The following is a 288,358-nucleotide window of genomic DNA, read 5'->3' as shown; positions in this document are numbered from 1 at the left end:
GCATTAGTCATGTATTGTTTATATTTTATTCTATTGCATAATGCATGCACAATTACACGAATGCTGTCTTAACGATTGCACCCTTTCTGCAGGCTACTGCATTGGAAATTTGCTGCCAAATTGTCCCTTGATGTGAAGGCAGTGCAGGTTCACTAGGCACCTTACATCAATGGCGGATGTGGACTTCCTTTTAATGAATTCGAAGGCTGAGAATTTAAAATACAAGCTGCATTCCTTCATAGAGTAATTTTATGTTCCCACATGAAAAAAAAAAAACAACATAATAAGGATATTTTTTTCAGACTCTTTAGCTTTTAAGTAGAGACCACAGGTTGATATTATTTTTCCTTTCAAAATGTAATACTGAATAATAATGAAAGAGTATACAAAAATCTGTCTTTAACACAATATTGATATGCCACTTACATTTCGGGATAATTACAGTAATTTGGTTGTTACTCTATATGGTGTCACGAATTAGTAGCTAGAAAACATTATGATGCAGCGGGAATGATTCAAGGGCTTTTCATCAGGCTTCATGGTGAACTGGCTTCTTGATCCTGCTGACTGTTACCTCTGCTAACAACCCAGCAACCATTGAATTATTTTAATTTTCTTTGTGTTCATGTCCCTTACTTCATTTAGTGCAACAATGTTTATGTTCTTCCCAGTCACTTGTGTACGGCATGTATGCAAACAGTGATGCAGCTACATTTGACGGTAGTGGATGGTGGAGCCATTAAGGGATTTCATATTAGTATGAAGTCAGAAACAACATATCAATATTTACATGACAACAAGAGACTTGTATTAATTAACTTCTGACACCTGCAAGGCTGTTTATAATGAGAAATGTAGCTGGGTTAATCAAGTCGACATTTGATCATTTCTGTGAAGTCTCACATCTGTGATACCCCTGGAGAAACCGTGATTTCTAACCCTGCACTTCCTTCTTGCCCTGCACTTTGAATCTGCATTCTTTTCTACTAACAGAGAAACAGATTTTCAGATAACAGGTTTTTAAAAATACTTTTGGTTAAATTATTTTAAATGTTTGAGGTGTTTTTTGTTTTATTTTGGGTTTTGTTTTTTGTTGGTGTTTTTTTTTTTAAAAAAAAGCTCATTACTGTATGAAGAATGCTTATGTCGGTGAATGTAGCTTAGATGGGTTTCCCAGGGTAAAGTTGAGAGAGAGGAGTGAAGAATTCCATTGTGCTAGGTTTTTTGAAGTTTTTTTTCTTCCTCCTGGAGCTCAGAAACTTTGACTTCCTTGTGTTATGGCAGCTTTCAAATGCAAGGGCATTCTGGCCTGATACGTTTTCTGCAGCAGCAGTACCTATACCTCAAGAGTTTATTAGTTAAAACTTATTTTCAGGCTTTATGTTAAATATAAAAACAAACTGTGAACATATCTGTAAAATTAGGGAGGTGACAATTTAAGGAATGGCGGAACTATTGAAGATATGTTCAGGGGCTAAAAATACAGCAGCTGACACTGCTTTAGTAATTTTGGTGGTTATTTGGAGTAATATGTAGGATTCACTAGTATTTCAACGTATCTTTTCCAAGATGATGATTAAAATAATTTTTTGTCCATAACATTAACTTTAAATGGGACCTTTATAATGACCGCTATCAGATGATCTCTCGTTCTGAATACCCTCACCTTCCATTGCCTTTAGAGAAAATGATCCATCACCATACAGCTTTAGGAACTGTGTAACAACTGCTGGAACGGCGATTGCCTGCTGTCTAGCAAGCATCACGACGTTAGAAAAGTTCATAGCTGGTTCTGTCACACTTGTGTCAGGTATCAGTGGAGTTCTATAGGGCTGTTGAGCGTTGCTATGTAAAACTGCTAAGAGCTGTCTTAAGATAATGGTTAAGTAATTGAAATCAAACACAACGTGTCGTATGTTCCACATTGTCTTTGGACATTTTTATTGTTGTTTCTTAATATTTTAAATATCCATGCCGGATTTGGCCCTGGCTGGGAGATTGAATATCAAAAAAATGTGTACAGTGATATTTAAATAAACTCCCTAATGTATAGATGCTTGGTTTAGTTGACTTAAGCACTTGACTAGAGATGCTGTATATATATGCGGTGTGTTATTTTTTTTTATATATATATATAAATCATATAAAAGTATGTATATATAGCATTGTATATGCAGTCAGTTTTTAAATATTGATTCATCAAGAGGCTACAAGTAATTTCATCCTATCACCTTAGTTAACTGTTTGCCCCCAAAAATATTATTACTCAGGTTGGAATGAACTAGACTCGAATGTTACTATAATGTTACTGAGGATGGTAGGATGATCTTTCATGCAGAGATAGATCTGGAGGAAGAAGAGGAAACAGACAAACTGACAAAGATTGATGGAAAAAAAAAAAAAGCAACCACCTTTTATAAGAAGTAAAACAGGGTTGAGAGACCTAGTTTCATTTAGCAACTGAGAAGGGAATTTAAATCCCTGGTTTTTGTTTCTGCTTGCGCCAATAAGTAAGGGTTCTGGCTTGACTAGGATTTATTCTGAATTTCAGTTCTGTTAGAAGAACTAATCTGAGAATCAGGAGCCCTTGATCATCGTTATGATCATCAGAAAACAAGTTAGCAACAGGATTTTAAATACTAGTCAATACAGTAATGACTCGTGTTGTTCTCTTCAGATAGGGTAAAAATTTATTACATATCAAACACTAGTTAGGAATTGCTTCCAAACTGTGTCTTGTTCAATTCTTACTTTATAATCAATTCTCTGATTTTTGCCTTGAAATCAAATAGTCTGATGAAGTTCTAGGAGGGTCTATTTTAACTGGGGCTGTTAAAAATAAATAAAATAAACCTTTCAATAGAGGTAGTCTGTCACACTCTTTAATTATTGCCATGATTCTGAGGGTTAAGCTTGCATTTTTAAGCCTGATGCATCTATTCTTTTTCATTACTCAGATGAAGATAAAAGCAACCAAACGAGTCAAGAAGCAGAGTCTGTTTCATCTGGAAACTTTGAACATATTCATGATCAGGATGCAGCTGTGCAGGTAATACCACAGAGCACAGCAATGCTGATAACTTTAAAAGCTAATTTGAAGCAAAGGTGGAGGCTATTAGGAGAAGCGATGCTTATTATTTCCACCCCTGCACTGTCTTCTGTGTGGGCCCACATTTATATCTGCTGTTGTGCATAGATGAGAAGGTGCTCTAGCTAGGATATGGGTGGAGGTGGTTATAGTTATTAACTGGATGAGTTTTCCCATCCAGTTCCACATGAACAACCAGACAGGACAGAGACGGGAATAAAGTGGCACTGAGAGGAGAAAAAGGGTAGGGGCCTGTTTGTGGATGTCTGCTGCCGATTAAAGGCACGTGGAAGCACAGCTTCAAGTGGGCTCCTCTGCAGATATGGAGAGAGAATTCCTGTAACAGACAGGGCAACGGTCATCTTACTCTGGAGATCTGCGAGTTCTGAGGTTTTGATTTGGCTGTGCTACTGAGCTAAAAAACTGCTACTGACAGAAAGCTACCAAAGCTGAATAGCAGCAATATAGCTTCAGTTTTTCCTTCTAATTTGTGCAAGTTAAAGGGCACACATTCAGTTTGTGTCTCTTGAGTGAAGCTCAGCTTGATAAAAGACCATCACTATGAAATGTATTGGTGCAGCGTAAATCAGCAGAGAATTTATCCTGAGAAATCTTAAACGATTGCATGCGTCTTCTAGTCTCTCTCTTGGTACTGTGTCAAAGCTACTCTGGTTTTCTTACCATTATTGTTCATTTCTATTCCCACAATATTCTCTGCGTTGATCCCACTTTCTTTAACTTAACATGTTTTTAACTTTCACATATTTTCAATACACATCTGGAAACAATTTTTTTTTATATATAGAAACATTTCTGAAATAATGTATTATTTTATAAATATATTAAAATTATTTCATATATTTAATATTTATTTTAATAAATATTGCCTCACAAAGGGATTCTAATCATAACTATTAGTTTGTGCATATATTGCTCTTCAGCAAGAAGGTATGTATTTTTAAAGGCCATTTTTATCTAGTGTTTCAGAAACAGGTATCACATTAAAAATGCCATCTTGAACTTCTGTGTTTGTCAAAATGTGACAAGTAAAAAGTGTGTGCGTGCTTGGAATACTATAAGATAGGAATGACGCAAGACCTTTTAATTAAAAAATGAAAATATTTTCTGAAATGTTGTAAGTGATCATTTGTCTATTATTATTGCAGAAAGATGGAGCTGTTGCTGAACTGCCGTTAGATGATGTCGGAAACAAAGATTTCAGAGCCTCAGCAGTGCCCCTCCTTGAGACTGAACAAACAGGTTTTCATCCGGTGTACAGAGGAGCTTCAAATGCTTTCTGTATCAGTCTGTTTTTTATTGACAAGAAACATGAAAGTAGGTAAGTATGGATGCATAGTTACTGCTTTCCTAATATTAGTAACAACTTTCAATGTTACATTTTTAGGACAAATCTGGAAGTGATAGCACGTGCTTGCAGTTAGGTTGGATTTTTTCTGACTCTTTTTTCCCCTTTCTTTTACCTTCACAAATAACTTCCTGAATTTTTCAATCTCCAGCTGCAACTTCCTATCTCTGGTAGGACCACAGGGACAAAAATTTAAGAATTCATTTTTGTTGGAAAAATGCTAGTTGAAATTGTGGAAGAAGGCCACTTCTTCCTCTGAAGAAACATTAATTCCAAAGCTGTCTAACTGTGAAAAGAGCTAGATGTTGCGGTACGGGTCATCTCATTTCATGGGGCAATAAAGCCCCAAACTTGGCGGTTAAATGTTCTAATTTATAAACACTCAGTCTCCCATCACTGCGAGAATTCATTCATTTTTCTGGAATCCACTACAGTAGGCAGGAGATAAAGGCTTTTTATCTTAAAATTATTGCTCCTGCTGACCTTGGACTCTTAGATCCTGGTGGAGTAGAATAAATCTATAAATGTGGTTTAGACCTTTCCCCCCACCCCCCCCTCGATTTCTCTGCACCCTTGAAGAGAGAACCTATACTGAACCATATCAGCAAAAGCCTCTCCAGGAACACTGGCCCTTTCTGATTATAAATGAGCCCTGTTCTTGTTTAAGGAGCCTAGAAAGAAACAAAAAACATGTAGGTACTTACAAAAAGTAGACAGAAAGAGACTGAGCACACCCAAGATCTTCCACACTATTAACTACATGTAGTTCCTAGAGACACAAGGTATCTGTAGCACAGGCTTAATAGATGAGTTTGATAACTGCAGTACCTTTTGAAAAAAACATCTTTCTACTTGTAATAGTAATCACTGGTGACTGACAGCGTCTGAACTTACCTGGCTTAAAGGAAATTTAGGAATAAACTTTATGAAGAAGAAAATCATAGAATCACAGAATTGCCTAGGTTGGAAGGGACCTTTCAGATCATCTAGTCCAACCATCAACCTAACACTGACAAAAACCATCACTAAACCGTATCTCTAAGCACTATGTCTACCCGTCTTTTAAATACCTCCAGGGATGGTGACGCAACCACTTCCCTGGGCAGCCTGTTCCAATGCTCGATAACCCTTTCAGTGTAAAAACTTTTCCTAATATCCAATTAAAACTCCTCGGCGCAACTTGAGGCCATTTCCTCTTGTCCTATTGCCTGTTACTTGGGAGAAGAGACCGACCCCCACCTCTCTACACCCTCCTTTCAGGTAGTTGTAGAGAGCGATAAGGTCTCCCCTCAGCCTCCTTTTCTCCAGGCTAAACAACCCCCATTCCCTCAGCCGCTCCTCATAAGACTTGTTCTCCAGACCCCTCACCAGCGTCATTGCCCTTCTCTGGACCCGCTCCAGCACCTCAATGTCTTTTTTTTTTTTTGTGGCGAGGGGCCCAAAACTGGACACAGCGCTCGAGGTGGGGCCTCACCAGTGCTGAGTACAGGGGGGACGATCACTTCTCTACTCCTACTCACCACGCTGTTCAGAATCAAAAAATAATCAGAACCCCTTGAAAATTAGTTCTATTTATTAAGCTGTTTCTTGATTAAGGAGGGGGCCTACCCAAAGGAATTAAACACTGTGAATCTGCTACAATGCAAATATCCTAAGTTACCAAAGCAAAGCAGAGACATAGCCTTCTTGGTACATATTTACCAAGTAATATAGCTCGAATTCATTAGGAAGAGAGAAATGCAGTGCTAGAAGTCTGTGGTGTACTTAGAAACACTGATCAATGTACATATGATAGAACAATCACACTGCAGAGAGTCCATTCCAGAATAGTTAATTTAGAGACAATCTAGTCTAAAATAAAATTCAAGCAAGATAATTGTATTTTAAAATAATACTGAGACAAGGGACTTATGACTCAATTATACTGAATTATCAATTTAAAGCAGTGATCTTTACCTATATCAGGAAATAATTTCTCTGTAGACTAGTTGAGTTCTCTGCTCACAACATCCTGATTAGTATAAGGATCTGCCACACTTTTGCCCCCTTTTGACATTCTGGCCTTTGTATGCACCATTGTTGTTTCTTTTCATGATATTTTCACTGTGTTTATCATTCAACACTGCAGTCCTATTCTCTTTTTCCCTGGAGACGTCTGTGGAACAGTTTGGATTCCAAGATGGGTATCTGTGGAGAAGATAGCATTCCTTTCTGAAGACTTCTCCTAAGATTAACACTCATGCAAGATCCTCCTCTCGCAGCTGAGGAATCTGTAGATCTTGGTGTTTTCAAATATTCTGCTTGTATGCTCCCCTAGCTTGCATTTGCTTGATCCACCTGTTTGTAAGAGAAACATCAGAAAAGGGAGTATGTTGAAAGGATGGCATGAGGTAATCCTGACTGTATCTCAGAATCTTGTCCTGAAGGAGTTATTGCTGACCCTGCACAGCACGGATCCAGGAGTAGTAGTTTGGTTGAAGTGTAGGTATGATTGCATCTTAACCCTCAAGGGTACTGGGGAATTTGTGTTATCCAGTAAAGCTGCGAAATGTTTCCATCTCTTAAATCTAGAGCTGTTCTGTGGCTTGTTAGTGCATTGAAAGTGAAATGTGAAGGAACTAAATTGTTAGTTTATCCGCAGGTACTTGATACCTTTTTAACCCCTCTGAAAAATCTCCCACCTCCATTCTTGTGTTCTTTGCTGCCAAGAAAGTACTGGATACCAGAGAATAGAAAACTGCATTGCAATGGCATTTTTTCTCGCATTTAGCTATTCTATTAACTAGTGATAATTAAGTATTATATAGGTGAATATATAATACCCCAATCCAATTCTGTATTTACAGCTTTTTTTTAAGCTTTCATTCAACCATAGATACTTTAATTAGAAATTCTTTCTCTTTTCATTCAGTAATAGTATTGGTGAAGTAATTAAAGGGAACTTAATTACAGGTCTTGAGGGAGGAGGGGTTTTATCAGTATTCTAAGGTTATGTATATGTATTAAATTTCTTCATAAAACACATTTTGTATGGTGGAAAAATATTTTATAAAGCTTCAGCATAACTCTATTTGATGGGTTTAGAGCTCTCTGATTGATAATCCTTACATGTAGGAGAAACGGGAAGCATTTGTTAGATTTCTCATGCCTTTTTAAACTCAAATGTCACATTTCACTGTCACCATAGAAAAGAGAGTGGAATTACTCTATAACCAGTAGGTGAGAAGTAGAAAGTAAAATGTTCAGAAACAATTTCAAAGAATTGTTGTTCCTGTTAGTCTGATAAAGTACGTCGGACAGGTTTACCAAGTGGATAGTGACAGAACTCTTGGTACTGGGTGAAAATATTGTGGAACACAGCAAGAACTGTTTGTAACCTCTTAATGTTTGCTGTGTACTGATGCTGCTGTGACAGTCCATGAATTACTTCTGAAAAACGTTGGAGTCAACAACGTGAGAGTAAATTTTTTTGTTCCTTTCAGTGAAGAGCCTAATGTTTTGATATTATTTCAGACATTCAGGTTTATTCTTGTTAATAGTGATGCTTTAAGCCATAGAAATCAACAACTGATGTGTAGCACGCAACATCTGCAATTGATTAATGATGAACTAGCAGGACTGTCTGATTAGCGCTGTGAATAAATGTTCCTTGCACTTATGGGGGTGTAAATATCGAAATGTGTAGAATCTGTCTGATACGCACTTCATTTAACAATGTTTACTCTTGGTTGCAGATCGCTGGATTTTTTGCATTATGTTTTCAAGCTTTTTCCAGTATGTATAATTAAAGTTTTAAAGTTTGTATGCATGATGGGACGTAGTGCAGTTGTCAGCCAGAGTATTTAGATATGATGCGCAAATAAGTCAGTGACTCACAGGAGTATGGCTGGTTACCCTGGGCTGGTACCCTGAGGAGTTTGACTCCTCTCCTTTTGGACTGCTTTTGGACTTTATATATTGTGTACAAAAGTCCTTTGTTTATGTTCCGTAGGGACTTTTCAGAGATGCAGATTTAGAAAGCAAATGTTTCAGATTCCTTTAAAAACATGTGTAGACCCAGACCGTACCTAAATTAAAAATAAAGTCAGGGAAGATGCATTAAAGGAGATGGAGTTACAACCTAGAAAACAGCAGTATTAAGGAAAACCATGGTATTTACCTATAGCCTAAACAGTGTCACTGAAGGTTCATGTTTAGGGCAAAGCTAATGTGCAGCGAATAAGGATGTGAATTTACAGTGCAGTAGCTATTTCACACTAACATCCTGTGTGATCAGTCTTTATCTGAGGTAACAAAGTCCACTTTGAGACATTCATAATGCACACTCACTACAGCGCATTGTAAATTCACGCTACAAATTACTGCATGGTAGCAGCCCTTAGAGACAGGTCCTGGTGACCAGAGATACAGACTTGGCCCTAAATATCAGCATGTTCAAAAAATTCTGCTTACTACCAAAGAAAGTTCCCAGAGAAAGTGAATGCAGAAAACATTTCAAATCTCTAAGTAATTTATCCATCCAACAATGCACCTGTCACTCCTTGAAACAAAATGTCATCTTACTACACCAAGTGCAGTAAGAAAAATTAATCATATATGTACTTGGAGAAGAAAAGGAGTGAGATTCAAATAATATCTTTCTACTGAAAAAAAGCCATAGGATAATTGGCCAGAGTAAACCAATTAAACATCTTCCGTCTCTCTTCCAGAGAGACTTTGGAGTCTCTCAGCATGTATCATGCTGCATGAAGCATCTTTCTGAATTGTCAGAGTTCTCCAATGTCCCTGTGTGCAGTGAGATTATTTTAAAACATGTATTCAATAAAAAGGGATGGGAGAGACTGGTGGAAGGGAGTGCTTTAACCATTTGAATGGATAAAGTTATTTGTGGCATGCAGTTTTACCTCCCAATGATGCCCTCTTTCATCTGAGAGCATTCAATGGAGATTCCTGCATTCCTTTGCACCTCTGCAGCCTTTACAGCACAAGTGTCTGAACAATTACATTGACTGCCAATACAGTGTGTCTGTAGCGGATGCATGCCAACGGTGCCAAATTTGTGACAAGCCGGACATCACTGTACGTATATAAACTTGCATTCATCGAGTCTACTGTGCATGCAGCACAAAGTCGATCTGTGCGTACACACTGGCTGTTTGTTCAGGATTTTAGGACATACTGCTCTAGTTGGTGGTCTCACTTTGCTGCAAACATGCAAAAGATCCCGGACAGACATACATTGTCCTGAATTTTCACTGCAGAAGAATAGTAAAAAGGACCTTTTAAGGGAAAAGGTTAGCCCTAAAGGTGAGAGCAAAGAGAGAATATTACTGCTAGGCAGTTGGCCTAGATGATCATTGTAAGTCCCTTCCAACTGAAATACTGTATTCTACTGAGGAGGAAAGGGAGTGGGGGAGACGAAACGAAAGGACCATTAGAGAATATCAGGATATTAACTAATAAGTCTTTGCAATGGGAGCTAAAAGACCTGTTTCTGTGAGCCAACTTAATGTTAAGCTCATCAGTAACTTTGTGCTGCCCAGGCAACAAGCCATCTAGGTAGAGCAATACTTGGACCGCATAGATGTTGTAAGCACTGCATTCAGTTTGTTTTCTTTCTGTTCCTTCTAGTCAGAAGCTTTTGTGTAAAGATTATGTTGAGATCACTAAGAGCCTTTGTTATCTGCAAATCTTTTTTAGGACAAAGACTTCTGTGTCATCCTTGTGCCACATCATGTACCAGAGTTCCACCTTATTCAGAGTTTTGTTCGGGTTGTCCCTTCCTGTACCTCCAAACTTGGTCATGAACTTTATGTGTTCCACCGTGCGGGATTGCTCAAGTGAGTCATGTGCCTCGTGACAACAAATTATATACTCTGAACTACTTTTATGGAATATACTTACATCATCCAACCTAGCACCAGATGGGTATTCCTTCGTGTTTTGGTTTGAGGGCCTAAACCATGACACTTAGCTATCTCAGAAACCTAATATTCTGCACAGTATGGCGTAACATCTTGCAAAAATGGTAACCTGAGTCCCCAAAACAGTATGGTTGAATATCACAGGACTGTGCCTGGAGCAATTAGGAGTGGAGCTAAATAACTTAGTCTTCAGCAGCATTACTGCAGCTGTTTTGCTTCCTGTTCTGGAGTGAATCCTAAGCCTACTCACATGTATCTTCACACAGCACTCTTCTAGACAGTGTAGAAACAGCCATATATTTTAACTGAAATAAAGTACTTAGTGACATGATTTTTAGTGAAATGAAAAATGAGATAACTAAAAATGTTAAAGCAAGCAGTCTTCTGACTGCCAGTATTTATATATAGTTTCCTTTAAGTAAAAACAAAAAGTGCAATGAGTGGGTTCATTTAAAGTTTGTATGTAGAGTACTAACTTAATGAAGATGAACATTGGTACGGACAAGTAGCTTCTTCAAGATCCCTCGTGTGGACCAATGCCAATAGAGAAACATGGTGCAGTGTTTGGCCCTTTGGATTTGAGTCAGCTTGCGTAACATTGAAATCTCCACCAGGCTTTCAAGTATCATTCTTGGAAACATGGTATAACTCTCTTAAAAGAAATGCCGTAATGCATTTCTGGAACACGCAGAACACAGCAAGTAACCTCATTGCTGAGTATCTATTTTATATAATTTATCTCTTATTTTTTTGCATTGAATCTTTTATTTCATGCCTTTCAATTTATGTGTTACTCTGAATGCTTCTCTAGTTTGAATCACTGGTGAACTGGGACACAAAACCTCTCTTGCTATGACTTCTGTTACATGGCATGAGTTTTCCAATGCTTTGTTTGTATAACAAGCCTAAACTGGCCCAAAGACCAAGCTTAAATTGTGGCACAGTTAGAGATTTTCCGTTGTGTGTGTGTCTTAATGTAGCTAAATATTGCATGGTTTCAGAGAAATACTTCTGTTTGAATTGCATACTTAATCACCTTTGATGGTATACAAATAGCTCATGCAGGAGCTGGCCAGCTACTCTTGGACCTATGCAAAAGGTTTTTACCATGGGATGAAATTGGGCTTCTGTGTACTATGTAAGAATCCAGCTGGCTGAAGAGACAGCCACTGGAGTAATTCCTGTTAATCTCAGTCACAGCTGTTCAGTAATCCGCCAGTAGGATTGGTAGTCATATGTCCTCTTGCAATTTTGGTCAAAATTAAACTTGTTATAAATTTTTTTAAAAAAAAACCAAACCTTACAATTCTGACTAAATTGTGCATATTCCAAATGATACAAGCCCTTCCATGAAAGCAGAATAGGGTCATTAGTAGCATTTTCCACCGTCCCCATAGCTGTGCAAAAAAGTAAGGAAAAATAGTCTTTCATGGAGGTTTGGGACCAGAAAAGCAATAGAAGAAACCAGATGAAGCTTTTGGAAAGTTTCTGAAGAGCAAAAAACTCAATGCACAGCAGCAGATACTCTCTTAGATAAAACCAAAATATGAAAAGGTAAAGATCGATACATTGTACTTGCACCAAGGGCTTTTGAAAAGCATGTGAGTGAAAAGGAAGTCACAGAAAATGGATTAAAAGAAAAACAGGGGTAAGAAGATGGGAATATGAAGACGTGAAAGGGCAAAATCAGAAGAGGCACAGGCACAAAATGCAATACTGATTAGTAAAGGTTGTAAAAGGAGTAAGAAAAAGTGTTAAGTACACAAAAAGCAAGAGCGCAGCAAATGGAAGTATAGGTCTGCTACTTAACAGTGAAGGAGAAAAAATAACAGATGACAAGGCATAGGCTGAAATGCTTAATGGATACTTTTGCTCAATTTTCACTAAAAAGCATAATAATAATAATAGCGTCCTGGTCTCTGGGCAGTCAAAGGAATTGGGCATCTAGAATGAGTTAATTCATCACTGGAAGATAAATGAGCACAAACCTTGGATAGTCCTTCCTACTATTTCATACTAACAGTGGATCTGGTGGTTTTGTTTATTTAAAAAAAAAAAAACAAACAAAAACTTCAATTTTTTGCATATTCTTTTTTTCTCATATTAAAAATGCAGTTCATTATTGGCACAACTACCTTCTCTTCGACATGGGTGGGGAGAAAAACGCGCTGAGCTCAGTGGAGTGGCAGGAAGATAGCGTGCTCATGGGTTGCAGAGTGAACCATATTGCTGGTCTTGCTGACCGTCATAGAATCATAAAATGGTTTGGGTTGGAAGGCACCTTTAAAGATCATCTAGTCCAGCCCCCGTGCAATGAGCAGGGACATCTTCAACTAGATCAGGTTGCTCAGAGCCCCGTCCAACCTGACCTTGAATGTTTCCTGGGATGGGGCATCTGCCACCTTTTTGGGAAACCTGTGCCAGTGTTTCACCACCCTCATTGTAAACAATTGCTTCCTTCTATCCAGTCTAAATCTTCCCTCTTTTAGTTGAAAAACCATTACCCCTTGTCCTATTGCAACAGGCTCTGCTAAAAGTTTGTCCCCATCTTTCTTATAAGCCCCCTTTAAGGACTGAAAGGCCACAATAAGGTCTCCCCAGAGCCTTCTCCAGCCTAAACAACCCCAACCCTCTCAGCCTGTCCTCATAGGAGAGGTGTTCCAGCCTTCTGATCATTTTTGTGTTGTCCTCATCACTTCTTTGATCTTGCAATTAACTGTCTGTTGAACTGTGTTAACAAATGTGGAAACTAAGCTGATGCTTACTTAGAAGTTCAGGATTAGTTTCTAATTTGGTAATCGAATATATGCTTTTGAGCACTCAGATAATCGAGTTGAATATGATCAATGAGATTGAGCCGTGAAATTTCCCATAACGTATCAGATATTTGGTAGGTTTGGGTTTTTTAAGGTACTAATTCATTAAAACCATTCATTAAAACCATGTTGCACAAAATCAGTCTCAATGTGACTGTGACTTGGGCTGAAGAACAGCATGCACACATTGAAATTGAAAACAAGAACAAGAGGAATGGAAGTTACACTATATGAATCACAAGTTTTTTAACTGTGGGTGAAATAACTTAATTCTTGGGAATTAAGTTGCAATGCGGTTCCATGAACAGCACTCTTTAAGTCCTTACTATATGAGCCTTGTTTAACCAGGAAGGGTTGATGCCTTTAAGAGACAACACGAGAGATCCTCAGCTGCTGTAGACTGTCACTGTGAAGTAAATTTTTTTCATAATTAGTGGGTGGGAAGATGTTTTGTAACAGAGTGTGTAAACTAGGTAAGTATCAGGATGTTCCTGTCTGTAGCTAACATGTTGCTGGTTATATATATTGCAGACATTTTTATACCATGTCACTGTTGTTTTATTACTTATTGGCAATCTTACATTTATGAGAGGCATTTTATTGATGTAAGGTCCTCATGTATTATTATTTGAAGAACCGAGGCCTAACACAAATGTTCTTGTTGGAGAAACTGATGTTATTGTCTTTCTTTTCTATCTTATCTAAGGATCACAGTTGGCTCTGTTTTATTTTTCATTTTTTATTTTTTATTTCTCCTTTTTTCTTTTTTTCTTACCTTTCTTGGTTTCTTTTCTTTCCTTTTTCCCACGTGTGTCAGTGTGCGGTTACAGGTGCTACTTTCATTTTAAAAGATTCTTTGCCTCCTTTCTCTGCTGGCTCTTACTGTTAGGTGATATATGCGGTTATAGTTAGTCGTTGCTTTGTGGGATTGGGCTGTAGGTGCGTAAAGGCTGAGTGTGTAGTAGTTATAGCAGCATTCTTGAGTTGTCTTATGTAGGTGCTGTGTGATCTTTTATGTTATCACAGAACAAATTAACATACGCATTTGTAACAATAGTCATGTATCAATCAACTTCAACTTCTAAAAGACGCATTCGCTACTTGTAGATGGTGTGGGAATTGTCTTTAATTTGTCACAGAGTGAACTTTTACTGCCTTTTTCCTCTTTTTTTTTTTTTTTTTTTTTTAAAGGTCACTCAATGTAAGAAAGGCAACAACCAATGACATACTTGGTGTCGAAACTCTCATTAAAACCCTTAGCTTGAATGAAAGTATATTGAATGACTTAAAGATATTTACTGTGGCTCGCAGGGATCCAGTGAGTATTTGTTGCAAATATATTTATAAGAGAATGGATTAATACTGGTAAATACATCCAGAATTTATTACATTACTCTAAACTAGTATACTACATATATAGTATGTAGGTATTCAAGTCAGTACCAACAGTCAGTAGAGGCTGTATTCAGCCTGACTTGATAACTATTCTAAACTGTGGCCTATACCAACTACTGCCTTCTCTGGGGACTCCTCAAATGCAGGGACGGAAGCAGGCTGGATGCATTTTTTGGCCACCCGCAGCCTGATTTGCATTGTTGCTTTTTCTTGCATGCACATCCGGTTGTGTGGTGCACATGTACTTGTGTTTTGTTGCATGATGGGGGCCTTTTTGTCCTTCCCATAATGGGGCCAGACATACGCCCATCGGACAGTAGCAAACATCTGCATTTTTGTTACGTAATGGAAAATGCTGCGTAGACAAGAAGCCAAGCACTATCATTACCAATCATACAGCTGTAGGGAAATCCATTTTATACAGCTATTGATGGAGAATATCTGTTTTAATTAATATTCTGTCATAAGATCAGAACTTAACCCAGGACTAAATTACTAGCTGAGCCTATAGCACTCCCGTAGCAGCTAGATCCTAACTGAAACTTTAGTTCAATACAATTCTGTATGGTCAAGAGTCTAGCCATATACACTGTTTAAACATTATGCCTTGAGTTAAGGAAGAGTGGTTAAACTGAGGTAGTGTGTAGAATGTATACTGTGAGGAAAGTATTTTAACTGTGATCGTGTGGTGAAATGCACGGTTATAATTAAAAAGAAAGATTACTAATGAAGTAGGAAATGTGCATATGTTCCTTTTGCCTTGCAGGATGGGACCCCAGTACAGGCTTTCATAGCAGAAGTTTTGGATCAAATAGTTGGCATTTCTGTCATTAGAGATGAAATGGTAAATTATATTTCTGTGTGGTATGAAAAATAAAATGCTTCGCCTTCGACACTAAAGGCTGAGTTTCATGCTTGTCACTATACATTTACCTAACAGAAATTATATACAAAAGATACAGCTTCTATAAACTTTCTTTCTCTCTTTTCTGACTATGTAGACTGTATTATTTCCCTTCTCATAGATGATGATTGACACACAGATGAAAAAAACCCGTCCTATTATTTGCAAGAAGCTGCTGATGCATTCTAAAAAGTATGCCTCCTACATCTCTCTTTGGTTCTTTAGCATTCTGCCTCTAAATATGTTTGTAATCATTTATTTTGCCCTCTGATTTCCGAAGTCAATAAGCAGTTTTGCCTTGTGCACTGTGAAGAGTAGTAGTTGTCCTTCTAGATTGGCTTTCATAACTTTTTTCCCCAACAGTAGATTCTGAGTGATTATGAATCACGCGCTTAACTTCAAAACAAATAAAAAGCATATCCTGTAATGGAATACAAAAAAACCCAAGTCAATATTGCACATTATTCTTGTAAGGCTTACTTTTGTGGCATTCTGCTATTACTGAAAAGGTAGATTTTCAGCAGCTGTAATGCTTTGTCAACAGCTGTAAATGCTCAGTTTTTAAAATACAGAGTAGTCATTCCAGTTTTCAAAAACAGCTCTTAATTATATTAAGAGCATTGAGATAAGAGGATATAGCAATTTCTCTTGATTATATAAATGTGCAAAAATCTGAGCTTATCATTTCAACACGGAAAACTTGTTGGGAGGGCATTTCTCACACATTTCTTCTCTGTAGAAATTGCCTTTTTCAGTTTAAGTTTTGTGAGAGGGCAGTCTAGGCTTCTCTGTCTTGAACTCAGCAAAATAGAGTTTTTTCTTCTTTTTTTTTTTTCTTTTTTTTCCCCCCTCTCCATGAATGTCTATTAATCTGGATCAGATATTATTGTGAAAGGATCAAATATGCATTCCCTGTAAATAAAGGTGGGCAAACTGCAAGAATAGATTTTGATACAATGAAAAGATTTTCAAGAAAAATATATTCAGTCAATGTGCTTTAATTGAGAATAACTCTCAAAGGCACTTTATTTCATTGTTCAAATTTAGTTCTTTAATTGATAGAAAGCAACTCATTGGCACTTGCTAAAATATTGTAAACGCAGTTGTTTCATCACTATTGATTCCAAATTCTTATTTTCCAGGACATTGAGTATATTCGATCACATTACAACATTGAAGATTTTATTCATTTTAATCACCACCAGCAAGAAGAACATGGACATCTCTACCACTTTGTCTTAAATCCTATATTTTGTCACTATACAAAACATTTTCTAAAGGAGATTCTTCGCTTGGCCCACAAATCTTCTCTTTACTATCCTATTTATCCACAGTATGTGGAAGGCACGGTAAGAAGAAAGTTATTTGTGGGCTTTTATGTTAAATATTTTCACCTTTCCTCACTTTGTTTTTTCTCTTTGCTTCTGGGAATGACTGTAAACAGGAATTTTCTTAGCAACCTGCAGTGAATTGTACTTGCTTTTATTCTTGCATGGATGTAGCTATTGTATAGTAGGGTTAGTTGTAAGGCGCTCAGTAGCACACGTGAGTCCAGACTTACCCAGTATCTTCAGGAAGCGTGTGGAGGAGCAGAAATTTGAAGTGCGCTTGGCCTTGGCTCTTTACCTAGTCTGTGAAGGGAGAGAAGCCCTTCCCAGGAGATGTCACCTTCTGAGCTGGGTCACTCTTTGCAAATGTCTGTTTCTCAATTGAATTTAGAGAATCCTAGGGCAACTGTTCTCTAAATGTAGTTAGATGTCTTAAGTTGCGCACATTAGTGTGTTGCCCTGGGAGCAGCACGGTAGAGGAATAATTTGTTTGCTACTTCCTCGCTTGTTTCTAGGAGAAGTATATCTGCTTCTTACTAACATAGGTTCATGTATTGCAATTGCCTTGTGCGTTGTCGGCCCCTTCCATAAATGTGCTGTAGTACTGATAGTCAAGTTTCTGCCCTTTCTTGTCCATTCCCAATACATTGGTTCTAGGATGAAGTAGCGAGCATTCCATATTCCCACTCCTGCTGAAGTAGGACCCTGGGTCTGAGCTGTAAGCTGTAGTTTGGGTTTGACTTTGTTTCTTGCCATTGTGTTGAACGTATAGGCGAAGAACCAAGAAACTCACAACTCATCAACTGAGGAGACCAACATAATAGTTTTTATTTAGGTTTTTTTAACATGTCTATAACACCTGGTATAGCTTTGTCACTTGCAAGTCAGTTACCAATCAGGTTTTAAAGTATAAGGTATAAAGCACATTAAATGTATTTAACAGTGATTTGTATTTCCTGTCATAGTTTAATAATACAACCTGATCAAGTTGTACTCTGTCACACACCACTCAGCTGCATAATGAATTTTGAGAGGTACCGGTTTTTGTTTAGATTCAGGATGAAGCGGAGGGCAGCGAAGAAAAAAGGAATGATGTCACTGGGCATAATGTAGCATGAGTAAATGCAAGGGAACAATATTAAAAACACATCCAGTTGGTTTATAAGAACTCTTCAAAAGTGATTTAGGTACTCTAGACTGTGTTTCATCGAAAGTCAGTGGGACCTAGGCACCTCATTGTATTTGAAAATGCGACTTGTATTTCTGCAAGTGCCACAGGAGAACCATAAGAACCTAATTCTGTGTGAGAAAATCCATTTCCAAGAACGTGACTTGCGGAAGCAAAATAAAAGATTCTTTCAAAAATACTCATGTATGTGCCCTCTTGTCAGTCTCACGTCAGAAAAGGGAACACAAGGTAAAATTTTCAAACATGTCAACTTGTTGATGTGTAGCCATCTAAAGCTACAATCTGGTCCAGCCTAATCACCTAGGCTCCTGCCACCATTAATGGAGAAAACACGGTGCATCCAGAGGGCAGTTCATCCATCGATCACAAGTACCTATCTTAGGATGGAAGGAATTGCCCTCCGGAGATGCTCATCTCACTACTCTCTGGGGGGTGTCTGCATGGCTAGCTAAAGTAAGCACCTAGCTTTTAGATAGTGACTGAGATGAATTCTGTCCTCAGTGACTTAGGTGTTTTTGAAATCACCACTGTTTTTAACATAGGAATTTTGACAGGTTAGACATAGGTACATTTTCAGAAGGACGTTTTTTCTGTGCACTTCTGTGGAGTTTTATTAAGTGTTCTCTTGAGGAACCAATGTCCTTGCGTAGCATTAGGTTCTGAGATTCTTAAGAGGCACTTAGAAAAATGCAGTTTAATGGCACTGGATGGAAGAGAAAAGTTAAATCCTACTAATGATTCCAGTTTTGGTCTATTTCCAGGCTGGAGTTTCTTTAAGTTACTTTAGCTTATTATTGCTTTCTAGTAAGTGGTAAATGTGATATTTTACTCAGTTCTCAACATAGTAACATCAAGTTTTTTCAGTATTTGTGGATGGAATGGTACTTCAGTGTAATTTAGTTTGCATTAATTAATCATTCTCTACTTCCTGTAATACTCTTATTTATTTTTTTCCCCTTTCATGTCATAAATTATGACAGAGGCAGTCATGCTGTAATAAATGGAACACAGCTATTTCTAATGATCCGTGTTATTCACGTTAGCATTAGGGGTTTTGTTCGCTTCAGGTTTATGCCAGTTTATTAACATTTATCACTTGGATGAAATTGACATTTTAGTCGGTATAGAATTTCTATATAAATTCATAGCCATTCTTTGCCAAACAAGCAAAGGTTAGCAGTAAGCAGATAACATAGCTTAATGAGGTCAAATCAAGCTGATTCATGATCACTATGGAGAAAAATATCCTCCTGGGGAAAATACTTGTGCTGAAAAATCCCATAAACCAAACCACTTGTTTATCTGTCATTCCCACAGAGATAGTAATGTAATCACTCTCATAATTATCTTCATTAGTGTCAGGAATTATCTGCAATTCATTCCTCTGCTCTGAGTATGTTTGTTTATTTGCTGATTTTTCTCTCAGATTTAGCCAACTGAGCTAAGAATTTTGTATTTGCAAAGCCATACAACAGACATCTGTGATACACTGTTCTGACATTCTCTCTGCTGAAATATAGATCGCTGTCTTTCAGTTTCAGAATCCCTGTGCCCATTCCCTGACATCTGCCCTTCATTACATGGTTCCCGTGCGACCAAGACGACAGATTGTCTATCCTCTGGAAGAGCTTGGCATAAACGCTCCATCAGAGCAGGTCTCCAAGGATCAGGTGGGTAACAGAAGCAGCAGCAGGCAAGAGGCATAGTGCCAGCTAATGCAGGGTTTGGCAGATGGGATGGCATTACCATCTTAGTGTTGATAGGTTGCTTCTTAATTACATTGAACGTGGTGTCCATACCCTTATGATCCCAGCTTTGCTTCTACACGACCGTTGCTGCTTCTAAGCTTGAATTTCAAATGCATTACAAACAGCAATCACTGAACTATAACAATTACATACTAAATGCTTACGTTTTACCATTATTTTTTCATGACGTTGCTTTTCAAACTCCCAACACATTTTAAAAGTTCTGACTTACTGTTTAGCCCTTCTTCCTGTTAAGTTTTTTTAGGTACGCTTCTGACTATTTCTGTAGAAATTGCTTAAGTCAATTTTATTTTTCCAGTCCCAAAGTCAGGTTTCTTCCATCCATCACGTACCCTCAAAGAACACTTCAAAATATCAAGAATGATTTAACAGCAAAGGAAAAGATTGTTTTCACTACCAAACTGTTCTTATTTGCATAGCACTCGTGCAGTCTGGAGGTTCTACACTAAAACTCTCTTAAAATTTCTTTTGTTAAATAACTTACACCTTACTCTGTCTTACATTTTTAAATAACTAAAATTTGATGTGAAGATGGTTCCTCAGAAGAGTAATGAGCAAAGCTGAAATATTAGAAAAAACACCATTAGTGATGGATACTCTCAGTAGGTAGGTATAATTTCCTAAAGAAACATAATTAGGGAGCTTTATGTCTGCCTACTAACTTCCAGTTGGCTGAGATGGGCTCCCATATAATATTTTTAGTGCTGTCCTTTTTACAGTTAGTAATTTTTGGCATCCAAAACTCTTAATTAGGCAGCAGTTGGCAAAGCAAAATCCAGAACAAGGCTGAGGCCATTGATCTGAGTTTGGCTTTGTTGAACAGTCTTCCCTCAACATGCACATCCCTGCCTTCCTCTTCTCTGCAGAATAAACTATCTGATGCTTTTCTTTAAACTACTTCCTGTTTGATCTTTAAAATGAACTGTTGCTCTCTCACTAGAAGGGCTCATCTCAGTAGTTTTGCTGGAGCTGGAAAATCACAGACTTCCTATGTTTGAGGGATCTGCAAATCTGTTGTCTGGTCCGTTCCCAGGTTCTTCCTGAGGCTTTCTGAGAGTGGCAGGTAGTGAGATAATTGTTTAAAATCTTGGAAGCTTAATGAATTTCTGTTTAATAAAATGTGCAAGATTTTTGCTAACAAAGTTTTGATGAAAAAAATGAAGGCTAGCCACTGTATAAGTATCCATGCATGTGCACTGGCATTAAATATAGTTTTCTGACAGACTGCGTTCTATCAAAACTGACATCTGGGGTTGATCCCTAGGTGGTAACTTGAGGATAAAGCTAGTCTGCTACTGCTGCCTGTAGTTTTCTGAAATAACAAGAATTTGAAACCATACAAAGCTAAATTGACTCTTTGTGAGTGAATGAAATGACCTTTGCCACCATACGTTGGGAAAGCTTTATAACTTAGGAGGTTACCTACCATAGAGGACCGAGTGTACTCGTGAAAGTAAGAAGCCAGTGCTGCTTTCAGATCTTGCATGTTTTGTTAGCTCTGGTAGTAGCCAGGCATAAGGCATTTGCCCTCTCTCTACTCTAATGTTTCAGAAAGGAAGGCTGATCCTTGTCAATAATCTTGCTCTCCCCTGCAAAATCCTGCAGCTAAGTTGCAAATAAAATGAGATGTATTTTATAAAATTAATATAATCAAATTTTATTAGGCACAAAATTATTATACTTCTGCCTTTTTGTAGTGATCAGAAGGCCTGCTCAGACACTATAAACAGAGAGATACAAGCCGTGTTGCAAAGAGCAAAATATCCCACCAAGAACTTAAATGTGACAACTCTGCAAAAGGGAAAGTCCGAGAATTGTCACCTTTAAGAATACTGTGAGACAAGGCGAAACAGATTTTGAGGTAAAGGGGAAAGGGAAAAACAATGGCATAAGGAAAGTGAAGAAGAGAGGGAGAAAAGTGAAAGGCAGACGAAGAGGCTGGAGTAGGAATTAGTGGGAAGTTGTCAGGCGCAAGCACCTGGATAGCAGTAAGGGGAAAATGTCGGCTGTCATCTTTGTTACAGTGGTTTTAAACAAGATAGGGGCAGGATCTTAAAAACTTTGGGCAGCAGGAATTCCAAGTGGTTGAGACTGCTCCTCATTTCTTTAACGCACTTCTCTATTCTAGTTCACCAAGCTTGTTTTAGCTGAGGGGCTTGCCTTCTCATGTCAGAAAGCACTTCTTTCTGACATTAACCCATGCCTGCTTTGTTCCTGGAAGCTGGAGGACAGGTTATCCCTCTAAGTCTTGTTTTAGATAGCTCCGCAATGATGGCAGCGTTTTTTTCACATAAACTACAATACAAAGATTGTAAATGCAAGTCAATTTCAGAAGTGTAAAATTTTCGTTTGACTGCCTGTCCTAATTAATTGCTTGAGTATCTGTCGCTTATGATGAAAATAATTGTAATGAAACTCTTGCTTTGATACCCACAAGATGCCCCTTGATATCTAGCCATCAACATCTGCGTCTCATCTACGGCTTTTTCAGCTTTCTGCCTTCCTCTTGTTCCAGCCTTTTTTGAGCAATCTCTCTTCTTTTCTTGCTGCAAAATTTATTTTTCACCAGTAACAGCTTGGGGCTTAGCAGCTCAGCCATTCAGTGTCTAAGCATAGCTCTTGATTTGTGCATATATATCTCTGCAGGCCATTAGTGGCTTAGTATCTTAGAGAGAGTGCACAGTGGGAGCCCTGGGGCTCAGTCAGTTTATGTGTCTGTAATACGTTCCAGCCTGCTTGTGAGCATGAAGGGATTCACTCATAAATATTGACCAAGTACAGATAACTCAACCAGGACCCACAAGGACTCTTTCCCATTTCCTTCCTCCAAAGCCAGAAGTGAAAGCAACAATCTAAATCAGAAGAGCGTTGCCCTCAGCTAATTCCCATGCGTTGGCAGTCCAGATGTATCTCAGCTGTGCTGGAGAGGTGGTTTTCCTGTAGGTCTGGACCGCTTGTTACAGACAGATGAGCACTAGAAATGTTAAGTCTGTGGTAACTTGTTCTCGTTGTCCCTCTGTCAAATCTCTCTATTCTACTGCAGTGTCTGGAAAAATCAACAAGGGGAGAACCCCATGTGCCACCCTGCCATGGGTTCCTCACCTGCTCACTCCTGTTTCTAGCATGAGCTGTATTTTGTGGTGTCCCTTTTCTTGTAGTTTCTCTGGGAGAGCTAGATGTAAGGCAGAGAGATTTACTCTTAAAATCCAGAAATTTATCATATAAAAACATAATTTAGTATTACCTCAAGTTTTTTCACTCTTTCTCATAAACCACAATTCTGTGCTGCTTCATCTCTGCATCAGAAGACCTGTCACTTCCCAAGCAGTGGCTGCCCATTTCCTAAAGGGCTGCAAATTGTTATGAACATAGTAATATATTCCTATAACAGTCACTAATGACAGAGTGTGTTTTTATCCCACTCCTTGAGATGGCAAATACATTTTGCTGCTGATTTTCTTTGTCTGTTCCGACAAAACTGAATCTGCCATTGCTCTACTGAAGAGATTTGGATAAATCAGGTGAGGATTGACTGAGACAACACGGAGTGGGAGGCATTAAACTCCCTTGCCTCCCTTTGCAGCCCTCTGGAATGGCACAGATGCTAACGATCTTATTTGCATCTAGTCCTGGAAGTACCCAGACTTCAGGATGCCTGTTCAGCCTGTGCCTCTGCAGCAAACATATCGGAGGTTCCACATATTAGCTCAAAATTGCGTGAGGCCATACATCTGCCATGCTCTAGGGTTTCATGACACAGACCTGAAAAAGCTCCTGTCTGCTCATTAGATCAAACGCTTTCTACAGCTGTCCCAAATCAAAAGGAGATCTCTGATTTTTGTATTCTGAATCAGTAACCAGTATTGAAGCGCCAATTGGCAGAAGATCCAAAGATTCAAAATCTTAATTCCCACAGTGTTAAAACAGATTAGATTATTATTGTGTTTTGCACACCTGTCAGTCATTTCAGTCATGTTATGTTAAAAAACAGTTGGTTACAACAGAATACTAAATATCTTATAAAGTGCTGCTGGCCTTTATGGTGCATGTAATTATTGGTGGAGTAGAAAACTATAGATAATTAAATAATTTTTAATGATATCTTCATAAATAAACAATTTATAAACTTGTTTGCTTTCTCACCATCTGGGAGCATTCTGTTATCCATCTGCTTCATGTAATTATCAATAAAAGGGAAGAATAGGTGATATAATTAACAAGAATAACTGATCCACAGTGAAGAACAAAAATGTCACACATCTGTTGAATTATTTTCTTGTTTCTGCCCTTTCATTATTATTCATGCTATTGGATTTATTATATTATTTTTTTTTATTTCATGGTTGTATTCAAGCTGTCGGGTTTTATTGCGCAGTTCGGAATTGTTTTTTCAGCTACAGCTCATGAAAAGAAGACAGAACAATTATTAAATCATTGTAGAAGCCCATACAGTGTTACATTAATTTATTTAAAAACAAAACAAAAGCCAACATTTTCTCAGTTAATTTTGTACTTCTCAAGTGATGCTACGGATGCATTACAGGAAATAAGTTTAAATCGGGACAAGAAGTAGCGAGTGAAAGAGGGTCAGGCAAAAAGCTGAAGTCACATGCTCAGCTTTGCATTCTCTGAGTTAGCCAACTTTAAACTTGTTCAGGAGTTGAGTACTGCTGGGATGCCAGGATAGATGTCCGGGAAATGACTCGAGGGAAGAATGTCTGTACAGCAGTGAGTTCTGTACTCCTTGAGTGGCTGTGATTTCATTTCTGTGTGATTAAACAGTGTGCTTTCTCAGCAGTCCTTTATTTAAAAGAAAAAAAAACAAAACCAAACACCTCCAATCAAAAATAACTTTCATGTTACATCCTTTAATCTGCTATTAGAGATTATAAATATTCCTCAAGAAACTTAGTTGAAAGTTGGTTTCCCTGACTGAAAAGCACACAGAGGACCTTATCAGGATAAATAACTGTTTTGAATCTGAAGAAAAGAGTTTGTGTGCATGGAACTCAGTAATGCAGCGCTTGAAAATGTGCCATCTTTTGTTCTGAGCAATGGCATCAGCTGTGGGAGGTGATATCCTGCTCCTTCATAGTTGCATTGCTTTACAGGATGTGTGAATTGAACTGTTGTCACTGGAATGGTAAAGTCTGCTTAACTCGTAGGTAATAAGTTGTTCTTATTAATAGCACTAGCCTTTTTTTCTTCAAAAGAGGATTTTTCCTTTACTTTTTTGCGCAAAACTTTCAATGTCCTCTTTTCCCCTCAAAGCAGTCACAGAGCTTTTGCTGTCACATTATCAGCAGTGAGTACTGTTTTGCAGACGTGTAGCCTGTGGACTCCGTGACTCTCTGGGCCACCTAGGAGGAGTTTGCAAAAACGAGAAGCTAAGCAAAGCAGGCCTGTTATCCATATTCTTACATTGTCTGTGTGTAGTTCTGCACTACCACGTGAAACTATTTGGGGTCAGAACATAAGAAAAGGCCGAAATCTTGCCCTCCTCTTTGTAGTCTGGGAAAAACAGAAGCTTAACCACAGAAGACATGTAAATGTTGATGTGAGACTCAAGAAAAAATTGGAATACAAGACACTGCTAAGTTAGTAATAGTTTTCAGTGCCAGGATGCATGTATTTTTGTGTGTTTACTTGATTCCATACCGATGCTTATGGCAAGTGCTATGAATAAATGGCCTGAAAGCAGTTTAAAATAACTTTCAAAAAAGTAAAATGAGAGACAATACATAAGATTTATGAAATATTTTTAAACAATATATCATTTTTTTAGGGTAATCTTATTACACGTTCTATCGAGGTGTATGTTCATATATATTCTTTGTATTGCAGAAGATACTCAAATGGGTTGTGAGTGTTAAGTACTGTCCTGGAGTATTCTCTTTTAAATGAGCTTTTTTTTATGTCCATTGTAATGTTACAGGACTTTAAAAATAGAATAAAACATGTCTCATATATTTGCCATGGTTTATTAAAAAAATAAATACAAAAAATTAGCTATAGGATAAAACTGAAAACAAATCTAAAATATTTCCAAGTTTGACATAAACTTTCCCTTTTGGGGAGCTCATTTAAAAAGGAAAATAAAACAGATACATATGAGTGTTTGTATAGGAAACTCTTCTCTAGATGTTAGTGTCTCCTCCAACAAACTTTTGAGGCATTTCACTCTCTGTAGCTTCTACTTTCTTACATTTAGGCTGGCTTGTTAGAAGTTGCCCTAACTTTGTACTTATATGTTAGCGTCTCTGTGTAGTTGGGACATACCTGACTATACCTTCCTCAGTACTTCTTACTGGAAAAAAATTGAACAGATTCTTGAATGTTTTGGATCAGCAGTCCAGATTGAGCATAATCCATTACCTTGACCTGTAAAGAAAGAGGAATAGAAAGGAGTCAGAATTGATAGACTGACAGTCAACACCACACCTTGCTGTCAAGATGGAGGAAAGCAGAGGAAAAGGAAGGGATGTTTGCAACACATGGCTGCAAGTCCCAGACAACCTAGAGCGCGCAGATAGAAAAACTTAGCTCAATTGTATTTAAAAGACAATAAAAACAAGGACTTAAAATGAGCAGTTTTTAAAACATGGGGGGAAAGGCTGTGTACGACAGAACAATCTGTTCTGAACAAGCAAAAGCTCTTTGCTTTCTAACTGAACAGTTGAAAGAAATTGAGGGAGCAAGGCACTTTCCGCCTTACGCATCCAAAGAGAAATGTCAAGAAGTTGGACAGGTACAGGCACAAGTACTATAAAGCAACAAAGCCTTTGCTTTGGAGTGCATGCCCACCTGAAGTGCAAATGTGTGTAAGAGCACATCTCAGTGCAGCTCATGGAGCTGCAGTTACTGGGGAGTATCCATTCCCCTTCCTGGGCTGTACGCGTAACCACAGAAATAGTTAGCCGTGCTTCCGTAGATGCCCGCACTCCAACTGCACTCTGTAATAAAAGTTGAAAGTGCACTCAATTGCTAAGAGTGGTTAAGAAAAGCTGTTGGTGCTATTTTACTTCATAACTCTCTGCCTTATAGCAAAGTGTGTTCTGACTTTGTAGAAAATCTGCAGTAATAGGAGGTTTCACTTTGGCTCAGTTTCAGATTTGTATGAATTCAGTTGAGATGCTGGAATGTGTTTAAAGTGGCTAAAATGCAAAAGGGTTTTGATGGATTTTTTTTTTTTTTTTTTTCCAATTGTTAAGCCTCTACTAAGATAACAGAGAATAAATATAGCAAAAACAGCCTAAGTAGGATGAGCAAGAGAATTCCCTGCTTTTTAAATGTCGAGATTCACCTATGAAAGTTAAACCAGAAGCATTCCTACCTGTTATAGTTTGTATATGAACACAGTGGCATTACAAACAAAGGCTTGCTGTGTGTAGTTTTCATTTAACCGAGAAAGTAGTATTAATTTTTAAAGAAGTAACTGTTGCTTAAGATGCTATTGTGTTCAAGTAATGAATTTTTAATGCTTTTGTAGTACGTGCATGGATTAAAATCCATTATTTATTGTACCTTCACTTGGTTGGTAAAGGTGATGATTTTATAGCGCCAGTAGTCATGCAAACACAGTCATTCTGAACCTGATGGCTGATAATAAATTTCCTTACTGTAAATGTCAGTGGGTTTTGTGTGTTGCTGCCATTACATCTTGTTTGGAAGGCTGAATATTACACAATTATGGGAGGCACCAGATGGCATCATTAACAGGAATGCTCTGAATGTTTACCACTTATGTGCATGTGTGAAATTAAAAGTAAGATGACCTATCTTTATTTTGAAAGCATGGTGTCAGTACTATACAGGTGTTAATGACATTTACAGCAAACCAAAATAGTAATTTCTGCTTAAAAACAGGTCAGACTTGTTTTAAAGCTTTTTCAAAGCATTTTGTAGATTGACTTTGGAAGTAGCATAATTCCAGATTGTAAGGAGGGCGTAGATATTTTTCCACAGAAAGAGAATGTTCATTATTACAAAATGGAGAATCCCAGCTGCTGTCACTAAAATATGACTCTATAGTAAGCTGCAAATCAATCTTCCCTTGTATCCTAGTGCTGTTACTTACCTTGTTTTCATTATTTGCAGTGTGAAATATGATGTTGCTTTTTACGTTTTTATTTTTTAAAGCTTTTAATTTCATACATTTCTTCTATTTTTTCAAAGAATTAGGTACATTTAGGAAATGCTACCTCTGTTGCCACGAGTCTGTATGCAGAGTAGGTACAGTGAACAGAGACGCTTCTGTCTTCTCCCTTTCCAGAGTATACACCATCCTGTTTTCATACAGGTATTGCGGTAGTTGTGGTGCATTGTGGTGGTGTCGTCTCTCAAGAGGAGTCCTCAGAGGGCAACCTTCCTGAGCCCGCCAGCATTGAGAGATTTTTTCCAGTTAAGTCTCATCAGGGATGTTCAGGTTTTTCCATAGTGCCTTTTGGAGCTGCACTGGAGAGGTGAAGCAGGACTTGCTTAAAATCAAAGCTTAAGGAAGTCCCTTCGTTCATTGTGGAAGAAAATAATTTAATGTCTGGAAATGCTAGCGGTATCTTCAGTTACATATAATTTTGCTATTTATAGGTAATGCCTAATTTTATTTGTTTATTCTACATGAAGGTGGTATAACCAATGTCTACTCTGATGGCACAAGAACTATGTAAAATAAACGTGAGAAGTTAGGGAGACATTGTTTAAGTTAATGATGGGTCTTTCGCTGGCTGCTCGGACCCTGGCCCTAATGCAGGGAAGTATTTTCCATATCCATGTACATTCAGAGACAATTAGAATAAATAAGTATTTTTCTCTTAATTTTTAATGACATTTGTTCAGGCTGTTGGAACTGTCCATGAGCTTTGATTTAAATTATGTCATTAGGAGTCTTCTTACTTACTTAGTTGGAATGTCTTAATAACACGTTAATAATCATGCCACTAAAAGCAGGATTTCAAGAATTCTCTGTCAGCCCTGATACTTGGGAGGCATTTGTACGCTGTTTTGACCCTCCAGGCTCCAGCCTTCTCTGTGCAGGAGCGCAGAGCACCATGACTCTGATTTTGGCACAGAGTAGTGATGGGGACCAAGCTGCAGGCACCCGCGTGCTGGAGCTGGACCTGGGACCTTCTTTCTCTGCCTTCTGGAAAGTGCACGGTAAAGGATACGCTCAGACATTGAGGATTGCATGACTAACAATGAAAGCTAGGTTGGCTATTCGAATAACCTTGTTCATAAGTCTTGGAAATTTGTTCAAATAACCTGATTAAAGATGAGAGTTACTAAAATTAATTGTATGAATTTAAATTACGTGTTTAGTACAAACCATTAATTTTAGTAGTTTTCAACTTCTAAATTGCTTGGCATGTTTTTTTCATGTTATTCAGTTAGCTTTTTATGGCAGTCCTAGTAGGCTGAAGCATCTGTCTTCTTTAAAGGTACGGGTTACAATCCTTTTCCAGGGTTTTGCCGTTTCAAGAGTGCGATGAGGCAGGAGCTCCTGGCTGCCCAGTTTCCAGGGCAGTTGCCACCTGTTGAATTGTTGGTACAATCACCAGCAAATCCAAAGGATGTTTGGTTTTGCCTGGAGAAGCCGAAACGCTAAATTGTAGAAATACAGAAACTGAAGCTATCCTTCCTTGCCAAGACGGCTAGAAGACTGTTAACCTGTCACGGATGAATGGAATTCTCTGGGAGAAGGCATGTCATTGAGAGGAGCTGGCACTATTTATTCTGCTGGTACGTGGAGAAGCAGAGCTGCGTAGTTAGAGGAGACCAGCTCTTATCCCCATCAGGAAGCATAGAGGGGCTGCAGGGAAAAAGCAAGTGGAAGTTTGCATCCTTGAACCGCCCAGCCCCTGTGCTGCAGAGCCTTGTTGCTGGATAACCACCAGTGTCATGGAGCGCAGCACAAAAATGTGCGCTAGGATGCTGCTGATCCTTGTTGCAACTGCCAGAACCAGTGAGAGCGCCAGGGAGGTACCCCAGCGGAACGGTTTCCATGACAGCTTTCCCAAAGCACCTCTGCCTCTCTAGAGCAGACCTGACTCCATGTGGACGGGCACAAAGCAGCGCAGGGGGAGAGGGCTCAGTGCCATCCCTGTCCTGCTCGGCAGCGTTGGGTCTGCAGCCACCTGCTTGCAGCAGCCTGGCATTGCGTGCCTGTGTGCCTCGTGCTCCCCGGGAGCGCTTTGGTGCGGGATGGTGCCACCTGAGCAGCCCTTCTCAGTGGCACCTCGGTGGTGGTGGGGACCCAGGCGGTGCCAGGGCATGGCGTCCACCGGGGGAATGCATCAGGCAGGGCTCCGTGGACATGCGCGTGGTCACCAGCTTGGAGGGGTTCAGTCCAGCGTTTCAATGCACAGGGGAAGGGAAATGCTATCAATTAAAAGCAGTGATGCTGGATTTGTGTGCAAGCTAGAGGCGTTGGTCATTCTTGTAGTCAGATGACTGAGTGATCATTGGTGGTAGCGTTTGCCATGAGACTTCAGGATCAGCTGACATCGCTGGTAAGCAGTGTGGATGTTGTTTTGTCCACTCCACCTCTACAGATTGGCTCAGTGTCCATTCCAGTTTCTATTTCCAGAGGCTAGTGCAAGCTGCTAGCTTTTTTTCTTGTTTGATTGTTTCTGTGCACACTGTGCATAGTCAAAGCGTTTTCATAGGAGTCCTTTACCCAGTCGCTGGCCGTGCGTGTTTCTCTGTTGTATAGACTTTGAGCTAATGGAGGTCAGTCCTCCTAGCTTCCTTCAGAACTTCCTTCCTTCAGCTAGGACTTCTGAAGAACAGGACAGTGAGACAATCTTTTGGCATTGCATCGATAGAGATTGTGTGATTATTGCAAGCTCCAGTTTAGCTCTTGTGCCTTTGGGCACAGTCACATCATCTCTGGGAGTAAATCAGTCTAGCTTCTTGACGTCAAGTGTAATAGATCTATGATGGTTTATGTAAATTTGACATACAGAATTGAGAGCCATCCAGCCCAGCCTCTCTTGTATTTCCTTCTATATTTATGCTGGGAGTCCAGCTAGATAGTATCTGGAAGGTGTTTCATGCTGAAAGTCCTAGATGTTGCTACATTTTTGTATATTTTACTCAATCTTTATTAAAAAAAATAATTCTATTTACTACCTGCTATCCCCTCCCTTCAAGAATACCATGTGGGATAGAAATCAGTCATCAGTTTCCACCTAAACATGAGGAGGAACTTCTTTCCTTTGAGGGTGGCAGAGCACTGGCACAGGCTGCCCAGAGGTGGTGGAGTCTCCGTCTCTGGAGACATCGAAAACCCACCTGGACGCGTTCCTGTGCCACCTGCTCTGGGTGACTCTGCTCTGGCAGGGGGTTGGACTAGATGATCTCCAGAAGCCCCTTCCAACCCTATGATTCTATGAATTTATAGACTGTTTTCCAGAAGCTGAAGATCAGCATTTACCCATATGATGATTTGTATAGTACTACTGACTCCATTCATAAAGGCCTTTGGGGTCTGTGGATGAAAAATATTATATAAAGGCTAGGTATTATCTGTGCAAAATGGTTTTTATGGAACCACAGTTACTAAAGAAGTGTTCTTTGACAAAGATGACAACATTCAGGCTGCGGTCTTCATCATAATTGTATTTCTTTTTTCTTTTCCCTCTGTTTTTGGTGTTTGTGTAAATCTGTGAATGCTTGGAAACAGCGTTTGAAAGCATGTTTACAGACATTCCTAATGAGACTTTTTGGAACGTAGCTGGTATTTAAAAACAAAATAATAATGCAGGCTCAAAAAGCATGCGTTTTCCAGTAATTTTTGTTCATATCTCCTTGGTAAACATTGATTTTTCCTTTTTTCTTGTGATTCAAATGGAGCTTGAAATTAAAATAGCTCTGTTTGTTCACCTTCTTGTTTGCCTGCCACTATCGCTGACCTCAGCACTAATCTAGGAACAGGTTTGTTAATAGTTTTTACTCCTTCTGACAGTAATAGAGTTCAAATTATGTAGATCCTGTACAGCAGTAATGATCACACAGGTTTCTCAGTAACAAATGCTAAATTAAAACAAAAGCACGCAGACAGGCACAGAATCCCCCACGACAGGGCTGGGAAGGTCCCTCCGGCTGGTTCCCTGTTACTTCTTGTAGTAACGAGGGATCTGTGAAGATGCTGAGAACGTGACAAATGAGGCAGTCCCATGTTTATCTTGCAGTACCCTGAGCAGTCCTCCTGAATTCAGGGGCACTTTAACATACTTAAAATTCAGTAAACACTTAAGTGTGTTTAGCTGGGTAAGGCCCAAGTCCTCAGCGTGTAATAAAATCAAGTCTAAATTCTGCTACATTATGGAGTCTTTGCATGAAGAGTTCCAGTGATGAGTGTAACAGCTCTTTGGCACACTGATAATGTTTTACTAGGGTATATTTACCAATACCCAATTCGGAACATCGCACTGTTCCTTTTTGTCAAAGTTGAAATCCTCTGCCCATCTTGGTTTTTCATTTTTGGGTGTTCCGTTTCTATTTTTTCTGTTTAAATCAAGGTGACATTTACTATAGAACCAGACCTATTGTAGAACAATTACAATAAGTATTTTTAGAAACTCTACAAATAGCCCGGGGTCCAATGTTTGAAAACAGAACTAAAAGAAGCTGAAAAATATTCTCCATCTGAGTTTGTACCACCAATGTATGTTGCTGAGTAAATGTCCAATGAATGCATTCCCAGGCGATGTGCAACCTGAGTGCCTACCCAGATGGGAGATCCATGCATGCTCAATGAATGTTTGATGCGTCACCTGATTTGAAAGTGCAAAGGGAAAAATGCATACAAATACATTTGCTAAAACCAAATAATTATTTCATGTATCTTCTTCCATTGTTTACTGAGGGTGGAAGGATGTGTGAATTTTTAATGCTATAAATTAATCCTACTCTGGCACGTACTGTGCTGTGAGATCGTAAGTGAAAGACAGGATCTACACGCAGGGGTTGTGTTTTCGGTGGAGTATTCTGAGAAATGCGTGAGCATTTTTAATGGAGGTAAAGTTTGAAGGCCTCTAAGTGGATGGCACCGGCTGTCCACGCGAAAAAATATCCCCCGTGGTTTACTCAAGAAAGGCCACCTTTGTCAGCAGTTGGAATTGAAGGCGTAGATGGCCCTCTGCCCTCCCAGGTGGAAGCAACGTGACAGGTGGTGCAATGGCAGAGGCTGTCAGATACCAGAGTGGAAAGGAGGGAAAGTAATCGTTTTGATAATGAAAGAAAAGACTTTTTTTGTGAGCTGTGTATGCCTTTTCTACCACTGGCAGTTATTGCTTTTTGCCTTACATTAGTTAATGATTGCTGTTTTATTTAATAAATTGGATACAAAATAAACAAGTTAGAGTTTGCTATTGACCTATCAATTATGATGTCTGATTACTCCTCTGGGGAACATATGTAGTCATTTGTCCTGACATTTTGTTAAAATAAGGTGGTATTATGGGACCAATCCACCTAATTCCTTACTCCCTGGGGCCATTTAGTGTACTTAGCTGTTCGAAAGGTGATTTCTGAAGCATGACAGCTGTTGGTATCGGGGCCATTGTCTGGCGAACAAAAACGGTTATATTCTACTCATGTGCTGCCTTTGTATCATTGATACAGAAGCCATTTCATAAATTAGATACAACTCTTCCCTAGGAAATTATATTACTGCTTTGTATTTCATTGTTGGAGTACATTTTAAAAAAACACAGCACTGCAGTCGAAGGAGATGTTTGAACTTGGCATTGCTGTAAGGTCTGTTGGGTTTATCCTATTAGCTGCTGACATTCCTGTCTAGTTATTTTGGTTGATTAGGTACATTACAAGTAGTTTCTCTTCGTGTTCTTTTTACCGTTTTATTAATTTTGTTAAAAGCCACGTTTCAGCAAAAACGTCACTAATAATTTTTCCTCCGGAAGGCATTGCTCTTCTAGAAAGCTGCAGCTCTCTGTGCGCTGCAAAAGAAAGCCTGTCAGAGTTCTCGTCTGCAGAGTTCACAAACCCAAGGAATGTGAATACCAAGGTTAGGGCTTTAAGCACAGTATCCTCAACGCGTATTTGTGGTATCATGAGGTCTCCGCAAGTGTCAGCAATTGAAGAAGCGTGTCAAATGTTGTAGTCGGGGCGTACCCATTTAGTATGTTATAAAAAACATAGTCCCAGTTTTATTTTAAGCAGTAGGGCATGCCTTTAATAATTGGCATCGGTTGTTCTCATTTCTTAAAGTCTCTTCCAGTATTGTACATTTTCAATGAAATATAAAAGGTTTTTTCAGTTTCTGAAATGTGGAAGTGTTCTATTTTAATTTATGATCGAAACCCTTTTTACTGGCAAATCCTGATATAAGAAGTGTCTAACCATGTTAAAAAGCTTTGGCTTTGGATTAGGTTGTTAGGCTTGTTCATAGAGACTCGTAGATGACACATAAAGCAACAATTTGGGCGGCATTACTGTCATTCTGTGGCTCGGCCCTGGCTAGTCAAGCCATTCCTTAGTGCAGAGCTGCCTCCAAGCCTGCAGGCACGTGCTAGGTCTCGCACATATGACTTTGTTAAGCAGCTACCATGGGCTAGGATACTTTTTAAGGCATCTTCTGGAATTTTCTTTGTGAAGTCCAGTCCCTGAGATGAATGTGGCTCACCACTGGATGTCATCCTTGCACTGTGATGAACTGCAACCAGAAGAACATTTGTCTGGCAGTAAAAAATCATGTTGCCTGACCAAAGATGACATTGAATTTTGCCACATTTTAAATTACTTGCTATACAATGATGACAGTTTGCAAGCAATTGGGCCATAATCCTTCCTTAAGGTATAGGACAGCACTCTACTGAGTTATACAGACAATTCCTCACCTTCTGTAGAGAGGCTATGCTGAAATCTCAGCAGTGGGTCTCCACCATTGCAAAGACATGGTGTAAAAGATCTCTTGGGGACCTCAGTGTGCCATGTACTTCTTGAGAAGGCCAATGTCATTACCATAGCTTTAAAATAAAATACTTATGCTTCATATATTGAGTTACTCTGACAACTAATATATAGAGAATATATTTCTATTGTAATTTCATAGGAGGAATTTTATTAACCCTCTGTCTCCTATTCATAATAGATGAAAACCTGTTAGAAGTCTTAGATTGCTTCCTGCCTAAGTGACACAGCAGAAATATATAGAAGCCATTTTCTATTTGTCTCTTCAGTGCATTTATGAATCTGCAGTTATGTATTCTGTGAAATGTGAAGGTGTACAACCCAAAGCAATAAGAAAAATGCAGAGCGTGTTGTACTGCAAGATGGAAAGTAGTTCCCTGTCTTTCATCAGAAATTTGAAAACTAAATATAGTTCAGTGCAGGAAAAAAAAAGTCAAATGCAATATTATCTTTTGACCCATTCTTGCGTATTTGTTTTGAGAATCTCTGTTAGCTAGTGAGACCTAGAGACACAAATTAAAAAAAAAAATACATGGACTTTATTGTCTTAACCCATGTGCACATTAAGAAGAATGGAAACTGAGAAGCTAGTAATTAAAAACTTTATAGCAAGATTTTTGGTCACAGTCTTGGTCTCAGTGACATTGAGATATTAGTTTACTCCTTTGATGGCCTGGCTTTCAGTGTAGCTACTCTGGATTTAAGGGGAAAAAAAAGGGTTAATTCTATCATTTTGGAAGAGAGTTTTCAATTAAACACACAAAGACACTGAAGGTACAAGTTCCTAATTAATTTACAAGTAAAACCATTTCCATAAGTAAAACAGCAAGAGTAAAAACTGCTCTAGAAGGTGTAAAAATGGCCTTAAAGTTATGTAAATATATGTCCCCCAGGTGTTAGCTAAATTGTAGTTAATTATAGAAGAGGCAGCGTTTTCTCCTCTCTTACAAGGACTCCATAGCATCTTTTCCAGGAGAAGCCAGACCATTAAGCTGTGCTAATTTTCTGTGACCTATTAAACATGCACATATTTCAGCATTTTAGTACCATTTATCTACTGTGTTATCTTGTGCTGTGCACAGAAAAATCATAGTATTAGTCACATCAGTGAGTTTTGTATGACTGCATAATAAGTTTTGTATGAATGCAAGGCAATGCATTACTGGTGGTTTAATGATTCTTAGCAGACTTTCGCTGTTTGTTTTGGGGGTTTTTTTTAATGCATTTCTATGTTATTTTATATGTTTTTGAACAGTTGAGTTATTCTTTGAACCACGTAAATCGAAAGCTGGTACTGGCATCTAAAGTGTCTATCAACACTAGAATTGTGGTGGTTGGTGCATCCGATGTTGGAATCTCTTTTCTGGAAACACTCATTTTTTGGTAAGTTTTTTATTTGATTTTCTTTACAGAGAAGAAAATGTTACCTTTTGTTTGAAGGGGCTTGCTTCCTCCATTTAGAAGCGTGCTTTGAGGCTGTGTCCAAGTACTAGGTGATAAGGGTCTGTGATGGGTGCTTGCCTCCTGGCTGACTCTGGAACTCAGAAGTGCTGACAAAGCTGCTCGTAGATACTCAAGGTGAAGGCACACTGAAAATGAGAATTCCACATACTTAAAATCTCTTTGACTGTTGTTCTTATACAAAAATCCGATAAGTGGAGGTTAAGCCCATAGCCCTTCATGTGTGCTCCAAAGCAGTATTGATCTTTAAAGCTAGTTGTGCCTAGTGGGAAAACAAATCACCGTTTGAATCCCTCCCTTCTCTTACCTTGTTGCGATGCCGTGTTTTCCGAGCTGTGCAGAAATGTACAACCTAAGCTTGTTGAGTTGTAATCCCTCTGTGATTCTTTTGATTCTGGTAACACCTTTTGATGCCTTTGATTGTGATGAGACTTTTGATGTTTGAGGTTGTTCAGGAACCAAAAAAATGTCATTTCTGGCCCTTCTGCCATTTTTGCTGTAGACCCTAGAGAGGGTGTGGGAAAGGTCTAGCGGAAGACACTGCTCTCTGACAGCCTCAGCCTGCTTGGTGCCCCACCAAGAACACAGGCCATAAGCGTACATCAAAGAATTTTTCAGCAGTAAAACTGCAAATCAGATTGTTCTGGTTACCCTGAGTTATCCAAACTGGAGTAAATAAACTGTATAAACTGGTTGAAAAGGGGAATAAACGTGTGCGACTGTTTTTATACCTTCCACTGTCTAAGCCAGCGTAAACTTGTGGACAAAGCTGTTTTACGGACTTTCCAAAGTTAGGACAGGAGTGCTGTCTCTCTGATATCTCGCTGCTTGCACCTTCTATGCGCGTCAGTGGCCCCTCCATACCAATTTTAGGGGGTCGTCAGGAAGTCAGACTGTGTATGTGACAATGCAGTTGCTTTTATGCAATTGTTGTTTTCCTCAGTGATTAAACACACGTACTAGAAATGTCTTGAACGACTTGCAGAAATTAGTATAAAATTCAACTTCTGGATGTGATTGTTAAAATTTCATTGCAAAAACTAAAGGGAGGTTGGCATTTTTATGGTTGGCAGAGAATTGAAAATTTTGCCTGTTTGTTTTTTTTTTTTTTTCACTTAAGCCAAGACTTTGTATTTCTGCAACAACCATTAATAACACCACAAATTAAAATAGCAATATGGCAAGAGAAGAAAATGTTGAAGTGGTTTATGGATGTTGTTATGTTGCTGGAGCAGTGAAGAAAAAATACCTACTTCTTGCTCCTTTTTCCTAGATCCTGACTTCCTGTACAGCACACCCTCTTGGGGTAAAATCATTTTCCTCTCATCCTCCTGTTCTCAGCACCTTTTATTTCCGTTCCACTCAAAATTCAGTTAAAAATACACTTTAGAGCTATGAGCCTCTTTCTTGTTATTCATCCTGTGCTGTTTATTGCTATGCTTTCAGTATAAAATACTGTGAGGGAAAAACAAAGCATATTTACGCTCCGACCAAGTCCGTGAGCCAGAAGCTAAGTCTTTTTGTAGCGAACAGGACATACGGATAGTATTGTGTTTGCGAGGCAATCCTTTATAGGGTATCCTTCTCTGAGATACCTCAGCCAAGACTTGTCAGCCAGAAGTTTTGTTTAACCGTATTCTGGCAAAGAGTTCTTGCAGAAGGTGTCCTTCCTGTGCATAGGAAAGAGGGCTTGTCTTCGGCGCTGCACAAACGGAGTGCTCCCGCTTAAGAGAAATCGAGTATTACGCTCAGAATGCAAAAAGCAAGCAGTCAGCACTTAGTGCAAAATGTCACAGAATTGATATTAATATAGGTATAAATTTTAGAAAGACTATATTTTTTTTATTATTTTATTTTCACATCAGCAGCAGATAAAATCTCCTGATCAATGTGAAGGCCTTTTAATAAAATTTAGTTTAATTTACTCATAATTTTCTAACATTCTTTGCAAAGGTTACATGCACTAAAAATAGCTAGATTGAATCAATTTGTAAGCCCCTAATCCTTAAAAAGAGGAAGTAGTTTTCTCCTCATTATTCTTCATACTTAATTATTTTACATTATCGGTCACCATGGAAACCACACAAATGTAATTCACTTACCTACAGAACAATTATTAGAACTCGATTTTACAAGTGTTTTCAACTTGTTTGAGAAGTATGTTTTTCATTGAACGGAGAAATAATCATGAGAAGTCCCTCTCCTCAGCGGAGGGCTGCAGCCGGCTGCCTCGCGCTCCCGCTGTGCCGGGGCAGCGGCACCGCAGCTCCCGGCATGGCACGGCATGGCTGCCGTGGCAGAGCTCTCCGGGGGAACGTCAGGCTTGTCGCTTGTCCAGCACTGCCGCGGAGCAGCCGTGGGCATCGCCACTTATCCACCCGAACCCAAAACAAGCCGCGTAATCCGTGCTGCAGAGGGGGACGGTGTGCTGTGAGCTGTTATCTTGCAACACGCTGCTTCAGTCTTCCGCTGTGGCTCGTTGCCTTGTGGTAAAGGAGTTTCTGGAAAAGCAGATGGTCACGGAGGTCAGAGCACTGGTGCACCCAAATCGGTGCCCATTATTTCAAAGTGCAGTGCAGAAATGCTGGAAATGAGTATACGGAATGACCTGCCAGTAGGGGAGGCTTCTTCCTAACACTCGGGGTACTCTGAGCCCTGGAGGATTGCATCCGTTGTGCTTAATCTAACGCTAGGTCAGTGAAGGTGATCTCATTATTCATATTTCACCATTCAAATAAGTATCTCCTGCTGATTTTATTTTTTTTTTTCTCGGCGTGTAACCACAGGCAGACATGTGTTTTCAGCTATAGTACTACTTTTCTTTAGGGCACATATGAATTTTTTATTCAAGAAACAGGCGAACGACGGAGGCGGTGGTGCTGGCAGTCATGCAGACAGGGCCTGGCCTCCCTTTTCCTGCGCGGCCGGCTGTCAGAGAGTACAGGTGCAAAAGCGGCTCCGGAGGCTGCGCTTCGGCTGCTGCCGTCCCACACGCGAGGAGGTGCAGCGAGCTGGGCAGGCGAGCTGAGATGCTGTAGAAGGGGGGGGGGGCGGGAAGTGAGTTGCATCATAAATTGCTGCAGTAATTAACTTCCCTGCAGGAGCATGGCAAGCAGGGAAGGAATTGTGATTCCCACAATTCCTGCATGAGGCTCCTCCTGGGCAGTGCAATTATATGCTTTCCCTTGCACAAAGCCAGGACTTAGGTCACTCTCTAGCAGTAAGAAAGGCGTATATAAATTGCAGCAGCGTCAAAGCATTTGTTAAAGCGGTGTAAACTCTGAGCAATGTCCAGTCCTAAAGGAGAAGTCGCAACGGAACAAATACCCGCCTTGTGAAAAAGCAGCTCAGCCCAGCAACACGGAGTCTCGGCCTCTATTGTTCACTGCCCTCCAAACTGTTCGTGCTGACTGATGCTCCTGCCTCCCCTTTGTTGTGGGATGTGGGGAGAAAGCCCTTTCTGCGTCAGAGTGAAGCAAGTCAAAGAAACTCCAGGGAGAGGTTAAGCTAAAATGCAAGTTTTATTTATTTTTAGTTTCACTTGAGTGACTTGTTCTTGAGGGGTGGGGGGGATGGTGTTGTAGAAAAAAAGAAAAAAAAAAAGGAAGAAAAAAATTTACAGCAAAAGAGTTTTATCATACATTCCTATAAATATGTACATGCCCCCGCTTACACGTGCAGTACAATGAGCCACTAACGTAGACAAATTGTCACGAACGAAGACCCTAACAAGGAGTCTGAATTAAGGCTAAAGGAAGTTTTTAAAAAGTTACCCTTTTTTATTTTTTTGTCATCCCCACTGAGATCAAGTATGCATATACTAAATTTGTAAGTGAAAAGGCTTTTCTAAATATTCAGCTTGCAAGTATTCGATGAAAATTATGCCTGAAAATTATTTGCAAGTTTTCATTAGCACAGAATGTCAGTACCTATGAATATGAGAAAAGGAACGATGACTTCAGTTCAGAGTTCTGCAAATATCAATTATTGGAGGTGAAATCCAGCAGGAGAAATATCAACTGCAGTTAAATAATTTATTTAAAAACCTGCGAACAGCTAGAATTGGGCATACTGAGTAGCATAGTCCTCAGCTAAACCAGTATTCCCTTAAATGTCTATCCTGATGAATGTAAGCTATAGCCCAGCATTTTAATCTTTTCATATTCCCAAGTACCGAAATGCTTTAAAAAATAATCTCATTGCTAAAGACTAATTTACGAGGAGGGCAGGGTTTTTTTTTGTTTCTTCTTGTTTTCTTTGATAATTTAAGAACAATGATCATGGCAGCAGCATTAGGCCAGAAGAACATGCAATTAAAAAAAAAATAAAAATGAGCATTTCCAGTTTATTCTGGTGGCTGATTCGCAGAACAGCATGCTAACTAGTACACCCTGACAGCAGGTGATTGAAGTTTGGCTGCAAGAATGCAAAAAGCTTGCTCACAGCAGTATCTTGTCGCTGGTTCCAGTGTAGTGAACCAATTAGCTTTTTATCCACCTCTTTGCATATAGCTGTGGAAAGCGTTATTGTCTTCTGATTACAGGGAAAACCCTTTTTAATCCATGATTTTGAAAACCTCCTTAATCCAACCTCTGGTGTAAACAACGACTTATTCTCTGAGGACACTGGCAATATACATAATGTACTACACGAAATAGCAATAAATAAACGGTGGCTAAGATCACAAAGTTTTGTATGAAAATGTTGTGAAATATATTTCTCTTTCCATGTGGGTGCGTTAAAATAATTGCTGCCTTTTAAAAGCAAATGGATTGAAGTATATTTTTGTCAAAACTCTGAACTTTTTTCTTAAAGTAGAATTAGAATCCAACGCAGTAAATCTGTGAGTTTTTGTCTGCAGGACAGTTTTTCCCCTTTGTGAGTTAAAGGTATCTAAGATTAGCTTAGAAATGGCAGGGTTTTTTAAAACACGGTTTCTGACAGAACAGCTACAACTGCTGTTATCTGGCAGCACAGTATTATACAATATCCTGCACATCTGTCCTGTTTGGCAATAGTTAGCATAATGCTTGCTGTTTAATTAGGCTTTTTATCTTTGCATTTGTCTGAGAACATCTGAAGCCTTCCATGTTGCCTGTCACTAATTAGTTGACTAATTAAATAGTTAGTGCTTACTTGCTGATCACAGAGCTAACATGTAATGAATGGTTTAGTGATCCTCATTGTTTTATACTATCTATCTTTGCCACATGAATTGATATACATGTGCTTCCTTTTGACTGCCTTTTTTTTTTTTCATACCAAGGCAAATCCAGAACAATGTTGTAGTCGACCATGTGTTCAGTGTCACCGGGCCTGCGTCCTTCAGACATTGTTGCCTTCCATCATTTCTGGTGAATAGAGCTCAAGTTGTGACAGAGATAAATAAGATAGGTCATATCTCGCCTTGTTGCGCAGTCAGGATCACAATGAACACTGTCAGTGACTGATACCAGACATCAACTAGGGGAGAGGACATGGGTCAAGATCAGCCTTCCTAACAGCCATTTGACATGCCTCTGCCAAAAAATTATACTCAATTAGCATTGATATGCGGTTCTTTTATAGTTATATTCGTGCTTTAGAGACAGTTCTCGATTAGATTATTTCAACTTTAAGTACTTGCGGTTTAAACGTATGTGAACACTTGTCTGAGCCCAGACTATTCTTTCACACTTCAAATTTGTAAGCATTTGTAGATTTTCTTTTGTTACTATTTATATATGAATACTCCTGACTTCTTGTTGCATGTTAAAACTGATCTTGGAAATGGTAGTTTTCTCATAAAAGGCCTGTTTCAAAATTGAAATAAGTCACAATAATTTTTATAGAATTATATTTTGTATTTATTGTACCTGTCCTGGTGGCCAAGTATAACATTAGCATGGCTGTTTCAAAAACTCTGTGTAGAGCTTGGTAACCTGACTACCCGAAGCATCTGGTGGCTCTCTGATCAATGCAGTTCAAAGCAAATAAAGAAGCATTCCAAGTGCAAACACTGCGTTTAGGTTTTCCAGTTCTCTGCTAAAGCGATGGAGGAGATGTACTTTCTCTTCTGCTCATATTTATTTTTCTTTGATTGAGGTTTGTTCCCCAGAGCCGTTGTGGAGGTGTAACTACTGAGTTCTTCAAAGCAGTCTATAAAGTGCCTATGGGTTGGTTTTGAAGCACAGAAGACTGTGGAGAAGAAATTAGTTGGCTGGTTAAGTTGCGATCCTTCCCTCTAGTGATTAGTGTTGATTTGATTCCTGTTTGTGTGTGTATATAGGTACTTTAACAGGCAGAGGGAAGGCTGTGACAAATAAAATCACCACTGAAGGTACTTGCTTATTTTTTTTGAATGCTTGATGAGCTGAAATGTTAAGATTCCTTTTCTGGATTGCTGTGATTACCCTCCAAATCCCAGGAAGGAGGTGAGTCTGAGTACAGTTTACGTTGAAATGAGAGTTGGGAGTACATAAGATACAGTAATGAGACCGTGAATCTTTACTGCATGCTGTGTTATCTAGATTCCCCAAACTTCTAATGCGGATTGCTGAGGTTAGATGGAGCTCCACAGTGCTGCAGCTCGATTGCTTCCAGTACCCCCGTTACCGCACCGCATTGTGAATTGTAACATATCATGTTGTGTGGTTTGTTTCCCTAGGAGTGTGGTGGTCAGCAGCATCTCTCCATTAATCAGGCATAATTTCGGTTTCACGTGAGCTACAGGGCATGGGCCATTTGGGAAGGAGCTGTTGGAGAAGCATCGTGTTGCCTTGGTGAAGAGATGGGCGATGCATGGGCTTTGCGGTGCTGCACCTCTCAGAGCTGTTTTACGTTAAGGGATGCAATATCAGCGAGGCAGCTGTGCTCATCAGGCTGCCAGGGCTGGAGGTGCTGCGGGGCCCAGATCCGCAGCTGCTACATGCAGATGTTTGAGATCAGGAATTTTGGCCCAGCTGACTCCTCCACCAGCCACGTCCCTGTCCCTCCTGGGCTGCCAGCTTTCTGTCAAGAGGATGGGGCACTGGGGCGGTGCCTCAGAACATGCAACTTTTATGAGTATCCTCTCTTTTTGCGTGCTCTAGCTGTCAGGAGGAGAATGTATGGTCGTTGGCCATAAGCTAGGACAAAAACATTGGTACAAATCTCAAAGCCCTTCAAATTCAAGGGAAATCTATCTTTTGACATCTGTGGGCTTTTCTAGGGTGCATACTTTTTCATTTCTGTGAAGGCAGCATTGCCAGATCCGTACCAAACAACATCACAGAGTCAAAATGTTAATCTCCTTTGCAATAACATGGAAAATTGGGGTCTGGCAAATAGGCAGCCATAAAAAAAACCCTTTAGTTTTAACGTGATTGGTCAATAATATTAAAAATGTCCTATTAACAAGCTGGAATTTGCAGTGTATGTTATTCACTGAAACATTCACACAGGAACAGCCAAAACAGCAAAATTTCAACTACACTCTAGTTTTACTGCCCAATTTATGGTATCTTTATTTGTGGAAAATGGTGTTGATGTCTCTCAACTGTGGTTTTAAATCTGCCAGGTGATTAGATTTAAACAGCTAGAGACGATAACTACCAAGCCCATCATCGGCTATCCCTCATTTTCTGTCTAGAAAAATAATTGCCCTGTTTTTCATCCTGTTCATACTCCGAACAGGATGAAATGCTGAAACATTTATGGCATGGAAATTGAAATTTTAGTAAGGAAATGCTCTCACTAAAGTGGTGGTTGGATGGTACTTTGATTTGGTTAAGTTCAAAGCCAACTCACATTTGGGCTGGTAGTGCTAATCTTGTAACCTTTGTAGCTGAGCGTGTTCCCACATGAGTATACGGATGTCTCTGATTCAGCTATGTATTTTCTGTGGGCCAAGGAAAGAGCTCTTTAGATTTTTCCTGTTCTGTCACATAACAATTCATACTGCAAGAATTTTGCCACGCTGATTTTAATAAGCTAGGTCCTGGAAATACCACAGATATTGAGTGAATGCTGTAGTTTTTGAAAGAGCCTCCTAAGAAATCTGCAGCTGGTTTGTCAGGTGAGTCAAAATTTGGTTTGTACTTTGCTACAAAAATTCAGTTTATGCTTGCAGTGTTTCTCAGCACAGAACGCTAAGGCGGTTCACATTTGAGCCTGAAGTGATATTACACTAAAAGAGTAAATAGGCAAATATGTAAATAAGCAAGTACTTAAGACGTAGCTTTAAGTTGTGTTAGAAGTTTTCTCTTAAATGCTGTACTCCAGTGTTTGTGTGTTATGTGCGTTAATCGATACGCACGTTCAAAGCCTGGTATACACCTTGCAAGTACTGGCAAGATGCAGAGCCAAAGAGACTTCTGAGAAGAAAGCTTAATGAGAGGTGGTTACGGGAGGGAGAAGAGCTTAGTGGTAAAATTGCAAAGGTCAATATGGGCTGAGAAGCAAAACGTGGAAAAAAATTAGTCTAACAAAGGAAAAAAGGCTCAACTGAATTACAGTAAAATGCCACAATCACTAGAGAAGAATGGTGCAAAAAAGAATAGGGAAAGCTGAGTTGACATAGGTGAGGAAAGCAAAAGCAGTCGCTGGGAAGCGAGAGGTGGTTACAAGGGATAAAAGCAGTGACAGAACGGTGGGTGAGTTGTTTTAGAAAAATTAGTTATAATATGGGTAGGAGTTTGGAAGAAGAAAGTGGCAAAAGACATGTTTGGTAATGTTCAGGGAGAAGTCAAGATCGTGGGGGTGATGTAACGCTACCTAAAAAGGAGAAATTATTAATAAAACTGAAATGCAGCAGAGTCAAAGTTGCTAGTGTTTCTAATTATATTGTCTAAGAAAAGGGTCAGCAGAGAGGACAACCGAGAGACAAGTATTAAAATTACAAGATGGAAGGGAATCTAGGACTATCCACTTAAAGGAAAAAAAAACAAGTAAGAGGGGTAGTTGATCTACCCTAGCAGGAGAATAAAAATTTAACTGGAGAGGGAACAGCTTTTGAGACAGGGTGTTTGGGAAAGGTTAACCACTATGGGAAAGGATACCACACGAGGCAGGGTCAGAGAAGGGGACACAGGTTTTAGTGGGAGCAAAGGAGGATGCAGAAAATACTTGCTGAACAAAATGAGGTAAAGTGACAATTCCAGGGGCAACAGAAGGTTTGCAAGAATAAGCCTATCTTAAACGTGAAAAAAACCCAACTATTTAAGTTCATGATTGATGTCCTTATCCAGTTCAAGTAGATATAAAAGTGCACCCGACAGACATGGCCCAGAAGTTAGAGAGAATTATCACTATGGAAAAGAGAACGTCTTCCAGTAGGCATAGTAGGGGCAAAAAATGTAGTTATCTTCAAACTGGTGCTTGTAAAATTTTTGGAAAGTTTGTGGGCTGTTTTGTTGGGGTTTTTTTTGGTCTTGTGACAGCGGACACTGGACTTCAGCACCAAGGGGGTGCTTCCAAATCCTGTGTAGAATCAAACCATCAATTTCAAAGTTTGGAGAGAAACCCAGTGAGGAAGACCTGCCAGCTGGGGAGAGGGAAGCACTCACAGCATCACTGAAGGGTGTTAGTCAAAGGTCAAAAGTAAATATTACTTAGCTTTTTAATGAATTCTTGCTAAGATGTCAAAAGTGGTGACAGCGGTGGCTTTCATGGCCTGGGCTTACAGGCTGCTCGTCTTTGGAATACAGCATCTGATAAAATGAATCACCAGTAAACGTGGTGGGAAGTTTCTCAAAAAAACAGTACTTTAATAAAAAGCATTGTTCCATCAAAATGTAAGTTTTTGAAGGGAGACTTTTTTTTTCTGTCAGGAGGAAGTAATTGGGACATGACGAAATATTTTGCTGAGGTGTCATTTAAAAAAAACGGCTCTTTTGTTTTTAAAGAAATTACGCCTTCCTTTTTTTTTTTAAATCAAAATCAGAACCAAACATTTTCCTTTTAACCTCTGTTGTGAACAATTTAGAAGAGTGTTTTCTGAAATTAAAAAGGATGGTGATTTTCATCAATGTTGTGGCCTGTCTTGGAATGGAAATAGTCATGTTCTGGGAAGAAAAAGATGTGAATTCTCACACTGAAGTGATCAACTGCCTTATCTATCCCCTAGTGTCAAAAGTGCCAGTCAAATTAAATGTGGGCTACTGACAATTAGATTCCCTTATCTCTTTATTTCAGTTGGTGGTGTTCCTGATACGTCTGTCACTGGTCTTGAGAGGAAGAGTCATCATGGGCGCAGTTTATAGAACAAACGAATACGTGGACAACCCCTTTCTTGACCTTTGCATTGAAAAGTTTCCCAGTAAAGACTTTATTGTTATCCCTTCTTTCATTGAGCAAATTCATTCACAATCTTAACACTTTTTCCTAAGGTTGATCCAATGGAGAACTGGCTTATCTTTGTTTACTCGTAATTAAAGAGGGATAACTTCTAGATGGACATCTGTTGGTCAGCAGTTAAGCTGAAATCCTGTTCGGAGGTCTGTAATTGATGCACTTACATAAGGTTCTTGAGAACAGACGCTTTTGGTAATTGTTGATACAAACAATAAACCCTTTCTGCTGCTTCTGTTACTGACTCTCTTGCTAAAAGCTTAATAACCAAGTGTTGGTGGATCAGTTGCAGAGCCTTCATACTATTAGAATGGCATCACGTAGCATCATAGAGGGAGATGATTTTGCTGTGTTTTCACATATCTTCATACCTGATGTTGTGTTGATTCTTGCTCGTCTGAGTCAAATGTAGCTGCGCAGAGAGTGGGAGGAAGTGGAGAGAAGGGTAAAGGCTTTTACAGCTCTGCCAGCGAAAGCAATGGGCTTTGTCCAAGCAAACAAAAGCAATTTAGTCTAGCGGCAATATGAAAACACATTACTCATAAAGATTACTCAAAGGCTATAGTGCTAAGTAACATATTTGTCCTTTAGTGAAAATATGAATGAGTGGGCCTTTCTGTGTTAATATTGGCAACCTTTGTTAAGCTGAGCATTTCTATTTGTAGGTTTGTGTAGAGCTGGCAAATATGTTAGAAAATCTTTTACTCTTGGAGAAGTCTGTTTTCCAAGTCAGGTTCCGATTACTTTGTTCTTGGAATGCTTGGGGTGCTGATCTTTCCTCTAAAAAAAAAAAAAAAAAGGTCCTACGTTGGGTAAATTATTGTATGATTTGGGAAAAGGAGAACTACTGTCTATATCTGCCTTTTACAGTGAGACTTATGCCTGGGCACCTTGCATTTCTGCGCCTTGAACACCAGGTTATTGCCTGCTGGGACTCTTTCAGCATCATCTCTCAATTCTGGGCTCCTTCCTCCCCCCAAAAAATCTTAAGATTATTTTTTTGTTGTTGCGGGACAGAGATTTGTCTGATTTCAAAGTTTCATTAATGTAAGAATTTATCATATATAAGTTTTCAGCATCTAGGCTGAAAACAGACTATTTGTTACCATTTTTAGAAAGATCTAGAACTGCCATTTTTACAAGTGCTCTACTGCAGCAAAGCCGAGGATACAGTATAATTAGGACTTTACTTTTGGACAGTTTATAATTCCAGATATTAAAGTTATTGTTTAAAGATTATGTGTACAAGAGAATAGTGCCCATAGTTACCATTTTTGGTAGCCAGATGAAACATTGTCTTCTGTCACCTTTTTTTATTTTAGTTGCTATTAATGACGAGGGGGGGGAAGCATGATGCTTCATTTCAAATGAACTGAAATGCTTAGGCTCATGTAGACTACTTCACTGCGCCTTATTTTTTTGTAACAAAAGTGATTGGACTTATTTTTTTGTGATAATGAGGGGTTTAATGAAAGCAATTAATTAAATCATTTGTTCAGGCAGTTTCTACCATCTAAGCCTCCATCATTACACCGCACACATAGGAAAAGAAAAGATAGCAAGACATCGGGGAAAAAAATGAAGAAAAAATAGCAAGGAATATTCTAACAGATGCACAAATGCCAGGATATGTCTAAATAATGTGCTAATTTTTTTTTTCTGTTTGTTCCTTCGATTACGCTCATAGTAAACTGGCAATCCTATTTTATTTTGAGGGCCAGAGTGTTTAGACACTTTTTGGTAGCCGTCCTCTAGAACTCTGCAATGAAACCCAATACCTTTTACTTATTTCCCTAGATACTCTAATCCCTCCCTGCTTTACCAGTATCTTTGAGCTGTTCTTCCCTTTGTAACCACAGCAACATAAATCCCTACTGGAATTATTTGCTTCTAAAATGCAGGTGCACTTGTTTAATGTTGCGTTGGTTCAGGCACTTAACTTGAAGACTTTTTCACCAAATGAGAACCTCTGCTTTTACCCTTACTTCATATTAGGCATTGTTATATATATTAGAAGTGCGTAAGACTTTCACTCTCCTAACATGCACTACCTGTTTCTCAGAGCGTTTGTTGTTTCTCAGTTCAGAGCTTTTAGGCAGCAGTAAGGAATCAAAAGCCAGAATAAATAAGCCAGCCTTTTGTTAGCTTAGAAATAATGTTACGTAGAGGAAAGGGGAGAATGATATAGAGTATGGTATTGTGCATAACAATCACTGGTCAAAATACTGAAACCTGTTATCTCCCTGTAACTCCGTGTGCCAGTGCCTGACACTGGCTAAGCACCAACAGTTTGGCTGTAGTTTTCAGGCTTGTATTTAAGTGCCTGTATATATATTCAAAATCCTAAGGTTAGGCATACCATCTACAGCTGCGAAATCAAGCTTTTGTAATACAAGATACTAGGGTTTTTTTACTTATTTAAAGATTCTGATAATTTTCACAAATGCCAGCCTGTGCGTAAACGTTTCACAAACTTCGATTCTTGGCTGAAGAAGAATTTTACCTCTCTGTTTGAAAATGCGGCCGTTATTTGCATGAAATTGTGCAGGGAGCGCTGCAGCTGCGTGGAGGCGGGAGGGCGGTGCAGCGTCCCTGCGCCTGCGCTCTCAGCACGGGGCAGCGCCAGGTACCAGCCTCTGGGTCTCTTCAGTTCTGCCTTCAGCATCGGCGCGCCTTTTTGACAGCTTTAATCCAATTTTCTTTGTGCCTTGATTTTTCTCAATGTGAAACGGGAACCAAAGATATGACTCGTTTCATCGCGGTATTCTAAGGAGATGCTAATCAACATTTTGATGCCTACAAGATTAATGAATGGGAATCGTGAATTAATGTTTGGGGCATATGGGAATGCCATGGGAGCGCTGAGGTAGAAGTAAATCATTAGTTAGTAAATCGTACGGAGTGAAAGGTCTGAATTGAAGCCTCGCGCTCAATGGGGAAGAACTGAATACCACATGACTGTGGAAATACTGGCTGGCTGCGTATGGACTAAATAGACCTAGAGCATCTGCAGAAGAAAATAGTATGTGACCAGATCAATAAAGTGCATCATAGTGCAATCATGCAAAAGAGGCATATTAATGTTGCCTACGGCCTTCATTTTGCTATTTTCCTGATGCTTGCTTGCAACATTTTAATCCTAAGTATTGTTAGCGTAATTTAAACTTAATGTTACTGTGGCACCTGGATTTGGAGGCCTATTGGCAAGAGGCCATGCAGCACGTACAGAGATGATTTCAGCTCTAAACTGAAAAGAATCTTCATTGCTATGAGGGGCTATGAGGGCAGGCAGGATAAGAGAATGTCTAGGATGTTTATGTAGTGTTGTAGTAATTTTCCTCATAATTACATGTAAACTAAATGCCAAGGAGTCATACTATTTAGGTGTGCAAAGTTATTGTAGTTGTTCCTATTTGCACCCCACTAGGAGCAGTTCCTGGGTGCAGATGGCATTCTGTACCCTTTAAATTCAGTTTAATGTATCGGGCTAACTCTCATTTACGCGAAGACCACTTTGTATCACTCAGCCAGCATAATGTGGCCATAAATGAAGAGCAAATTCTATTTACACCCACCTCTGCAGAGTGACCTTAATTTAAATGAGAATCAGGCCCATAATCTGTATAAATATATGCACTCTGTTACATTAAGGTTATTTATTACACTGCACTCGGCCTGAGTATGCATGGAGATTTACCATAGATAATCCATAATCCAGAATTAAACTATTAATATGCATTTTGAGAGGGGCAGACGTAACCTTGAAATTCCTTGGTTTAAGTGTGACCTTTAACTTTGTTTGAATGTATTTTTTAAATGTATGAATAACAAATTAACATCGGTTGATAAAAAACATTCTGATTCCTTCGTACCATTTGCATCAATCCATACTTAACTTACAGAAAGCCTTGAAGATTAGAAGGCTTAATCACTCATAATATTTATTTGTTTTTAAATGTCAGACCACATTTAGTTCAACCTACTGTCAGTCTTGTTACCCCCCACTCTCTGGTGTTAATGAAACTGTGGTGGAAAGTATTCTTCTTTTTGTGTCCAAAGACACACGCATCTTAGAAAAATGACAAAACAGTTTGTACTTGGCCTGCGTAAAGGAATTACTTTCTGTATCCTTCCCAATACGGAACGGCTGTCTATGCTGTTCCTTTGATATGCCCTCCTAATTTCAGTAGACCCGTTGCAGGAAGCAGACAAATTACCTGTTGTCAGGAATTCTTTTTTCCTTCCCTGCAGCTTGCAGAAGGTGAGCTATGAACAGCAAAGGTATTCGAGCAAAAACTCCATGGTCTTACAATACCTTTTGTAGCCATGGAAGGTAAGTCCTGCTGTAAGGTCTTAGGAGCAGAGCTTGTAAATTACGTGGTAGAGTCTAAATATCTCTGTCAGGATCAAGACAACATGGTGCTGGATGCTGTACAGCTGGAAAGTCACAGTGATGGGCTGGGGAGCTAAGCTGTAAACACTGTATATAACCAACCATACATTGAAATGCGCTCGCATTATGCTTGCACCAGACGGAGCCTCGACAAACTTACACTGTTTGAACTGTGGCGTTTTGTCTTTCTTTCCACAGTCCGCATCTGAAGTTCAACAATCTGACCTTGATTTCAATTCATGGCCTCCCAGGAAAAGACCTACAGGGCTCCGAACATAGAAGATTTCTAATTAACAGGTTTGATTTAATATCTAAACACTTCCATAGCTTCAAAGGAAAAAATAACACTTTGTAATTCTTTGTGAACTTGTCCTACATTTTAGATAGATACAGAGACAGATAGCTTCAAAGTAATTCAATCTTTCTATACAACATGCATTCACCTGGGAAATGACTTGAATATAATTATTACTAGGGAAATACTGCTAAAGCAGTAACTTCAGGACAGCAATCCATTGCATTATACCAGGACACTGGTCTCTGTTTTCCAAGACGTTCTAGATTGTTTAAATCTCCAGGTTAAAGAAAAATGACAGCAGATGTATGCTTGCTTTTTAAATATTGTTTCATTTTTAACTTCCATGAGTTTTGTTCCAAACAATGCTGAGTAAAAGAATGTATAAGAATTAATATTAGCAATGTGACCAGTGATCTGTTTATAGCGGCCCCATGGTGAGGTGCAGACCCCACTGATAATAGTGGGAATTTTGCTGAGGATACGGGGAAAGTTTAGGATTATTGCTGTCGATAAATTGGGAAGGACTGCACTGCATCAGTCCTGCTGCTTGTGAACTACTTGTGTGCCAGTCACGGGGCCGTGGAAGTCCATCTCCAGTCCCAGTCAGAGTGCTGTCCCTTAACACTTACCTCCCCGGGGCTGGCAGAGCCATGGGTCTGGTGCAAAATAGCTGAAGAGAAGACTGTGAAAGATAGCTAGGTCTGTGTCTAGTGGGCAGTCAAGCATTTCACGAGTTTTCTTGTTTGCCAATAAGTAAAATATCTTCCATTTAGTCGGATAAAATCTTACCTCATCAAAATTCACAGTACATCATTCTCACTTAAATTTAGTATATTTGTTTTGAGGGTTTTATTTTTGTTTTGGAATAGTGACTAGGAATCCTCACTGTAGATAGGACCATGATTTTTCTGGATGCTGAGAAGCGTAGAATTAAATGAATCGCTTATCTTGAATAGCTGGGGAATTAACTTAGTATAATTTATTTAGATTTGGCTTGTGACTCTTTGGAACGTGCGTGTTGCTTTTTACCAAATCTTTTACTCAGTAAGCAGCAATGCACTAAAGGGCCAGCTCTTTAAATGACAAAACAACTCAATGTCTGCTTGCTGAACCTTAAAAATGAAGTCTCTACAAAGACATGAAGATGGTGTGATGTGAACCTGTTTAAAACCACCTTATCTTGTTTGGAATTTTGCCACGTCAAGGAATTTTTTTATAAGTAGTCACCTGAGTTAATTTTTTTATTGTAGAAAGGGGTGTGTTTAAGTACAAACCTAGTAAATGAAGGGATTACACGCTCACATAAATGCATGTACTTTTTTTCCTAAGTATGCTGTAAAAAAGAGTTGTAATAACAAAACATCCTTCCTGATGGAAAGTTGCGATTCATAGCTGCCTCACCAGAATTAGCTGTTAAAATTTGAAAGCAGATTAAGAGTGAAAATTGAGCTCTGCAGGGTATGATTTCTGAAAGCATCCCTGTGATTTTTGGAGTGTCAGTCTCCTGGGAGCTGTGCACCTCAATTATAAAGGTGCTTTTGAAAACTGTCATCTGTCCTTGATGTCCATTTTATTTATAGATTTCTGCATGATTACAGTTTAGAATTGTCAGTCGTTTTCTTCCCTTCTTTATTTGCCTCTGGTATCTGTGAGTGCGAAGGATGCACAGCACCTCAGAAAGCCTGGTCATTCAGTCCTAAAATTCTTCAGGTAATGAAAGCAACTTTATTTGTTTCTGTGGCATCCTGTATGACAATTTTGGGAACTCAGTAACAACAGTTAATGTGTAGCAGTCAGCTCAGGTTTAGAGTGTATATTCTGGTACTAATGGCAAAAAAGCACCGAGTCTCTCTCCAGCGTTCTCTGCTGCAGCCCCTGGTATAATATAAAGGCATCAAATGCTTGAACATGAGCTGAGTCTCCTTCTATTTAATCACATTATATTTAGTCCTGTGGAAGAAAGTGGAATATTTTTCATCACTCAGTATCAATAGAAAGTAAAGTTCTTGAGCCTCTGAATGGCCATGAGCTTTACTTGGTAGACGGAATATTTTTTCTGCAGTAACTTCAGATTACAGACTGGGTGAAGCCCAGGATTTCTTTATTGGCCATTCCCATCTTGTCTCATAGGTGTGAACTGCTAGCAGGGGTGAGACTCAGCTTCCTTTCACACAAGATGTGCAGGCTCCATCCTCTTCCCATGTCACCCTGATCTCATAAACCAGACGTCTGTGTAACACCAGCCATTCATCTTTTTTGCTTGTTTAAAACCTGTTGCATTCTTTTTCACTAGATCCTGCAGGTTCATCCATCTACAAAGCTATAAGGGGGGTTGGGGATTAGCATTACTCTTCAATTCTACTGAAAGAACCTAATTTAACAGAATTTTGCCTGGTTTAAATTTTCAGTATCAGGAAGGTATTGAGTTGGGTCTAGCTGCAGAATGGCCAGCAAAGTACTATGTATTTTCATAATGGGCTATTGCAAGACTCAGTGGTATTCAAGAGTCATAACAGACCTCATTGAAAGTATTATCTCTCTGGTCCTCCATGGATATTATAATGGTGTGCCTGTTGTACCTCTGTATGGAAGTATTTTATCTTCAGGAATCTTTGTCTTTCCAGAAGTCTGTTAAGCAGAGAGGGTGGTACAAATGCAATAATAAATAAGCAGTCTGGTATTTGCATAGACAGGCAGGGTGGGAGCGTACTCGGAGTCATAAAAGACTTTCGGAAATAATTTTAATTTTCTTTACTGAGGCATTAAAGGGGTTTTGTTCCATTTGGGTTTTGCTTCAAAATTGGCTTTTTAAATAGTAGCTTCCAGATCTGTGATACTTTCATCATACATAGGGATATATATATGACACTTTACACTGAAAACAGGCTGTAACACAGATGAAACTTAAGAGCTGCAAAAGTAAACCTTGCCTGAGATTTTCAAAATCAACAAGTGATTTCGGTTCCATAGGTTTTTTGGTGCTGGTATTGAATTAACACTGCCAGAGCGTGGTGCGCAGAATGTGTGCACTATACACACCCTGAAAATCAGATTTCTATCAATTGGTCTCATTTGGACAACACTTAATCCATAAGACATTCAGGAACAAAAAACCCTGAAAACCATAACTACTATATGCAACAAAGCTCTGCTTCTTAAAACACACAAACCCTCATATTGTTTGTTACCTAGCACTGAAGGTAATTGCTTTGAAATTTTAAAAGTTGCTGCCCCATTTTCATTAAGAATAAATTGTTGTTCGGATACAAATTAGTGAAGATTAATATTTTTTATATCTGCACTGTTTGTCTTTCATTTCATTTCTTTCTTTCATTTACCTGCTAATTTTTTTTTCTTTTGGATAGCCTGTTAGCATTCAGTTCATCTTGTAGAGGAATTTGGTTGCATCTTGGAGACTTTTGAAAAGCTGGGGGTAGAGGGTCAGTTTAGTATGTTTTCAGAATTTTTCATTCTTGTGTTTTGGAAAATTTCATTTGGAAAGAGGTCACCAAGAGAAAATCTGCGATCTGTGCCTTTTACTGCTAGCTCTGACAACTGGTTTTGTAGCTTTGTATTTATTTTCAAACTTTTCAGACTAGTACTTTGGAACATGGATGTTAAAATGCCAATAGTACCTTCATTGCGTTTGTGTCTCAACATAGCCGCTACTGGTGAAGTTGAATATCAAGTGAAGCAAAAGTGCAAAAAAAAACCTTCATAAGGGAGTCTTGTATAAGAGGAAGAATTAGACTATTAAAATGCCTTCTTTGCAGGGGCAAAAGTCTCCTCGCATCAGCCTGCAAAGGAAAAGCAGAGCAAAGCATATATTTCTGACTTTGTTTTTAAATTATGTGGTTGTATGGCCCAACGCTGGGAGGGATTGTTTGGTTTTAACAGAAAGTTGTCAATTTGTAACCGAGTATTTCATAATGACTAATCTTTTACTATAGACTGCCGTAAACTCACAGCGAGAGAACAGACTTGAACCACTAGGGGACTCCGGCTAACTCACCAGATGTCTAATTAATGCCTGCTGTCAGCTGCTGAAATGTCACTTACAGATATTCTTTCTTCACAGCCACTGTTTTAATGATGAAGATTATGCACAGATGTCACTTTGTTCCTGGGTTAACGTTGTGGTTGGTAAAATGACTGGCATAAATCGCGCTGCCAAATATGTAGTTGTTTCCAAGGAGAAAGAAATACCGTATGACTACCTTGTTCTCTGTACGGGACAGAAATACCAGGTAAGATTGTGTGTAGAGTGAAAAACATAATAACGTATTCAGGTTTTTACAGTGAATAGTGTTTCTGTGATTAGCAAAGCAGTACAGTAGGCCTTATCAAGTGTATAACCAGAAAGTTTGCAGCCCTACAGTGTAGCAGGTTGTACTATTTCAGTATAGAATTTGGATGAGATGAGAGGTTTTACAAAATTTTCTACTAGGAATGTCACTGCTCAGTATCAGATATTAAGCAAAACTGCCAGTATTTTTGCCACCATGACCATTAAACCTGCTGAAGAGTAGGCCCAATTGATGTGTGGGCCCAGCCACAGGAGACTTAACTCCAGCTGGTCTAACACCGTTTGACCTAGTTTTGGAAATGGAGAGAATTCCTTATCAAATTAATTACTCATCTCACATAATGACCATGCCTAGGCACGGACATGGTGCTGTATGTTATCGTAGCACGGAATTGAGTTTCCAGTGAGATTGAAGCAGACACTCAGTTACACGTGAAATGTGGAATCAAGCTCATCTCCAGCCCTACAGGCTCAGCTTGGGCTTGGACATCCTGGGCAGGGTTTGTTCTTTCTTGTGTATTGTCATGTGGCCTTCAAACTATGTCAACTAAATGGCCATCTTTTGTATAGCCCCGTTGCCTGCAGTGATTTTGCCTTACTGATTGGTTTTGGATAGGAATCACGAGCAAGGTATTTTGCCTTTAAAATCAGGAGATCAAATTGAGCATGTGTCTACAGGTTTTTACAGTGCTGTTCACCATATATCGCAAACATGAATGTGAGGTATGTTCAGCCCCATAGTGAAATCTGGACTGCATACGTGCGACGGATTTGTGGAGCAAGAAAGCCCCGGTTTTTCTGTAATCACTTTTCAGGGTAGAGCCACACTTTAAACAACAATTCATATTCACTGTTCAACAGGGATGAGACAAAAGTTGAAGTATGATCTGAATGACTTTAAGTGCTCCTAGAAAAAGAAGTTTGGAGGTAACTCTGACTTGCAAAATAAGTTATGGGAAGTAACTACACCGGAGTAGAAAGAAAGATAAAGCGAGCAGGAGGAAACTCAGGTTTTATCTGCCTTCGAGAAGAAAACCTAATGTCATCTATTCTCACTTTTAAACTCTACAAAAAAATAGGAAGGAATTATTTTTACCATCTCGTTTCTGTTCTATTACACAGAGCTGTAGTCCATCCTTTTTCTAAGTTGTCCCTTATTTGGTAAGCAGTCAAATTAATGCCTAGTAAAACATTATTCATTATGATTAAGAGGATTTACTTGTTGGGCAAGTAAGATCTTTTGATGTCATGCCTGCTTTTAGATGACCGAATAGTATTTCGGTTGATCCAATTGGCAGTGAGAACATTGTTCAGGACGTTAATCACTGGTGCTGTAGAAGTCACAGATGAGATTACCTTTTTTGCTCTGTATAATTCAGATTGAATTTGTTACTGTAAAGTAGCATTATACATTTAATAATTTACTGAATCCTGGCATTTTAACCATCAAGCAGGTTTTGACCCCTTTCTCTGGAACAAAATCTCCCTTATTTTAGAAAGTTGGGTTTTGTTGACAAAAGATGGAGGCAGTCTTGCTGCACAAGGAATTTTCAAGTGTCGTTTAAAGGTGTATGTTAGTCAAACAACTGCAGAGATCCTTTGACTGTATATTTATGCATTTCTGCTGTTTGCTGTAAAGTCCCTTTCATTTGCGTTTTGCTTGTATTGTTATTCTCTTGTTCTGGCACTGCTGTTCAAAATGGTCACTCAAATCCCGTAGAAAATACGGAATACATACACACGTGTATGTACCTGTGCGTGTACTCAGACTAGCATGAATCTCTTTTCTCTGTGGCCACTCTTGTGTTTACTAGTGCTGAATGTTAAGAAGGGTTAGGATGTACAAGGAGAAGCAACGCTTACGTAGTCAAATGGCTTGTGTCACTGTTTTTTAAAATCTTTCGTAACAGTTCTCCAAGATATATGCCATATATTCCTTCACTCATTTATTCGTTTCTTCCAGGTCGTGTCTCCCACTGGAGCAGATATCAGTAAACTCCCAACTAATACAGAAGTCCTAAGTAAGCGGCCACACATATACACAGGGAAAGTCCCTTCCAATCATTTTACTCTCAATGATGATCAGGACTGCTTAAAGGCAATGCACTGGCTGAAAGAAAATGTTGTCAACTCAGAAGGTAAGGGATTTGTTAACACACGCACATTTACAAAAATGTTTTCTAGGCTTATTGTTTCCTTAATTCCATGGTATAATGGGTGCCTGATTAATTCTAACAAAGTCTTTCATCTGCTGTGCTTTGTTTTCCAGATTAATTTACAATTTGTTGTCATTTTTGATACCCAGCATATTTAGCTAGGAAAGAAAGGCTTGAGATAGATTAATTATCTATAATTATTATATAAAACAAAATGAGTCCCAAATGCAAATCTGGCTGGAGTCATTAATTAGCCAATTAAATAATAATTTCATTAGTGGATGTGTTTTTCTGTTGTATAGAAAAATATCTAGATTTGAGGCGTAACACAAAGAAATCAGGTCTAAATGAGGAAGGGGGTTTTTTCAGATCTGTCATCTTTGTATTGTTACATCAGTTACAGATTTTCACGTTGAACTGCAGGCTCCCAGTATTTTCTTTTTGACCCTTAAAATCACACATTTGTGCAGATGTCCACCATACCTGTATTTCCTCAGCCTGTTCATGTGTGCATGGTTCGTATATTCGTTAGTTCATTCACTGAATACATACACTATTGAAAATACCTGGGAATCATCCAGATTTCAGAGTTAAACTTTCAGATACAGAAAAATAGACCAAACAGTAAATGAATTCATGTAACGTCACTTCTGTGTGCCAGATCTGCATTAGGACAGAGTTCAGAGCAGGAAAGCTGTCTTTGTGGAAGTTTATGTCTACTTGAGTGCAACAACAGGAGTTTCCGAAAGGTTTAGTTTACCTGGCTCATTTGTCGAGAACATAATGAAAATTGGTAGTTATTCCTTCTCAAGACGCTGGAGGTTTCTTTGTCATCCTCTGAGTCTTGCCATGATCAGGACAGAAGATGATAAACATGGTAATGTTTCTGCTCACATTTTCTTCAAACAGCTTCCTGGCCTCAGGCGTGTAAATAGAGCCTCTTCAGCAGCCCCCCTCCGCCTGTCTTCCAGCTGATACCAGCCCCTGCCCACACAGTCCTACCTGATGTCCAGCTGATATGCACAGCTGCATTTGCATAAACAGATGAGGTTGTTAGTTTTCCGTGTTCGCTACTGCTAGTCTTTCATGTAAATCCGTGCGTGCCCAGTCCTGGAATGTGCTCCAGGACACCTGCGCAGAAATGCTGCCCGAGAGCTCGCTGCTGGCTGGGATGCAAGCTGCCTGGGAGGTTCGCTCTTCAGGCGAACAGCAGTCTTGCAGCACCTCGTCTCCTTTGGGACAAATGCACCTTTATTATTATTAATACTAAATTAATATTATATTAATCATAATTTCATTATTGCCAATGGCTTTTGTTGCGGTGTAAAGATGGATATCTTAATTAGGCACTATCCCATCTTCAATTATAAGCTAAATCCGTAATGAGGCTGGTCTTGGAGGGACGTGGTCTATGGGAGACGTGATGCCTCCCTCTTTCTCCCCACCCCACCTCTGGTTCCAGTTCTCTTTCATTGCTCTTCCCACTTCATGTTCACTGCTGCTGCAGATGTAAGCTGTAAAGAGTCCCCAGCTGCAGAAGTCCTCCTCCACCTATCTCTGTTTCTGTTCTTCCTCACCCTGATTTGTTTTCTGGCTATATGTCTTATAAATGTTGTTCTTTCAGTCTTGATCATGGCTGCATCCAGGATCCCTACTCTTTCTGAAAATGAGTCCACTTTTCAGCCCCTGGCCTAGTCTGGAGACAGTCTAATAGGCAACAGGCTCACAGAGGTGCAGAGGAAAGGCTCCTGTGGAGTTCAGCAATTGATTTGGATGTCTGTCAGCTCTCTGCAGGCCATGCTACCGCTCTACTGGGATGGCCAAAATTTTACGTTTGCATTTATTTTTCATCTCTGAAATTCTCCAGTTTGCCTTCAGTAAATAGTAGTATTACACCTCCTATATTCCATCTCATCAAAACGGTAAAGTATTGTCTGTCAAATTCCTGCTGAGCGGCTTTAAACATGTTAGAATTCAAAGCATTAAAAAATAGGATTTGCTTATGTTTAAAGAAAATGAAGTGGCTACTAAAACTATATATGCTGGTTATTGTAGCTGCACAGAAATAGACACTTTATTCTCTTCAGATACAATAATAATTCTTCTCAGCTTATACTTGGTCTTTTCTCCACACGGCTTTCCTCTTCTATTTGTGCTCCGCTTATTCAGCTATTTGCAACGTTTATCGGAAGTCGTCTGGAGCCTCCTGTGCCAAGCCTCATTCTCCTGGCTTGGCCGCTGGATAAGCCCCCCCGGGGTCCCACGTAGCCAGCCCAAGGGCTTGGGCGGGGAGCAGCTCCCACTGGCACCCAGCATGGCGAGTGCGTGGAGCCCCGGACGAGGGAGGGGGAATGCGTGTTCAAGGCCACTTGTAGTTTTGGAGGTTTTTTAAAGGAAAGTGTTAATCACTGAGCTTCACAACGTGAGTCTTATTAGCCTAATTGGATGAAATCTTCATTTGGTGGCACTGATTTTGAGAGCAGCTTTTAATTAAGAGTCAAGGTAGGGGTTTTAATTGCTTTTCTTCCCTCTGGGAGCACTGGGTACCACTTCATTCTGGGCGAAATCAGTGGATGCGTTTTTGCAGGTCATAAGTAGAGCAGGATCATCCCGGTAGTGCATGCAGGCAGGAGCGTTGCATGCATGCTGTGGTGGAAGGAACGATGCTCCTGGCAGTGACTGCATGTTATCGTTTGAGAAACCCACAACAATTTATTGTTGTTTAGACAATTATTCTATCACCCCTCACCACCAGGGGAACTGGGAAAAAACAAGGAAACACAAGGGTTGAAATATAAACAGATTTAATAGAATAAGACTAGATAATTAACATTAATAATACTAAAGAACCAGTATTAATCCCAATACTAATATTATAAGATATATAAGAATTATACTCAGTCCATTCTATCAGCAGGAAGCCGTGCACTCCCAGCAGTGGACAGCAAATGTCGGACACTGCGAGCGCTACGGCTTCGAAGGAAGGGAAGGGCTCAGGGGTCCGCCACTGGGGCAAGAAGTTCTCTGGATCGCAGCCATTAAGGGACAGAGAGAGAGAACTTCACAGCAGGATTTCTAATTTGTATTGAATGTGACGTTCGTGGTATGAAATAATCCTGTTGGCTTGAGTCAAGTGCCCAGGTCTCACTTCTCCTCATCCCTGCACCTCTCTAAGTCAAAAACACGAGACCTTGAAACCCACATAGCCTAGCTGGCTGTAAAGTAAATATTTTCACAAATTCAGACACTGGAGTCTTCTAAAAGTGCAGTTTTCCCAAACATTAGAAGATAAATTAGTCCTGTGTCGCTCAACCCAGGACACTGCACCGCCGAGGATGAGCAGCAGCGTGGTTGCTGCAGCCTTCCTCCCTGGGCTCCTCCTCACCTCAGGCAAGGAGAGGTGGCAGGAGAAGCTGGCCGGCACTCAGCAGCAGGTGTTGCCTGAGGAGCCCATGGGAGAAGCGGCAAGACACATCTGCCGCTGCCGGCTCCTCGGCCGGCTGCAGCGTGGTGGGCTGCAGCGGGGTCCCCGGGCTGGGGGCCAGAGGCCTTTGCCCCCGGCCGGTTGTGCTGGCAGCTACAGAAGGGTCTCCTGCAGCTGCGGGCCAGGGAGCAGGGTGAGCACCAGCCCTGATGGCTGCCGCCGAGGCTTCTCTGATGAAACCCAGCCGCCTAATGCATGTAACCTATTATAACTGTAATTGTGACTAATTGAAATTCATCTCCTATTAGCTCTGCACTTTCCATGAAAATAAAAAGTAGGATGGGAGTAAAGTAAGGAACAAAACTGCTTTAATGGCCCAAAATGGAGCAATTATTTTTTCTTTTTACCTAAACATAGTTTACTGCATTATTAAAAGCGTGTTTGTAGGAATAGTATTGCGTTAAAATTCCAGTGCATGAATCACCAACCGTAGCCACTGATGCTTTAGCTAATACTGATTTTCTCCTTTAGCTTTTGGAAACTAAAAAGATTCAGGTCATGCTGGGGTCACTGAAATCTTGTGCTTCCACTTGTGGAAAATGAATGGTCCTGCTCTGCTGCAGAACGCTGACATTCCAGTAATAAATGATAAAACTACTCTAACGGTCTTTATTTATGGCTGCTTTTTTCTGTGGACGATTATTATGTTTACTCACAGATAGATACATTTTCATGTAGTTAAATAATAAAAGCATCCTGAGGAACTGCTATCTGTCCAGTGAACATAATTTCAGTCCATAATGAATATCTGTAGTCCCTAGACTACTAGCACTGTAATCTAAAAAGCCACTAATATTGTAATAAGCAGAAACCGTAAATTGTTGATTTACAAGAGGTCAGTAAAAGAGCATTGCTTTCCTTGATCTAATGTAGTTGTATTTAATGTTACCATATAAACCAGAATTTTAATTTTCCTTGAGAAATGCAGGGCTTGAATCTGATCTCGTGGATACAAAAATGCCAACATATAATGCAATAACCGAACTTTTCAGTCTTATGTCTTCCTTCTTTTTTGACGCTCTCGTGAGGACAGCACTGCCTACAGATAGACCTCCTGACAGGTACAAGCAACGGAAAGGGTTCTTCTGGCCTGGAAAGTCAACTTAGCAATGTACACACTCGGCAGACTTCCCATTATCACACATGATATGGATTCTGTATTATATTTATGAAACTAGTAAGATCTCTTTTCTTCTTATGATTGCAGGTGAATACATTTGCAGGTAAAATTGTTCCGTCCCTCTGGTCATTGAGGTTAACAGTTAAAATATGCTTTCCATCATTTCTGAGCATGTATAATCATGGGGCAATTCTTTTCTCTGACAGTTACAAAGAGATATGTTTATTTGGCAGCTACAAGTAGCCAAGCTGATATGACAAATAAAATAACCTTGTAGTCAAAGGGGAATAATAGAACATCTGTTAACAATTTTTATCATTCATATTCTCGGGCGCTAGGGCTCTGTGAGTGCTCTGTTTAGTATTGCGGTGTGTCTCATGCAGTAAAACATGGTCCCAGTGAAATTAGTTTAGCCTATGAAATAATAAAATTTCGGTTGTAGGGGATGCTATCACTTGTAGTAGACATAAATGCCAATGCTGAGATAAACGTGTAAGTTAGTTGCATGAGGCACTCTTACCTGCTCATCACTGCTTACTCCAGTGCCATGAAGGAAAACAAATCCCGCCAAAAGTCAAGATCAAGACAGTTATGTAGGAGAGTCAGCTGTTTTCCCAAATTCTGAGTGCAGTTACTGCTCTGTAGTCTGCGGGGAAGCCAGTGCCAGCTGCTGCTTGTGTCAATTAAAGGCCATTGCTGAAACACCTCTGATGTTTCAACACTGACTTCTTCTTTAGTACATTCAATCCTACACTTTTCCTTCAATGCCAGACTACAAGTTATTTTCATAGAGCTCATAAAGAAGCTTCTGTCATAACATCCATCTTTTCCCTAACATAAGGAGGACACGGACCTGTTGGAGCAAGTCCGGAGGAGGGCCACGAAGATGATCAGAGGCCTGGAGCACCTCTACTGTGAAGACAGTCCGAGAGAGTTGGGGTGGTTCAGCCTGGAGAAGGCTCCATGGAGACCTTATAATGGCCTTCCAGTACTTAAAGGGCACCTATAGGAAAGATGGGGAGGGACTCTTTATCAGGGAGTGGAGCGATAGAACGAGGGGTAACGATTTCAAACTGAAAGAGGGGAGATTTAGATTAGATATTAGGAAGAAATTTTCTACTGTGAGGTTGGTGAGACCCTGGAACAGGTTGCCCAGGGAGGTTGTGGCTGCCCCATCCCTGGAAGTGTTCAAGGCCAGGCTGGATGGGGCTTTGGGCAGCCTGGTCTAGTGGGAGGTGTCCATGCCCAAGGCAGGGGGGGTGCAACTAGATGATCTTTAAGGTCCCTTCCATCCCGAACTATTCTGTGTTTCTCAAATGAGGCCCTATATCGTCTGTGTTATCCTTTAGCTTCAATCTGAGATTGGTCAAGCCTGGGATGGCCTGGGATTTGTGCACTGCCTTTCTTCAGGTTTACACACGTTACCTGGAAAAGCGACACTTGGGTGGTGTTAGCTGTTCTGCAGTTTCCTTTCTCCCAGCTCCATGCTGGAGTGTATGATGTCCTCTATCGCAAGGATGTTTGCATGTTAGCTTGTGGAGGTATGGCTCAGTTATTTCCTATTTCTGCCAGGGATTTCCCATCAAACAATAAATGCACCGGCTGACCAGCAGGTATGGGATATTAAATGCAATAGGAAGATGCATTTGATGCATCCTTGTGCTGATGGAGCATGTTTTTGGCGTACTGAAACACCCATCAGACCTAATGTGTAGAAGCTGATTTATTACTGAAGGTCACCCACAGAGCAGGTGTTCCTCCATCTACCTTGGCCTTGCAGCTCGAGCTAGTTGCTGGGGTGGTTGAACACAGCATAGACACAGAGCTGGTGGTTGTGGGCATGCTTCTGCTGCCTGCGCGGAGGAGCCCGCGAGCCTGGGCTTGATCCTCCTTTGCTCAGGCAGGAGCTTGGCTGCGGCCCTCGTAGCAAAGTGTCCTTAGCCACCAGGAAAGGAGCTCCCAGTCTGTCCTACAAGAGCTGTGCCATTTAGCATGGATTACTTGAAGGCTTAGTGGATCACAGAGCAAAAAAAATGATTCCTGTTCCAAGCAGGGGGACAGAGAGAACAGCGAGGAGAGGAGCACGTTTCAGTCTCTGCTCAGAGGAATGTTTACGTGTTTAAACCATCGTTGGATAAAACACACAGATGCTCTGATGCATCCCACCCCTGCCTCCCTTGTTGCCAGGAGGGGTGTAGCCATTAGGCTGGAGAGTCACATCGTGCTCACACAGAACCTGCTTCCCTCACATCCTCACATATTTGCTCTCAGCTTTGACTATGCAGTTCGAAGTGGCACCACTTCAGTAAGAATTTGCAAGATCCTACACTACAGGCTGCGGCTTTGTCGTTAAGAGCACTCCCCTAGAAGGTGGGAGACGTGGGTTTGAATCGGAGCTCCCTTCACCCAGTGGGTGGAAAGATGGAGCTGTTTTAAATAGTGGTTTCTGCTCTAGTGACAATGCACTGCAAAAGGAGCAGCGACATCCAAACACTGTTTTCATACCAGCTGATCAGAAATGTCTGTCTCAAGCTTGCTGATTTCTAGGCAGTGTGCAAGGACGGAGGTTCGGAGCACGTACTTGAGGCATTTAGGTTTTGGGCATTCTCTGATGTGCACGGGGGGGAGGCAGCTGTCTTCAAAGAGCAGTGCAGAGCTGCCAGCCGCTGCCTGTCAGTGCATCGGCCGCCTGTGCCCCTCAGCGGGGCAGTTCGGTGACACAAGCCGGCAGATAGGAAGCAGCAGGCACAGGGCTCCGTCTGCAGGGGTGTCTCCATTGTCTGGAGATTAGGCTTTTGCGGAAGGAAGCGGCAGCGCTGGTGACCTCCCATATTGCACAATGGCTTGTTTTCTGCAACTTTGTCTTTCCACAGTTTGTGGTTTTCTTCTGCATGATGCATTTAATTTGCTCCTGTCTCCCTCCCCCCGGTAAATCCTTTGAATGAGAAAAATTGAGGAGGGAGAGAACAAATTAAAAACACGGGTGGGTTTTTTTTTTTCCCCCTGGAGGATCTTCAATCAAAATTATTTCAAATTATGGGGTCAGAATGAATGTCATACTTCTATGTTAAGTACTTGCCTACTTTGTGGGATGTTTTGTACAGATTCTTCACTAAATTATCTTAGCTACTGTTGCTAGGTAACATTGTTTGCTTCATAGCATCAGAGAAATAAGAGGGTCAAAGAGAGCAATTTCGTGTTATTATCATCTGAGTTATACTAATAAGGTTTTCATTGTACGTCTTAGAAATTTTTCCCCCTTTTTTTCCCCTTAGGGAACGTCATTGTCTATGGGAATACAATTGACATTTACACCACGGTAGAAACCCTCTTATCTCTTGGAATTGATGGTTCTCGCATACATCTCGTACAGCCTCCACTCAGCTCAAATGTTACTTGCCTTAACAACAACGAAATCGAAAGTGCTGTTCAGGAGGCACTGTCAAAGGCTGGCGTGTCTGTTTATTATGACAGTATCCTGGCACAGTGGAACGAAGGCGACGACCCGGACCTTATCACATGTGCCGCTTTCACTACTAATAGAAAACCGTTAAAATTGCAGTGTTCAGTAAGTATATGCTTTCATTGTGTTTCTTTCAGTCTGTTTTTTAAGACAAAGACCATCAAATTCAGATTGTCCCTCATTGGTTTATCTATTTTCTCATTGTCTCTAGAAGATTGAACATTCGCTTGTTAGTCTAAAGGATTGTTTTTTAAAAATCCCAATAAAACCATTGTTAATGCCCTGAGTGATTTGGATTAAAATGTGTTTTAGTCACCTGACTCACAAATAGTTGTTCACTGCTGAGTGACAAATACTCTTAATTCATTTTCTAAATAATTCCAGAATTCCTTTTATTATTTAAATGCAGACATTAACTCCTGTCTATAGTTATGTGCATTTGATTAAGATTTGATTAAGTCATAGGAGAAGCCAATAATGTCAGGATAGAGAGGCCTACTACATAACTTAATGAAAATATATTTTTAAATAGAGTTTTCTCCTTCTACATTAATGACTGCATTCTTGTTTATGTGTAGTATCAATATCTAAGTAATTGTATATGCACATTCACAGGTATGGCCCCACTGAGATGTGGGACAGGTTTTAGCCTTTCCTAATGGGCAGAATAGTTCTGTTTTTCTTTATTGGGCTAATCCACGTGAGTGAGCACTTCTAGTAGAGTCACTTCAACACGTGCACCTGTAGGAAGCTGTATGGCCCCCTCAACACATCCCGCTGCAGGCATGCTTCTTTTTCCAGCAAGTCTGGTGTAATTCTGGAAAGGAAGAGCCACGTGCCTCCCTCGGAGAGCTCCCCAGGAGTCCGTGGTCCCTGCCACCTCCCCTGCGCTGGAAAGCTCTAAGTCATTGGTTTTCCTGACCCTTTTCTGTTTAACGTATGGATAGTTAAGCCCTTCCTTATGGAGGTGAAGACCTTGCATAACACTTCTGTCTACTAGCAGTGTCCTGACTTTGGTCCCCATATCCGTTGTGATGTTCCTTCCACTCTCTCCTTATATGCAGCTCTGCAGTTTCTCTCCTCTTTGCCTGAAATCCTTCTATTTTTATCCTTCTTCCACAGGGTGGAAGTGGTTCTTGTTCTTGCAACTTCATATCTATTCACCACCTCCCCATGGCGCCCCCCGCCACCTTTTCCCCACCACCTCGCCTGTGTGGCCTGTGCCATTCCTTCGCGACCCCCATTTCCTCATGGTTTGTTTCTCTTGCCCTTTTGTGCCCCCCTTACCATCCTTCCTCCAGCCATGGTTCTTCCCTCTTGAGGTCTCTCTTACCCAGCCTCTAAGATGAGAGACGTCAATTATTTGTGATGTCAGGGGCTTTATGTTCTCCAAAACCAGTTCAGCTGTCTTGCGTGGCTCCTGTATCTGCTTTTAGCCACCTGGGAGGACAGGCTCAGAGGAGGACAGGGCTCTGGAGAGCAGCCTTCGCCAGGAAGGCAGCTGGGTTTGCAAGGGAGCAGGCTGTGCAGGAATCAGCACTGCAGCAGCTCTGGGCCTTTTGGGATTTGAGCCAATATCAACTGTTGATTGGCAGTTCTTAGGGGCTTAATTTGTTGAGTCCTGCAGGATGAAAACAACGGGAGAAAATCTCCTCTTTTCCTAAAGCGGCAGCCTCCCTCCCCTCCCGGGCTGACAGATGGCTCCCAGCCTGGAGGTTGCAGCCGTCCCCTCCCCTCCCCTCTGGTGACACCGTCCTGCCTGTCAGCCGGCAGGACGTGGGGCTGTGTGGTCCCCTTGCCTTCCCGGGCAGAGCTTCCCTGATTTTGGATGTACTAGGTGGTTAGAATTCCCTTAACTGCAGATATTTCATTACTTGTTTTATATACGAACAACCCCAGAGGCTCTGACTCTGCTGTCACATCTCTGCCATACCAGTGTGGCTTAAATTTCCAGCTCCCGTTGCTTCCCATGCCTTTTCTTCCTTCTGGCTCATCCAGCCGGTCGTGAGCATCTGACGCTTGCTCTTCATCCACAGGAAAGCTCTTTGGTGGTGTAATTGGGTAATACTTTACTCGGGTCACAACCGTGTCCTCCCTGAGGCTGACACTAAGGGAAGGACGTATTACTGATGTTAGTTTGCCCTGATACAGTTATGTCTCGGTCTGTTCAAGATGAAGGCAGCCAGATAATGCATACTTGTCTGATAACTTTTCACCCTTTCCTCAGCCTGTACAGTAATATTTCTTGATGATGGGCAGCAACATTCAGCTTGTCGTCTAATCATTTTAAAAGCTGAGGGCACTGATGAAGGAGAAGGCTCTTTATAAAGGCTCTGGAGCTTCACAAACTATATTGTAACAATGAGACGGTCAGTCTTCATCTGTACCCTTTGCAGACAATGATCTTGTTTAAAACACCTCTCAACCTTGTCATTCTTATTACTTTTAACCCTCAACGTCCAGTGTGCGCTCTTGTTTTACTTTATTTTTGGGACCTTTGTTCTGCCAGCTTTCAGTTTATCCCCTGTAAGAGGCAGCTCCAAAGCCGCTGCTCGTAGTTGTAGCTTCCCCGGCTTCTGCTGCCTGCGGCGCTCTGACAGAGGTGAGGGACTGGGGCAGGGACCGTTCTGTGCCTGTGCCCTCCAGTTCCTGACCCAGCCTCGCTTACTTGCTCCTCATTTCTCATCTTTCAGAACTGAGACACCTCCAGTTGATGTGAGTTTTGCCTTCCCCGGCGCCTCTCTTAGCTTCATCTGAATAGGCACTTTCCTTGGTGAGCACATTTTTATGTTCCAGATTTCAGATGGGCTTCTGCCTCTTTAAAGTCACTTTTAGGCAACGTAGAAAACCAAATGAAACACACATATCAAGTGAAATGTCAGATGTGCGCGATTCTAAATCGATACAAAAGCTCCTCTCTGCTAATCAATGCGCGGAGTCTGTGCGGAGCGTGCAGACAAAAGACAAGGGCTGTGGCGGGACCCTGCAGTCCTCGCTCTCGCGCTGCGCTGGATTTCAAAGCGGCTCTTCAGGCATCCAGCACGTTTTGCATGACGTGCTGTGTGCACATCTGTTCCAAACCGATGCCTAACGCGTAGGACGAATCAGTGGCCACTTCCAGCACCGCCTGCTTTGTAGTGCTTGTCGCCGTGGTGCTGCCTCAGCTCTTATTTTGGGGAGATGAAGTCTGATCTGCTTCCTCATGTCCCAGGAGAGGGACTGTGCAGGTGCCACAAGAAGACAAAAGAAGGGAATTATCACTAGCTTTTTTCTTTGAGACTTAGAGGAGGAATTTAAGGATTTAGGGTGATTTTCTTTCAATGCCCTTGAAATCTTCCTGTGGGGAAGACGAGCTCATGGCTTCAGTAGATGCTGGTCCCAAGATAAATCCCCACCTCAGGGCCAGTTTCTGTAAGGAAGAGTAAGACAGCACAGGTAGTGTTTTCAAAGAATGGAAAGCACACCTTTTTTCAGTCCCACAAACCAAATCACAGTGAATATGTATATTCACATAGTGTACAGGTATCTGCTGTGCTCGTTACCAGATTCACTAACAGACTGCCAAATGTACCAAGTACTTAAAGACACAGCCTCCTCTGGGCTGCCCTGGATGGTCTAGGTGGATCTAGACCTCTGCCCTGTCTCTGAGAGTGAGTGGCCCCAGCCACTGCAGGCCCAGTAGTACCAAGCACTAAGAAAATACAGATCAGTCTGCCTCCTAAAGTAAGTATTATCCATATCTGACATAGCTAGAGGTGTGTTTCAGTCCTGACAAGTTTGGATGTGTTTTCCAAAATCTGTGTCACTATCAAGTATAATAAATCTGAATGCTTTCCTTTTCATGTAAATATCCGGTTGTCATTTATACCTCTCACAAATGTCCTGGCCTCCACAGCTTCCACTGGCTTCCTTCTGCTGCTGCAGTTTGAATGAGGGTGGCATTCCCTCTGAACAGTTTGAATTTCCTGTCTTTCCGTTTCATTGAACATCCCTCTGCTGGTAGCCATAGTAACACAGTTTGGTAAACAGGCACAACGGTTGAAAAAATATCTGTAATATACAGTTATCCCACTACAGTGCAAAGTAAATTGTACTTCTCCATTACTTTTTTTTTTTCAGCTTGGCTTGAGCATTTGAAAGAAGAAAGCCAACTTCATAAAGAGTTCAAGCCTCTTTCACATGCTTATACTAGCACAGAAAATACGCAGTTCCACTCAGTTAATATTAGAGTTTTTAAAACAAAACTCATCTCATAACCAGAAGTAGATGAGTATAGTAATTCTCCCCTCAGCTGTCTTTGTTTTACTTTTAGTAGCTGTAAATACTGGATCAGAAGGATTTAGCTATGTATAAAAAATCATACTTTATTTCATGTTCTTGTTTATTAAAATAAATAACATTCAGAACAAAGTGTAGGTTTTCATTTATGAAATTAGCCAGTAACCATTGCACAATAACCTACGCTTATTTACATCTCTTTTTTAGGCATTTTTTAGCTTTGCCTACAGGACGGTGGATTATGAAACCTTTAAGGCGATTAATGATGCTTGCCTTGTTTTTGATGGAAGACTTGTGATCGATAACGAATTCCGTACTAATGATGTCAGTATCAGGGCTGCAGGTCCTTTAACAAAGTACTCCAGGAGATATTGTGTAGGTGAATGGACACACAGCAACTTCAATTCAAAAGAGGTTGGCTGTGAGCTCGCTGCATCTATGCTGAATCTCTTTGATCCAACCCGTCAGCCCTTTTCTAAGCCACCAGAAGGCACAGATAGATTCATCCCCATATACAAAAGCTGTATAATTAAAGGTACGTCAAAATGGATTTCTGTCATACTTTCATACCCTCTTTAGCATTTTTGCTGTTATATAACAAGAGTAGTTCCATCTCACCTAAGGTGCCATCTAATGGCAGCAGAGTCCTCAGAGCTCCTTATATAGTCAATGGAGAGAGGTGAGTTGCAATAAAAGCTTACGCTGTAGATTTTTGCTAATAACAGACCAAGTTGTGCTTTCGTTCATATTGCAGTAAATACAGAGTGTTTCCAGTGAAACTCAGGGTCTTTATTCCAAGTTCAAGATCAATGAAACTACAATCAGGACTTTTCAATGTGTGGCCACTGCACCAATATGTGTAAGAGTACCACAAAAAAGTTTATAAGATGAAGTCCACCAAAAAAAAATAAGTTCTTTGTTTTCTTTTTAGAGCCACTTGGTAAACAACGACAACAACAAAAGAGATTATGGGAGAAGGAGGGCAAGCAAATACTTTTTCTTCTTTGTTTATGATTTAATAAATCTCACTTTCATGTATGGCAGGAGGTGTTCTTCCTGGAGGTTATAATTACTTGCATATTTCCAAACCAGAAATCCCTGCCTGCTCGGACTTAGAACTTGCACCGTGTGATCATGTGAGTTACATTATTTAACTTTTCTTTGTTTCGTCTTCCATTTCAAAAGATGTTCCATACTTTCTGATACTTGGCCTTCTCAAAAGCCACACAATTCCTATAAAGAGGACATAGGATAGTATTAGCTGGATTTCACTAAAATATACTTTCAGCCTTAGCGCTTAACCTCTTTCCTTCCTGGAATAAGGCATTATAAATGCGTGATAAAACTTTGCAGTCTATCAGTGAAATTCAGTTGATTTCTAGACTAGTAGGAAAAGAATGTATTCTGGAAGGGATGTTCCATACTTGAAAATAGCTCGTGTTGCAACCATGAAAGTCATCTTTGAACAGGAAAGAGGAATGCCCTTTGCACAGTTGGGCTACATAGGAGATTGTCCCATGATACAAACATGGAGATGTTTCTCGTGCTGGAGAACCTGTCTTGTGAAACAAGAAAAGGACTAGGTTCGTTATTTCAAAGCCAGAGAGGACCATCCACGTAGGCAAGCTCCCGTTTCATACAGATTATACATTTTTCCTCAGGGATTTCTGCATCAAGCCCGTTCTTGTAGCTGATGTGAAGAGTGGCTTTTAAAAGACTACTTCAGTGCTGATTTTAAAACGTGGACAGCAATAGTCTATAGAAAGAAATAATTTTTTTTTTTTAAAAAAAGGAATCCATGCTTTAGGGCGAGGAATCAAAGCATGGCTCACCTTGTTTTCCAGCTTTGCAGATGCAGGATGAGCTGTCCAAAGCAGCACGTACTGAGAAGCAGAAAGGTCTATCAGAGAGAGAAAAATTGGTTTTGTCACTCCAAATTGCTAGAACATGATTAGAATTCTTTTGCTGCAGCTTTGATTACCTGCTGTCTGAAAAGGCAACATCTTTAAAGCCACTCCAGAAACTTCATGTAAATCCTAAAAGAATTTCCTAAGAAAGAAGTAAGAGAAGCTAGTGAAATCTATTAGCTGAGAGATGTGGAAGTAACAAAGGTTACTGTAGCCTAGCAACAGGTTTTAGAAATATATAAAACTGGAACATGAATACAGCTTTAAAAAATAGCTTCAAGCTATTTGATCATCCCACTGCAATGCGAGGTTTGAAACAAATTTTTACATTTTTGTCTTTCATTAAGTGATTGATTTAACTAGCTGAAACTAAACGATATAGTTTGAGCATCAGTATCCAACGTTGTTGTTCTTTTATTGATAGTAGAGTTGGTGTTAGCAACGCTTGCCAGCCCCTGTTCAAATTAGTAAGAGGGAGTCACTGAGAGCAATTCTAAATCATGCATATGCGTATGTGTTTGTGTGTGTACATATATACACGCATATACATACACATATGCATGTCATGTAAGTATACGCATTTTTATTTTTTTTAAGGCAATAGTAATTAATCATTTAAAAGTCTAGAACATAGCCTGAAGGAAATGTTCTAAGAGATCAAACCCAGCCTCCTGCAGTTGCAGGCAACCATCTAGTACATAATGCCATTTATAAAATTTAGAAGTTTGGTTTAGAACTGAACCAGGGTCATTCTTGGTATTTCTTTCCTTGTTGGAAGGCTGTTCCAACACATCACAACTTTGACTACTGGAAAAGTTCTATGCAAAGCCAAAAATGCTTAATTGGTATGTGATAAAGCTTTGAGTTGTAACATCGAAGTTTGCTTGTAACTGATTAATGTGTTAGCATCAACCCTCCGCCTGCAATCGTATAGCTTCTACGATGTGCCATAAGTTTGGACTCTGCAGATACGCTGTTTGTATATACATACAGAAAAAAATATATACGTATAGGTATAAATCTGGAGAGAGAGTAAAAGTATACCAGTGTATTCTTCATTCATCAGGACGGTATCCTGCAGTAAATTATGATATGCCATATGTATGCGATAATATGGACTCTGCATAAAAAATTGGGATGAATAGATTCCAATTCAGTTGCCTAAACAGAGGCATCTAGTGTTGTTTGGGATGCCTCAGGGCATCTCTCCTGACCTCCAGCTGCTCTTCCAGGAGGTCACAGGTCTCCCATGGATCCTGTGTCATAACTGCCAGCCCAGTTCGGATGGCCCAGATACCCTTGGGTGTCCAAATGTCACTCGGGATTGGGCAAGCAAAGCCCATGCTGCACACGCAGTTGTACGCTGCACAGTTTTGTGTGCGTTGTTAATCAAGGTCTAAACCACGCAGAAAATCTTTGTGTCCAAACCCTAGGAAAGTGCCGTGTTGTATAAACTATGTTACTATGTTCTTGTTGTTAAAATCCACAACCCTTTTTTTTAGAAATGTTAAATATCAGCTAGGAAACCCTAGCTGATCCTGTATGTATGCCAAGTCGGGTGTTCGTTCCATCTCTCCAGCTTTCCTTGTATTTTCTGTTCCAGGGGATGGAGATTATAACCGGAGAGGCAAGACATGGGAATTATTTCAGGATGCGTACCAACAAACATGGTATGGTAGAAAGCATCACCTGCTTTTCAAAGGAACCCTTTCCTGTCTCCAACTACATTTGCTTGTATGGACAACACGAACGTCTTCTTAATGATCTTTATTATCGCTGGAATGAAGGACAGATTACAGATCTTTACAGGTAAGATAAACTCAACATTGTGCATAAAATCTACATTCTGGCAGAATTTTAGTTTTATTTTACTACGGTCTGTCTTCTGTCTGTTTTCCCTTAGAACAAAAGATAGATTTTTTTAAAAAATATTTTCCATTCTTTGGCAAAATTTATCAGTGGTAATGCAAGCCCTGAAGACCTTCCTGGAAAGAGCGGTGTGTCTGAGATTTATTTAGAGAAGGAGCAGTGGTTTACTTAACCATCTTTCACCTGAAAGAGCATTTCAGTGTCTCTATAATTTTTGCTTAGAATATTCAGTTGGTTTAACTAATTAAGCTGAACCTGAACAATCCCTTTTTACTGAAGATTCATATGTGGAAGTCACTTTTAAAAGTCAGTATTTTTGTCACTTTGAATCAAACTTTTAAGCCGAAAGTTTCTAGGGAGATTTTAAATCACTCATGATGATAGTCACACTCAACAACTTTTCTGCTTATCTGGTTATTAAACGAAAACCTAAAGTTTATACTCTAGACTGTGTGTTAAGGGAGTTATTTTAACTTAATTTTATAGCTGGAGGCTACATCAGGACTCTGCGTATTTACTGGAGGTTCCCCATCCAACTTGCAGGACTTCTCCCACCACTTTGCACTTTGCAGCAGTGAAACAGGCCTTGCAGATTTTCAGAGGTGCTCCCCTCTGCCTGCTGTGCCCAAGCAAGCGCGGGGCGCTCCTGGGGACAAGGTGTTCCAAAGCAAGGACTGAGGTTCTCTCAAGTGGTGGGAGAGGCTAAAGCGCCTGGCTATTTCTATCCAAGATTTATGTGCTGTCTCCCCTGAGAGAATTTTTCATTGCTTTTGGAAATGCAAACTTAATTAAAGGAGTTATTATGGAGAGAGGACTATCTGAAAAAATGCGATCTACCATATCTTTAATCTTCTGCTACTCCTCCAGGATTTTGTATCTTAAAAAATTACCTGGCCTAAAAACTCAAATTTGTTTTATTCCTTATGCCTCAGTGAAAACAAGTGCTTTGGAGGTCAAGCTTGATTTAAAAAAAAAAAAAAAAAAACATCCAAAGAAAGAAACAAAAAAAACCCCAAACCCCCAACCAACTAACAACAAAAACAAAACACCCCCCCTCCCCGCCCCCCAACCCAGTAAAACCCAAAACCAAACAAAAAAACCCAGCCTTGAGTTTCATTCATGGGGTAGAATTCTTTGAGGATGTAATTGAAACAGGAGGTAAAGAAGAAATTGCTGATACATCTTATTTTGATTTTCCTTTTAAAAAAACCCTCACAAGTGGTGCCTTGGGATCCTAAGTTGTCACAGATAGAGAAGTGAAGTACCACATTACAGAAGCTGGTTTAGAGACAGAAAGCCAAGCACAGGAACAAATAGTAAATTTTTATGATGATACAAAGCTGATAGTGGTGCCTTAAAAGTCTCCAGATCTGATTGTGCTATATTTATAACTGATTTGAAGAAAGGCATAAATGGTAGCAGAATTTTCAGATTAAACAATGTTATTTAGTTAACAGTTTGTAAAAGTTTGTTGTAAAGGACATGCTGTAGTCCAAAATAACCTTTGCGTGATAATAGCAATCTACTGGTTTGAAATTCTGTAGGAACGAAGCACCTTGAGACAGGGACTTAAGAGCCTCTGAATTCCCGTACCTCTTTCTCTAGCTTTTGCACTTCTGCTGGTTCAGTGTCAAAAAGCTCCACCAGAATATGGATAAGGCATTGTACGCTGCTAAGGACAGAGAAATGAGAATGCCTGCTGAAATCAGGGAGGAGGGGGGATCCAGCCAAGCCCTTCAGTTAATGACAAAAGATCGGTTTGTATGCCGTGTTTTGAGAATAGTGGTATCAGCTGCCGTCTCAAAGGGTGAACTCCCCTGAAAAGGACTCAGGGCTTCACTGGGACTGGATGTGCAGCTCTCACAATTCTTCTGATGTGTTTTGCAGTCCTCTTCCTGCACTCTCTCCTCATTGTAAATATTACAGAGTCTAGCTCCTCATTTTTTTCCTTCTTGTCTTGTACTGAAAGGTGGGATGAACCCAAACTTTAACTGTGAGGTTTAAAAGCTTCTTGGTCAAAAATGCTTCTTTACAAATTTCGTTTCAGGAGACCTTTGTATGCCTCTGCTGAGAGGAGTGTGAAACTTGCTAATTATTGCTGCTGCAGGGATTGATTTTGATTTATAGAAAATGTTGGTTTTGTTTTACAAGAGAGGAATGGCACACAGGAAATGTAAAGTTCACATGAGCGGTATATTGTCAATAGGTGTTAAGCGGAAACTGAAGGAGGATGACACAATTGTATGAGATATGGGCTAAGACGACAGATAATTTTCTTTCTTGTCACAGCTGATGCTGATCAGCTAATACATTTTGCGCACTGAAAGAAACTCAATATTCAGGTTGTGGCAAGGTATCATCAGTCTTTTTCATGGTGTTACAATATGCAAACACAGCTGTGACCTAATCTTTTCTATGAACCACAAATATTGCCAGACACTTACGCCTTTGTTGTTTGCCCAGATGCGGTTACAGTGTCAGTTGTTATATGTACTAGCAAGTTTCACACCAGTATTGACATCTGGAAGAACAAATCATCTTGCTTTGGGATTTGTGCCTGCAACACAGGTAGCAGTATTTTCCTGACCTTGACAAAACCAGCATTTATTCCCTTTCTCTCTGTTGCTGCATGTGGGGCATGTAGCCTGGCCCAAGGACCTAAGAGCAGCTGCACTTACCTGCACTCTTGATAGCTTGATTTTGAAGAGATGAGACATTAACTTTCTGAACAGCCAGGTTATTTCTTCATGAGAGAAATTAATAATGTATTAGCCTCCCTTGCTCTCATGGTCGTGATAGGACCTCCACACAGTGCACAAGCTGATCGGGGGATTAAACGTAAGATCAAGTTCTAAACATCTACAGAGATTTTAAGACTCTCAGGAGAAATGAAGATCCCAGTGATGATCTGTTAATAGGATGAGTCAGGCCAGTCAACATTGTAAGAGTAAGAAGTGCAGCTTTATCTGATGGCAGCATATACACTCATTGGGGGAGTCATCAGCTCCTGCAAGACTGCTTCTATCTTAACTGATCTTTGCTTACCAGGATCTGAAGTTGTGCAAGGTCAGGGTCCTCTCCCATCCACGTACTCACGGGCACCACGACCTGCGGTTCCGGGTGGTCTGGCCAGGATCACGAGTGGGCCACGCAGAGGGACACCACTTATCAGGTCCTCATCTCATCTCTTGAGCTCTTCTTAATTAGTGATGATGAACTACTTTTGGACTTGTCTTTTACAGCCTTTAGATGTGGATGTTGTTTGGGATCTTTTGCCTCATTATTTTATCTCACCCCTCATTAGCCCATGGCAAAATTCCTGAATTACAGTTGCCAGGTTTTTATCATCTGGTTATTTTATTGCCTCCACTCCTGGTTTTCATCTTCTTTATACCTTATCTTTAGATAGGTTTGTTCCTTCTCTTCTTGCTATTTGGTCATTTGAATGAAATAACATATGTTGCTCCGTAGCAATTAACATATGCTGTTCTTTAATCCTTGCTCGCTTGTTTCTTACAGTGCTTTCACACGTGTGCATGCACACACACATACATTTCCATTCATATCGGTCTTGATATTTCTGTTACAAACATCTGTACGGCGAGGAGGATGGATTCTCTAGCTAGTTTACAAGGTGGGAGACAGAAGAGCAGCCCACTGCAGTAAACGAAAGCCCTTTTGCCAAGGCAGAGTGAAAGGACTAGTGAGAAAAGGAAGAGACAGTGAGAAGAGGAGGCAAACTGCCTGTAATCTCCACCTAACAGTCCCAGCACAAAGCAAACTGGCACGGGAAATTGCTTCTTTCAGGAGGAGGTGGAGCAATGGGAAAAGGCTGGCAATATAATGTAGTCTCATAATATATAATATCATATCATATATACAGTACATATACAGCCACATAATACAACATTATATACAATGTACATATATATATGTACAATATACAACAATATACAGTGTTAAAATCTAGCCATAAGAAGACTGACTCTTCGAAAACCATTAAACTCAAAAATGTTTTAGCATTTCTTGTGAGATGAAGATTGTCTTGAGGCTTTTATGTGGATAAAAAGCGGTGTCTGATCTTCTTTTGGCAAGGAATATGAAAATGCATTTGTTGATTTCTATGTGCGCGATAAAAAGAAGAAAAAATCTTTTGGGTGTTGTTCACATGGCCTGTAATGATCTCACATGACCGTGTGAATGCAAACCTGATATTAGGACCGAATTTCTCTCTTTGACTTTGAAAAAAAATCCTTTTAAACTAGTACACGTTACACTTACATCCACTTGCATTATCTTCTAGCAAGATGTGAAAGTGCCCTTAGTGAAAAGAAAATGAGAAAATGTAGGCTGTGGAAAACGTTGTGGTTTGTTAGCTAAGCTTCTAAACTTGCTGGTTTGAAACATTAATTCCCCAATTCACTTCTTTATGCCTCTATTTTGGGGAAGGCCTTCCTATAAGGCAAAAAAGTACAATGTTTTAATCTTTTGGTCTGCATTTAGATTTCCCAGCATGGCATCTAGTTCCAGGAATGGACACAGTGGAACAGCTGTCACCTGGGAGCTAATTTATTTCTGTGTAGCATGCAAATTATCTTTTAAATAATTAGAGACTGCACCTAGCAATGAATTTCCTCACTGATTTGCGTTCAGTATAAGGGCTGAAAGTTAACCCCATGATACCGGATTTCCTGACCGTAATGTGCCAGTGCCATTTTCAAATTAGCAATAACAACAGGCCCTCAAGATTCAGCTAACTTGAAGAAGTAACCCCTTCCGGTTGCGCGCATGAAACTGCAGCTAATGGTAATAATGAGATAAATAACATTTCCTTTTGTTGAGAAAAAAGTTCCATTGATTTCAGTATGAGTTCGACATGATTAAAAGCTGCAGGACTTGACCCACGGCTAAATAAAAGATTGAAATCACCTCTCCCACCTCCTCCCTTCCCCCTACGGTAAATGTACTTTGTGGAGGAAGCCAAACAGGGTGGTGGGCATGCATCGCCCTACCCCTGGGGCAGGTCAGAGGGGTCCACCAGTGGCTGCTGCCCCAGCCTAGTCCCATGCCGGGGAAAGAAGCCCCTCGGCCTCTAGATTTGCAAGACCGACAGTCTGATGCCCCCAGTCACACTAATACTGATGATGTGTATTCAGACTGCTGCCCTTTAAGACTTTAAGTTCAGACATTTATCAGCCTAGCAAGCAGTAACCAAATGAGCCAGCATAAAATCATCTGACTATATTGCCACAATCACTTGGGTACCAAATGCCCTAGCGCACTTGAGAGTGTAAGCTTGTAGTGAGTTAGATGCTCCTCCTCCATATTACAGTATTTTCCCAGCTCACTGAAAGCCTCAGATGTTTTTGAATTAATTTTTTGTTTCAGGGAAACAATGCTTTCAGCTCTCACCGTTAAACCAGCCAGCACTGCATCTGATGGAACTAAAGAGTTTTAAAGTTCCTTTTCCTTTCTCCTTCTTCAGCAGACAGGTACTATGGACATTTTTAAAGGAGGTCTTGGTGCAACTCTACCCCTGCACAGTTAAAAGAAATGCTCCTCAGAATGACCAGCTGCCTTAGCTGGGATCCCAGTGATACAGATATTAATGCGATAACAACAGATATTAGGCTTTTTCCAAATATAATTGCCTATAGTTAAGCTTTTGCAGCCGTATTTGGGACTCACTTCCATAGGCGTGAGGTACTCCAGCTTAATTCAGAGTAGCGTCTGCGTGGGCTCAGTTCATTACTTAGCTAAACACGAATTTAAGAGCCAATGTTTTTGTTTCTACCTATGCAAACGACAGCTGAGGAAATAGGCTGTTAAGCCAGAAGATGACCACATCCAGTCAGACAGCTGTCTCTTCTGACTGCACCACAGTGGGATGCACTTCATCCCTCTGACTGTTTTATAGGATGCCAGGGTCTACTGGGCAAATTGTCAGGGCCTCGGACAGGCAGTATTTACTGACCAAGAAAAGTCTCATCCTCCCTGTCATTGTGCTACAAGAAAAAGGCACCACTGCCATCAGTGATGATCGTCACCCTTCCATCTGCCTCGTGCCACCATGGTTGGTGTACTCACTCCATCTGTACTCACGCACACCATTACATTCCTGAGCAGAGAGCTCTTACAACGCAGTTGTCTGATGTCAGGGCAGGCAAAACCATAGGAACCAAAGACGCAGTATCCTCAAGCCGAGGATTTTGTATACAAACCTTTTATGTCACCTGGAAATTCAACAGCATTACTCCCTAGATTTGGAATCCACTTCAAGGAAGGAGTTTCTGCAATTTTTATTAATTTCCCGTAAGGCTGCATCTCAAAAAGGCTCAACAGGAATTTGAGTGCCCAAGAGTGAGGCTCTTTCCAACAGGAAAAAGAAAGCAAATTCCAGTAGGTTTCATATCAAGTGTCCCCTGTACAACACTCCTTCCCTCGGAGGTCTCTGGTGCTCTCCTGAAAGCCTTCAAATTCTTTCCATTGCCGTAGCAGCAGATAAAAGAGGGGGGTGGGGAGAGAGCTCCGAAATATGTTTTTCTTTTATTTTTAAGCTTGTAGATTTGTTACTGGTCATCAGTGCTCCATAATGCTTCACAGAGGAGGAACGGAACCAGTCAGTTACACCCTTTTGTATTCTCCTGAGATGAAGGCAACTGTAAGGCAGTTGCCAAGTTATGGAATGTATCCACAGAGCGGTGGAATCTCCCTCTGCTGCATCTTAGGTACAAAATGGATAATTAGAGGAGTCTCCTGATACTTGGCAACCAAATGGATGCTCACTGGCATCATGCCTTTAATATGAGATAGAAGTGCTTCATGTAGGCTTCATTTGGCATTAATGAAAACCAAATCTACTAACATAATGTATAAAAATCTGACCCACTAGTTTCTAGAATACTTAAGTAGCTTATTTATCAAATTAGGTGTGAGTGTTTATTTTTTGTTTTTTTTTTTACTTGGGATTTTGTAATACTGTGTTAATGAACTTGTTTTCAGTCATGACTTACAGAAGATGCTGGTTGCGTGACATTAATATGTCAGTAATACTGATGATGAAGCAAAGGAGTACCGCTGTTGCATGACAGCGAGTGCAGCAAAGGCAGCATCACTGGAGGAAAGGCACAGATTTGGGCTGACTGATGAAGTGTCCTGACAGAGGCAACATCATTATGCCAATCAGTTTCTAAAACGCGCCCTCTGAAATGTTGTGTTGCTCAGCCATCCCTTTCTCAAGTTTCTTCTTGTACCTATTTGCCAAATGTACTCTCTGTGTAATGCTGAAGTTAGTAAGATGCTGTATGTTAAGCACTTCTGGTATTTAACAGTTTGTAAAGCATGCTGATAGACTAAGGCATGGTGTAGCAATCAAAGTGTTTTGAATAACGTATATAACACAGACAATTTGTGTACCCTGTGTAGCGGTCTCAAGTAGCACCCTGAGGAGAATGAACTTGCCACCGTTCATCGCGTGGTAGCAAAGCTCTTTGCAGCAAGGTGCAGGTGCACTCCGAGCGCCTCATCTCCATTGCAAGCTTTGGGCTTCTCCAGAGCTGGGGTTTATATGTCCACCAAGCTGCAAAGGTCAGTTTGGGGACTGGTGATATTAGCGGGCAGGTCCGTAGAGAGAAGCCCTTATTGGCAAACATTAACCAGAGGCTCTTTGGCAAGTAGGAGTTGGGAGCGTGGCTTATGACTCTGGCAATACCAATGCACGGGACAAAACGTACAGGGGATTTCACTGAAATGTAGTGACAAAGGAATTTTTTTTCCCAATGCCAGAATAGCAGATGGGATTCAGTGCTCACGTATGAAAGGAACAAGCAACTTACACATGCATAGATGTGTGGCGATCCACCCCAGATGTCTGTTAGAAGATCTGTATTCACTGCGGTTAGCAAGGTGACATGAAAACAAGCTAGCGCCCCTTTTCCTGCATGCAGCCTGGCCGTGGTGGGTGCTGCTGCCCAAAAGGCTGAGCACCCGGAAAAAAATAAGGGATACTCTACACAAAGCGGCGCAGCTACAACAGCAACAGGTACCGATAGGCAACAGGACACAAGGCCGCCAAACATGCAACAGAAATGCACGAAGAGAGTCAAAACTCTCTTTCACTAAGACGCTTTGGAAAATTCCACCCAGAAACTATAGAAGTGAATAGTATCACCGGGTGTTTCCTTAGCTGTTCTCTTCAAACCCTGACATTTTTGCTCACATCACATTTTTTCATATTGGCTGTACAAACTAAATGCTCAAAAATAATTTGAGCAGTATGAACAAGATTTACTTATTTTAAAGTAGCCATTTAGATCTTTTCTACTTAGGCTCAATTCACACATCATAGTACTGTTTACATTAGGCTAAAAGTGATTTATTAAACAGGGTCATTTAATGAGAGTTTAAGCGGAAACACCACACTGGACTGTTTATTGATGCAACTCTAATAAATCTCACAATATAACAAATAAATTAGGAAAAAGAAGAACATTTTTTTCAGTATTATTTTAAAAAGGACTAGGTAAGATGTAAATTTATTACTTACAGCCTGGATAATCAGCGATTATTTAAACATGAAATGCATGCTACATAGAAAAGCTGTTTTTAAACCAGACTTTCAAAAACGAAGAGTGATTGTTCATTAAGAGAAATACTAGAATGCACTGCTGTCTGGAATTTGCCGGATCCCATACCATTAGCACACCGTGATTACATTTAAGGGATTCCACCTTAGGCTTTTGTTCATCATGCAGACGATGAGACTTATTTTCTGCAGGGATGAAAAAAACCAGAAAGGAAATGTGGCAGGTAGCGAGCATGGCTGAGAGGGACTAATGCTACTCAGTACACTTTACAGCCTAATTAGAGGAAAAATTGTGTGCTTTTTATGAAGAGAGAGACAGGATAAGGAAAGAGGAACACAGGAAGGGATATCAAAGCACTAACAGCTTTTTTGCTACCAGAATCAAATGCTAACCCCAAGGTGCACTGGTGAAGCTGTACTTACATAGCAAATCAATATAAATGGTAGACCCCTTTAGGTAGCTTTAGATTTCTGTATACTAATGTAGTTTTTAAGGAGCGGCTAACTTGCTAATGAAGAGCTACGTTACTAAGAAACCCCACGTCCAAATTAGTAAGTAAAGGCTAGTCAACGGAATCTTACCACATGAATTTGCAGTTGAACCTTGCTGATTCATATTAATAATTACGCAAACCATTATGAATGATTGAACTCTGAATTCATACACAAGCAATTGCAGAAAAGCAGTCATACCACCGCACGCAGCATATTTGTTTGGTTTTGTGCATCAGATTTAATTTCCTTTTAATTGTTTTTCATAATACATTACACGTGAAATAGTACTATGTGAAAAAATGCAGTAGGCCTTATTTCAGGGTCAGCCATAGTTTCCTCATAAAAAGAGCAGACAGCAATGTTTCTCCATCAGTTGTAACGAGCACACAGTTTAGAAAATTTGATGAGCAGTTCAGTGAGAATCGGCTACACAACAACTCTTACTATCTAGTAAAATATCTAAACTTCACCAAATTCCAGTGCTGGAATAAGAGAGAATATGTCTCGAGGACACTTAGAATAGGAATGGACTGCAGTATCTCAACATGAAGCAAGTATTGCTAAGATCTGCTTTCTGATGGTGCCTCCAGGTAATGGCACTTTAATATAACATTTCCAGGATATTAAAAATGCAGAGACCAGAAATGATTATCAGTCATGATGGATAACTGCACTTGCAAAGTGAAGACGCTGCCAAGCAATACATAGCGTAAACCATGACCCGCATCCCCCTCGCAGTCAGCAGGTCTCTGCAGTAGCCCCAGGGAGGTTTTGGACTGGGCCCAGTATTGTCCTCCACAAGGTCTGGGTTCAGTGGTCATTTTTCTTGAGCAAGAACTGCAAGATCAGTTGCGTTGCACTATGTTTTGCTACAGCAGCTACAGAAAAAAGAGTTTTGTAAACCACAGGTTTTAAACTAATTGTCTTCCAAAGAAAAGACATTGTGGGTTCGGTCATAGTTCTGTCAAAAGTGGTAAAAAAGCATAGGCTTCCTTTCTATGATATACTTATCAAAAAGTACAAAAGAAATGTCAGCCTATAAATTAGTGAATGCTATCATTATTTTGTAAATCTGCCCAATGAAGTAAATCACAGGTTCATTGTCCATAAGACTATGGATTTCACTAATTACTGAGTCAGAGCAGTAGCAGAGGGTCCTAGATTAATGAATTTAACAGGAGTGACTAAAATGCACGGACAAACAGGTGTTCAGTGAGTAGAACTATAGAGCAAGGAGGTAAATAGCCTTCTTGCTACAACCATGCTGTTGGTTCAACATTTGCTTTCTTGTTCAGCAGCTGTAAGTGAATTTTAAGAAACTGTAAACCGAGGAACATTTTATGTTCTTTGTGATTAAGAACAATGCTTTCAGGTGGTGCTTTGTGGGATTTTACACAGATTAGTCTTGCTTTTTACCTACATAAATGAGCTGTCTTTCGAAATTATTGGTCAGGTGATATTTAGCAGGAAATGCCCAGTGGTTTTATTTATATTGCTTTTAACATTTTATGATCCCTGGTCCAGCTATGCAAGGTATATCTGGAAATACTCTATATCTTTTACTGGAATCACAATATCTTCGTAATTAAGGGTCTTAAAAACATCCATATAGCATCCCCAAAATAATGCATCTTCTCTTTTCCTGGCAAGATGGGACACTTCTTATGTGCACTTGTGTTGGAGAAAAGACTTTTGCTAATCTGCAAACCGTGTTTGGGAAGTAATGTCAGAATGACCTGGAAATTCAAATTGCATTGCATCCCAACTCGCCGCAGTGATTTCCTCTCCCTGCTCCCAGGAAGTGGAATTCCCTGCTCTCCATCGGCACTCCTGGTATAATTGTATTATACTTGAGCCCGTGTCAGTTGACCAGCTGCTTCAATTTCGTCTGTGTCCTTCTGGTTTGGTTCATGGTGTTTGTTGATAGCAGCCGCTTTCTTCTTACTGCCTAGGTAGTGGCAAAGGCAAGAAGGAATGAGGTATACTGCCGCAAAATCACACCAGCATTTGGGTAGTTTTCTCCATCGTGTGCCAACAGCACCAATGAGAAAGTCAGCTTCCATAAACTGCCAAAGTCATTCAAGTTTAAAGAATCCAAACGAGACGAGCTAAGGAATGACTCTGAATATTCTGAGGTCTGAGTATTTGAGAACCGACAGAGTATCTTCCAGATGTAGCTGATACAGCCTGGGGATTTTGCATTTCAAGCATTACATTTCTTCTTCAAATAAGAAATTTAAACCCAGAAAAATGGACATCCAGCTTGAAAGTTCACTGTGTTGTACTAAGCGTGGGAAGCTATAGAGAGGAAAGGAGACTCTACGCTACTTGCAGATTAACAGGAGATTAAGTTTATCAATGACTCTGCCTTATATTGTGTACTAAAAAAATGTGTGCTGCTCTGCATATGCTTACAGTGCTGGATGATGGAAGATACAACTCTGACCAGAGTCCCACGGAGTTTAATGGGACGTAAGGCAGGTCACTAGTGAATTCCAGACTGCTTTGGGAACAAATGGATGTGATTTCAAGAGATCTGTATTAATTATTATTTGGAGACATTTAACAAAAGTCGCAAACAGATACAAACCACTTCATAGATCGTCCGAGTTTCTGAACCTGGTTGTTTCCTTCCAGTTTATGTGTGTTGGTGAAAGAATGGGGATAGCAAGGAGTTGAATTTGGTTTTGTTATTGTTTCCATAAAAAAGCTTTGAGTAGCAAAAAACCAGCGTCCTCAAAATCTGTGGTTAGTAACATGCCAGTAGTCTGCAGAGGGATTTTGCAAAGGCATGATGGTGCCAAGGAATGGGTGCCCACCTGCCCTTCAAGCTTTTGAAAATCCCCCACCTTGTCCCGGTCTCACAGCAGGAAGAAGTCGCCGGCAGCGCAGCGAGGCAGCAGTGAGTGCCGGCAGCTTAGGGTCGCAGTTTAAATTCCCTTAACTGGATTCTACGCTAGAGAACGGAGATCTCGGCATGCACACGCACTCTGGTAATCTGATAAACTCACCTGCAGGGAGGGATTATTCCATGTAGTTTAATGAGCCGTCAGGTCTGCATTCCCAGTGCGTAAGGTGTGCCCACAGGCCTGTCCGCGGTGGCACCGGTTATCTCTGCTGTCATCGGGCTCACGGAAGCAGCAAGAAAAGGAATGGAAGTAATTAAAAACATATTACAACCCTCATATTAAAAAGAAAACCACTATTTCTCAGGCTGCAATAATGAGATTTACTTTCGCATTAAGAGGAATGAGAAAATCAAACCTTTTTTAAAAATTGGTTTCTGTTTTGTTTGCCATGTTGGACACATTCGTATCACTGCTTTCAGTTTCTCTTTCCACCAGTGTTTTTCTTTTTTGCAGAGATGATTTCAGCTGAGATTTTCCAAGAAAAGCACCTGATATGAAATGCACAAAGTCGAAATCAACAATGGTGCTCAGAAGCCCGTCTTTAATAATATAAGTGGAAATTATTCAGGCCTTGCTTTGCTTCGTTTTCATGAAGGGAAGCCCAACTTGCACAAGTTTGGAAAACATTGCAGTGGTGTGATAGAACTGATCTGTATGAGTATCACAGTTATGTCAAGCTTGCGAAGGATAAAATATTAGGTCTACCAGAATAGATAAGCTCACTCTACAGAGCTGGTCGTCTCCTTTCTGACATTACCTTCTTGTCACGAGGTTTAAAATTATTTATGAAAACTGCAATTACTGATTTATTTTTTTTAACTTTATATCTTGCTTTTTGTTTTGTTGTTGTATGAACCAAGGGTGTTATTCTGAAGGTTCTTCATTCAGTTTTTAAGACTTTCTGTCTTCAACATCTTGCTGTCGGCGATACATCTCGTGCCGTTAGACTGGGCTTAGATGGCAGAAACGCTGCCAGAGGTCAGTGTCAGGTCCTCGCTGCCCCTGCTTCAGAGCGCCAGGACACACTGCAGACCTACGGCAGCTTCAGACTTCGCTTTCACAGAGGCAGAAGCCTTGTTCTCTGAAAGTGGTGCGTAGTGCAGATGAAATGGAGATGAAATACAGATTGGTCTCGGACAGAAAGCCACGTGCGTGCATCCTCCATTTTTGCTTGCTAGCATTCGCCAACTTTGCCCATTTTATTTAATGCTGCATCTCTTGAAAAGGGAAAGATTCCACATCTTTTGTACAGGACGCCACTAAATATTTTCCTCCTTTTTCCCTTTCATCTAATGTAGGCTACACATCACAAATGAGGCAGAACAGACTTTAAATATTGTTTGTCAAAGAAAGGCGAGACCAGCTTCCTAGCAACAAAAAGGATGTCGCTTATTGTCTTCAAAGGGAGACCATTTCATCCCATCTCGTTACAAATGCCTTCCCATGATAGCTTCTGTCGATATAAAAGTCTGCCAGCAGGGGATCCCCGTTAGGAAGTGACCAAGTTTGAAAACCCGTTATGCTCCTGGCAAACATTGTCATCTTGTACATATTTAGCCTGATCGCTCTGGCAGGTTATGAAAGACTAAATGGTGCAAACACATGTGGCAGATGCCGTTCTCATGATAGTTGAGGAGCCTTTGAGCCTCTGTTGGTAGCATGCCAGCTTCATCTTGTATACTGAAGAGCATTATACTTCCCAGCCTTCTACAGCTTGCCCCGGGGGACTGCTGCTGAAGTGGTAATAAAATTCAGAATGAGCCGCAGAAAGTCAACTTGTTGGTTTGGCTTCGTCAAATGGGGTTTTTCATTATTAAAAAACTTCCCTTTAGCAGCCATATGTAGATCTGCTTTCTCAAAAACACCTCGTGCCCCTTTAGAAAGGTGATCCTAACTGGAAAGATAAACAGATAAAAACTAAGATCCGGCAAAGAAAGCGAATTGTTTCTGTGAAGCCTATCTTTAAATTGCCTTTAGTCGTTACATTTCTTCAGGTGAAGGGAAGTAAAGGGAATCTGGGAGTAAATGTGGTTTACTGGTAGCTCCTCTTGAGAAAATCTATCTAGAAAATACAGACACTCCCCCCAAAAAGAGAGCATTTTATTTGCATTAAATACTGCAAACTGGGTGACACGTTTCAGGTTTTGAGCTCCAAATCCGTGAATATGGACAGGAACAGTTAAAAGCGCAGTGAGGGACTGAGCTGGTCACAGTAGCAGTAATGTGTAGCCTCCCTGAAACATTTTATAAACATCATTTAATGCAACATCTCAGTGAGGCAGCTGAACAACTTAACCAGGGTTAGAAGATGTGCCTCGGTCAAGAGATGAAATCACCTTATCAGGGTTAGAATTAAGATGCCAGCTTGAAAACAAAATGTTTGGCCAGTAGAACATGGCTTTTAGCAGGGCATATCAGTAAAAATAGAGAGTCTTTAATTATCTTAATGTATTCTTGTATAACATCCCCCTTTTCCCTGCTTTGCTAATATCAACATTGAGTTACAGGTTTGTGTTGGGTGGAGTTTATTCTTATGAAGTTGAAGGGTTTTTTTAAATATTTGGGGAATATCCTGTTCTTCTGTAGTTCTCTGCACCCATTATAGGTATATTAATTATTTAAATAAAAGATACCAAAAGCTGAGCTCATCTTTTCTAACATTTCATATCCAAATGAATAAATAGTGTCAGCAGTGGTAACGTGCTACCAGAGACTCCTAGGCTGGGCAGTACTTACCATAGCAAGAACACAGTGTTTGTAATAGCGTCAATAAATATTTATGCTATGAAAACGTCTATTGGAGAGAGCCCCACTGTGCCGGACGCTGTGCAAGTCGAGGAGAGGGCAGTCCCCACCGGCCCGCGATACAAAGAGAAACGCAGAGGAAGGGGCACAGTGGGCGGGGGGAAGAGAGCTTATGACGGGGATGAGTATGGAAAAAAAAAAAAAACCAACAAACAAACAGTGAAGTTCTGGCAGGTGCACAAATTGTTATTAATTGTGCAGGGCATTAGTGAGAGCTGGAGTTTCACTCAAAGCGTGTGAGAGGGGAAAGCCTGCCATTTGAGATTAATGAAAGAAAAAATCTGCCAAAAGAAAACTGTACGTTAGTTTTCTGTAGGCAGATACGTCAGAATTATTAAACTTGTGTAGCGCCTTTTAAGTTGCTTTATCCGGATGTTCGTTTAAAGACTATGCAACTGAATCAAGCGATAGCTCATGCGTACTCGTGACAGCAGTGGCAAGCAGGCTGCTGCCATTCCAAAGACGAGAACGTTGGTCGCAGCCACACAAATGCTTAAAACTTCCTGGGTGACCCTGCCGACATCTGTTCAGTCATTATTGGGATGAACGCGGTGCACCTCCTGACTCCAGTTAGCATTAACAAGAATTACACACAGAGCATCTCAACTGAAGCTGTAAAAATTATTTTTCGTTATAGAGGAAAGAGAAATAAATCACAGCTCTGTAATCTAGCTGCCCCCAGTTATATTTACAGCCTTGAGGTTCTGCATCGAGTCATGTGCTCTCCATCCTTTTACTCCTTTTTCACAGAAGAATGCTGTCATGAATGCTGCCACTGAAAGAAAAAAGTTACAAGAGCTTCCTCCTAGAATAGGTTCAATTTAGCTTCAGCGTACTGGTGCAAAGAACATATTGCAACACTGTGGTGGCCTGTTTTTCTGGCCTTTATTAATCCAGAAACCTTAATGATGAACAACATTTGTGTCATTGTCTACACAAATTTAATTTGTTTATGCAGCAGTTCAGTTAATCCTGCAATCTGCTTTTCTCAAATGAGGACAGATAATGGAGACACCGTTCTTTACAGGTCTTCAGGCTTTTAAATTCTGATAAAATCAGGATTCTTCACTGGGTCTTGCCACAGCTCTGAATTAAGCCACTTTAAATGTAATTACTGAAGCTGGCTGTACATCAGGAACATCCATTAAAAGAATTGATTGACCATGCTGTTACGGGAGGCATTTTATGAACAAACGATCACGATGGGTCCAGAACTGTAATTTATAAAGGCAAAAAAGCAGGTAAATACTTTATTAGTGGTTAATGAGAGGTTCACAAGATAACTAAATTTCTTCTTTTTTAACCAGCTACTTCAGGGAACCTTGGTCCATGGCCATCTATCACGATCGGTTTATTGATCTCAAGAAGGAACTGCGCCAAATCCTGATGTCGGAACAGGTAAGAAAAATGACTGGCGAGTGCATTTTATTATTTAGGTAATTTGTTAGTGTTGTTCACTTCGGTTTCTTCTCCTGTCTTTCTCCTAAAGCTTTAAGTTTCTGCTTAGCTATTTCCTCTGGGAAACTTGAGCAGATCCTATGCCTTACAGGGGGGGTTCACCAAGCACAGCGTATTGTTTGGTTTCGTTTTTTGGGCATATTTGCAAATTTGCCAGTAGAACTTTAAGTTGCTTTGTTTTCCTTCACAGCATTTTGCATTATATGTGCAGTTTAGTAGAACCCAGCAGAATCCGGAAGCTTATTTGTTCAGTTATCCTTTTTTTTTTATTAATGTTCCCTAATACAAGTACACTACAGGCCATCCTAAACCTGTCTCAGCCGAGCCTAGAAGTGGGTTTTTCAACATCTACCCACAGGGAATGGCTTTTGTGGCTGAAAGAGTGAAAGCAACTGGCTTTTTCAGTGATAAGTGGATTTCCTGAATAAGGATGAAATTAAAATGTTTGCTAATGCTGTTTACAGCTTCGGTCTTAGTACCGTAGACGGAGGCATAATGTCTTGGCAGTCTGTAACTTTGCCTGCTCAACATCCAAAGCCCGTTGCACTCCATGAAAAGAACTGCTAACCCCAGATTTCCAGCAACCCCAAGAACTGCCTCCCCCCACCCCCTGCTGAATTTCTGCCTGATCTCAAACATTAATTTTCAGTCTGCACCTCGATACTTCCAACCCACTACTTGGGACCAATTTACCCTCTGTCTCCTCGTGCTGCTTTTGTTTAACGCAATGGAATTCTCTGCGAGTATTTTTTAAGTATTCCCTTGCAGAGTTTTTAACTGCGCAGAAAACAAACAGAATCAACTGTAAATGGAGGGAGAGGGACAAAAGGAAGGGACGCTGCGTAGACTGTAGCCCACCCATTTCCACGGCCCAAACTGGCGGGCTGTCATATGTCACAGCTGTAGCCACACAAACGCCCGACCCCTGCCTCCTCCCAGAAGGGCTAGATGCAATTTTCCTCCTATTGTCATGACACAGAAAGCGCCTCAGTGCAGTTTTATTTTAGATTCTCTTGGAAGATATCTATAAAAGAACACAAAATGAAATTCTGTGCAGAATGGGAGGCCTGATGAGAAGTGTTTTTCTTGCCGTCATTCAACCGCATTTCACATGCTGTGTGAACAACCTTAGAGAAAGGGGAATTGGTGTCCTACAAATTAAAGACTCGCTTGCCTTACCCTTTTCTTGTCACAGTAGTCCCGACACACAAAAATAGTCTCACTGAACAGACTGAAAGCACCTCTATGAGTCAGAATCGCTTACATGAACATGGATGACGGTTATCTGCATCTGAACGTAAATTTGTCTTTACTTTTTGTATTTTTACTTGGATTTTCTTCACGATGATTTTAACTATATCTACTAAATGTCATATGTTTTCCTCGGGTGTTCCTTCTAGGAGCGTTGCCAAATACATAGTAGGTACCATGCACTTACGGAATATAGCTTAAATGCCTCGGGGTTGGCTGTATTTCTGTATGCAGCAAGAGACCTGCTGTCTTTGCTTCCTGTTGCTCATATTCCAGCTCACTTCAGCATGCAGATGAACTAGGAATGAAATGTAAAACAATGAGGGGAAAATACACCTTTGAAAGAGATGTTTAAGAACTGTGAGTGTAAATACACAGAAGTCAGACACTTCTGGTTACAGTTTCCACAGAAACCAGAAATCAGTCTCATGCGTTTAGGGATAATATTTATGGCAACGTTTGCTAGTGGTAAGTAATACATGCATAGAAAAGCCAATTACAGCTGGGACAGGGACTAGGTTTTTAGCCTGCGTGTTGAAATTGCCACCCCAACGCTGCACTTGATGTATGCGCGACTCCTGCACGGGATGCTCTTGCCTGTCACTGAAAGCCGAGCGATGGCACGGGGAATGTTTACCCTTTCGCAGGATCACAAACATGTGTTTATTTCAACATGCAGAGCTCCAGCTATGCAAACATGCAGATGGCGGGGCTGGGTTTTTGCACCTCCGTCAGCTGTTGAAGTATTACAGCAAACTGAGGGCACACATGTGCAGCGCGGGATTTTCTAGACAAGGCACTTGTCCTCAATAAGAAATAATGGTCTGATTTTCAAATTGCAGCTGGGGTTGCTCTGAGAAGTCAGTTAAAAGCAGCTAGTAAATTAGGGACGGGGGAGGGCGTGTGTGTGAAATTTCCTCTGGTGAGCGGTAGAAACGTGTCAGGCAACTCCGTGTCTGAAAAGGTCGGACATTTCCACATGAAGACAGTGGTTCAGTTCCACGCAAATGTGGCATCTGTGGCCACTCGCGCTGACAAGCGCGGGTAATTTTGGAGGGATCACCCACCGAGCAATGCTAGCCACCAGAACCGCCGGCCCCGGCGACCCCGGGTGGCAGCCCGCGGAGCCGCCGGCCGTCCCCGCCGGTGGCCGTGGCTGTGCCCGCCGCCACCCCGCGCTCTGCCGCTGTGCCCCGACGCGTTTTCTGTCCCTGCCGCCGCACTTCACGTCTCGGGGGCGCGTCCCCCGGCGAGCAGGGCTCCCGGGGCGCCGCCGGGACGGCCGTCTGACGGCTCTGCCTTGCAGGTTCCCGGGCTGCCCCCCGCCGCCGAGCCGCCCCCGGAGGACCCCGAGGAGCAGAGCCCCTGCCCGCCGCCGCTGCGGGAGCCCGTCCTCCGTTACCTGCGCCGCCACCGCTACCACCTGCCCATGTACGCCCCGGCCAGGACGGCCGGCGCCGCACCCCCGCCGACGGCAGGTGAGACGGCAGCGGGTGAACGAGGCGCGGGGGGGGGGGGGGGGGGGGGGGCCACGGTGCGTAGCCCCGACGGGGCGAGGGTGTCTCGGTGTGCAGGCCCGACGGGAGAAGGGGTGTCTCGGTGTGCTGCCCCGACGGGGGCGGGGGGGGGGGTGGGGACGACACGGCGCTTGGTGTGCAGCCCCGAGGGGGGATGGGGTGCACGGCGCTCGGTGTGCAGCCCCGACGGGGGGGGGGTGGGGGCGGCGGTGGCGCGTGCCCGGCGGGCCCGCAGCTGTATGCTAATGCACAGCGGGCCGCCCCGCCCCGCCCCGCCTGTCCCACCGGGCGGCCGGAGGCGGGGGGGGGGGCGGAACTGCGCGGGCGGGGCGGCCCTAGAGCCCCCCCACCCCCCACCCCCTCCACCTCCTACCCGGCCCGGCCCGGCCCGCCGACGGGGTGCCCGGGAGAGCGGCGGGCCCCGATATTCCGCCCCCCCCGCCCCGGGCTCCCCGCGCCCCTTTGTGCCGCCCGCCGGGAGGGTCGCGCAGCTTTATGCTAATGAGGCGCACAAAGGCGGCGTGCGGGGGGGTAAGGGGGGAGAACCGGCGCTCGCTCGCGTGCCGCCCGCGTGCCCCGCCGCCCCCCACAAAGGCGCTGCACCCCCGGGGCCGACCGGCTGCTCGCCGCGGGGGGCGGCCCCGCCACCCCCACCCCCCCGCCCGCTGCCGCCACCTGCCACGCGCGGAGCAGCGCCCCCCCCTCCCCCGCCATCGCTCGCCGCAGCGCGGAGCTCCCCGCGCAAATCCCCGCGTGGGCCGCCGCGCAGCGCCGCGCCGCAGACAAAGGGTTAAGGGGGAGCGGGGCCGCCGCCCCGGTGCTCGCCCCGCAGCGGCTGCACCTGCCCGGGACCGACCGGGAGGGAGCGCGGACCCCTCCGGCCCGGCCCTGCCCGCCCGCGTGTTTGCTCGTACTCCGCAGTGCGGGAAAAGGGGGAGCGGGGGTGTCCCCCCGTGTCAGCTGCTGCGCCTTGTACCGAACGCGTAACGCTCCCGACGGAAACCCGGCAGCCGGGCTGTGCCGTCGTGGCCGTCCAGGCAGCCAGGCCGAGCTCGGGGCTGCCGCCGGGCCAGCACCCGCGGCAGAGACGGCCCGGGGGAGCTGCGGTCCCCGCTGCCGGCGGCCCGGGCGGAGGGCGCACCGCGTAACAGGTTACCGCCGGGCCGCGGCCGCCGCTGGGCTCCTCCGTTCGCGTTCCCGCGCCGCTGCGGGAGGGGGCTGCGGTGCTGCCCGGCCGCAGCGACGGTCCCCGCCCGCCCGCCCGGGTTGGCCGCGGCGCCCCGCGGTAGCGCGGGGTCAGTTTTTTGATCAGACCCTTCGTTAGCACCTGATGCCGGCGACGAGCACCGACGGGCCGCGCCGGCACCCTCCCGGTGGCGGGGCGCTGCCGACGGGCAGCCTCCCCCGAGAGCGACCCTCTCCCGCACCCCCGGTGCCGGCCCGCCGCCGTCGACGGTCTGCCCGCCGGGAGCGGCCGGCTGCTCGGTGCTGGACTTTGCCGGGCCGGCGGCGGGCGGTGCCGCCGCGGCTTCAGACAACGGAAGGGGACACTCGTCCGGCGGGGGCGCGGAGCTGCCGCCCGCCCCCATCCCGGTGCCGGTCGCGGTCCCGGCGGGCAGCGCCCGCCCCGGGGCGGCACACAAAGGCCCGCGCGTGCCGGGCAGGAGGCGTGCGGGAGGCGGGGCCGGGCGTGTGCCGCCGGCGGGGGCCGCGGGGGGCTCAGGTGCACCCGCTCCGCCCGCCGCCGCCGCCCGCCCGCCCGCCCGCCGCGGCGCCGCTGATTGGCCCGTCCCGCCGCCGCCGGCCCGAACAATGGCCCCGGCCCGCTTAAAGGCAGCGGCGGCCCGAGCCGGCGGTAGAGCGAGGAGCGCGCGCCGCGGCCGCCCGCCGGCGCGGAGGCGGCAACGAAGATGCCCCGGGGCTTCCTGGTGAAGCGCAGCCGGCGGCCCACCCCCGTCTCCTACCGGGCGCGCTGCTGCCGCGAAGCCGCCGGCCCGCCGCTGCCCGCCGGCGGAGCCCCGCCGCCCCCGCCGCGGGACTCGCCGCCGGTGCCGGTGCCGTTCGGGACGCCCGATGCCGCCGTGCAGGCGCTGTACAGCCCCACCCGGCCCGTCAGCAGGGACAAGTACCTGGAGCGCGGCTTCAGCCTGGGCTCGCCCGTCTCGGCCGAGTCCTTCCCCGCCCCGGCCGTACCCGCCACCATGGACCCGCTCCTCTTCGCCCCGGCCGAGCTCAAGCTCTGGGCCGCCGCCGGCCACGGCGAGCCGCCTGCCGGTCACGCCGCCACCGGCACCGGTCCCGGTCCCGGCGGAGCCCCCGCGCCGCCCGCCCCGGCCGCGCCGCCCGCCTCGGGCCGCCCACCGCCCGCCAAGCGCCCGCCGGGCGCCGCGGAGCCCGGCCGGCAGAAAGCCCCGTCGGGCAAGAAGGCGAAGGCGATCCGCAAGCTGACCTTCGAGGACGAGGTGACCACGTCGCCGGTGCTGGGGCTGCGCATCAAGGAGGGCCCGGTGGAGGCGCCGGCCAAGGCGCGGGGCGGCTGCGCTCGCCCGCTGGGCGAGTTCATCTGCCAGCTCTGCAAGGAGGAGTACGGGGACCCCTTCGCGCTGGCGCAGCACCGCTGCTCCCGCATCGTGCGGGTGGAGTACCGCTGCCCCGAGTGCGACAAGGTCTTCTCCTGCCCCGCCAACCTCGCCTCCCACCGCCGCTGGCACAAGCCGCGCCCGCCCGCCGCCAAGGGCGGCCCCGAGGCGGGCCGGGCGCCGGCGGAGGAGCCGCCGAAGGAGGCGGGCGGCAGCGGCAGCGAGCGGGACACGCCGAGCCCCGGCGGCGCTTCGGAGGCGGGCTCCGAGGAGGGGCTCTTCGAGTGCCCCCGCTGCGCCAAGCGGTTCCGCCGGCAGGCCTACCTGCGCAAGCACCTGCTGGGCCACCCGGCCCCGCCACCGGCCCCGGCACCCACCCCGGCCCCCGCCGCCGCCGCCGCCGCCCCGGAGCCCGCCGCCGAGGAGCCGCCGGCGCCGCCGCCTGCCGAGTGCCGGCTCTGCCCCGTCTGCGGGGAGACCTTCCCCAGCAAGAGCAGCCAGGAGCGGCACCTCCGCCTCCTGCACGCCGCCCAGGTCTTCCCCTGCAAGTACTGCCCGGCCACCTTCTACAGCTCGCCCGGCCTCACCCGGCACATCAACAAGTGCCACCCCTCCGAGAACCGGCAGGTCATCCTGCTGCAGGTGCCGCTGCGTCCCGCCTGCTAGAGCCGCCCGTGCCTTCCCGGGGACCGGCCCGCTCCCCGCCGGTCCCGGGGCCGGGGCCGCCCCGCCGCCGAGCGCGACCCGCGGGCTGCGCCTTGGACTCGCCACACGATTAGCTTTAATACGGCTTGTGAACTGCTGGAATCTGGCTTTACACTTAACCTTTCCGGGGTCTCTTTTATTTTTGTTTGTTTGTTTGGGTTTTTTTGTTTTGTTTTATTTTTAATTTTTGGTTCGCTCGTTTCGGGTTTTATAAATGTGAACAGATCAAACCGCTTGAGGAGAAATGAGAATTTCCTTTAGTGTAGCCACAAATGCCTTGACTCTGCTGTTGATGGTCTCCAGAAAATGCTGTAGAAACTGCCTTAACTGTGACATGCCAACTTTCTGTTCGTTTTGCCCTTACTAAGGTAGCTCATGAGTTGACTATCTGTATATGTTGGTTTGAGTAATTATGTTATTTATTCGCTATTTATTTATATTAATTATGAAGATTGATATTATTTGATTGCAGATATTCTAATGCGCTTTTTTGTCTCCCCCGCCTGCCATTTCACTGTGCGTTTTAGAAGATCTTTTTTTTCTAAAGGGATCTGCTAAAAAGGTTTTAACTTTTATACCTAGAATAACACACGATCTTAACCATTTTATCCTGTGCAACTGACAGCTCTTACTTTTAGATGCAATCTCTTTTTCTACACACATTATTTTCTTAACTGTTAGCTATTTATAGAGTGCTTCGATAGAACTGTTTCAACTGTATAATTATTTACTATTCAAATAAAATATTTTCAAATTCAAGCGTGCCCTTGCTGCCTCCTGCTTCTCCCTGCCGGGCTGGCCCTGGGGAGCTCTGGAGTGGGGGGGCTCTGGACTTCAGCTGTCAGGGTGCCCCGGTGGGCACCAGCCTGCGCTGCACCTTTTGATGAGATTAATTAAAAAGGAATTAAACGACCGGGGGCAGAAGAGCAGGGTGAGGTGTGTCTGGCTCTGGGGGAAGGTTGCCCCACCGTGCCAACGGGTGTGCTGGGGCTGCTGCCGCACGCCGTGGGCACCGGCTGCGGGCTGGAGCCTGAGCCCTGGCCCTGCTGTCACCTGGCGTGGACTGTCCCCGTGCTCTGCTTCTGGCCGTTGGGAAGAGCCCTGGAAGAGCTTCCAGGGACCTTCCGCTGAAAGTGTTGCAGGGAAAACAGGAGGAGGGGGGGCACCTTCAGAGGAGAAGTGGAAAACTTAGAGAAGTCCGTGCCTGTGAGAGGTTGTGCCGTTTGCCCGGGGGGGCTTTCCCTTGTGCTCGTCAGTCTGAGGTGTGGGGATAAGGGTCTCTCTAGAAAAGCTGCATCCTGCTTTCGCTGTCAACTGTGGAGACTGGTGCAAGGATGGCTGAGCTTTTCCGTGCCTGATTTCAGGGCTAGAGCCCGATCCCACCTGGTCCCGCACTGCCCCGTGGTGGGATTCCTGCAGCATCCTTCAATAACGGCAGGTTTTTGGCAAACTGGGCGTGCTAGGGCTCCCCTCCGCAACGGGGGAAGACACCAATGCATGAAAAAACTCACAGGGCAGTGACTGGGTGTGGAGCTCATCCTGTGAGACAGGACAGACATCCATAGCCTCCGGCGGGGCTCTGCGTAGGACCTGCTTGGTCCTGGGAGTGTTTTAAGCAGCAGCGGTTTGGGGTCATCGGCCCTGATGTGCACGGGTGCTCCAAGGCTTGTGCCTGCATGTGGATTTAGTCCAAAAGTAGTTTCTTACTTTCTTTTAGCCAAAATTCTTCTAATATCAGTGTCAATGGGGAAGATGTATGCTGCCCTCCCACAGGTGTCGCAGCGCAGCCGTACGATCTCTCCCTTTGCCAGCAGGAGAAGCCACGGAGCCAACCTCGCGGCACGCAGATCCGCTTGGCAACCCCGAATGCAAATACCTTGTCACCTACCGCTGTGTTAAGGGGCGAGTGCGGGGCTGAGAGGTCTGGGTCGGGGTGATTTGGCACGCTCCCGCTCAGGGACGGTAACGTCTTTGAGGCTTTTGCTCACTGGAAGGTTTCCAACCTGTTCCTGCCCCCTTCGCTCACCTCAAGGCTCTTGTCAGAGACGTGGCTGCTTCGCCGTGGGAAAGGCAGGTGACCTCCTGGAGCTTCCTGCAGGGAAGCTTCCCAGGAAATGTCTGAATATTTTTTGATATAGCAAAGTTTCTAGAGAAAGAAAATCTTTCTAGAGAAAGATTATTTTTTTTTCTTCTTCTTGTTCAGTCAGGCTAAAAAGCACCAGAGCCAGTATGCTCCGGCTGCTTTGATTCCTAGGAAACCAACTTCGTTATGCCGGGACTGACTTCAGGTCTAGGCGCAGCTGTGGTTTTAGCTGTAAATTGATACACCGAAAAAGAGAACGTGGCCTCAACAACCTCGGAGATAGAGGCAGCAAAACATGCTTGGCAAGAAGTGTGGTTTTGCTTTTCCCGGCTTCCCTGGCCTTGGAAAGCCCCACGTACTGGGCTGTCACAGCCCGGTGTGTCCCAGCTGGCCGTGGGATGGGCAGGCCGGTCTCTCCGCTCATCCCAAGCAGGAGCTCCCTGAGGGGAGTTTGACAATGCCTGTGGCAGTCCTCTCGGGCCCTTGGACACCGGCCCTTGGACCGATGGCTGGTGCATCCTTCGGAGAGGGCCCAGAGGCTCCATCTGCTGAAGTCTTTGCTCTCAGCCTGTGGCACCGACAGGCCACAAAACAACTGCTTCACCTTGGTGTCGCTTTCCCGACAGTCAAGTGAAGTCATGCCTGTTCCGGTAGGAGTCAGATAAAATCTGTTGGGGCCAGAAGAATTTCCCAGGTTTGTTGGGAAATGTCAGGGTAGCCCATGCTTTTGCATCTTCTGCTGTCGGGAACAGACATTGCAGCGGAAAGTGTGGTTAGTGGAGGCTCGTATTTCGGGGAGGAGTAAGGAGAGGCGAAACTGGAGTACTTTGTAAACTGGGCTCCGTTCACAAACAGCCCTCGAAAACAGAGGAACCGTTTTTGGCGTCGCTGGGCTACAGCAGCCTCTGCAGAGCGAGCTGCTGGGCCATCCGGGCTGCATCCCGCCTTTCAGCGGCTGCAGAGCTTCGGAGAAGGTCGTTACGAGTGTGAGACACCAACCGCCCGAGAGATTTTTACGGGGAGCCATCAGCATCGCCGTTCACATCTCTTGTGACCCTGGCAGTGAAGGGCATCGCCCCACCACCAGGGGTTACGAAGCCACCCGCCCACGGCAAGCCTCCTTTGGGCGATATTTTGGGGAGGGATCTGTCTCCAGCCCTCACCACCTTGTCCCAGCGTGGCGCTGTTCCTCCCCAGCGCTGTCCCACCGCCCCGGCCCCCAGCGTAGGACCTCCGCCTGCCTCTCCTCTACCTCCAAGACCCTCAAGCCCACTTTGAGCTTGGTGGACGAGCCGAGAGCTGAGCGGTGTGGCTGAAACCGGAGCTCGACCAAGCGCCGCTCGCAGCAGCAGCAGCAGCTTCTGGGAATGCAGGTGTTGCCTTGTCGGTGCCATGGTCTCGCCATCCGTCAGCGCGCAGGCCGGCCAGCGCTGTGCAAACAAAGCCTCCTGCTGTCAGCTAACAAATCAATTTGCTGAGGACTCGCAACGCACCCAGCAGGAACAGGTTCGGGCACCACAGAAAATGCTGATCCTACCCCAAACCGTGAGGCGACTTCCAGTTCTCGGAGGCAGTTGGCGCGCAGGTAGAGCCGTCGCTCGCTCCCCGGGCGCACGGGCAGCGACGTTTGCCCGGTTTGCAAACCGCTGGAGCCTTCCTCCTCTCGGCGTGCACAAAGGGCCGAACACATGGTCTGAATCGGATTGTTTGCAAACTGAAAGGAACCAGGGAGATTAATTACAGGAACCTTCAGGGTCCTGAAAAATGCAGCTCGAACACCATCACTGAGCGGCGGGTGCAGGGCTAGCCAGACGCTGGCAAGAGCTTTTCCTGCCAGCGGTGTCACCGCCAGCGCTGCCACCAGCAGAGGCTCCGTGATGCTAAAATTTTTTAGCAATTTCGGTATCACTCGCAGCCGTCAGCAAAACGGTAGATCTGTCCATGGGCTGCCTCGCTTGGAGGAGCCGCTGGGAAAGCTTTTTGGGACGGGCTGCGCGGCAAGAGGCTGCCGGGCCTTGCCGAGGTTTTGTTTCTCGGGCGGGCGGGCGGGAGGAGATGTCCCAGGGGCTGGGGCCAAGCCCAGAAGCGGGCCGGGGACAGGGCTTTTGCGTTGGATTTCAGACCTCTTCCCCACGCAAACCTGTTTAAAACCCGTGTCCCTTTTTAATGAGCTGGCAGGGGGGAAGTGGCTCACGGAGCCGCAGGCGTTTCTGCTTCTCTGGCCCCATGTGCTGTGGGGTGATGTGGGGTGCCGTGGGGTGATGTGAGGTGATGTAGAGCGCCGTGGGGTGATGACGGGGGTGCCATGGAGTGATGCAGGGCGCCGTGGGGCGATGCGGGATGCAGGGGGGCGTGCCGCGGGATGCCGTGGGGTGATGCATGGTGCTGTGGGGTGGTGATGCCAACACACCTCCTGTCCCGTCACCCACCTGTGAGGGTGCTGGGTCCTGGCGAGCGTTTTGGGCCATTGGGGTACAGCAAATTACCTGGGGCACCCAGGCGTCTCCCCCGGGTGAAGGACCAGGGTGCGCGGGCTGCCCGCGTTTTGCCCGTTGCATCCCAAATCCTTCCGCGCAGATAAAAAGCCTCATTACGGCTTTAAATGGTTTTAATTAAATTTAGTTTACAATCCGCATGACGAAGGTCTGCCTCGTGGAAACACTTGATATGTTAATCAGCGAGATGGACATGCCAAGCGTGGCACTCCATTTCACAGGGCTGTCCTACAGATAAAAGCTCCAGGGCTTAGCACACCGGCAGGCTTTTTTTTTTTATTATTATTTTTTTTAATAAAATCTTATTTAATCCAAGCGCAGGGCTGAAAAGATACGTAGCATTAGCAAAGGCACAAAGATCCCGGTAATATTCTGACTCCCCCCCCCCCAAATCTTCTGATTTTGCCGTTACCCTCAGTGCCGGCAGGGAGAGAGTGACATCGGGCAGAGACGCGCGGCGGTGGCACGGGGAGAAGTTGGCCCTGCACCGGCGGAGGGGGAAACCAGCACGGGGACACTTTTCGGAAAACATCCTCCCGTTACGGTAACTTGGACATTGTTTTTTAAGAGCCGTCCGCCTGTTAAATCACCTGTTAACTTATGGGGGGAAAAAAAAAAAAAATCACTATTTTTAACGAGTAATAAAAACCCTTTGCAGCATCAAAGCCCAAGTGGTTCCTCACCTTGTCTCCCGCGTTCCACAGGCCTCACCCATGGTCTGAGGAGCACGGTGGTTTTCGACAAACTTAAATTTGTTAAAGCTTTTCTCAGTGCGGTGGGGGAAGTTGATTTACAGCAGGTATTTCAAAGCAGAGCAAAGGCTGGGCCTGTGCTGCACCGGGACGGTGACGCCCCCGGTCCTGAGCGGGGCTTGGGTGGCCGAGCGCTGCCCTAACAGCTTGGGGTGTTTGGGGGGGGGGATAAATGACACCATTCCGCTTCAGTTCAGAATGTTGCTTTTTTTTTTTTTTATGTATCATGATAAAGGACCAAGTTATCGTTTTATTTGCTAATTTTACCGTTTTTCATATGTAAATTAAATGTATTGCAGTAAAAGATGAAAGAGAAAAAAAACCCAAAGGAAATGCCGTACAGCTGCATGAGATACTGACCCGGAACGTTTTATTTTAGTTATACCCATACACGCACGAAATACAGACTTTATTATGTATAATAAATTATAATTCTACATAAAATATATATAAAATTCTATTGCTTTTATATCACTATATTTTATATAATCTGTATAAGTATTCTTCATAATCTGTAGTAAAGTGTGTATTACACATTATATCATACTATATCAATGTGTGTTATAATATATCATATTATATATTATATATTGTATAGTATTGTATAATATATATTCCACAATATATATTATATATGTGTATTATAGATTATGTATTGCCTGTTAAATAATGCATATTATAATACATTATATGCAGTACATAATATTACATATGCGTTACATATCATTATTGATACTTTATCGATATTCGTGGAATGAAATAATATCGTCTCATAAATTTTTTCTTAGCTTTGTAGCCACAATTTGCATATTACGGATTACAGAGTGTGCATTACATACATTGTACGCATGAGCTATAGTATCATACACCGTGTCGTACGTAGCGCACTGAATATTCTGCTGCATATTCTATGTGCATTATGCAATATACAGTGTCATACATTCTATTATATATCCATTATATAACCTATTATATAGATTATTTGTACGGTGCTGAGACGATTTATTTAGCTATAATTTTCTTATATAAATTCCTTAATAAAAGTATACCACATATATATTATGCATACAATATTATCATTTATATAGTAATGTTTACTTATATCTAAAGTATATACTAGGTATGTGTGCATATGTGTGTGTATATATAATGTATATGTAATTGATAATATATAGGGAATCTATAATCCATATTTTGATTAAATTAATACATATATAGATCATAGAATCATAGAATCTTCATGGTTGGAAAGGACCTTTGAGATCATCCAGTCCAACCGTACACGATATAATGAATATTAATATATTAAATATTAATGTATGAGCGATATACAATGTATTATATAGTGCATATATGTATAATATACTTTATATTATATAATGTATATCCTATTATATACATTATATAGTACATAGATTATAGACCATAGGTTGTATGTGTTATGCTTATTATAACGTTACATACACATATCCGTATATAGTTAATACCCATAATATATATTATATAGCTAATATAATTATATAGATACACATAATAGAAAATGCTAGATATATAATAAGATATACTATATCATATAATAAACATAACATATATATGTGATATATAAAGTTTGTATAATTATATACTATAGACCATATTAATAGATATAGCAATAAGATAAAAATGTTAGGCATTCTTACGTATAAGTTTATTTTATTTTATTTTATTTTATTTTATTTTATTTTATTTTATTTATTTATTTTATTTTTACTTTAATTTTTTTAATGTGTGTCTCCCTGTGGACGTTTTTCTGCCTGTTGCCAGTGGCTGGTTGGGCTGATGGTGCTGGGGGCTGGGGGGGGGTGCTTGTTCCCGCTGCCACCTGCGCGGGTCACCCAGCGCTGGCCGCATCCGTCCTGGCGGGCTGGGCCCTGGGGCACCCACCCCTGCCGAGGCGTGGGGGGCCCCCCCGCGTGACCCCCAGGGTGGGCTGGGGCTGGGCACCGAACGGTGCCGGCTCGGCGCTGCGGTGGCCGCTGAGCTCGTGGGCCTCAGGGAAGCTGGTGGGGGAGCTGGAGCTGGAGCGACGTGCCGGGGGAGTCGTGTCTGCCCTGCGCCCACCTGCTGTCGGAAGCGTGGGGTGTGCGTGGTGGTGGTGGGGGGGTACGCACCTTTGTATGAACGCCCGTCCCGCGGGGTGCCTGGGCACCGTACAGCTCAAATCATGATGCAGATTGAATTGGGCAGTACGATTAACGCCCTGTAAATTATCCGGCTTCCTCCAGCGTGACGCAGCCGTCACGGAGCAGCCCTGGGCACCCCCTCGGCTGCACGGGGAGGGGGACGACAGAGGGTGGGTACGGTGCGGCCGTAGCCCTGACTGCCCCAGGACCCGGGGCCGTGCCTGCCAGTCTGGGCCAGCTGCCCACACCAGCCCCAGGGCCACAGAAACACCCCTCGTCCCACCGGTGCTGGAGACTGCACGACCCCTCCCGGGGTAGGGGGGGGACGGCGCCAGTGTGACCCCCCCACCCCTCTCTCCTGCGGTTGCCCCGTGTGCGCTATTTGTTAACCCTCATCCGGGAAAACGGCCGCTCGCCGGCCGCTCACAAAGCTCAACATGAGCCGGGCCGGGGCCGGGGATCCCCCTGACGAGAGACGGGTGGAAGCCGGGTTCCTAATGCCTGGTTTAGTGCGCGAAGTTATTGCTGCAAACGGCAAAATTAAGGGCTTCGTCTGGGGCCATTTGGATTAATTCGCCATTTCTGACTAAAGCGCCCGAAAGCAATTCAAGAGAGAACTTTGTCGTCTCTTTCCAGCCAAGGAACAGGCATTTCCAAGGGTCTTTTCCCACCGCCAAATAATCCCCTTGCATTCCCACTGGCGTGAGCGGGCGGTAATGCGTATGCACCCCGACATAAATATGACTGAGAGCACAGATCCCCCCCCCTCGTTTTCTTAAGAAGTAATGTCTCCACAGAGCAGAAAACCACCATTAGAAACATGTTCTTTTTAATGTTCAGGCAAATTGCTCAGCAATAAGGCATTTTGTGGCTTAGAAAGGGAAGCCTTGTCACCGCACCGTCCTTGCAGCGCATCGTATATAAATAATGTCTTCTGGGGTTTCCTAATGGGCTCTCGTTATCATTAGCAAACCGCTGCAAGCCCCCCTTCAGCAGCGGCCCACGGCGAATGCCGTTGTCGAGCAGGTTCCGTGGCTCCAGGGTGGCCGACGGGGATGTTGGGTGGGTCGGTGTGCCGGGAATGCCGTACTGGGAATGCTGCACCGGGATCGCTCGCCGGAGTGGCTGCTTCCACATTCGTTGAGCCGAAGGTTCGGTGCTTTGAAAAAAAAATATCGATGGGCATCTGCGCTCTTGCTGCGATGAAGTGCTGCGATGAAGGCCCTCCCCCCCACAAAGTACGATCTGGAGAAGCCCCTCTGACGGCAGCGCTGCCAGCGTTCAATAGCAAAGGACTCTCCGTGGCAGCCAATGGGACACAATAATAGCCCAAAATATAAAAAAAAAAAAAAAAAAAAAAGAGCAGCCTGTAGCCCTGGGATGAGAAAGGAGAGGTATGTTTTGGCCAGCAGGACCCGTCTGTAGCAGAGGCGCGCTCTGTAAGCGGGGGCTGAGCGTCCCGTGCAGGACGAGCCCGGTGGCTCGTGAATGGCCCCAGCCCAGTCGGCCGGCGCTGCTCGCTGCGGGAAGGCGCCTGTGACACCTGGGCTGAAACACTTACCCTTTAAAAGCTTTTACGGCATCTCTTTTAGGCGGCCCGCCCTTACGAACGGTGATGAAAGTGCAGAACCTTTAACAAGAACGCAATTCTGCAACCCACTTTTATTCTTTAGGAGAAGAGGGTAAAAAAGAAAAAAAAAAAAAAAAATCCTCTTCTTTTGCCCCGAAGCTGTTCCTTAGCAATTTTCAGTAGTAGCTCGGCAGAATTCAGCCCAGCAAAACCGTTCATTCTTTCCCTTTTACCCGGCGGTCGGTGGCAGTGTGTCCGGGGTGAGACCATCCCTGTCACCCTGCGCAGCGGGAAGGGCTGGGGACAGCGGGAAGGTGCCCACCCTCGGTGGGGGGTGACTGGGAGCCAGGGAGGTTGCCAACAGCACTGCTGAGGTTCTAGCCCTCCCCCCCCCCCACCCCCCAAATTAAGAATACCACCAGGAGAATGTGAGGTGTGTGCACCTGCAGGGTGCCCTCGGTTCAGTCGTGGCGTGGCGTTAACCCTTAAAAAAGTTTCGCCAAGGAGAGCGCCGGTCTGGAAATGCCGCTGCTGGTCACGCACCCAGCAGCTGCTGCTGCGCCCGTGGGAAGGCAGAATTTCCCGCCCCCCCCCACCTCGGTGACGCCACCTTACCCCTTCGCCCACGCCAGCTTTACCGCAACCCTCCCCACCGCGCTTGGCCCAGACCTGCAAAGCCGTGCCCCTCGCAGCAGCGTCCGCTGGCCCAGGGCTCCGGGGAGACGGAGCAGCCGCCCGGCCACGGCAGCGCCGGCCTCGCGGATGCTGCACGCACCGCGGCGGGTACCAACCTTCTTACTGCTCTGCACAGAATTTCGTTGTGAGCTCAGGTTTATTAAGTTTGTGAGGGGTGACAGAACAGTCCATAGTACAAAACCGCAGTTGAATTTGTTTTTACAAATTAATATTTTTTAGGGTTTTTTTTTGACATCAGGAAAATACTATTTTCATCGGTGTTTTAATTTTTCCCTGAATTAGAGATGCATATTGCTCTAAAGAGAAAAGTCTCCTTTTATTCAGAAGAATGCCTTTGAAATTATTTCAGACCATTTATTGGATAACTAACAAGATAACTTAACAAGACAGCCTCGCCTATCCAGTCCTGAAAAGAAAATAAATTAAATACGTGTTTTATTTTCTAATTTCCTTTACCGACACGCAATCAGTAGAAATCAAAACCAAAACATGAGGCAGAAAATCAAACCCCTTAGCAAACAAGGCTCCTTCCCAGCAGGACGGCTGCGTCACCCGTGTCCCGGCGTGCCAGCAGGTCCCTGCTCAGCGCCACCGGCTCCGGCTCCTGCTCCGGGCAGCGTGGGCTGAGCCGCCCGCCCCGCCGGCCACAGAACCCGCTGCACCGAGCCCACAGCGAAGTACGGAGCTCCCTCCGTGTTCCTGGCGAGAGTTACAAAAGAGACTATTTACAGGGACGTCACAGGGCCGGACGCTGACACGCAAACAGACGGACGGTCACGCTAACACCCAAGTTAAGAAGTGCAAAACCAAAATAATGGTGGCCCAGTGGTGCATTTTGCTTCACCAAAAACCAAACCCTTGTCACTTAAACCAAAGCGCATTAAGTTGAGAGGTCTGCATTTGAATGCCAAGTAGCAAAACAAACAAAAAAAAACCCCAAAAGCAACAAGGTGAACCAGACCTGAGGAGGGTTTGGAGGGCTGGAGGGGCCGGACGCAACACTCGAGAACGGGCAGACACCAATGTTCAAAACATCAAGAACTAATGTTAACGCAGTTGGCATTTGCTTTACAGCCGCCTCTTCTCCTCGCCCCCGTGTGCTCAGGCTGAACGGGGCGCCCAGCTCCGCATCGGCCGCTGGTGGGTCCCTTCCCAGCTGACGTTCTGCTGCGCGCGGTGTCTCTCAGAAGTCCCTTCACGGTGGAGCAGCGACGGCTCTTTGCCTTCCGGCTGGCCACCCTCCTTCACAGCGAGTGGCTGCAGGGTGTCCCTCAGATTTCTTGTGGTTTTATGTTACAGGGTTTTTTTTTTTCAGCTATAGAAAGTTTTAACCCCCAGAAACCTACGATACGCATAGACTGCAATGCACTTCCGATGGAAAATACCAGATTTGCTTACTACGCAAAGTGACAAGGGGACGCTGCACGTCCTCCAAAGCCTTCGGCTTTATTTTTTTCTAACCAGAGGTGCTTCAAGTTGCGGACTGTTGCCCTGACGTTGTGACAAGGCGAGGTGGTTACCTAACAGGTGTACTCTCCAATTATTCCAACCGTGGTGAGCAGTCGTGGCAAATGGGTGGTGGCATTTGCTCTTCAAAAAGAAATGTGGTTCATTTTGTTTGTCTCGTGAGTAGTTCGCAGTACGCCGCCATCGCATGCACTATTGCGCAGGAGACAGCAACCCCGAAGCCAGAGCCAGCGTGAGGAAGAGGGCTCCTCTCGAAAATAAACGCGAAGGCCTGAAGGTAAATGGTTGACCCCAGCTGGCGCGGTGGCTGCCACCTGGCACCTCCCGCCTGCGCTGGATGCTGCCACCCCAGTCACCCCACCTCTGCCGCAGGTGGGCACCCGACGGGCGCTAAGGAGGAGCCTGGTCCTCTGCTCTCCTGCGCTGGACCCGGCACGAGCGAGCGGGGCTGGAACATCTTCGGCTTCAGGATTTTACACGATAGGTTAGTGACGGATGACTTTGAACAAGATACCGTGATTAAACAGATTTTAATGCAGCTGCTGCCACTTTGTGACACTGGCAGTACCCTCCGGAACTCCAGGTAAATGACCTCTTTGATGATTACTGATTCTTAGCTACATGCACAGAACTGGTGCCGGATGACCACAGAAGGGGAGCAGGGGTTGAACATGGACTGGAAAGCACCTCCATCATTCACCCGCGCGCCAGAGGAGGGGAACATTCGTTACGTGGCTAGTCATATGAAAAACCTCTATTTAGACAAAATTCCCTAACATACAATTAAGTGTTGACCGGAACGACCAAAAGCAATGCTCTAAAGTTACATTAAATAACTGGTTTCAATACTGGTTCATGTCCTTTTGCTGCCACACCAGTACTTGTACACAGGTGCTCGGGGAGAAGAAGTGCGTGCTGCCACCCGCCCGATGCCACACCGGCGGTGAGAGCTCCCCGCCGCCTTCCTTCGCTTTGTGACGGAAACGATGGAGTGAAACGCACGACGATAATGCAGGTGACGTCCCATCATCGGCCACGTCTGTCTGAATGCGAGAACTGCAGTTTTCCAGAGCAAACCCCTTGCCCGTCCCCTTCAACATGTGCTCATCCCAAACTGTGAGTTCTCTAGAGGCAGTAAATAATTTCTCTTCTTTTAAGGTCTTCTGGGTCCCTGCGGAGTTCTGCTCCCGCAGCAGCTTAGTTGGAAGACTTGCTGAGAGCGCTGGCGGAGCGGCGAAGCTTCCCAGAGACTCTGCTCTTGGAGGCACGTGGTAACGTGGGGGAGGTCTGCTCTGCTAACTCTATTCCTATGGTGACAGTCAGGTCCGCGCTCGCGCTCGTGGTGAGGCAGCCTGCAAAACACAACAGGCGAGAACAAAAAAAAAGAAATAACGATAAGAAGAGAACGGCCCTGCCTGTCTTCGCGTCAGAATAACTGCTTGGCAAAATGCCGCCCCTCTCCACCTCCTCTCCCGCATTGATCTCGGGTATCGCTCAGGTGAACTTGACCTTTATAGTAGAAACGTGGCCCAGGCAGCTGAGGAACCACCATACTGTGCTCTCCTGGAGAAATAAGGAATTTCTCTTTGCCAGCTTGCCGAAAAAGCGCGGTGCGGCCAGGCGGTGAGCAGGGGGCAGCCTGCGGAGCCCCTGGCAGCAGCCCCTTTTGGGCCAGGGTCACAGAGCCCGTGGACACCCACACACAGCGGCCCCGCACTGGGGCAGCGCATGGACCCATCCTGCTCCCTCAAACCTCCAACAAAACCTACACAACGGAACTCAAAAAATGTTTCTTTCAAGCGTGTGTTGTAGAAAATCATTTTTGCCGTGTGTCACTGAACAGCTCTTCTATATTTAATCTGCTGAGGAGAGCTGGAAATGACTGCCATAGCTTGAATGCTTTCGTGAAACTCTACCTGGAAGGCGTCTTAGCCTCCAATAAAAAAACCAAAGAATCCCTATTTTTTTCTAATTAGTTCCACTACCTAAACAGGACGGCAAGTACCTGTCATTATCGGAGCACGCACAGCCACCGCTCAAGAACTTTATTTGTGGGCTGGGGAACCCGGGTGGCTGTAGCGGTCTCTCCATGTGTTTACACTTTGTTGTTCAACAACATGAAGTTACATCTCTGTTATTCCCCGCAGGCGATTACGACTAGAGGCCGGGCCTAAATAGGTTGTCTGAATGAGCACAGATGAGGATGCAGCTATTAAACGAAGAAGTAAATGAATAATGTGAGGCGCACGCCTGCCCTGCGCGGCCGTAATGGTGCTCTGAGGAATACGAGGAGCCATGCTGCAACCCGGCCCCGCTCTTGCTGCTGGGCCGCAGGCCTGTCCCAAGGCATCGCCCGCTGGGAACGTCATTTCATCAGCTCCCTCGGGGGGCCGGTATTTTTAAAGCACGTTAACTGTTCTCTCGCTCAGCCTCAACCCAAAGGTTTCTATGAGAGGTGGGCTGGAGGAACAGCCTGGCACCCCGGTGTGTGGGAGCCCGTGGGGAGACGGGGGGAAGGCTCTGAGCCCCCACGGAAGGTCAGGGCCAGTCTCGGCAGCCCTGCGGCCACCTCTGAACTCCACACCCATGGTTGCGTTTTGCAGCACAAACCTATTTCCAATTGAACAATAAGCCACAGATTCAGGCTGCGCTTTTATTTGCTGGTGCTTCATGTGATTGACCACTACAGGGATGTCTTTAACACTCCCTTCAACTTTGTATTAGCCCAGGCGACGCTCCCAACGTGCAGAAAACGCGCCAAAAACGCAGCCAGTGCCTTGGCTGAAGCTGCCGATGGTCGCGCTGCCCGTGGGGCGGTGGGGAGCAGGGACAGCCTGGCTCACGGCCAGGCCGGGCCTTGCCCTTGTCAGGCCCGTCAGGAAAGGGCGGTGGCTGAGCAAGGCAGGCAGGACGTCGGTGGGCAAGGTCGCGGCCGCGGGGCGGCGAAGCGCCTGGGACTCAATTTACCTTCTAAGGCCGAAGGCCCGAGCTGGCCCGGCTGCCTTTTCGACGCGGGCTCGAGTGATTCGGGGCGTTTTTCGACCTCCTGCCAAAAACACTCCAGCCCATCTCAGCCCGTCACCGGGGGGCTGCAGCAGCCCCGCTCCCTGCGTTTTAACGGGGACTTCCGTCTTCCGTCACTTCTCGGGAATAATGCTCGGAAACTCCATGGAGTCCGTCGGGCATGGGCAGCGCGGCATGCTGTTCCCTCGCCACAGGGGTTAAAACTCCGTCCTCGCGCTTTAGCTAACTCTAGATATTTTAATGACTGGGAGCAGCGAACAGCGCGACGACCCGGAGGCCGGGCTGCAGCTAAACCCAAAGTCCCTCGTGCTCCTTTGAAATCCCGCAGCCGGTTTGCGAACCGGCGTTTGCATTTCAAAGCCAATCTTTACTTACCAGATTTATACTTCAAGACCATTGACTGAAGGGGAAATATCACATTAAAAAAAAAAAAAAAAAAAAAAAGATGAAAAATGTGACTTAGCGTGTAAAGGCATTTTCTGTGAAAAATGCGGAGCTGTCGGTTTGGGATTAAAAACCAAACCCGCCGTGCTGTTCGCGGGGAGAAAAGCGTGGGGGAGGGAAGGGCTGTGAGGGAGGTGTCGTACTTTACATTCCTGCAGTTAAGCGGAATGGCAGATGGTCAAAATAATACAGTTTTCACCAAATGGACAAGCTCAAGCAATATTCATGCAAGCGCTGAAGAACAATGCATGGGCTGCGCATACGAAAAGCAGGCGGCGGGGGCAGGCGGGGGGCGCGGGGCAGGCACACCTCGCTCCGGCAGCATCCGCCCGCCTCGGAGCCCGCCACATTCCTTCAGTCCCAACTTTCTTCTGGCGAGTCCTTAGCTATGCAATCAACCTTGAAGCTCCGACCCCCCCTGCCCCGAAACTGCCTTGATTGATAGGGAGACAGCAGCTGCAGAGTGAGCAAGTAATAACCACAAAAGATAAAGGCTTTCATACAAATATTATAATTCCACTTGCAAGCTGTCTGGCACGAACTCTAATTACTTGGCCATCTTGCAAGGGGAGCCTGCAACTTGGTTGGGAGACGGGGCTCCGCTCGCTCAGCTGCGCTCGGCAGAGGCGCGGGGCCGCGCACGCCCGCCGGCACGTGCCCAGGAAAATCAGTGTCATATTGGTATTGGTGCTGGTGAGAGGCTTCGTTTTTAACTTTTGCAGTGACATGGAGGAGGGTGGGGTTTTGTTGTGTTTTTTTTTTCCTTTCTTGCTGTGTTTTTTTTTTTCAGAGGGTGCACAGGCAACGTGGAATTATCAAGTTGTAAAAAACCAAGCGGCAGCTCCCCAGTGGTGTAGCAAATAAAAAATGTTAGTTTCTGGCTTAGAGGTGGACCAGCGTCGTGCTTAAAATTTACAACTCAGCCAAATGTATGAAATTTGCAAAATGGGGGGGGGGGGGGCGCGGGGGGAAATCCACCGAAAGCTGCCCAGCACCTCTTTCCTGCTTGGTTTCTGGGCGAGCGGTGCCACGGGGGTGATGCCATGCAGCTCCTGTGGCCGCTTCCCAACGGAGGGCCAGGGCTTGCCCCCAGCACGTTGCCGGTGGCTGCCCTGTCCCCAGTCCCGTCCCGTGGTGCCCCGGCCACAAACACACAGGCAAACGGGCCCAGCCGTCACCAAAATGCTTTCCCACCGTGGCAGGAGGGAGCAGCCCGGGCAGATGGTGGGCACCCCACGAGACTCGGCGTGCGGGGAGTGGGAGGAGATGGGGCCGTGGCGACAGGGACAGGCAGAGACAGACTCGAGAGCCCCAGAGCCACCGCGGCCGCGCGCTGAGCACAGGAGGAGGAAGAGGAGGAGGAAGAGGAGAGCTGTTAGTGATGGAGCACAACACCAGCAGCAGCAGGGCCTGCGGGAAGCATTGCTCTTACCTGCAGCAATTACCGTAACGAGACCATTACATATTCTAATCTAAAGGGAGAGAACACAAAATCATATAAATACAGGAACAATACACCCGTCGCGCTCGCGTGAAGGTCAGCCCACCTGCTCTGGGCACCCAGCACAGCGGGAACCAGCCACGGGCATCACGGCAAATGGTGGGCACCAGCTGTAAGGGCAACTCATGACAGAAAATTCACCTCCATACCCTGAGCGACCTGGAGAGAAACGGGGGCCCACAGGGTTTTTCCTTCATAGAATCATAGATTCACAGAATGTGTTGGGTTGGAAGGGACCTTTGAAGGTCATCTAGTCCAACTCCCCGGCAGTAAGCAGGGACATCTTCAACTAGATCAGGTTGCTCAGAGCCTCATCAAGCCTGGCCTTGAATGTCTCCAGGGATGGGGCCTCCACCACCTCTCTGGGCAACCTGTTCCAGGGTCTCACCGCCCTCACTGTAAAGAACTTCTTCCTTCTGTAAAGAACTATAAAGAACATTTTCCTTGCCCCTGTCTCTCTGTTGACTGAAAAAACAGAAGGTGGAAATCTTGGCAAAAATTGGAAGGAATAATCCTCTCCCTTCAACTTTTGCCAGACTTGCTGATGTGGTACCACGGGACTTCAGCAGCCTCTTGCATCAGCTACGCTTCCGACGCCATCAGTGGCTTTCAATTTCAAACTGGGTAAAATTCAAGGCTTCAGAGGGACCTAAACCACTGTTACGCTGTAGGGAGGTTAAAAAAAACCCAGCGAGTGAAGAACATACACATCATTGGGCCACAGGAACTGTGGTGGGGTCACTTGTATGTGCAAAACCACACCGCGGGCAGTCGTACGCCTGCTCGTAAATAAGACGCACGTGAATGACGGACCTGATGCCTCTGCAGGTACAAATGCTTTATCGTGATGAGGGCTTACGCCTTTAAAATACGTTCCTTGCAGGAAGGGATTAAAAATTCAGTTAGTAATGCAGATAAAAATACACTTTAAGTGAAGAGTTGTCTTTGGGAAAGCTGGAGATAGATAGCTTGTTTTATTTTAAATCTACTGAACAGAACACATCGGGTTTCCCATACACCACCAGGGCACGTGCTCTTGGAAAAAAAAGATCTTTTAGCAATTTCTCTTCTCTTTGTGAAGCAGACGAACACTCCTGGAACCGAAATAACTCCCTCCCCCCACCCTTCAGCATACACAGGAGCACAGCAATATTGGTACTGATGCTGGTGAAACATCTTCTTGGACTTCTGTAGAGGGAACAGGCAGGACCTCTGCTGGGACAAGAGCAACACGGCGCTGCCACCAAGCAGCTCAACTACTGGGGGGTCCAACTCCTCACCAAAAGTGGCTGAACCCTCTCCCTCAAGGACACCACATGCAGAAAACCGAAAGGAAAAGCTCCTCTGTTCCCTCACAGGTGCAGTAACGTTAGAGGTTTTTTTTCTTCTCCCCAAACCAAAACCAACCAACCCACCAGAAGGCCACAGTGGGTTGAAAATCAGCTTTTGTGGTTGAAATGTGGTTGAAAATCAGCTTTTCAAGCTGACAGTGTGTTCAGCAACAGCATTTAATGAGGACAAGCAGGTACCTCGCGCAGCTTTACAAGATACGGGATCCTTACTGATGTCCTGCGAAGCAGCGGAGTTTGCTTTTAAGAACTACAAGACCAAAAAGGGTGCAATTTGGTGTTACAACACTACTGAAAATTTCATGGAAAAGACGGCGATTCGCCGCTGTGGGAATTCCCTACAGAAATGATTAGATAATACCAGGCGGTATCTCCTGCGCCTGCCCTTCCCTCACCCCCATCCCCACGCACAAGCAGGAAAACCCTTCCAGCCTTTAACCGCGTTCGCGCACACGTTTAAGGGACTACAACGGAACGCTGAAACGAGCTCTGGGTTATTTTTTTTTGACGCCATCTCCGCAGAACTATTCCGCGCTGCTCCAGTGTGCCGGGGCGCTGCTCCAGACCCAGCCGTTTTTAGCGAGGGGCAAGTGAAAGCCCACAAAGCCCTCCCTGAGTGTGGCCGTGGCCTCCCGCCCCCCACACAGCGCCCGGGGGACCGGTGGCATCCGGCAGCACTGCGGTGGCCGACTCCTTTTCCCTCGTTGCTCTCGGCCGACCCGGGAGGAACCGATCTGACAAACTTAAGCACAAGGTTATTGCTCTTACTTCGTAAACGTTTGCGTCCTCTGAGAAAAAGACAAGAAAGGTGGGTCTTAATGTGTAACCCAAATATGTAACAACAGATTACAACAACACGCGTGATCATTCAGGATTTTGAAGGTTTATACTTGAGAAGACCCATGACGCCTTCCCACAGGCCATGACCTATCCTCCCCCCCACCACCCCACCCCCAATTAACCTATCAGCCATGACAGGCCTGTGGAAATCTTTGTTTTCTTTCCCAGTAAATGTGAAGGTAATAAAATTCCAGAGTCATAGCAGTAAATCCGCTCAGCATTTTGACATGTTCTGCTTTCCACTCGCAAGGACATGGCTGAAAATACAATATAAGCAGCACCCTGAGCCTGCATGTTCAGGGGAGTGTGTTTTGAAGAAATGATCATTAAAAAAAAAAGCACTGGCTGCGGTCACGCAAAACCACACATATTCAAATGCCGATGGTCCGAAACGCAGATACGACAACAAACTGCATGTAAGGATGTAGGGGGATCAAATAATTGGAACTGCACTTACACCACGTGGCCCTTTGGTGACTTGGAATCACGGAATGGTTCGGGTTGGAAGGGACCTTAAAGGTCATCTCGTTCCACCCCCCCTGCCCTGGGCAGGGACACCTCCCACTAGACCACGCTGCCCAAAGCCCCATCCAGCCCAGCCTTGAGCACCTCCAGTGTCTGACTTGCCGTCTTTGGTATGAGCTGTTAAAATATTTCGTACTTTGTTAAGAGCGACTGCTGTCTTAAAGCTGCATTGGGATCTTTTTTTCATTCACCTTTTCATTTATCTTTGAGCCAACGCCAAAGGCTACGTGGTCCGGCCTCCGCAGCGACAGAGGGGACGTCCCGCCCTGGGAGAACAGGCGGGTGCTGTGGCCGGCAGCCAGGTGATGGCACGAAACGTCACTTGCCGGTTTTATTTGGAAATTCATTCTATCGATCGGCTGAATTCACACAGCCCCTCTTCCCCACAAACCCCTGGAAACGCTGCAGAAGGAAGAAGGACGTTGGAGCTGACCGTCCCGAGCCTGTGCCGGCGGCGCAGCCGAGGGCTGGAGGGGGACGAAGGCTGCTCTTTGGGGGGAGTGAAGGGGGCAGCTCACCCCTGCCTGCCCAGGTCCGGCGGCGCTTGCAGGACCAGCAGAAGCCAAAGGCAGGTTTTGTACCTGTTTCCCCTGACCAGATCAGACCCTAAGTGAGGCCCTGCAACAGCCAAAGCATTGGTAAATGAGGAGGTTTGCTCCACTGTTGTTTGGTTACGAAAAATAAAAAAAAGTAGTACCTCGAAAAGCTGCAACTGAAGCAGTATGGAGAATCTATAACAATAGGTTAATCGGGGGCAGAAACAACCCTAAAAAAAGCACTCTCATCTCCCAGCACAGGTGATGAGCGCTCGACACCGTCGCGTACCCAGCCTCGATTGTTCTAAAGATTGGGAAATAAACCTTAAATGTACACATCAAAGTTCTAATTAGTCGTGACTCGCAGCAGCCGCTAATTAGTTCTGCGCCGGTCGGCCGGCCAGAGGGACCACAGCAAGCGTTAGTGGTTACTTCTCCCTGGCACAGCCGCGGCTGGACGAGGCAGGACGGCACCACCGGCTCCCGCTGCCGCCGCCGCGGCCGCAGGGCTGACGTGCATCAGCGCTGAGGAAAAATGCAAAGGGGCCACATCGCCTGGAGCTTTCTCTGGAGCTGACAGCTCGAGCAGCTGGAGCTGTCACCCAGCAGAAGAGAGAGGCCCGTCAAGCTAATATTTTTTTCCCATCCCAGCGCTGATTGCGAGGGAGGAAGCCCTCCCTTGCCACCTCCTCTCCCGGAGATGGTCGCCGGGAGGGCTCCCTCTGAGACAATCAATTAAATGGAAAAAAGAAAGGGCGCAGGCTGAGAGCCCTGATGTTGCTCTCACGCCCTCTCCGCTCTACATCTTGAGGTCACACCGGGTTTGAGGGAGAAGCAACGCCAGCACCTCCACCGCCTTGGGAGGCCGGTCCAGGTGGCACCCCCTCCTAGGGTGGTGGGCAAAGGGAAAAACTGCCCTGGCACCCAAAGCAGTCTGAAACTGCTCTGTGCAAAGTAACGGTGCAACTTCCTTTTACCATTCCGCAGGGATTCTGACAGTTCTGAACCAGGCCTGGTCATCTCGGTGTAAATTTACGTCAGGTGATTGTTCAAGTCAGAGGAGCTACAGGAGGTAGAGACCTGATGTCACCTAACGATTCACGGTATTTTATAGAGTCATGGTATTTTTATATATATATACATATATATACACACACATATATACACATATATATATACACACTTTGCCCTATTCAATAATAGACCATTTCAAACCCTTACAGGGACGCTAAGAATTTTACTAATTCAAGAAAGTATTCCTCTCTCATGAAAAAATGCAAACTATCATAACCTTTGACTTTTTAAGAACATAAAGGCTCTGACCATGGCAGGGGAGCAGTCCCATGGTGTATTGAGGATGCACGAGAGCTTCTTTTTATTGCTTCGTACACGACTACCGGCAAGGCGTTTAAACTCATCAGACTGCTAAACGTGTAAGTAGATTAATGAAACAAGGAAGACACCACAGCCCGGAAAAGATTTCCACTCGCTGCCTGAGTCTGAAAGAAGAAAAATGGTATTTCTCATTTCTAGTCTTGCCTTTGCGACTGTAACAAGTGCTCCTGTGGGAGGAAGGATGCACTTCCACTCCCTCATTGCTTCATCAGTCAGCAAAATTAGGCTTTTGTTTATGGCATCCATGCGTCATCAGAGAAATCACTGTGATTTCTCAGGTTTGCCATCAGAAGATGCAGGAGGTGGATCAGAATCGCTGTGTCATCTTATTTGAATACGCTCATGAGGGTTTCCCTAAGTGCGAAGGAAGGAAGGAGGTAATGGAAAATATGAAATGGATTTATTCCGTGTGTCTCACTGAAAGGCATCTCTGGGGAGGAAGGGTAAATTTTGGGTTTCTGCAGAACATCCTGACTTTCCTCCTTCATTAAATCAGGTAATTACGCTTGATTCAATTGAAAATTTCATTTGGCACCTTTTCATTCTCTGCTCTCAAGCAGCTACCGTGGGCCAAGAGACAATTTCACCAAGCAGGAAAGGACCATCTGCCACCGGGCTCTGCCTCTTCGCGACGCCGAGATGCAGACAGAGCCTCAGCGAGCTCCTAGGTGAGCCCGTAGCTACCATGGAAGGAACATGATGACGGGAGACCTCCGTATTTCTGAGCTAGGGGTTTTGAGGCTGGCAGTGATGGAGGTGGTTATGACGAGTTGCAAGCCAGGAGTTCCATGCACGCGACGGCCGCCCCAGTGCAGCGTTCAGTTGCCAGGCACGGCACGTTCCTGGGCTGGCCAGAAAGTCCAGGCAAGGTGGTAGCTCCGTGGGAGAGGGGCGGGAAAGCCGTACACTGATAACTGAGACCACAGGGGTAAAGAGCACCTCCTGAATCCGCTTGTGCAGCTTCAGGCTCCCTCCGAAGGCAGCCTGAGCAGCCGGCTGGGATGGGGCGCTAACCCAGCAGTGGAAGATGCTCTAGCGTGCCGAAGGTCAGCTGTAAAAAAGACCTGGATGACATCGAGAGGGGAAGCAGCCGGGTCCCTGCAACTCCTCCTGAATGCTCTTCACAGGGAAGGGGGTGAAAAAATAAGAACCATCTTGAGTCCTGCCTCCTTTGGTAACTCTTCCCACTCCTCCGCTCCACCTCCCTCAGCGTTTCCTCTTTGTTTACTGCCTGGACAACCTCTACGACTGCAACGTCTGGCACCTACGATTGCACATTTTCCTTCTCACCTACTAAGTTCACGCAGACCTCCTAACGAGCTCTGTGCTAACGACTTGCGCTTCCTTCCACACCGAAGGGCAACGGCCGTGCTGGAGCAGGAAGGACCGGGCACAGAGGTTCAAGCCGGAGCGTGTCTCGCCGGCAACGTCCCGGGAACGATTGCCAGATGGTTCCAGCGCCGCCTCTTCTCGCCGTGGAAGCAGCTGAGCGTTGGGCTCCGAGCTGCCAGGGTAGCCTGGAATTTTCTAAGTCCCAGTTACTAGAAACTAATTTTTCCGTTTCGGGCAAGACTGTGGTATCGACCAAACCCAACACTTGGCACATGCTGCATGTGCAGCGCGTAATATCACGGCACAGCTACCCATTTTCAGACGTGTATTCCTTTTAATATCCAGCTCCATCCAGCCTCCCTAAAAATATGCAAAAATATTATACAGAACCTGGAGAGACTTTTATTCTACCTAGTACACACAACTGACAAAACAGATCTTCCGGGAAAATTCATAGACAAAGGAGTAAAAAAAAAAAAAAAAACCCAGGGAAAAAAACAAACCAAACAAACCCAAAAGGACTCATTGCTCAGTTAGCATTAAAAAGAGTATGTCTGTTTAAGACAACAGTTACTCCGGGTTTTGTCTTGTTTCTGTCAAAAATATATTTTAAAATCATGTGGCCATCGGAAATATTCCTTTTGCTTTCAAGTGAGAAATACAAAGCTCGGCACCTCGCAAGAAGTGTTTTAAAATAAACCAAATCTCGTGCATTGTACATTCAAGTATTTTCTACAAGAAATTTATGCATGTAAAAGTCCGGAGACAAAAGAAAAGCATGTGTCACCTTTTCAACAAAAAGGCTGCAAAATCTCAGTTTTATGTAAATAAGCAGGCACGGCTTCCAAGGCTTTAAAACCAGGGAATGCTGAAAACGTCTATAGTTCCTCAACTCAAGTGTTGCTCCTGGGCAATGCTATAATATTCATTAAAGAATCCATTTATCAACAGATACCACATGTCAGAGTTTTCCAGCGCAGTTTTCCTGACACTCCACTGAAAACGACGCTTTAAAAAAAAAATTAAAATGGAAAGGAATAATCCGAGATGCTTTCGCCTGCCCCCCCCCGCCCCCCGTTTCATTCCACAATAGCCATTAGCAACTAAAAAAAGCAAAGATTTACACTATATCCTTTCTGATAACGTCAAGCATTATGCTTTATTTTCCAAATCATTAGCATGCACAAGAATGACCTCATGGTGAACAGATGCACTTGGATATGGCAGTGATTAGATCAGTCCTCTCAGCAGTCAAGTGTGCCCATTTCAATTAACCCTTTGAAGCACTAACTGCAAGTCCGCGCTGCCGAAAAGCAGGTTTGTAGGCTCTCTGCAGAGTAGAAATCCACCCTGGGAAGTGTGAACCCTTCAAATGTAAATCTTTCTCTGGTGGAAAAGTTACCTCTTTTCCTTTCTAGACTATTCCGCTACTTCCATTTTCTAAGGGTTAACACGATTCTGGCTTCTGATCTTCAAGGCAAAAAAAAAAAAAAAACAAACAAAAAAACCAACACAAAACAACAAACGCTTTTTAGTCAGCAGAGGTAATTGAAGCTGGAACGCTTTTGTATCTGTGCCTGTTTCATTTTTATGTATTTTTGTTTTTTTGTTTTTTTAAAGAACACACAAGTATTCTGTTGAAGAACTGTTTTTCTTTTTGGCTGAGGGAGCAAGAACAGAAAAAGATAGCAGCTTAAAACCCCATCCTCTAAAACGAGAGAAATCTGCAGAGGGAAAGGATAAGAATAATTCAATAGTGTTGGATTACGAAGGATTTCCTGGGCTGACTCTCATACCCAGCCTAATTAAAATACAGCATGTAATGTACCAGTTTAACAACAAAGGACCGTATTCTCATCTTTTGTTCCTAATCTGCACATCCCCTAAATGAGTTCAGGGATGTCCATTCTGCCTACCAGGCTGCGTTTGCAACCCTTCAGACAGACAGGGCTATTGACGATAAGTATAGTCAGTTTAAGGCTCTACTCCTAAAAACAGCAGGGGAGGTCAACGGGACGATTTCTGTGCATAACATGAAGCACCGGCGAGTCTATTTGTGATACGGGAGACTAAGCCAGGGCATACTTCAAGAAACCCCCACCCCACCTGAATCGAGGGGAAGCATCCCTAGAGACAGTATGGGAAAACATAAAAACATTTAGTTCAAATAAATAGATTACCGTTATTAATACGCCAAGAATGCGGGCCATTAACAGCTACGTACTGGATTCATTTAATGGTCTTGATTTCCCTCTTATACTCTGTCAACTACTAAAAACAATCTTAATTTTAATTCAAAACCGTACTTACTCGTTGACCCTTTCTATTGCCCACACGGACATGCAGCGATGGCAGGACTGCAGTTAGGTGGTATCAAGAATAAGATCAGAGGAGAACTGATCTTAAATTTACCTGAAAAGTTTAAGCCAGGCAGGGTTAGCGGTTTCAGCTGCCTTGTTACTTGAGAAGGGGGAACGCAGACCTGTGTCAGCTCCGTACACTTACTGCTCCGTGATTAATTTCCCCTGTTTCAGAACAGAAATTCCCCTTTCACCTGAAGAAAAATGCCATCTGTATTTCTTAAGTGACAGACGGCTGATTTTGCAGACACCGGGCAGGTGAATAACCTAAGCGTGGAGGAGGCCTGGCTGCCCGCCGCACGGAGGGGACCGGCCGCACGCTGGGAAACACCGAGCAGCCGCCCTTCGCAGCCCGAGACCGCGCTGCTTGCCCCCCGGCTGTGCCCACGCCGGCAGGGGAACTGATGGCTCCGGAACAGTTTTTCATCCTTTCTAATCATTAATAGGGATGAACGGATGGCCGCAAACTTAGTCAAATTGCACCCGAGCTGGTTCTTTATTTCTTTTCTGATGCTGCCGGTACATTTGTTAGCACCCCGCCAACTTAAACCACCGTAAAAGCGGCAACGTGGAGGGCTGAGGTAGATGCCCGTGGGGCAGGGACTCGCCCGAGCGGCGGCGGGCGACAGGGGCTGAGCCTCCGTGCTGAGAGCCAGGATGGCGTTTGAGGGAAAATAGATCCTAACGGCAACGGCTGACACCGCTCTTGGTAATATTCGACTAAATACGCAAACGAATCGGTAGGGAGCGTGAGGAGACTCTCCTAAGCAAAGATTTTGATGCCAGAAGTCAGGACCGGCCTCCAGTTTCTTTTGTGAGTGTGAAATAAATTTGGCAGTCCGAAAATCAGGACCCGACTGGGGCAGGTTTTACTCTTAAAAAAAATTAAAAAAAAAAAAAAAAAAAAATCATGCGATCGTAAAAATGCAGTCAGGTACTAACGATTTAACAGTGTTCTGGAAAACTTAAGTAGACATTAGGGAACATTTTAAATATTATTGGCATACAAAATACATCACCGACTTTAAAAAGTATGGCTATGGTATTCTCAAATGAATCTGTCCTTGCTTGTCGAACTAATTTTGTTTATAATAAGACCGCCGTGTGCCGTAAGAAGAATGTGAAAACCAGATACAATTGTGCATAGAGCAAAACATTTAAAATAAATATATCTACATTTTCATTTGCTGATATGTCAACAGATGAACGATTCAAAGTGCTAACAACACTGGGCACGAAATCTACATTTCTATTGAAACTGATAATTTTTTTTTGTCTCAGACTTTTGGCAGAGCGTATAAAAGAATTTAATTCACAGCTGTTCTACTTTTTTAATGTAGAAAACATTAATCAAAGCTTTAAGTTATAAGCTTTTCTAATGTTGTTTAGTATTCCAGTTCAACAAAGATCAATAGAGGCCATCCCTGTGTTTCTTGACGCCTCTCCAGGAAGCAGAGGCGCGATTATGTAAATAGCACCGGTTCCCCTTTACTTCTGCCAGCTCGCTTATCTCCAAAGCCTTCTGCCTGCTGCTACTGGCGACCAACGCAAGGACATGCATATACCTCTTATCTCCCAACAAAGCTCTGAAAGCTCGAGGATTGGAGCCAGTAACAGTTTAAACAATGATGCGCGGCTGATTTTATTTGTAAGTGATTTATTTTTGGTAAATTTAATTTCTTCCTTCGATTTCTCTTCGGTTTAGATGGAAGATATTGCTAACGAGTCAGGCTAAAGAGAAACAGAGCAGATGTCCCGCAACGTTTATAAAGGTTTGAAATAAGCTATTAAACAATCCGAAAAAGTAGCAGGGAATAATTAGAAAGTGCCAGTTTTCACCCTATGAGCGTAGAAAAGGGATTAAGGAATCTTTGTTAAAGAGTCCAGCACACGGTGACCATATACTTTTCGGAGGCTGGAAAAATAAATCTTGAGGATACTAGAAATCTGCATTTCAGAGTCAAAGCTTCCTTTCAGGAGACGTTTCTATAAACTCAATTAAAACAGCAAAGTAACGGTTCGTATCTTACTGACTGCGTGCCAACTTAAAATCTCGATAAGGCACATTAAGGAATAAATCCAGAGTTCAGCATTCCATTTTCATCTCTCAGTAGGGCTGATGAACGATGAGCAGCGTTAATGTGCGCCTGTATACACACACAAGCACGTACGTACGCATATCCATACGTATATTTAAAAAAAAAAACCCAAACAGGTTCCAGGCCAGGTGTTGGAAGGAAGCCTGAAATTTGCTCATCTATATTTAAGGGAAAGGTTAGCGTACCGCACGCTGCTAGGATTTTCTAACAGAACACCGTTCTTAACGTTTCTTTTGCATTAATCCCTGACCCTGGTATCTCAGCAGCATAATCCCCATTTAGCATTAGTAGCAACGGCTTCTACTGCGAGGAACTCTTTTTCGATAAGTAAGCACCGATTCAGGCATAGCTTTTGAACAACATATTCCCAGCTCAGCAAGAAACCCACACTCCTGAATGAACCGGAGCACATTACTGAGAGAAAGTTCATTAACCTTGCTAGATTCGGGGGTTAACAGGATAGCTGAAGAAAGGAGCAGAGTGAATAGCTCTGATGCAAAACAAATTAAAATGAATGTCATCATTCCTTTTGATATTCATTAGTTGATTCAGGGGAAGAATGGTCGTCTTAAATTTGCAAGCATTTATCTACAAAAAACAGGTGTACATCTGCTGCTCAAGTGCTTCTTAGTGCTAAAGAGAAGAATAACGCGCGGAGACTCACCAGTTCCACCGAGGGAGTAGCTGGGAGAGGGAGAAAAGACCTGAGCGGCAAAATCCTCAAACGTCATTACTTCTTTATGGTTCTGGATTATTGCTTCGAGATACAGAGCTCTTTCCTCATAACTGCAATGGCCAGGTTAAGGAAATGCGTGCAGGGAATTAAATGCTGTTACACACCGCCCGGGAACGCCGGCCCTTCGCCATCCACAGCGACGCTAACCAGGCTGTGTTACACGGCCATGGAAAAGAGGGGACCAAATCTGCCCAATACTGCTTACCGGTTCTGGAGGCCAATAACGAGAAGTGAACGCACTTAACGGCTTGAAATTAAGGGTAATACCTTTTAGCTTCACGAACGAAAAGCAGTGACCCCAGAGATCCGACAGATTGCTGAAGTTACCCCGGGCAGAACAAGCCCCCCTCCTCCCCCCCAGACTGCAAGCATTTTTTAAACCAAACCCCAACTTTACCAGACAAGCTGTGGCATTACGGAAAGTTCCTGGCACACGATGTTCCTATCACAGTGACGCTGTCAGGCTTGGAAAATGATTAGATTTAGAGAAACAAGCTACAGGACAGAGGAGAAAACCCCCCCACATACGTATGTGCTTCTTAGAATAAATTAACCGTAATAAACACGACTCCTGAAAGCGTGAAGTTTATAGTTAAGGCAGGTGCTGGAAGGTGTAATCTTACGTATCCTAAATAAATGACGCCCCTTGGAAAAATTCACCCCACAACCTGCATGCGTTATAGCCTGCATAATGCAGACAACAAAGCAATCTAAAATCAAGACTATTGCCTTTTAATTAAAACTCGGCAACCTGGAACACACAGCATTCAAATGTGTAATCAAAAACCAGTCACCAATAAAACTTACAAGCGTAACAAGCTGAAGCAACTTTCCAGCTGTCTTAATAGGACCCCTGCTTGCGGCAGCTTTTCACAGCGGAGAAAGCAAATCTTCCCCTTTTGTGTGCAGCTTCTGTTTTCTCAGAAGGTGAATCATACACTCCCAATAACAGGATAACGCCTGAAACAAATCTACAATGGGCTGAAGAACCTCACGTATGACTTTATGAATTAACGCTCGCAGGCGCCGGTATGACATCTCATTCTCCGCTTCCTCCTTTAAAACAAACGTTGCCAGACCCTCAGTTGTGTTTCTGTTACAGGGAAATGCGTTCTAGCCCTGCGAGACCGTTCCGCGGGAGGCAAAGGCCAATTCAGATTTAGAAATTAGAAGCTGCGAGAATAACACCAGTGACAACATAATGCAGGTGAGATTATTTAAAATTGAAAAGCATTACTAATTAATACTGCAGTGCTGTTTGTGACTTTCATTACAATAACAAAAACACTCTGAAACAGTATTTTAAAAAAAAAAAAATCATCGTAAAGCAGTACTTAAAAACAGGACAGGATGGTCTAGCGTTCTACCTCAACGGCAATAAGCAAAGCGCGTCCTAATAGTACGCAAGTTCCTATAGGCATGGGGGTAAAAAAGAAAAAAAGAAAACAAAAAAAAAGGAATTTAGCTTTTAAAGCTAGCAGAGGATGAGCGAGATGTGATAAATCTTCTTATAAACTTCCCGTGGAAGCCTGAAGAAAGAAAATCAATACGCAGCATTTCAGAGTTTGCACCTGCTGACAGCGTTATTTGCCTAGTTTTTCTCTCTCTCTTCCCTAAGCCCAGGAGAACGCATTCCTGATAGCGCAAGCATTAGCCCGCCTGCGTTTGGGGCTGCCTCCCTATTATGGGCTGAACTCCTGATGACTCTTGTTAATGAATAGGCTGCCAAACTTCCTAGGAGAGGAGGCACACGCCTGGGCCCTATTCTAAAGGGACTGACGGATGCCATTCACTTCTCATTATGAAGATGCTTAATTCTGCGGCGCGCTCGGCTGTTGCCAGGGCTGTGGGGACGCGCGGCCGGGCGAGCGCCGGCCCCGGGAACAGCGGGACGCGGGGGGCTGCGGGGCCGTCTGGCCAACAGCCCCCTCCGACACGGAGCTGGCACGTGCTGGCGCAGCGGGAACAGACCCAGGCGTGACAAATTACTGAAAGGCCTCGGCTAAACTTGCGGCTGACGACCACCTGAGCCTGCCGACCGGCCATCAGCGCTCGATTCATCGCCCAGCCTTTTAGGCTGCCGGGCTGCTTGTGGGCCTGCTTTTAAACAAGGCAGGGAGACTATAAAGGCTTTTCATGCTATGCCTAATAATATCCTGCTGTTTAATGAAAGACCTTGCACATCTAACACATAAGCATACAATGCGCAGAACAACTGCTAACACACCACAAGTTTGTACCGATTTCGCTAAATATTGCACGGAAAAAAAAGAGCGGGGAGGTTTGGACTAGGTTAGCTTCGCATCTCGTAACATCCGTGTTTATGAGATGGAAGATGCCCCCAACCGCGCAAAAGACTGGGGAAAAAAACCCACTCAGCCACACAGCTGGGCAGCTACAGGAGAGGGCATCCGAAAAATAACGTACTGAGCTGAGCTTAAGCCAAGGTCCAGGGAGCCGCGCAGATCGATGAGCGGCTTTAGCGGCGTACGAGGAAGATCCCAATTCAGTGCCGCTCCTGCAGATTAAAAAGCTGAAAGCCGTGGGTGCAGACGCCGCCGACTCGGCGAGGCAGGTCGCTGCATAAACCGGCTCCGCTTCGCCAGCAGCCTTCCCAGCTCAGCGTGCTCCTTATGCCTCTCCCAGGAGCACGACTACCGGGAGCACCGCAGCACGGCGGCTCCCGCCGTACGGGGCAGCGAGCGAGATGCTCGGACTCGTTTTCACCGACAGTCCCATCTAAAAAGCATTCAGTCCCTGCGCGGAAATGAAACTAAACTCTCTGCTCTCTCTATTTTAACTCATACGTGTATCTGGGGAAAACGGTTTGGGTTCGCTAAAAAAGAAAAAAAAAAAATTAAAAAAAAGGTCGACTTTTCAGAAGTTTTACCAAAGCTTAGGAATTTCAATAAAGGCATTAGGAACATACACAAGCTGTAAAGAACCCTCTGAAAAACACCTCTAGCCTGTAAATATAGGTCAAGAAAGCAGCACAACATCACGAATACCATCTGATCCCTCACACAAAATCTTTGTTCTGTAACTTAACCAAGTTTGCGCTTCTGGTATGCAAGCAAAACCACCGTTTTGCTACTTAATTGTGCTGACGTCAGAATCTTCTGTCGGCATCACCACGTCAGTCATCTGTCAGATACCTTGCAGTCCCAAGTAATGTATTTTGAGGATCCAAGGCAACACAACACACCCTAAGAATAATAATATGGCATAGGTGGCGGGGGAGAAGACTCAGCATTTCAAGACCGTTTGCACAGGAGCAGCCTGAAACAGTAATTTTCAACTGCAGCCTCAAGACGCTTCATATTTATCACCGTGTAAGAACGCTTCCATCCAGATAATAACCACTAGCGCAATACTTGATCTGTCAAAACTGCAGCTCTTGGAAACGCGCTGTGCCTTCATCCTGAAGAACCGGCGAGGCGATTTTACTTACTTACATGTGTTGGAACATTAAGCTGAATCTTTTTCATGTGAAATTTGTGTCATCTCCCTCCCTGTGAGCTTTCAGCCTGGCGGAGCTGACACAAAGATGCCCGTGAACGCTAAGCCTTGTTGCATTATTTAGATCGAGCCAATGTGCGCAGACTGCCCTATAAGCGACTGCTTTTTAAAAAACGCAACACACGTTTTATCAGCAAACTCCCCTTCCCAGCTCATTGCTATGCTCCGGGTCAAGCAGGGCCAGGAGAAAGCTTGAAGTGCCTGGCTGGCTTTTCCACAGAAGCCTCAAGGCTAGATTGCCGAAGTGAAGCATGCAAATCATTTTCTGAAGACGGCCTGGCTGCAGCGAGGGTGGGTTATGATCTTGAACCCTACCCCGGTGAAGAAGCTGGACAGCTGGCTTCCCTGATTAACTAAGCCCCCATTTATCTGAAGGTTCGGGGCGTCCCCTGAGATCTTCAGATAAATGGAGTTATAGCAGGCATTCAAAGGAACCGATCAAAAGCAGCCTCTTTTAATATGTATGGCAATTTGACCCACCTCTGCGACAACTGCATTATTTTACATTTCGCTTCTACCGAGGCAAAACTCCAGAGCAAAATGTTTTGAATGGGCACAAACGTTTCATATATTAAATGAGGTAGAGAGCCGTGACAAGGTGTGAATTAGTGACCGTCAACATATATAACTGTGGGAGAGCAGGAATTCAGCCCCAATTTGCATACAGCAATCAAGTCTCAGTATTTGAGTACTACGAGCTTTTATAACTCTTTTATCAGTTTATCAATTATTTTAAGAGTGCAACCATACAATGTAAGCTTTTTGAAAAAAAAAAACCACACGAAAATGTGAAGATTAACGGTTTCCATTAAACCACGTCTCGTATTGCAAGCAGTAGGATAATCTGTGAAGTTCTGTGGTGAAACACATGCCAGACCTCTTTCCAGATAGGGAATCGAAAAAAGACAAAAGGAAGAATTTTTTGAAAATTCACCAGAGACGCAGGTACCGGCCAGGGCACGGCTCTGCCCCACAAGCATCACTTCCACATTTAACCTCTGTAACGCCCAGCCAGTTTCAGACACACGGTTTAAAACGTAAACTTTCAAAAGCCTTCCAAGTCCTCACCGTGTGGGTTCTGCAGGTGAACTGAGCCATCCTGGGGTCAAGATCCGTCCAACGTTTCCCTTTCTGCACATACACACGGTATGAAACCATAAATAACTACGCATTTAGAAACAGGGGGAATTTAGAAGACGGTTATTCAAACAGATCCTGAAAATGTAGAACTTTTGCTTATTAACCTTAACTCTGTGCCGACCTCAAGCAAAAATATCAGCTACCCATCACTGCTGATGGCAACGGCCAGCAATTCCTTCCCCATGCAATTTTTAGAAAACAAAAACGTTCTGGCAATGTATATATACTCTCACCAATATATGGGAACAACTGTATATTTTGTTGACGCAGGATTCTTTTCATGCAAATAAAGGACAAAATTATTTGTGGCTCTGTGAACAGGCAGAGAGAGACTTGACTGGCTACTCTCCACGGCTCGTTGTTTGTAGCGTGCCAATGCCAAGGGGCTGCAGTCCCGGGACTGGAACCCAACTGCTCGGATCCATGGAGAACACACACTGAAACGACTGTTCCTCCGGCTCCAGAGGGACTGCCAAGGAAGTTAATGCGGACTGTTGGCATGAACCTATTGCAATTCCCATCTGTGATGTGAATCCCACCCTGAGAAGGGCTTTCGGGGCATCTGGCCAGTGGAGAAGCTGAAAGTATAGAGGTAGACAGCTCTTTCCACCCCATCAGACATCAAGGCTGTCTACATGTCCACATGCCAATTCCTTCTTCTACCCAACTACGGAGACTCGAAGACAGAGAAAATCTTTGAACTTATTGTTCAATGCAAGAAAGCACGTTTCCCAAATCTACGTGAGTTTTCCACCCTCACCAGTGCGTTTACAGGTCATCACACATTTAACGTGTGGACAAGAGAAGGAAAACCTGGTTTGCTAACAGCCGACTCCTTGGGCAGGCTTGACAGACTCTGAGGCAAAGGAAATACAGGGCTGTAGCGCGCTTTTGTGTTACTGATTGCCCTTTCAAGATTCCAGCAGCAAAGAACCTCTGACAAGTCATTTCTGACCGTTGCACGTATTTCAGTATCCTCCTAACTTGTATCATAAGAACCAAAGATGGTTCCACAAAAAGGCGTTTGCTCCTGACAACATGACAGCCGTTTTGAAAACAAACAAGAACGTAAATGTTTGGGACTTACCAAAGTAGAATAAAGAAGGGATCATAAAATTGAGGTTAACAGAAATGTATCGGTAGATGACCTTTATGCACGTAATTGTCCTCCGTAAGCTCTGAACAGGACAGAGTTACTGTGCTTTTAAAATGTTGTGATAGGCAACTTCAGTGTGAAACTCAATATGCTTGATTGGGCTTGGCCATCATTTATGGTCTAGTGACTATCACTACTGCATAAATTTAACTGAAAACTTTTGGGGGAATTTTAGTAACATATATCCTCCATCGAACAGGTGCAATTAAACTATACCTGCCAACAACCGCAGATTAATGCCCTTTTTTTACACCAAATCATCTGAGAGCGATGCGTGTCTTAAATTGGTCAATGTAACACGCAAGACAGGTATTAGACGAGGCTGACTGTATAACCGTCCAACTCAAACCGATGGTTTGGTGCGAGCGGGGAGCGAAGACTGGCTCCCTCGCCCCGCGGTCAGCCCCCGAGAAGGCCATCTGTCTGCGGTGCAGCCGGGGGGAGGCAGGGCTCGATGCTCTCCCTCGGCAGAGCGGAGTCGGCCAGTGCCAGGGCTGCTGTTCCTCCTCCTTATCCAGAAGGGGCAGATGATGCTCTGCTGCCAAAATCAAGAGCTCATCCTCTCCGCGGCATAATTCTCCTCTGCTCTGCCACCCCTCAGTGCGGAATTGCACAGACAGGCAGCCCTCCTTTTAATTCTGCGCTGGGGGGACTGGAGGGGGGGATTTCCAGTCTGGCTGGAGGCCGGAGGCCAGAACACCCTGGTGTACAGGAGACGTGACTCTCACTGAAACCGACAGGTACGGAGAGGTTTTCAAATGGATTTCTGGTTTGTGGAGCGTTTGCCCAGTGCCTCGGCACCGCGTCTGGAGCTCTGCCACCTCCCTCCTCCCGGCACGGGGCCTGGGTCTTTGCATAGGATTACAAAAGAATCTCAGTCCTGACTGATGGAGATGGGGCTTCAGATACTGCCATAACACAGACTAAAAAATAACCTGTAATTGCTTCAAGTAACACGGCAGCCTGCCGCGGCGTTTTCCAACATGCACTGTGCAATACATCTGTCTCCTCACAGACGGTCGCCACGAATTGCTTTAAAGAAGAAAGTGAAAGAAAACAACAACAAAGCCACGTTTCACATGGTTTCAAACCATCTCCATGGAAATCAAGTAACCTAACAGCAAAATCATACTGAAGGTGCCCCGAGGCAAAAAGCTCCGGCTCGCGCTCTCCTGTGCGGAGCCCTGCTCCGGCGCTTGCTCTTGGCTCCCGTTGCTTCTTAGGTAGCACGTTGCCCAAGGTGTGCTGCGAACCACCAGTCTGGCAGAAGCACCCGCCTGCCGCGCTGGGAGAGCAAGAATATGTGGCGCATTAGTCATGCCAAGTGCTTCAGGGAAGAATTTTGCATTTATTATGAATAAGGCAGAAAACAAGCTTTCATCTTAATTTACTACTCCTCCTCCTCCTTGCGGGAAGCCCCCGGGAGCAGATACGTCGTACCATTTACAGACCCATCATTTTGCAGTAGGAGTGTGAAGGAACAATGGGTTACTTTCCTGATAGAATACAATTCTGTACTTTACCGGCACTCGTGTTTATCCCTATCTGAAGCTTTATTTTTATTCTAACGTAGAGGACTTGTGATGATCTCCTGTCAGGTATTCCTGTTTGTACAGATACCTGCTCTACTGAGGGGGGGAAAATAAAGAAAAAAAAGTTAGAAAGGCACCTCCTCTCTTTTATTAGCTTCGTTCTCATTGAGATCGTTTTCCTAACACAGCAGAACCGAAACACTGCAGTGGTGCACAAACCAGTGGCAACGCAACCGCACACGCATGGTGCCTAGAAAAATGGCACCGTACATTTTGCATTGTACACACAGCCCTCCGCGTACCCCAGGTCCATTCAGCAGCTGTACTCCATGCTTCACGGTACTGATAAGGCTTTGATTAAAATATTTCAATTGATTAAAATGACGACATAACTGCCTACTATCAGTTAGTGCAGCAGAGGCCCGAACTGGGAAGTCATTCCGCAGGGCACACAAAGATTTAACCACCGAGAAGCTATTTCTGAAAGAGTTCTGTATTGCAAGAACTACTGGGACTACGGTTATGCAAGTTTTTGGTGAGCAAGTTAGTGGGGCGTGATTGCCTCAGCACATATTTTCTCGAGAAGAATCCATATAGCTCCCTATCCAATCCTGAGATACACCCTCAAGGGACAGAAGCTGCTCAGGCCCAACTGAAAGTCACCTTCCCGGCGCCCCAGAGCAGAGAGATGTAGAGGTCCCTCTCTCCTGAGGGCGGTGGGGTGAGTTATCTTCTGGGCAACTCCTCCAGCAAAGTACTTACTCACCCAAGGGAACAACCTGGAGACTGCAAAATTAAAGATGGGTGAGAGGCCCGGGGAGCGGAGGGTCAAGAAGATCCACTGGTCTCCCAGAGGCAGCACAGGCTGCAGGAAGAGATGGACGTTCAGAAGAACCTCATGAAGAGCGGAGCCTGGCCACGTCTTGCCTTCGCCTATGCACTGAGCAGGAGTTTATGGAAGAGAGCTGCCGTCACGCAGAGCCTTCTCCGTACAGGTGCAGGAGGAAAGCTGCCCGGCGACTGCAGAAGACAAATGCCTAGGTCATATTTTTCAGAGAGATCATTAGAACACCGCAGCCGTCCCATTTTATCAGTGTATGTACAGCTGCCGATGCTCATGTTCTGCAATTATCTGACTTGTTCCACAAACGGGGTGATCATCAAGGGATAAATAACTGGAGGAAAGGTCACATGTTACCGAGCAATGCTTCCCCCGTGCTTTGTTGCAGTCCTAATTTTATTCAAACACTAACAAAATGCACCTATTTCAGTAATTCCACTAATGAGCTGTTACTTTTGGCCATCTTAGAAAAAGGGCAAAGGTACAAAGGTTCAATTATTTGTCATTTACTTATGCCTTCCAGTTCCTTCAAATTGGCTGCTTGAACACACAGGGATAATATACTATCCTCGGTCTACTGTTGTTAGCCACATACCAGCAATGCTATCCCCTTTTACTTTTATTATCCTCTTTGTTACAGCATGTGTGCGCTACAGGGAAGGGGAGGCTCCTCTTGAAAGCCTGAGTGTTTTTCCACTAAAACCATATTCTAATAACGTCTTGTTTGTGAACGGCAGAAGTCGCATTTTCAAAACTGTCAGAAGTCACCCACACCGGCCTTTGGGAGGGATGGTAAAACTCCTGACAGCTTTTATCAGGCAAATCTTGAGAACTTTTGAAAACCGCAACTCTGTATTAACGGCGCTAAAGACCAAATAATACAAAGCCAGATGCTGGACTGTGGATCGATGCCCTTCGCCAACACGCAGTCACTTCAGAGGTATCGTTCGTGTAGCTGCAGGAATGACGGCTTACGAAGACGGATGCTCTACCGCATTAAAAGCCTCCCCAAAACTTTGTGGAGAAAAAAAAAAAAACAAACTACACCCCAGGCCCGTTTTGCATTGGGTGGTCAGCATTTGTAATTCCCATTCTTCAGAGAAAAAATAAAAAGCGACGGAGTGACTGATCCCTTAGGAGAAGAGACCGTTTAGGAGACGCAGTGCTGTTTCGGAGCTACAAACCCGAAAGCCACAAACCATTCCTAGCGGGGTTTATACATATTGTGCGTCTGCCTTCTGCATAAGGGGGGGGTGTGGGGGTGTGTGTGCGCGCTCTCTCAGAGCCTGCAGATTGCACCGGTGCAGGTCGGGTTAAGGAGAAAATTAACAACTCACTAATTTTTGCAGCATGTGTGGACCAAATATTTAATTAAAGTCAGACCTGGTGCGTGCTGTCACACAATATAGCTTATCCGAACGTGCAACATAAAGACATTGTCCACCCGCGTTTGTGATTAATTCACCGCTTACAGATGGCCAAGCCACGTGGCTATTATTCAGCGTATTCCAAGTGCGAGACCCTCGCTGGCAGGCTGGATGACCTAACGGAAACTAAAGGACCAGAAGACGGCGAAGAGAGAAACAAATAAGCTATATCCACACAAATAAATTAAACCTGCTGAGGAATGCTCTGGCGCTTCACCCATTTTGCAGGGAGCACCTTGCTATTATTTTATTATTTATTTTCTTTTTTTAGTTTCCAAAGGAGGATAGCTTTGTCCAAACATTTTATACTTAAGAAGAGAAAAATCCATACAAATGGGGAGGTATTATTACCTTCATTTTACAAAGGACGTAGGCACAGAGAGCCTGAAAAATGTATTTAGAAGTTACACAGCATGATTTTGTGGTTAAAGAATTACAGGATAACTCGTGTCTCAATTTTATTTTATTTTTTTCCTTAACAGATACCCTGTCTCTCCTGTTTTAATAATTTAATAAAATGTAAATGATACATTTTTAAAACACTTCTGCTAACTGGTATGTTTTAGAAACAGAAAAGTGACTTTAATTAGGATTTTTTTTTTTAATGAATAGGAATTCCATAGTTTTAAAATCTTAAGTAGAACTTGTTTCATTTTTGAAAAGCTGGAAATTCTCTCTCTCTCTCATAAGATAACGCATCCATTTTAGGTAGCAGTAGCAGACCGAAAAATATCCAAATCTTTGGCTGATCCTGGACTTCAGCATCTTTAGCTTCGGGCCCCATACACGTATTAACGGGGGAATCGAGTTTGGGGGAGAAGCAGAAACAGTTTTCTCTGGTAGCTTATTGTTTGCATTTGACAGCTGTTGGAAACTGCTTACACGCTGGAAATATTAATAGTCTTGATGGAGATAAGTGAGGCAGGCAGGCAGGAATCAGAAGAGCTGTTTATCACATGGCTCTCCTGTACGGCTACAACTTCCTCTCGACAAGTCAGATAATACGATTTGGTCCTAAAACGCAGGCAGCAGATAGTGGAATGTTTACTTGGAGCCGTAACCAGAAAATAAAGGCGGCAGCGTGGTTAAGCGAGCGAAAGCCTTGTGCCTTCTCATGAAATGTCGGGCTGCTCCTGGAGGTTTACGCAGCCGCGGCAATTACGTTTCGAGTCTACGCAGGAGGGAAAGAGAGAATCTTTTCTCTTCCCTGTGGACCTTGTTTCCGTGAGGTGTGCCTCGGTACCTCAGGATTAGATTGCCATAATGTCCTCTAGGTGTACCTTTACCCTCAGGGCTCTCAAAACTGAACCTGATACAGAATGCAGCTGCCTGCTTGTTAAGCAAGAAGCCATGGCGAGAGCACAGCTAGCCACTGGGCCAACATCCGCACCGCCTCCCCGGGATGAAATTCCAGGCGGAGCTCAGAGGGATCCTGCCAACCTCCTCATCCGGAGGCGGTGGAGCCTGGGCAGCTGGAGGACCTCCTCGCAGGGATGCTCTGCAGCGAGGGCAGCCCGGGCTACGGTTCTCTCACCATCAACGAAAAGGGGCTGCTAGCAGGGGATGCTCAGCTAGCCACACCAGATCTTCCTACCTTCTCCTCAGACTTGCAGGAAAGGCACAGATCTGCCTGTAAATTCTGTGAGTTTATTTCATTCATGGTATCAGTTGATACCATGGTAGCCACTCATATATCTTTGGTACGTTGGTAGTCACTCATATCTTAAAATTTTACAATGAAAAAGATGATAGCCCATAAGAGCGTAAGGAAGAGGCTTATAAAAGTTTTCAAAAATCTGGTGCTATACTTTCGGTCATTGCACATATGAAAACGCACGAATACATAGCCATAGACTTACCGGCACACGTGTCTCTAAACACACGCGTGCGTATACTCTTCTCAGTATATTTTACTATCACCACGCTTCCTGCCATCACGTTCTCCAAATGCAAGCATATTCAGCTAAAGTCAGAAATGGCACCAAACTGGGACCCTGCCTCTTAACAAATTCAAACGCCACATCGGCTCCTCAGCCCACTCTATTATAGAGTGCACCTTGGGAAAGGGTACAGGTCCCTGCCTTTCTTCAGAGTCCGTATTTTCAAGGTCCATCACAGCAGTATCAAAGTGAACGCACGGCTAAGAATCTCCCAGGATAACGGCATACTCGAAACCATTCAAAAAACCGAATGTAGCAGCAATAACCGAAGTAATTCTCCTCTTTGAAAATTAAACAACCAGAGACAGGGGAAGAGGGAGATAACGACAGGTTCCTAATTCAAAATTCTTGAGCACTGTTCCTCAGACTTACAAGACAATTGAGTAACTTGTAAGATAATTTTTCTACGGTAAATCAGAAGTCAACTTTTGTCTCAACATTACATTTAAACGATAAGGGAAAGCAAGCAGAAATTGTCAAAATACTTTCCTGCACACTCACTTCAGAACTCTCGACGCTCTGGAAGTTGAAAAAGGGATAATTACTGACAGCTTAAAGACAACAAGCAGGGCAAAAGGCAGGAAAACACTTGCAAAATAGTTGACATAACCGGAGAGAAGAATCTGGTTCACCTAGCTACGCACCAACCCTTGAGGTAGAGCACACCAACCCTCGCGGGCAGCCCGGCGGCAGAGGGGGTCCCCACGGGCATGGGGGTGCCGAGGATGGATCCCGCGCCGTCCCACCCCACCCCGACTGCTCCCCGCAGACCCCGCCAGACCACAGACCCCCTCCTCCATAAACCGTCTGGCTTTTTCTCTAGAGCAGCATCGAAATCGCCTCACCTGGGAAACGCCTGCACCACGGGCTGCGGTTTTGTGAAAGCGCGATGCTCCTCGCAGCAAAACCAGCGCGCGCCTGGGCGTGATTAAGGTATAACACGCTCTCGCCACAACGCTCTGAGTTGTTTATGAACTCACCAGATAGGCAAACATAACAGCCCTGCAGAACGGCGAGATGAGACCGTGATAGACGATGATAAAATTACCTCGAAAATCGGCGTTAAACAAGGGAAGAGTCCACACTTAATTGTGTATTTGCATATACAACTTTCGGGGGAGGAGGATGGGCTGGCAATTGCAGACTCATAAATCAGCTGAGATTATCTTCATCTACAAATTTGCTGGTAAAAGCCCGCGTTGCAAATTTCTGAGCAAGATGCTGCAAGTGTTATTTAAATGGTGCATACACGCCAAGGACAAGTCAGGAGACTCTTGTTACCTACACGAACACAAGGAAATGCCTTTCTTGGTTTGAAATACACTGAAACAAAAGTTGTAATTCAGTTCGTTTTGAATCAATCTTTTTGCCCACAATGAGAGAAGCGAGCCGTCTGCTAAACCGACCTGCATCACCCACGCATCTAATGAGATGGGACCATCTACGCCTTACATGAAGGAGTAACAAGTACTGTAAGCCTGACGAGAGGTAACGAATGAACTACTCCGTTGCTCATAAGAATATAATACTCAGTGTATCACTTGCACAAATATATTTGATTTCTTGATATGCAATAGTGATGTTTTCAGCTCTTCAAAATGAAACGTCTCCCGAATGTAAATCCTTGGAAAGCTGAATTTCTCTGAAAATACAAGATTTTATGAGCTGTGAAACGGTTGCAAATGTTTACAAACACTAACTGTTTATATTTTTGAAAGCGGATATACCATAAAGGATCTTAACACATAGTCTAGAAAAAAAAATAAATAGATGTGAAATACCTTTAAGCACTTATGATTCCTGCCTCCCTGAGAACGAGTGCAACGACACTGATTTCTACGAGCGCATACTGTCCTGGGGCCAAAGGGCTTTGGGTGCCCGTGGAATCGGCCACACCGAGTTGCTGATGAGCAGCACATGGACGTACAGGATTCCTGGAATTTACTGGTATGGGATTTCGCTTCCCGACGCGCACGTACAAAGGTCACCTTTGTGCCCGGGGAATAACCGGTGGACTAACAATCTCTCCTTCAAATTCTCGCTCTTTGGTTAAGGAAAAATCTTTCCAGATGAACTTATGATCATGTTTTTTCACCTACTAAAGGTTAATAAGCCATCACTGTCAGTTGGATAAGAGTATAAGGATCAGGCAGCTAAAACCAGAACAAAACATAATTACACAAAATAATTTTGCTCCTTCTAGTTTATTACAGATCTTTTCATTATTTCTGGGACTAACACTAAATGGCTCAGTTTCAGGTCTATTATACTTGATAATTTACATTCATTACAATCAGGGACAGGTAACCGTGGGGCTTATTATCACGTCCATTACGAGTGACACCATTTGCAAGATGCTCAACGCTAAATGCACTTGTTGCTGCAGTAATACAGGCTGGGAAATTGCCCTACATCAGAGGAGGGGAGGAAAGAACAAATTAGAAAAGGACCACCAAGACATCAGTGGGGATGTCCCAGCTTTGAATTTAAAAAAATTAAAAAAAAAATAAAATAAAGAGAGGGGAGGGAGGGGGAAGTTTAAAATTATGATCTGACGTATTCACAACTGTTGTAGGTACTCCAAAGCGGAGCAGAGGCAGGGACTGAGCAAGAGACCTCCCAGGCGCGGGGCTCTGAGCAATAGACACAACACGTCGAAAAACATCTTCTGGGGTCTGACGTTGTGAACCGTGAGGCCACGAGAGCTTTGCTTAAGGGGGCTTAATTTCAAGCCGATACTTCTGCGCTGCCCCTTCTTCCTTCCCTACGAGCCCCCCCCCCGTACCCTCCCGCTCTACCTGAGCCCAGCGGGGAACCCCGGGAGCGGGGTCCCTGGCTGGCAGCACACCCCCCCCCCTCGCCCGCGGCGCAATCATGCTGTTTGTTCCTCTGCCACAATCATGCAGGCACAGCACAACACCTGGTACTCCCGTCCGCGGCCCTCCTTGGCAGCTGACTGTGAAATCTCCCTGCCAGGTGGTTGCACTTCAATTACATTAGCCAGGCATTGTAGGGTTAACAAGTATCCAGAGGAAATCTTTTATTCCTATAACACAGTATGCCTTTTAGTCGATCTCTGAACAATGTTGCTTAAAATCCATTAAATTAAAATACTCTTTTCAAGCACGCAGCCTGCAACAGGTAGAGCGGTACGTACCCACCGCGGCCTGCTCACGCAGCGCTGTCGTGGGCACACGGTCGTTTCGGGACAATTTGATCCCCAAAAGCAGATGATTAAGTCAGCATTCAAAATAATATTTTATTTAATTTATTTATTTATTTCCCCCCCCGGAAGTGACCTCTCAGTAGGGGGAACAGATTCCCCTTTCATTGCACAGCTCAGCCAGTCCGCATGCTGTGATGTCTCTCCATTTCCCCATGCATGTTTATGAAATCTGCCTTTTCTTTTTCTTTTTTTTTTTTTCTTTTTTACTTAAAAAGCGTGGGTGGAGGGTGAGTGGGGAAGGGAGGAAGCAAAACTGAAAATGTAAGCGACTCATTTACAAAAGGGCAAGTTTACGCAGTAGTTCCGCTGCTCCTAATTTCTCCTAAATGTTCCACTGTTTCTAAAAAAAATTTCCCCACCAGTTTTAAGTAACTAAAATTGGCCATAGAGTCTTATCGTCACATTTAGTTATGGGGCAAGAGGTGAGTCAATGACCGAGCAGTATGATACACTATTTGAAACAACCAAGTTCCAAATTCAAGCATAGGAGAAATGATGGTGAAAATGGCGAGAGAGTACCAGGGAGGATGCCGAAGGGCTGTGTGACTGGCTACGCGGCCCTAGCTAACAGCCACTCTTTTAATGCCTCAGAGAACTAGTCAGTTTTAAACTACCTTTAAAAAAAAAAAAAAGCGAGAATAAGACACCATCAGAAAACTGACTATTGTATATAGGTAATATAATGCACGCAGGAACAAGAACAGAAGTACTGAAAACTGCCCCAGGAGAGCACAAAAGAAAAACTATTTCTGCGTATAGGAAGAAATTACATTATAGGAGCATGTGAAGGGAGCTGAAAAACCAGAACGTGGTCAGAAAGAACAGGCGAGGTGCCACCGGAGTCCTTTCCAGATCAGGGCATTTAGTCTGTGCTTTCAAATTAAAAGGTACTAAAGCGTACCGCAGCGCCAAGAGACAGGCTGGAGTTGGGCCGTGGAAGCCGCACGTCACAGGAGAAAGAGGTGGAATGACCCATCCCCATGGTGAAGCCCCCCCCCCCGGGTGCTCAAAAGCTGCGGGTCGCACAAATACACCAGGGAAAGAGTGAGTGAGGGGTTCTGCTGCACGAACAACGAGGCACTGGCAAAGGCTTTACGCTCCTGCCCATCGCCCAGGTGTCGGGGTTATGGAGTACACGCTTCCACTGCGATGAGATTACGGCCGATTCACAGAATGGCAGCACTTTGTTAAAATGGAAAATTAATCTGATTTGAGAAGACAAACGAGCGAGCTTAGTGCTGCCGTTGAGAAAGCTATGATGCGGAGCGCGAGTGCTACACGAGAGTCAGAAGTAACTTCTGCTCACGCTCCCTGTGAGCCAACACCAGGCAGGAGAGGTGGACGGCAACTGGTGACAACTGTGCAGCTCTGGTCCCTCTCTCCGAGGCTATCAAAAAACCCGCCTAAGAGCCCCCAGTGAAAGAGCAGAGCTGTTCTGCTCCGCACAGCCCTTCCCATCTGCTTCCTGCCAGATCTTTTTGACACATCTCATTCTCTAGACAGCACAGAAACGCTCCTTTGTGTGCCGTGTTGAAGATGACCACAAATCACTTCATGGGCTGACCCTTCCCCGGCACGTGCCTTGAAGCACCATCTCCAGCTTTATAAAAGAAGGACCCTAACAAAACACGTGCGCCGAGGAGCTAAATACCTGGTTGCACGAGCCTCGGCGGGATGCTCGCGAGTCAGGCTGTTCAATCGGTTTCAGGAGAGGCAAGGTGTCCAGGTTGCACAGCCCTCATCACAGAAACAAACTGAGTGAAAACCCGGGAAGTTTTCTGTGGGACCTTGGCTTCCACCGGAAAGCATAATTTTCATAGCGTTAACACCATTTCTTGAAGACTGTTGAATTCCTGAAGTTCTTTGAAGTCCTTAAATGCTGAGTCATTTCCGATATAGAAAGAGATAACGGGGATCCCAAAGAGAAGAGGGGAGAGCAGAAGATGAGTTTTTAACGAAGCATCAAAGTTGGTGGAGGTAAACAGAGAAGGAGAATCCACAGGGACAGCGGCCCGGGGAAGAAGCCACACAGCAATAATGCTGCGGGACGCCGCCATCGTACCTCACTAGAAAATATTTCAAGTGCAGGCTTATTTTTCTTTATTCAGTTTTTCTTTATTCAATTTTTTTCCCAGTTTTTGTTAAGTCTGAAGTTTACCAATGAAATACCTGTCCAGCTATAAGCTTTCTGAACTACCATCTTTTAATTGAAATGTAATTTTTAATTCAAATAAGAAACAATACGAGAAACAATTCTGAACGCGTCCTACTTTACTGTTTAATTTGCAACTTACTATTTTTATAATTACAGCTTTTTGAAAGCTAGAGTTTTCTACTTGCTTGAGAAACCCAATAGGCAAATTTTTGGAATTCTGAGCGGAAAGCTGTCGAGCATTAGATGACACTTTCCTACAATATCACCAGAGGCTAGTTTATGGTTTTTTTAACTTACTCTCTCAAAACTCAGCCGCCACATTTCACCCCATTTAAAAAAAGGATGGGTTTTATCCCTCCTTTGTCGACTATTCCGTCTTCTACAGAACATAATCAACACTGAAGTAACTCCTGCACAGTTGCGCACTGACACTTTCCATGTTTGTCTTCACGAGGGATTCAGTGAACTATTTCTTCGCGGTCAGTAACAAAAGGAGAAGTGGCGTCTTTGGCGAAAGTAAGAGCAGCTATAAACAGCCCTTCTCCGTGCAAATTTGTTACGACGACTGTGTCACGACCTACCATCAATCCCCCGCTACGTGAGCTGCGAGCTGGTCCTGTGAGCCGCCTGCAAAATTTCATCCATTTGCTGGAAAATATCCACTGCCACACGAGATGAGGCCATCCAAATAATTTCACTTGCTAATTAACTTTGGAAGTGCATTACAGCCTTGTCTTCAAGAGTTATTTTAACAGACCACGGCGCTGATTGCACCACCAAGTCACCTATCTTTTTTAAAACCGAATTACACGACTTGGGGTAACAGCAGTAAAACTGACACACGTTAAGTGGATTATTCGAAATTAAACATTTGGCTTTTTTGCAGCACCTATTTTCAATAAATGCCTTGGCTTTGCCGTGGTATTCATCTGCGCAGGCACACCGTTATCTGATCGCAGCGTATAATGCCATTAATATTATTGCATATTTATATTATGCTACCTTCAGCAAGGTTTGGCTACCAGGGTATTAGAATCTGCCTAGATGAAGCAGCTACTGTTCTGCAGCTCAAAACAATGACCAGCACTTCGGAATGAAAAGAGGGAAAGTGAACATTAGCACATCAAAGGCCCCTTTCTGAAAGAAGAAAAATTGCATGATGCACACTTTAATCTTTCTGACAATCTATGCATGGATTGAACTGAATTCTATTTTTCACACAAATGTGAATGCTTGATACAAGGACATCTTTACCAGCGGCAAAAAGAACAGAGGAAGACGTGCTAGCGCAGTCTTTGAACTTTTAAAATATGGATTAACATGCAATAATATTTAACCACTGACAGAACGACATCCTTCTTACCTCTCTTGATAAACCCAAACAACGTAAACCACATTTTACAAGCAACATTCAGAAAACCTGTTATAAATATTTTAATCATAAAATAATAATAATCAAAAACCAATTTAAGAAATCAGCAGTAAATGAAATACAGGAAACATTAAAATCTTCATGTAAATGGCCATTATTTAAAATCAATTACCCATCACAGAAAAAAAATTAAGTGTAATGCACTTAATTAGCACTTCTATTTAGCTACGGGTGGAATGGGACCTGTGCTTATAGTTTTAAAAGAAACCATTGCTAAAATACGCGTGCGACACATTACACTAATCAATGCTCATTCCGCTGTAGTAAGCGTGGAGATTCCTGCAGGTAGATCTTCTCACGTTGCAGAAGGCTTGAGTCAATCAGCCCAGAGAAGCAAAGACTAAGGAGCTCTCTGCTCAGCAAAGGGGGTAGAGATGCGCTTCCAGAAAACAAGAGCACACGTCAACGGCACGATACCACCAAACGCTGCAAGAACGCCTCAGTGACACAGCTCTCCATACCCTCCTCCATCAAATCATTCCTTCCTGCAGGGTAACACTGCAGACAGGACATTGATTACCCCTTTTCCGCTCAGGCAAAGCTTACTTTCATTCTGTTCTTTTAAAGAAGCAGCTAAAAGCGGAGTACAGGTAATCAGAGCTCTTTAAAAGCCTTTCTTCAGCAGATAACACGCCTAGAAGACGGTGCAGCAGCTTTGGAGGATTGCTGCAAGATACTCACTCACGGCCATGCATCCAGATGGACCCGCACCTGCCTGCGGAGGAACGAGAGGGAAGGGGAAAACGAGTGAAGGGCAAGATGTTTCTCCTCTCATTCCTTCATCAGGATGCTCTGTTTGCTGCTAAAATTTCACCAAGATCCTCTGCATGGTTTTGGTTTGGTTTTTTTTCGTTTTGGTTTTTTTTTGTTTGTTTGTTTGTTTTTTTCCTGCTGACAACGTGTTAAACTGTTGAGTCCACGTGCTCGCAGAGAGCAGGAAAGGGACTGCGCAGAAACGACATCCCACAGTTTTCTTCGTGTAAACAGAACCGCATCCTCGTAACTGTCAGCTTCTAGAGGAATGGCATGATTTTATAAATGAGCCTTATTAAATGCGGATGCTGAATGAATTTGTTCCTAAAAAAAAAAAAAGCTTCAATCATTTAGGTATAACTCAATCACAGCCAGTGGAACGACATCTCGGAAGATCTTAAATAAGAGCACAGTCTTTGACTTGAAAAATGTCACCCATGGAGAAAGCTGAGGCACCAAAGCTGAGCATCACACACCTGATACTCTGCACAAACCGGTACATTCCCAAACAAAACACATGCGCTTCCCAAAACGCTTGAGAAAAACCACGTTTTTCTTGCAGATATGTCGGCCACCTGAATGTTAAGCTACTTCATTTACAAAACGGAGCCGCAGACCATGTTTAGATTCGCCTAAATGGCCTGTTAAAGTGTGGGGTAAGCAGTGAGAGGATGATTTAGCATATGGAAATACTGTAAAAGAAATTAAAAATAACCATTTTGGAAATCTCGCTTAAAAGAGCAATGAAAACACTTGACATTCATGTCAGAATTGGTCCAAAAGAGGACAGTGGCATGAGGAAAACCCACGACAAAAGATTAGCACGGCCGAGATCTATCACAACGCAGAAAAGTTTGCCTGTGCCTTACCTTAGACACCCACGATGCTACAGAACAGCACGCTGAAGGAACAACAAAAAAAACAAAAAAACAGGGACTCTTTATACTAATTTTGCACATAACAGCTGAAATTCAGAAGGCGGGCAATACGGTTCACTTTCCTAAACGCGGCGGGTTCAGCCCCATACCCAAAGCCTTACTCAAAGCACCGGCGAAAATGCATACTGGGGGAGGAAAGAATGACTGGGCCAGACAGATGGTCTGCCTTTGGATGCTGAAAAGGATTTTGAGGGAGTTGAGTAGTATGACTTAATTCTTGTCCTGAATATTTAAGGTAAACACAGCTCAGTCCAAATTAGGAAAAGCACCGCATGTGAAAAACAGCAACAGATCCTGAATGCAAAAAGGCCCTAGGAAAAACTGTCCTTTTTCTCCTTCGCTAATCTCTCTCGCACCAAAGTCGGTTGTGATAGTAATTCGACGTTCACATTCAGCACAGCTATCGGACTACGCATTCTGAACATACAGAAGTCTTCGAAGACTGCTTTTCTTAAAAAAATTCTTAGCGCTTGAAATATGGCCCCTTCCGCCTGATCCGGGAACGGAAATTCACTTTCATTTTTAAAAAAAATGCAACTATTTATTCATTCCGCATAAATCATTGACCCGGCATGTTACCGCACAGCCAAAACGCACAGAGGTAAAGCAGCAGAAACACTCAAAAGTATTTAGGAACTTCTGTCCTACTGTTTTCTCGCCGTTCTGGACCATTAGTACAATAGTCTCTATGATAAATAGCACTGGTGGATTCCGCTCCATCCTAAAATCTAATTATAAAGAACACTACAAAAAAACCCAAAAAAACCCCAAAGCTGTCTCAGTCCTGATGCTCTAAATGTAACAAAGAGATGAAATACAAGGGGAGGAAAACGTGTGCCTGCATGCATTGTATTTCTAGCGTTCTTCCAGTAAGTGCTAACATGAAAAATGAAACATTTTGTTTATACTGATCTCTGTATATCTTCTTCAATGATAAAAGGAAAAATTAAAAATTGTTGTTTTGGGCACTAAAAAGAGCACTAAAGTCCACAGGAGTCTCTTATTTGTGAACGTGTAAAAAAAAAAATGTAAAAATCTGTTTTACAGATATTGCAACTGACGTGAAAAATTGGAACTAAAAGTAAAATCTCTCCGCTTTGCTTTCCGAGATCCCAGTACTTTGCGTGTTGACTTTTGGGATTCCAAAATGCATGTTGCTGTGGTATTTAAAAAAAAAAAAAAAAAAAAAAAACCAAAACGGAAACGCTGGCATGCAAATCCTATTCAACAACTTGAGAATACTAAGGGCTTTTACAAGGCAAAGAACACGTTAAAAGTTCATTAATTAAACAGTGCTTGTGAACAGATGGAATGGCTATCTGGGCTCTAATTACTCTAAGTTGGTACAGAGGTTCGCAGACCTTAATGAGGTTCAATAAAATGAATGATTACACATCAATCACAATTAGAGAAACCTGTAAGATGAGCTGAATTATCATGGCAACAAGTCATAAAACACGGGAGCACAAAACCCAACAGGCTCTGCGAAAGCCTATAAAGGAAACGTTTCTGAATTAAAGCAGTTCTTCTGGATGGGAGCGATTCCTCTCTACTGCCAAGCCCATAAAAACGCTCAGTGATTTAACTCTAAGGGTTGCCCTGTCCCTCTCTGACATCCCGGAGGATTGATTAGCCGTAGGAGAGCGCAGGGCAGGACAGTACCTAAAGGGTTAGCGATGGCAAAGCAAACACAAGCCAATGATCTGAAAAATAACCAGCGATGGAAATGAAGAGAACAGGAACCCTTTGTCGCACATTAAATACGTTGTTGAAAATAAAGACGCCCACGTGTTTGGGTTTTTTTTTTTTATCTTCCCGGTGAAACGGAGATGTCAAACTTCAGGTACAGAGCCTGCTCAAAACCAGTGCAATTAGAAAACGCGGCTCTGTGGAAAAACGCGTAGTGGAGGTTATTCAGACTGATACGTGTGGGTGTAACTGCTATTCCTACAACTCCGAACCTTTAAACAACATGGAGTTTTATTTCAAAATTAAGGACAGAAAAATAATCCCAGCCACTTCCATTTCTTACCACTGGAGCTGCCCGTGGAAAACGGGTGTTTTCAGAGTCTTGAGCTTCCAAGCTGTAATTAAGACACTGGCAGTGGGGAGAGGAAGGTGGCAAGATGGAAACAGAAATTAATAGTAAGGGGAGGAGTTCACCTATGGTATATGAAGTCTCTGAACATCAGCTCCAGCGCTAATTCCCCAAAGTAACGGTTCTATACTTTTATCATCATCTTCTCTCTACTGCTCCATTTCTATTGCCGTGATGGCGTTACTCCGCCAGACACAGCGCTTAAAAGGTCCAGAAGTCACCATTCAATACCAGGAATTAGAGTCACAGGTAGGGCACAAGTCAAGGGAAGATCTTTCAGGAACAAGAGAAATGAAAAATGCCTGCTAGCTTGAGGTTATTTTCTACGTTTTAATGACTTCGCTTTCGTGATGCTGCATTTTTGCTACCAAGACTTTGCAGTAATGAAAAACCGAGCTAACCCCGAGTTTGTTTGTTACAGGGATAACCCTAAGGCATCTAAGTGAAATAACTGCTACTTGAACAACAGTACTTCGCCCAGCTGAAAGGTGGGCGGGAGAATGCATATTTTATTTAAGGACGCCTGTAGACTGTAAGGAACTGTAGACAAGCAAGATTTTTTGAAGATCCCCCACATTGTTACACGAGCGAAAAGGAACGAGATGGATAATCCTAAATAGGTACAATAAATCCAGCTGTTCAGCAGCAGTTACAGGTTCACAAAAGCCTGGCCCAGGCCAATTCAGAGGAAGTATTAAAAAACAGCAAATGAACTGAGGTGTTGGTTTTCTTTTAAACAGAAAATGTTCTACATGTACTAGATTGTTACTTAGCATTAGATTTAAGAAATCATTAAAAGCCATCTGCTCCTGTTTATACACTAGAACCCTGACAGTTAATCTTACTGTGAAATACACACAAAGGTATGACGCTGAGGAAAGAAAAAATACAAATTAAATATGCCAGCCAATAAACCCACTATGAAAAAGCAGCTTTCTCCTGTGCCCCTCTCTCTTGCTGTCTCCACGTTTACGTCCCTAACCTAAGAAAAAAAAGTCTCCAGTAATAGGATGGCACATGAGAGGGAAAGCCTTTCCTCTTTAAAGAATGATATAGACTCATAAGAGTGTGTTGGGCTGGAAGGGACCTGTAGAGGTCATCTAGTCCAACCCACAATATAAGACAATAATATAAGATTATGGTGCCCATTAAAGGAGCTTTTATATAATAGGCACAAAAATTATGCTCCTCATCCTCTTACTATCAGATGCACAGAATCAGTCCGGTCGGAGGGACGGTCAGGTGGTGATCTGGTCTCACCTTCTCCAAGCATGGTCAAACACTGAATTCAGAAGCTCGCTTTTACTAGGAGAAAACCAAGGCACTTCAGAAAATGCAAAGCTAAACCTAAAAACATTTTTCCTTTTTAGAAAACGATTTCTTAACTTTTGAATGAAGTGATTGCAGCGCGTACGGTTCATGAAAAGCATATACTGAGGTCAGGTTTCCTTCAGAAGGGAAAAAGAAGAAAAGTGTGGAAAATGATGTAAACCTATATTGGTGATTACATATTTGAGTTAACGCAAGTGCCTGGATTGTTGGGGAACGCGCACATGAAAATGCCCATAGGCACGTCTAGCTGGCCTTCTGCACCTTTTGCATCTTCCACCACCTGTAGAGTGGCAAATGTGGTTTCGGGGACCCAGGAACTGCCTTGATGGATCGAAACCGCAGTTTCTGAGGTCAGCACCTTGGGCTTCGGCCATGGCAAGGACATGGCGCGTTGTGCCGGCCCCATTGGGAACCCCACAGCAGGCCGGTATGGAGTCACCAGCCCCACAAAAGCTCTCAAACTATCCCCTCGCAAAGACTTTCCGAAGCCAGGACTTCTCCTTAAAAACATCCCCCGCAGGAGCATTAACCTTGCCAAAGCACCGCCCGCAGGGGTTCCCTGTAACAAGTTGCTCCCGGGGAGCCCGAACGGCCGAGCTCGGCCACCTTCATCTCTCGCTGCAGGTCCCTTTGTTCCTTTGTTGCGATGGAGGGAACGGGGAGGCTTCCCGCCGCGCCGCCCGCTCCCTTCCCTACTGCCCATACCTCCCCTTATGCTTTTTGTCTCGTCACAACAGTACGCAAGCCTCAGCTTTTCACTCTCTCTTCTAACGAGTCTTTTCATGACCTATATAAATCCACATTCATGCAGAGCACCCGTGTGCCACGCAACCCGGATGCGGCTTTAGTTTTCGCCGAATTCTGCCGTTTAATTTGACGATCGCATCGTAAAAATTAAGACGCGCCCTTTTAATCTGAATTACTCGGGGTAATTCAACTTGATTTTATTAAAACGTAGAAAACGATCGCTGTACGTTCTGCACAAAGGAATTAGACTGGAAGGTTAAGAATCAGCATCAGCGATACCAGCAGCTCCCTCTAGTTGGAAAGCATATTATTTTTTTCCCCAAAGAGCCAGTATATAGGAAAGATAGTCAGATATTACAAGCTTCTTACAATAAGCAGCTTGGTAACTCGTGCTGTACTATACGGTCATTATAGAACTACCAGCTACGTTGCTTTGATTAGCTCTTAAATGAAAGTAACTTTTTATTATCTATGCTGACATCTGACTGTTTTTGTAATACATAACTGCCAGGAAAAATAAGAACTCCCAACATTTGACAACGAACCTGCTTTGGAACAAAAAAAAAAAAAAAAAAAAAATTACCATATGTTAGAACAATGATTTGAAAACTGCGTTTTACTGAAATTCAAAATAAGTGTTAGAACTTGCGTACGCTTTAAATAAATATAGGGTTTCGTATATTGATCCAGAAGCCACCTCCTTACATTTCCAAGGCTTTGAAACTAAAGAAGAGGCTTTTTAGCCTGAGGGGTTAAAAGTGTGGGTGTGGAAGTGGGCTTTTGTTAGAAAAATTAGCAATGCTATGAGTCATTGTGCATTAGCGGCAGAATAGTTTTGCATCTTGTATGAATCCAGACACCATATGCCATGCGAGGGCCCTGCTACTTTATGCGGTGCCGCTGCTGACGGGCGGCCACGTGGGCATCCCCAGCGGAAAGGCTGTCTGCGGGCGGCAAGCGAGCGCAGGAACCCGGTGATCCGAACACGCTGGACATTGTCGGGAGCAGCAGGAACAGCTGGTAAGCTAGCGGAGCTCGCAATGCTCGCAGAGCCAGCAAAGCCAGCGCGCCGCAGCGGCGGCGGCGAGCCAGCATGCTAATGAGACGGCGAGCGCGCACAAAGCCTGCCGCAGAAGGGATCGACCCCAGCGATGCCGGGTCCCGCGCGGCCCAGATTTCGAAGATTTTTAGCCCGCTCCATTCCTTGAAACCGCACTGCCACCACCGCTCCGCTGGTCTCCGCCAGTGCCGCAGCAAGGGATCAGGGCCGGGCGCCTTCCTCTGCTCAAATGTCATCTTTATTCTCGCCGGCCATGCAGCGAGCGGGCCAGGACGACAGCCTTTAGTCAGGCGAAACCCACCCCAAAGCCTCACACATTTTGTCTGTGTGAGGATTGCACAGCCTGAATTAAAAGTCCTGAATGGACTTTAAATTCATCATTTATCTGAAGGATAAAACTCTGTTGGTTTTTTTTTTAATTTCCCCCCACCCCCTCTCCCATTTGTGATAAAAGCCAAACAAAAATAACCCTAGGAAATCCAAAGCGCCAATGAGCGTTCAGAAGCAAGTCTCCAAAAGATACAACGGAGGCTTTAGCTACGCAAATCCCTTCGAAGTTAACAGGGGCGGAACAGCAAAATCATCAAAACTTACTTTGAAAATACAAAGAATAGAAACCCCTTTAATTTATCTGGTGTATAAGTAAAAAAAAACAAAACAAAACAAAACAAAAAAACAAAAAAAAAACCAAAAAACCACCAACAAAAAAACAACCCCACCAAACAAAAAAACCAAACAACAAAACCCCCCCATAAGACTGAATGAAGTACTTGCTAGTAAGCTGAGTATATCATTTTTGCTTCTGTCACACTTTAAAGAGATCCTCTCATTAAACCCAAGTTAGATGTTCTTTGTCTAATACGACAGAAAACATAAAACGCTGAGCGGTAGGTCTTTGGACCTCTGTATATCTTACTGGAAGAGAGTGGGAGCCTGAGTTCATGCCTTAGTATGAAAGGTGCATTTCCTCGTTAGTTATAAACAAAAACCCTATGCCACACTGACTCGATGTTTGTTATCGCACGTTAAACAGAAGGCAGACTTCCATCACGGACCTCCTGGAAGCTCTTTGGGTAGGGCATGATTACGCTCCCAAAATTGCACTTTTTTTTTTTTTTTTTTTTTTTTTTTTTTTTTTTACAGAATAACAGAAACATTCTGATCACCATCAGCTTGACCAAAGTGTAGGTGTTTCACGAGCAATGCCACCAAAGCCAGACGACTGCAGGTGAGCGGCCAGTTAATCTAGAAGCGTGGCCGATGTCCGGCTGCTCTAAGCACCCTTCTTAGGCACCCCGTGGATACCTACTAGCCATCAGCAGCTGGAACAAACCTCAGAATCGTACGTATCCCTCTTCAGCCCCTGCTCACGGTACTCTTGGCAGACTGGCTGAGAAATCTACTGCCATTTTGCTCGCGAATGTACAGACCGCGTGCTTTTACAGATTTAAACTGGATAAACATCTCTCCCAGCGACCTTCACAGCAGCAGTGGTACGCAAACCCTTTTTGCTCAAGTTTGATTTAGCGCTGGGACACGAGTTTAAAGCAGCACTTAAATAAAAACCCCAGTTTCCTGCAAAATTATTCATGAGCAAATAAAGTATTACCGACAAAGAAATGGAAGAAAGAAACCAAGTGCTTCACTCAAAGCAGCAGCTTCTCCGTGGCAGAGGAGAGTTGGGGTTCAAATTCCCTACTCCCAGTCCTGATCTGCTGCTTATACTATATCATTTCCAGCAAGACCATGACTTTCCAGTCTTTGGTAGGGGCTTCAAGAGGTATGGCTGTGGATTTTAGGAAGCTTGTTTTCAGTTAGTGCACATGTACATCCTTGAACAAATCCAAAACTGAGTTTGGATTTGGTTTGGTTTTGTTTTGTTTTCTATTTCTGACACGTATCACACAGGGAATTCACTTTTCATTTTAAAAAAACCATTACGTTAATGATGTTACTTAACCACGGGTTCATTTTCGGAACGACCCCATTAAATCACTCGGCAAATAAAAGCCTTTAAAACTGCTGGGGTTTATTTACTCTTACTGAAGAGTACCGTTCCTGCACAGAGATCATCATCAGGAGGGGCGGCGGTTAGTGCCATTTAAAACTCTGCTACAGAATTAGCTTGGGACTTTCTCAGCAACACTCAGTTATCTTTACGGCTTCCAGCCATGGAGAAGAATAATGACGCCCCGTGCTATAGCAGAAAAATAAATTGTATTGTTAACACGCAAACTTCACTGGTGCCCCCCTGGCCTTCTGTAAAATGGTGAAGCTCATGAGCAGTTCACGGTAACGCACGTGCAAGACGTGTGTGCAACAAGGGGCCATGAACAGGGACAGGTATGTAGAGACGCATGCACAAAACCATAGAAATTTAAACCATTTTATCCGTACATCGTTCAGCAGCATGTGAAGTTTAAATCCACAGAAGCATTATATACTCTTCATATATTCACAAGCGGGATGCAGTAGATTTCTCTGCAAGTCTATGAAGAGCGCTATGAATAAGAGCTGAAGAGCCGCCTCCACAATCCCATGTAATGCCACCTAAAAGCTTTGCCTCGCATGACTTATTACAGGCTGGAGCAGATTAGAGGCATCGATCGCTGCCTGGAGAAGGTTCTCGCTGCGAGGAGGGAAGGCGGCCGCAGAGACAGACAGCCCAGCCATCGATCCGCTCCGGCGGGGAGCTGCGCTGCAGAATGAAGGTCAGCGCTGCTTTACACCACCCCGTACAGCCACCGCCGCGTTCATCAGCATCCCTCAGAGACGGCTGCGACGGGACCAAATACTTCTGCCTGAAACTCAGGCCCTCGCGCCAGCAAAGCGAGGGACGGCAACTTAAACCCACTGCTCTCCGCAGACAAAGCGGCAGAGGACTGACTACAGACAGACGCTCCCGCCAGCCAGAAGCGATCACTTCGGCAGAAAACTGTCAGATGCCATGTCATATAAATTGTCACAGCTCCTGCGACACATGCTTTAGAATTTCATAGTAATTTCTAACAGCATCTACATAGCTGGAGGGCATAACTTCTTTGGATGAAATAAAGGGAGCAAACTGTGAACCCTTCTCTAAAAAAGAGTAACAGGCTTTCTATTTTATTTTCACGGTACGATCGAACACCCCTTCATAACCAACGCAGAGTTCTAAACGCAAGCTCAAAGCGGCACGTTGTGAAAGGTACACAAAACGTGTTTTCAGGCATCTGACATCACGTGCGCCTACAAAATATATGACAGCCATTCACACAATTAAATCCATCATAGCAAATACCTTTCGTTTTTAGTCTCTGATAATGCAGGTAAGCAGATAAGTTAAGTTAAGTTAATCGGAGATTGGCTTAAACTAACAAAAGGAATTCATTCAGAATTCAAAGTTGACGTTCCTTGCTTTATCTTCTTGATTCCAGACAGGACATACTAATATATAGTAGATATGTTAATATCTGGATGCAATATAACGAATTAAAGTTATGGATAACATTTTTGTTACATATTTAGACGGTCTTTTGATTTGATCCTAACGAACTTCTTGTTTGGTGTAGTTAAGTTGGCATACCATATTCATTACAGTGGGTAAAACTCTTAAGAGTTATTCCTGTATCAAATTACCTCTCCAAAGTCAGGGCTGTGTTTTCTCCTGGCCCATAAACAGGATGACAAATCGTAAGCAGGGAAATGGTGACATCCAGTGCCCAGATACCATGGGAAGCATATGCATCCTCATCGTGCCCTTTTTTGTTTGCTCCAATGCACAGACGCCTTCAGCGTCTAATGCACCGATGCGCTAGAGTTGCGGCAACGTGCTGCAAACACCCTCGATAAACTTAAGAAGAACGTAAAACTCCTTTACCTTCAGGTTTTCTCGTTGAACGAGCAACCAAAAATGCAAACAACTTTGGAAACAATACTGCAACCTGCCGCTGTGGTGATTTTTTTCTTCTTACTAGACTAGGAATATTTAGATCGGCCCTTAGATAATTCCATTTATATTAATGAAAAAAGGCAGAAGCGGCACAGCTTCTATTAGAGACTTGTTACGGTTATACAATTCCAAAACCGCTCGCACAGCTACGTGAAACGGACGAGTCCGATGGCAAAAATCGCGGCTGACAGGCAGGAGCCTGCGTGCCCACCCCATAGGTTATTTCTTCTTCCCCTGTAGGGCAACGCAGCGCTGTGCTTTAGTCATGATGCTATAGAACAGTACGAAAATTACGCAGGAATCAGAAGGCAGAATAAGAACCACCCCCTTATTTCTTCCCTGTAAGACCAAACCGATTTTTCCTGAAAGCCAGATTTCTTAAAAAGATGATTTTATAACGAACATGTCAATTCGCAATAAACCCCAATAGGAACTCGCTCCCTGTTTACTCATTCACAGGAAGATACACGTAAGCATAAATTGCTAAGAAAAGAATTCGAAGACTACAAGAAATCAATGAAGAACGCAGGAAAAAAAGCCAACTGGTGCTTGCACATAGGGATATTTTCTAGCCTCCAAGAGGCTGCTTACAAAAAGCTGTTCGAACCTAGGGTAACATTTCAGGCTTGTCAGAATCTCTCCTACTTTTCTTCAAATTCAAGCAATTTTTCAATTAACAAGAAGTTTTTCCAGTAGAAGAGTGGAAACACACAGATACAGGCATTGACATCCTGGTACACGGGGCCACTTCCCAAACTTTACAGATCCTGACGACAAGTCACCAAAGTTTCCTCTTCATCGCTGTGGCCGTTTTCAAACTCCGAGAAGCTTTTCTTCCCAGTTAAGAAGCGTCAGAAAGGCTCAAAGAGCACTGCTCTACCTTACGTTTACATATTTTTCTAAAACAAACAAGGCCTGGTACAATCTTTCAGAGAGTGCAATTTAAAAAATGGCTGCCTTAATTGCAAATAAAATGTTGCGCTACTTTGTTTCTTTTAAAAAAAAAAAAACCAACAACTTGGTAAAAGATACAAGAATCCCGGACGTTTACCTCTGTTGTTACTATGAAACACATGAGATGGGAAAGAACAAGCGTCCTGGTTATGAAATTTCATAAGTAAAACCTGAGACCAACTTGCAAGTCTCGGAACAAGAACGATTTAATTCAACGAGCAAGGAAATGACTCCCTTTGGAAAGACAATCTGGATGCTGGGTAGTCAAAACTGCCTTTCCCTCTGCATTCGAAGGGGAGCTTTTTGCTCAGACATCACTATCCCCGGATGCCAAAGTCTTTTTTGGAGACCAGCGTTAAATTAGGGACCAACCAAAGCGCCTGACGCCTGCAGACTGCGTTACGTTTTCACAATTTGAGGTTTACTAGCACCTGAGCTTAAAAGCTGTCAGCTTCAACAGCAGCTGTAAAGCCGACCCATAATAACGACTTAAATACAAACCCTGGTTTTTTCCCCTCCCAGTATTTATCTGTACAGGTATGACCACCTCCCAGAGACGTGTGCTATTGCAGCTTAGGGCAACCGGGACTCTAGAATGTAGGAACGTTCAAAAATCCTTTCCAGCATAAACTAGTTTCGTAAGCTGGAAGAGAGCACAAAGATGCAGGTTTGTTACCACCGCCCCTACCGTTTTTTGAAATATTCAGCATTGCTGGAAGCCTTGCTGAGGTGGTCCTGCTCCACCCGACTACAATCACCAAAGCACCGAAATTACGAACGCGCTGTTTTTCATCCTGCTCTCATCTCCTAGGGCATCCCGCTTAGAGAGCCGCGGGACTCTTAAACGCGACAATTAGCAACCTCTGCTTTAACTGGGCTTCATTAAGAGGAACTTCAGTTTCGATACAAAATTTTTAATCTGTGAGATTAGTTGTTCCGTCCTTTCCCCAGCACATGAAATGTGGCTTTAATGCTCTCAAAAACTTGCATAAATATATACATTTTTATACAACAATTTTACTAAGTTTAAATATTATTCTTCCTTGGTCTTTATATAATGTAAGCCACCTTATTGTTAATGATTTCCATAAAATACACTGGCATATTTAATTTTTTTAAATTTTATTTTGAAAATAATTTTTAATTAAAAAAAAAAATTGTATTTTTCAGGCATATTATTGCCTGAAAAAGCAGACTGGTGAGGCTGCTGAAGCACGTTACCTTCACACTCAGCAGTTACTTAAGGACGGGGAGAGCACCAATTAGCACGGGCTGCAGCCGCTCAGTCTCGATGCTTCGTTGCACCAAGGACGAACGCGCCCCCGAAAAATGCAGTTCTTTTGAACGTACACTAATGTAGAATCACCCACGACCGTGTAAACATCGCAGCAGCTACAGAGACAACCGCGCTTTAACCATCCGAAAGGCAACTGAGCTATGCACTAACTATTCTGGTTTAGCTCCTGTGTAATGCCATGGCATGCCTTTTGATGTATACAAAGAACTAGTTTAAAGCCATTCTGGCTACAAAAGTTTAAATACGGTTAATTATTTTTTTTTTTAGTGAATATTTCTCTCGCCCTAATGAATTCCTTAAAAAAGAAACAGTTACATACACGCAAAAAATATATTTAAAAAAAAAAAATATCTGATGTGGTCTGCCATAGTTACCTTCCTCATTTTCAAAGAGATTTCCAACAGAAAAATGTATTTAGGTACGACAGCGGAATTTGTGTCATCATGACCAAGCGATTACAGCGCACAGCAAGATTCTCCGAGGCTCTGCGGTCCTGGTCCCCATGGAAACCGGACTCGGATATTGTCCTCCACTCGCTGGAGCACCGAGTCTTGGGAGCCTTTTGTGCCTGATGAGATTTCTTCCACAACCTTCCAGCAACAGACCCTATGCTTCCTCCTGACTCTTTCCTAATTGAGATGCAAATTAATCTCTGTGGCTGATTACACTTCCCTTAAAGCCCCTGACAAGTGCAGCTGTAACCGGAGTTTACAGACTTTCCAACAAGTGACTTCAGCTGTCACTGCTGGCAAGATGCTGCCCCAGCTCCCCGGCACGCGACCCCTGGCAGGCAGCGCTTCCCGCAGGCACCACAACCACCTTCCAAGGCGGCAGCCAGGATCAGGCCCCTTGCTCCGCTTGGAGCAGGGTCCCAGCAGGTATTCCGCACCCTGCCACTGCTCCAACACAAGCGCCGCGGACTCGGTGCTCTTACCGCCACTGAACCATTTCCACCAGAAGCGGTGTTCAATCAATTTCTAGCCACACTTGAATCGGGGACATTTTTAGCTACTAACCCTTATCATGGATGCTGACTTTTAACATGACCTGTATGACAGACATAAGCGGCAGACCACCCCTCAGCTCCGCCATACACCAGCCTTCCTGCACTCATTACTGCACGGTTACATCTAACGTGCTGCCAGATATCACCCGTTACTCTTCCAGGATTACCGCTTTTCATTTCTCCCTTCCGTTGAGGTGTTTTTGAGTTATTTCACCTTTGAGTTACTTTCACCTCCCGTCTGACAAAGTTACTAAACTCCTTCATTTGCTGTTTAAATTGCCGGGTCTGCTTTCCTCCTGTTCTCCTCGTCGCAGTTAGCAAAGCGAACACCAGGGCAGAGCGTACGGCACCCTCTGGGAGCGATGAAGCAGCGTTACTGCATTGGACAGGTTCAAACACCGCCTTCACACATCTATACGTTTACGTTCCAATTTCTGCCTCATGAGGAATTTTGGTATACCTAAGTGTTTTATTATCTACAGTAAAAGTTATGGATCGCTTTCTCTCCCACCCCAGTGTCATCCTGACCACATCACCTTTGTCCAGTTTCAGTTTCTCAATCCACTTTCATTTATCGCACAGACAAGCGGCAGTTGGTTCACTACAGATATCGTTGGTGCAAAAGCAGGCACAAAAAAGGGCAGAAAAGAATCCGGGGACAGATGCTGTTTCAGCTAGACCTCAAACATATGCTGAGAAGCGGCATGCGCTATCATATCTGTGCTGCTCGTGTTCCCCCGGGGACAAGGAGGGACCCGGAGAGAGACCCTGCCGGAAAGCAGGAGCACAGCGGGCCAGTGAGAGCTGCTCGCTTACAAAACGTTGAAAGCCAAAAGATGAGCAGGATCGGGAATCAGAGGACTCCGACCGGGAGCGAGGTGCGGGGAAAGCAATAAGAGGCAACAGGAGCTCCTCGTTCTTGTAACTGCTGTTACTTACGTTAATTTTACCACGCTACTATTTTATTATTACACATTGACTATAGAAGCAGATGGATTCAGCTGAATTCTGCATAGAAGAATTTCAGTAATTAGATACATTTCTCTCATCAAACAAAAGTGGAAAACTTGGCAAGTTTTGAGCCATTTGTTAGGTACTGCCGCAGTTTTGCAGCTCAGGTATTGCATTCAACTGCTTACGCGACAACCACCAACTGCCTTTGTTGTAAAACGGGTACACAATGAAGTCCATGAAATCCAAATTTATTTAACCACAATGCTATTATTCATTTCTGACGACTTTTGCAAAGTGTACTGGATAAAATTTAGCCTTTTCTTTAAAAAAAAAAAAAAAACACACAGTATTTTGAGGATATTTTGTGTTTTAAAAATCTGTGTCTCAAAACAATTCATCAACGTCCTTTCAAAGATCAAAACATTTCACTTACAAACTCTTTCTCAAAGTCATCCGTTTAGAAACGCACTCAAATCGAAAGCTCCCCAAAGAAAACACAGTGAGGGTTGGTCCTGAAATAAGTGATATGATTAACAAAAACAAGCTATAAAATGTTTCTACCATAATTATGGTATTATGAGAAAATCCTAGAACAAGTGAAAACCAGTTGGTGTGTATATTACAAAGAATAAAAGCCTGTGCCACAATTTCTCTAACGGAGAGGCGTACCATCTAGTTATCTTCCAGCAACTGTTAGAAAATATGTTCTGAAAATGCCCAAATACAGACATCGCTGGAATGAAACTGGAATTTAGGAACGGAAACATCCGTATCTGAGGCCAAATCCCATCTGTCTCATTAATGTAACGAGTCCAAGTCAAGTCAATTGGACTACTTCTTTGAATAACATACGAACGCGACTGAGCTTTGCGTGTTAGTCCAATACACGCTGTAGGTAACTTCTATTAGTGCGCAAGAAAATTTAGTATTATCATTACTTACAGTTCAAAGCATCAGCGTTAAGTCCAAGCCCACCACCAGCGAGTCTGTCTGAAGCTGCTGGTGAGAACCCTCTTGTGATGTTATGATCCTGTTTTTCAAACGCTGGACGGCAACTGGGTGTGAGCGACCGAAAATGTTGAGCTTGATGTGAAGAAAGCTTTGACCTTTTCCAGTAAAATCGCGTGGCAGGGATTTTCACTAAAGCTTACCTCTCCGCAGAAGAACGTTCAGAAGTCAGAACCCTACACTAAGGGGAGCCTTGCCCCAACAAGAGGAAAGGATACAAGCTCTGGTAGAGCGGGATGAGGGACTTGACGGCTCTGCTGGCATTGATGCACGTGGCACATATGAGGCTTGGCAGCAGCTTTGCAGTCACGATCGCGCCATCGAAGAGAGGACCAAAAAATGGCACCTGTGAACCCCAAAATAAAAACAACGCAGGTGAAGCTGAGCCAACGGAGGCCGAAAGGTTCATGTAGAGCACGGGAGCAACTTCCAACAGAAGTTCCAGAAACAACATGCCTGACTCCCAGGGGACTTTCCGAGCGAGACAACTGCTGCTTGAGAAAGGCGCGAGGGAGGCAAGGCAGGGGGGGACAAGTTTCACGCTGCCCCACTCTGGAAAGTGGAGCTACTCGGTTACGTTACAAGTGTTAGCTTGCTCTAGGTCTCCTCTCTAGATCATGGGCACAAGGAGACTCCTCCAAGGACAGCAGACCACAGAAACAGACCACCTCCACAGGCTGTAGCCGCAGGGCCATCACCAGCCAGGTCAGCACGGTCAGCTGGGTGGCACCTTTGCCAGCACAGCATACTCCGTATTGCATTGCATTACTGACGTTTGCAATACTAAGCGTCAGACCCACTATAAAAGACCAGTACATTGTTTTGCCATACAAATGGTACGACCACATCGTTTTCCACACTGAAACTTCCAGTGTGATATTAATCCCCCGATTTTTTGAAGTTTTTAAATCTTCCATACTTGCCATCAGCATACTTTACATGCATACACGCGTTTCACAGAATATTCAACTCTGTAAACATGAGCTTTTTATGCGTATAAACAAAATTCATCTATGAAGTCGAAATCGATACCCCATTTTGAGTAGATATTAAGAGCTGTTTTCTGTCTTGCATCCCAACAAGGAGACCCTGATTTACTGGCCGAATCCGACATTGGCAGGAGTTTTTGCAAAGAAGTATTTGTTTCAGCTAATCCTCTCTAATCTCCTTCCATAGACTTCACTGAAGGAAAAAAAAAAAAAAAAATATATATATATACAGATATATAAAATTTGAGCTGATCCAAGATAACGAGGTGTGTGGAAAGCAGAGGAGATGGCAAAAAACCACCACCTCTCAGAGGCAGTTCCCTGTGAATGCGGCCGGGACAGGCAAAAACAGGTCTATCCCAGCATAGCACATCAAGGGGTTAAAACACTGTTCCTTCAGGGTTACCTCCAAATGAAATCACCATGTAACATCATTTAGTGACACGTGGCTCTTCAGAGAAAGGCTGTGCTAGGCAAAGGAGTATAAAAGTGAAAATGGCACGCACACGTAACGGACTTGGCCATGTCAAACTCAGAAAATTTTACTCGTAGATCGTCTAGGTTGGGAGGGACCTTTAAGATCATCGAGTCCAACCACTAACCTAATGTTTAAACACATACTAAATTTTAGTAGTTACAAGTAGTCAAACTCACTTCCCTTTCAGAAACTCAAATGGAAAAAAAAAAAAAAAACACCAACAAAAAAACAACCACAAAAGCCTGACTCAAAACCCTAAACAGAAGCTAGCAGCAATTATCAATATTTAAGCTATGGATTTTTTCCATCTGTACAGAGGCTTATCACATAAATAAATACCCTCTATTATTCTTCTGCAACTGCTTGTGGGTGACTGTGACAGTCATTCAATAAATGGACAAAGGGAATAATATAAATCCCCTGCATCCAGGGAATTCCTCTAATTAGAAGTGGCAATGAATTACAGAAGAAATTTGGTTTTAATATAACATCTGCAAATGACAGCTGTCTTTTCACAGAGTTATTTTGTCATTCCTTTACTTAAAATAATTACCCACCCCCAAAAAAGCAGAATAGTGTAAAATGTTTCCATAGTGGTTTTGCCTGTTTTTATTTTTTTATGCTAGCGCTACTGTCTAGGCGGCTGGAAAGAAAGGTGACAGGAAAAAAACCTGTGCCACCCAAGCGATAATGTTCTAGAGCATCAAGTTTTTCCTCTTCAAGCAGTAGCATTAATAAGTGAAATCTGGAACACACGCTCTTTGTACAGGTGTTGACAAAAGGAGAAAAAAGTTTAAAACTGTGTTTTCATATAAGTGCAAACAAGGAGGTTAAGTACGTACGAGTGTTAAAATCATACCAACATACAAATACCAGATATTTTAAGTCAGATTAGCACTTACATATGCTACTGTACGGGGAAATTCATTCTCAGGCTTTCTGACAAGCAATTTTTTGCTTCCAGGACTTTCTTTCACTGTTTCAAAACCACCTGGAGTCTGGGGAGTGCGGCAGATTTTCTTAACACGGTATTACAGAATTTATGTACTTAAAATATAGACAAGGTGTGTATATTTTATACACCTTATATACACATGTATATAAATACATACACATGTATACATACACTCACATTTTAAAAAAAAATAAAATCTTTGTGGGCACGCTCCAGCAAATTTATCAAAAATATCTCCAACCTGTCCGACGTTTTAAAACAAACAGTTTAATAATTGTTTTCTCTGAAAGCTTAATAGTCAAGCTCCAACAAATTGTACTTTACTCTAAAGCTCCTTTTAAACAGAAAAGTAGGCTAATTCAAGCTGGACCTGAAAAACCGGGAGCCGTCCTCAGCATCCCTGAACTCCGGCCCCACAGTGCAGAGGTACGAGTGCAGCGGGTGCTCTTCGGAGTGCCTTTCATTTGGAAATGTGCTTTTTTCCCCTGCGTGTTTCAAATAATCAAACAGATTACTTCAACAACTGCGTCCCACGCCACACGTTTTGTCAAAAAGTACGCGTTTTTCACCACCCAAAGTTGGCATACGCTGGCAGATGGAAAAAGAAAATAACGCAAAGGATGGAAGTGACTTTGTAGGAGAGCGACTAGTTTTACAGTACCACAGGAAAACAAGCATAACCCACAGGAAAGAGAACCAAGAACAGTATTTCCCCAGGCTGGTCGATGGCTTTCCGATGCGTGATGTGCAGACCCGCGCCGGCGTCGCTGCCCTGCCTTCGGGCACCAGTGCAGCCCTCGCTGCTCCCCGGCTGGCTCGGGGTCCGCGGAGCCCGCTGCCACGCGAGGAGCACGCAACCGGACCGTACGCCCGCCCGGACACAAAGCTCGGAATTATTAATTCCCGAGCAGATCTACCGGCCATGACGAGGGTCATTAAAGTCAATGGAACTCGCATATCGTCAGCTTCCATCTGTACAGGGGGCTCTGCTTTAACGAGGAGTTCGAGGGCAGAGACCAACTGAATGCACAGGGGACGCGCGCTCCCTGCTCAGCACTTTTCTGTAAGTTGGTATTAAATACCCATTTGAGGAAAACAGTGTTTTGAACGGTTACCAAAAAAAAAATATATTATGGTTTGACAGGAATCAAATTAAAAGAATAAAGGGAAATATCCCCTTCCCTGAGTAGTCCAAATGTCATTGCAAGTTACCCATAAAAGAAAAATTAATATTCAGCCCACTGCAAACACCTGCTTCATTACAATTTCCAAGAAAAAAATAATTATTTCTGTTGCACACAGTAAAAGTAGGCAAGGTTAAATAAACCTTTTGAGCACAAAGACTTCCCCTCTATAGCAAGCAGCACTAGTTAAAAGAGTGGGGAATGGGTAAATTATTGTACCAAATGGCTGAGAATTAATCTCTGATGACTAGCTGCAATCTAACGAGGCATCTGTGTCCCAGGGAACCCGCAGTATGTCCCTGGCGGTATGTGCAGTGTATAGAGTCTGCCTGGCATTCTTTGTCCTCTTTTGCAGGCAGCTTTTCGTCTCATTGTTCAGAATATCCTCATGCATCTGTGACGCGTGGAATGCATTCACACTAACAGACTTACTATTGTCTTCCCTCAGAAGCTTTGTCGAGCAAAGACTGCATCACGGTTCCTGATAATTATATTGCTTAATTAATCAAGACAAAAAAAATTTGCAAATCATTGCCCGGTTGCCAAGCAGGGAGATAAAAAATGAAAACAATACAAGCTGAAGCAATATAACAAAAGTAACAGCTATCTGATCAGAAATTCTTATATAATGAAGCTATTAATGCTAAATCGGTTAATGTTAACATTGCTCCAGGTGTCTCTACTTAGATGCAAACAAAAAGGCTAACATTATGTATATAAAAGGCCAAATGTTGCCATGGATTCTGTAACCTGATAGAGAGGACAGCCTTTTCATTTGATTAGGGAATGCAATTTAAATACCAGGGACTGAAGCCAAACAACAGACATTTCTCTCTGCAAGCCTCTTTCATTCACCCTGGGGTCAGTAGCTGGTGAACAAAAGGTCAGCCACACTTGCCCTGGAAATGTCTGGATTAATTTTATTACATTGTAATGGTTTGTACTTTAAATGTAGGGATAACACTAAATTTCCAGTTAGCTATTATTCTTTCTGCCCGCTGGGTATTTTTGACTAATATGGAAGATGACATAGCTTTTCTCGATTGGTTCACAGAATTTTCAAGCCTGTTCATAACGCTAAATTCGGATCTTCCCGACGGAACCTTAAGAGCTAAAATTCCCAAGAAGTAAATCACAGACCTCAAAAGCGAGCGTAGGAAAAAAGCCCGCTATTTCAATTTATAAAAAAAATTTCAAGTTTGAAATGTCTCCTGGTCAACCACTGGTTGTTAACATATCCTAGCTCTGTCATGCACAACTGGAAAAATATTGGGTACAGCCGGTAAATATGACTTCTGATGTATGCATTATTCCACAGCTGGTTATTCTTTTGGACAAATATTGTCCCTCGTGTAAAGGAAGTGGTATTTATCACAGTGATTACTTTCATAAAGTATATCTAAAATATACATTTTTGCATCCATAATGTATCAGAAGAGCATTTATTAAAGGAGGGGTTTTTTTAAACCTATACACATATGTACATACGCACACATCTCTGACGGTTTTCAAAGGAAAGAATCCATTATTTAAAAAAAAAAAAAAAAAACAAAAAACAAACCACAAACCAAAACTAAAACGCGGTTGCATAACAATGATTTAAACAGAAAACACTAAACCTCCAATACTTTGTTTGATGTAAGGATAGCCAATGCCTACCTCATCCTGTTGAGTCAGATTACGATGAGGGTCCCAAAAACATGTAAGGCTATGCGCGGTACCATATGTACACCACAGTAACCAAGCCGTATGGGCTGAATTAATAGCAACTGAGGAACTTAAATCTTTATTAGTTTGCTTCCCTTGCCTCACGCGGGAAATTCACAGGGATTATAACATCATTCTTTGAAAAATAATTCCTATGGGTTGAGAATTTTGAAATATTTCTTATTTCAAGCGCTAAGCATGACTACAAAATGAATCGGTAGGCATTTCAATCACCATTGGTAATGCTAGTTTTAAAATAAAAGCTCATTGCTCAGCATACTTTTAAACTGAGATGGACAGACTATATTTTGTAATTGCTGGAAAAAAAAAACCAAACCAACCCGAACTCTAAACCACTGAGCTGTATTTAAGGAACAAAACTGTTGCTCACTTGCATAACACACGTGATAGATCCAATAAAGCAGTCAAAACATACCTCCGGTTTCTTCATGATCTCTATGAAAAACATGTGATTCTTCATTGGATAAATAACAATTAAAACATCTCCAAAATCTGTTGGTATAATGCCCCTGCGGTAGTTCCTGGTGTGTTCAGACCAGACGATGTGAACCTCATCATTTCCCAAGTGACGAAGCTGCAACAGCAAATTGGCTCTTTATTAATCAGAGCGATAACAACAGTTTATGAGGGGTCACGGCTTACAAATTGAATTACAATGCTCAATAGTAGAAATATTTCATTACAGAAAAAGTTTAAATACTGTTTTTCTCCAGTTGCTCATGAAAAGATCAGCTAAATAATTTGCTTCATTCAGAAAGCACTGTTGTCTGATGGCTTAATTAAGTAATTATCAAACTAGCCATTAGCACAATATGTAAATGTACGTTACCTACAAAAATTTAAGATGGGAATCTGAATTACTAGAACAAAACAGTAACCAACAGAACATCATATTCCAGCTAAAATAACGTAGCTGTCTCAGAAATATGAAATGCCTTGACTCAGGATGTCAAGAAACTTTCCATCATGAACCACTATTACTAAATTTATTATATTAAATATCTCCTTGCCAACTCTGTCTGGAGAGGACTTTTGTTTGAAAACGTAAGCAAAATATCTCGGGCGATGTGAATTAAGAGAAGAACAGGAAATACTGTGGGAGTTACTTTTTTTGTTTGGAACAGAGTCACATAGAACATGGATAAAATTTAAACATGACATACGCAAAACGCATCTGAAAGCCTGGGTGTTTGCTTTGTTATGGGCGGAACTGGAGGTGATCTAACAGATGGCAAAAAGTATTTGGCAATCACGTACAAGCTACGCACAATAGTTTCGACTGTAAGCTTTAAAGTTAAAATTTAATCCACATGCAGAATGCCAGCCCAAAGCGTAAAGAGAATTTAAGTCCCACTTAAAGCTTAAAAGACCACCCCCCCAATTTGGTGCTAGCCCCTGGAACAATGTGCACAATAGACCTAACAAAGAAGCCAAAACGTAGCTCTCTGCCTTCTTCACTGTCTCTGTGCGAGGCAGGGAGGGGGCGCGGGGGGGGGGAAGGAAAGAAAAAGGTAGCGATTTTCATCGGTACATAACAACTAAGTCATCTCCACACGCCTTGTTATCAGCATACGTTGTACCGCTGAATTTTCCTTCTTCAGAACCAGGCAGCGCCTTTAAAAGTAGAAGGATTTCACTCCCACAGGACTGGGTGGCAAACTGTACCCTAGTTGTAGGAGGAAACATGCAAAAGCATGATACATTACAAAAATAAAAAAAAAAGTTAAAGCCTATGAGCTTTGCTTACAGCTTATACTCTAGCAGAGTAAAATAAAACTAAGTTCATAGAATGGCTCTGATTTTCAGTTTGTTTTTAATGAAACAGATGATGGTTTTATTTTATTTGCACCTATGAATAAAAGACATTTTTTGTTCTGTTTGGAGAAAATATAAACCACTTGTATCCCATAAAAACGTGGAAACATTAACAATACTATTACTGGAGCTTCTTACTTGTACAAAAACCAGTGAAAATTGCTGTTCTCCTGGTCATCCTGACCTCTGTGCAATTCTCTTACGTTTTCTTAATCGCTCAGTAAAAAATAAAGCAACATCGCGGAAAATACTTATGTTGATAACATCATAGGGCAGACTGATGCGCGCAGAACTGAGCAGCAATTTATATGGATGACAAAATCCTGATTTCACTTTCTGCGAACAAATGCAGCTGGATCGCCTTCAAGAGCGACTGAAAGCAAGACGTCAAGTTCAGTCTTAGAAAAGCAACAATCCATCCGGCTGCACGACTTTGTGCACAACAGGTTACCCACACTGCGGATCTAAGCGTTTGGCGAGGCTATTTCGCACACGGCCGAAGCTGAGCTGTAATTTTCTGTGAAAGCTGCGCGGAGGAAAGGCCCAGCTCACGCCAGCTGTATTCAGAGCAGCCCAACGGCGACGTATTTGTAAGCAGCGCCCGCGATTTATCAGGCTGAACCCAACGCGTCCTGATACCAGAAGCGAGTTCTGGCACTAGCTTCGCGACACAGAGGAAGCCCACAACGGTGGTGTTTAGCGACCTCTGCTTTTAAAAAAAAAAAAAAAAAAAAAAAAACCAACAGCAAATAAATACGGAAACAGAATTCTGTAAGGTGATGCAATCGTCCAGTTGCGCAGGGCAATTCACAAACTGAACGCCGTTCTTCTCTCTACAAAAACAAACCCTGAAGAAAAGGCTCTGTACTGCCTTGCCTCCTGGGCCTTTTGGAGTGATAAACAGCACACATCACTATAAAACCAGTAATCAAAGCGTAGCCAAAGACTGCCTAAGAGACCCTTTTTAAATCACATGGAACTGTTCTGATAATAATCAATACTTTTCATACCGAAGCATCCCAAAACACCGTGTACCTACATCACACCCAAGAGATCAAAATTCAGTTAACAGGGAGCAGGTAGATCAACCGATGCTCGCTGTGCTTGTTTGAGACAGGACGCGATGGCCACGAGCTCCAAATCATGCGAACGTGGCGGGATAATAAATTACTACCGTTGCTACGATCCTCAGCACATGGCTAGTAACTCTTTTTAAAGCTTGAGTTACTACCTGCCAGTGTTTTGAAGTCATACGTTCTTAATCACGGCGTTTATACGGTATAATGTTACAAGAATAAAATTGGTATTAACCAATAATATTTGTTCTTGAAAGATCATTTCACGGATAAAAAAAAAATATTATAATAATCTTATCAGTGACAACAAACCAGCTGCTGTTTTCCTCTATCGCTCACTCAAAATCTAAGCTGTGGGGTGGGCTCAGTACCCTGAGAAGGACATAAACAAGTTTTGCTTAAAGGTCCAAAGCAACAAAGACGATGCATTTGGAGCAGGAGTCCCGTGCCATGCTCTCCATGCAGTTTAGGGGTGAGGGGAAAAAAGAAAAGAATACATTAAAAAAAAATAATAAAAATCCCAAAGCAGCCATGAAATAAGGTATCTATTAAGAAGCAAAACCAAACAACAGAACAGCTCAACTGCAAGCAGCCAGATTTCCTAGGTTTATTGCCGACTTGAATGATCTCTCTACAAACACCCAGGGAAGGCAGCTCGTGAAATGGCAACGGCTTCTGCTCCCCAAGGTGGGAGCTGACGCCGCGCGAACCTTTAGCCCGCACGTAAGGGCGGTTTTACCCAACACGAACGAAACATACACGTTGTCGGCTGCACGCGCTCAGACACAGCGAGGGCGCCTGGAAGCTGGGTCAGCGTACAGCTTCTGACGCGCGTCACGCCGTCGTTGATCACATCTGGCCTGCCTTTCCTCAGCCCCAACATGGTCGTCGGGGCGCGGGCGGGCAGGCCGGGGCTGGGAGGCTGAGCTGGGAGGCTCGCCGAGCGCCCGCGCTCCCCTGCGCCTGAGCAAATAGTTTTCTGGGCTCCCCGGCTCTGCCGGGGCTGGGCTGCGCGCTGCCTGCCAGGCAACACGCCGCCGCTGACACTGGTCACGGTACACACCTAATGGCCTGACCTCCTTTCCCTGCTAATTGCATTACGCAGCCAGCTGGCTCCAGAGAGGAGTCGTCTGTTTGACTGAAGAATTTCTGCTTTTGGGGAGGCATGGCTGCTACTTTTGCTAAGTAACAGTCGGGCCTGACATCCCCATTGTCTGGCTGACAGTGTACCCATCCTAAAATCTAAGTTTTATTTGTAAATTAACCAAGAAACTTCCTGCCAGAACAGTGCTGCCTGGAGACTGATAATGTGTGCCTTTCATTCCCTTTCACTCTTACTGTATCACTGCCAATTTGTTTTTCTGCTGCTCGCCAGCCCTAGGCTATAAAAGCCTTGTAAGACATAAGTGCAATTATAGTCCTGGAGTCAAATGAATTGGACAAATCCAATAGCACAGCTCTGTCCCCACTTTGCAAACCCCTACAGCAGTTAGATTAGCTGCTAAAAATCTAATCTAGCTCTAGCTAACAAATTTCTGCAGCGAAGGAGCAAGAGTTCAGTATGGGGTTGCAACCAGATTTCTGAATCGGAAAAAGTTCTGCTATGACAATAGAGAAGATGGAATAAATCACTTAAAATTTTTGCAGCTCATTTTTAAACCCTTAGGTACAATTTAGCTAGAACAAGACAGGGGACGGTAGGATGCTGTTACTATGATTGATTTTCATTCTTGCCACAAGGCAGCCAGATAAAAAAAAGTTTAGAACCAGTGATGCTGAACCCTACAGCAGCAAAAGGTATCAGCTGAATTTTGATTATTCCATTAGAAAAAAATTTCTTTCAGGGCTAAGACTTATTTGGAGAGGTTATTCTCTTTCTCCACCCACCCCCCAAATGAGCAATATAATATGTCATCATATACTTCAAATAAAGGAACACAAACTGCAAATTACAACTATACTGCACAAAAATAAGGGGCCAAGTTCATCCTCAGTGCGAGTGCACTTATTCTTGTGAATTTATGCCAGAAATTAATTTATCCTCTTGTGGTCAGAAAAAATAAAGAACCATAATAACATATTTAAGTAAAATTACTGCATCTGCTTAATTCCCCAGCCCACAGAATTTATGGCCTGCTGTACTACTTCCTTGGCCAGCAGGTGGTAAGACCTTCTGTTCAGCTCCGGAGCTTGCGAGCCAAGCACACTGATTGGTATTGAATTCTTTCTGCCTGTCTGTAGGCAAAATAAGCAGAAGAAAAAACACAGAAGCGCCATAAAGATTTCAGAGATAAGGGGGACCTTAGATCCCAGACAGTATCCATGCGATATCTGATGGAAGCGCGGGGAAGGCAAGAGAAAAAGTTGTGGCCCTCACTGCAGCCCGATCGGCAACGTGCTAAAATTTTCTCCTGCCGGTAATATTGTCCTCTAACACCATACAGAGTTCTATCACAGCAAGCATTCAAACGGAGCAGGTCCTGAATGACAGCATCGCAATCTGCTTTTCTCTCACACGCTGCTATGAAAAAGAAGCATTAGTAGAACCAAGTAATAAATGTAAGAGAATCTTTTTTTAACCGGGACATACCGCCCCCATAATCCGAGGTGAGGGCATAAACCCGGCATGCACGAACCGTTTGGTGAGAAAGGGGAAGCATTAAAATCCTTGTGGCGATCTTGAGAGTTGCCGCCGTCTCAGAAGCAAAGCTGCGTTTGAGCACGATGCTGTTAACCAGGCACTGCAGTATCGACAGGTGGGGGAAATAAATACAGTTTCCTCTTGTTTAAGAGTAGGTCGCAAGGCAGGCACGAGTTTCTTTTCAAGCACACAGCCCAGTTGTGGTCTGCGCACGCAAAGGCTGCCAAAATCAACACGGGACTTCTGTGGACTGAGGAATTTTGTTGCTAAAGCATCAACGTACTTGCCTTCACGTATTTCAGTACATAGCCTCCGCAGCAAAGGTTCACAAGTGACATTTCAAGAAATTTACACTTTTAGGGTTATAAGAGTTCTTGCAGGATGTTTAATATTGTCTTTGAGAAATGGTTTGGATATACGCTCATGCTCAAACCACCGGTTGCAAATGCAGGCTAGTTCATCCATCACCGTTTTCAAAGAATTAGAGAACTATCAGACTTCCAGAAAGTTTACAGTGCTTCTGAAATGCATCTTGCCTCCACTCTTAGCTGCGGTTTTGTAAAATTTGGTAAGAAGTCTACGCTAATTTGCACAGAAATACATGCTTGCTTCCAAAAGAGCTACGTCAAATGAAACCAAACTGTTCTGTGCAGAAGCACGGAACCATGGAAGATTATACGTTAAAAAAGACCTCTGGAAGTCATCTGGTCCAGCCCACCGCTTACAGCGGGGCCAGCTCCCGAGGTCCATTAGGTTGCTCAGAGCTTTGTCCTTCTTTACAGGAACACACAGTTTGATCCCTGCAGGGTTCCATTCCTATAGCAGATTCAAGGTTGGTTGTTTTTTTTTTTTTTAAAGACTTAAAGCAATTACTTTGCGGTATTTTCTGTGGATAATACGTACTGGAGCTGGCCTTGTTTCCTAGCGCTTCTTGGAGGCTGGCAACTACTAAATGCTTTTGCTTTTTCTGTCTGACAAAGAAGAAATTCTCTTAAAGCAAACATAGGGAAGACAATTAAATAGAATAACCAGACTCTCTCAACGTCTGTGTTAATCCTTAACGTGGGTGGGAATTAGGAGAATTAGTAAAATAGACTGTTTGCAATTAAAACCTATTTTTCCCCTTGTGGTAGCTCTGTCGGACTGTGCTCTCTCCTCTCGCAGATGATGTATTACTCAACAGCTAAATGATATTTCACTGCCTTTGCTACCCTTCCATAAAACCCAGGAGCTATGACTTATGAGGGAAGATTAGACTAAACAACGAATTTGCGTAGGAAAAATAAGACTGGGAAAGACATGGTAGCAGTTCTCAAACATTAATAAGTTTGCTGCAAAATGATCTGTTTTCCATATCCATGTGGAATGGAATAAGGATAAATGGGCTTAAATTGAAACAAAGTAGATGCTACAGGAAATTTTCTCATGGTACAAGAAGTGGAGCACAGGAATACGTTGCCTAGGGAAACCGCAAAGCATTCATCACTGGAGTTTTTAACTAGCAGCTAGATAAATAATGGACAGGAACAATAAAAATACAGATAGTCCTACCTCGGTAAAGTGACAGAGACTGTACGGCCTCTTAATCCGTACCACAGCCCTACTTCTTTATCCTAAAGGACTCAGATTACATTATTTTTTTTCCGTAGTCATGTAAATCCACTAATACAAAGAAAACGAGTTGCATACAAAAAGAGAAACGTGTGATTTTGTTGACTTATTTTTTAATGACAGATATCACAGTAAAAAAGAAAGGATCTAGCTTTACTATTAAATGCTGGGCAAGTTTTCAGGACTGGTGATTAGAAATACCACCTTTTTATTTCGAGGAAAGGCACATGTTATTTTGAAACTAGCTGGACAACAAATACAATCACCCAGTGACATATTTATAGATAATTTTCAGAGCACAATAGTATCACATGGTAGATTGGATGGCTGTAGTAGCCTTATTAACGCACATTAACAGCCTATGTAGGACAAGTTGCCAATCCTAATTAAAAAGGCAAAGATTTGGTATGCACCTAAAATCTTCTTTGACTCTAAGCAGCAGTTGGCAAGCACCGTAATCTCAAATCGCTCCTTGTTAGGAAAGACAAATGATTAAGTACTGATACCAACAAAATTTTGGGCTGGGTTCTGGCCATCTTTGAAGCAGAGTCTGCTTGTCAGAATTGTGAATAACTGGATAATGGCTTTAAATATCAGCTGGCTGCTTTTGGTACTATGCTTGTCACTTCTCTTTCGCTTCTTTTCTTTTCCGTTACGTGCTGGACGATTCATCTGTAAGGTTTTATTATGTCGCATTTCGTTGTTTTGTTCTACCAAACGACAACAGTTTTGGCAGGCAGACAACATACAAATGAAATTATTGCTAATATTATTACTAATGGAGGTATTTGAGGCTACCATGGAAATGTTAATTGTGTTTCAGAATCCAGAATTTAGATGCCATTTAATTCAGATAATGTAGCTGCAGAGCACCATGTGGCACAGCAAAGATGGCCTGCTAGGACCAGTCAGCACAATCTGTTTTCAGTTTAAACTTTAATTGAAGCACTTGGAAGACTACAGACACCGTTTCGAAATACACAGCAAATTATTTACCTTTTTGGTCAGTGAATCATCTGAATCTGATGGCATTCTTGTAGACACATGAAAAATGATTTCCACGGTCGAGGTAGCATAATAGGGTGCCGTTTGTCCTGTGCTGCCATTGCGCTGCAGGCCACCCATAAACCCACCATGTGTTGAAAGATCCACCTGGTTGATTGAAAGTCACAATTAGAAGAAACTGGAATAGACCGATGAATAATCAGGATTTATTTATATACCAAGACCTGGTGAATTTACCATTCTAGAATTCTGTAGCCATCCCAGAGAAGGAGAAGTCTTCCCTTATGGGTTTGTGATCTTGGCATTAGATCTGTCTGTTTCCCATTCCTGCATTCGACATTTGCTACAAGTAAACATCTCTTAACGAGGTACTGAGTCATTATCTATATGGCTATTTTACCTTCCTTCCAGCAAACAACAAGGAAGCAAAAGCATTCTGCCACGTGTCGCTGCTCTGAGGGCTACGCACGGCTTAGCAAGCCCATTCAACGCGTACGCAGCAAGAAAAGTGCAGAGAAAAGATACGCAAATCAGAAGAACTGAAAAAGAAACTGAAGATTTGTACAAAGAGAAAAAACCTTGGAAGAAATTATCCTAGGAAATCATTCAGAAGAAACGCCTCCCTGAAAACAAGCCGGCATCCAAAAGCTTGTTTGTTTTCCCAACTGCGTCAGCCCAACTGAGGATGCTACCTCTCCCTGTAGACCTTATGTCACTTAAATCCTTAAGCCTGAAACGCAGCTACTAGGTGTTTCCGAAACACATAAATGTTCATGTCACTTGGGTTACTGGCACACCATTTCAACAACGCAAACTAAACCCAAATGTTTTTGTCCTTCATAAAGCAGTCACGTGGCTGGGTAAGTGGTCTGACCATGTGAAGAGCTAAAAGTAGCTTAAAATTAAGGTAAAATTATGCCACAGCTCTTAACGATGCAGAAAAGCAGAAAGGTCCACTGCAGCACCGCCTGTCCATCAGAAACAGGAAGGATGCGTTCAACCAGAAGTAGCACGTGGATTTACAGAATTCTGCTAAAAAGGGGATCTTTTAAGTACTGCTAAATATTGGTATGTATTAAATGTATCCTTTTTTTTTTTTAAGAATTAAAAAAGTTGCAGTGATAGAAGCAGTTTGGTTTCCATTTACCTATTTTAACCGGCTTACATTGATTTTCATAGGTCTTCAGATGAGTATGTTAGCTTGCCTATATTTATGACTATTACCTCCCAGCCCAGTCCAGCAACAAAATCTTCATATGCCTGGCTTCCCCTTGCATTGGACAGTATTGAACATTTGTCCTCCTGTCCTTCGGCAATGTAAAACACCGCAATCTTGTGAGTTTCACGGCTGTAATTAGATATAAAAAGGAGCAAAAGTTCAAGAAGTTTTAGCTCAAAATTATTTGTTAGAATGCCCGCACTCAAAAGCTAGAACAGGTGACCCCGTTGCACTCTATGTGTCCATTTCTTTTATGCCCACGAACACATCACTCAATTTCCGTTGCAGGAATATATTTTCACCAGTTTTTTCCCCGTTACCAGACTGCAGCAACACCACAGTTCAGAGAGCAGAGCCAATGTATTCCTCCCATGCACCAGAATTGATGACCAAGTTCCAATTACAGAATTAATCGCTTACATCTGTGCAACCTTGCCAAAGACAGTAAGATTGCCCAGGTGTTAACGGGAGTATAATTTGACCTACAGAATTTTAATTATAGGGTGATGATATAAGAGAAAGAAAAGCATTATTGACTTTCAGAGCTTGTGTTGAGTTTTACAAGGCTGACGGTTGTCGTCTTTGAAAACGGTTAACTGAGTGGATTTGGTATGAAAATTGTCGGGATACAAGAAAATCAGAACCCTGCAACGCTGCAAACATTTTTCAAATAGCTGTATGTCAAGTAATGCAAAATAAAACAGAATACTCAGAACTCTATTCTGCCACTACCTGGCTGTAGATTAGTTGTATGGAGATTACCCCTTAAAATACTGCTATTGACGCAGGGATCATCCTGCAGAAAATAGTTCTTTGTGCGCGTTGAGCCAAGGTCACAAAAAAAAATTTTGGAGCTTCTTCCCTCCCAGCTAAAGAAAACAGGAAATAGGTTGCTGTGTCTTATTATTTGCTACTGATTTTGAATTCTACGTATATAATACCAGTGAAAATAGCTTGTCGGTTCAGACTACAGAACTCTTTAGAAACAAACAATCCATTTCTCATACAAATATTTGTATTGCTAGCGCATGCCATTTTAATGAATTTTTGGTTTTGGTGATGTACTTCTCCTTTCTTTGAAAAGGCTAACCTTATCAGTGGTGTGTTTAGTAAACATCACCTACCATTGGCGGGAGTCCAGATTTTTCAGTTCTCGCAGTAATTTTGAATTTTTCTTAAGAAGATGAAAGCTTTTCCTACAAATATATAAAAAAAAAGAAAAAAGGATTTGAAGGAAAATGCAACATAGTACAGACACAGTTTTTTCTCATTCAAATACCTAAGAGAAGGGAATCAAATTAGCATGACTCACATGATTTTTATTATTATTATTATAAACAGTCTGTAGATGTCTATTTAAAATAATCACCGAAGCAGGAATATGTAAAAGTTCAAAAGTATGCTCTGACTACCACGCAACTATTTAATTCTCGCTTTCTTAAGTGTGTACGCATTTGGCGGTAGAAGTAAGAAGAGTGTGGTAAGCATGTTCTGAATCCTCTCTTCCTACCTTCTATCCCAGGAGTTCATTCCCAAGTCATTTAGCAACAGCCGACAGAAATAAAAGGACGCTTGAGGTTCAGCAGGACGTGGTTCTTCTTGACGGGCCACCTTCATACTGAAGTCCGAGCTGCATTTAAATATGTACTCTTTTTCCTGGGCGCTCTGCCTCATTAGGGCTTCAGTGATCGCATTCTCTTGGTCATAGCTCATACCAAAGGGTGGTGGCGATGGCTCATTCAGCTTTCGCTGGGGATGTAAAAGGCATTCAGGACTGGTGTTACCGATCTTTTCCAGCAGTTGGTCGAGAGCATCTTCTCCTTCTTCCACCTGAGAAATGTCCTTCTGGGAAACAAAGTGGTGTTCAGGGTTGCCTGAGATCACAAACGCGTTTGTTGCGCTCTGCTGTGGAAGGCAGCCCTCCAAAGGTCCATACAATATTCTGCCATCCCAAGAGTACTTCCCTGAGATATCTCTGACAATCACTCTTACGTCCGAGGGGGATGCTGGTGGTTCAGTGTCTGTCTTCTTCTCTGCAGGGATTTGGAGGTAAGATATAAGAGTACTGTCATTAAACACAAAGAGCTGCAGGTTGGGACTCCGGAAGACTTCCGAGGACAGCTCGGAGGACTCCACGTAGGAGTTGTCGTGGTTCTCACTAAGGAGACTGTGGAGAATGGCAGGGCCTCCGCTGAGCGGGTAGTGGCTCAGGTGATTCACCAGGTGAGTCATAACCATCCGCGCTGTTAAAGGGATCAATTCTAAGTTCCTCCTCCTTTTTTCTAAAATGATCAGTGAAAAGAAAATAGATCAACAAAAGCAGCAAGAGGTAATTAAAAAGAGCATCTGCAAATTTCTGTCATATTTCAGAAGCTTGCCTTAGTTGTCCTCCTAATCCTTCCTGTTCAAGAAGCTACTTACAATCACTTCCCAAGACATTCTACCTGTCACACTTTTTTTGTTTATTATTTTTTTTTTTTAATTTTACCACACGCCCTTTGACATTTAGGCTAGTCACATCCAGGCCTCCATACAACACGCAAAAAGTCCTGCACGCTGATCCCACACTACCTGCTGTCGCCGCTGTTTCACCTGGCAGGTTAAGGGGTTTTTCTCCTTACCGCCTGGATTCCCACAGTCATCCCCACAGCAATCATAGCAAGAGAGGGACAGGGTACAAGCAGCGAAGGTGAACCAGAGATGCAACTAAAACCCAATGCTTCTCCATCTTTAGCGGCACGGCACCTCCTGGATCCCAAGATGTTCCCCTCAGCGCAGGCAAATACATCAGGTATAAATCAACCGTGCTCTGAGCGACATTGTGCCTCCTCTTCTCCTACTGGAACGTTATTCCAGAATATTACCCCTTTTATAGCCAGAAACCTTCAAATTTCTAGTTTTTGTTCGTTTAAAACCATTTTTCTTTAGTTTATAGTGTTTTTCTCTTTCCTTGGTATTTATACCTTCCAATGCACTTTGAAACAGGTATATCCCTTTTCATTCTTTTGCTAGCCCTTAAAAGCCAAAATTCTTCAGCCTCCTCTCATAAAAAAGGCTCTTTATTCTTTTCCCGAATCTCCCAGTAGTAAGTCTCTGAATTAATCTTTTTCAAAAAAAAAAAAAAGCAAGCCAAAAAACCTGTAGGGCACTAACATATCCAAGATAGGAAACAGCTCGTTCTACCTAAAATGACAAGTATACCCGCTACGTAACTTCATCTGTCTGCTCTAGGACAACACGTCCTACTCAGCAAGAAATCTGCGCAGAACAGGTTTTAATAGTTTTAACCTTTTTGTTAAAACTAAAAGCATGTACGCAAAACCAAAGAAAATAAGCTGCAGGACTGAAAAACAGTACAGTATCAAAACCTGAAAATACTATTTTAAAGCACCACTGCCAATCCAGCGTTATCTCACACAACTTCATATTGCATCTGTACTTTCAATTCTTCCGCAGAAATAAGTGAATTCAAATTAATATATGAAATTACTTGAAATGGACTTAATTCATAGTTGAACAGCCATTATTTTAAATGTTATTTTTAACAAGTGTTTGAAACAAAGATGATCTCTAAGGTAAATCACTTGGAGAAACATTATTTCACGTGTTTGGATGCGTACTTTAAAGTTGACTTTAAAAAGTTAGTAACATAACGTTCCTAGATCCAAATAATCTCTTTTGACTTTTGATCCAGGTAGGTTGTAAATTGGCAGGAATAGCATATTTATGCAGCTGCAGAATTTGCTCCAAATCATACACCTTCTTCTCAAATCACTCCGAACAGGCAAACTATCTATGGCAACAGAGCCATTTGTACTGAAAAATTCAAGAAGGGCGTCTGCATGCTTATGAAAGAAGTTTGATTTGGGGCTTATCTTATTTATTGAATTTAACTCTATACACTAATTTAATTCTATATACTAAATTATAAGCAGTACCAAAGGCAAAACCAGCTTCTCGGTCTATCCTACCTCTGTACAAATTTCTCGCTATACAGCACCTTAGTGTCACGTTCTTTCTCCTGTGATCTTCGTGAAAGACCAATGTCCGCAACAAGCTCCAACATCCTGTTACGGAGGCAACTGCAATTAATTTAAAAAAAGGGCGCTGCCCCTTTTTCAAGGAACGTGCGGTAGCGCTATGTGCAGTAAGGAGAAGCACATTTTCAAGGAAGAAATGTAACCTGGAAAGCTTTGTTTCCTAGCTGCTGAACGCCGACATGCTGGTCCCTCACCACGCTCTGTGAACTCTCTTACCCTCGGCGACAGTGAGCAGGTTGCCCAAATCCGCGGAGGAGTGGCACTGGGCTGGCTCAGAGCTCTTGACATTCCCCAGTCGCAAAAATGGGTCGTAATCGCTGGACGAGAGATCTGCCAGACTCAGCACGTAATGGCTTTGCTGGGTATACGTGCTGGAGCCATTCACGCAACAGTGCAGAACCTGCAGGCAGAGAAGCGTGACGCTGCATAAAGTGGACATTACAGCACCCACTTAAACTCATTCAATGAGAAGTGACCCACCGTAACTTTTACGTTGTGAAAGCCAGGACATACGACAGAAAACACGTATGTTTAAATACAGCCTTTTTAAAATAACGCTCTTCGTCAGCGCTTCTTTTGTACTCTAACAGCTCACTTGAGGACCTACTTTGTATTTTAACAGCCCACTTCAAACAGTTCAAATATTTATGCAAAGATTATTTTCCCTGGCTCATTGTTTTAAGCATTTTACCTTTCTCTCTTTACCATCCTCTGTCTATTCTGCATCTCTGATCTTATCGTCTTAACGTTTTACATTCTTAACTTCTCATCTGCCCACACTGCAAGAATTCATGATTTTCCACAGCTTGCTAAAATGCCTCTGTGCCTAACACGATCTGTGAAAGGCATCTTTAACCACCTAGACGCAATAAATCATGTTCATTCCTCATACTCACTCTGTAAATATAGTCCAGTAGAGGAGCTTTGGACGTATGTTGATCTTCAAGAACACCAGCAGACACCGGCTCCAGCAGCATTTTCATGGGTAATGCCATACACCAATCCAACAAGCAAAGTAGCAGTGAAACGATAAACTAAACAGAAACATGTAACACAGCATTTAGATCTATTCTCTTAAATTCACCCAAACTTAAAGGTATGACTTTGAAAGTTTAAAATACGACTCTGGTTCCAAATGACTTCATTTAGTAACCATCTCAAAAGAAAGAACGGAGACTGCTCTTTTCAGTGACGTACCTTTTTATCTGCTTCCACAGAGGAGTATTCAGCACTCGGCAAAAGAAATGCAATAGTGGCCACGAGGATCTACATTAAAATAAACAAAATTCCAGAAAGACATTTAACTTCTTTCGCGATAAAGACAGAGCTTGAGCTTCATTCGAGCAGGGTATGAAAAAGGTTAAATTCCCGCAGGAGCGTCTAACTGCCCTTGTAAATCAACGTCCAAGTGAAACAAAAAGTTTTACTGAGCATTTTGGAAATAAATCGCTACAAATGAGAGAAGTACACCGGTCCTGGGACTACAGCAAGTACACCTCCTAACAACAATTGCAGAAGAAAGAAAAAGATAACAAAGTCACAGTTACAGTAGCTCAGGTAAGGAATTAAGACAATTTTGCATATGATTTCCATACAAACATTTTAAAGAAACCGACGTACTTCGGTAATTTTTCTGGACAGAGAGGATTCGTACTTCTGGAGCTTTTGCCAGTAAGAAACCAGCAGCTGAAGAACATCACAGGCTACTTGAGCCACCAGTTTATTAGAAAACTGGAAGAAAAGAAAAGATGATTAAAAGCCAAATAAAATAACGGGATTCAATACAATGCATTCAGTTTTTCTGTGTTTTAAATTATGTTGCACCTACACAAACAATAAAGAACGTTAATGTTGCAAAATCACACTGTCAGCATTAGGAAACAGCAGGCTTGACATTATTTATGTAGTCTTAACTTGGTCTGTTGTGGAAAGGGTCTTTAGATACATAATCACATGCTATTTTTGCAAATATTTTGCACTTTTTTTATAGGATATTACTTTGGCGACACTGAAGAACTGTGCGTATGCTCCTCAGCAACTTCACAGGAGCCATAAGGATAGGAACCATGCTGACTGAACATAATGAGTTACTAAATTAAATGCAAGAGTTCAAAACTGGGAGCTATCTTTTCAAAGATGGCCAATGCCACACCGCTAACACTATGCAAAAAGTCCCAAGCCGTTGGGCGTTAGCAGCATCCTGTCAGTGCTTTAAGCAATGAGAAGATAAACCAGCAGACTGTGCTCTGTATAACCAGCAGCTACTTAAAAAAACCTGAAAATAGCTTTTTTTTTTACACAACGTTTATTGATTACAGAGACTGTCATAATACTACCTTCAGTGTCACACCTATGACATTGATTGCCTCCTTCACTTGGGGATGGTTTGTGCACTGCGTTAGCTCTTCACATATCCAAACTCCAAGGCCACAAATGGCTATGCATCTTTTTGAAAAGAAAAAAACGCTTCTGTCAGAAGTTTTAGAAGAATATTTAGGAAAAAAAAAAAAAAAAAACAAAAAAAGAAAAAGAAAGAAATGCACAAAGACGCAACCTCTCTTTTTCTTCTCTCAGGTCACGCAACAGGTTAACACCTTCAGGGTGCCAAGTGAACCTCATCTCAGTAGGGCTCAAGTGAATAACCCATCCAAATAGGTTGGGTAGTCGTAAGGGTACTACAAGGCAGCGGTAACAACTCAGCTGTACAAGCACCAAAAAAAAACCAATCAGCGGTGAAAAAGACTTTCCCTTTTTTTCTTCTACTCGGTATTTTACCTTGCAGCTTCACTTGGCTCTTCTGTAGCGTTCTTCAGTAAAATATTTATGAGGTAGCACTAAAATAACAAAATAAATTAGAATAAGCACCTTTTTCATGCATCCACTTTAAATAAAGTTGTTTATTTTTGACACAGTTACAAATGAAATAACTTTAATTCTCAGTCTATTCTTAAACCACTTTTACTACAGGCCAATTTTATCTTGTCAAGGGAGAAATCCAATCAACTTAAAAACACGTACAGGCAGCAAGATGGAAATCAATTCACTTTCAGAGTTGGTGGGTATTTACTAATGATGAGTGGTGATCACTTGATAATACAAACCATAGCGTTTCAGTTCTAAGCCAGCCATGTTTTGAAAAAATTTAGTGTATTTTTTAGTACAGAAAAGACACTTTTAAAATCGAGACTGTTTTAACGCACCTCCGACAACCCTCTGAGGCCTGATGTCGAAAGCAAGAATAGGAGCCGGGTGTGCTAAGGGTTTTGCATTCTCTCCGGTTCTACATTCTCAAGCCGCATGAGGAATTCGTAGACTCCTCTCCAGCTTTACCTAACTTTGCGCGGTGGATCAGCGCGGTGCCTCAAGTTTATCGAAAAGCAACGGAGGCTCGTGTGAGGGCAGCCATTTGGACAGGTTTCCCCTGCCAGTGATGCTCCAGGTCACCTTTGTTGGGTCTTTACAGGATGGTGTTTGTGATTTTTCCCCCCACCAAGAGCATTGCTCTTAGGGTCCTTAAAGTAGAAAGTTTCCCATCGAGCAAAACAATTCACGTCTCGGGGTGTCCCGCTGACATTGATTCTCAGGGAAAAACCATTCATGTAAGTTGATGGTTCTGTCTGAATGGGGAATTTTCTTAATAATACTGTAATACCAATAATGCAAAAAATATTTTCCCCTTATGCATACCCTACATCTCTTAAAGGACAAGCTAATACACACAAATACCACGAACGGACAGTTTAAATAATACCACCACCATCATCTAATGAATTGACTTGACGGGCATCCGGCTGGAAAACATCACAGTTGATCATACCCATTTCACTCTCCTTGAAAATAAAAATGTAATTTGCAGCATCTAAGCTTTGTTAATTTTATGGTGCGTGTTAAGCAAAGCAATGCTTATCAAATAAGAACATATAATGTGTGCAGCTGTGGGGTTTTGAGAAGGAGGACGGGGTTATTTATTTTTAAAAAGTGCATGGTAAAAATGAAGTGACTCTTTAGTAAAAATATGTTAGGTTACGTAAGGATGTACTAAAAAGATGTGATTTTACCTTCACATCTGCTGTTCCTGCAATGATATCACCGGCTTCTGAAATGGGCCGCAAGAGTGGGATTTCTTGGTAGATATTTGGAAAGCAGACAAGAGAACCAAGGATGGTGTGAGCTTCTGAACGGGGAGCCTAATGAAAGAAAACAAAAAAACTTTTTTTCATAAAATTATGAAAGTAGCAGAAGCTACGAGGCTAGTGTCTGTCACCATAAATACCAGATGTGCTGTATTCACGATGCAACATTGCAAGCGTCCTGAAGAACACGTCCCCGTAGCTTTGCCTTCACAAGTACAGCAAAAGCAGCATTAAAGCTGCGACTTAAAGACACTTGTTTGCCTGTGCTTTTTGCTGCTGTGTTGCTCTTGCTCTTTTTTCTGAGGCCGAGCTTCTCCTCCAGCAGGGGACCTGGCCCCGCTCCTAAGCATATTCTACATTTTTAATACCTCCTCTGTCATTACACAATCCAGCTACCAGCAGTGTGGTGTCAATAAAAAATACGGACCAACCTAATGAAAAGCTGAGTGAGAGTTTTAAGCACTAATCTAGCACTGCTATTAGCTGATTGCGTGACACAAAGGACAGCACAATGCACTCAAAAACTGACTGTATACACCATAAAAATGCGTAGAGAGATTCCTACTCCAATAAAACCATCAAAAGCAACACGGCATGAGCTATAAATGCATTACGTACTGCTACGTAATCTTGTGTAACGTTGAAAAATACAACGCACGCTAAGTTTTGCGCGCGTAGGAGAAACGGAAGGTGGTATTGGGTCTTGTTTCAACACCGAGTTTTCATTTCTTATTAGCACTTTAAGCTTTGGATCAATGATCAGGCTGATCAGTTTTTTCAGAGAGATGTCAGAAAATTAATGGCTGTAAACTCTTTGAGGGACAATGGAAAAAGCACGGCCAGGCTCACCCTTTCAGCCCCGCTGAAATACGAGAGGGCTGCGTCCCTGTGCAGGGCCACCCGCTCAGCCACACAAATGTCAAGAGCAGCGGTAAAAAGCACTTGGCCAAAACGGACAGAAAGGGCTCCCCTGAACCGGTGTTTCATGTACAACAAAGCTTTCCTGTTTTCCCCAGGACTGCCAGACCTTTACCCTTATTTTGGCACCACATCATTCATTTGCTGTTTTCCTTCTCCTTTGCTAATTTAATGGTTTAGAGTCACAGTTCTAGTAGTGCTGATATTTAGTAAGAAATTCTGTATTACCAGCAGAGTTCCGTATTTTCAATATTCGCTCACTGAGAAAAAGCTAAGGAGATTCTGAAATCCAAGGCCTGCTTTTAGCGCCCAGCCGTGCCGCGATATTAGCGGGGATATGATTTCTCACACTTTGGCCTTTTGATGAAACACCTTCGCAATACCACTATGTCACCTTATCCCACAATTTCACACATCAGCTGCCATGGTATCTGCCCCAAGAGCCCCGGTTTCACATTGCACTAATGAGTCAACACCTGTTAGAGTGGAGACATCCGAACCTCGTTAGCAAGCGCGCGCTCTCGGGGGACGGGGGTGCTGGGCATTGCCATACTCACCTCCAGCGCGTCGGTGCTCAGAACCCTGGCCGCCGCCGTAATGAAGTCTCCGATCAGCATCGTAAAGCCAGGTAAGCCCAGGAAGAAAAACCAAGGTGGGCAGTGCTTTATGACAGTATTTAAGATATCCTGGAAGAGAAGTTACCTGTTTGAGAAGAAATAAGCAACAACAACAACAAAAAAAAGCCCAAAAGCAAAAGGGAGAGTTTGAGAAGATTGAACGTTGTAATTCACCAGTACCACACTGATCAAGGTGGTACTAATTCAGAGCCACGCTGCTCTATGTGTAACTGATCGTCACGTAACAACCACTACTTTCCGCTGCAGCTGCATTTAGTAGGAAAAGTGCACTTTGCTAATATTTGTACTCTTAAATTCCTGATTAAAAAAAAAAAAACAAAAAAAAACAAAACCCGCCCATGTCTCTTCACGTCTAAGCATAAAAGAAAAGTTCTCCTGTTAAGTAAGACTTTGGATTCAAAACATTCAAACCATTAATCAATTTAAAATGAAGCATTACGCCACTCCAAATGAGGTATTTCCTAAAAATCACATTACTCAAAATTCGGTAGCCGTAAAAACATGAGATGACACAGATGACGCCTGCCTTTGCCCTGAAGGACCTCAAGGCAGTAACTGACAGCAGGTGGCTTACTACTGTTAGGCTGCTCCAGAACATAAGGGATTATTTTATATTTTTTTTAGCTATTCTGCCCTAGTTGAGAAATACAGCGGTGTCAAACGCAAGAAGTGATCCTGCACAGCACGGCAACACAGATAAATATATGCTAACTAGATTATTCTAAGTCACTCTCCTTCTAAATAATTAAGATAGCAAACATAGATAAGCCCTGGGGAAAAAAAAAAAAAGTTTTTCTGAACTTTTGAAGGAACAAAGGGGTTTTTTTGTTTTTAGGAGTTGGCACTATATGCGACCACCAACCACAGCTTTGCTCTCATCATCCCCCTGTGACAGAGAACACATTCAAGACAAGCGTTTCAACTTTAATCCTTCCACGTTTCAATTCTTCACAGTCTCTCCAAATCACAGCAAAGTTCCTGTATTTGAGTTAAGATTTCCTTCCCACAAGGTTTCAGCAGGTTTAAAATTAGGTCCAAAATCTATATAATCCTTACCTGCAACATTATATTTGCTGAAGAATTAGAGAAAGCTATTTCTATATTGAGTAGAAAATTATTTTTCATCTCAATGGAATTTCAAAGAAAAGTTGCAAAGGAAAACCGCTTCCAATGCCCATCTTTACCGGTTTCATGATGTGTTAAATAAGGCGTGAACTTAAAATTTAGTCCCAGAATGCGTCCGTAGGCTCCATTTCTACCCGAGAAACTAAAAAAGTCAAACTCGTTTTCCTCTATATGAAGAGATGCTTCAACTACCTTAGCATTTTCTCAAAGCACTGCTAAACACCTGGACAGAACCTGCTTAGTGTTCTGCTAAGTATTTACAGCAGTGACATCCTATGAAATAACCGCGTTATAGATTTTAAAGCAATAATTTCGTTTTTAACATAGTAGCAGATAATGCTTTCACTTTCCTGAATAAGCTAAAATGCCACTCGAGTTAATGTTTAAACTAGTTTTAATCACTTCCTTTGATACATTTTAAAGTCAATATCAGTCAATGCAAACATTGAAAAAGAGGGAGCAGATGGATGCAGCGGCTCATAAAGTGGGCGGTAAACTCACGCTCCGAGCAGAACAAAAGACCCACCTTTTCATAATTAAGAGTCTGATTAATGCACCGGGCTCCTCACAACACAACGCACCTGTAATTACGAACAGAGCCAGGTACTGCGATGTGTTTGGTCTCTGAATAATTGGGCATCAAACTATAGAGCAGCAGATGGGAGTACACTCCTGTTGACATATGCCACAATAAAAGGGCCCGCGCTAACCTGGCCTGAAAGGTAACAGAACGTAGGAGGTACAAAGACCTGCTACAAACAACTGCGTTAACTCCTGTCCTCGCTCCATCAATCCCATCTGTTAAATACCACTGTAACGATCGTCCGGCTTCATCGACTCTTAGCTATGGTCACTGCATAGAACGCTTAGGAAATGAGGATAAAATAGAAATCGCAAAACCGTTACCTTCGATATATTAATACCTGAGCTTACAGCACGGCGTAACTAACACGACTTTAACAAATGCTGTGACAACACACGCTTTGCAAAAAGCTCTAACTATGTGGTTGCACAGATCTACTTGGTGTTCACGAGATGTACCACTACTAAAAAAAAAACTAAATTATTTTTCACAGTGAGAAACCTTTGAAGAAATTATTTGGAAAGGCTAAGGAAACAATCCTGAATTTTTGCTTTTTTGTTCTGTGGCTTCAGACTGATGAATTCACAGCATGGATCGTATGCTGCGGTAACCGAACACACACACACAACTGTTAAAAGTTAACGATGTACAAGTGCCTAAGAGCCCAGAGAAAAACGTGTTCAGCCCAGCTTTCCATTAGCTTCCACTGCCATTTTTCATCTCGGGCATTTCAGTGGAAAGTTGTGATAGTCTGAGTGACTCCCGTTTAAATTAATCTGAGGCAGAGCGAGCTTACAGCATGGGCAGGAAAGAAACCCCACCCCAGGAAAGCGCTTACAGGTTGAAACTTCACAGTTTTTCCTCCCGTTTCCCAATTAGCACACTTTCACGCCCAATCCAGCTGACAGTAAAAGCGTGATTTCGCGCAGTAATTCAGTAGCATTGCGAGCTTATCAGAAGATTCAGGCTTATGAGAAAGCGACCAAGTGAGAACATATGTCCTATCAGCGATATTGCAAAAATCAGGTAATTCAAACAGAGGCAAGTTGTTTCCTTCCCTTCAAAGCACTGTTCTATAAATGTAAACTCTGTTCAGCAGCTTACAGCCTAGTAAATGAATCACTTTAATTGAATGCTATGTACACAGTAACTGGAAAAACACGAGCAATAAGAAAAACATATGGTGATGGCAATAGAAATTGGTTTACTCATTCTGTACAGTGTTGTTTCTTTACTTCTTTCATAATTGACCTTTAGAACGATAAACGTGTAAAATAATTTTGGTTTATTATGGCTCCAAACCTTTCAGCAATTACACAAAATGAAAATTTAAAAGGAAGTATTCATTCTGGAAGCATTTCCATTGTTTACATAATTGCACAGCTATAATTTAGCGTTCATGTTGTTAAAGAAATGTGAAAAAAAGGACCATTATGGACTATTTCAATTCAAAATGATGCTCTGCAGTGTTAAAAATGGGGAGGCGGGGAGAGAAGGGGGCAATCACATGCATGTCCTTCTCAAATGCATTAACCCTATAAAAGGCATTCCTATTTCAGTACAGTTTAATCTAGTAATCCAAATAATAAGGTCATAAACATCCACTGAGTAAGTGAAAAAAATTTATGCAAGTTCACTGAAAGGTCAATTACAAAAATATTCTTCACCTAATTTTTGTTCAAGCTTTTGCAGATTACAGGTGTAACCAAATAGCCTGCCATCTGCTTTCATCACGTTTCCAATTGTCCCTCAACAGGAACAACATGGATTTTTCACTTACAGTTCGCTCTGTTCTTCACTGAGAGACACCTCATTAGTGGCCGAAATTTACAGCGCAGGGAAGATTATTAATTTACGCAAGGCTTAAGTGGTAAATCCTTCATTTTCCTTTTTTTATTTTAAAGGAACAAACACTTCCATTTACTTATTCCAAGTTCTCCAGGCTAGCATTACATTTTAGGTAAGAGTTAACTTGTCAAAAATTAAGTTCCAGTAAAAATTGATGAACTATTTTGACACCCTCAGAAAGCACAGGAGCAGCTTGTCAGAAAAAGCCATTTAAATCTAAATTCCCAAAAAATTACATTTGCTAAAGTATCTCGTGACTGGAATGCAATAGGGAGAGATACCAAAAACCAGAATAACACTGCATTTGTAAAACACGGACAAGGTTATTCACAAGTGCTAAAAATGACAGATTACCGCTAAATCGCCTGCTGGTAATTCCTCCTTCCCCTCGAAACTATATTAGAAAGCTCTCTCTTTTAAAGTCATATTAATAACACAAACCCCCGCCCCAAAGCCCTTGTGCTGACCGAGCAGTGCTCAGATGCCCTATGAACAGAGATCAGACAGACATAAGAAGCGAACAAAATTTTTAAAGTTTCTCCCCTTTTAGAGTATGTTTGATTATCTTCCCAACCTAGGGGGACTGTTGGGATTAAGAATACACTTCAAATTGGAAGAAATATTTTAAGTCCGTGCACGCCGAGAGGGAACTACCTGAACATCCGTTTGCTACGGGTACAGAGGTTCGGGTACCGAGAACACAGCTACTAGTCCGTGGCACTGCTTGAAATGTTGGGATGACGTTGTGTTGCCATATGGATTTCCCCCCAAAGCAGGACCGCTTCCAAGCCTCCGACTGTAAGAAGCGGAGGTGGCAGCACTGAAGCACCTGCAGAGCATGAGTTTAAGTGCTTAGGGGCAAGGCGGTTTTAGGGAAGGGACGGCGAGCACCCCTCTAAGAGGAGAGGTAAAGGAGGTCCCTGCAGCGCACAGCAGGAAGGCAGGCAGGCCCTCTACCTTAGGTGGCAATTAGCAGCACTCTTAACGCTTTTCCCTTTCACCTGCATGCTGTATCAGTTTTCAAAATGAAGGCAGGCATGCAGAGAAGAAGAGATTGTTCTGCACGTTTTTATTAGACCGTCCCCCAAAACGGCAAATACGTTAAACCTTGATTTGCTTAAAATAGCCACTCTCTGAATTTTTCCCGTAACCTTGCCTAAAAGATAACACCTAAGGAGGTGTTGCAAGGAGTTGAAGTAAAACATGTCTGAAGCAGAGAAGCACAATTGCACACAGAGGGAAAAGGATGGATCCTGAAGAGACAGCCCAGTTGAAATAAGCAGAGGGAAAGGGGGAAGTCAAGTAGAGAGCTAAGGATAATGGATGATGGATGATCATAGAACCATAGGGTTGGAAGGGGCCTCTGGAGATCATCTAGTCCAACCCCCTGCCAGAGCAGGGTCACCCAGAGCAGGTGGCACAGGAATGTGTCCAGGCGGGTTTTGAATGTCTCCAGAGACGGAGACTCCACCACCTCTCCGGGCAGCCTGTGCCAGGGCTCTGCCATCCGCAAAGGAAAGAAGTTCCTCCTCATGTTTAGGTGGAACTTCCTATGCTCAAGTTTGTGCCCATTACCTCTTGTCCTGTCACTGGGCACCACCGAAAAGAGCCTGGCCCCATCCTCCTGACACCCACCCTTGAAGTATTTACAAGTGTTGATAAGGTCCCTCCTCAGATGTCTTTTTTCCAGACTGAAGAGACCCAAATCCCTCAGCCTTTCTTCATAAGAGAGGTGTTCCCAGTCCCCTCATCATCTTGGTAGCCCTTTGCTGTCCCCTCTCCAGCAGTTCCCTGTCCTTCTTGAACCGGGGAGCCCAGAACTGGACACAGTACTCCAGGTGCGGCCTCACCAAGGCAGAGTAGAGGGGGAGGATGACCTCCCTCGACCTGCTGGCCACACTCTTCTTGATGCACCCCAGGATGCCACTGGCCTTTTTGGCCACGAGGGCACATTGCTGGCTCATGGTCATCCTGTTGTCCCCCAGGACTCCCAGGTCTCTTTCAGCTGAGCTGGTCTCCAGCAGGTCAGCCCCCAACCTGGACTGGTGCATGGGGTTATTCCTCCCCAGGTGTAGCACCCTGCACTTGCCCTTATGGAATTTCATAAGGTTCCTCTTTGCCCAGATCTCCAACCTGTCCAGGTCTCTCTGTATGGCGGCACAGCCTTCCAGTGTGTCAGCCACCCCTCCCAGCTTTGTGTCATCGTCAAACTTGCTGAGGGTGCACTCTATCCCCTCATCCAGGTCATTGATGAACATATTGAAGAGGACTGGACCCAGTACTGACCCCTGGGGAACACCACTCGTCACTGACCTCCAATCAGTGACGATGAAACAAACAGCGTTGCATCGCAAAGGCACATTAAACAAAGAAATTGGCTTCGGGAGATCCCAAAGCTACAAGGATGACTGGAGAGGTGGAAAAGAAAGGTGCAAGCAAAATGGAAGGAAGAGAGACGTTGCCTCTATTTCAAAAACTCCATTTCTATTCTGGACAGAGTTCAGAAAATCCTCACAAAGGAGCTTACAAGCAGCAGGCACTCCAGCACGATACTGCTGGGAATACAGAAGAGACAGACAGAACGACGACTACGAAACAGTAGTTTGCGTGGGATGGAAGCAATTTAGAAAGAGCAAAAGTATTAAAAAAAAAAAGAAAAAAAAAAAAGAACAAAACTACCAAAATTGTTCCAGAACACACAGCTACTACAGCTGGCACTTCCTGGTTATTCCTTTCTTCCAGTCAATCCTCGCAGCTATTTTTCTTCAACACTTCCAATTTATCCTACTATGAGCGAGCAGAGGGGTAATGCAGGATTTCCTGTGAGACCCTGGCATTTGTATTTTTGGCGCTACAGAAAACGCGCTGTCTGTTAACACTTATTTCCAAGCCCTCATAAAGCACATAATGGGGGCACAGGCAAATTTTCTACAGAAAGTGAGATACAGTGGACACTAAAAGAGGGAGAAAAATCATAGTAGCCACTGGAAGAAAGTCACAAGAAACTAAAATACGGGCATCTAAGCCTTAATAGACTATATTATGATTATTTTCTTTTAAACGGCAGCCTAGAAAGGAATCTAAAATGCGTTTCTAAATGCCGTACAACTAAGGGTCCTCACGTGCAACATTATCAGGCAGAAATCCGGGCAAGTAGTACTTATTCCACAGCATACAAAAGCAAAGCTGCTCATTTATTGTACCTTTAGAAGACAATGCTCTACCTGGCTAATACGTGTCCCAGTGAAGAGCACCAATGGCTGAGCAGTCTAGAAGTTGTACACCGCTCCTCACTGTTGAGTAAGAACTTAACAGAAACATATAAAAGCTCACAAGTACTTTTTAAAAAAAAAAAAAATCCAAATAACTTCAGATCAATGTTAATACAAATAGGTAATTAATGTGGCTTCTCTGGTAGCAACGCTACTAAAAAATGCTTCACGTTATAAATTATCCATCTCTCATACAAACGGCTATAGTCAGTGTTTCTACATGAGCTGACTACATAACGGGTGTAGCTTCCCTTCCGTAATTAGCAACAGTATATTTTAAACAAATTAAGCGGCTTACAGATAAGCATAACGCACATTAGTATACTGCCGTCTTTACCGACAGATTATTTCATCTGAGTCATCCTTTTACTACTAAAAGGAGCCGAGCTAAAAACATAGCTGTTAACTTCTCTGCCTACAGCTGGGCTGTGTTCTGCAGGCGGGCCAGTCTGCATGTGCTGAAATTTAATCACCGAGGACATCTGTCAACTCATTTGGATCTGGGCTTTCTTCTTTTTTTTTTTTTTTTTTTTTTTCCTCCTCTTCCATATTTAAAGCTTGTTCTGCCCTTAACATCACTAAACTAAAAAAGCCATCAGCACGGTCTCTTTCCTTGTCTATCAGCTGTCCTTTCCACTGAGAATTTCTGAAGTCTTTGTATTACGTTCCTTAATATTTCCTCTCATACGTAAGCACTCTATTCCAAAGATACTCTGGCAAGCCAGTATAATTGTACATTTATTAAACTTCTGTGTTAAAACACACTTTAAAAGTCAGGAATATAACTAACCTGGTAGCTCACTTTTCAGATAACCTCAGACTACTGGGGAAAAACCACGGCGACACGTGTTGTCCAACCGTGGTTGGACCAACCAATGCTAAAGCCCTGGTAGTAGGGCGAGACTTTCTATAAAAAAAAAAAAAAAAAAGACACTAAACAGCTGGGGGTTTGAAACTTGAAAAACACTGAAAACCTGCCTCTTCTTTCACAGCATAACTACAGGGTAAGGACCTAACTTGCGCTGCATTCTGGGGTGCAAATTTAGACAGAAATAAGACAGCGTCACAAAAATCCACCGAAGTTTTAGGGAAAAAAACCCAGCAATAATCTAGAAGGACTATTTAAGTACCAGAAGTACCAGAACTGAGGAATCAGAATTATTTGAAGACTGGCTTTTCTGAGAAGAGGGATGAATAGTGTCAGTACCATTTTGGAATTGTGTTTTGGTACTTTTGTTCTTCAGCAAAACCAAGGAAGCTATGAAGCAAGGAGATGCTTATGTGCTTTGCAAATCCATGAAGCAAAAACTACTGCTACAGTAACCAACCAGTGGCAATAATAAAATACCTATCCTTTCCCAGTTCAGGTACTTGTAAAATTTGTGGATTGCGGTATTAGACTTTGGTTTAATTTAAAAAAGTATATTTATTGTCCGAATCAACAGGCATGCATCGTTGCAATCACTGTAGTAGGGGTTTTTCAACGATCAGCCTCACTTAGCAGCATAAGGCACCTATTCCTACCCAGACTGCAACAGGCTATCCCATGGCATCTCCTAAAAAAAAAAAAAAACCAAAAAAAAACCCAAAACCAAACCACAAAAAAACCCAACACACCCCAAGAACGTTTCAGGATTTTCCATAATCTAGATGAGGAATTGGAGCAACCGTAGGTGAACTACCTCCACGAAACCACGGCGTGGTAGCGAATGTCCAAATTCACTTTCCTTTACACTGGAAGGTCAGGGTGGGGAGGGGGTGAGCGTCAGTGAACTTCATTCATTAAAAACCACAGGAAAAAAAAAAAAAAATCCAGGCTCACTATCGCAGCATCAGAATACAGCGTCGGTCCACTGAATTGAGCGGTAGAGGAGGAGGATCATCAACCCGCAGACGGTCACTCGCCCCTTGACCTCAGGCCCCTTTGCAAGCTGGAAGTAATTACAACGCCAGACCGCGACTCGCTCTGCGACTGCCGTTTACGCAATGGCTTCTCCCACCTGAAAAGGTGATGCAATTGTTGCAGAGAACCGTTCACTTCTTCCTACAGGGATGTTTGTTGTTAGGCGCTTCCACATGGACAAATTAGATGCAGCTCATTACCTCACTATCTCCTTCCTCATCTGCTAAGCTAATTGCTACATCTTGAACTCAGAATGCCATGGGAGCTTTCTATAAAATATAACCCTACATTGCTCTTTTATATACCCCATGGGACAAGCCTGCAAAGTTAGGTCGCACTTGCCAGGAATAATATTGCTTTTATTTCTAACCCTATTCAAAAATGTATTATTTTGTCTTTCTATCAACGCTAAAACCTACACAATACAGCAGAAGTTTTGTATACTCATATCTTTAAGGCAGGAGTGGAAAGAGACATATATTTCCGAAAGAAACATTTCTGATGCTAACTGAAACATTGAAAAATCACATTCCGGTCAAAGAGGTTTCCGACGGTACTATTTTAAAATTACGTATCCTCTTAAAAAGCTCTTCTAAAGTCACCACTGTGATTTCCTGGAGTTGGTCTACCTTTCTGTTGCTTTCCCCCATAAATTCTAAAGTTGCACTGGTCACAGGACACTGGTCAGAAGGAAAATTCCCCCATGAGAAACACCCCCTCTCCTAACTCCTGTTAATGTTGCTTAAGAGTGAGAAATCTATGCTTGTGCTTAGCACATAAAAACAACGTGTGCTAAAAAAAAAAAAAGCCCTGCTCCAAAGTTTATTTTGGCATGCAATAAGTCCAATCCTAGAAACTACAGGAGGCTGGCAGGATTTTGCAGCGTTACGAAGAACAAGGATCCATGTTCCGGTGATCCTTGTGCCCCATGATATCACACCCTCTTTTATATGAAGTTTATCAGGTAACAGCACATACTCAAAATCACTGAGAAGTGGAAAAAAAAAATAAATAATAATTAAAAAAATCACAAAATCAATACTGGTATTGTGTCACGCTCATTGTACATCACCCTGTTTCTTAGAGGAAGCTGTGAGACCCAGTGACAGCTTCACAACGCACACTTTACGCTTTGCTACCCTTTGCACGCGCCAGAGGAGGTACTTCTGCCTCATACAGCGCGTTCCTGCATTTGTAGTTACCCTCAGCATCCCCATTGTCCCACTAGTCTCAACACCCGTCAAGCACCTTGGCGCTAATCATACTGGGAATACAGAAATAGGTGTAAGGACCGTGCTTCGTACCAACGCGTCGCATGAGAATCCAAGCTCCAAAGCACCATGAGTTGACACCTCAACCAGTCTCCTAGTTAAGGAAAGCAAAACTGGAAGGACAGTAACGTAAGAAAAAAACTTGTGGTCGAGTGTGCCACCAAGAGGCAAAAAAAGCAAAACCGAGCGAGGCAAGGAAGAACAAAAGAGCGGCATCAGTGCACAAGTTATCTGGGAAATCCTGGAATGATGCGCAATGTGGAGTCTGACATCACTACATAGTCTTCATCTCTTCATCATCTTCATCTTCTTTAACTCCTGGATTGTAACTCTGCCCAAGCACTGAAATCCAAGGTCCACAGCCGCAAGAAGCTTAGAAATCTGTGGAACCGTTAACAACACCAAAACGCAATAAACAGGGTAAAAACCAGCTCAACAACAACCAATTCCACGTTTTAAAAATCTCCCAGTTTCTATAGAGAAAACTGTTCTCCAGGCAGCAGTCAGATTTCGAAAAATGGAGCACCCCTTAGCTTCAAAAAAAGGAACTGCCAACAGCTGAACACCTCTGGCATGACAAACCTGGCCGTTTCATGGAAATGTGTAGATGAAAACAGCTTAAGTGTCTTAAAATTACTGATATTTTCTGCCCCTAAGGCCCTGTGTCGGCAGTGGCTGCTATAAAGATTTGTCTTTGTTTATCCAAATATAAAAGTGACGATCTTTTTAAAAATCTGGTCTACATCGGGCTTTAAAGCTTCTTGAATTGTGTGTTTTATGTGAGCGGATTTGATGCTGTGTGGTTTTTAAAATTCAGGGGTCTCATCATCGCGGGTGTTACCACACAGTCTTTTTTTTTGTAGGGGAATGAATTTACTGCGTACACCAAGTAGTGTTAAACTGTCTGAAATCTGCATAGATTAATGAAATGAAAGAGTGACGAGAGTAACATATTGAGAGTGGCAAAAAGAGGAGTTCCACTTTTATTTTTCCCCATTTGTGCTTTACAAATGGCAGACGCTTGTGGGTTTTTTTTTCTAGGTTTCAGCAGCAGCCGGAACTCTTGGGTTTTTCCAGAAGAAAACCCTTTCCTTTCTATTCCTTCTCCCCCCTGGCCCCCATTACCTACTTAAAAGGAAGATTTTCCAAACGCTCCAACTTTTCAGGAGGAGAACTGAGATTCAGAGGGCGAGAGCCTGGTAACAATTAATTATTTCTCTCTTTCATCTCAGATAGGACCAAACCTGTGCAAGACTCTTCCTGTTGACTTACTAAGGGCACCAGACACAACTCTCAGAAGAAGCAGAAGTGACCACGACAGGATTTACGAAGGGGTCTGTGTGCCCTCTGCTGGAATCCACAGCACAGCTCTAGCCACTGCTTTCATCAGACTGTTTCTTTTAAGGAAGAAAACCCACTCCTGTAGCTATAAAAACATGGAAATGTTTTTAGATACCCTTTAGGGAAAATAAAGAATATTTCTTACAGTTTTTATGGGTGTTTAGCTGTTTCTGAGGCCCAACAATCCTCTTACATCTGGACAGATTAAGTCTTTTATTCATCTCCTACTGAATACTTCAATAAATTAGGCCAACCCAGGACACAGGAATGTAGGAACAATATTTATTCACAGGAAGAGAATGTTTTGGTAGCACCTCTTGGTTACAGTAAGATAACCTTCTGTCTCAGTTCTCCCTTCAGTCCACTTTGCACCAGTTACAAAGAGCTGGTATGACAGTTTTAAACATCCCCTGAAGGACTAATCTTGAAGGGGAAGAGTCTGGAGAGGACAACATTAATTCTAATTTTAGAGAATGTCCTTGCAGTCAATGGCGCACGGCATTCCAAAGCGCATGTTGAGAGCAGCCGCTGCTTATAAACCGACATAAAGCTCTTCGCATCCCCTCCTTTGCCTAAGATCGCGTCTAGCATTTTACCTCACGATAGAAGGTAAAAACATCTGTAACATGAGCTGGGAGTAACGTGGAGAACAGACCAACTCCAGCGGCGGCTCTGGAAGCACCAACTTCACAGCATCACAGTTGGTACGGAACACAGTAGGGGTGCGGGGCACACGAGGCTTCTGCTTTGGCAGAACCAAAGTTTAAACACACTGGTCAAACACACAGTCCAGCTCAAGACTTAATATCAACTGAGCGTTCAAACGTTTTTCACGTGACCAGCTCGACGCAGCTACTAACCGTGCAACACGGATGGGCAGAAACTCATCGCAGGCCATCCCTCAGAAACGTCAGGAAAACAAGAAAGAAACAGCGAGAAGTGTCTGTGATGCAGCTGTGACAGTAAGTCACAAGTAAGTAGTAGTAGTTTAAAAATTTCTAACTGGGAGGGCAATGAGAAAGTTAGGACTGCATAATCTAAAGAGAGGGGCAGACTAGGCTACACAGAATAATTTCACGGAACAATTGTTGCGAAACACTGCTTCAGGTCTTCAAATGCAAAAATACAGGTATTCCCATCAGCATACAGTAACGCATTTATTTTTGTATCAAGTAAAGCTTGTACCTGGTCTTCGCTTGTTAAGCCAAGGTGCATCACAAAATAAAAATGAACCAGGAAATCAGAATTTGGCAGAACGTCTTGACGCCTAGTCATCATAGCGCAGATCAGCCTGTACGCCTGAAGTTTGCCTTCCTTATATTCATTTGGCAGGGTGGTTGCCTGGAAAGAGAAAAAAACCTTGTATTATTACTTTTTTTTTTTTTTTTTCCTAGTAGCCAGCTAACACAAAACGGCATCTTCAGCAGATTTTACAGAAAGCAAACCTGTTTCGTGTATCTATTAAAACAGATTTGGGTCCAAATAGCCTTTGGAAGATATTAATCTTCTTCGCCAGCAGTGATCGTAAAAATTAAAAATAAACTACACATACACAAGTTCAGTGCTGATAGAGAAGAAAATACTAATGTGTGAAAATTTTACAAATAGCTTACCTTGAACAACCACGATGCAAATATTCTGAGAGGAGGAATTAAGACAGGAGGAGACGGAGTAGACTGATTGTCCACACTTATAGCAAGGTTGTCCCGTATCTGACGTTTTTAAAAGAAGTGAGTTAATAAAACTGATAGCTTACTTTATTAATGCTCTTTATTTCACGTTATTTCTTTTTCATTTTATTTGATTTACTCGAAATGCACTACATCCTGCACTATATGGAGTTCCTACTTAAGCCAAAACTACCAGGAAAGCTTGTTCTACAGCGCTCCCCCCCAGCCTAGGCAAATATTACCATTTTAGATCATACCATGGGCTTTTACACCAAATACCAACGTTTGCACTATTCTATTCTACGCCTCTGCTATACCTTTGCTACTGTTTCCTCCCCCCATTTAAATTAACTAATCTAAATTCTCTTGTCATTGAACAGGAACACTCTCTAGTAGAAATGGAACAAGGTTATCTTTGTGACAGAATCCTCCAAATCTCATGCTTATATTCCAGATGCTAATACTAAATCAAATTTAATAATAATTTTTACAACAAAAGAAAAATCATTCTCATTAGATGTCAGCATCATACACAGTACCTTTGCAAGTTTATACCACAACTCGTAAAGATACCCAAAAACTTTTGCATGGATTTTAGGTGACTTTATGTTGTTCACATCTCCAAGAATTCCCAAGATCCTCCTCCATAACACAGCAGCAGAATCAGGGTGCCAACCAATAAGGCTTCCACCAGCAATTATACTGCAGTCATCAGCAAGGAATTCGCTACTGTCTGTAAAATTCAAAAAGTTCCATTTCCATGAATTAGAAACGTAGCGTACGGTATAAATTTGGTCAGTAAAATAGGAACGTTACTCCTTCCGACCGTCTTCCATCTCAAAACTATTCTCTCCCACCAAATCATCTCTCTCTTTTTCATTGCTCAAGCTAGCACACGATTCAAAGAAAAACAAATGGCAGAAAACGTAGGGTAAAGGGTTTCCACATAGAGATGACACAGCTATAGATCAGTTTTATATCAGAGAGACTGCCCCCACTCAAGGCTTGCTTTTTTTTTTTTTTTAGCAGGGAGGCAAATGCAGTTCAATGGAACATTCACGTACTCAGAGACTTATTCAATCAATAACTGTTTTTTACAGGTAATATTTCTATTGCTAAGAGTCCTTTCTTTTTTGAGATCTCACGGTATAAAATGACCTGGAAATGGAACTGAACAAAGAAACTACAGAGTATGCACTACTAGCGATAAAGAATAGGCTCAGGCGTTATCATTTCAGACAGAAGCAGTTCCTGAGGCAGCAGTATGCAAACTGAGAAGGAAAGCAGGGGTTTGTGAAGACTCTCGGGATAATGGAATTCATATGCTTAAACAAGTAAAAGAAAATTTCCATATCGAAGTGCAAATATTAATGACAAGAGCTGGTCCGTTATCTTCTATCAGGCCAGGAAAAGCTGTGTAGCGGCATGTCTGCAGGCAGAACCAGACCTACGGTCCAGCGCGGCACCCTGCACTGCTCCGCAGCCAGCGTTCCGAGGAACGCTGCAGGAAACCCCTACACAGGCAGAGGCAAGTCACTTGTGTCCTCCCAGAACCCAAAGAAAGTAAGCAAAATAAAGGCCATTTTAGATGGTTTCATGTTTGCTTGATTTTTAAAAAAAAAAAAAAAAAGCTTTGGGGATATTTTTTTTTCTTTTTGCCTTTTTTTTTTTTGGTTTTGTTTGTTGTACCATTAAGAATTCCCGAAGTGTTAAGACAGATGTTATTTATTAGGCACGTTAGAATGATCTTCAGCAGATCTGTCGTCAGAGAAATCGCACCTATGCTGTTCAGTGGTGGCATCACAGTATTTTTTTGCCTTACACCATAGAGGCTTGCACAACAAAACCAAGTTTTGCGACTTGGGTGAGAACCAGAAATGCAGTAAGGGCACACTGGCTCTGTTGGGCAATTATACATTTGTTCCCCCATTTTTTGGTTTTAGTCTATGCTACCTATCTGGTTATTTTATGTAATTCGCTCTCTTTGTACACCCAAAGGAGCAATGCCTTGCATCACAGACATAAAGAAAGCAAAGAATTTATCATAGGTACCAATCCTTACCATTTCCTGTATGTACCTTTTGTACAATGGCAGTCTGAACGGTTGAAGGAGGTGTACTCGTTCATTAAATTATAGATATTTCAAAGAAAAAGTGAGTATGAAAAAAATATCCTTGAAACTAGGTATCTGCTAGCAAAACCACCCTGTGAGATAGTTTCATATGTTACCGCATTAAGTTATTGAAGTAACATCTCTAAACTCACGTTATTAGATGGGAAAGTACGTTCACAAATTGCAAAGAATCAAAATATTTCAATAAATAATCATGAGCATTGTACATGTTAAAGATACTATAAGTAAAATGAAAAGGTAAAGGACTTTTACTTCCAAATTAACTCTTCTGAGAATGCCACTTAGCACATCCTACTGGAGTGTAGGACATTGTGTACTTTGAACTATAAATAAGGAACGTAACAGGATCAAGATGAGAGAAGTTATTGTGAATTAACCACTTATTTCCTATAGTAAGGAATTTCTTTAGACCATTCTGCTATGAAATAAACCCTATTAACTCAAAATATAAATTAATTATTTGACTTGAACACTGGGGCAGGCTAAGAGAGCACAAGTGATCAGCTACCTCACCTCAGCTGGTCAGTGGTAATTTGACACAGTAAGCAACCCAATTATTTTCAACAGCGTGATTATTCTCTGGATCACAAGCCATTGGCAACAGTGCCAGCTTCAGTCCGATTATCCAAATCCCTTAAACTCACTTTTTGAATGAACATTATGAAACTTGGTGATATATGCCAAACAAAACCTACTTTTTACAAGCAAACTGACCTGTATAAACTCCTTAAATAGTAAATACATTTTCTGGACTATGGTACCTGTTAAATTTGCAGTATCTGAAGGACTAAGCTGAAGCCAGCGAGGTGCATCAGGATCTACACAAACATCTGCCGATGCATTAACTTCATGGTCTTCTTCAGAAGGTTGCCAGGGGATGAGTGCGATCTCTACTTCATTATTATAGCCAATCGATGTGTCACTGCTAACGCTTTCACCTAAAGCGAGAAGGGGATTAATAAAGGTCACAGAGCCTGTTCTTTAAAGGCTACATTAGCAAAGAATGATGAGAAAAGCATCTAATATATCTGTAACAAGACCAAATTACGACACCGAGTTCAATTGCTACACTTAAGAAAAATACTGTGTTTCTTGGGACTCACTTTTTTCTCTCTCTCTATAATTTCCATGTGATTGCTGCAAATCTGCTTTCAGATCTAATTCAGCTGTACTACTGCTTCTTCGTACCAGTACCTTCAGAGAAAAAAAAAATAAAAATCGCAGCTTATTACTGTTTGGGAACTGCATCGTATGTTAGCAAATTTGAGATACACACGCTGTTATAAGAAATTAATTACAAGTCAGTCACAAGATATTTCCATGAATATTTAAAATGTCCAAATATCTTTAAATATCTTAAGGAAACCCTCATGCTTTCAACCCCAGTCGTTATCCTCCCTTTCTTAAACTCAGTTTTCATACCAACAAGCGGGACTTTTTACTTACGTTTTTACACAGATCTGAAATCATTCAATGCTTTCAAAAGTATCGATAAATCTTTCGGGGAAAAAAATTAGTGGTCATCTCTTAGGTTGGAGCATTACTCCGTTGCAAAACAACCCACGCGAGGACACCTGACCTTTTGTTTACTACCACCTTCTTCGCCAAATGGATTTATAGCCTACTTGCTGAAAACCCTTCAGACAATTTTCCGTTTCTAGATGATCCTGCCCTGTCCCTAAGTGTTTTTATTTATATCTGCCAGCTCACCTTCAAAATTCACATTTCTTGCAACTTCATGTCATCTATAACAGCAACACTTAATTACTGCCAGAAAGAGAGTATCGTGTTTTCCATTGCCAATATGGAACAAAGAGCCCCAAGGCCTTACCCCAGGAGCATACTAGATCTAACTGCTGAAGGAATCGCTACTCTAAAATTCCTCAATCCAGTTAACATTTCTGAAATTCCATGTTGATATTTGCTATTTTTAAATAAATTTCTTGAAGGCATTTCCGATCCACTGGCCATTTAATCCATTCTGAACCACTTAATCCATTCGTTCTTTCTGCATATATCTGAGAAAGCAAATTATTGCCAAAGAGACAATTGCCTTGTAGAAATTATTATTATTTTATCTAACAGCGGAGCTTTTTTCTTTTTCTTTTTTTTTTTTTTTTTAAATCTGGAGAGAATTGACAATTATTCCCAAGAAATACATGTTTGGTTGTGCTGCCTGATAGATGGCAGAGTGGTCTTTCTTTCTTCCCTAGCAAATCTGGCTCTCAGTGATCAGCGATGATGTTTCAGTGGGTTGTGATACGAAGTCAAACTGGTTCACACGGTACATTCACAAGTTATGCAGTGAATATACGGTCAAACCCCAGGTTCCACTCACAAAAAGGGTGAAAGTGCAATACTGGTAACAGCCCAGCAGCGTGTGCTTGTGAATATCTTATAACACATGGCATTAAAATAGAATGGGAAGCCAGGTTAATTTTTAATTCCCCCAACTACTGAACTTACTTCTCTCCCTCTCCTCTGCCGCGCAAAGCACACTAGACTTTCCTTCCTTTTTGAGACACTTTGTTATTCCTGACGGGATTACTGAAAGCACTCTGCAGAAAATGTCTCATCTCTCCTTTCCAGAGCTAAATGTTAATGGTACTTTAAGCCTAGACATAGAGGAGAGCCAAGGTCCAGAGATGAGATTCAGCTTCAAGTCCTCCATGCTGTGTTGCATTATACTTCCACAAAGCTGATCAGCCTCAGCCCTTTTTATTTTAATACCGTTGATTCAAAAGTTGCATTAAAAATTTACAAAGCTTGCCTGTCCTAATGCTAACTTACACAAACATCTGCAACACATAGCCGGGGATACAAACTGTGCTGAAGGCAGGCATTTTCCCCAGCGCTTTCAACCATCAAACATTTACTCCAGTGTACTGTAGCTCTAATAGCCATGAATTACTTATCTTTAAAAAGTTATTAACTTCTTGTTTATATTTAATATAAAAAAAAGCATAAAAGTCTTGTATCAGACTAGCGTAAAACCAATTTTACGTAGAACCGCATGAGCAACTGACAAGATCAGGAGACAGAAAATGATCACACTAAACAGCGTAATGAACAGCTACAGCTCAATTCCACATTCCATACTAGAAATACGATTAACGATTTTTCACACTTTGAGTTCCTACAGTTCCCAAATACTAAAAGGCGGCTTCTTAGAAATAAAACACTATTAGGATCTTATAAATAATCACTTTCTATTTCGCCTTACTTGCTCAGCTTCGTGTTCCTTCTTTGTACATCCCTTATTTTCCTGAACTGATTTGGAGTCTGAAGACGATAAATTATGCGAACTCCCAGCCTTTTTACCTAGAAATTTTAGAAAGTAAACAAGAAATATAGACATTTCTGGGACCAAAGTACAAATTATATGAAAATTTCAGTTACGTTTACATGTATACTTCTTATCTTTATAGCTAAGTGAAGTAATACAACATACTAAAATGGAATACGTGATGTTTTGAAAAATCTGGCATGAGCAAAATGTATTGACACGATAGGAACAGAAATAGAACGCTTAGCTATAATACACAAAATTTAAATGCACACCAGATTTAAAAAAGTTTAAGTTGTGCATACAAAATGCACGCATTCAAAGGTTTTATTTTTAACTGCCCTGCTTTATAAAAGGTCATGTCCTGCAGAAGTGGCCTGTAACTTCTTAAAAACAGATCTTTCCACAAGATATCAACAACATATTTACTGAGAAAATGAGATAAAAACCAATTTAGAACAGAGCTGGAAACCAAAGTAGCGTTTATGAGGCTGAACAAGTCTCAACCCTTATTCTTCAGAAGTACAGTATCGCTATATTTTATCAAAATTACCTTGAAAAACATCAGATGGAAACTGATCTGTAATATCTGAAGTGCTGCTACTTCGAGTTAGCTGCTGCTCTTGGTCTACAAATAGGCCCGTAGCTTCTGTTCCTGTTGAATTTTCCAGCTGTTGAGATTCTTCAACTTCTGCCGATTTAATTAAAACACAAAATATTTGCAAGATCTCAGAATTATATACACATGTGAAATCCTTACCTAAGAAACCTATACGAAAAAGTGACCCATTCAAACATCTAAAATTCCCAAGTTACAAAGCTAGAATGTAACTCCTAGTTGTAGAAGTTATAATTTAAGTTTTATAAAATATTCTTGGAGCAATTGTAAAGCTTAGAGAGAGAGGTACGAGCAGTGTAAGTGGTAAAAAGTGTGGAATCATAGAATCATAGCACGTGTTGGGTTGGAAGGGACCTTTAAAGGTCATCTAGTCCAAAAGAAAAAGGACAGAAATTCCTCTGGGGGTTTGGAGCGCACAAGGAAGGGTGGGAGGATGTCACATGAACACAGCTCTGTTTTTCGGTGCTAGAGACTCAAACCAGAGCCTGCTCGTTCTGGAAACAGAAAGACTAGAGGAGAGGCAGCAAACCTACAGAGTGCAGAAAAGATGACCGTGCTTACTGACTTTTCCTCCATAAAGAGGAGGAGGGCAGAATAAAAAAGGCGACAATTCAGAGTAAAAAAAAAAAGATCCGAGCTACACATGATTCAGGCTTAGTTTGTGAGGACAAACCGAATCACACGGTTGTTGGTTTTTTTGCTGTAAATGAGAAATAAAAAGAGAGGAGAGAGGGGCATGAAAATTCAAGTGAGGAAGTAAATGGACATACTGGGGAAGGAGCAACAGGAACTCGAGATTAGCGGGCAACACAATGCTTTTAGAAATGCACTTCTCTTGGCATTAAGGGGGGGAAAAAGACAGTAAACACTTGGGATCAAGTATGTTCAGTAGCGGCGCTTTCAGTTATGGCCATGACACTGGTTAATGCCACCTGCCGTACTGAAGCTAACCACTAACCCTTCCCCCGGAAAGCAAAGAGGAGCCCACACACCCCAACAAAACCCCCAGCAGACTGCTCAAGGTGTTCAATCCGCACAGCCAACGCTATTCTCTCATCATACACATGTAGAAAAACTAACTGTTCTGGTACTGACTGACCTCAGACTATCACTGTCGACTTTAAACACCTTACAGAAATCAGTAACATCAAATAATAAATTCACCATCTAGAACAACTTCAGTGTTACGACTGAAGATAACCTGAAATGAAAAAACACTGAAGATATTTCACAGCATAGGAAATCCCAAAGAGCCACAACACACCGCATATAAAACTCTTCTTTTCTTGCGACAGCAGCTAACAACTGTGGTTAGGGCTCAAGAGTCAGAAATCCCTCCCAGGAAGTGAAACGTGGGAGGTGACAGAAAGTCATATTTTCAGAGACTTATTAGCTGGAAACAGAAACAAAAGAAAGTCCGCTAACACGATAGCGAAATCTCACTGCTTCCACCAATACATCTTGGCTAGGCGACAGGATGAATGCCCGCCAACGAAGTAGCTCTGTATGCTCGGACCATTACATCTGCTTTTCACATCTGTGTCTGGGTACCAGTACAGAATTCCGTTCAAAAGCTGTATGCTTAGGGTTTGTTTGAGCTTTATTTATGGCAACAGCAAGTTCCACAGGATGAGAATGTATCGAAAGCAGGAAAAAAGTTTACTACACTTTTGAGCAAAAATACACCCACTGCAGTCTAAACAGCCACTAAAATGCCTAAATCTGAATGGCTGCCTTTAGCTTTTGTATTCCTAATCCTTAGTACATTTGGTCTGCACTACATTAAAACTTTAACAACTGCTTGGAACCCTTTAATAGATCAAGTAACTGAAAGGGTAAAACATGAATAAAAGCATTTCTTTATTAAGAATTTAAAATAAATTAGTTACTAGGAAATAGAAATCTAATTGCAATTCATGGTAATCTTTAGTAGTAAAATGAACAAAAACTGCACTGCCTGCAGTACTACAAAGATTTTGAGAGAAATCAAACACTATCTGAGAACTAAGAGGCACAGCCAAATCTTTTAGATTTGCTTCTGGAATCAATAATTACAGGACGAATTCTTCAGAAAAAAAAAACCCACATTTGTAAGCACCGATTTGTAACTGAGCGTAATGCGCGTTCAGTGAGATATTCCTCTTAAATCAAGTAGCTCAACCAGCTTCATTTCTTTGACTGCGTGTTTTGCTTGCCCTAGCTCTTGTATTGCTCTTCAGGAATTCAACTAGGTTCTACAGTAGTTTCTTGAAAAGGTATCGCTCTCCGCCTTTTCCATGAAAAGGTTACTTATTTTGACAGCAGAATAACAAAAAAGCACCAGAAGGAGCCACTTTTTGCCACTCTTTGTAACTTTGAAAAAGGACAAGATCTGCTCCCATTAAACTTGCTTGTCTCTTAATGGCTACCAATATTACTTAACACCATGTTTTGAACGGATCCGAGGCATAGGACACAGAACTAGCGCAAAACATTCATTCCATGCTACTAAAGAACAATCATCTGGACAGAAAGGGAGTAGACAGACAGCAGTTTAAAAATATAAAGAACGTTTATATAAAAGATGACTTTAAAGTACAGTACCTGACAGTCTGTGAGAGCAAGAAGTGTAAGAGATACCAGGTAAGAGAGAGCTCACAGTGTGAAGCAGAAGAGGTACACTTTTAGTAGCTGGCAAAGCCTCATAAAGATGAACACAGTTGCTGATAGACTGGCTTCGCTTAGCTTCCAGGAAAAAATAAAGCAATAATTATGTCAGAAAAAAATAATGAAACATTTGGGGTTTTGAATGTCATGACACAATGAAACACAAAGCTTGCGGGAGAAAAAAAAAATAAATATAGTTTTACAACATGAAGCCCAGAAGTTAATAATGTGCAGCTGTAACTCACACATCGAAAGCGCAATAATCAGTGATTTCTGAATCACAGCAGTTCCACAATGTGGGATATTTCATTTTCTCAGTGTATGATTCCTATCTCCAGGCTAATCCAACTTACCCTTTTTCCTTTTCATTGAAGGATCTGCAGCAGTATATACAGCTCAACAATAAAGAATGGAAAACTTATTCAAATTCCCCTCTACTAGCAATGCTCCCCCGCAAAAACATGGGGAGCATTCCCTCTTACATTCGTTCATCTCTGCTGAATGCAATCCATTCTGATCTGAGAAGTGGGATAATGTGCTTCTCAAAAATCGGCCTAAAGATACAGGCGCCTCTGGTTTTGCTTTTAAAACCAGGCATCCCAGCTCCAGACTGGAGCTGAGAATGCCCTGAGAACCCTGGTCTGATGGGCACCTGACCCCGCTTGGAGGGTAGACTAAGCAGGAGGTTAGACTTGATGAACATCCTTACACCCTGAATTATCCTGTGGACTCTGCTTTTGGGGCACCGAGCCCCGCTTTCCACATTTCTGAACAGGACGATGAAAGGGACCCAAGTTATGCGGAAGTTTTTGGAGTTCTTAAGTCACCACAAGGGAATGCCTGTCTTACTGAATTTCCCTTCAAAACAGCAACACTTAAATGGGTTCACTGTTTCTTAGAAAAAGAAAGGCCACCAGAAAAACACTTTCCAAGGTGGCTAACACTCTGGAGGCTGACTAACATTATTAAAAAAACTTGGTATTTTATGGATTAATATCCAATTGTCATAAGCTTAGAGTCTCCTTGATGGAAAAACAGAAATTGATCATCAATTGTCTTACATGAAGTAATGCTGAATTGCGTTAAGTCTCTAACGGAAATTTATAAGGGAAAAACCACCTTATTCACTGTCCACTTTCTCGTCTTGTACATTGCAATGTCAATGCTGACACTTAGAAGACGGGGGGAGGAAAGAGGAAGCAGAAATACTCCAGCAGGGCAGCCGGCAAAAGATTTTCTGCTACTGAAGAAATACTCTGTTCTTACTCTTCTAACTCCAGATACAAGCAGCAGATCAAAAGCAAGTCTCACCTGGAGGCAGAAGGTGCTCTGGTTATTTGGATGTGGGCTTGGGTTGGGTTTTTTTTTTGTTGCTTTTAAACAGGGCGGGGGGGAGAATATTAGGGATTTTTAAAAAGCCTCCAGTGGGAGACACTTTTCCCAAAAATGTCCGCTCTGCTAAAGAAAGTCCTCCCATGAACAGCCCTGGCTTAGGGACTGCCAACATTCACCTTAGGGACTGCTACCTTTCCTTCTGAAAGATGACCCCTCCGGAGGCTTAGTAGCTGAGTTTTGTGTTTCTGAATAGCCTTACATTGTAAAATGTATATCCATTTTCTAATATTTGAAATTATTATTTGTTATAATCGCACGTGCAAATGTAAAACTTTTTTGCACCTGCTGATTTGGGAGACAATTGATCATCACAAATTCCATGAAAATAATTCTCTTTTTACATGACCATGAGACACAAGATGAAACTAAGGGCTTTTTACACATGAAGTTCATCCTCCCACCTGACAAGCTACTTGCTCCCTACCCAATAAGCTTTTCTTACTAAAGGTAGAAGTTCCTTTAATTTGAAAGCACACAACCAAGAGAAGTCCTTGCTGGTCAATACTTCCAGATTCTCTCTACTGCTCTGTGAGAAGTCTAGGGCACAAGTGCTGCAGCAGAAGGAAGAAAGAATTCTCCCCTGCAGCACAAATAGGAACTCCCCGGATTCAAAAATAAAACAGACACAAGAGTGAATTGACTCCATCGCCAAAATGTTTTGTGATTTAAGCTGAAGACTGTGGCTTAGTAATGAAGCCTGTAGCCACAAAAACATACCTTCAAATTCTCCTGGTAAGAAACACTAATGTGTTACGAATTAAGAAGGAAGCCATGCAGCAAAGTACCTCCCTATTCAAAAGCAGGAGACTTTCTAGGGAGAGTTTTAATCCATAGCCCATTGAATCGGAACGCAGAAACATGCCACCATGAAATAAAGAGCCCAAATTCAGGCTGATGAAATGCTTGAAAAAATCAGGTATCTGTTCAATGCCTCGGGTCTCAGACATTGTCCCATCGTTCCTCACCCCCTGTTCTCCCCTCTCGCGTTTCCTCTTCCCAGAAGTAAACGTGAGAGAAAAAAGGAAAAGGAGATGCTATACATATCCCATCATGCTAATAAAAAGGCAAATAAAGCGAATAAGAAAGGATGAAATTGCTTATTAAATATCTGGGTTACCTTGTGCTCACTGTAAATAGCCAACTGTATGAAAGTTCAGAAGCAACATATATTATCTGACTGATGTTAGCAAATGCTTTCTTGTGAACTGATAAAAATAGGAACGTACTTTACTTCTTTACAAAAGACGTAACTCGCACATGACTAACTTGCAATTAAATGTGATGTATTTAAAAGCGTATATTTAGAATTTTCCAAAGTACTTTGATTCTCTATTCATGGCGGTAGTGGTCAAGACATCCAGACGCAGGTACGCAACGCCTCTGTTCAGGCAATTAATTATTAAGTTGCACAACTTTTGGAAGCAGCCACGATACAAAGGCGGATTTAAAACTTGAGAGTTACTGAGTGTTTGGGAACACAAGCATTAAGTTATGGTCTAACCTGTTGCTCTTTGACGAACAATATTTCTTGCTTTCTCAACTCCCGGGGCTCCAGAAGTCGTAGCACTTCTGAATCTCATTGGCTCCACAATTTCAGGATGACTTTTCCAGCTTAATGAAAAAGATCTTCCCACTACCGCTGTCTTCTGAGGCTCTAAAATGCCACCTTCGAGATAAAGAAAACAAAATTCTATAGCATCATATGCTTTGGCACGTATTTTTCCTCAAGTATGAATGAACTTATAAGCACTGAGACATGAAGAATGTTAACCTTTTAAACAGCATAGATGAATTTTTACTATTATCAAAAAACAATCACTACTTGAACTACGTGCATCAATTCCAAGGTGTCACACAAATGTAGCTAAAATACTGTAATTAATAAAATGCAATAAAAAGACATGGAAAACAACGTTTATGTTGATGACTATACCAGACTAGAGCACAGGAAACCATGCTTCATTTCCACGATGCAAAAAAGACTGATTTTAAGCGCATACTAAAAACTGCTAAATAGCTGTCTTCTCTTGACCCTAATTTCCTCTCCTCCCACAATGAAGGATGAGAATCCAAAGCACTTCACGTTTGATTAAACGGGTTCTTACACTAGATTAAGTAGTATTTAATACTGGATTAAATTAAATTAGTTTTAAAGTTTAAACTTCAATATTTAACTTGATACAAAAAGCACTAAAGCACAGAGACTAACCTTTTCCTCTCTGCTTTTTTTCTTTTTGTTCACTGAGCTTATCCAAGGGTAAGTTTGTCATTTCCACCCCATACACCGTTCTTGCCAGCACCGCTGTTAGGGAGTCCATGATGTTGGCCCACTCGTTTATGAGCTCCTCCCAGTCCGTGAGGGCGGACAGAACGCTAAGCAGATCATCCCACAGCTCCCGAGAAATGTAAACGCTCAGGTTTGCTCTGATCCAAGCCACAATGAGGGTCTGAGAGAAAAGAAACGAGTGACAGCTCGTGCATTTCTGGCAAGCGGGATTCAGCACGCCAACATCAACCCAGGTGTTGATGAAGTCAACACCGACCTGCACATCAGCACTGATTACTCAGGATGCGCAGGTAGTATGCATAGATATTTTTCATCAAAAAAACACTCCCAGAAATTTGTGAGTAAATAATTGTGAAAGTTACTGACTACAGAAATCGGAAAAATTCTGAAACCTACTTTTCAGGTGGTCTGTATGTTCTCTGGTAAACCAAAATAATGTGCTGTGTACAATAATAATAATAATAGAACGAAGAACTGTCTCGTATACCTACGGAACGACTGTAGTGCTTGAGCTATGCCAGAGACACTCAGACCTAGGTACTGGAGCTCAGCATGCAAAGTACAATACAATGCATAACTGTGTTCACCTCATTCGGTGTGACTCAGTTTTGACGTGCCAGCTGAACTTCTAGGAAAACAGTTACGTCAAGCTTACACTTTAGAGATACTCGCTGGAGACATCCCCCAAAGCGACTGTGTGCCTGCCTGTTCTACCATGGTTTCTAACAGAGCCCAGAAGAACAGATCAAATCAACTGCTTGTTGCACCCGGAATCTGTCTCCCTCTGTTAGGGAACAGTTCACAAAATAATTACTTGTATTACTGCAAAGGAGAATTTTTTCATGTTTTACGAGTACGTTCAACAGTACTTAACTCAAACTACGGGTAATCATAATGAAAAATCAGCATAAAAACCAACCAACCAAAAACAAATCCAAACACTCACTCGGAAAAGTAATCCCGACATGCTTTGAGCGAACATATCCTTTATTTGGTTTTCTTTTGGCTTCTGCATCACAGCTTCCGTTATTCTAAGCAGTATCTGTAACATCTGTTCCCTGGTTCCAAAACAAAATTGTACTTTTTGTTCACACGTTCTATTAATTGTACTTGTTAATTTTCACATACCAAAAAACCCTCTTAATTCTCCAGTAAGCCTTTACATATCGAGAATGTGATCACGCCTCAGACTTCACAGACCATTTGCAAAATAACATTAGTTGGCTACGGACTGCAAAAACTAATTTTTCAGAAGGCGAAGTCAGGAATTGAAACACCAGCCGGAACCTTGAAGCCAAACAGCACAATGATGTAGACTCTGCAGAACCTGCAATCTCACAAATCAATCCAGAGGCAAGTGTGACTCATGTAATAAGGTCTATCCCTGATTCCCCACCCAATAATTCTCCCATAAAGTTTAAATGTTGATAATTTTCTCTTAAATGATGCAGACTATATGAAGCTTACCATGTCTTTTTATTCATTGACAGTTCCATTATCATGCGCCTAAAGATACTCAGAACTGCTTTGCAAGCATCAACTTGCTCCTTCAGAAGCACCGGGACTTCAATGCATGGTTCCAGTAAGAAAACGTTCGCAGAGTTTGTCAAGAATACCTTCAAGACAGGCATTTACAGTCAGTTTACACAGTATCGGAAATAAAAAAAAAAGTCAAGACTTAAAATACTCCTCCTCCTCCAGACAAACCTTTCACTTCTCTTAGAGCAAGTTTCATGTTCCACCTGTCACTTTATTTTTCTACATCATTCCAGCAAAAAGTCAGGTGGCATTACAGACCCAACAAAGGCCCGCGTGGCACAGTATGGGTTTTGTAGGTACCTCTTCGGTTCAGTCACTCCTCCAGCTACTCATTTCCTGGCATTACATGCTTGAGCAACCACCAATACTTCCAATAAATGAGGTTCAACGAGAGCAAAGGTACAGTTCTGATTAATTCCTAGCATCCACAGTAGGAAAAAAAAAAAAAAACACCCACAAAAAAAGCCCCTTTGTCTTAAAATAGATGTCTGGCTCTAATCCATGGTCACGTGGTTTAATCTTAATTTTTAAAGAGTTAGAAATTAAGTCCAAATCAAATCTTACAAAACCCATCAACTGCTGGTAGTTTTCCTTGATCTCAGAGACTATATTATAATTTGTAGTGTAAGTCACGTGATTACGTAAATTAGAGCCTCGCAACCTTTCTATACATCACACCTGTAATGCAGCTTGAGCACCAGCTTTAACATTTTTGTCCTCATCTTCTAATATGCATCCTCTGTTAACAGCACTGGTAAAGGAGTACGTTCTTCCCCAGCTGGATGAGCGCTTATGTCCTGAATGGTCAGAGGAAAGCTTTCAAAAACACGTTTCAGTTAGTGACAGAGCAGAAAGGAATACGTCCATATTTATTCATAATCCTTTAAAGCGTCAAAAGCAAAAACCAGGAAACTGTCATATCCTACATTCATTTCAGAAGGAATTAACGCCTATTATTTCTTAATCTCTGAGCAGACAGTATGTGGAACTTAAAGGTTCATAAAAAAAATTTAAGAACTATGTTATTTGAAGTATTTTATGTCACATTGTGTAGTCACTGACTACAGTAATATTTTAAGCCTGGCAAAACTGTAAATCCCTTACAAAAATCATCTGCCAAACCTTGTAATTCTCGCGATGTTTTTACAATTTGAACCTCCTTCTCAGTACAACAAAACTTCTCTTTAAATAGCTTTGAAGAGAAGCTTCTCTTCTTAAAAGCTTCTCTTTAAAATAGCTTCACAGCGTCAATAGTGTCAAAGTCAGCTTTTACTGATGGTTCAATACAGCATATTAAAAAGACAATGCAGTTTGTATCTACACTTCAATTTCCTAGATTAAGGTGTCTGAATACAAATATTTCACCCAGTATATAGAAATTAGTAGATACTTTCAAATTCTTAAGTAACTACCGCCAAAAGGAAATATTCCTACGTGCACCAGGCCATCAGACATTGTAAATTTTAACACTGCAGAACGTATTAATATTTCTTCCATTAAGTTCTTGCTATCCTATTTGTATAGACAGGGAATTATCAACAAATGACACTTTTCAAAATAGCTGCAATCTTTCCCTGCACTCACAAAGGGCTAGGAACACTCAAGATTTATTTAAAGTTCTGGACCTTGAATAAAAGCATTTTTAACTCTGGATTTTCCATGCATTTTTAAAATTGTTAGTCATTTACAAAGCGAGTTTAAAACTTAAATCGTATATCGTACGCGAACAGAATAAAAGAAGTAAAACTGATATCATACATGTTTACCATCCGTTTGCACTGATGAATCCTCTAAGTTGACAACAGCGTCCTGACTGTCTTCCTTTTTGTCCGGCTCCTCCATGAACACAGGTTTCTCTTGCAATATCCACTTTCGATAGACCTTAACGACTTTTCGTGTTGCTGATACATCAGAAGGCGGCAGTAAAAACGCCTAAATTTAAAAGTTAACTAATTTTACTATATAGGACATAAATGTCCCTGCACAGACAAACACCCCCCCAACATAAATAATATGTACCCATAAATAATACAGCTCAAAAAAGAAAGGATACATGATTTTTACTTTTATGCCTGTACTAGAAGGAGTTAGGATTGCTCGACAACCTATGCATATACCTACGTTGTTCACAATTCCATAACTCTGAATTCCAAATGACTTCCATGCCGTATTTGTTCGCACAAAAAGGAAAAGCTTGGTTCTGCTCCTTGCAAGCTCTGTAACTTAATGTGGATTCATCTCACAAGCTGTTACTCGCCACAGAGGTCTGGCAGGTTAAACTTAGGTACTGTGCTACGCTTTCTGGAGAAGATGACTTCATATTGTAGCGGCAGTATATGACGCGAAATGCCATTTCGGCAAGCGTAGGTATAGACAAGGCAGTAAGCTGTGATGAGGGTAACGGTGGCTGGCATTCGATCCCTTCTCCCTACACTTTTGGAAATCAACACCATGAATTTACTTTCAACATGCTACTCAACGTCTGTATTTAGGAATCATCCTGTAAGACTGTCCTCTCCAAAAGCTTACAAAGGCCAGACCTGCTGCGTCCCCACATTTCTGGAAGTCTTAGGAGACTGAAAGGAAAAAAGAAAAAACGAACAAAAAAAAAAAAATCACAGAAGACCTTTGCACTGCGGTGAACAGGCACAGAAATCAATGTCTGAAAACATCATCTGGTACAAAAAAAGTGTCTTTTGCCAACAAAAAAGAAAAATCGATATGCATTACGTTATAAAACTACCAAAAGAGATGAAAACACATTTGTCATACTAAAAAAAATAGGTCCTTTCAACTATGAAGAGATTACCTACTCTCTTAACGGGGTCAAAAACTATACCTTTCCTATACCCAGGAACTATACCCTATCCTAAAACTATCACAAATGTATCTTGCTCAGGCTGGGGGAAATCTTTGCATCACATAGTACACTTCCTTGTCTCTTGTCAGCACGAAGTGCAACATCCAACAGCTGACTTCAAGAGAATTTGAAGGGTTAGCAAAAGCAAGTTCCACTATGCCATACAGCAAGTACGCGCCATTTCGGAGAACGCCTTCCCAGACGCTGTCGACTTATTAAGGACGCAGAAACTGAAAGAGCCAGAAGCCAGCTGCTAAAGAAACAACAGCTCATCAGCGGGATGAATGGGTGCTACACAGAATGCTTTTAGAAAGGCTAAGAACTAGGGTAGGAAAAAAAAAAAAAAAAAAAAAAAGAGTAGAGGAATTCACAGGGACTAGTGAGATTCCTGCAAGGGAGAGAGAAACACAAAGAGGATCCAAATACCATTATCTGTTCCAATTACTGAACGCTGATCATATTGAATAAAGATAAGCGTACTGCGTCACGTTAGCCTTTGTAGCCTGGAAGGGGGTCTAACCTTAACATGCTCCTAACACACACCAGGGGAGGGAAGCAAGCCACAGCCACTCTTAACACACGCAAGTACTCCTGCCTGCCAAAATGCCATCCCTCCCACTGAAAAGCACTTGGTCCAAGGAGCTCCTAAACCCTGCCACACAAGGTACTTCACAGGTGTGCTCCCCCAGCTGCTGGAGAGCGTCTTCCGCACAGTTACTTGACCTGGAACCGCGGCTTCAACCAATTTCTAGCTTGGTGCCAGACAGCAACAACAACGAAATTGGCAGCCCTCCAGTAGGTCCACGTGCATTTTTAATCAAAAACAATTGAAAAGATGTCAAATTAATGAAAAATACTAGTCACGTTAATGAAAAATAGAAGCAATCAATCTTCAAACAGATATTAAATACTGACCGCAATCACAAGAACCTTACTAATTCAAATAAATTTGCAAGCTAAAAGCTCTTTGTGCACCTTTAAATCACGTCACACTACCAAAACCAAGCAAAGCGGCGCATTCAAATAAGACACGTTGCTGCCTAGCATCAGCAACAAGCTTCAGTTCCTACAAAAATGTCATAATTTTATAGTTAAAACTAGACCTAGGAAGGACTCCAAACTAAAAGGGTGCTGGAGTGGTTAGCGTCAAGTTTGATCAGTGACCTGACCTTCAGTAACCTGAAGAACGCCTTCGCAGCGTTCTCTCTCATAACCATGATGTTTCCTTTGAAAAAAAAAAAAAAATATATATATATAAAAAAGTAACTAAACATACACACTTACTTGTCGAAACACCTCATTAACAAAGTTAACATATCCTCGCGTGGATAAGAGGATTCTCTGCACCATCTCATAGACGGTCCGATGCTGCTCTTCGATGCTGCAGAGGCTGGAATTGCTGAGCCTTCTGTCGGACAAGGTGCTGCTGTTAGAATGGTTTCTCTCCTGCTCGCTTGCGTAAGGCATACTGGTTTCCAGCTCTGCGTTTTTATCTTGGTTTACAACACCAACAGTCTACACAGGAGAAAACGCAAGCCTAAGTAAATAACTGAAATAGCGTCCACCAAAAATCTGGAATGCTTACATAGAACTCAAGGTACTAGTGCGTTTTTTTGGTTTTTTTCACACAACACACTGGGATCCCAGCAGTCAGGAGGTGTAATCTTCCACCTACTACTCGATCCAAGAAGGAATTTGGTCTTACACTCTACATGATGAGCACTTCATATGCCCCAGCTCCCGAGCCCAGAACAGCCAACTGACTTGTCTGCTCCATAAGACAAGAATAAAAAAGGTAGAGGGGCAGCGGTGGGAATGGAGGAAGGCACAGACACAGCGGGGAGAGGAATCCCCACGTCCCTTCATTTTTGGGAAAAGATCGATCATACCACTATACGTGGATGATATTCTTACACATAATTATTCCTGACAACTCTTTGTCGGGTTTTGTGCTGACACTGCATGTATTTTGCAACATCTCAAACCACGTCTGGCTAAAATGATCCAGCCAGGAGGAGACAGAGAACTAAAAAACTGCTTTTGAGTTACCAGAAAAAGAACCCAAGCTTACACTGACTCAAAGCATCACCCAGACGCAGTTCTGCTTTATGTTCACATGAATAAAGCTGCCCCCTCCGTTTAACCAAGCGAGCGGTAACAGGGCAGCAATAACATCTCTACTGCTTTTCACAATTAACTTTTTGGGTAAGATTCAGCCACTCGTAACAAGGCACAGGCTACGGTCAGCGAACATCAAAACTACTAAGAAGTCAACGTGTGCCAAAAGCTGGCACACAGCTTCAGCTAAGTGATAAATTTTGACGAGTTTCCATTCAGAGGGCAGCAATACTGTTATTCAACTTAAGTATTTATCTGGTGTCAGCTGTCTATAAAATTCAGTGAAAATAAAAAAATCTTTTTCCAGCCGAAGTCTCTTGGAACGGCACAGCAGTTTATACAAAAGGTGGGATTTCCAATGAGAAAGAAAAGATCGATTAAAAAGAAAAGCACTTTCAGTAGGTAAGCTACACTTAGATGGTTTAGGGCTTCAAAATTCTACAGTGAAGAACTCCAAAAACAATTGACCTGAAAATATACAGTTCTAACATAATAGCTAATATACGCTTTTCCACTGAATACAGATTTGACACTGACATACAATTCAAGAGAAGAATGTAAGCTGACCTGGATCCTAAATTTTTAACAGGAAGCCGGAAAGTCTCTTAAAAGCAGCAGCATCTATTTCTATAAAATTCATCATGAAGTGCCTCATCCCAGAGAAGCCTCAACCGGCAATTTGAAAGTGAAATATTTTTTCTAATATCTCATTGTAAACAGCTGCTAAAATCAAGAGGAAAAACAAAGCAGCCTTTGATGTTGCTGGGAAATGGTCCGTGGTCCAAGTTTGACAGTTTCCAGCTAAAATTCTGAAAGTTTAAACATAATACTGATGCAGCTAGTAAAAGAAACAGCTGTAAGGAAAAAGATTTCTAGTAAATTACTAAAGGGTTTCCCTTGGAGGTTCCCTCCTTCATCAAAGAAAAAATAAAATAAAATAATCAAGTGAATATCACTTGTAATATCAAATAAAACAATCAATGAATCGTTCGCTTAGGGGCAGCATTTCTTTCTTGCTTCAGTTGCCAGTGCACTGCGATCATTTGCAAGGTTAGCAGGTATGTAAGAAAAGAGAGGTAAAACTTTAAAGCACACCTGAATAATTTTAGGGAGCACTTCTCCTCCATTTTTTGTATTCTGAACAGCAGTTAAATATTTCTTTTCGAGAAAGAAGGTAACAAGCCACTTAATAAAAACAACGCGAGCTGCCATATATGGGATTTTCGTGCTGTAGACATTTTCGCTGTTTCGTGTTGCAGTGATGTATACTGGTCTTGGCCTTACATCGGGAATATCTGGTGAGATAAAAAGAGAAGATATAAAGAAAACCTAATCTTAAAAAACTGTAATTGTTTCCAGACTCCGGTTAAATGTATCGAACACGTCACCAACAACATTTTCTCCATACGAAATAACAGATGCAACGACTGACTGCTTTTATCATATTAATGGTTCTATTCTATCGTAATTTTATTACCCCTAAAGAAACGCAAGAACATAAAAGCACGGATCTTTCCTGAAGGTTGTAATTTGTATCATGCAAAACAAAGGAAAGCAAAAGAGAAGGGCTGCAAAAAGAAGGGCAAAATCTGAAACAAAACAACCACTCCTACTACAGTGTAAGTTAATTCTATAAGTTTCACAGATGTTTATTAATAAAGTACAGTGAGAAAGAGAAGATGGCTCTAGAACACTCAATAGTGCAAAGATTAAGAACAAGGATACTTAGCGGATCGGAAAGAGAAGTTAACTCAGGTGCAAAGAGCACCGCACAAGCTGAAATAAAAGAAAGAAAACACATGGGAAGAAGTGGAAGATTGCCAAAGGGAGACAGGTTGGGTCGTAACTCGTTCAGACGCTTGCGTTTAGGGGAAAAAAAAAAAAAAAAAAATCACTTGTACACAGCTGAAAAACATGGAAGGCCTGGGCTCTACCTGTGAACAACACAGCTGAAATGACACTGCGGTGATTTTCAACACTAAATATGAAACTGCAAAGGACAGGAGTTAAAAGCCAGAGGAGGGATGGGAAGGATGATGAAGAGGCTGCAGTACATCGGATGTGCATCAACACCACCGCTCCTATGGCCTCCAATACATAATGCAGTAGAAAATTCGGAACAATGTGACTGTTTCATAACATGCTTTTAATCCTGCAACTGTCGATGTACATCTCCATTTCCCTTCCTTTGCCCCTTCATGCGCATTTTCTGTTCAAGGAAACAAAAAGTGAAGTAAAAGCGACCAAGTTAGCTACTCCCTCACACTTGGGCAGCTTGCTTGTTCTCCAAAAAACCCATCAGAGAGCATGTTCTGTCTTCATTACATATCACAGTTAAGAGTCCTCGCTGACTCAATATAAATGCTATGCCAGTGGAAACGTCCTTAGAAAAGGAGAGTCAGATCAGCCCTTATGCAGTGATGAACAGCAGCCGCCTCCTGGACTGTCTCAGAAAATCAAAAGTTGTGCTAGAAAAAAAAAAAAATCAGAACCCGAGACAAAGGAAGAAAAATCCTCAATTCAACAGAACTAGAGTGATATGCCAGCAGGTAACAGGGATGCTACAGAGAACGTTATTTCTTTTTCTACTTAAAGGACAAAATTCACTACTTACCAAGAACAGGTTTGTAGAGGTTGGTTAGCTTTGTAAAAGATGGAAACAAGTGAGGAAGATAGTATTTTCTAAACAAGGTAAAGAGAAACTTAAAACCAGTGTCTTGGTTCTCCTTATTCTTCCACTCTAAGCTTGCAGCCTTTGTTATGGAGTTAAAGAGAAACAAACAAAAAGCTTTAAGTTAATGTGTTATACTGACAGTACTTCCACACTGAATACAAAAGATAAACAATTACACTTTAACAAGAGACATAAAAAATTAGCACCACCCCTAAAACACTTTACGAGCTGCGGTAGGAATATAAGATATTACCAGGAAGGCTTTAGCGCAGCAAAGAACGCTAGCACGTGCGTGCTGTTCTAACGGAATGAAGCACAAAAAACGTCGTACTGAGGTTTTTAACAAATTTGCTTCTTACCTGTAAATTTAGACAGAGTTACTATAGGCTGCACTTTTTCACAAATATATGTGTCATCAGAAACATACTCAATGCCCACGTTTAACACGGTTGCACACACATAGACAGTAAACAATACTCCTTTGCGAGATTTGACTCAAGGCACAAGTGATTTCCACTGACAGGAAGGGGCTGACATCTACGTTTGTTTTTAAAGGTACTCCGCTGCTCTTGTGTAGATCAACACCAAAGAGTCAGACGCGGACTTTCAAGCTGTTCTTTACTAACAGTTTTGAACCGCGATTCCTTGGAAGACTGTGCCAAATTTTGAGGGAGTTGCTCTTTCCATATTAAAACACCTTTAATTTGGAATAAGTTGCACATAACCAACACGGGTGTGTTTTCTTTGTTTGTGTAAGAAAATCCAATACAATTTCAAATAAGAAAGGTAAAAGTAGACATCTCTACAACAAAGCACTTTTTCCGCTGATGATTTAAACCTGCTTGGGTTTTAGTCTCTTACATCAGTTCTCTTTTTGTGAAACTCAAGTGAGCACTGAAACCGTTCATCTTTTGACATATGCTTTAAATTCAGGCCCACCTCTTTTTTTTTTTCCTTTTTCTTTTTTTAAGCAACATCAAAAGAGTACAGGATTCTTAATATTTTTTTTTGCAGTAAAAGCTCTTAGGAAAGCCTGTCCAACTGCATATAGCAGATAACAATTTCACTGAATCTATATCCAAGATGACAATTTATTAAGTTAAAGACAAACTGACTTGTTTACATCAGTCACGTCAGATTTATTTATTTATTTTCATTTAAACACATTTGCTTACTTTAATCTGTACTAGAGCTTTTTCCAAATCTCTATAAATTGTGGAACTTGCAACGTCCTACTTTTGCAAAATACATATATAGAGCTTGGAAACAAGACTACTGAGTTTTTTTATATAAAGATACATGTATCTAAAATGTTATGTAAATAAACTGACTCTCATTAAATTCTACTCAGTTGCAGACATAACTTTTCTGGAAGATTTAGATTTGCTCTGTGTTCTGGCTCTGAGCAATCTTTCTGCACTTGCATCGGATTATTTTAATTTCATCTCTCGTCTGCGGCAAGAAGGGTACTGCCCAACTGTGCTCCCCTTTACCAAGCAAAACAAATAAATGAATGCTGATGAACCAAAATGCAATTGGATTCAGCGTAGTCAGGTTTTTTAGATCCCAAACGCATAATAAGAGTATAAAAAGAACAGTGAAAATATTTTTTTTTAACTAAAGCATTGTCAGACTCTGATATGTAAAACAAAGAGCGCCATGTAGGAAGTTGATAATTTCATTAATTTCATGCAGCCACTTTTCAAAATGAGGCATTTATTCAAGATGACAAAACCTCTTCCAAATATCATTTTAGTCTTGCTTTTTGATACCAAAAAAAAAAAGTAACTCAAAGTATTTCATTATCTTTTATTTTTTTTTAATATTGAGTTCTTTAATGTTCATTGTCTATAGTTCCCACTTTATTTAAAATGTTGCTTAATTTGTACTTTTTAAATACGTACATTATCTTAATTTCTTTCCTGTACAGATTAATCTGACCTATTTATAATTAAAATTTTGATGTACATGTTACTTGCATCCTTTTAAAAAAAAAAAATTAAAAAAATCTCAGAAGCCATGCAGCCTGCTCTAGGTGAACCTCCTTTGGCAGGGGGTTGGACTAGATGATCTCCATAGGTCCCTTCCAGCCCCTGTGATCTTTCCTTTTTCCTCTCTTCCTCCAGTGGTCCTTTACATGTCTTCTCAGCTATGTACGTGTCCAAAGAGAACAAACGGCATCTTTCCTCTATATCAATTTTTTAAGTGTGACCTCAAGCACATATAACAGTCAGTTATCCTGCAAGTTTGGATAACATTCATGAATTCTTATCACAAGTGTGAAAAACTTCTTATTTTCACCAAAAAATGGCACAAGGAAATACCTTTGGAATTACTTTCCTTTTGAAAACAAGAGTACGAAACTGCAGAAGACTGCTGCTTCCTGGGGAGGGGCAAAACCAGCTCCGTACAGATACAGCGTAGATTAGAATTTCTGCCGCAAGTACATTCCTCCAAATATGAATAGTTAAAAAAAAAAAAAATATCCTCCGCACCTGAATTACCATATATTTTAATAGCAGCTGAAGAAAATAGCAGGTTTGGTCTTCAGCAATTTTCTCTCCAGAGACAGCTGGCAAAAGTGGGGTTATTTCTTCTGGAAAAATCTTAGCTAAAATGAAAAGAACATGTTTTAAACACAGAAAACCTGAAAACAGTTAAATAAAATATATTTTCTACAAAAAGACTAATTTGGAAATAATCATTAACGTGCTACTAAGTTGTACAAAGTCAAAGTCCAGTAACTGCCTGGACTTCCCGTATTTCCTCAAGTTCCTACCACAAACCATCAAGGATGGCACCAGCTGCAACTTACTGCAGTTTGATTGCACAAGCAATCGCTGCAGATTAACCAATAAGCTGTAAATCTACACATCTACTTATTTTGCAGTAACGCGTTCATACAGCTGCATCTCAATTACAAAAAAAAAAAAAACAACCAAAACCAATAAACGAACAACAGGATCCAATCGTTCTGAACTGGGAATGACAAGCTCAGAAGGCTATATACGGCTGCAACAAATATATCTCTGAATTATAAAGGCAAATACCATCTTCCCCACGAGAAACTCTACAGCTCCACAATGACCTCAGTGGAAGGGGGAGACAATACACACCCATCGTAGAAATACTGTTCATTCACTCACCGTCTGGCGAAACAGGAGGACTAATGAGGTTATCTAGTGTACAGGGACCTCGTGAGGACATAATAGGTGGAAAGCCAGGCACAAGGCACGCAAATATTAATATCTGCTCGTCCGCACAGTTAGTCTGAAGCGCTTGAAGCCAGAGAAGAAACAGTCGGATTCCTTCACATCTTATCTACAAGGGGACGATTTTGTAGAAAAATATATTAAAACAAATTTGTACGTACAGTAACACAGTTAAATAATTAAGAAAAGGCAGGATAACTCCTTTCATCCCAGCTACGCGTTTGTCAGTCTTTCCATCGTACCGAGAGTAATCACATTGTTAATTTAATCCCAAGCAGAGAAGGGTGGGAGCAAGCTATACCCAAGGCGGTGACACTCCAAGCGTTACCACTCCAACTTCAGAGGCCAAAAAAGTCCTAGTTCCACTCCCCCAGTTCCTAGAGCCAAATGCATCTTGGCTCAACCTTAAAAGGGGCTCTGGAAGCCCAACAGCGAGCGTAACGCACAACCAGGGAGCTGCCAATACTTCGTGCCCTACTAAGTCTGAAATCTTGGCCCGCAGAGGTCAAAGCCAGCGATCGTCTTCAACGTCATTGGCATCAGAAGATCCTCGTGAAAACTGAGATGCAACAAAACCACCCAAGGTAGCACATTCAGTAAGTTTCTTAAGTTTATTTACTGTTGGATTTTTTTTATTACCAAGATACAATTTTAATTTTAGTAACGTATTTAGAGAAAGGAAAGAGAGATTCAGAACTCTTTGGCAAACAAGAAATCAATATGTTTAATACAATATACTCAATGCTAGAGAGATCCAAAAAAATAAAAGTACTAAGCAAAATACATTGATACCTTTCTCCAAGTAACTTTAGGTTATTAAACAAAGGTCATTAGAACAGCAAAACAACTAAAGATGATAATACTAAAATAGTCTAGGATTACAATAGTAAAATTTGTGATTAAAAGGTGAATAAGTAAAATTAAAAAGCCTGAAAATCTGAAAAACACTAATATTGGAAAAATGTAAAGCAATATGCTTCATAAGAATTAAAGGAAAAAGCAATACGAATACATTATCAAATAGAAATACCTTGAGAGAATTTCCAGTGTGCAAAAGTTTCTTCAGAATCGACCCTGGATTAGAAAAATTAAATAGGCACGTATCAGATACTAAGGCGGTCACTTTCCATCAGAATGTTTTTTACAAAACACTACAAAAAAGGCTAGTTTAATGCCATTTACTACATGGCTTCTGCACTGGTCTTTTAAGAAAAAGAAAACTATGGAGTGAAAAAACCCCAAAGTGAATCTCATTACAATCGTCATCAGTGTTATAAGATTAAATACAACGTATCTTTACAGTGAGGTACTTTGGTTTTAGTCAGATGACAATTTCTCAAATTATTTTCATTAAAAATAAGATATCCAGGAGAAATTTTAATTTGCTAGATTTGGAGAAATCAAGAAGTCCAACTTGTAGGATTAATACGTTCAAATACACTAATATTGACGATAACAATAGGAAAAAGATGCTAGCAATCTGTGCTACATTTGTATTTATAAAACACAGCTATTCAAATCGTAAAATAATTCGATTCCGGATTTAGAAATAGCAGGCTAACTGCCCTTAACTTCAAATGTCTGACCTAAAAATCAGGGAGAGATTATACATCAAATGCTTAAGTTAAAAAATGTTTTTAATCCAATTCTGATAATAACAACAGGATGTAGCACTCAGCTGTTCCTTCTCCTGGATCTGTGAATTATGTGCATTCCTTAAATGTGATCCTTCCCTTAAGATCTCACCATTTCACAGTATTAAGTGGAAATTATTAACATATATAGCAAATACGTATTAATGCACATGAACATTAAGTAAAAAGCAAATCCTAAGGTACAACTGTAAATAATTGCGTCACCAAATTTTGTAGCTCATTTACCGGACGCAGGTAAAAAAAATTATCAAATATGACTATTCAAGAGAAGCATAAAGAATATGTTAGCTCTAAAACAACTGACTAAAACCAATTTGTTCTGGAATAATTCAGATGAAATGGTAGTAAAGTGGTCAAGCAGATGTCTGCTTTTATTTTTGTCAGTGCTAACTGGAAATGTGACAACAGCCCTTTCCTTGACCTTTAACTTCCACTCATTATTTTTTCTGCAACAGCAAATTCATTGTTCTGACGGAAAACATGGCAGCTGATGAAACAGTGCTAGAAACCAAACCAGACCGCAACAAAAAAAAAATACTACTTAGAAGAAATGTGACCTCCCAAAAGCAGCATAAAATTTACTTCAACAAACAGCAAAACAAAACATTAGGACCACTTTGGTAGCTTTCGGAGGCAGAATTTTCAAAGTAGTGATGAATCAAAGATTTTTAATTCAGAGGAAATTATCAAGTTGAGCTACTTCATTGGATTTCAGGGCGTTTTGACTATCAAAATAAATGTATTTCACCTTTCAATATTTCTGCACCCATTTGACTCTAGCTTTATTCAATCTGGTCAAATGAGGAGAGGAACAAATTAGGAGACTAAATAAAAAAAAAAAAAAAGCAGAGCTTTACTAACTCTGCGACTTTACTCTGCCAGGCTCCTCCTATACCTTCCCTTGCTCCCGAAGCCAGAGTATGTACAGAGGACATTGTATGTAGGAGCGTGCGGAAAGAACGGACGGTCTCTTCGGTTTGACCAAGTGAATGTCATTCGTCACAGAATGGTAGGGGTTGGAAGGGACCTCTGGAGACAGACCATCTAGTCCAACCCCCCTGCCAGAGCAGGGTCACCTAGAGCAGGGTGCACAGGAACGCCGCCAGGCGGGTTTTGTACCTTGTAGGTACCTAGTGCCTGTCACAGCCAATGTCATATCCTACACATGATGCTTGGCAAATCCTCCATTATATGAGAATTAGCGAAAGGCAGCTGGGGCCAAACTTGCAGAAATACCACGTATTCCAGATTCCACTTATAAAGGCCAGTAAAACTGCGGACCGCTCATTAAAAGAAAAACTGTTCAAAAAGAGCTACTAAAAAGTTCATATTTTCGTCCTTAATCTCTTTCCTTCACTATCCCAGCTCTAAGCCAGAAATTCCTCATTTAATTCCCGCAAATAGCGTGACCGCTGAGTGTTTCACAAATATTAATGAACTAAACTGTACAGCGAATACAGGAACATCAGAGAAGAAATTAAGCTCCTGTTCACTGCAGCAGTCCCATGGTTGGTGCTTAGTTTAGCACGGCCCGTGCTCAACTACCAAACAGCCTCCTATTCACAGCATAAATTTTACAGAATAAATTTCCAGGAAGTGGCAAGAGTCCAATTCAACACAGTACCTATCGTAAGGCAAAGGGCAACGTTTAGTACTACAAATTTGTATGGGCATCTCACATGTGATCGCTTGCAAAAGACCATCATAATACAAATTTGCAAGAGTCACATACAGATTCCACAACCCTCCTCAATCTTAATTTTTGATGTTGGGTCTGTGAATACAAATGGGGAACCGATTAGAAAAAGATGTGTTGGTTTATAACCCCCATCATCTTGATAGCTTCTAGCACGTGAAAGATAAGAAAGGGAAGAGGACCTAGGTAAATGCAAGAATATTAAAATTTAAAGAGCATTCGTGCAAAATAAAAGTGAAGCAGGCAACCAAAACCACACAAAGCAGGGAACACACAGAGCTGATGCAGCAAGTAAAAAGATTTTCCATATGCTTCGAGAATTTTCAGCTGCAAGTGTCCTATGTAAGTACCGTTTGTATATGGGCAATACTAAGGGACTCTGTGGTTAACAGGACTTGCAGAACCAGGGATGCGACTACACAAAACATTGATTTTATTTGTACTAGAGTGTTTTTAAACCATTCCTTCTTACCTATACTGCGAAAATGCCATCGATAAAAAATCCTCTCAGGTAGTAGCTGCAATATCTTCTGCAGGAAACAAAACTAAATAGTCAAATTTTCCATAACAAACTGGCTCATTCAGAGGATAGAGAGAAACTAGTACACGAGACATAAATGAAATGGTAATATATACATAGAGAACACAATCGAAAGCAAATACCTATCATCATAAGGACTCCTGCCCATTTCTTTACTCTCTTGTTATGGAGAAAGATACTTGGAATGGTCCTGAACAAATATCACGACACGGTCATGAACCCCCTTCCCTTTCCCACTGCCTTGCAAAACCTTAGTATTCCAGAATATAAACCAACTTCAAATGAAGGAGTTACAGATCTCCACGAAGCTCACTTTGGGTTACGTTTTTCTGAAGTGTCTGGTAATGACTACCGCTAGATTGATGCGGTCCAGATTTTGAGCTTCTGTGGCTTAGGTCTGTCTTTTCATCAGCTAATGGGGTCTGAGCTCCCAGCTAAGGCAGAGATGAACAGCAGGTGCAGTTATTTTTACTGGGAGATGATTTACCTGTGTTTTCAGCTGGTGAGCAAAACCGAGCCAAATTACACAAAGCTCGACTAATTTAATTCGCAGCACACGCAGTTAATAAAGCGCTTATGTGGAATAATAGGTAGTGGCTTGCCTCCGTAGTTTTGGACTGATCCTAACAGAGGCAGATCAAACAAAGGAAAAGGTTGTGGTCAAACCCATTCCCCCTCAGTTTTGTTACGCTTCAGGGCGCCAACAAAGCAAAGCAATTTAAGCATATGCTTAAGTGCTTTCCTGAATAGAGTCTTATAATCTTAGTCGTAAAGAACATTTGTCGTTATTTGTCAGTTTAGTGGATGGTAATACTATTAAATAATCGGAATAAATCAAAACTCTTTGGGGGTCTTGGGTAAATACGTCTTTTAAAAGTACTTTAACTTAACGGGCTCAAAGACATTTTCCCCCTTATTTTCTCTTTTTTAAACTATTAGTCATATAGATTAGGGCTTGGCAAGTAGGTGTATGTATTAGTAGTACAGGACTGCTAACTTACTGCTGCTCAGTCTCTCAAAAAAAGTGATAGCGCAAACATGGTTTCACATAGATTTCACAGAAAAACGTGCCTGGATCTTTTCAGCCATTGAAATGTGAAATTAAGAAGATGTATTTAAATGAGAAACTAGTTTTCAACATCTACTTTTGGAAATAAAATTAAACTCCACCATGTTATAAATGGCTAACAGTCAGCCAGAGTTCCTTCTAATTATCAAACAAAAATCACTGGAACAAACTTCTGCACAACAAAGCGCCATTGAGTTTTCAGAAATACTACATGCAGGATGCAAAATGAAGGACAAGTCATTTAAGCAACGGTGACCCATTTGTTGGTCTTTTGCACATAAAAGCTCACAAGAGGAAATACAGCATCACAGCCAAGAAAGCAAGAACTGGCATTTTATGCAATCCTTCAGAGACGGCCAACACATGAATCATTACTGCTGTTAAAAACAGTATGCTCAAGAGATGGAGTAAGACAGACTTTTTTTTTTTTTTTTTGAAAACAAAGTGCTTCAGAAATTATATACAACACTCAAAATAGAGTCTTTTTGAATATGGAACATTCCTGTCTCCATGGCAGAAGATGGAAGTAATGAGAAGTTTGTAGACTTAGGGAACTAGACCTCAGGTCACGCAGACAGACTGGTCTTCCTTCACTTCTTTACCATAGCACATGCTCCCCAAATAGTATTTGGCATTTCTAAGAGTTTACCTAGAATAAAAATATAAATCAGGCCCATCCCTTCTATGTTCTCATCGTATTTTGTTTCAGCTCCCCCACCTCAGGACACCGTGGCAGCAGGGACAGATGGAGCGGGCGGCTGGTGGCCAGAGGTCTAGCTCCCCATCCATGGGCAGGAGGAACGCGCTTGGGATGAAGGATCTGACTGGCTAAAAATGAGGCCATGATTCACAGTTGGGCTTTACCTGTTAGTTAAGGACCACGTTTCTGCCAACCCGATTGCAGGATCCACAGACAAAGAGTTACCATTATCCATCTAAATATTAAAACACTAGCAGCCCGCCACTTCTCAAGACTCTTTCTGATATTAATCTTTACTTAACTTGGCACAGGGCAGAAAGGAGCTTCTAACCTAAAATCACAAATACTTCAAGTCACTGCAAGAGCGGTGGCACCCTGCACGCAGAGTTCGGTCGATATCCAGGCACACGTTAGACCGATCACACACAGCGTGCCCAACGCGCCTGAGGAAAGGCTCCTTTAAACAAAAGCCTAAGACAAACCAGTAACAAAAAACTGTCCAGATTCAAGTATCAGAACACGCTGCAGGGAGGAACCTTCAAAACATCTTCACGTTTATTATGGAAAACCAGACAAAACCACATATATTTTGTTTCCATCATTTAAATAATCGTAAGAAGTACAGGAGATCACTACAACAAAACCAACTTCCTTTTACAGGCCACACTAACAAGATACCTTCGGCTTGTCTTTGGATGTAAATTCTCTCTCATTTGTTTCAAAACAGTAGTTTTTGAGAACACACTGTATTAAACTTCCAAAAAAAAAAAATCAAGCACCGCTTCTGTATCAGAACGTTGCATTAGAAATTTGTCAAAATCTGGTAATACTACTAGTGAAAATGCTTATCTTTGTATATGTCAGATGTTACGGTAAAATGATTTATTGTAAAATAAAAATTGTTAGAAAATATAAGTTTACATCACCTAATGTCTGATGTATACTTAGATACCAGGCACGGCATACTCATGTGTTATGAATGAAAGTTTGTGAAAGTAATCTCATGACATGCAAGTAAGTTTTCCTTAGCTGCCATAAGAAACAGTACGTATTTCCCAGGAGCTTCAGCAACGTTCTTAGAGTAATTTTACAGCTCGCGTATCCCAGCTGATTCAGGATCAAATAACCACGACCTGTAAAGTTATTTCGAAACAGAACGGCGCACTGAAGGAAGCTGGGTTGTACTACGCCCTCCCTGCACGATGCAAAGCATGTTAACCCTAATTTGGGAAAGGCCAGAGGCACTGCCTTTACTGTGCCATGGAATATTTTATGCTACACAACTTCACCCAAACTTGAACACAAAGTTCACTCCAGAAAACAATTCAAGGGTTGAAATACAATGGGAAGAGGAGAGAAGTTCCTATCTGAAGAAAGCTTCCATATCCCGAAATCTTTTCATATAGCAAAAATTGAGACACTTAAATCATTTCCCGTGCCGTTCTCCTTTTCAGCATCTCAAAACCGAGGGGGGGGGGGGGAAATATATATATCTGGATGCACTTTGGAAAAAATGCAAAGATGAGATTAATCACCTGCATAGTACTGCCAAACAGTAAACAGAAATCATTTTCAAGATGCAAATTAGATTGCTAGCATCACAGCTACCTACTGAAGATATGAAAGGTTTGTAGCAGATTAGAATGACTATTCAGAGTCCACATTTGCTCCTGCAATCCAAAAATAAATTACCATGGTTAAAAGTCTACGCTACTAAATAAAAACTTCGGAATGTTACAAGTGAATGCAAAATTACAGCTGGAGTGCCTTTTAACTAGTAATTTTCGCATGTGTGCATTAGAGTCTCCAGACAAAGCGTGACATAAGAATGCATAAGTCATGAACAAGCTCCAGTTGTTGTCCTTTCTACTTAGCTTTTCCAAGAACATTTTCTACACCCTCCCAACCCCTGGTGTTCTAAAGAAAAAAAAAAAAAAAAAACACAAAAAAAACCCACAAAAAACCACGCATATTGCTATTCCTATAAAACAAACAATAGTTTCTTCCACTCCAGCCGAGACTTTTAGCGATATCGCTGTGAATCCAAACTGGCTATTGACATCTTGTTTCTAGTTTCACAGTCCACTAATAAGAAATATTTTAAGAAACCCCACAGTGCGAAATAATATTGCTTTTTCGGAAAACACATAGATCTATTTAATGCTTAGTGCTTTGCCGCATCTATATGGTAATCCATTATAGCACACTTGAAATAGAAATTAGGTATTACTACTGATCAACACATCAGGGTATCTGTCAGTTCTTTTAACTGATTATCCATAGTTCTTTTTCTTCTGGACTTCCTGCATGACTAGGAATAATGTTAAGTTTAAATCTTAGTTTACACAGGATGCTGCTTTTTGAAAGACATCTCTCTCTCTTTTATCAAAGTAAAATAAAAAAATACCAAGGTTTGTATTTTAACGGAATCGCCCTGACTTAACCGATACAGCAATTTCTTTTAAAAAGTCTTATTTTTGCCAACTTTGTTGGATCACATCCCGATTGGTGGCTTTGTGCCTATCACTGTGTGCTGCGCTGCCCTGTTGTAGAGCGAGGAGGCGGCTAAGGCTGTTATCAAATCTTACGCTGAAGATCCCAAGTGTTTTCCAGCTTAACTCACACAGAAGTGAGACGATAAGCATTGTGGTTCTGCCTTCCAGAGCTACAAGAAGCTGTTCTGTACCGTGCCATGCAGGCTCTCTCGTTAAACAAAAACAAATGTGTTCTTGCTGATTGAACATGCTCTCACAGGCAATGTCAATGACAAGTTCCGAATAGCGTTAACTCCGGGAGAATGGATTCTGAGAAAAAAAAAAACTAGCTTTTTTCGCTACAACTTTTACACGATAAGGAGTTTCTATTAGTCAGCGGTGGGTGGATCTACTTTAAACCAAGTCAAATGTAGAACGGCTCCCCTGTGCCTCTATGTTCAAGTACCGTTTGGTGGTATCTCCACAAGAGCTAGAGTGTTCAACTACTAAAATCTGCAGTCGTATAGAAATTTCCCAGCTACTATTCACCGATTTAGACAAAGCCAAGAGCCTGATGAAGGTATTGTGCCTGCAGCAGTTCAATCTACATAAAGGAATACTCCATTTATTGCATCAATAAATTATTTACAGTTACTCATTGAGGGAAAACGTCTGCCCAAAGCATGCAAGGTACTTATTCTTGCCCTAGGCATAACATTGAACAGTAAGATCTCTGAAGTCAAACGTACGCAACTTACAGGTAGAATTTACAACAGAACGCTGTAAGAATAACATCAATATTATTTTAAGAGCAATAATAGGTGAACCAATTAGAATTATGGCAGAACAAGCTGTAGACGGTTCAAAAAGTAATTTTCTATGTGTAGGAAAGAAGGGCTTATAAGCAACTTTATCGTTGTAAAACAAATCAGGCCTCTCTACTCTATTGAGCTCGAGAATCATTCAGCCAAGTCTGGGTGACAGACTTGAGGTTAACCAGTGGAACTGGTGATCCAGTAGGCGCAGGCAACCAACTGAAAAGCCGCAACAGAACCTACAACCTGAATTTAAAGCACCAGCTCTTAACGGTAATTTGATTTCAAGTGTAAGATAACCTGCAGATGGGGAAATTAAGCCACCGAGCTGTGCAGATATGAGGAAAATGCAAATAGTAACAAGAAAGTTAAATAAAGGGGAAAAGTTAAATAAAAGGGATAACCCCAAGAAATGAGAAATCAGGACGTGTGGCAATAAGAACTCAACCGTCACTTGACTTCATTATTTCTTGTAAAGAATTTTACAAGTACTTTTCACACTGGCCAGTTCCAATACACAATTAATTTCTGCAGAATTCAATTTTATACAGTTTTATCACAACGTAGCAACATCCTCCGACAAGCAAACCATCCTAAGAAAATGTTACAGATATAAAAGAACATCCTTTTGCACATTCATAAAAAATAGCAACACGGCACTAAAGTCTTGTAGAAGAGTGATGAATCCAAAAGTACTGAAAGTTTCACTGAAGCAGGTTTTCATGAAATTGAAAGCAACCTGCTAAAAATCACCACCGGCTTTGAGATGTATTTTAAACTGCATAACCAATATTGCTAATTCACACAGTAGTTTATATAAAGTAGACCTACAAGGTGGTGGAAGAATTTGATATTTAAAATATCCGCAGCAATCTTAATCAAGAAGAATGAAAGTTATACATTTTAAAAATTATATTCATGTGCATTACTAGGCAGTACTAAAAAAGAAGTGTATCTTCCTAAGCTGCATCACTGCACAGAGCTATCTGGTCACCCACCACCATAGCAGGTGTTCCTCTGACAGATGCAGTGTATTTACTGCATATGGTCTGTAATCTACTTTTCAAAAGGGTTCCTAACAGACTATAGCCAATTATAAACCTATACTGAATTATCATTAGCATGTGCAGAACAAGTAACTTGGGCACATCTGCAGTAATAAATTTAGGCTATGCAGCTGCTTCTGTAATCGTTACCTTCACATTCTGATAGCAGACCAATCCACGTGTCAATGGATTTATACCACATCTTAATCTTCTGAGTGGGTGGCCATTTGTAGTCTATATTTAGATGTGCTTCTAAGGACAACAACACTGCATTAAAACCAGTAGCTACAGCTACAAAATAAAGAGCTCAAAGTTTATTGATTATCACCCCGAAAAACGTTACACGATGAATTTGAGTGTGTCTAATACAAATACTGCAGAGGCTATTAGCACATTTATATTCTCTTTTACATCCACTTAGTATTTAAATCCACCTGCTGCGTACACACTCAGGATACTCCAAATCAGACCTAGGAATGACAGGTTAAAAATTCTGCTGTTGAACTTCGAAGGTCAAAACAGAGAGCTCTGTCTATTTCTGTTTATAACCACAGCTAGCCTCTCCTCATTTCAGCAAGGCTAGGCTCTACGGATAGAAGAGTCTAGAAGCATAATCACAGCAAGGCCAGTATGAGTTACATTAGATGCTTTTCCAGAGTTGTAATTCTGTAAATTCTTTAAAAAAAAAAAAAAAAGAAAAAAAAGTTGTGCTTACTCTGTGTCCGGACCCAAGGACTTACACAACTCACATTTTCACCAAGTTCAAGAAACCAGGAGTTCCATACAAAACATGGATTTACAGAAATTAAGAGATTACAGCATAAACAACCCTCTTTGTGCAGGCTATATGAAAAAAGAGAGTATGCTTTTATAAAGAAGGACCTGTGAAACACAAGGGCGCTTTATGTTATAGTAATGTGCACCGGTAAAAAATAAACAAGGAAAAAAAAACTAAATCAATACTGAGAAGCTTTCAGCATGCGTATCATCTGTGGAAGGCAAGAATACCTAACCCTTCTTCTCAGCTACCTACAAAACTGCAGTGAGACCTGAACTACACTGACAGCATCTGAAAAACTTCTAGCAACAATAACCGCTACTCTAAGTGACTTTGGGAAACTTTACTACATTAGAAAAACTATCTGAAAAATTCTAAGAATAAAATATTTCACGCAGTGAACACGTTAAATCAGTGTAATGAATTTTATGAGCGCATCAGCCTGAGAGATGTGGCTGTTCTTAACTAATAAAGCATAATTACAGAGAATGGAGAGAATTTGATCTACGCGTTGTATCTAAACCATCGGTCTGCTCTTATTTCAGTACAGAGGCAAAAAAAATGCAGTGTCAGAAGAATCAGTATCTGATGCTGCAAGAAATACTTTATTATAAAAAAAAAATACAAGCTTTCACAATCAAATGATGGCATAATATCTTATGGTACCCAGAAAACTTAGGTAACTGCAGTGCATCCTGTTGTGAGTTCTGTGACACACAGTGCTCAGATGACAGCTATAACAGTGCCCTCAAATCACAGAGGCCAGTGATACATGAAACAATATTAACACGTTCTGAAAATATACTACAAACCTGGAGATAACTAAGCCTTACCAGAGAAAAAAACAAATTTGCTTTTCACATAATTTTGGCCTTTTAGCTGAAACAGGGAAAAATAATACAGATAGTTACAGTTGCTGTATCACTTCATGAAAATCTATTTGGAAAACGACAAGGCCAAAGCACCGTAGAGAATATAAAATTAGATCTAAGAACATTGCAATATTAATTGTAAAAAAGCACTTTACAAAGTGAACCATTAACCTTTCATGTTACTCCCTTTTGATTAATATTTCTTCTATGATATGTTGTTTGATGTTGAGTGGCCAAGCTATGTAGCCAACGTGTAAAATTAAGGCTTCAATAAATTACAACTAAGTCACCTTAGTTCTCAGAAGATTTGTGGAAAAGGCATTTGTTACTCTTCCTTAATATACACACTAGGTGTCACTCAAGAACAGCAGCAAAATACCCACCAAACTATACCAGAAAAGGCAGAAGTCGATTCCTTTCATAAATATTTTTATTGATTTTTAAACTGTTACCCCTCAGCACATGAATTCTGGATTTGTTAATCCTAAGTAATTACCTATTTAGCTAATTAGAAGAAAACTCCAGGAAACCTCTGGCTCATGCTGACATCAGATCAAGTATGGCAAGCTTAACAATCAATTAGTTTTGTTTCCTATGGCTTACGCTATGAATGTTTAATTACTTGGCATTTACATTTGTTCTTGTCCTGTGTTCAGATGCATTCTTGGTCTGCGCGTTAAAAGGCGCTCCAAAAAGCTCTTTTCCTACAATGCATGAAGTTATCGAGCGTTGGGAGTTACAAATGGATTGCAAACTGACTTCCACAGCAGATAAACACCATGAAGCGGATCGCTCCCATTTCCACATAAATATCTTAAACAATTTCTTCTTCCTCAAAGCTGTCGATGACTAGGCTATAATATAATTCTCCTCGATCGGGACCCAAAGCAACACTTTGTTCATGTATGTGGGGTGTTTTCTTCTTCATACAGTATGTTCTCCTGATGTTTTTACGCAGTATTAAATGGGCACTTATTAGCCACCCATTTTCAAGACACAGGAATGTATATTTATTCACTTTAACCGGGTGAGTAAGCGTTAGCTATTTTCCATTCAATGACACAGAAATGTAATTACTTATTCAAGACCACAGAGTAAGTGTATTAATGAGCTCACACTAAATGGCACAGCCTTGCTCAGTAGGTGCGGTGATACCTTCTCCGCTGGGGGTGGGGTGGGAGGGTGAAGAATTTCTCCTGCCCCAAATACGATCCTAGCAGATATGCGAGCTCACATTCTCTGACACGGAGAATCTTAAAGATTCTTTTACTAGCAACATAAGTAATAGAAAATACAATTTGATTTTCAGATTTCAGTCTGAAAATGCAGCCTTGTAGTTAAAGGGGTAAAGGGAGGGAGAAGAGGAAAAGGGAGATGAACTTGCTACATCATAAAAGTCAGAAGATGAGACCAGAATTTCATGTCAACATTTTCATGGCCATTTTTCATATTACAGGCATGTTAGGCTAAACAGCATCATTCTTATTGTCAGTATAAACATTATTCTAACTACAAACTATACATTAACGCAAAAATATGAAGCCATATACTTCTGAGGTTTTTGGTTTGGGATGGGTTGTTTTTTCTATTTTTAGAGGAAGGGATAAGAGTTGAGAACATTTAGCCTTCATTTTAATTTCAGCTTCTAGAGTCCCATTGAAAGTTTGGATTCTTTTCCTACCACCCCTACCAAAAAAAAAACCCCAGAATATAAACAAAGATAACATTTCTATGATGTGATACTCAAGTAAAAAGTTAGTAGTTGGATTAACAAAGAGAAATCACCAGAAGATGTGTGTATCTACCCTTAAGAAAGAAGTTAGGCCAATTATTTACCTAATGAATCATTTAAAAAAAACCCCAAACGACTGAAGACACCACTGATCTCTGACATCAGAGACAGGGAGAGTTTATGCTAAGACTTCTGGTGTGCATTATAAAAACTTTTTCGTGTGTTAGGCTTTCATCTGCTCCAGTGATATTTTCTCGCATCCAAATATATGTAGGTAATAACTCTTAATTAAAGAGGTCCCTTGGAAAATGATCTATCACAGCCTATTCTTCTTTAAGTTAAAGACATCCTAATTTGATTATGCAAAAGTTAACTAACATTTCCTCCCTAGCACTGCAAGTGTTATGACTGCTAGTGCTGGGAAGGATATGCTTCCGGAAGTGAAAGAAGCTCCACTGAATTTTAAAAAAAAAAAAAAAAAAAAGAAGGTTAAACAAATTAACATTTCACACACTCAGATCAAACTGATACGCAGTAATTGACGGCTCTTATCCTTTTATTTTCCTTGTGCTGCGAGACCAAATACTCCGATTATAATAGATGCCTCCATCTGAAAGGAGTAGAGCCCAAACTCCTGCTGTGACACGTTCAAAATAAACATAACACTGAACTTCATGCTGACAAAGCATAGGCAAGAAGTACTGTTGTTTTGAACTCGCCCTCCATAAAATACAGAAGCAAGAACATATTTAATTTTTTTTTTTAAAAAGAAAGACTATTTTGAAAGCTTTAGCCTAGCAGAGGCTATGCAACTACCGCTCACTTGCTCTCAAATTCTACTGAAAAAAACAGGATATTTTCAGAGAGTTGATCCTCGGTTCCTTAGGACAGATGTATTACTGTGTAATTTTCAAGTTATTTTGATAAAATCTCTTAACTCTGGATATTAATTCAATGAGCATTCCCTTTGCATAATAAAATTTTTATTGTTGTTGTATCTGAATACTTAGTGCACACCCTTGCTCTTTTCTGCCTTTCACCTTGTACAGTCATGGACACCTACTGTCATTTTGACTGATAGCTCATTTCACCCCTCATTGCAAACGTGTAAGCAAGCACATAATGCCAACGAGATTTAAAATAAAAATTAGTTTCACAGTATGGAAAACTTACTTCAAAAAGAAAGAGAATGGAGTCCAGCTCCTCCCTTTGTGATTTATTCCCTGCAAGACAGAAAACAATAGTTTGCCATAAATATACGGTATGAGACAGACAGCAAGATTACGCTGCTGTTATTCAACTTTAGTCAAAGATGTTGCACTTGGTTTATTTTTCTTCATGTTTATCTAATATCAAAAGAGCAAGATGTTTCCAAACTTCAGTGCCCCTCTCTCTTGATGATGAACGAAGGACAACTGGAGTCCCAGATGTGCAAAGCACTGTCATTGTGCTCATCTCCAAGCAAACGGCTATTCCTAACAACGTATCTTCAACTTTGAGGTTTGTTCCATGTATCTCTGACAATGTGTCAGCTGAACAGACATCTGCTTAATTGTAGGATGAAGGCCTCCAATGCTTCAAAAGAAGATGAGAGGATACGTATATAAACGCGCAAGAACTGATTTTTGTGACGAAATGACACTTAGCCATAAAAATGTATTTAGAATTCTTTTCGGTTACTTATGACATTTCAGAGACCAATTTTCCATGTTTGTCTCTTCTGATACAATAAAATTAAAATTATTAATACTAGTACTGTACTGCACTGCATGAAACTATTAATGCAAATATAGATAATTGTGGACTATATAATCATTAGATAAGCTCCAACAGAATGCTTTTGAGAACAGTCAGGGAAAACTGACTCAACAATTGCTGGCAAAACTGTAAAACTCACCTTTTTGTTTCAAGCTATTTTCCAGTGTTATGAAGTTTTCATAGAATATAAAATAAATTTGAGAATAATTGTTCTCAAAAAATTGCTTCAGGTCACTTCCATCCACAATATCTGAAAAGAGAAAGAAGTGGAGTTATTACACAGCAGCAGAAAGCTGAAAATTGCTGCCTTCATGCAAATTTAGTATTAGAGAATGACATAAATACGACACAAAATACTTTTAGTGACTTCATTAAATACTCTGTACTAAATTGTGATTCCATCCTTGCCAGTAAAATAGGGAAATTTCCATTTACACTTAATTTATGTAAGTTTGCAGTGTGGCTTCGGTTCATTTGTTTGTCATTTCAAAAAAAAAAAAAAAAGAAAAAAGCAAAAAAGATTGGGTGTGTCTTAGCTATCTTACCAAAAGGTTTCTCTGTCATCAAAACAAGCACGTACTGTTGGAAAAAACAAACACCAGCGAAGATTTCTATATGCAAATTGCAAATCCAGTTCTTGAATTTATCTGACAAGCAGATCAATTCCGAAAACAGAATATTACCAATTTATTTAAAAAAATAATTTAAACCCAAGTATGCATCGCTCCCCTAAGCCTTAACTTGGGTCTAAAATTTGAAATAAGTTTATTTTTTACGAAGAAAAAAAATCTAATGTTTTCTAAACCTGACGCTTGCAAAGTACACTTTACCTTCATCTGTTTGCTCAGTTACAATAAATTGTAACTGATTTGGTCAAGAAAAGACAGATGATTCCACCCAGAATTAAGAGGATAAAGCGCAAGAATTATTAACAACAATTCTTCTCATTGAAGTTTGACCTCTCAAGAAAGTCATTCATTAATCAAGACAAAGCTTATTACAACAAGACAACCCAATAATATCACACAACTAAAGAAGAAAGAGTGACTTTAGCCTTGGATAATGTTGGGTTTTTGGTTTTCGTTTTTGGGTTTTTGGGGTTTGTTTGTTTGTTTTTTAAAAAAAAAATTAATACCTTTTCAATAGTAAGGCTTTGTTGGGCTGCTTGTACTAGGGAAACAATTAGTGCATGGAAGCACTTTTACATGATGTTTGTTTCCTGCAAACCACTGGTCTTGAATTTGCAAGCTAAGTGCAATTATTTCTCTCTATGAATGCGTTCTGTTAAATACAACTGCGGGAGAAAACAAGGCTCTCATTTACAAGGATTTCATATGAAGGAATGAGGTCATTAAAATCTAAACAAAAAGGAAACTTTCCCTTTAAATTGTGAAAGGAGGAGAAAGGAACTGCCTAATCAAAAAAAGTAAATTCTCCTTTTTCTATAAATGTGGCATTTCAGTGGTGACTCATCTGTTATTCTGATGTAAGCATGCATTCTTACAGCTACATCCTTTTCCTCTTGAACCCTTTTGTTCCTTATATTCTTTCGAAGATATATAGGAAAACAATTTCTAACCATAAAAGAGGCCAACAACGATACTCTCATTCACCACCCTAAGAGTAGATATTCACTCAGAAAGTCAAATTTTCTTGCAATTCTGCAGGCACGTTGTCATCCTGATATCGCTGCCCACTTCACTTAAAAAAAAGAAAGAAATCTGAACCATAAGGAATAAGCCACACACCCAATAATTCCATTGCTCGGTCAGAGATACAGCTTTCTTGGGCATTTCACTACCAAATTCCTTATTTTTTGCCTATATTAAGAGAACACCATTTCTCTACTCCTTTGCCATGCACGTGTTAATGGTGACTGTATATATTAGTCTGTCTATATATATTACTGTGTCTAGCAGGTCGAGAGAGGTGATCCTCCCCCTCTGCTCTGGTGAGACCCCACCTGGAGTACTGTGTCCAGCTCTGGAGCCCTCAGCACAAGGAGGACATGGACCTGTTGGAGTGGGTCCACAGGAGGGCCACGAAGATGATGCGAGGGCTGGAGCACCTCTGCTATGAGGACAGAGTGAGAGAGTTGGGGTTGTTCAGCCCGGAGAAGAGAAGGCTCCAGGGAGACCTTATAGCGGCCTTCCAGTACCTGGAGGGGGCCTACAGGAAAGATGGGGAGGGGGGCGGGGCTGTTTGCAAGGGCATGTAGCAATAGGATGAGGGGCAATGGCTTTAAACTAGAGCAGGGCAGGTTTAGATTAGACATTCGGAAGAAGTTCTTTACAGTGAGGGTGGTGAGACCGTGGAACAGGCTGCCCAGAGAGGTGGTGGAGGCCCCATCCCTGGAGACATTCAAGGCCAGGCCTGATGAGGCTCTGAGCAACCTGATCTAGTTGAAGATGTCCCTGCTTACTGCCGGGGAGTTGGACTAGATGACCTTTAAAGGTCCCTTCCAACCCAACACATTCTATGATCCTATATATATTTAACTTGTCCAGGATCAGGCTCATTCTTCCATTTTTCAAATGGAAAACATCAGTGAAAGTTTCATGCATTATTTCTCATTTGAGATAATAAGATAAAATACTGAGTTTTGGCAAATCACATTGACTCAAGAAGTATTTATAGGCATGCAAGGAAACTACACAGCAAGGTTGGGACTGAATCGCACGTATTACGTTGTATTTTTATATTTACTCATAAATACCACTCATATTACTACTGTTCAAAAAAGTCACCTAGCGAATTCAAAATTCTGAGCACTAAAATCTAAGGCAAGCTGGCAAACATTACCAGCCATCAGATACACAGCGGCTTTCCAAAACCATGTATAATTTAACTCCCTTCCCCAAACAAGAGGAGGAGATCCATTGGCTAATGCTTATGATTAACACTTTACAGCTCTTACAGCAACATATAGGAAACAGCAAGACATTCATGAGGTTAGGCATGACATTTTTTTCTATATAAAATATGAAACAGTTGGCTCATTAGATACCTGCAAGTCACCGTTATGTGCCTAGTAGTAACTGAAGTTTAAAATTTAGGGAAACAAACTACTCAGGTACCATTTAATAAGAATCTTGAGTTTACTGCCAACCTCTCATTATTCTTCCTCGTATTAAAAAAAAAGAAAAAAATAATCTAGAGGGGACAATAATAGTGTCCTTCGCACACCAGCCTTCCTTTTATTTTTCTGTTAACTACCAACTGTTATTGCAGTCATTTAAGTAGTTAGAAATCCTCCCTTAATTTCATGAACTTCCAAAGTCACCTGGCTTTATGTTATTTATACGAAGTTCTCTCAATCCTGAAGGGTTTTCTTTAACTCGAATACTTAAAAAATTAAAAGAGATGAAGAGACAACTTTGCAGGCATACACTGGTTAATGATAAACTTTTATTACTAGCCTCACCCCAGAAACTACATACAATTTTTACTTACCTTCAAAAAAGAAAAACAACCAACCCCCACTTCTTCAGATTTAGCTTCAAATACTAAACAAAAGCCTGTAAGATAATTTTCTTTCATTTTTTCAAAGGAATGTCAGCATGGAAACATACCATTACTAAAAAACCCTCCAATCAGAACAATTTCTAAAATAATTTTAACATCTCAAATCTCACATGAAATCTAAGGAACAACAGCTGTTCTAAATTCAGCAAGAAGTTTGGAAGCATTCACTTCCGACCATCTCTAAATGAAATTTCTATTAAACTTGTATTAATCTAGCTGTACAGAACTGTGCAAACCAAGACAGTGCTATAATTAAAGAACCCCACTGCTCTCCTTTAGTATCTCATTTTTAATTGACGGAGTTAAGTGAAAAACATGTTTTTTTTCTGAATTTCTATTTAAAAAAAAAAATAAAATTAAGAATTGCACTTGGTAACCTAACAAATTTCATATTCAGTCTATGCTGAAGTCTGTGTTGTAGCTGTATCAGGTCTGCCATGCACTTGTCCACTGTTCAACAGGGGAAAGGATAACAGCAATAGACGTATGCAGCACCCCACATCCGTTAGCAGTAATAACTCCTAACACATACAACAAAGCACAAAACGTTGCCATTTCCCAGTTCAGGATTTAAATAACAGTTTCTTCAATTACACAACTGAAATACAAACAAAGTACTGGAGCTCTGAAAATAGCCCAGCTTTTCTGCGCGCACCCAGGAGCGAAGTGCCACGGTATGAATTGGCACACCAGCCCGCACCCAGTCTTCTGATGCACAATTTTGTCCATCGGTACGCTCAGAAACGGGGGTGAGGACACACATTGGTCTAACAGCCCACCCCGGCAAATATCAAAGTTCAGGATCAACACAATCCACAAATACGTAAAACAATTTGGGTTTGGCAACCGCACCAAATCGGTGCTGCTTCCAAAACAAGGTTATCACCTTTAAAATTCTTCAGTATGAGAAAAAAAAAATTGAAAATCTAGTCCCTTATTTCAATCTCATTGTTGCCACCATCTTCCAGGCAGCTCGCAGCACATTCAACAGCAGCTATGGCTAAGCTCCCATTTTATCTTATTTCTAAGTGTAACATGAATGGTGGTGGCCAATTTAAATCACCAGAGATTGTCTACCTAAAGAAGAACTTTATAATTTCCAGCCTTAAACAAAATTCTCCGTCAAATCACACTCTGAAATTAGCAAGAATAACAATGCCACAAAGAAAGGGCTCATCACTTCACGAAATAAAAACTTACAGTATCATGTGATACTTGGTCCCATTTTATGCACGAGCAAAGAATGACATCACCTCGATTACTGGAGAACCACAGCAGACAGTAGCTGTCGTTCCTATTGCATCATTATTCATAAAAGATATCACGTCATAACAGAGCAATTCTTAAAACCAGAGAAAAATTCAAGGGAAATAACCTAAGCCATGCAAAGATGTTAAAGTAAACATTTCAATTGTTCCTGAGGAGAAAACATTGAAAGAGATGTTTCAATTTAAAAAAAAAATAAATATTTTTACCCAGGAACAGCCACAGAAACAAAGTCTCTAAGAGCAGTGATGCCTTTTTATGCTGAAAAACTCCTACAGAAACTACTCTGGGAAGCAGGGTAGAGGGCTTAATTAATCAGCGTGAAAGAGCCAAACTTGTATGTTGCCACCACCATTTATAAGGCCATTATTTTTCCAGCCTATCCTTAAAAAAAGGCCACACTATTGACACTCCCACACACTGTATTTGGGAAGAAGTTCCTTCTGACCATGCAGAAGTTCTGAAAGTTAGTACAACTTCATAACAATAAAAAAATAAAGGAAATTTTCTGGTCATTTACCTAACACAAGTGAACATGTGCTGTAAAATAATGTAGTAGTTATTCTGGTTGGTGTTTTTGCATTGTCGTGCAGGTAGACTACCCTACAGAAGCAGGAACTGAGATCCTGAAGGGCATTAGAGACTTGAGAGATGTTACAAGCAACACAAATTTAAAGGGAATCTTTTCTTTCAGTTTGGGTATTGGACAAACTTACACATATGGTAGCTAAGGGACCTGAAGCAATCAAAAACTGGGTGTTATCGATCTAGGTGCTCACACAACCCCTTATTTAGGGAGATACATATTCCTTTCCCTCATCCCTCCCCTATTATCATCGTTTCTCTGATTTTTATCCTCCTCCATCAGCAGGATCTCGGAAGAGTAACTGTTGTTTTGTTGGTTTTAAATCACAGGAATTAACTGCAAACAAAGGAAGAAAAATGGCATCTTCTAAGGAAGCACGAGAACAGGAGCAGTTATTTTGAGAGCCTGTGCCACTATGGCCCGAGCGAAGCAGTGGGGGACAGGGAGTGAAATGACTGGGTTGGGAGGAACAGTAAGGGACACGTATTCCTATCCCTGGCCAGCACAAGGAGTGCCACACTGGGAGGCAGGGGAGGTGGGGGAAGAAACATCCAACTATTTTTGCGCCTTTATACTAAAAGTTTTGTTTTCCTTAAATACAGGAGAGGTTCTTACCATCCGCTGCTTCATTTTCTGTGCAGAACAATACCATGAAGCACATACTTGCAACGATATCTATGAAGATACTATCTTCAAAAAGCCATTGCGGTATTATCTAAAATGTTTACTTTGACATTCTCAAAAGCAGACATCTCAGGAACATAACCAGAGCCTGCTTTGACATAGTCCCTGCAATAAAACAGATCCACTAGAAGACAGCCAGCTGTCATAACACAGCACTTCAGCCAACAAGCCGCTAATATGCTAGCCAGCCCTCCGGCACCGATAACAATTTTCACTTAAAACCGATGTTCAATAATAAGTTTAATCAAAAAAATCAGGTCGCTATCTCCAAATGTAACAGACACTTGGAAGAAAAGATATTTCCTGAGAAATGACGGGTGTATTTTTCCCCCCTTGCCAACTGGGTAATGAGCGTCTGTACAGAAAACCACCAGACAACACTACCTTCTGTACCATCTGCTTTGGGACATAAATTAATTTCGTCACGCTAATAGGCGTATTTTTCCATTTGTTCCACCCGTCAGGTCTGTCACAGGAGCCTGATGACCTCCTCTGTACTGCACAGGCACACAAAAACATAACGCTGCCGTTAAGATGGGTATAACCAAGAACCATAGCAAGTCCAGTATTGCATCTCAAATTAATCACGTCTTGGTTTTAGGCATGTCTTTCCGAGAGGCTGAAAGGGGAACATTAACAGAAAGTTGTCATATTTCTTATTTCTTCAAGTCCATTTATTTTAGTGAGGCTGGTGGAAAAGGAAGAAATGGAAGGTTCTGTGAGCTCACATTACAGTCTCTCAGACCAATCTTTTTCAGGATGGTTTCCCAAAACATTCTAAACCTCATGTCGTAAACAAAGAATTTCCCAAAATTTTTTATTTTTTTTTTTACAATGAAACTTTATATTATTTTAATATTGTTTGTACAGCAGATGAGCAATAAGATATATTGAGTTAAAAGGCGTATTATAATGCAGGTATCTTCTCCTGTCTTTTCAAATTCCTGCCCTCAAGCACTTAGATAAACAGTACAATTTAAAAAAAAAACAAAACAAACACACACACAAGCAAACAAAGTATTCTATACACCTCCAGTACAAGAAATGTGCACGTTTGGTCCCCAGAGGGAGATTAACGCAAAAGCGACCACCGGATCGCTAACTATGGAGATTTTTAAGATACGCTTACAGAATAGAAGGAATTTATACCCGGAGCAGTCACATACCCTTCACTCACAGCTAACTCCAAAGCAAAGGTTCAACACTGCCCACAAAAGGCTGCGGGTGCTGAGGGGGTCTAACACGTGAGCCTCACGTCTCCCACCACCAGGCGCAGTGGTCAGCACTGCTCTACCTGTGAGTCCAAATTGTGAATGTGTGGATTGGGCATGTCGAACTTACATGTATTGTTACTCAAAAGATGAGCAAGACCCGGCCACTTCTAGAGCATGACACAAGACCACTTACGGATTTGTTCAGCACTTCGTCCACTGATCAACCACCCACAGAAATCTCTTTTTCAGACTAGCTAGTTAAACACAGCAGATCACAGGGGAATAACATCTTTAAATCAAAAGTGATGGTTACTCGCACCTGTAAGAGACGCATCCCCAAAAAATCAGCAAGATGCCCATAACAAGCTGAACTATCACAGACTCTTCCACTCACACGTTTCCATGCTCTCACTGAATACAACTTTCTCAAAGGGACCATCCTGAGGGAGAGTAATTGCTACTCTTCTCGCTCAGGATCATACTCAGTGCCCTCACCACAAAAGCTCCTTGCTTTGCTACAGTACACTCAAAATTTCTTTTGTATATTTCCCCCTGTCAGCGGAACGTCACAGGAAAAAGCTTTTAATCTCAAACTCAATCTCGAGCACCACCGATGAGCCCGTGCTGCAAACCACAGCGAGGTTCCTCAGTGCAAGTCTTGCAGCCCGGTGCACATACAGGGTACCCTTTGGCGTACAAAAGGGAGCACCTTTGCTCAGTGAGGCCTGAGCTGCTTCTCGGGCAGTAACCTGGGCTCCACGCATCCTTCACACCACTGAGACTGAGCACGTAGCGGTCTGAGGGGAATGACATGGACGCTGACCGACCGGAGAGCTGCTCCTCAGCAGAAGATACGGTGCCCAACTTCTGCTTTCTATCGATGAGCCACTAACCTCAGATCCTCTCCTTCAGCCACTTATTTACTTCTCCCAGCTCATAACACAACATCTTCGAGGCTCCTACACACCTGCCAAACTTGACTGAAACGGTAGACTAAAAAATGATTAGAGTACAGAAGAAGTACAAATGACACCATTTTTTCCTCCTTCTTTCTCAGGAGAACAGTCTAAAATGAGATAAACAAATACTAACACCGTCACTGATTCTCCTGAACTGGGGCAGAGCACAAAGGCTCTTAGAAGAGCCTTTTCCTGCTGCAGTTTGCTGACTAACGGAGGACAGGAGGCCACCCAAATCCTTGCGAATCACAGCTCACAGATGAAATACATCAACTGCTTTCAATGTGCAGAATAAAAAGACCAGGGTTACGGCTTCAACTGGACGGCGACGTTAGAGAAAGAGGTTCAACCTTGCCACAGACATGGGAAGGGCATCGCAGAATACCATGACACGACACACACCCCCTTTAAACTTAAAAAAAAAAAAGAAAGAAAGAAAGAAAATACAAAACCCCAAATTAATGTTGTTGACAAGAGCAGAATTTCTACAAGTGGATCTTCTGAAGAACCCTGCAGGAAATGCGTTTATGTACTATTTTGTACCCTAACAACAATGCCGAATGACAAATATTTTGACACTGGGCGACACACGGTTCCCAAGCCAGGGGCGGCAAAACACACCGGTAACTTTCTCTCAACAGCTCCCGAAACTTTGGGAGGACACGCACCTTCCAACAGCTCCAACCGGGAGAGCTTCCAGACCTCCCCCGAAACTGCAAAGGAAGCCTGGAGAAAGCTGAGGAAACTTAAGGCAGAGCAGGGTATCTCCAGCAAGGAGAAGTTCTCATCGCTCGGTTGGGCTCCCCTCCGGAGGACGGCTCTCACCCGCCCACCCCAAACGCCGACATGGCACGCTTCGAAGGCTGACCAGCGACGCCTGCCCAGCCGACTGCCCCCGGCTCCCGGCTCTGCCCCGGGGACCGGCGGCCACCGCCAGCCGCTTCTCCCGGAGGAGGAGAAGGGACGCGCGGCTCCCTCCCGCGGCCCCGCTCGCCCCCCGGCCGCTGGACGGAGAGGAGAAGCCCCGAGGGGAGCCCGCCCCCCCCACCCCACTCACCCAGCAGCGCCCGGAGGTGCTTGAGGCGGGTGAGTACGTCCCGCTTGGGGTCCAGCGCCTTCTGGGTGGATTTCCTGACATCGGCGTGGCCCTTCCTGGAGAACATCCCGGCTCGGGGCGAGCGGCGGCGGTGGGGAAGCGGCTCCCCCGGCGGTGTGCGGGCCGCTGTTGTCCGCGGGAGGGGCTGAGGGCCGGGCAGGTGCCGGGGACGGGCGGGGAGGGAAGGAGGGAGGGGAGAGGAAAGGACCGTCCCCGCCGGGCGACCGAGCCGCCCTCACCGCCCTCCGCCGCCGCAGGGGTGGGCGTGCCAGCCCGGATCCGGCCGGCCCCGCCGCCGGCTGACCGCCCCCCGCCCGGGCCGCCGCACCGCGCAGCCGCGCCGCGCCCCCCTTCACCCCGCGGGAAGACTACAGCCCCCGGCGTGCCTGGCGGCGAGCGCGGAGCACGCCGGGAGCGGGAGGTGCCGTTGCCCTTGACGTCACCCCGACGTCGCCCTGACGTCACCCGCGCGCAGCGTCTCCGCCCGGCGACCGGCGGGAAGCCCAGTTCCGTGCTTGGGGCTGGGGACAGCGGAGGGTTCCCGGGGGCAGGGCGGGGCCGGGAGAGCTGCGTCAGCACCGGCGGCGGGGCGGGGCGGGGCGGGGCTGGTGGGTGTGAGGTGGACGCGCCGTTGGGAGCCGGGCCTGGCCGCGTCGGGAAGAACGTTTACGGGAAGAACCTTCGGGTTTTGAGTGTTTGCACTGTAATTATCACGGAATGGTTCGGGTTGGAAGGGACCTTAAACACCATCCAGTTCCACCCCCCCAGCCCTGGGCAGGGACACCTCCCACTAGACCAGGCTGCTCAAAGCCCCATCCAGCCTGGCCTTGAACACCTCCAGGGACGGGGCATCCACAGCTTCCCACCCTCACAGGAAAGAATTTCTTCCTGATATCTAATCTAAATCTCCCCTCTTCCAGTTTGAAGCTGTTGCCCCTCATCCTATTGCTACGCTCCTTGATAAAGAGTCCCTCCCCATCTCTCCTGTAGGCCCCCTCCAGGTACTGGAAGGCTGCTATAAGGTCTCCCTGGAGCCTTCTCTTCTCCAGGCTGAACCACCCCAACTCTCTCAGCCTGTCCTCATAGCAGAGGTGTTCCAGCCCTCGGATCATCTTCATGGTCCTCCTCGGGACCCGCTCCAGCAGGTCAAATATGTAAATAATAAGCACTGTCTTCACTCCCGTGACACATAGGGAAGGCAGAAGACCGAGCAGATTCATAGTTACACAACAAAAGCAGGATTTTCCCTGGAATTAGAAGCCAGCGGGGTTTCAGTGAAAGGCCCTGAGATCCTCTCGTTAAAAATCCTGGGTAGAAAAGTAAATTTTAATAAGTTCCAAGGTAGGATGAGGTCTCCAAAAAGAAAACCGTGTGTTTCAGAGAAGTATTTTCCACGCGTATACTGCTTAGTTTTTAACAAAATTATTTAAAATTTAATTTACCTGTCATATTTATACATGTCAATATTTATAGAAAATATTTTTCAGCCATGAATCATTGTAGAAAAATAAAATGTCATGTGATTAACTCTTGTTAGGAGCGGAAAATATATCACTGCCACGTCTCGCTTCCTCTGAGCCCTCTCAGGGATCGCTTCTTCCGCGAAGGCCTGGAGTCACCAAAGCAACACGTCAATGAGCCCTAAACGCGTCCCGCTAGCCAAAAGGCAGTCCCAGCTTCCCCGCGGTCAGGACGCCAGCCCTGGGATGGCCACATGGCAAGCGAGAGCAGGCAACTGGTCTGGCTGAAAATGAACCCGGCGAAATAAGCAAATAAAGAAGCAGGCGGCGGGAGTGTGGGGTGGCCGGTGGGCGCTGCTGGTTGCATGTGGCCGTGGCACAGCTTTTTGAAGCAGGCGGCGGGAGTGTGGGGTGGCCGGTGGGCGCTGCTGGTTGCACGTGGCCGTGGCACAGCTTTTTGAAGCAGGCGGTGGGAGTTTGGGGTGGCCGGTGGGCGCTGCTGGTTGCACGTGGCCGTGGCACAGCTTTTTGAAGCAGGCGGCGGGAGTGGGGGGTGGCCGGTGGGCGCTGCTGGTTGCACGTGGCCGTGGCACAGCTTTTTGAAGCACGGCTGGATTCTGTCTCCAGCGAGCAAAGACTGGCCGTGTCTCATAGCGCTAGCCTGAAGGGTCACCAGACCTCATGGGCATCCCCGCTGCTCTTTAAGAGCTTGCTTCCTGGAGTCATAGGAAGAAGAACAGTGCTGACACGCACCGTTTCTTTTAAACAACAACAAAAAAAAAACCTTTAATCCTTTTTCTTATACAAAAAAGTTTGAATGCATGACCTTGGAATCAGACACAGAGAATTTATTGTCGCCTAATAGTCTATTGTTTTGGAGCACGTTTAAGGCTTACAGGAATTCATCTTGGGTATTCTTCCCACAGCACTGTTACACAATGTCTCATGCTAGAAAAGTTATAAATCTCCAACAGTTGCCTAAAATTTTTGGTCATGCGTTGCAGATTGAATATCTTCAGCTTCCTGAGAAGAGCAAATTGGGTCATTCCAGCTTTTCCCGTTCATTGCCACAAATCAATATATGCAGTTGGCTGAGGAAGCACATGGCTAAAATCTTGGCTTGCTCTTTCCTTTTTTTCTTTTTTTTTTTTTCCTTCCCTTTTATTTTAATTGACTTAGAAAAACAACAGCTTTCCGTTTGTCTCTTCTGGCAATTTCTGCTGGTTCTATGTTTTTGTCTTTTTCTGCTTTGTTAAAAAAAAAAAAAAATCACTGTTCGTGCAGGTAAAGCAAATGTGATTATATAGCTGCTGTAATGTCTAATAACTTTTGTGATAACTAGGAAAGCATTTTGGTGCTTAGCACCTAGCTGCATAGCTTTAGGCGCTCGGTGTTTTAAAGTTTGCCAGAAATTCTTCTCGTGAAAAGCTCCACAGAACATAGATTTCATGACTTGAATGGCAGTGCTCGAGGAGGGCAGTCCTTTCCCTCCCTATTAGGTCCTGGAAAATGTGGTCACGTGAAAAGCTCCGTGATTCAGCATCGTTTAACATTAGCATAATTAGAGTGGTTTGGGTTTGGGGTTTGTTTTTGTTTTTTTTTTACTTGTGTGCATTACTTACGGAATTGAAGTTATTTGAACTGGGGTTTTGTGCGTCAGTGAGCTGCAGAGATGGTAACGCGCCCCTGATGCTCTATGGAGGTGGCAGGGAGTTAATTCAGCGTGGGGCAGGACATTCGTATCTGGAGGTTGGAAGGTTGATGCCGGTGGGCGAACATGTTGTGATATCCAGCTGCAAGGAACCAGGGGAGGTTTGAAGACCACCTCCTTGTTTCCAGCAGTGCTGAAAAGCTTAGCGCGGGGCACGTGGACCAGATTCAACCCTGCTGCCGTTAGAGTTAATGTGTTAACGTGCTTTCTGCTCAATTGAGGACTAAATCTGAGCTCTGTATCACTAGCGGCTCTTCTGAAATAAGAAATAAGCGGGCTGGTAAAGGCACAAACGTTGACATAATTCAGTGGCTTCCTGTGAGAAGGGGTTTTGGCCACTTGGCAGCGATGAGGAAAACTTCAGAGCTCCCAGGACGCTTCCATATGGGCTGTGATGAGAGGCTTTGCTTCTCAAAAGTTTCTTCTCCTAGTTTTCAGAGTGCATATGACTTGGAAATGCACCGTCTAATAAAAGCCATTAAAAATTGAAGTTATCCTAAAGATTTCTGTCAATTTTCCGGTTTATTTTTGATATGTCTTTGCATTAGCTGAATCATCGCGGTACCAAACTGAATGATAAACTGTGGGTGTTCTAACTTGCATTTTCTTCTGCATATCGTGTGTCATATAACACGAGGCAATATTTTATTGTGCATATAAAAGCATTGCCATGCGTTGGCTAATCTTCAGGGTGTAAAATTCCTTTGTCTTTTACCAGGACCAAGCAGTCAGTATAGCAGCAAGGTGAAAAAGCATTTAACAGTTTCTCCTCTTGAGTTTTAGGTAAGCAAATACATCTGAATGAATGTATACCTTTAGGAACTCAGAAATACATGCAGCTGACTTTTAACCTATTAATTAAAACGTCATAAAATACTTCAAATGGTTCATTTATGAGTTGAGGTACCATAATGCAAACCAGAAAGCCCAGTAAACTTGGCAGCAATGATTTCAGCTGGTACGCGGGAACTGCTTGTAAAATCCTATTACTTGTGTTTTCTAACAATATAACAGTTGCAATTTCCCAGAATGTCAGATGATGCATTTCTGAAAGTTGCTGCTTAAGGTAGCATAATTTCCTGAAAGAGATTGTGTCATTCAGCTTTCAGGATCTGAAGTAAAATCTGTATAAAACAGTCATTTAAGGGAACAAAGCACTAATGACTTATCACAGAACTGAGTTTTTAAAAGGTCGTGGCACAATGTGACATCCTAAGTGAGCTGAACGTACAGACATAAGCACGGGAGTGGTGAGAATGGATTCAGTATTCCCCTATATAAATCGCTCCCTGGTGCAGGAATCTGCCAGTTTAGCTGTACGTGTGTTTGGATAATACGGTGGGCAGACCCCCACTCCGTGTTGGCTCCAGTGGAGGAAGACCCAGCATCGTGTCAGTACGGGGGAGATTTCTGGGAAGTCGTAGCCCAGTCGGGACCCCACAGAGAAAAGAGAAAATGATGACCTTGAAAATAACGTCACTGCCGTGCCTGCTCTGAGGAGGAAAGCCAGCTTACTAGGCACAACCCCTCGGCTGTGTGCGGTCTAAGAAGACTATTAGAGAAGTGACTATTTCGGGCACCCATGGCATATAAGCAGTACAGGTAAGGGGCAGCACATTTCCAGTCTAAAATAGAATAGCCTAAATTATTAATATGCATTTACGCTACCGGCAGGCACGCTATCCCTGAATTGCGCTGCCCTTCGAGGCAGTAATGGGGGGAGGCCAACAGCGATGGCCCCGGCAGCAAGCATTGCCCCTGCCACTTCTTGCAGCCGGCCCCGGCCACTGATGCTCAGTGGCTGCCTTTGCCACCTCTAGGACACCTTGAGGGATGCACGGGGCAGGGGAGCAGAAGCAAAGTGCACCACATTGGTCTTTGATCGTGTTTTCTGCACTTGCTTCTGGGCTGCTGGCTAATGGGAGCCCACAAAGCAGTGGCGGGACACGTCCCTGATGCATTTTGTGCTGGAGCGAGTCGCTGGAGCACAGATTGCATGAAGGGGAGGACGCTGAGCTGTGCTGTCCCCAGAGAGCTTTGCCTTGGAAAGGAAAAGGCTTCCTGAAATTCTCCGAGACACAAAAGCTGCAGGTCCGCTGCTGCACCCTCCGAGGAGGGGCATTTTCCCACACTCCCATGCATCCGCTTGCTTGTGCCTCTTCCCGGTGTCAGGCATGCCCAAGGCCTGGGCACCATCCGAAGGACGGAGGAAAAGCTCAGCAAGGTCTCAAGCCTGAATAGAGCAACGGGCTGGTGCAGAGACGCCTCTTCTACCCCGAGGCCATCTCTTTGCTGCAGGGGGAGAGTGACCTTGCAAGAGACCAGGGCAGCGCCTCTTACGATCCTTTTACAGACTGAGGTGGGCCGGGAGAAGCAGGAGTCGGCCTGCGTTTCCATGCTTTTAATGCATTAAGCTCCTTAGCCACAGTCGAGTGGAATCTCTGTCCTGTTTTCGCGCCGGCCGTAAGCAAGGGCGGGCGGCGGTGAGAAACTCTGCCTCTCGCTGCAGACTTTGTGGAAAGGTGAAACCCGCCACTGCAGCTGTAAATACGGCTGCCTGAATTTCACTGGACTTGATGAACAGGCAAGGTTACTTTTCCTGTTGAGTCTGAAACTTTAATGACGGAGATTAAGTTACGGAACTTCTCTGCTTACTTGTGTCAATATAACACTTTATAATGAGCCCGGAAAAAAAGGTAGGGGAAAAGTAAATAAAAGAGACTTGCCTCCTAAGCAATGTACAGGTGAGATAATCATTTCCTTAGCCTAGGATGCCGGTACTGATTATTTGTCCTTCAAACCAAATGCTTCAGATTGTATTTGGAGAGTTATTTTTTCCGCCTTGTTGCACGTCCTTGGTCTGACACATCCATGAAGGCACGCTAGCTTCTTATTCCTGCATTTGAATCAACTCACTTGATGCTCCCTGACTTAGGTGCAGTGCAGAGTGGCTTGGCAGAGCTTTGGTACTGTGCCAGCGTGCTGCATACGGAAACAAGACTCTGCTCTCGCTCTTGATATGACTAAGTGCGTCTAGAAGGTTTTTCCAGCTGGCTCTGGGTTTGATGGGCTTATTTTCCTGACAGTGTTCCTATCGGGTATTCAGGCATGGATCCCTGCACCCACAAAGTACTGCTTGAGACTCAAAGCCACGCGGCTAGTAATTTCTCGTATACGCCTGACTATTCCTAAATCTGGATCCTGCAAACCGCTTTCCCTGGATCAACTTCTGCAAAGGTTCAGGGTTTTGCCAGGTTTATGAAAGCAAAGGCACCTCGTCTGTTTACACTCACTGAGGATCTCCCCCAGTCACTCTCATTCGGTCACTGAAGGGTTTCTTATTGTCCTTTTGCCTGTTGCAGATGAATTAATGAATGGTAAGCGCGCCAGGGGCTGACGATGCAAAGGAACTTGGGAGAGATGCGACCAGTGCCCGGCTTATCTGGCGGGTGGAGAAGTGCAGTTCAAAGGTGCATGGTGTCTGTGAAGGATGTCTCCTGAAAAAGTGTGCTGACTTCTCAGATGAGCACACTACAGCCCACAGGCTTCCCAGAAAACAGTTAATTATTTAGCATGAGTTATTTAGTCCTTACTTCATATGAGTTGAATATTTACTTTAGCAAAAGCAGACGGGACTCTTTGGTACACAAAAGTCCTTCCTCCTCGGAGGGATTTAGTTCTGGTTTGAGCTGAAAGCGGTCGGTGCCAGGTCTAGGTTAGCCCATGGACTGGGGACTAGCAGCAGCGTTCCTTTGGAGATAGGCTACAGCCCTACGTGAAGATCTTCAGCCATGGGATCAGCACGAGTTGTCTGCTATATCTGGTCATTTGCAAAAGATATAAATACAGCGGAGGAATCAAATCCCAGATGCAGATGTCTGAGCGTGAGGTTGGGAAATTTTCCCTTCTAGCCACGGCTAGAGCAGCAGGCGTGAGCCTCTGCACGCCGCAACAGAGGGACAAGGCTTGGGGACTGGCATGGCAGGGTGAAGGTCAGTGGCCCTTCAGAGAGGTGGCAGGATCTGGCCCTGGCCCTGTTTTGAGCACAACTTCCAGTAGGCTGCAGGATGGCAAACAGCGGATGATAGCGCTGAAATAAACCATGCTGAAATAAACCTCACGTAAAGCTGGGAGCGGGAGTGTCCCTAAGCGGAGCAGCGGTCAGGAACTGGGTTTTCAGAAGTTCCCAACCCTGGAAATCTGGCAGTAAAAGGAAATGGAGCTTCTGGGTGCTGGGCTATTTATGAAAAATCTGATGGAAAATTTCTAACTATTGCAGCATATGAGGCATTAACATGGCATTCATATAGTCAAAATGATAGACTGGAAAAAAAAACACCGTCAAAAAAAGATGTCAGGTTTCCTTCTGCCAGATTTTCGAACTGTGTATAGAGGGAAAGAGAAGAATTTATGTCTATGGATGGAAAAATATCCAAAATAGAAGGAACATGGATTGCATGTCCCTTGATGCCTTCCAAAAGGAAACGGCACAGAGAATGAGGAAATTTCATGCAGTAAAAATATCAACCCACTAAGGAGAGATCAAACTACACTTGCAAAAAAGGTTGACCTGCATGCTGAGGTTTATGGCAAGTTGTGAAAGCCCATAACCTACTGCCCTGGCCAAGATCTTTCCATGAGGACGTGTTACAGCTCAACTTGCAACCAGACTAAGAAAGCAGAGATGGCTTGCACCGTAAAAGCAGGAAAATCCCTACTCTGCTTCCCTGCTCCATGTGCCGTAGTACAGAGATAAAGTGCTGCTTGTCTCAACTGCACTAAATCCGAGATAAGTGTTGTTTACTTCACCCCTCTCCAAGAGGAAAGGTCACTTGTGGTCTCGGTAGAGCTCCGGCAATTTCCTCCTGGCAGCGTTCACCTCTGCCCGCCCGGCATCGGCGGAGGTCCCGGGAGCCCCTGCTCCCCCCCTTTGGCTGCCTTGCTGTATCCTGGCTTTCGGGGACACGTCTTAACCCTCTCCCTGCCAGCCTTGGCCCCTCTGTCTTCCCTGGAGCTGACTCTGAAAAGACAGGCAGAATGCGTCAGCGGTACGGTCTTAAATAGCAGTGAGATGCTGACAGTCAGACTTACAGAAATACTTTTGGTCCTAAGAAATAATGCACAGAGGGTAAGAAGTAAAGGTCATTTTTTCATACAAGTTACAGACGAAGTGTTCTCCCGTTATGAAATAAGAGTCGTCTTTTTTTCCCCTTGTCGTCTGCTCTGCTTTCTTGTTTTGGTTTTTATATTGCCATATATTTAACCTAACCTCTCTTTTTTTTGACTCAACAGTATGTTCCTATTTTCATTTTTCTCTCACCTTGTGTTTGCTCGTTATCTCTCTCAGGAACAATAAATGAGGAAGGAAACAGCTGACTGGGATCACCCTTAAGCTGGGCTTTGTTGACATCAAGAGTGGCCATGCCGATTGTCTTAACCCTGAGTGCAATTGATACCGATGAACCAGACTTTACCTAATGGCTGTGTAATATGTTAAATTCTCCTTCTGAAAGTAAGACCTCAAATTCTCCTGTACATAAGGAAGAGGACAAAAAACCCTTCAAAATAAACCAGAAACACACAAAGCAACCGCTGGCCACTGATGTTATACAGATTCTTCCTTCTTTTCTTCTTTAGCAAATAAATTACTGCAGAAAGCAGTGCAGTAATTATAGCCTTCGGAAATGGCTCAGGTTTTCCTCCGTGGACAAGCATGGCAAAAAATAATAAAAAATAATTTTTACCAACACAGCTGGTGTTCAGATGAAATTATGTGGTTGGCTTTGAAATGATATTAAAAGAGAAATTTTAATTAACCTGTACCACTGAGTCAGAAGATAATATCTGATGCATATAACAGGCATACAGACAAAATAAGATAAAATAATTTTTTGCAATTAGATATATGCATTACAGACAATGTTGTAATTAAAATATACTTAATGTCGCAGGAGGTCCTTTATTATCAAAATAATTTGTAGAAGGACCGTGGAAACGATGTGATGATTATCCGTGCCTGTGAAAAAACATCTCAAAATTTATAAAGAGCCCGAAGCATTTCTGGTTTTGCAGCAGGTACTGGTACAGTCAAACAGCTGGATTCTTTTCCACTGCCAAGTCCATTGGTCACCAGAGTGTGCATAGGTCACCCGTTTCTTGATGTGCTGCTTTTCCGTGGTCCTCTGGCAGGAGACAGACAGTCGGGGACATCCCCGTGCTGCTGCGCGGCTGGGAGCAGGGTGCACCTCCAGACGTGAGCAAATTTCTGGGCAGGTCAGAGGGAGTGAGAGACGTCATGGGGTGCTGCGCTGTTCTTCGGCTGAGAAAACAGATCTCTCTCTTTCTTTCATTATTTGCTTGGTAGCTGCAGCAAAACCGAGTGATTAAATTTGCTGGGGCTGATTCTTGTCATTGCCGTAGCCCTTCCAAGGCACTCAGGGGCCAAACCCAAGGGAAAAATTACATTTATACTTGCTTGAAGGGCTCCTTTTTGCTTTTACATCCCTTGAAGGATTAGCAGAGTGAGGATGAGAGAAGCACAATCGAGTAGATCTGGGGGCATTAATTGGGAGCATGGCACAGCCCAGCCTCCAAGGGCTGTGTTGGTACAGTCGGACAGGCCACAATACAGCTGTGGGAACAGCAACGCAGTCCTTTGCAACAGACCTGGCAAATGACGTGGTGTATCCTCAGGGAACGGCGGCGAGGCGTGAGCGCTGCGCCTCTGCCTGAGGACACGGGCACTGCTGCTACGCCGTTAAAAGAACCTCTCGGCCCGTGTATTTCCCCGTCTGAGAAAAATAGTGCCCATGCGTCTCTCACTAGCAAGGGATGCTGGCTTCTTGGCGGAGACCAATTGCCAGCTTTCAATAAGGGAAAGCCTCGTTTTACCCAAGTGATACCAAAACATGAATTCCAAGATGATAGCAAGATGCCATCCTGCTGCCTTGCACACTGCTGCGCTCAAATACGCTTTTTAATGAGTCAGGCCAATGCTTGGGAGGCTTTTTGGGGCCCCATACCCCCAGCCTGCTGGGAAGCCCCTCTCCGCCAGTTCAGCCTCTTCTCTCCCCCAGCAGCCAGTGTGGTCCCGGGTACCGTTTGCTCCAGCTGGAAAGCTGACCCTCTGCGAAAGAGGTGTCATCGCTGGGGAGAGCCGGGTCCCCACGGTGATGCCAAGCATCTCGCCATCGCTTTGGGAATAGCCTGTGCCTCAGCTTTTGCTGGCAGCCGGTCCTCGCGGCTCACATTAAACAACCCCGAGGTGCCAAGGTCGGTTCCCGGTGCCAGATGCTCGCTCTGGGGCCTGACCTTATTGGTGCTAATGAAGGTTTTGGCAAACCTCTCCCACCTGATTAACATTTCCCTGTTCAGAGCCACCGCGCTGTAATTGTGGGGGCTGTTTTGCTGTTTCTCAGGCAGAGCTTTTCTCATCGCCGCTTTCTGGATTTGTGCCTCTGCACTTGTAAAATTCCTCTTGAAGTCAATGGAGATTTTGCCTGAGTGAAAGAAGAACCCAGCCTCATTACAGGGCGCGTCTTATCCTAGTGACACGTCTTTCTGGGAAGGATAGAGAGCAGCAATCAACCGTGATGAAGTTAATGTTTCTTTATGGAAATACTTATTTCTTCAAATCATAAATAACCAGTAAAATTGCTGCAAAATGTATTAAAGTGAAGGAATGGCTCGAGGGGAAAACACCCCCCCTAGTATATCATCAGCTGCTTCTTTATCTCCCCTAGGCTTCTCCACTTCCCCATTTTCAAAAGAACAAAGAGAATGTGCCAAAGCTGCTTTGGGATTTCAATGAAAAATAATGAGAATTCATTGCTAATTAGGGCTCCAATTAAAAAAAAATGATCTTTGCAGGGACGCTGTTAATGAACTTGCAAATTGCAGCTGCAGACTTGCATCCCTATAAACATTCCCCTTGTTCGATTCCGTTTGTGTATGCAGAAGCGGTGAGGGAAGGCTGCTGGCGGGTGTGCGGGGACGGCAGTCGTCGCTTGGAGCCCAGCAATCCCTGCCGGCACTGGCTGCGCGGGCTGCTTTGCGGTGACTTCGGTGACGTGCGTGGCATAGCCGTGCTCATGGCGCGTATTGCAGAAGCGGGTGCAGAAGGCGGGAATGTCCCACCCTGCCCCGTACCCGTTCGCTCACTCGGGGCGATCATTCACTGGCAAACAGGGACAGTAAGCCGAGTCAAAATAAAGAGGAAAGGAAGCGCCGGGGAGCAGGGAGGGTGAAAAAGGGGGATGTCAGACATGCAGCGAGGCACCGTTAGGAGCTGGGGCTGGCGGCGGTCTCTCCTTGCCCACCACGGTGCACATTGGGAGGTTTGCCCTTCCCACCAGTCCCTCTCCATCCTTGCTCCCCAGGACCACCGCTGGAGAAACGCAGTGAAGCTTTCATGGCCGTGTCTCCTTGTGGGCTGGCGACGGCCTCGCAGGGCCCAGAGCTGTCGGCGGCGCTTCGGAAGTGGGAAACGGCAATGGTTAATATGGGGAATTGCTGAACACTAAGCCGAAGGTTTAAATTCGAATGGCATTTATCTCACAAAATATTTGGCTTTGTAAGAAAGAAGAGTGGTAATTCATTATGTATTTTTGATCAGTCTTAAATCTAATTAGAAACCTCTTTATTTATTCATGTAATAGACTGTTGAGAGTGGCAGACAATCACAGGTACTTCAGGGTAAGCGTTGATGTGTGACTGTGTCTTTGCTTGTGACAGCGAACGGCCAAGTCGGGTAAATCTGCACCTTTATACACTCTAAGGGGCATTTTAATTAGGCTAAATGGCTACCACAGCCTTCCTCCATAGCACTTGGTGGTGGTTTCCAACACACTGGCTGTGTGGGATGTGCTCCAGCTTCCAGGTCAGGAAGGGGGAGCCTGCATAGAAGGAAATGAGAACGTAAATGTGCTGGGGGGAAAAAATCACATTCTTTTTGTGCGAAAGCTGATTCAGGTGCAAAGCAAGCAGAGCCCAACCCAGCCGCGCTGTAAGTCCACCAGGTGCGACAGCGGCTGCAGACCCGGCTGCGGGCACGCACGGGCATTTCGCGCTGGGGAGCAGGTACCCAGGCAGACTGATGCAGCTGAAACAAAGCCCTCCTTGTGTGATCATTCCTCCCCCTTTCTCGGCTCGCCAGCGTCTGCCAGGAGGTACATCCCTTGTGGTATTTTGTGCCACCACCCTGTTTTCCCCTTCCCATCGCAGGAGGGCTTTTTCTCGCAGGGGAATCATAGAATCATAGGGTTGGAAGGGACCTCTGGAGATCATCTAGTCCAACCCCCCTGCCAGAGCAGGGTCATCTAGAGCAGGTTACACAGGAACACGTCCAGGTGGGTTTTGAATGTCTCCAGAGTTGGAGACTCCACCACCTCTCTGGGCAGCCTGTGCCAGTGCTCTGCCACCCTCAGGGTAAAGAAGTTCCTCCTCATTTTCAGGTGGAACTTCCTATGCTCAAGTTTGTGCCCATTACCTCTTGTCCTGTCGCTGGGCACCACTGAAAAGAGCCTGGCCCCATCCTCCTGACACCCACCCTTGAAGTATTTATAAGTGTTGATAAGGTCCCCCCTCAGACGTCTTTTTTCCAGACTGAAGAGACCCAAATCCCTCAGCCTTTCCTCATAAGAGAGGTGTTCCAGTCCCCTCATCATCTTTGTAGCTCTCTGCTGCACCCTCTCCAGCAGTTCCCTGTCCTTCTTGAACCGGGGAGCCCAGAACTGGACACAGTACTCCAGGTGCGGCCTCACCAAGGCAGAGTAGAGGGGGAGGATGACCTCCCTTGACCTGCTGGCCACACTCTTCTTGATGCAGCCCAGGATGCCATTGGCCTTCTTGGCCACGAGGGCACATTGCTGGCTCATGGTCATCCTGTTGTCCACCAGGACTCCCAGGTCTCTTTCCACAGAGCTGCTCTCCAGCAGGTCAGCCCCCAACCTGGACTGGTGCAGGGGGTTATTCCTCCCCAGGTGCAGCACCCGTGAAGAGACAGCCCCGATGGCAGGCACCTCTCTGGGAGGGGTTCCTGCGCTCCAGTCCGTTCCTGATGTATATTGCTGCAGCCCAGCTGCAACCAGCTCATTCGTTGGGTCACGTTGCCTGCCTGCGCTGAAGTTTTTCGCTGGAGTTTCTCATTTCAGTTTAGGACCCCATGCCCGGGGCACGAATTCACACCCCACCTCAGTGATGCACCACATGCAGAGCAATAGGGATGAAGTTCAACATAAATACCGGGAGTGCAGGAGGGAAGTGAAACATTTCATCCTTGTTCTGGAGCTTGGTATTAATTTTGTCTATTTCATCCAGAGGAATAGATTTTATTTCTGGTAGCATCTCGCAGATGATAACATACATAATGGAGCCATTCAGGGGCATCTCTGAACGTGAACTTTTCCCACGTATAAAGATGTACCTGAAATTTTGAAAGATTAGATGCTCATTTGCCAATTTAAAAAGCAAATGGAAAGAACAAGAGGAAGAGGCTCATGGAGTTGTAAGTCTTCATAGAAAAACCAATGGAAAAGCACATGTACATTTAGACTGATGTTGACATTTCTGAAATAAGAGACGTGGTGTTTTATCTAAATTATACCAAAGCTCTTCAAGATAATGTGCTGTGTAATAGCTACAGTTTTAGACACTATTTCATTTTCAATTTTCTAGACAAAAAGCATGATTCTTATCCACAATTTCAGTTCCGTGTTTGAAAAAAATATTAGCATATACTTCCCAGCTACACCTAGCATAGGGAAAGCTGTATTTTAGGGGAAAATGCTACAGTTCCACCTTCCCTCCCACTGACTTTACCAGCGCTTTGTGCTGCACGGAGAGAAAGCAGAGGTCTGCAAAGCCCAGAGCAAAAGGAAAGGTGGGAGCACTGCAGGCACTGATAAGCCTGAGTTGCCCTGACAAGCATCACCTGGGCCTCCCCCCAGCCTCTGCCCATTGGTTTGGGAGCTCCATTTAAGCTCAGGGCCAGCCCCCCCCCCTTTTGTTTTTGTTTGAGCTGTGCTGAGGGTGTCTCTATGCTTGGTTCTGCTGCTGGCTCTCTTAGTTTCTTCACTCCTTCTCCTAGCCAGATCTCAGACCTGTGCTGCAGGTAGCTCCTCCCTTGGTGCTTAGGTGGTATCTGCTGGTTGCTTCCCCTGGGTCTGGACCACCACCTTGGCTGGTCTCTTGGTCTGCTTGAGGAGGGGTGGGTGCCTCCTCCTCCTCCCTTGTGCCTTCACTCTGTGCGTGTACTTGCAAAGAGCACCTTGTTCGATGGCCCCAGTAATTGCAGTGGAGTAGGGGTATCCTGCGTGCACCTCAAGCTTAACGTGAGCCACGCATCCCTCCTGCTGTGGGCTGGCTGGTGAGACTGGGAGGAGGAAAGACCCCCAGACCTGCTGAACGCTAGAGTGATTCACTCACCGTGTGATTCACCCTGGTGATTCACGCACAGGCAGATTTTGGTGCTTTGAAGGGTCCTTAAGCCCTACAGAGCAGCAGAGAAGCTTAGACTGACTGGAGCAGGCCCTCAAGAGCTCCTCCGGAGCCTCTTGGGGGAGTTGTTTTGGTGTTGAGAAGCGGGTCCTGAACATGTGCATTTGTACCTCCTGTGCAAGCTGTTCCTTCCCATCTGCAGCGCTGGCTGTGAGTGCTTGTGCGTGGCTTGTGCCGGCTGGTCTGGGCTCATGTTACAGAGGTGTTTTCCCTCTCTTCTGGCAGCTGAAAAGGTATAAATCCTTTTGACACCCACTTGGCATCAGTGATGATGCTGCTGGCATGGCCTTGTTTTTATCCGCAAGCAAAGCGCCGTGGGCTCCGGAGCCCACCATACAGGTGAACCTCACCTGTATCTGCAGCGTGGTGAGGCTGGGTGAGGGGTCTCCGCAATGCTGTACCGACTCGGGGTTCCTGGCTTCTGGAATGTAAGATGTAAAATAACTCTCTTTCTTGAGGACCTTGCTCCTTTATTGTGGGTATTCAAGTGAATCAGCAAGTTCTGGTGCAGGATGCCCTTGGAGGGGCAATAAGATAGCCTGACACTGCCCCAGAGCCCCTTGCCCCGATGCTCTTGTCTCCAGCACTATTTGACCAATATTCTAGAAAAGTTTAGCAGCGTGGGAAAGTGATTTCCTGATCTTGTGTGCTGGGACACATCTGCAGGCGTGCTTCATGCTGGTGACGCTGAGTAAGGAAACCTGGAGCCCTGAGTCAGAAATGCTGTTTAATTCTCATTCAAAGAGTAAGCCACCTTGACAGACTTGGTGAGGTCCAGCGAATAAGTTAGATGATAGACATCTATCTTTGTCTGAAAGGTGTTATTTCCACTCACATGTGGCGAAATGAGTAGTGTCCAGGGTGTGATGGGATGGTGAGCCTGCTCCCTCTACAGGGAGTTTCGGCTTCATCGGTATTGATTTCTCTTCAGTGTAGAGGTAGAAAAATTCCTTTCTCCTGAGAAGTCTCTTCCAAGATGCCAATGAACAAAAGCTGGAAAGACGGCATTTTTTGCACGTGTACTTAAAAGTAAGTCGTCCTCAACAAAAAATGTGAGTGTGGCCGCAAGGGTGGAGGTAGTGCCCCAGCCCCCTCAACAGCTGGTGATCTGCTGGGTGGGAGGAGGACGTTTCAGCATTACCTTGTAATTAGCAGGGAAAGGAGGGTTTTCATGACAACCATAAAGCAACAAAATATAAATTAAACTCTGCTAGGAAATTAAATTCGAGGAACAGAAATAGCTTCCTTGGCAAGCCAAGAATAATGCTGCTAACACTTAAACTGGTTGCTAAGTGAGGGGGCAGAGCAAGAAAAGGATACCGGTAGCTGTGATTATTATTGCTACCTTAACAAATATATGCATTAAAGGTAATAAAATCGCACTTTTAAAAATATGCAGCTTCCCAGTGTTGTGAGGATTTCTTTGTTGGTAAACAGAGTAAGGGAACCAAGGGTCAGCAACGCCTTGGTATGCATCTTAGAGGTAATCTGTCTGTGGTCAAAATAAATCTGTTTATTTCTGTTGGTCACCAGGAAGGTTATTCCCCCTCTATAAATATGCAGGGAGATTTTTCTTGGCGAGGTTTAAATGGGTGCATGTGCTTTGCTAATAGCAGCATGTGATCGGAAGGGGGAACTATTATAAAGAACAGCTAATTGCTGGGCTTGCAGGCCGTGCAAGTAAAATTGCTCTCATTAATCTCTGCCTTTACATTGAGCCTTGATCCAGCTTCCCCTGAGACAGAGGCAGAGCTTCCCTCTGACCGCAGCGGGTGCAAAGTGCCCACCGGAGGAGACTGAGAAAGAAATGGAAATTGCTGTATTTTGGTCCTAATCTGAAATGGTTTACAGTGTGACCTTTGGCTTAATGATCTTTGTCTTCATCAAACGTTAAGGTCATGGATGGAAAAGTGCCGCGTGAGTGTTGAATAGTTGTGGGAAATGCTTTTGCCACAAATAGTGCAAGCTTGCCCCAAGTTAGGGGGGGGTTTTGTGCATCTTCTTGGACTAGCATAAAAGTCACATCATCCTAAGAAGCCAGAGCATAGCAGAAATGCTTCTGTACTTAAAGTTACTGACTAAATTAAGTGAGCTGCTATTTTGGGGCAGGTATTCCTTTCAAAAAGCATCACAGGGCAGAGATCCCTAATACTTTCCATGTAGCTGTATTGCATGGTGTAGCCATCCTTGCAAAGGATGTTAAAGGCGTAGGTCCTTCTGAGCCAGGCTGGCTCACTGGCTTGGATGCAAACTTGGGGTGAAAATAGAACTTATTGACTTGTGAAAGCTTACCTATCCCGATGCTTACTGTGATCTCCCGAAGATACGGTTCTGTGTTGCCACACGCAGTTCACGTGTTACCCTGCAGACTTCACTACAACCCCTCTCTTCCTGCTGGCTCGTAATCCCCTCATTCCCCAGCTAATTGGAGTTTGCTCTTTCATACGTACTCACACAACTTTAGAGAAGTTCGCACGAAAGGGATAGATTTTTCTTAAGCGTCTTAAGAGTATCTTTGCTTAAATACAGTACAGATTTTCCCATCTGTCAAGTTCACTTGTTACCATGAACCAAGAAGATTTCAACCAAATAGATACCTTATGTGAGAGAATGAATCTCACCGGTTGCAGTGATTTCTTGAGATCTGAGAATCAGGTGCAAGAAGATCTTTAGGGATGAGCTGGGGGGGGCGGTGGGTGTTGAAGTTGTCATTAGCAATGGAGTTGAACAAAATCTGTCCATGAGTTCATTTTCTGTAGCCCGATGTTTGCCAGACGCCGGACAACTTGGAATGTGCCTGTAACGAATTTGTGTGCTTATGCCTGCTCTGCTGCGAGGGGAAGGAGCCAGAAGGGCTGTGCGGTGCTGCCGGGACACGCTGGGCTTCGGTTTGGGGCTCACTTGTGGCACTTGGCAGGAGCTGCAGTATTCAGGCTGCTCCTGAACACGGACATTTTCTTATCGAGGGTCTTCGTTGCAGCATCAAAAAAAAAAAGTAAAAAACGCACGGGGAAAGTTTCTGAGGGGAAAAAAAAACCCAAATAAATCTGAGTTTTGAGTTTGGTCAGGTACTGTCCTTAAAGTGATACACACTGTCCTGAAGTCTTGCTTCAACATGGACTTAAACGTTGTTTTTTAATAATTTGACTTTGACATGTAACGAAGCACTTTGTGTTTGGGCTTCGCTTAGGGCGGTCAACTACTAGTTGGACGTGAGTGTGTTAATATTTAGGTTTGTCTCTTAAGGAAACAATCTTGGGCAAAGCCAGGTTGTTTTGCTTGTGTAGCAACATATGCCTGTTGATGCCAAAGGGGTAGGACGTGGTTCTAATTTCTATGTGCAAAGTTAAAATGTCAAAACAAGCATTCTGCTAAATTCTAGCATTAGAGGGAATGTGGGAATTTTGCTAGGTTTTAAGAAGGAATTAGGTGAAATAAAACATGAACATAGAGCAGGTTTAATCTTAATATACCTGGCTAAAGCCAGCTGTGGGATCTGGGAACCAGAGCACTGTTGGGACGCAGCTGGAGGAGCCCGTCCTGGGTCTGGCGTTAGTGAGGGATGCCGGCCACAGCGCGGGGCTGCCGCGTCCCTGACTTGGGTGGCAGCAGCTGTTCTGACTTTGCTTTGTGGAGGCCCAAGACATATGTGGTGAAAGGTCTTCTGGAGAACACTTCTCTGGAGTGTTTGTACTGTTTTTAGTGTAAACGATGTATTTGCTTCAGTCCTTAGGAAAAGGAAAGGCACAGCTTGATGGCAAAATGATTAACCCATGTAGAGAATTTGCCAAGCTAGATCTCTCCTTGGTTGTCAGGCCAGACACTTGTGCAGCCAGAAAAGCTTCAAAAATTTTTTTTGGAGTGCAAAGGATGATAGACTCTTAACTACCCGCTTTAGCTGGTACCACTATAGTACACTATAATTTGAATTACTATTTGATTTTCTGTCCTATGGTTGTTGGCAGCTCCCATACGGAGTCCTTGGTTTAATGTTTATTTGAATGTTTAATTACTCTATAATAGCACAATAATTACCATGCAGCTACAGAGGAATTACATGGTTGTCTGTACTCTGTAAACCAGTGTCAACCTCATCTGCAAACAAATAATTATGCCGCTAACATACCTGTTTAACTTAAACTGCAATTAGCCAACAGGAGAAATGTGAAAAACGCAGTTCCTGCTTTTATAAATAATACCTTGTGCAAAATTCTTTAGTTCCCTGATTTCTTTTCCTACCGTAATGTTAGATGATATGAACTGGGACCCGGAAAAATATTGCTATAGAATTAAAGGCTGATATAGTCACCCAGTTCAGAGGTAGCTTTATGAGTGTCGTTTCATATCCTGTTATTTCTCTAGCTGCAGGCTGTGCTCAAGCAAACAAAACCACTTCCAAGTAACTTCACGTGTCCTCCGGCTGCACCTCTGAATTTTGGGGCCTCTTCTAGAAACTGGGGGGAAAACCACAAGGTGGCAATGTGCACAAGGAAATAAAAATGCTCCGAAATCTGCCTGAAAGCCGCAGCACTCCTCGAAGATCAAATTATTCAGCCTTGAGATTCAAGTGTATTGACACTCGTCCTGTTACGGGAGTTAGTATAGGATTTCAAGCAGCTTCTCAATTTTAGAAAGATTTTACAAGTGTAAGAACGTAAACTTGTTTTTCGAAGACGAAAAATGAAAAAAAACCCAAACCTGTAAGGGTGAACGTCTCTACGGGCTACTTTGTTTCGTGCTGGTAGATCACTTCGGGGAAATTTGTGTGTTTGCTTTAGGTTCACTTGTGCCCCATTGAATATTTGGAAGACGCGTTTTTCTTGTGTTGCCCATTTCCTACTTGGAGATGTGTCCCAACGCAGCCTGTTTACGCACTTGTAGTGTTGCTGGTGCTGGCTCCGGGTATGGCATGTGGGAACAGCACTGTGCCTTTTTGACCCGCCGACCCCTCCCCTTGCTTTTGGTGGGGAATGTTTCCAGGCTGGAACCCGTGGCAGAGGAAGGACAGCCTTTCTTGGGTGCAGCAGGATGCTGTGTTTAAGCAGCAGGGTACTGATGATTGAGACGACCTGGGTTCATCCCGTGTAAATCCATTTGCAGGTCTGGTTTATTCTCGGGGATGCTGGGAAACATTCTCAAATGATGCTTCCTCCTAGAGGGTGCTAGGTTTGCCTGTTGTATTGCTTTGGGGAGGGCGAAACTGGCTAAATCCAAGGGAATGCAGCTCAAAAGCAATTTTCCAGGTTATCCTGGCACTGCAGGAGCAGTGTGTGCCCAGCTGTGACTTATGCACTGCCTGACAGCAGGGAGATGTCTGATGTTGTGGGATCTTGGTGGGGTGATGTGGGAAGTCGGAGCAACTCGCCTGTGGGGCAGTTGTCCTTGCGCTCCCTTGCACAGGATCTGCTGGCCACTGGCCATCCCCCGTGTTAGCCGTGCCTGCTGTTCTGGAGCTCTGCCTGGCTGGGACCTCTGATGTGCCAAGACGGGCTCAAAATAGGCAGGGTTCAAGGGCAGCAGGCAGGTCAGAGGAGCAGTTGGAGTGTTGGCGTGCGAAGGCGAATTCCCCGTCCTGTTCCCAAAGCAGTGCCCAGGCTGGAAGCTGACTGCGAGGTGCTGAGGAGGGGTGGGGAAACACGGGGCTCAGGCTGGTTTTAGGAAACATGACTTCCCGTTAAGAACCCGTCAGTGGGGAAGAGTCAGGCTTCTGTCTCTTGATGCACAATTACGGGTGAGAAATAGAGTGGAACTTAACTGGCTTCGGCTTGCTGGAACATAAACGTGAACTGCAGGAAATTTTGAGATGGAAGGTCAGTGATCACCTTCCTAGTAGGAGAGATGTCTTTTTTTTTTTTTTTCTATAAGGTAAACACTATCCACAAAACCAGTGTTGTCACTTTTTTTCAAAGTAGACCCATTTCATACTCAGTCTTATTTCTCCGAGGGAAGGAGGATACTCGGTTCCCTGCCTTTTTTTTTTTTATGAAGTCGACTCATTTATTTGCTCTTTGAAAAGACTCTTTACAGCCCCTTCAGGACCGGCAGTGTGTGACTCGGGGATGGGAGGCTGCTCTGGTGCTGTGTGCTGTGCCAGGGCAGTTCTTCAGCAGCGGGGACGTCTGCAGTCCAGAACTACAAATCCCTAGCCAATGGAGACATTCGCAAAATTAAGAGTTTTAACTGTGACCCACATTCTCCTTGAAGCCCAACCTAAAGCACTGAGACACGTTCACGGGTTGTGAGTCGATGCGGCGCAAGGGGAATGTTAATCTTCTGGCAGAACAAATGCTGTGAATTATTGCGTGTTTGCTGTTCTGGGGGCTGATTATTCCCCCCTGAATATCTCCTAAACTCTTTGCCCAGGAGAAGCCCCGGCGCTGCCGGGGAAGTGTCTGGTTTTACTGCCTGTAAACACCAGATGGCACCGCGTCTGAGTGATGGGAGCCGGCAATTGAGCGGAGTCAGGAGGAAGCTCAGCTTTGAGTTTTTCTGGGCACGGTTCCAGGCAATAATATCTTTTCCCACCAGTTGTGAGGGATCTGAACTTTAGTTTGCATGAGAAGCTTTAAAAAAAAGCGACTGTTTAAAAAACAGAATCCCTTTTCTAGGTTGCATGGTGCTTGGTTCGCGCAAAGCAAGGCTTCCAAGCAGTCAGCTGGCTGTACGCGAAGAAACTGTGTGTGAGTGCAGAGGTCCCCCGAACCTGGTGGGGCTTAGTGTGGGTCTGGGGCTTTCCCTAAATGGACTTGATGTTATTAATAGCATGAGACAAGCAGGGTTTTAAAGACGTTGTATTACATCTTGGCCGTGGGAAGAGCCAGGACCAAACGCCTCAGAGCAGTACTGAGCCCAACTCTTCCAAAGCTTTGACCAACGTTGCAAAGCCTTGCTGACGGAGCTCTCGCCTCCATCACCGGCCACCTTCTCTGGGTGTTTCCACCTCTCTGACCGTTATGCAGGCATCACGGAGGGGACTTGCAGCTAAAATACCACCAGCCAATTCCCAAAAGCTCTCTCCAAATCCACTGGGAAATGCTCACAAAGCCGGCTCTGGGCTCTAAACTCCAGCAGCTGCCCCGCCGTGGTGATCTCCCAGCAGCGCAAGGGGAGATGCAGAGACTGGGGCCAGAGCGTGCGGCGCCGGGCAGCCCGACAGCAGAATAGGCAACAGAAACCCATCCTGCCGAGCCCCAGGCTAACCCCTGCTCTTATCTTTCCCAGCTCTTCTGGTCGTGGTTTTTCAAAATGTTTACATTCTTTTGCTATCTCAGCATTTTAATGTGTAGTTGTAAAGCTTTGGAAATGCAAGGTGTTGTCTACCACAAAGCATTTAAAGGTTTTTTTTCGGGGGGGGAGGGGAGGGGGAATAAGCTTTTTAAGTCTGTCTCTCTAAAGATAACATTAGTAAAAAGCTATGCTCTTCCCCGCACAGCTCCTTGGTAGGGGCAGGTCAACAGGAGGCGAAGCTGCACACTGCCCAATACATCCACGAGCTTTAGCCACTTGATTTGAAACAATTGCTTTTTCTGTGGATTTATAAGGGCTCCGTTCAGCACAGAAACAAACAGCAAAGATGATGTTCACTTACATTCATCTGTGTCCTGCAAGAGAGGAAAGCAAGCTTCACCAGCCCAGATGATTTTCAAATGAATTGCAGGGCCGGGTGGGGAAGTCAGAGGCTCTTTTCGGAAGAATAGAGCCCTTAGTGTCTGCGCTGCAACACTATTCCCCTTCTGTCCGTCTGTCTTTAGCTCTTTGTTATGTCAACATCTGTAGCTGTGAGTAAATAGCATAAGGGGAGAATACATATTGTCCTCCTGCGAAAGCAGCCAGGCTGGGGGGACGCAGAGGATGGCGTGAACTGGGCCGCTTCTGTCTGGAGCGAGGAGCTCTGGAGTAAATGCACATATAGGGCTCCCAAAGACCCTCGGTTTATGATGAATGATATTGCTTAGCGCTTCATTAACGGGATTCTCAGCCTGCGCAAAACCAGAATAGCCCCAGTGTCCGTCCTGTGGATATGCTGGTTCACTGGAGCTGAGCACCTGACGCTGTAATCGAGACAGGATGCAAGCGCTTGCCTGGTTAATCTATGAAACATTTGTGTTTTCTCTTTTCGGCTCCCTCGAGATATTTTTGCAGCTTTGTCGATTCTTATAAACACAAATTGCAAACGCTTATAGTTGTGTAAATGCTCAAAACTGCTAGGAGATCTCATTTTATCAAGAAGGACTTCAAAAATCCTGCTCCTACCTCCCCGTCCTCCTCCCAGCCAGTTCCAGGCAAAGTTGGCGGTCGAGCTGGGCTCAAAGCGATGGAGCTCTGCTATTTTTGTGGCGATAGGCAGCTGAGGGAGGGGACGGGGTGAGGGGGGAAATGGTTAGTGGCTGCAGAGGGGATGTCTGCTGTGATCTGGGCTCTTGCGGGCTCCCAGAGGTGCGGTGTGGGAGATTGACAGGGAGATGCTCACTGGCTCTGGTGCTTCCAGAGACCAGCTAAATGTCACCCAGCTGCAGGAAGGACGCAGCCCAGGCAGAGCACCTTCTCAGAGTGATTTGCTGTGCACGGGGAGCAGCTAGATACAGAGCTGATATCAGTCCGTGTGGCATTTCCCTGCTCAGGGAGCCAACTAACGAGCAGGTGATCATCTGTTTCAGTGCAACCTTGGAACACGCTGTTTCCGAAGGAAAAATAAGGTCCCAAATCCTTGCCAAGTAAATATCGTTGTGAACGGTTAGGCTGCAAGAGTAAACTTTGGAAGACATGCTTAATCTCTCTTCTCCTTTTGTCTGCTGTTGGATAGCTCTTGAATCAAAAGGCCGTCTTCCTTGGAGCTATTTCTGTCAACCCCAGCCTCTTCTGTACAGGGGGTGCTTTTGCCGGGTCATAATGCGTTTGGGCTGTTCTGCTTTACAGTTGTGTTCTCGCTGAAGGGGTCAACACGCCTCACCTGAGTTTACCTTAAAGATGCTGTTGTTTATTTGCAGCACCCTAAAGATGTCAGGAGAACTACATTGCGGTTGCGCAGGCATGTGATACGAAGAATCCGTCTCCAAAGCGTGGCTGAACTCGTTAGGCAAAGGGCAAGCAGGATCCCCAGGGAGCCACCTGGGTCAGGCAGCAGTTCTGGGCATGGAATTTAAATCTAACGCTGCTGGCACAAGCTGAAGGCTGGAGCTCAGGTGGAACACGCTTCGATAAAGTTTTGCTTAGGCCCGTGATCAGAATGTGTCCGATAGCTCCCTTTGAGCAGAACCATGACGTTAATGGCTGGGAGGCTGCGGAAATACCAGGCTGCTCAGATGAGCAACTTGTTTGCGTCACGAGCGATGGAAGTTGAATCAGCTGTGCCATCGTGAATCTTGCTGGGGGAGAACCTGAACCCCCTCAGCTGGGTGAGGGGGTTCAGGTTGTCTCCTCTGGGCTCTTCTGCCATCTAGCTGTATGTTAAGTAAATACATTTAAAAATAGTAGGCTGGCTTCCCAGCCCGAAAGAGGAATAATATAGGTCATAGAATCTTCATGGTTGGTTCTCTCTGAATAAAAACACACTTTCCCCTCGTATTCAGTTGAGATATTTCTCTACCCTCTGTTAAATTAGCTGTGTAATTATTCCCGCCAGTGCAGTCTGCGTTTGTTAGCTTCAACAGACTGAACTTTGTGTGTGTGTGTGTGTTGGACTAAGAAGTAGCATTTCTCTGTAATGCAGTCAGGGAGCTAGGAGGGACCCAGGCACCAAAATTCTCTATTTTACAAAGGGTCGGGAAGAACTATCTGAAAGACTCTGGCTCCATAACTTGATTTGCAACTTTTCTATTTTTTTTTTTTTTTTACAGGGCTAGAGAGAGGAGGAGGTCTTCAAGGGAAGTTCTCCAGGGAAAATCCTGCCTGTGAGTCCTGATGCAGCAGTGAGTACACTGTTAGTAGCTGTCATCTCGACAGCTCGCGGGTAGAGATTCCAAAACTGCAGTTGATATTTCACATCTGAAATACATGTATATCTCTGTATATAACTTTATATAACATAAATGGAGGGTGAGAAGGGACCACTGGCCCAGCCTGAGCTACAATACAGGACAGCGTCACTGACCCTCTGCGGCAGCTCTGGACCACGCTTCCAAAAGAGGCATTCGAGGGCGGCCATCCCTTCCTGCGTGGTTCTGGCAATTAATTGGTGAGCTTTATAAGCGAGTATCTCTGCTCTGCAAACATCTGCAGGGTGGCACAGCTTCCCTCGTGCAGCTTGTCCTTCAGGCCTGGTGGCACGGTGCCTGAGATTTAAGCAACCCGAGCCTCCGAACGGGATGTTGGACTTGGAACCGCAGATTTGAGTGCTTTTCCTTGGTTTTGCTATTGCACAATTCACCTCCACCAAATCCTTTCTGTTTACCTTCTGCCTTTTTTTTCCTTGTGTGCTTAGACTTCAGTCCCCCTGGGGCATGATCTGCCGCTCACGAGTGGTCCGTATTATGCCTTGCAAGATCTTGGATGTGGCCTGACGATATCGCTGTAGTGCTAACAGCTAAGGGAACGGGCATTAGCGTTGAGGAGGCGTATCTGAGTAAATACACATATGTTCCACTATTTACAGGACACTTAATTATTTTTGATAGCTAATTAGTGTTTTCTTTATTTTGACATTTTTAGCCTAATATAATACGCGCTACAAAAGATGGTCCATGTGGGATAGGGTTTCCTTCGCTTGGAAAGTAGCCTTTACCTGTCTTTTTTTTTGTTCTGGTGCATTGAGAAACGCTATCTGAAGGCCCACTAACCATTCTCTTGGTTGCAGCTGATTTTCTTCCTCCTTTGAAGGCTTGGCAGTAGAATTTGGTTTCCCTTGAGCAGAAGGGGAAGACTTCTAAAAGCACAGAGGACCGCAAGGAACCTAATTTCACTGGAAGGTTGGGTGCCTAATTGCCCTTTGTGCCATTAAAAAAAAAAATCTCCCCATATGTGTTTTGTTTTGTTTGTGGGCTTTTCCCTCCCCGCGCGGGCAAAAATCGATTGATCAATGTTTGTTACAAAGTTATGAACAAATGTCTCTGGTCTCGCTGATGCATTGATGTCAGCCCAGTGTGTTCTCCTCGCTAACAAAATTAGTTGCAAAGTCAGCAGGAGGCTTGCGAGAACACAGAGCGTGGGTTTTGTTTGCATAGCACACAGGGCTGGCTGCTACTTAAATAACAAATCATCCCCCTCTGCTCACAGATCTTCTGACGGTGGCGGTTTTTGCTTTTGTTTTAGGAATTGTTTGAATAAAAGGTCGTTTACTGCCTTATTGGAGGGGGAAACCAACAATGTAAATGTACGGTGGTGTACTGCGCACCGGGGTATTTCAGCAGGTCCGCAAAGGAGGTGGTGTGCGGGAGCTGTGAACAGCCCCAGCGCACCATGCGTGAACACGCGGCTGTCAGCCGGGGGTGCGAGTGGGTTGTGTGGGGCGCTCGGCACCTTCAAGGCACCCGGTGCCGTGGAGACACATGGGATGCGTGGGGTGCTCAGCATCTCCATGGGACCCGGCCCTGCAGAGGCAGGTGGGATGTGCGGGGTGCTCGGCACCTTCACAGGACCCAGTGCCGTGGAGACACACGGGATGCGTGGGGTGCTCGGCATCTCCATGGGACCTGGCCCTGCAGAGGCAGGTGGGATGTGCGGGGTGCTCAGCAACTTCACAGGACCCAGTGCTGTGGAGACACACGGGATGTGTGGGGTGCTCAGCATCTTCATGGGACCTGGCCCTGCAGAGGCAGGTGGGATGTGTGGGGTGCTCAGCACCTCCTAGGGACACAGGGCTGCAGAGGCAGAGGAGCAGGGGAAGCTGCCAATCTGCAAACAAATGGGCATCCCATCCTGACCCTGGAGAAGAAAGCCAAGCAAAGGAGAGCGGGGGAGAGGAGGGCTTTCGTGCCGGCACCGCTGTATTTAGCTTCTCTTGCCCCAGTGGGCTCATTTCTAGTGGGTGCTGAGTGCTTGGTCTCTGATTACCAAGGCACGGGTGCCATCGTCACTGGGATGTGGCGTATGCCCGTAGCTAAGGGGTGCGGTTGGTGAATCAGGGCACCAGCATCCTGCAGGAGCAAGTTCAGGGCAATGTTATTTGGCCCCTCAGTTCCCAACAGGGCATGCTGACAATGACCTCATTCATCCTATAACTTGCAAAAACAGAGACTGCTGATTGTGGCTTGGCAACCACCTTTAATGGTTGGTGGTTCAGAAGGTTGACTGGTCCCTTGAAAGCCTTGGGCTGGAATGGTAAAGGTCTTGAACACCCTGGTCAAATTGGCTGTCACTGGAGCAATGAGGTATTGGTGCTCTAACGAGTGCCCCCTCCACGTGCTCTTCCAATATTTAACCCGCACATTTACCAAGACTGACCTTTAAGTGCTCTGGCTGAGACTTGATATTAATGGCTGCTAAAGCAGATGGTATTTGCCACCCTCGATGTTCCCATTTATCCCCTGCCCCTCACCTTGGGCTTCCTGCTGGCTGCGTGTGAGCAAGTCCCCTCCTGACACCCTGCTCAGGCGCGGGGGGGTCACACTTGCAGGGGCATCCCTCCAGATCCTTGGGGACAGACTTCAGAGCTGGGTGGGATCACAGACCCAGGGTAGCCTCCAGCCTACATTGAGTTGCTGCCGTTGCTTGTTGCCCCTCCAGTAGGACTGCTACCTGGTGCAGCACCTCCACTGTGGGCGCTGCTTCCATCCGCAACCTATTTTGTAGCAAGACAAGAAAGTAAAAAGGGTTGGATGCTGGCTGTTGTGGGCGTCTTTGCCCTCCCTGCCTGGTCTGCGGAGCAAAACGTGCCCGGAGGCTGGGAAGACGGCTTGCTGGCAGCTCTGCATCTTTTACTTGCTTTGCAGTTCATTTGTGATGAGGCTCTGATCTACTGTAGTTTTACAACTTTTCTCTCTCTTTTCCTTCAGGCTTTAAGTCTTGCAGTGGTATTAAGTTGTCTTATGTTTTACTTCACTTACATTCAATATTTACATGTTATTTTTAATGTATATAAACAAACGTACTGGTGGCACTGTAACAAAATGTAATTACCGCACCCTCCCGCCTCTTTCTCCAATGTTTCTTGGGGAAACATTTGGTTCACAGCAGGAACCAAAAAAGCGCAAAATTAAGAGATATGTTTTTAATTTATGGGAGTTCTTAAAAGGCTCCTTTAGGTTCAGATTAAACCCTACTGCAGGTTCAAGGGAAAGTTTAAGAAAAATCGATTTTCCCAGGCAAAAAAAAGAGCAAAACCACTGCAGTTTATTATAGCGTCCTTTGTTACTTGAATCAATAGCTCTGTTCCCATGAATGGCCGAATAATCACTTTTTATATAACGTTAGTATACACACAGACTTATCTCCTCCAGACTTTGTTGTTGAACCTGCGGTAAAATATTTTTGATCATTAACAGTTTCTTGCTCTTATCCTTGTTTAATTTTTTCCCATAGCTGAGTCTTGCTCTGAGCTCGAAATGCGGTGATTATTCCCTGCTGTGGCACTGGCAAGAAGTATAAAGACGTTGCAGATAAATTAATGTTTTTCCAAGAAAGTGTAAGCAATGCCCAGCATAACAGTAGCTAAATGCGGCATCGTTTGGGTTTCTTTTCGACTGGGAATATTTTCAAACTGTTTCAGAATCGCTAACAGCGAGAGGAAGCACACCCATCTTCGCAAACAGCCGTGTTTCAGCAGCAACCGCGTGGGTAAAACGCGTCTGAGGAAGGGCTGGTTGGTTTTGTCCCATCCTGAATCGGGGCAGGTATTTTTCAGTGCTGTGTTGGCTGCGCGTGCCGTGAAGAGCCCCGTCCCCCTTTCCCTCTGCAGGAGGAGTTATTCTTTTTTTCCTTCGGGGGATTCCCCGCCCTGCGTGGGGATGGGAGTGTTTGTTATGAGTAGAGGTTACAGACCTGTAGCAGGATGGGTGTGCGGGTACCTGTGTGTTAGAGGCGTGACGGGAGGACACTCCAGCAAGAGGCTTCCTATTGTCTTTAATAGTCGTGCTGTCTTAATTACGATATTGCAAATTGCCTTGCAAGGACATGATCCCTTCAAAAATCAGGCAGAACACGCCTCGGAAAGGCTGACTGAAAACAAAAGGCTTTTTCTGTTTTGTTTCAGTAATTCATACTTATTACTGCTTTGTATTTTAAGCCTCACCTTTTCCCACTTACAAACAGTTACATTATTAAAAAGATATTTTCAGCCGATAGTAACCTTGGCAGTAGTTGTCAAGGCTAATAGTTTGACATTTCAGATCACCCACAACTAATCAGCCGAACGTGGCAGCACATCCGAGAGGGCCATTAGGGATGTGCGGCTGCAGCCTGGTGTGCCCAGGCGGCGCTGGTAGCTGCTCGGTAGCCTGCCGGATCGCCCTCGTGGCCTGGGCACGTGGCAGAAGAAAAAGGGCTTTCAAAGAGCTGGGGAGCACCCAGGCACGAGGGCATAAGCTCTGCTCTTGAATGGCATGTATGGTAAGCACCTAGTCTTCCCTTCCAGCTTCTGCAAGGGGCTTTCTCCATCTCCTGAACAGCGGGACTTGCAGTGACCTTTTGCAGGGTCTCTTGCCTGTCACCCAAAATGATCTGTGGGCAATGGTTTCCATAGTTATCCGCGTTTCTGGAAGCTCAGGGAAGTTCAAAGAAAGCCACACGTTGTATCCAGTCTCTCTGAAATCCTCCAGTGTCTGGGCCCGGAAGCCCAAAAAGAAAAAAAAGGACAAAAAGGAACAAATAACTGTCCTGCTTCTCAGGTCTCTTGCACGGCAGAGTTGTTCAGGATATTTCTTAAAGCGTTTGAGCTTGTTGACTGCCGAGGAAACAGTATATCCGCTCAGGTGCTGGCCAGGCTTTGCATCTAGTGGGAAAGAGCTTTGAAGTGAAGAGCTCTGGAAGAGCTTTTTCTAAGAGATTTGGAAGCCACCTGAGCGACCGCGGCTCTGCCCCAGGATGTGGCACACACCTCTCTGGCCTCTGTTTTTGTCCAGGATTGGGGTTAGGACAGACATCTTGTTCTGCAAAATGCTCCAAGGCACGTGATAAATTAATTTAAGCCCGAGTGTGAGGTGGTCTTTATAGCACATTGGAATGCAGGAGAGGTGGGTTCTGGGCTGAGAACCAGCTTCTGCAAAAGTTTTGACATGGACTTGGGACTAGAAAGGGAGAAAAAATCCTACCTTGGCATCTTGCTAGCCGGCCTCTGTGTGATGGTGTGGATACAGACAGAACAGGCTGACCTCCATAGGGCATTCTGTTTCCTAAAAAGCTCAGCTGATGTTGTTTGTGTTTCCAGGGGTGCGCCCGGGGTAAACCCTCAGGAGATGGCCCTGTTCTCACCAACAGGCGAAGTCAGCCTTCCTGAGGTGTCTCCACTGGGAACCTCTGAGCAGCTGCTCTGATTTCATGAAGGGCACAAACAACCACCTGGTCTTGCTCTCGTTTAGTAGGACAAAGCCATAAAAACAGTTCAGGGCGTCTTTGTGGCTTTGTCTTTGTAAAGAACTTTTGCTGCAGAGCATGTCCAAAATGCACTGAATTGGCAGAGAAAGATGCAGGTGAGGTCTCTGCTAATCTCCACTTAAATCTTCACATGATTGAAGTATCCAGTCCTAGTGATGGCATGAAGAAGTCAATGTTGTGTGTGGTTCCTCCAGTGCCCACTTAAAGGTAACATGTTTGCAGGGACACAGTTCAGCATATAAAAGACAAGGTTCCACCTGGTTACAGCACCTTGGAGTAAATGATGAATGCTAGGACTCTTTTTTTCTACTTTTTCCTCTTCAGAAACAGTGAAGTAGAAGTAGTTTAATACGTCTGACACTTCTGTAAGTAAACATTTGCTCTGACACCCACCTGAGAACATTAAAGAAAAGGTGCAAGGTGTTTGCAGAGCAAATCTAGAGTCACAAACAAGCTTTTTTCCTGAGTCTGTCCAAACCAGCAGCACTGCCCATCTGTTACATGTGAAACTGGGGGGCCGCATCTACCCAGGGGAGTATGTAGGTCTTATTTCTAATTGCATCGCATCATGGTAATGGTCTGGGGAAAGAAACTTGTCTGGGGTACGCTCGTTTTTTCCCTTACCACTCTTGTCAATAAGAAAGTTTCAGTGAGCTCTTTATTCATTGTAGCTGGGGTTTTGTGGAGCTCGGGGCGTAACATCCCTTGTGTCCCTTGTCCGACTAGCTGGAGCCTGGACGAAAACTTTGATTTTTCTCAATGCTCGTGACCGCTGGCGCCTGGCAGCAGGTGGGGTGTTTCAGCCTTCTGGGGCTAATTATCTGTATTGCAGCACAGAATTATGGCTTCTTCAGGCAAGCATTTAAAATCCCAAACCTGTCCATTCTCGTGTGCCCTCAGTGCAATCCAGCCCGCTTGCCAGAGCGGCTATGGCAATTAAATTGTCCCCATATATATATATAGTATTATATTAGACTTTTATAGTATTTATATTAGACTCTTTTAGTATATATAGTATATAATACTATATATTAGACTTTTATAGTATATATAGTATATAATATTCATATATAGTCTTATATTAGGCTTTTAACATCGCTGTTATAAAAATATTGTCTATACAGATGTCACGACTTTAAAAGTGGCAAAATAATTTGCAGGTACCTTTCCATTGCAAGATGCACCCAGTGACTGGTGACAGGCAGGATATTGTCCAGGAATGGTTAAAAATAGTTGACTGACTTAAACGCGGAGGGCACTTCGACTGGAGGGTGGGAAGTAACAAGTGAGCCAAAACTGAAAGTGCAGTTTAGCTGCTATATGCCTCTACTCCTGATGTATAGATAACCATTTTCCTGCTGTGGACATGGAGGTATTGCATTACTAGCTGGGCTTGTGCATTCCAAACATGTAAAACCCCTCCGGTGCACAAAGTTCAGAAGCATTTGGAGCCGTGGCTGGAAGAAGGAAACCTTGGGTTGGTGGACGCTGAGAACGTGAGGAGTGAAAATCTTCAGTTTAGTTGGTGGGAAATCCTTGCATGTCTTATTCCATCGCCACGAGGATGCCTGGATATCCGGACCACTTTTGGCTATACCTCATTATTCAGATAGTGCCTGTTCTCACTCATGTATGCCCTAGGCAAGTACCTCGTTAGAGCGTTGGGAGGGGAAAAAAACCCTGTCACCTATGGGTTTGTGTTGCTTTTGAGCTCCTGCTGTTTATAGGTGCCTTCTACTAATGGAAACACTTCTTCCTCTTTTCTGCCCTTTGACAACTGCTTGAGTTTTGGGGAAAGAATAAGGAGAAAGCATGAACTAAAACATCTTTGTTTGCTGGGATTTTTCCTCATCGGCTTAATTGCAATAACATTTATATCGCATAATATAGTGCAGCAGGGTTGTAATTTTCCTATCACCCAAATTGCAGGCTGAAAATTGTGTTAAGAAAAGGATTGTAGAGAATGAATTGCTGCTTTCAAAATGCCTACTGTTTACTGACAATGTGACTGGCAAACGGTTAACCAAAGGCAGGGTGAGTTTGGGTATAACGTTAGTGAACTCTAGCATGGTGTTTCTAAACACATCTCAACGCGCACTGAATAATACATTTTTAACTAAAAGCAACTGTCTCTCTTCAAACACGCCCTTTGGAAAAAAAAAAGGCACATTCAATACGCCTAATTCTGTGTCTGTTTATTACTTAAGGAAAGGCTATTACTTAAGGAAAGGGACTTCTTGACTTCAATTTCCACTGTTATTTGAATGTTTTTACGTCCCTATGAGACGCGTCAGCTTTACCTGTTTCTAAGCAGCTCGGCTTTCCTGGGGCAGTGATTTCGATGATGTTCAGAAGGGACACAAAGGGCTGCTTCCCAATAGCCGAACAGTCGGTCGGATGAGCTAGAGAAACTCATTGAGGTAATTTAGGTCCTTTATGAAACCCCAGTATTTCTGAGCTCTGAAACGCCTTTCTGCCTTGGTACAGGTGAGAGATGGGTGGGAAACACTGCTTTGACACTTTGTGAAATTTTCTTCTGCGTACACATTTGAATATAGGTCGGATATGGAAGTCAAAACGGTAGCAATTCAAAAGGTTATTTTTTTTTTTAACACAAATTAAGTCATGACTGAATACAGGACTTTCAAAATGTACCTGTTTTCTGTGCTCACAGAAAAACATTTTTGTGGATTGTAAGTTAGTAGCTTCTGGGTGGGGTTGCAATGTGTATTTTTTATTTTTTGGCTGCTAATAGAGGCCTTTGGCTGCTAATTTTTTGCTTCGTTTTAGAAACACAAGCGTTGCAAGGCTGTTTTTTTGCAAAGGAACTTAATTTTAGAAAGCGGACCGCGGCAGCGCATCATCTGGGTTTTCAAGCGTGTTTGGGCCTGGAGGGTTTGCCTGGATGCCATTGGGTTGGTCCTGTTGTCCCATCCCAATTTGGGTCTCGGTTTTGCACGTAGATCCTGTAATCAGCTTGGTGTTTTAGTTCAGGCCCGTACGTAATGTTAACAGGAAGGGGTTTATTTGTTGAATGAACGGGAGTGCTGTGTGATCAGGGAGAACAAAAAGCAGACAGTTTCGTTCCTGTACGCTCCGATTTGCTTTCAGGCTTTTCTGGTTCAGTCAACTGCGATGCTTTGCTGGACACGTTAAAATGCATTAAAGTGCCTGGCGCATCAAACGCCCAAAGTCCTGCGGCGTAGCTGGGAGATGCTGCAGCATCCATATTCACAGCGCCCTGCCTCCGCCCTGGCGGGAGGCGCCGGGGAGCGTTTCTGCTGCTAACGCGGAACGCATGGGTTCATAAGAAGTAAATGACGACCGGTTAATTTAACGTGACGGGTTGCTTTGGTATATCAGAATAATTCTTATTAATTGTTTTGAAAAACCCAGCGCGGTCATGCTCGGAATGAATGCAGGCAGCTTGTGAAATTGCCAGTTTAATTAGCGGGTTTTGCAAGGCTGCAAAAAAGTTGCTGAATGAACTTGTCTTCTCATTGAGTAGCCCCACGCTGTGCGTGTAAGCATGTACTATCTCCATCTTGCTTCCAAGCTTAGTTTTAGCTGTCAGGAAAAAAAAAAAAAAGATCTGATATTTCAGTCTTCTCTTAATTTTTATATACTATTCCACAACACGATTGGGGTTTCATTTTTTTTCTAGAGGTGCCAAACAGGGTTAGTTTAGTAAAAAGTATACTGTGCCTCTCTTGCTCATGCTCTGCTTGGTCTGTAAATTAGTTCTGTAAACGTTACTTACAGCAAGTATTAAGCTCCTTGTACCAGATAAAGGAGCTGACTGTGCTGGGAATAAAGCCTTCTGCATGTATAATTCTGCCACAGTGTCTTTTGATTATTTAAACCTTAATTTTTTTTTCTTCTTTCCATGATTTCTTACTGGAAGAACTTCTTTGCACGTTGCCAGAGCCGAGGCCTTAAAGTTTTGAAGCACCAGGTGAAGAAAGCAATTTCATGGTTCATGCCACCATTAATGTTCTGTTGTAATCTCCAGCGAGCAAGCCCCTTCCGTTTAAGTTTGGGATAATGAAGGGTTTAACTTTTCGGTTCTGTCAAATTAGTTGTGGGAGCGAGAAGAGAGGCCCGCTTCCCTTTTGGTTTTGCGGAGATTGCCTGCACAGACAAATAAGTGAGCATTACAGGTGATTCTTTCTTTGCGCGGAGGTAGAGAGGTTCCATTTATTGCCATCAAATGCATTAAGCTGGAAGTCAAAGCCCTTAGCTTTTTGCTTGCTGCTAGTCTGGACCAGAAGACAATCAAACCATAAGGGTCATTTTCTGCATGAGCTAACCTTTTCCTCTCTTATGGTTTGAAGCCTTTGTTGACAATGAGATGCTCAGTGGGAACATTAAATTAACACTTCATATTCGTGGCTGTAAATTTACTGGCAAGCTGAGGAAAAGTCAGGGAAAACAAACACTCCATCATTTCTGCTTCATTTAGCTGCTGAATGGGGACACTCTCACCTGCAGAGAAAAGAGGTCAGGGCAAACAGGGATAATTTTAATCTGACTCTCAGCCTAGTCTTTAGTGGCAGTGGATTGTGTTGCATTCTGCGCTGAAAGTAAAGGTGAGAGCGAGGTGAGAGCAAGAAAATGGATAAGTACTATGTGAAATGCTTAAGAGACCTTGTCGCAGGCAGGCAGGGATGGATGGCTGGGCTGGTTACTACGGAAACTAGCAGGCTAAATACTATTAATTTTGCAAACTACGAAATCAGTTTGCTCTCAGATAATAGCTGCATTGAGATTTCCTTGTCAGCCAGGAGATAACGCCGAATTCCTCCGCTGAAGGTTTAAAAAAACTAACTGTTTTTCTTTCACTCGGAGATAACGATGCTCCATGGTGACTTCATCCAAGTTGTGTGTTAAATGTCTGCTGTCTCTTTCCCGGGTCATGGCGATGGCTTTCAGGGGCTGATGGGCAAATAATGCTTGTTTGCCGCAGCGCTGGCTAGCGTGACAGCGCTTGCTTGTCACCAGCCATTAGCGTGTGTGTAATTGGAGCCCAAGTTCCCAAAGCGCTCGGGGTGTCTCAAAACTTGGCCGTTCATGGGTTTTGCCTTATTCTGTCAGCAGATGAATGCTATAAATCCTGTGAAAAGGGGAACATTTATTACAGAAAGATGTCTGGAGATTGGAACGAGGTGGTTGAAATAACGCGTGTTTGAGCTGCGGTGCTTGCATTTGCCTGTGTTGCTGGATATCCATGTTTGTCAAAAATCTGACAGTAAAGGGGCTTAGATATTTGAATTATATTTGGTGGGCGTTGCTTCTGTGGCAGGATTCAAGCCCAGTGATGAAGGAAGAGGTCCCACCTCTGGCAGCGGAGCAGGGAGGGGAGGCCCTTGGGAGCAGGATGGCATTTTGGAGGGTGGGGTGAGCGGGGTGTTGGCTGTTTCCAATGGGAAACACCGCTTTTTCCTCCAGCTCCAAGGGCGGTTCCTCCCGTGTCCCCCCCTCCCCGGCGCAGGGCTGCTCCTGGGGAAGGGGCCCTGGCTGCTGCGGGGGTCCGGGGGACCTGCCTGGTGGTCTCGGCGGTGCCTTGTGCTGCTCCTGCCTCATTTCCCGCGGGGCGGCGGGGTCAGGCTGGTGTTTAGCCCGCGGTAATGATCTCGTTAGGGAGCTGAATGGACCACCGGCTGCCCCACCGGGGCTCACCCGGGAGCCGGCTGCCCGCCGGCCGGGCTGAGCATCCCCGGGGGCGGTGGGAGAGCCGGCGAGAGGGAAGCAGCGAGCAGCAGAGAGAAGGAGATTAAGAAGCTGAGAAAGTGACAAGCCGATAATAGAAAACACTTTCAATAGTCGTAATCCTTGACATGCAAGGACAAATAGGAATGCTTTTGTTCTCGAATTTAGATTAACTTTCGGTTCAGGAGTAAAACTTCAAGTAACTTGGTACGCCTGCATCTCCCGGCGTACCATGCAAAATGCAAGTTTGTAGTTCATTGCCACTGACCTCCTGGAAGTGCTCCTTTCCACAGCCATTGAGGGAAATGGCTCGGGCAGATAACAGCGTGGAGGTGAAATGTGAAGCACAAGATGATTTTTTCAAAATTATCTTTTCCTCTGGTTCCTCTTGGGGTGGCTTTTCCTCTGCTGCAGCGTCCCCAGCCTGTCCACACCAGGCAGAGCTGGAAGCATCTTTTAAATACATTTCTTAGTGCACTTAGGAGAAAACAGGCTTCAACAAGAGGGCTTTGCAAATCAGGCAGTTTGTATGGGCACACAACTTCTCAGGAAAGTCTGAGGCAGTGAGAAAAGAGACTTGTGTGGAGCGGTGACATTTTTATGATAATTAGAGATGTCACGGGGAGTAACAGTAAAGGGAACTGCATAAAATAAATATAATAAATTCAAATACAACTTATTTTTGGCCAAATGGCTTTCTGGTCCAACCGCGGAGAATTGCAATACCATACAACAGTGCTACAGATATTTTAATTAGCTTTTCTTGCCTGCTGAGAGGCTGGAATAAATCTCTGTTTACCTGTGTTTGGTAATTTGGCGTGTGAGCAAGGGCCTGGAGAGGAAAAGATGCTCCCCGGATGGCAAGAAGGGGGAGACTTTAAGGTCCTTAAACAAACTGGGGGGAGGAGGTGGGTCAATTAACTAAAAAAAAAATCTCTCCAGAGGTAACCAAGCGTTGCTGGGAATACTGTGCGTGGCTTCTCCCCACTGCCGTGAAAAAGGCGGCTGTGAAATAAACAGCAAAAGAAATGAGCTACATTAGCCAGACTAATGAATTCACAAATTGTTAGCAGACTAGGGGTGCCTGACATCCTTACTGAGGAGGGCAAAGGCATCAAAACACATCCCCCCTCCCGGGCATTCCTGCTGGTGGCCAAGGAGATGAGCTGAGGTTCCCTCAAAGGCTGGTGCCGAGGGAGGAGAGAAAAATGCGGGCAGGCTGCGTGGGCTGAGGGTGGCCGGCCGGCCGGCACGGGCAGCAGCCCTGGGCTGGCAGACAATGGTGCTTCACCGAGGCAGGGCTCCTGAAGCCTGGGTTTTATCCAGGGAGGATGACTGACAGCCTTCTCTTGCGCTTTCCTAGCTGCCGAGGACGTTCCTGCGCTGGGCACCCTGGGGAGCCCGGCTGGGGCTGGCAGGCTGTGCTGGAGGAGGGCAGGGCAGCCTGGGAGGTACGCTTTTTCCTTTTTCTCTCTTTTAGCCGGAATGGGCGTTTTGGCAGGTGTTTCTAGAGGTGCGGTCTCTGTGCAGCCCCCAGCGTGTCAGATCGCCGTGCCAATTTTCAGGATCGGCTGGGTGCTGTGCTATGTTAGACGCTGGGATGGAGCGGCTGGCACCTCATGTGCCTCCTTTCCTCCTTCTCCTGATGTGCTTGTCTCCGTAATGCTGCAGGCATGTCCACAGCTAGCCGGCCTCCCCGGGCATGCTGCTTTGCAAATCCGTAACGTGTGCAAAGCCATTAATTGAGGGCTTTAATTTCTTAATCCCAGCCCAATCTGAGACAAGTGCTGTTCTGGCAAGTCTGAGGAGGAGGATGTGTCCTTTTTGAACCTCAATAGTTGATGGTGGCCTCCAGTCAGTGGCAGCTTGTGTTTGTAGTTTTACTGCTGATCTTTACTCTTCAGTCCGAGAGAGCGCAGCGAGCTCCAGTTCTGCTGCTGGGCACGGTCCCCAAATAGACACAGGCCTCCCATGGCTGTAGGAAACTTGCCTTGCTCTGAGTTGGCCAATGTTCACTTGAACTTATTTTTTAATGGAGGTCAGGTTGGCTACAGTCACTCCTTTTGCTTGGCTTCCACCCCTGTGGCTTTAGGAGCTGGAGGGTTGATCAGAGTATGGCATCCTCAGTTATCAGTGGATTTACGAATTGTGGCACAAATGGGGTCTCCGCTGTAAGCCCCAATGGCAAGCTCGCTGCTCATCCACCGCAAGAGCAGAAATGGGGTTACTCCCAATCACTGCTTGAATTTTTGCTTGGAGTCTCACACTTGACCGCTCCTAGCAAGCCGTAACTGTTTGAGTTACTCATAGGGATTTTGGGGGTTGGAATGCAGCCTTGTGCGGGGAGGTTAACACTCAACTCCCACACAAGCTGGAACGAAGCAGCTAGGCCCGCCTCATGGGTGTGTTGCCTTTGGAGAATGCTTCAAACACCGGGAAAATCTGCAGAGCTCAAGGCTGTGGGAGCCTTAAGTCATTGCTGCTGAGGACGCCTGGTGCTGATAGCACGCTCAGAGAGAAAAATCATCTGAGATTTCCGGTGGGGACTTTTTGCCTACAGTAGGAGGGACATCGTCATTGAGCGAAGTGCTGCTTTGGTGTATCTCTACCCTCTTGGGGAAAGGGGTTGTGTGGATTTTGGGGAATGGCGTGGGGGGAAGAGAGCCCAGCCTGGGATCAGGGCCTGGTGGTGGGGCCCTCTGATCCCATGCTGGACCTGGCTAGATGTTTGAGACCCCTGAAGAGTGAAGAGGAGCAGTGGAGTTTGTCTCCCATTGCCTCAGAGCAGCCCTTTAAGGGGGTGCAAGCTGTGAGCGAGGTCGAAGCTGTACTGATGGATGCTTATGTCCAAACCCAGCAGCGCTGCTGGTGAGCTGCCGATGTCTAGGGAGGAAAGCCTTCCTCCAAGGAAGGTTCTGCTCAACCCAAAGCCTTGGGAGCTTGGGGTCTGGCCCAGGGTTGCTGTTTCCAGAGGAACTGCTGGGGCAGGCAGGCGTGAGGAGTCCAGGGCGAAGCCAGCAGAGCTCCCCAGGTGCCCCAAGCGGTGGGATGTGCGGAGTGGGCAGGGGCACGGGCAGTGGTGGGGCAGGATCTCCTTGGCGTGGCTCTGAGCAGCCCTGTATCCTCCTGTGTGTCTATGGGGTGGGCTTACACCAGCTGATCTTGCCTTGGGTGCAGAGCAAGAGTTGCTTTGCCTCTGTGAAAATATTACCATTTATTTTACTGGCCTCTTAAAAGATAAGGTTGAAACATGCAGTCCTGCAGCTGAGAAGAGAAAATAAAGAGGATCAGACACAACCTCCGTGTACACATGATAATTTCTAGTCTTGGCTTATCTTGTAGGAATTATAAGATACCGAGTAGGAAATAAATCATAATGTCAGGAGCAAATGCCATTTTCTTTCTTGGTGATTTGCAGCATCGCAGTCAAACAGATAGATTTCATTCCCTCTCGTAGGATTCTCCCCTTTAATTGAATTATGCCCCCACTAGCAAATGGGATTCATTCTTTGAGATACGGGGAAATTACCATTTGATGAAACAATGCTTTCCTCCTTTCTCACCTGCACAAACATCCTTCAGGAAAACTATTATGCAGATATCCTTGATTACAGACTATTGTTCCTTTTGATCTCTAGCTTCGTTTATCATAACAACAGTGTAATACCGCATGAATATTATACAGCGAGTGCACGGATGCATTTGAACTGTCCTCGACAATTGTTTGCTGGCTATTTTCTTAGAACTTCAAAAGAGTTTTTTTTAGTTCTATTTAATTAACACGCTCTCTGCTGCAGACAGCTAATTGACAGGCAGATACTGTATCGGGGAATTGCATGGTGCATCACAGCATCTTTATTCACTTCCTCTTCTCAGGGGTGGGGTATTTCAGAATAATTAATGCTAACGACCACCAGGAACCCGATTTCCTGATAAATTAGGAACCTCAATAATCTGAAGCGATAGAGGTATTTCTGTGCTCAGAAGACTTGGAATATTGACTCTCTTGTAACTACAGCCGTCGGTCTTTTGAGGCGTATTTTTCAGATTTGTAGTGTTAAGTGATCTTTGTCTTCAATTCAGACTTTCATTTCATTCCTGATTTTCACAGTTGGGAAGAAATTGAGAGCTTCAAGTCCAAAACCCAGAAGGCAAGTGAGGGAAGCCAACCTGTGTAAGCATTCCTTTTCAGCTGATGCAATGGTTTGGGAGGGGAAAGGCTTATCCCTGAGTCTTGTGTTCTTGGGGCCAGCAACAGAGAGATGCCTCTGCAGGAGGCATCGTATTGTCGGCTGATTTGTGGAGGAAATACGTAAAGGCAAGGGAGGAGACTTGTTAACGTTGCACTTGTTAATATTATTTTTTTTTTTTGTAATTGGCTCTTGTAGTGCAACTTCTTTTAAGAAGTCCCTTCCCCTTGTTACGGAGGGTTTCACCTCTTCTTGGCACAGCGGGGAGGGAAGGTGGCAATGGGCAGCCATGGAAGGGAAAGCATCAAAGACGAATCTGCCCTCTGGAAAGTTTCGGGTCCCCCTGGGGTGACTGTGTCTGAAGGCTTCGGTTCCCCGGGCTCCTGGGCTTGCTCATGTCCTACCCCTGCACCGTGCTGAGCACCAGCTCAGTTGTGCGTGAAGGGGCAGAGACCTCTGGGGAGCATCTTCGGTGAGAAGGGGCAGCTCTTAAGATGACGGATTAATTACATTAAATAAATTGGCCTTGACAAACCTGCTATGGTTTTAAAACTATTTTCTACTGGTCCTAAATATGTACCTAGCACTGCGTATCCTCCTTTCTGTATAAACTTGCCAGAGTGCGTTTGAAAAATGAGTGGGCAAACCCGGCAAGGTTGGTAACAAAATCGCTCTCCATCTACGAGGTGGAGGGGTGGCAACTAATCTGATTACAGTAACGCCATTTCTAATCAATTTACTCGGAGTGGCGACTGCTGATCTGAACCATTATTACCGAGCTTATGCTGCTTACAGGAGTTGCAATAAACATGCAAAAAATCCGTCTGCACGGTGTGGGCGCGCACCTCTTGGAGCAGAGGCTGGGCGCTCTCCCCTTGTGCGTGGGATGATGCCCATCGAAAGCCCCGGAGCTCAGTGCCGCCCAGGCAAAGCCGCTCCCCCCTCAGCTCCGGTAGCCCCTAGCCTCGCACACCCACACAGAGGGATTTCTGCAGCATCCCTGCCTCCGGGAGGCTGGTGTGTGCCTGCCTCGGCCAAGGACTTCTAGGGGCTTCCTATTCCATGGGCACGGTGGGTTGGTTCGCCTGCCCCGTAATTACCGCCTCTGTAATTCATAAGACGGATTTGTTCTTTAGCACGTTCGGGCAGTAAATTTACTAGCCAAGTGCAAAATATTATAAGGAGCTTTGAAGCCATGAGCTCTTTTCTGAGGCTTTCTGGGCTCTGTGAGAGCACGTCTGAGGTTTGGCGGTTCCTCAGGCGTAGACCCCGCCGTGCTGCGTAACCCACCTCTGAGCAGCTCTGCCCTGCGCAGGCTCACGGCCCCGCGCTTTCCCAAGGCAGACGTGTGCCATTTCATTTCAAGCATAAAATCGATGCTTACTCCAGCAATATGAGAACCAAAAGGAAAGAAAGCATAAAAATCATTATTTACTGATTCAGTGGCTAGTTCCATTTTATTAGTTTCACATCTCTTACGGAGTTAATTACGGCAAATCTCATTAACTGCATGGAGTGGGCTGGAGAGTGGCTTTCCGGTGGCTGGCTGCTGATGTAGACGTAGTGCCTCAGCGCTGGTAGTGATCATCGAGAAATCTTGATTTCCCAAGGCGACAGGCTTGGTGCTAATTTACGTCGTCCCTTCCAGCACATGCTGGTGTTCAGTGGTAAAGACTTAAAACGCTGCTTGTCCCGTTGGATGAATTCTGTGCGCTCCTGTAGAAACCCCACCTTCCTGAAGAACAAAAAAAAAAAAAAAAAAAAAAAGAAAACCAAACCTTTAAGGCCAAATGCCTTCCAGGAACATCGGTGTTGCTTCTGGGATGAATCTGAGATTATTTTGCTGTCGTTCCCAAACCGGTGCTGGCAAAACATGCTGCTGTTGCTCCCAGCCACTTGAAATCGTCTCCGCCACAGCTGTGCCAATGCGGAGGTCATGAGGCGGCTGCTCAGCCCACTGGAAGACCCTTAGAGCCTCCCCCGCAACCTGTGTGTGGCGGCAGCATCCCTCCCTTATAGCATCCCTCTCCAAAGCTCCAGGGAAAGAGGTACCTCCAAAGTAAGGAGGGTCTCACCACTGCGTAAGGGTTGTTAGGATCCTTTCCATCATATGGTGACTGTGCTAATCACGCAGGAGGGGAAAGGGTAAATCAAAGCTCCAACATGTAAATATTGAATTTCACGTAATTATCTGTTCTGTATCTCTTGATGCGAAAGAGCCTCACGTGTGCCGAGAGGCCAGGAACACCGATTCCTCAGCTGGGTGGTTTGTTACCTCTACATTAAACTGCTGGTTCACTGGGATATGGGGCTCCACCGCTGCTCCCTCCCTGCCTGGCAGCTCTCTGTGGTGCCTGTTGTAAATCGCCTTCCTCAGGGTAGAAAGCAAAGCAGAAGTTCAGAGGTCTATTTCCGAGTCCTGTTCTTAAGCAATCAAAAAGGAAAAAAAATGAAGTTTCTTTCAGCCTTCCTAAAGCTTCAGAGGGTTTTAGGAAGGCAGCTGCCAGAACTAGATTTTTTTAACTAAAAACAAAGTACGCCAACAGACTCCAGCTGCTGGAAAGTTGAGGGAAAAGGGAAATATTCTTTCATTTGAGATAAATGGAGGGCACTGCTGATAGTTGTCCAACAGACTGTCTGGAGGTTTTGCCGTGTCTCCCTTTTGGCTGTTAGCAGGTTTGGAGGGGTGGAGAGGGCTGCGCTCGATCTGTAATGCAGCGCGGAGAACGTCTGGGGGCTTTGCTGCGCCTGGCCGGGCTTCCAGGCCCCCGACTTGGTGTTTTGATTCAAACCAACGTTGTGTGTCTGCCTTTCAAGAGCCGTGTGGCAGGTGCGAGATAGCGTGGCGCCGCGGGAAGGCTTTGATTGCCGCAACTTTCAGCACATGCCGATGGCTCCATTTGATTCCCGACAATAAAACCCGTGTTTGACTTCCAGTCTAGAAACCGCCTTTGGCGAGAGGTCGGGCTTTGGCTGGGGGCTGGAACATGAATAGCAGCTCCAACCAGCCTTCGAAGTGAGGAAATTACATTTTTAGGCTGGATAGGATTATAGTAACAGCCTCTTTGCAGCCTGTATTTTCACAGAAGTCGAGCAAACTTTCATTTATGCTTCTTGCCTTGACTAAAGCTTAAGAGCTTGTTGCGGCTTACTCCTCTAGTGCCTTTTCGTGCTGATAGGGAAAGAAGACCGAGGCAGAAGGACTGTTGTTTTCCTGCTGTGCAGTGGGTATGCAGTTTACAGGAGGTAGCTTATTTTCATATTTTTATCGAAGAGTTGAATAAAGAGTATGTTTTGGCTAGATGCACGTGTCCTGCAATTAATCTTTCCAATTAATCTGAGATTAGTAAAGGCTCAACAGCTAGAAGTGGGACCGCTTCTTTTAATCCCGGAAGCCAGGTCCAAACTGCAAAAATATTTAGGTCCCCATTCCTATCAATGGGTGCTGAGCGTGAAAACGTCTTTGAGGGCCTGGGTCTTAAGCAGTGAGCAAATGATTTAGCAAGCGTGTTTCTTGCTGTATAACAAAATCTGTCGTCGTGAGTCGAAAGCCCTGCCAGGAGCCAGGCTGCCTGAGCGGCTGTGGTCAGGTCTCTGTAGCCAAGGGCCTGTGAGGGATGATGTGGCTGGCACGGCAACCCCATGTTCGTAAAAAGATGTGTTTTTCGTTGAAGGTTTTTGATGGCCATGGCTTAATCCAGAGCATGGAAGAGGCGAAGTCCACGGCTCAAGCTGCTCGTCAGGTTTGCTTGGATGCGGCTGCTGTCATAGTCATTTGCA

The 288,358-nt window shown here is 43.4% G+C and overlaps 3 protein-coding genes and 1 long non-coding RNA gene across 13 annotated transcripts in view; 2 read left to right on the top strand and 2 right to left on the bottom strand.

Moving 5' to 3' along the window:
- Positions 1-102,414, top strand: part of CFAP61 (cilia and flagella associated protein 61) — a 122,009-nt gene extending 19,595 nt beyond the window's left edge. For 3 of the 5 annotated variants that reach the window (XM_074578697.1, XM_074578698.1, XM_074578695.1), the window contains 19 exons: positions 2,958-3,049; positions 4,255-4,427; positions 8,189-8,228; positions 10,155-10,294; positions 14,386-14,512; positions 15,356-15,433; positions 16,636-16,842; positions 19,546-19,680; positions 35,966-36,093; positions 51,071-51,169; positions 55,249-55,417; positions 57,440-57,614; positions 65,512-65,804; positions 70,185-70,512; positions 71,022-71,113; positions 73,488-73,693; positions 89,854-89,944; positions 92,562-92,733; positions 101,053-102,414. In XM_074578697.1, coding sequence (XP_074434798.1) covers positions 2,958-3,049; positions 4,255-4,427; positions 8,189-8,228; positions 10,155-10,294; positions 14,386-14,512; positions 15,356-15,433; positions 16,636-16,842; positions 19,546-19,680; positions 35,966-36,093; positions 51,071-51,169; positions 55,249-55,417; positions 57,440-57,614; positions 65,512-65,804; positions 70,185-70,512; positions 71,022-71,113; positions 73,488-73,693; positions 89,854-89,944; positions 92,562-92,733; positions 101,053-101,072 — 2,765 coding nt within the window. In that variant the 3' untranslated portion in view covers positions 101,073-102,414. The remainder of the gene's footprint in view (positions 1-2,957; positions 3,050-4,254; positions 4,428-8,188; positions 8,229-10,154; positions 10,295-14,385; positions 14,513-15,355; positions 15,434-16,635; positions 16,843-19,545; positions 19,681-35,965; positions 36,094-51,070; positions 51,170-55,248; positions 55,418-57,439; positions 57,615-65,511; positions 65,805-70,184; positions 70,513-71,021; positions 71,114-73,487; positions 73,694-89,853; positions 89,945-92,561; positions 92,734-101,052) is intronic. The other 2 variants (XM_074578699.1, XM_074578700.1) reach the window with 2 other exon arrangements.
- Positions 23,992-40,142, bottom strand: LOC141740289 (uncharacterized). The gene is made up of 4 exons (XR_012585945.1): positions 38,274-40,142; positions 36,138-36,299; positions 26,059-26,160; positions 23,992-25,139 (listed from the first exon to the last, which is right to left on the bottom strand). It is a non-coding gene; the product is annotated as an uncharacterized LOC141740289 (long non-coding RNA).
- On the top strand, positions 94,107-96,809 carry INSM1 (INSM transcriptional repressor 1). Its single transcript, XM_074578702.1, is given in 2 exon segments — positions 94,107-94,666; positions 94,669-96,809. Coding segments are annotated over 2 exon segments (1,431 nt in total). The 5' UTR covers positions 94,107-94,584; the 3' UTR covers positions 96,018-96,809.
- Positions 102,415-108,536: 6,122 nt separating the features above from the next.
- Positions 108,537-244,888, bottom strand: RALGAPA2 (Ral GTPase activating protein catalytic subunit alpha 2). Of its 6 annotated transcripts, XR_012585940.1 has the most exons (42): positions 244,509-244,888; positions 235,357-235,467; positions 234,633-234,682; positions 223,905-223,962; positions 221,112-221,155; positions 220,016-220,190; positions 219,365-219,480; positions 216,810-216,948; positions 215,291-215,490; positions 213,362-213,592; positions 210,976-211,149; positions 209,896-210,033; positions 209,146-209,294; positions 208,625-208,736; positions 207,601-207,838; positions 206,893-207,057; positions 203,934-204,074; positions 201,285-201,422; positions 200,669-200,766; positions 198,549-198,639; positions 198,207-198,383; positions 195,851-196,044; positions 195,255-195,353; positions 194,827-194,982; positions 182,218-182,346; positions 180,668-180,796; positions 179,385-179,443; positions 178,946-179,054; positions 178,230-178,340; positions 177,807-177,875; positions 177,506-177,643; positions 176,826-177,009; positions 174,080-174,851; positions 173,694-173,765; positions 172,575-172,698; positions 171,342-171,497; positions 163,618-163,776; positions 158,087-158,214; positions 123,351-123,472; positions 112,182-112,221; positions 110,681-110,705; positions 108,562-108,633 (listed from the first exon to the last, which is right to left on the bottom strand). XR_012585940.1 is itself a non-coding variant. In XM_074578688.1 (41 exons), the coding sequence occupies exons 1-40, from the start codon at positions 244,612-244,614 to the stop codon at positions 112,217-112,219; spliced, it is 5,766 nt and encodes a 1,921-aa protein (XP_074434789.1). In that variant the 5' UTR covers positions 244,615-244,888; the 3' UTR covers positions 108,537-108,633; positions 112,182-112,216. The 6 variants fall into 6 exon arrangements, 5 of the variants coding, with proteins under 5 accessions (XP_074434789.1, XP_074434788.1, XP_074434787.1 ...); XM_074578688.1 differs by lacking the exon at positions 110,681-110,705 and having other exon boundaries at positions 108,537-108,633; XM_074578687.1 differs by lacking the exons at positions 108,562-108,633; positions 110,681-110,705; positions 112,182-112,221 and adding an exon at positions 114,565-119,697.
- Positions 244,889-288,358: the final 43,470 nt, after the last annotated feature.

Source organism: Larus michahellis, chromosome 3, assembly GCF_964199755.1.
Source record: "Larus michahellis chromosome 3, bLarMic1.1, whole genome shotgun sequence".
Classification (NCBI taxonomy): Eukaryota; Metazoa; Chordata; class Aves; order Charadriiformes; family Laridae; genus Larus; species Larus michahellis.
This window is presented reverse-complemented; position numbering and strand designations above follow the sequence as displayed.

Bases quoted from the DNA above. Each gene is read 5' to 3' on its own strand.
- RALGAPA2 (XM_074578686.1), bottom strand. From the start codon at position 244,614: ATGTTCTCCAGGAAGGGCCACGCCGATGTCAGGAAATCCACCCAGAAG. The intron at 213,593-215,290 runs GTGTGCTTTAAA...TCTCCTGTGTAG, and splicing joins TGCTCCCTAAAATTATTCAG to ACTGTTGGTGTTGTAAACCA. The intron at 201,423-203,933 runs GTACTGTACTTT...TTAAATCGGCAG, and splicing joins TTGCTCTCACAGACTGTCAG to AAGTTGAAGAATCTCAACAG.